The sequence below is a fragment of the Gopherus evgoodei genome, chromosome 1, assembly GCF_007399415.2.
Source record: "Gopherus evgoodei ecotype Sinaloan lineage chromosome 1, rGopEvg1_v1.p, whole genome shotgun sequence".
Classification (NCBI taxonomy): Eukaryota; Metazoa; Chordata; order Testudines; family Testudinidae; genus Gopherus; species Gopherus evgoodei.
In genome coordinates this window covers 31,533,701-31,822,058 of record NC_044322.1, presented here as the reverse complement: position 1 = coordinate 31,822,058, position 288,358 = coordinate 31,533,701, and the positions used below count along the sequence as shown (strand labels likewise).

At 43.5% G+C, this 288,358-nt stretch overlaps 2 protein-coding genes across 9 annotated transcripts; one reads left to right on the top strand and one right to left on the bottom strand.

Moving 5' to 3' along the window:
• Positions 1–159,663: 159,663 nt before the first annotated feature.
• On the bottom strand, positions 159,664–225,282 carry AASDHPPT (aminoadipate-semialdehyde dehydrogenase-phosphopantetheinyl transferase). 5 transcript variants are annotated; one of them, XM_030560689.1, is made up of 6 exons: positions 225,132–225,282; positions 222,838–223,063; positions 183,427–183,548; positions 182,670–182,831; positions 164,706–164,783; positions 159,664–162,647 (listed from the first exon to the last, which is right to left on the bottom strand). In XM_030560689.1, exons 1-6 carry the CDS (start codon positions 225,264–225,266, stop codon positions 162,489–162,491), a joined length of 882 nt encoding a protein of 293 aa, XP_030416549.1. In that variant the 5' UTR covers positions 225,267–225,282; the 3' UTR covers positions 159,664–162,488. The 5 variants fall into 5 exon arrangements, with proteins under 5 accessions (XP_030416549.1, XP_030416543.1, XP_030416525.1 ...); XM_030560683.1 differs by lacking the exon at positions 225,132–225,282 and adding an exon at positions 224,637–225,095 and having other exon boundaries at positions 182,670–182,744; XM_030560665.1 differs by lacking the exon at positions 225,132–225,282 and adding an exon at positions 224,637–225,093.
• Positions 225,283–225,436: 154 nt separating this feature from the next.
• KBTBD3 (kelch repeat and BTB domain containing 3) lies at positions 225,437–274,359 on the top strand. Of its 4 annotated transcripts, none has more exons than XM_030560635.1 (4): positions 225,439–225,522; positions 247,230–247,487; positions 250,139–250,389; positions 269,628–274,359. In XM_030560635.1, exons 3-4 carry the CDS (start codon positions 250,163–250,165, stop codon positions 271,255–271,257), a joined length of 1,857 nt encoding a protein of 618 aa, XP_030416495.1. In that variant the 5' UTR covers positions 225,439–225,522; positions 247,230–247,487; positions 250,139–250,162; the 3' UTR covers positions 271,258–274,359. The 4 variants fall into 4 exon arrangements, 2 of the variants coding, with proteins under 2 accessions (XP_030416495.1, XP_030416503.1); XR_004000118.1 differs by lacking the exons at positions 247,230–247,487; positions 250,139–250,389; positions 269,628–274,359 and adding exons at positions 230,260–230,525; positions 232,212–232,501; positions 233,330–233,495 and having other exon boundaries at positions 225,482–225,522; XR_004000117.1 differs by lacking the exons at positions 247,230–247,487; positions 250,139–250,389; positions 269,628–274,359 and adding exons at positions 232,212–232,501; positions 233,330–233,495 and having other exon boundaries at positions 225,437–225,522.
• Positions 274,360–288,358: the final 13,999 nt, after the last annotated feature.

The following is a 288,358-nucleotide window of genomic DNA, read 5'->3' as shown; positions in this document are numbered from 1 at the left end:
ATAATCACATTACTTGCTATACATTTGAGACAGTGTGTTACCCCAGAATTGACGTTCTCTGTGTGTTACCTCTGAGTTTGACAGTATTGCAGTCAGCGATTTTGTAAGTCTAGCCACTGCCAGCTGAAAACCAACATCACATAGCTCGGAAAATCTTAGGCCCCGAGAAGCAAGGCCAAATAACTGTTTGCAGTTATTGCTGTTAGAGTAGGACAAGAAGTGAATGCATTGTGAGAACAGGAGTGTTTGGATGGCCGACCTTGGTCTTGACTCTGACCTCTGACACCTTTGATATGTAAGTTTTATTATTGTTATAATTAGAAATGTTTTGATGATAAGAGATACTGAGTAGTTTTTGCTGAAAATAGGAGAATTGATGACCCCTTCAGGGAGAGTAACTCACTAGGAGTCACTCTAGGTTATGGGCTTTGCTTGAAGTTAGCTATAAAAGATTAGGTGAAAGATCTTGCTTTGGAGCAGTCTGAGGAAGCTTTCTTCGGGCAAGGATCTGACGACAAAGTTCCCCAGCAGCTAGGCGGAAGGCGGGGCCCCCCTGAAGCATGGCTGCTGATCCCATGGAACCATTTCAGACTTTTGGGGTTACTATAAATGTTTGGGAAGACCTAAACCTATTGCAACAGCGTGCATGTGTATGCTCAAGATCTAATAAAAAAGTAGTTTTAGATTAAAGCACTTTTGCTTGTGTCAATTTGTCAGATGAATAAACTGTACCTCCCTCCATTGATTTATTCCTGACACCACCTGGAGAGAAACTTCCCTTGGGAATGGTAAGGCTTCATATCTCCCCAATTTAGGGCTTTACTTTAAAAACACAACTGAGTCCTGAGTAAGGATCTTGGGATCCGGTTAACAGAAAACAGACTTTGCAGAGGCTGAGTTGCCTCCAGCTGACCAACATTGATGAGCATTGTGTTAGTGCCCACGTGCATTTAGCCATGGCAGCAACACCTTTCCTCGTATCTCTTTATTTGGCTTCCTTTGCTGGAGAAGCACCACTTCAAACTTAGGCCACCCAGTAGTAGCATTCTCTCTTCAGATATTTTGTTTGCTGGGTTAGGAAAGGTCAGATTGTGACGGGGGTTGGGGGTTACTCTTTTTGAAAGGTCAGAGCAGTTTTGGGATGGGGGATGACGCGATGGGGGATGACCTGCCAGAGTGAGTAAAAGCAAGCATTGTGATCCCAAGTGGTAAAAGAATGGTTATTAGTAATGGAAATTCCTACTAAAGTCCCAGAAAAGTGGGGAGCATGCTTCTCTCACGTGCATTGCCCATCTCCACCCCACTTTCTCTGTCCCCCTTCCCATGAAATGATTGGAGTCCAGTCTTAGGAACTTGCCAGGTACAATCCCGTATGCCATGGGAGAAGGATTCCTGTCTCTCACCCCACTGTGTTCATCACCCAATCTGCCTACCAGTATTGGAATTAGGCTCATGTTTTGGCCCTTAGAGCCTAAATTGTTTAAATTGACTAAAGTTTAATTAGCCTAAATTTGAGGTTAGAAATGACCTTAGCCCTTACCTGCTGTCTGAAAAGAAGCATAACTGAGCACAATAGGTCATTTATATTTAACATTCTCCTTTTGATCTGGATATTGTGGTTCCCTACTTAGAAATAATTTGCTTAACCAGGAACAGACAGGAGGCCCTGAGGAAGGGATATTTTCATTCAGGCAGCTAGCCAGGCAGAGCATTGATAGAATAACTCCACAATTGAATACACTGCTTGTCAGGCACCAAAATACCTCAACCTGGCTCTTGTGTTTGTGTCAAAATGTTCTTAGAAAAAAATCCCTAAATGTAAAACCATTATAAATTAATACTTAAAAACATGGATCCTGCTTTTCTTAGCGCCTGTGCCCACCATGCTGCCAGACTCCAAGCTCAATCCACACTGTGACTTGAAACCTATCAAATTGAAATTCATCATCATTAAATAAAGAAGACTGATGCAGGGCTGTAAATGGTTATTTCTTCCCCTTTGCCGCACGTTTTAATGCACTTTAAAACAAAATGTTTATGCTTTAAAATAGGAGATGCAATAATCCTGTGAAAAGATCAAACATTTCTGCTTACTAGTTATTCCTGAGTTTCTGGGAATATTTATCTCCAAGGAATTGAATCATCTCTCTGCCTCTGTTCTGAAATAGGGAAAGAACAAAAAATCATTCATACCGTGCAGGTGACAGCAGACAAATGCTTTATGCTCCAGTGGGTAGGACCAAAGCCTCCCTTCTTTGACTTATGGACTGAGTTCCAATGAGAAGAATTTCCTATGAAAAATATCACTTCAAAATGCTGCATAAGGAAAGGTAACTTTATGGGTCTATGGTCACCACTTCAGAGATCAGCACCTCCGACTACGTTTTGGCTATGGGTGAGTTACTAGATGAGCTGTTTACAGACTTTACCTGCTGGCAATAGCAAAGCATACAGGTATAAGATTAAAAAGTGTAAATGGTCCCTGCAGCCACATGTAGAAAAACATCAACATATTGCCCCCCTTTCTCAGCAGGCTTGTTTTCCTTTGTCCGGGCTAGGCTGAGTATGTCAGTTATATCAGTTTGTCTTCCCATTCTGATACTTGCAAAAGCTCTGTGTCAGTTGGCAGATAGCTGTTGGGCAGAGAGGAGTGGCCTGGGTGAGGAGAGGGAAACCAAATCTCCTGGTGGAGAGAGGGTGAAAACAAAGCAGGTATGGGACAGGGGTGTTCACAGAGATTAGAGCTAGAAGGGACTATTGGATCATGTAGTTTGACCTCCTGTATAACACAGGCTGTAGCATTTCACCAAGTTACTTGGCTTGCCTAGGTTTAGAGAGAAGTGACAGTTTTGCTGCCCCCGTGTGTCTGTGGGGGGAGCCCTGCAGTTTCATCACTCCTAGGATAGATCACAGGGGGGCAACTTCCTTGCTTAATACATCAGGCCCAAATCTAACTGGTACCTGCATGGCACTTCTCTCCAGGAGCCTCTGACCAGTTGCTGATTAAAGTGACAGAACAGCTCCTTCTAAACAGGCTTATTGTCCATTCGCCCAAAGGCGCACAGCAAGCATCAAAAGGGGTTAAAATCACAAAAGGCCTGCATGCCTGGGTCTTGCCTAAAGTTCATTACCTCTTGCACAGCCTAGGGAAGTGTCCTATCCGTGGTTCATCAGAAAAACTTCACCCAACTCTAATCATGAATGACAAGGTGGGGAGAGGTTCTTCTCAATGAAATCCCTGAGAAATTACAACCACATGAGACATCACCAGAAAAATCCACACTGAACATTTCTCAGAGTGGAAGAGTCTATAAGAGTAAATGCAGGTCAGATAAGCCACAGAGAAATCCTATAAAGAAGAGACAGGGTAAATCTGCACATCATGACAAAGGATTCCATAACCCTGATGACACAGACGTTCAGAATACCTGCACAGGAAAGAGACCAAACTTACACTCACGGTGGAGCACAGATGATGTATACAGCAGAGCAGCACTACGTCGTTCCTGTGGGAAGAGCTACAGATGGATCATAGGCCTTAGCACTGATTGCAGAATCAATAAGAACCCATGAGGGGGGACATCCCATACATGTTCTGTTTGTGAGAAAAGCTTCAACATCCTGTATGTAGCGAATGCGGTCAAAGTTTCAGTCATAAATCATCTGAGTCGGTACATGAGAACTGTGCAGCAAAGAAACCTTGCCATGACCATGAGAAGAGTCTCCATCCCAACTTTCATGACCATGGGAAAAGCATTGCATTTCTTCAACATCCAAAAATCCATGCCGGAGAGAGGCTGAGTGTATGACACACTTTGGGCACAGATTGTATCTTATTTGGCATATGAGGAGTCTTGAGCAGAGTCCAGCCCAACTTGGGGTCCTTAGGCACACTCTCAGGGCCAGGTCTTCTATTTGGCACCCCCTTTTGAGTGTTGGACTCCTCATCCAGCTCCCTAGCCACTCTGGGTGTAGCACTGATTCTATAGACTCCCTGGTACTTAAATAACTGCATGTGTTGGTCACCTCTACAATACATACACATACTTTGCACAGTCTAATCCAGGGGTCCCCAAACTGGGGCGTGCGCCCCCCAGGGATGCGGAGGAACATTCAGGTAGGTGATGGCAGGGCCTGGAGCATGGAGTGGCACATTTCCAGCCACACTCTGCCCCCGGACCAGCTCTGCCCCCAGCCTTGCTCCTCTCCAACCCTATTCAGCCCCCAGTCCTGCTCCAGGCCTGGGCCAGCCCCCATGGAGAGTGGGGAATGAGTTCCATGCTTCTAGCCCACTCCATCCCACCCTGCCACCAACCCCATTCAGCCTCCAGACCAATCTCCCACTGCTCCGCTTTGTCCCCAGCCCTGCTCTGCCCCCTGCCTTGTTCCTCCCTGAACCCCAGTCAGCCCCCAAACCTGCTCCAGGCACAAGCCAGAACCCATGGGGGGCAGGGAGAGAACGCCATGCTTCCAGTCTCACTCAGCCCTGCCCTGCCCCCAGACCAGCTCCACCTCCAACCTTGCTCTGCCTCCAGCCCCATCTCCATTCTGCCCCCAACCCAGCTCTGCCATCAGTCCCTCTCCACTCCTAGACCACTTCTGCTTCTAGCCGCAGCTCCTCCCCACCCACAGTCCCACCTAGGGTTGCCAGATGTCTGGTTTTCTACCAGAATGTCTGGCCAAAAAGGGACCCTGGTGGCTCCAGTCAGCACCGCTAACTGGGCTGTTAAAAGTCCAGTCGATGTTGCAGCAGAGCTAAGGCAGGCTCCCTGCCAGCCCTGGCTCCGCTCAGCTCCTGGAAGCAGCCAGCATGTCCCTGTGGCTTCTAGGTGCAGAGGTGGCCAGGGAAGCCCTGAGAACTGCCCCACCTCGAATGCAGGCTCTGCAGCTCCCATTGGCCGGGAACAGCGACTAATGGTTGCTGCCGGGGTGGCACCTGCAGATGTGGGCAGCATGCATTATACAGAGCTGCCTTGCCATACCTCTGCCTAGGGGCCGGACATGCTGGCTGCTGCTGAGAGCCAAGCGGAGTTGGGCAGGCAGGGAGCCTGCCTTAGCCCCGCTGCACCACCACCCTGGGAGCCACCTGAGATAAGCGCTACCTGGCAGAGTCTGCACCCCCAGCTGCACCCCAACCTCCTGTCCCAGGTCAGAACCCCCTCCTGCACCCTTATTTCCTCCCAGAGCCCACACACCAAACCCCCTGCCCCAGGTCAGAACTCTCTTCAGCGCCCACCCTCCCTCCCTTCAGGAGCCCGTACCCCTTCCCACACCCGAACCCCCTACCTCAGCCCCCTCCCACTCCCAAACTCCCTCCCAGAGCTCACACCCCCTCCCAATCCCCTGCTCCAGCCCTGAGCCCACTCCTGCACTCCAAATCCCTTGGCCTCAGCCCAGAGACCCCTCTTGCACCCCAACCCCCTCTTCCCCAGCCCCACCTCTGAGCCCACACCCCCATCCAGAGCCCTCACCCCTTCCCTCACCCTAACCCCCTGCCCCAGCCCAATGAAAATGAGTGAGGGTGCAGGAGAGTGTGCAACAGATGGGGGCAGGGGCTAGAGTGAGTGTGGGGTGGGGCTGCAGAGAAGGGGTGGGGCAGGGCAAGGCAGGGGCAGGACCTTGGGAAGGGTGTTTGCTTTTGTATAATTAGAAAGTTGGCCACTCTAGTTCCACCCCCAGCTCTGCCATCAGCTCAAGCTCTGTTGCTGAGGAAACTTGCGCTGTGCAGTAATGCGGGGTGGGGAAGCACACAGATTCCATTAATCATTAATGGTCCAATGTGCAGGGGCAGCTCTAGGGATTTTGCCTGCCCCAAGCACAGCAGGCAGACTGCCTCCAGCAGCTTGCCTGCGGAGGATCCCGAAGCCACAGGACCAGCGGACCTTCCGCAGGCAAGCCGACGGAGGCAGCCTGCCTGCTGCCCTCATGGCACTGGCAGAGCGCCCCCCCCACAGCTTGCCACCCCAAGCACGCACTTGGCATGCTGGGGCCTGGAGCCGACTCTGCCAATGTGGCAGCAGCAGAAAGTCTGAATGGGTTGCACGGACAGCCTATCTGGATCTCTTCCTGAATTAGGTAGCATGTGTGAGCCAGTCGGTCAGCTGCAGTCTTTGGGTGCTCCAAGAGACCTTCCTGTGGGCCTTCCAGGTTTAACAACATGCTTTGTCCATCTCCCTTAGTGGTGATGAGGGTGTCAGAGACCTAGGACCACCACAACCCTGGGTTTTAGATTTGGATCCTTACAGAGAGGTCTCAAGGGGAGAGCACAGTGGGTCAGTTTCCTTGTGGCCCCAAACACCTTCTGTTTGTTTTACCACACCCACACATTGTGCTGAGTTTATGATTGGATCCCCTGTTCTATATGGTCTGGTGCCTTTAATAGAAACCAGCCTCCACTTCAGGCTGTTGTTTCCTCCCTACCTGTACAGAGGCTGAGAAATCACCGACCATTCTGCTGTCTTGGAGGATAATGATGAACGAAAGTGTCTCCTTACCTCTTTAAATCATTACCTTACCTAAACCCAGACCACACCCCCATTACAGCTCCCGCTGGCTATTCAGGAAGGGAAATAGCAGATGAGTCTGGTTCACATAGGATATTTTCAGAGAGCTGGTAGTAGGTTTACTCTGGGGGAGAACAGAAAATTCAGTGGAGAGAAGACATGAAAAAACCTAACAGAAGCATGTTTAACGTGGGCTATGACTTTTAGGAACAAGCTTATGGGGCAGGGAGGCAGGGGAGGAAGGGAAATCCTCTGAGAGGTGAGACATATACAGACCCCTGAAGTGCCTAAGGAACTTGTGATGTGAAAGGGATTCTGGGAATAGTTTTGGATCCCAGGATGATCCAAGAAACACCAGGAAGTTTCTGATTGATTCCCACTTAGGTCTTATCTACATTTGAAAGTTATTTCACACTAAGGTAAGGTATAAGCTTAAAGCACACTAGGTATTCTGCTTCATTTCCCCATGTAGACAAGCTCTTGCACTGCGCTGAGCAGCATTCCCCGGAAATACCCCATTCAGAGGGTTGACAGTGAGTTTTCTTCAGTAGGAGAAAAGCATCCAGGCCAGCCCCAAGATTCTGCAGGCCTTCTGTATTCTTTACCTTTGTCCTAAAAACGCATCAGCATCCCTTCCTCTGGAATTGCCATTAAGCATTCCTGCCTGCCAGATTATCTTTATCTCACTGTGCTATGCTAAATCCATGAGAGAGGGTAGTTCCTTTATCCTAACCTTGCCCTCCTAAAATATCCTCCAATTTCCTTTTGCTTCTGGGAGTCACTCATCTTTGAGATGAGTCCCGAAAAGGACCCTGTCACCAAACTCTGGCTCAAAATCTAGATTTTTGTTTTATAAAGAAGCATTTATAACCTCTTAGACAAAATGGTTTTCATGATTATTATGTTTTAATTCCAGGGGGAAAAGTCATTTTTCAAACAAACAAACACACTCCTACCTTTTTAGTAATCCAAATTTTGCATCATCAAGGACCTGAAAGTGAAACTGGTGATAAGCAGATGTTGACTGTGGTTGTCCTGGGTCTCTGGCACCCTCTCATCAACATTAAGGGAGATGGACAAAGCAGCTTGTTAAACCTGGAGGATCAGGCCCCACAGGAAGACCCCTTGGAGCACCCAAAGCCTGCAGGTGTACGCCCACTGACAACTTTCTGCCTATAGATGCCAGGTGTTCAAAGCTACGCTGGGCTTCAAGTGAGAGTACATCAGCAACTGCTGTAGTGGTGAATGAGGAGAGAGGTTAGGTCTAGGGTAGCCATATGGGCCTTTGTCAACACCTGAATTATTATTTAGACTACAGTAGCACCCACAATGTGTTAGGTACTGTCCAAATAGACAGTAAGACACAGTCCCTAGGGCAGCAATGATCTCTTGTTGGGTGGCCTCCCATGCCTATTGAACAGCAGGGAGAGTCAGAACAAAACTCCTGGGGACTGCACAGGAAGGACCCCTCTGAGGGGCTGAGCAGCTACACCACTATTAAGGATGCTTGTGAAAAGAACGACTAAGACAACTCAAGAGGAATCAAAGGCTGTAGCTAGATCTAAAAGAATTTGCATGGACAGCTGAACTTTGTCCATCACTAGATCAACCAGTAAGAAGCAAAGCACTTTTGCCTTCATTCTCAATATTCCAGCAACATAATCCCCACGCTTCTCACATTAAAACCACATCAAGTCTCCAAACTCCAGGCACTTCTTTCGAGGTAGCTGGGGCCTGATTTTCAGAGACGCTGAGCAACACAACCCCTGTGGAAGTCAGTCAGAGCTGTAGGTGCTCAATACCTCTGATAATGTGGTCCCCAAATGTTCCCCCGTGTCATTATCTAGCTCCTACCCAAATGATATCTTCATAAAACCAGACTCACTCATTTTTTACTCTGCACCCTCTTAAAATATATTAGCAGGCGCTCCATGCTAGAATGTGAAGCACAGCAGTTTATGCGTTAAGTGCTACTGCTTGCTATAGCTGAGCCCAGGGTGAAATGATGCAACAAAAGGGAAGCTCTTCTGTTTGACAGCAGGGAGCAATGGGACTTGAAATGATAAAATACTGCATTTTATGCTGAACTACAGGAGAAAAAGGTGAGGAGTGAAATATGGGAGAAACTGTAAAGCATATACAATGAAAATGAAATGCATTTAAAATGAACTTTTGAACAATAATCAAATAGACCTAGCACATATTAGAATGGGAAAAATGTTTAATCAAGTGCAAATAACATGATAAATTGAATACAGAGAGAGTAACAGGATACTATGATAAAATGGGCTGTAATCCTATTACATGCAAAGAAGATATGCCACAGTGGAGGTTATGAATATATTATACTAAAATACTGATTAACAGACTGGATCATGAGAATGAAAAGAGTATGGCACGTAAAGAGTAGGTGCCGATGGGCCATTTTGCCATTGGTGTAAAGGAGATTATATATATATATATATATATATATATATATATATATATATATATATATATATATATGTACACACATGGACAAATTTGCCATGAACATAAGCAAGACATACATTGGATGCATATAATACGAAGCTGATTGTTTCTTGCATAAGTATGAAAAATCCAGTTTGAATATTGTACAATATTGATGCATCCGACGAAGTGGGTATTCACCCACGAAAGCTCATGATCCAATACATCTGTTAGTTTAAAAGGTGCCACAGGACTCTGCTGCTTTTACAGTAATGTTGGTTAAACATGGAGACTTTTGCTAACAGTGCAATGCAACATCTATTATTACTATTCATTATTAATTATGGTAGCACCAACGTATTGGGCACTGTGCACACACAGAAACTGACACTGGCTCTCTAGCAGGGAGAGCGTACAAATGTTTCACTCTTATCTGCATTATTTTCAGTGTGTGCTGAACTGCACAGTAAATAAAGTAAGCCAGTCTCTGTTCTAAGTTGCTTTATTAGACAATATTAGACAGCCTGCCTGCCGCAATTGGGGCTGCAAAATACCTAGCGCCACCCCTGGTGTTACACTTGGATTGTAAACTCTGTGGGGTAGTGGTCAATGCCTAGCTCAATGGGGTCCTGGTTCATGACTAGGGCTCCAAACTGCTATGGTAATATAAATACTCAATAATAATATCTATTCTCTTTCTAAGGCACTTTGGTATCTAAACATTGTACAAGATTAAGATGAATCAGAGCTGAAAACAGAAAAGATGTTATTTTTCTCCATTCCCCAGAGAAGCTAAATACCGCTGGGCTTGGACTCTCATCTCTTCTTGGAAGGAGCTCTATTGCTGGGTCCCTGCATCAGTGAATTCTCTCCCTCCAGGGCTAGATAGTCTCTGATGCTTTTGTCCCTGTGAAACATAGCTATCTTGAGGGTTCATGAGTCTGAGGTGACTCCATTAGTTTCAAAACACATGAGCACTTTCCCCAGAGTAACATGGAGGTGGAAAGAACATTGAGGACTCCATAAATACAGCACTGAATGGAAGGATTGATCAAGCATTATTAGCATATGAGTCAATTTCTTGGTACACAGAGATTCTCCAGTAGAACTACTAATAGGAAGAAGACTTTGAACCAGATTCTCACATCCACCAGGGCCACTTTGTGCATAAATAGTGTAAAGTGCTGGGGATTGCCAGTGGAGTACTCTCCCTTATCAGGGGAACTCTGCTGGCATACAACCAGCAGAGGTGACTCTACTGCTTCATGTGCCAGCCACTTTCCTCACCCCCAGTGTAAAGGAAATGGCAAGGCATTCTGGGGCATGGCCTTTATAAGGTCGTGGTGGGGGCCATGGCAGTATGGAGCAAGTCAGCACTAGTGTAACTTGCTCTCCTGTAGCTCCCCATTGTGTGGGGCTAGGTGTCAGAGGATCAGGGAGCTGCAACTGAAATCCTGCAGCCTCCCTCCTCTCCACTACATTCAAGTTCTTTTTTCTCTATTACTCACAACTTCAAAACAAATTCCCTCCAATGACCAAATCTGTCAGCCTGCAAATAGGAAGGTGCATTTTTAAACTAGTGCAAAAGCCAGTTACAGGGTCTTTCATGAAGATAAAGAGCTATCTGAATAAAAAGCGAAGGATATTTTCCATGTCTAATTCTCAAGTAACATGGTAAAATTGCTGTTCAAGCAGTAATCTCATCTTACTGGGGCAAAACCAAAGTAGGAACCTTCCAAAGAAAAAGAGTGTATCTGGAAAATCCAAAGTCCTCCTCCAGAATTATAAGTGTAAGACTTGAGGGCCTCAATGTAACCTGCTATTGAAGGGAGAGAAAATGAATCATCATTTGGGGTTAAAGCACATTACAGATGAATTTTAAGAGAACGATTGCTTAAGTTTCATTACAGTGATTTTTATTGGCTGAAAACTAACAAAATCCAGAGGAAACAGGAAGTGGCTATGAACCAGATTCCCAGATGCTGTAAATCACTGTAGCTCTATTGAAGTCACCGATGCTACACCAGTCAGCTGAGACTCTGGCACCGGCTTATTAATGTACAAAACAGAGAGTTTTGAAGCCCCAGCCTAGAAGTTTATCAAGATGCAATCAATAAAGTTTACTGCTCTTTCGACTCCATTTTGAACACTGTCTGTCTCCTCCTTCTAATAACCATCACTCCAGACTTAGATGATGACAACACAGACTGGTCAGCAACTATGAAAAAATGACTTTTCTGGCCCCTTTTGAATAATTTAGAAACCATAAACTACGATCCCTCCCTTTTCCATTATTCATATCAGCACATCAGCCAACAAACTAGAGAACTGGAAGAATGAACACATTAGAACTGCCATGACCAAATTAATCAGCACTGGATGCAACTGGCACAATCAGTGTCACCTTTTCTTTATAATAAAACACTTGAAGAACTCTTGATGCAAATCTTTGTTAAAATTAACCTGATAATAAAAAAACCTCAATGGGTTTTGTTGAATCGAGTACCAGTCTTGAGCAATGAAAAATAATTCCCCAAGAACTTGTTCAATAAAGAAAAAAAGGGAAATACTTACCTCACACTGTTCATTCTCGCTGAACACATGATGCTTTTCAGAATCTGCAGAATATTAATATAAACTATGGACTTTTTGTGGCGTTTGTGGAAAAACATGGATCCATTGTCCGGATAAGGAATTAGCAGATTTTGTGCTGAGAACCAAAATTATTGGCACACCAAAAAAACAAAAACCCAGGGACAGAGAGACATATAGGAAGAAGCCCTACTGCTTCTGTTGATTGGGATCATTGTGAAAAATTAAAGCAATGTCTCAACCAAGCATATAAAGCACTAGTCTTGCTCTTCTGGTACTCAAGTCATTGAGTGATGGTCTGAAAGGTGACTGAAACTTTCAGTGTAGGAGTGTGCGGTGCCGTGTGCTGTTGAGGGCTCAAAGGAGGTGAGTGGGGACAAGTTGTTAGGGCATGGGGACTGGGAGGACAGGGCTTGCGGATGAGGAGTGATTTTAGAAAATGTGTGTTTAAAAAAGAGACAATCCGTGCCTGCTGCAGGGGGCCAGGGGCAGAGTGAGGGCAGCCAGCTTCAGCATTGCTACTGAGTATGCTCAATCCATGTGAGCATGCTCAGTCCAAGCCAAGCAGCAAATCTGGGGAGGTCACAGGACCCCGCATACCTCACCTGCAGTACCCTCCCCCATGTGTTCCCTCTGATTTGGGCAACAATTTGGGTTTAATAGTTGGAAATCAAGCATGTTCAGATAATGTATCAGAATCACTTAATTTCAAGGGCAGAAAAATAAAGGTGACCTGGAGAGGGAAGAAAATATCTATGCCCTTCTTGTTTCTGTATAATGTTTCAAGATGATCAGACAAATTGTCTGTTTCCTTCACCTCTTGTTCACCAATTATATTTTCCTGCTTTTATTTTACATTAGGAATGCATATCTTGCCTACTCTGTTTTTACTGAAAGGCTGTGCAGAGTACAAGGGAAATATTATGTGGTATTATCTCATAAGTAACAAGACAGTAAGACCTGAGCAATTGATAGAGGAAGAGATTTTTATTTAAACTGTGGAAGACTCATGAATGCATGTACATAGTAACATCATCCCCATCAGCCTAAAATCTGACAGTGAAACAAGCTAACTTCATTACAGCATTAATATTTAAGAAAATATGAGGAGAAACAGCTATTCTATTTGCATATAGGGGAGGGCACATTCATAGTAAGTACTTGCATGTGACAGTGAAAACATACTGCAAGCATAAGGACATTTCTACAGAACCACTGGGTGTGGATCAGTAGCGGAATCACATGCAATGGACGACAACGAAACGGAACTAACAGAATGGACAGAGATAGCCCTAAAATTTCATGATGTAAATAATCCAAATATGTTACAACTGGAAGAATCACAAAAACCATTGATATTTATCCTTTTTAAAAAACCAGAAGGGCAGCAGCTTGTATGTCAAAAGGTCTGAAAGAGATACAAAGTAGGGCCCAGATTCAGCAAGGTACTTCAGTACATGTCTAACTTTAAGCATGTAAGTATTGCCATTGAAGTCAACAGGACTAATCCCATGCTTAAAGTTAAGCACATGTTTAAGTACCTTGCTAAACTAGACCTAGATTCATACAGGTAGATAAGGAGATGCTGGCAACTTTATTTAGCTGCCACCATCTTAATCAGGGCATAGATGATAAATGTACTTTTTCAGGAAATGGACTCCAAAGCCTTATTGGTAATAAGGACATATCTGTCGCCCATCCAAGTCAATCAAAAGACTCCTCTTGAATTTAGTGTGGGATTTGTATTGGGCCTTAAATCCTTGACTTCTTTCACACACAAAATAAATGTCCAACAGTAACTTCTTCAATTACATCAATCTCCTCTGCAGTTGGATTTTGGACCAGCCTGAGTGGATGACATCTGTTGTAAAAAGTAGCACAAAAATACACAAGAAGTAATTCTTCTGCTCTACCCCATGCTGATTAGGCCTCAACTGGAGTATCGTGTCCAGTTCTGTAAAAGCAGCAAAGAATCCTGTGGCACCTTATAGACTAATAGACGTTTTGGAGCATGAGCTTTCATGGGTGAATACCCACTTCGTCAGATGCATGTAGTGGAAATTTCCAGGGGCAGGTATATATATGCAGGCAAGCTAGAGATAATGAGGTAGTTCAATCAGGGAGGATGAGGCCCTGTTCTAGCAGTTGAGGTGTGAAAACCAAGGGAGGAGAAACTGGTTTTGTAATTGGCAAGCCATTCACAGTCTTTGTTTAATCCTGAGCTGATGGTGTCAAATTTGCAGATGAACTGAAGCTCAGCAGTTTCTCTTTGAAGTCTGGTCCTGAAGTTTTTTTGCTGCAGGATGGCCACCTTCACTCACTCACTCATGCCCGTCACTCCAATCAGGGTATGGGCCGCCAACAACAGATCTCCAGAGTCCTCTATCCTGGGCCATTTGTTCCAACTGGTTCCAGGTATAGCCAATTTTTTTGCTATCAGCCTGAAGGTCATGTCGCCAGTTGTTTCTTGGACGGCCTCTTTTCTGCTTGCCTTGGGGGTTCCACCGCAGTGCCTGTCTGGTGATGTTAGTTGGCCGCTTGTGTAGTGTATGTCCTATCCAACCCCACCTTCTCCTTCTGATTTCTTCCTCTGCTGAGAGTTGACAGGTCCTCTCCAAGAGGTGGATGTTACTGATGGTGTCTGGCCAGCGGATCTGGAGAATCCTTCTGAGGCAGCTGTTTATGAAGATCTGGATCTTCCTGATGGTTGTTTTGGTTGTCCTCCAGGTTTCAGCTCCATACAGTAGGACTGATTTCTCTAGAGCTCCAGATGTTCTTGAGCTGTAAGAAGGCTGCTCTTGACTTACCAATCCTTACTTTGATGTCTGCGTCTGTGCCACCCTGCTGGTCGATGATGCTACCTAGGTAGGTGAAGGACTGCACTTCTTCCAGGGGGCTTCCATTCAGTGTGACTGGGTCATTGCTAGTGGAGTTAATCCTAAGGATCTTGGTCTTGTCCTTGTGAATGTTGAGGCCAACCTGTGATGATGTGGCTGCCACTATGTTGATCTTCTCTTGCATCTGCTGTTTACTATGCGAAAGGAGTGCAAGGTCGTCAGCAAAGTCCAGGTCATCAAGCTGGGTCCACAATGTCCACTGGATTCCGTTCCTACGCTCATAGGTGGATGTCTTCATAATCCAATCGATGACGAGAAGAAAGAGAAGTGGTGACAACAAGCATCCTTGCCTGACTATAACCTGGAAGCTGTTAGTAAGCTGCCCTCCGTGGATCACTCTACAGTGTATACTGTCATATGAGTTCTTGATCAGGTTGACCACCTTTGCTGGGATGCCGTAGTGCCGAAGGAGCTTCCAAAGGGTCTCTCGATCCATGCTATCGAACGCTTTCGCATAGTCAACAAAATTGATGTACAACGAGGAGTTCCACTCTATAGAGTGCTTGACTATGATGCGAAGCGTTGCTATCTGGTCCGTGCATGATCTGTTCTGCTGGAAACCTGCCTGTTCATCTCGTAGCTGTGGATCAATGGCATCCTTCATTCTCTCTAAGAGGACTCAGTTGAAGACCTTGCCTGGCACCGACAGGAGTGTGATTCCTCTATAATTGGCACAGTTGCTAAGGTCTCCTTTCTTGGGGATTTTGATGAGATATCCCTCTTTCCAGTCTACCGGAATCATTTCTTCTTCCCATATCTTCTCAAAGAGGGGGTACAGCATTTCCACTGAAGCATCCAGGTCTGCTTTCAGGGCCTCTGCTGGGATGTCATCAGGTCCAGCCGCCTTCCTATTCTTCATCATGGTGATGGCTTTTCTGATCTCATCTCTGGTTGGTTTATCGCAATTAATTGGGAGGTCCTCAGTAGCTGAGTTGATATCTGGTGGATTTGGTGGTACTGGTCTGTTCAGGAGTTCCTCAAAGTGCTCTGCCCATCTGTTCATCTGTTTTTCTATTCCTGTTATAGACTTTCCCTGCTTGTCTTTAACGGGACGTTCTGGCTTGCTGAACTTTCCAGTCGCTGGGTAGTATCATACAGCTGTTTCATATTACCGCTGTATGCCGCCTGCTCCGCTTCTGCTGTCAGTTCATCCACATACTCTCTCTTGTCCTTCCTGATATTCCTCTTCACTGCTCTGTGGACTTCAGCATACTCTTTTTGAGCTTTGGCCTTTGCTGCTCTAGTCCTACTGTTGTTGATTGCTGCCTTCTTCTTCTTTCTGTCTTCTATCTTGATCAAGGTCTCTGCTGTGATCCACTCTTTCTGCTTGTATTTCTTAATTCCAAGCACTTCCTGGCATACTGACCTAAGTGTCTCTCTCACTTTCTGCCATCTGTTTAGTACACTGTCTTCCTCTTCCTCAGACCGATCCTGTAATACTGAAAACTTATTCTTCAGCCTCAGTCCAAAATCTTCCTTGATCTTATGGCCCTTCAGAAGGCTGACGTTGTACTTCACTCTTCTGTCTGACGTGTCTATCCAGTTCTTTTTCAGCTTCAGCTTCAATCTGGCCACCACTAAGTGATGGTCGGATGCCACGTCTGCTCCTCTTCTAACTCTAACGTCCTGCAAGGATCTTCTGAACTTCTTGCTAATGCAGACATGATCGATCTGATTTTCTGTCGTGCCTGCTGGTGATACCCAGGTACTCTTGTGGATCCACTTGTAAGGAAAGATGCTACCTCCTATGACCAGGTTGTTAAGTGCACACAAATCTCTCTCCATTCTCACTCATCTCTCCCAGAGCGTGGGTCCCCATGACTTGTTCGTATCCTGTGTTGTCAGGTCCAATTTTGGCATTAAAGTCTCTCATAAGGATGATAATGTCTTTGTCTGGGAGAATCTCTAATATTTTCTGGAGTCTGTTGTAAAAATAATCTTTGTCCTCCTCTTCGCTGTCATTAGTTGGAGCATAGCACTGAACAACATTCATCTTAATGCTCTTCATTTTAGTTCTGAAGGATGCTGTGATGATCCTGGGACCACGTGCCTCCCAACCAATCAGTGCTCTCTGTGCCTGCTTGGACAACATGAAGCCTACTTCCTATGTGTGGGGTGCGTCGCTCTCTTCATGTCCTGAATACAGCAACAGCTCTCCTGTCAACAGTCGTCTCTGTCCCGCTTGCGTCCATCTTGTCTCACTAATGGCTAATAAGGTCAGGTTGTTACTCCTCATTTCTGCTGCAACCTGCGCCGTCTTTCCTTCCTCGTACATGGTCCTCACGTTCCATGTGCCTATGGTAATCCTCCTGGTTGCAAGAAGGGTAATCGGCTTAGTGGCTTCCTAATGGCTATTACCACCCAGCCTCATGCATCTTCGAATTGAAGACCCTTCTTTTTCCAGGGTAAAAGTCTCTGTTGTCTCTATTGTTGGCATTTCTGTAGCAGGTTGATTTTTTTTATGGGGTGGAGTTGCTAGCACCACGCCCAACCCTCCTCCTTTATCCTGACTTGGGACAGGCAGATGGCCCCAAAGGACCTCCCTGGTGGAGTTGATGGCCACCTTAAGGTCTGCTATAGTGTGGCCAGGGAGGTTGAAGTGTTCTCCTACAGGTTTTTGTATATTGCCATTCCTAATATCTGATTTGTGTCCATTTATCCTTTTCCGTAGCGACTGTCCAGTTTGGCCAATGTACATAGCAGAGGGGCATTGCTGGCATATGATGGCATATATTACATTGGTGGACATGTAGGTGAATGAACCGCTGATGGTGTGGCTGATCTGGTTAGGTCCTGTGATGGTGTCGCTGGTGTAGATATGTGGGCAGAGTTGGCATCGAGGTTTGTTGCATGGATTGGTTCCTGAACTAGAGTTACTATGGTGAGGTGTGCAGTTACTGGTGAGAATATGTTTCAGGTTGGCAGGTTGCCTGTGGGCGACGACTGGCCTGCCACCCAAGGCCTGTGAAAGTGTGGGATCATTGTCCCGGATGGGTTGTAGATCCCTGATGATGCGTTGGAGAGGTTTTAGCTGGGGACTGTATGTGATGGCCAGTGGAGTCCTGTTGGTTTCTTTCTTGGGTTTGTCTTGCTGTAGGAGGCTTCAGGGTACACGTCTGGCTTTGTTGATCTGTTTCCTTATTTCCTCATGCGGGTATTGTAGTTTTGAGAATGCTTGGTGGAGATTTTGTAGGTGTTGATCTCTGTCTGAGGGGTTAGAGCAGATGCGGTTGCCTGCATATATATACCTGCCCCTGGAAATTTCCACTACATGCATCTGACGAAGTGGGTATTCACCCACGAAAGCTCATGCTCCAAAACGTCTGTTAGTCTATAAGGCGCCACAGGATTCTTTGCTGCTTTTACAGATCCAGACTAACACAGCTACCCCTCTGATACTCGTGTCCAGTTCTGGGTGTCACATTTCAGGAAAGATGTGGACAAATTGGAGAAAGACCAGAGAAAAGCAACAAAAATGATTAAAAGTCTAGAAAACATGAAGGAAGATTGAAAAAAATTGGATTTGTTTAGTCTGGAAAAGAAAACACTGAGGGGGGCATGATTACCTTTTTCAAGTACATAAAAGGTTGTTACAAGGAGGAGAGAGAAAAATTGTTCTTCTTAACCTCTAAGAATAGGACAAGAAGCAATGGGCTTCAATTGCAGCAAGGGAGGTTTAGGTTGGACATTAGGAATAACTTCCTAACTGTCAGGGTGGTTAAGCACTAGACTAAATTGCCTGGAGACGTTGTAGAATCTCCATCATTATTGGATAAAATGTCAGTGAGCAATACATTGTTTGATTTAATTTGTCCCAAGTTTTATAATACTAGTTGCAGCATGATTTCCAAATAACCCAGATTTCATTTTTGCTGTGGTAACCATTACCTGTCTGCCAGCCAGCTGTTATAGAGTAATGAAATTATGCCTGAATTTTTAGCAGTTTGCTAATGACCATGGAAAACAAAATGTGTTCCCCAGAACGAAGCAATCCTTTGAGAACCTACTTAATGAGATTGAGGTTAACTGGTGACACAGTTCCAGGTTTAAAGCTCCAATCTGTTTGAAGGTGGGAGGAGGGAAGGGAGGAATCTCAACTAATCCAATGTAAAAAATCCTCAGCTAATCCAATGTACCAATAAATACAAACCAAGTAGAAGAATGAGATATTTATGTTTATAAAGAAAGGAATTTTAGATAAACTCATTTATTGAAATAAATTGTACAAAGCACTAGACGTAGTTTTAGATGATGACCCTCAAATGTAACAGCCTAATGATTTATTTGCAATAGCCCTGATAATAGGAAACCTCATAATGTAGAATATTATTGCCCAGATCACATTTAAATAGTAGGACCAGTGGCAATCAATGTTACTAAATACAAATATTTTAAAAATTATGGTTCTAACATACTGGTTTGAAATGTATATTAGGTCTGAGCAAGGAAAGATTCAGATGGTAAATACATATAGGCAATTCCCACTGAGTTTGATGGGAATTCGCCACTCATATGTGAGGGCAGAGTTTAGAAGTCCATTTTTGCCTTAAACATTTTCATTCTAAAATAGTGACTTTCTTTCAGGGTGAAATGTAACCCCTGTTCAGAGGTCTTTAGTGGGATTTAATGCTAACCTAGTGTGAGCTTTCTGCCTGGGCTGGGGAATGAATATTACCCTCCATTGTTAAATCAGTGCTTGGACTATGAGACCAGAAAACTGATTCAATACATTGGTGTGAGCCATTTTGTTTGTGAGAAATATTTCCCATGGTCATTTTCTGAATTTAAACATATTTTAAAATGTTTTGTATTCTCAACTACTGATGGTGATTTGCTCCAAAGACCAAAACCGCTTGTAGGGGACGGCCTGGTAGGAACAGCTCACTGAACACTGCTACAGCTCATGGCCACACTGTGTCATAGAGAGTGCTCAACCTCCTCTGAGATTTGCGACACAAGGCCATTTTATCAAGCTTTGCACCAGGTACATGGACTTGGCCCATAATGAAAGACATCGAAATGACCCTTTAAGACAATGTGAAATTATCATGCTCTAGTGCAGGCCTGCACAACATGCGGCCCACGGGCTGCGAGGCTCACTGTGCGGCCCGCAGCCGGGAATCAAAGGCTCTGGGCTGCCCGCAGCCGCGGGGAGCCCAGAGCCCTGTAAATCCCAGCTGCAGCCAGGATTCAAAAGGCTCTGAGCTGCCCGCAGCGGCGGGGAGCCCTGAGCCCTTTAAATCTCAGCTGCAGCCAGGATTCATAGGGCTCTGGGCTGCACGCAGCAGCAGGGAGGCCAGAGCCCTTTAAATCTCAGCCCCAGCCTGGATTCATAGGGCTCTGGGTTCCCCGCAGCGGCGGGGAGCCCAGAGCCCTTTAAATCCCAGCTGCCAGGGCCGGCTTTAGGACAATTCAACCAATTCCCCTGAATCGGCCCCGCCCCTAAGAGGGCCCCATGCCCAAGCCCCAGTATGGTGTACCGGCAAAAGCCAGTGCGCTGTACCAAGGTGGCCCAGCTTCCCCAGGGGGCAATGTATAAGGCCTGGAGCCCCAGGCCCTTTAAATTGCCACCAGAGCACCACTGCTGGAGTCCTGGGGTAGGGCTGTGAGCCTCTGGGGGCTATTTTAAAAGTCCGGGGCTCCCATCGCTTGTACCGGCCCGGCCCTTTGAATAGCCACCGGAGCCCCACTGCTTCCCCAGGGTTCCTGTGGCTATTTAAAGGGCTGGGGCAGTAGAAGAAGGGGAGCCCTGGGCCCTTTAAATACCCCCAGAGCCCTGGGGAAATGGCGGGGCTCCGGGGGCTATTTAAAGGGCCGGGGCTCCAGCTGCCTCTGCCACTCCGGTCCTTTAAATAGCCGCCAAAGCCACACCACTTCCCCAGGGCTCCCTCAGCTATTTAAAGGGCTGTGTTGGTAGAAGCAGGGGAGACGCGGGCTCTTTAAATAGCCCCCAAAGCCCTGGGGTAGCGGGGGGGGCTCCAGCTGCCTCTGCTGCCCTGGTCCTTTAAATAGCCCCCGGAGCCCCGCCACTTCCCCAGGGCTCCCGCAGCTATTTACAGGGCTGGGGCAGTGGAAGCAGGGGAGCCCCAGGCCCTTTAAATAGCCCCTGAGCCCCGGGCTGCTGCTGCTGCTACCCTGATGGGGGAGGGAGGAAGAGGGGGCACTCACCATACAGGATGGGCTGTACCTGCACCAGCTGCCCGCAGCCAACCCCTGCTGCACCCCCTTGCTGCACCAGCCCACATCTCCTGCCCTGCCTGCACCAGTTCCTGTCTGCAGCCAGCCCTGCACCCGCTGCCCACAGCCAGCCCGTCTCCAGCCAGCCCCGCACCCCCTGCCTTGCCTCCAGCCCTGCACCAGCTTGTCTCCAGTCAGTCCTGCACCCCCTGCCCTGTCTCCAGCCAACCCCTGCCGCACCCCCTGCCTGAAGACAGCCAGTCCCGCACTCCTTTGTCTCCAGCCCTGCCAACCCATGCCGCACCCCCCCTGTGGCCCTGCCTGAAGCCAGCCATCCCACCCCACACCCCCTGTCTCCAGCCTGCCCCACACCCCTTGCCCAGCCTGCAGCCAGATCCTACCCCCAACCCCCTCCCCCCTCCACCTCTGGCCAGCCCCATGCCCACTGGTGCCCTGCAGTTCCCAGGGAAGTAACCCTGCACACCTGCTTCAATGAGGTGGGCAGGGACCAGCTAGGACCCACACATGTGCACCTTGCACACTCTCAGGGAGTGGCGGAGCTCATTTCTAGTTCAGACCCATCTTTTTAAAAAAGAACTTTAGGCTTCCGAACAGGGGCTGCTAACAGGAAGTTTTACAAGGGACTTTGGAAGGGGAGTGGGAAGGAGGGGGGGTCCCTTGTCGGTCCTACCTGTTCACCTGTAATCCTCTTAAAACCTATAATCCAAACCGTATTTCAAAACCCCTTTCTCTAAACCACCCTTTCATTAACTAGGAAACAATGTAGGCAGAATCCCAGCAGCAGAGTGGGGGCTATCCAGTTTATTGCACTGAGTGTAGCATGTATGATTACCTGCCCTGTGGGCGGGTGACATATGTTTGCAGTCGGTGCAAGGAGCTCCTGGCCCTCAGAGACCACGTACGGACTTTGGAGGCCAGGGTGGCGGAACTGGAGGAGCTAAGAGAGGCAGAGAGGCATGTTGATTAGGCTTTCTGGGACACTGTAGAATTGTCCCACCTCTGCTCAGACAGCCTCTGTGCTGTTGAGCAGGAAGAAAGGCCCAGGGAAGCAGAGCAGTCAATGGGAGCAGAGGGAAACCTTCCCATAGTTGGGACCCTCCTTCCAGATGGTGCTGGGGCCACGTCCAGACTAGGGTATTAAAATCGATTTTAGATATGCAACTTCAGCTACGTGAATAACGTAGCTGAAGTCGAATTTCTAAAATCGAGGTACTCACCTGTCTGGACGGCGCGGCATCGATGTCCGCTGCTCTCCGTGTCGATTCCGGAACTCCGTTCGGGTTGATGGAGTTCCGGAATCGATGTAAGCTCGCTTGGGGATCGATACATCGCGTCCAGACTAGACGCGATATATCGATCCCCGCGCAATCGATTTTAACCCGCCGATGCCGCGGGTTAGTCTGGACGTGGGCTGGGAGAGGGAACTCCAGTTGCTAGGAAAAGGCAGGTGTTAGTAATGGGAGAGTCGATCATTAGAAACATAGATAGCTGGCTTTGTGATGATCAGGAGAAACGTATGGTGACTTGCCTGCCTGGTGCGAAGATTGCGGATCTCTCAAGGCATCTAGACAGACTTATGTGTAGTGCTGGGGAGGAGCCGGTGGTCGTGGTACATGTAGGTACCAATGACATAGGGAAGGGTAGGAGAGACGTCCTGGAAGCCAAATTTAGGCTGCTAGGGAAGAGACTGAAATGCAGGACCTCTGGTGGCATTCTCAGAAATGCTTCCAGTTCCACGCGCAGGGCCAGGCAGGCAGGCAGAGCTTCAGAGCTTCAGAGTCTCAATGCGTGGATGAGACAATGGTGTAGAGAGGAGGGGTTTACGTTCATTAGGAACTGGGGAAACTTTTGGGATAGGGGGAGCCTATACAGGAGAGATGGGCTCCACCTAAACCAAGGTGGAACCAGACTGCTGGCACTAAACATTAAAAAGGTTGTAGAGCAGTTTTTAAACTAGGAGATGAGGGAAAGCCAACTGCTGCAGAGGAGCATGTGGATCGGACACAGACTTCTCTTAGGGGAGAGTCTGATGATAGGGAATCTCCAGGTTATAGTCAGGAACAGAGGACAGAAGAGGATAATGTAAGGGTCGGATCAGATGATAATCAGTCACATAAAAAAGAATCTGGCACATCAGAAAAGGGCAGACAAATAAACAGGGACAGGTTATTAAAGTGCTTGTACACAAATGCTAGAAGTCTAAATAATAAGATGGGTGAACTAGAGTGCCTTGTGATAAAGGAGGATATTGATATAATAGGCATCACAGAAATCTGGTGGATTGAGAGCAATCAATGGGACACAATCATTCCAGGGTACAAAATATATCGGAAGGACAGAACAGGTCGTGCAGGGGGAGGAGTGGCACTATATGTGAAAGAAAATATAGATTCAAATGAAGTAAAAATCTTAAGCAAATCCACATGTTCCATAGAACTACTATGGATAGAAATTTCATGCTCTAATAAAAATATAACATTAGGGATCTATTATCGACCACCTGACCAGGACAGTAATAGTCATGATGAAATGCTAAGGGAAATTAGAGATGCTATCAAAATTAAGAACCCAATAATAGTGGGGGATTTCAATTATCCCCATATTGACTGGGAACATTTCACTTCAGGATGAAATGCAGAGATAAAATTTCTCGATACTTTAAATGACTGCTTCATGGAGCAGCTGGTACAGGAACCCACAAGGGGAGAGGCAACTCTAGATTTAATCCTGAGTGGAGCGCAGGAGCTGGTCCAAGAGGTAACTATAGCAGGACCGCTTGGAAATAGTGACCATAATACAATAGCATTCAACATCCCTGTGGCGGGAAGAACACCTCAACAGCCCAACACTGTGGCATTTAATTTCAAAAGATGGAACTATACAAAAATGAGGGGGTTAGTTAAACAAAAGTTAAAAGGTACAGTGACTAAAGTGAAATCCCTGCAAGTTGCATGGGCCCTTTTTAAAGACACCATAATGGAGGCCCAACTTCAATGTATACCCCAAATTAAGAAACACAGTAATAGAACTAAAAAAGAGCCACCATGGCTTAACAACCTTGTAAAAGAAGCAGCGAGAGACAAAAAGACTTCCTTTAAAAAGTGGAAGTCAAATCCTAGTGAGGCAAATAGAAAGGAGCACAAACGCTGCAGCTTAAGTGCAAGAAAGAGTGTAATAAGAAAAGCCAAAGAGGAGTTTGAAGAACGGCTAGCCAAAAACTCCAAAGGTAATAACAAAATGTTTTTTAAGTACATCAGAAGCAGGAAGCCTGCTAAACAACCAGTGGAGCCCATTGACGATCGAAATACAAAAGGAGCGCTTAAAGACAATAAAGTAATTGCAGAGAAACTAAATGGATTCTTTGCTTCAGTCTTCACAGCTGAGGATGTTAGGGAGATTCCCAAACCTGAGCCTCCTTTTGTAGGTGACAAATCTGAGGAACTGTCACAGATTGAAGTGTCACTAGAGGAGGTTTTGGAATTAATTGATAAACTCAACATTAACAGGTCACCAGGACCAGATGACATTCACCCAAAAGTTCTGAAAGAACTCAAATGTGAAGTTGCGGAACTATTAACTAAGGTTTGTAACCTGTCTTTTAAATCAGCTTTGGTACTCAATGACTTGAAGTTAACTAATGTAACGCCAATATTTAAAAAGGGCTCTAGAGGTGATCCCGGCAACTACAGACAAGTAAGTCTAACGTCGGTACCAGGCAAATTAGTCGAAACAATAGTTAAGAATAAAATTGTCAGACACATAGAGAAACATAAACTGTTGAGCAATAGTCAACATGGTTTCTGTAAAGGGAAATCGTGTCTTACTAATCTATTAGAGTTCTTTGAAGGGGTCAACAAACATGTGGACAAGGGGGATCCAGTGGACATAGTGTACTTAGATTTCCAGAGAGCCTTTGACAAGGTCCCTCACCAAAGGCTCTTACGTAAATTAAGCTGTCATGGGATAAAAGGGAAGGTCCTTTCATGGATTGAGAACTGGTTAAAAGACAGGGAACAAAGGGTAGGAATTAATGGTAGAGTCTCAGAATGAAGAGGGGTAACTAGTGGTGTTCCCCAAGGGTCAGTCCTAGGACCAATCCTATTCAATTTATTCATAAATGATCTGGAGAAAGGGGTAAACAGTGAGGTGACAAAGTTTGCAGATGATACTAAACTACTCAAGATAGTTAAGACCAAAGCAGATTGTGAAGAACTTCAAAAAGATCTCACAAAACGAAGTGATTGGGCAACAAAATGGCAACTGAAATTTAATGTGGATAAATGGAAAGTAATGCACATTGGAAAAAATAACCCCAACTATACATACAATACGATGGGGGCTAATTTAGCTACAACGAGTCAGGAGAAAGATCTTGGCGTCATCGCGGCTAGTTCTCTGAATATGTCCATGCAGTGTGTAGAGGCAGTCAAAAAAGCAAACAGAATGTTAGGAATCATTAAAAAGGGGATAGAGAATAAGACTGAGAATATATTATTGCCGTTATATAAATCCATGGTATGCCCACATTTCTAATACTGTGTACAGATGTGGTCTCCTCACCTCAAAAAAATATTCTAGCACTAGAAATGGTTCAGAAAAGGGCAACTAAAATGATTAGGGGTTTGGAGAGGATCCCATATAAGGAAAGATTAAAGAGGCTAGGACTCTTCAGCTTGGAAAAGAGGAGACTAAGGGGTGATATGGTAGAGGTATATAAAATCATGAGTGGTGTGGAGAAAGTGGATAAGGAAAAGTTATTTACTTATTCTCATAATACAAGAACTAGGGGGTCACCAAATGAAATTAATAGGTAGCAGGTTTAAAACAAATAAAAGGAAGCTCTTCTTCACACAGCGCACAGTCAACTTGTGGAACTCCTTACCTGAGGAGGTTGTGAGGGCTGGGATTATAACAACGTTTAAAAGAGAACTGGATAAATTCATGGTGGCTAAGTCCATAAATGGCTATTAGCCAGGAAGGGTAAAAAATGGTGTCCCTAGCCTCTGTTCACCAGAGGAGGGAGATGGATGGCAGGAGAGAGATCACCTGATCATTGCCTGTTAGCTTCACTCCCTCTGGGGCACCTGGCATTGGCCACTGTCAGTAGACAGATATTGGGCTAAACGGACCTTTGGTCTGACCCGGTATGGCCGTTCTTATGTTAGGTAGGGTTAACATACATCTGTATTTTCCCGGACACGTCAGGCTTTTTGGTTCTTAAATCACCATCCGGGAGGAAAATACGGACATATGGTAACCCTATTGATACAAAAAATACACACTGTGGCAGAACTTTTTATAGGGAACCAGTTGCTAAGAAATGAAAGGGGTTTTTTTACATTTTTTTTTCCAGTCATCCCTGCCAGGGCCCCGCCAAAAATGTTCGAATTGGGCCTCGCACTTCCTAAAGCCAGCCTGCCAGCCGCGGCCGGGAATCAAAGGGCTCTGGGCTGCCTACAGCTTCTGGGAGCCCTGAGCCCTTTAAATCTCAGCTGCAGCTGGGAATCAAAGGGCTCTGGGCTGCCCACAGAGATTCCTGGCTGCGGCTGCCCACAGAGATTCCGCAGCTGCAGGCAGCCCAGAACCCTTTGAATCCCAGCCGCAGCTCCAGCGGATGGGCTGTGGCTGAGATTTAAAGAGCTCGGGCTCCCCACAGCAGCAGGAGCTCTGAGCCCTTTAAATCCCTGCCCTAGCCCTGCAAAGCTCCGGGTTCCCTCAGCCGCCGGAGCCCCAGGCCCTTTAATTTGACCCTGAGGGCTCTCAGCCACCTCTTCAGCTGGGAGCCCCTGGTTGATTTAAAATCAAGTATTACCTCCCCACCCCCAACCTTCCTTTTTGGCCCACAGCTGTTTTGGTGGGATGGAGCTGGGGAAGGAGGGTTTGTTTCTGCAGGGCTGGGCGGTGCTGGGGCGGGGTGTTTCCGCCAGGCCGGGCATCCGGGGAGGGGGGAGTGTTTCCGCGGGGTCGAGGGGTTTCGGCCCTCAGCTGTTTTCTTTGGAGTAATGTGGCCCTCGCCACTTTACGAGTTCTGCAGGCCTACTCTAGTGCACGTAAAAGCTGTTCCACACTGTAATACTTTCCTTACATAAAGCAGTTCTATACTTGGAGATGACAACACAATGCATCTTTGCTTCATGGTTATTTATTACAGTGTGCCCTTGAGTCTAAACACAGACAATGTGGCCCTGAACATCAGTGGATAAATAATCCTATTCACAGCTCCTGGTAAATACTTTAAATAGAAAATGAATGCTGGCTCTCAAGTATCTAATATGTTTTGTGATAAATTGATTATTGAACATGAACCACTAATATATGACCTCAGACAGTCTGTGTTTCTCACATTCCCAGTTACCTTCAGTTCATTAGTTTTAAGAATCTTCTATTTCTTTGCACAGATGGAATAGTATTTAGGATATCAGGCATATAACACTGGTGGTATAAGAACAACCCAGCAAAGAGAAGGGCTGAAGGGAAAAACATTTTTTTCAGATTAAGGCAAAGGAAAGAAAGCAGGTGTGATAAAGAGACAAATGTTTTATTGCCAAATTGGTTTTGTTTTCAATAAATTCTAAATTGTTTATTTAATTAAAAATAATTCCTATAAATCATCTGTATTCAGGACCAAGTAATGCTACTTAATTATCAAGCTATCGGTGCTGCAAGAAGAATGACTTGATGGAAATCAGAATCCTTCACACAAGTAATCAGTCTGAATAGCAATCCCAGATAGTTAGAAATGCTATCACAGCATGCAGAGAAGGTGTTTTAAGCCCAACTATCAAAAATCTGTAGTATGAGTATCTTTCTTGAACTGTAATGGATGCAGTTTTATCTTGGTGAAGATACAGTTCAAAGGTGCGTTGTAGCTTAAATTTCCCATGAACTTTTCCTCCCTTAAATTATTGCTGATAGATCTTTTGCCTAAACCTTCCCATTAGTCCTTTAAATGGTACAAATGATGCTCAAAAGAGCAATCTCTGATTCTATTATATCATATACAAAAAACCAAACATGAATACAAAAAGCCTTCCACGGGCAAGTTCTAGTCACATTTCAGTCAAAACTCCCATTGATTTCAATACAATAATGGAGCTGAGGTTGTAATCACACAAAACACAAGAACAGCAGAATTAAGGTTACCATGGTAACTTTAACTCTGGCCCCTTATAAACATTAAATTGGGTCTTTAATTCTTTTGCTCACAGGATTCCTTGTTCAATATTTGATTTCCCCGCCCTTTGGTGTGCAATAGTACTCGCTTGTTTGCCGTTTAGTCATTTCAGTGAGTCAAACAAAACTTGCATTTCTCAGACAGAGTAAGGTCAATATTTTCCACTTTTCAAAGACCAATAAAAGTGACCTTTTGAATGTGCTTCAGTGATTTTTAAAATTTCAGGTTCAGATAGTCCCCTTCATTTCTGCAAGCTGAGGGGGGTGAGATACCTGCAGATCCTTCCCAAGCCAGTAACATCTCCACTGCGTTGTCCCACCATCCATCACCCCAAGCCCACAGAAGCTCCTGTCTGGAGCACTACAGGTTACTGCTCCACTGGGACCTTAGCAGGGGCTATGGGGTGGGAATGAGTGGAGCCAGGGAGAAACCACTCTCCATCTTTGGTTGGCCCTAAGGCTACTCGTGTGGATCTCTAACTGAGAGCTATTCTGCCTGAAGGAACACAGCCAGTGGCAACACTGTTGCAGAAGGAGACACTTCCTAGTGGGAGGAGGGCACAGCAGCAGTGCAGAGGAGCTGACTCTCCAGATTAAAACCCATACCTAGTGAATCCCCAGGATTCCAGCTGGGTGGCCAATTTCCCCTTACACTGCATACTCTTCTGCCATTCTCTCTGCTGAAGGGATGACAGCCAGGGGTACTTAGAAATTTATCCTTTCACACGTTGTCACTTGCGCCTCGATCAATTATTATTTTAAGAAACAAGTTTGAAGTTTTGATTGCTCAGTCTAATATCCCTGCAGAACCAAATTCAGCTCTGCTGTAACACCACTGACTTCAGCTAAACTGTGTCTGTTTATACCAGAAACAAATTTAGACTAAAGTGTAAATAATCTCATGTCACTTTCATTATAACCTAAGGGGGAAAAAGTACTCTTATTAACTTGAGCAGGACTGGACTGCCAATGTTCACCAATACATGTCTAATCAAATGCATGTATTACATAGGCAGCATTCTCTTGCTCTGGTCCCCATGATACCCTTTTTTTATTCTTCTTCAAGAAAGAATTTGCTCCAAAATGCATATGTGTTGGTATAATTTAGGGTTACCATGGAAATGGCTGCTATCGCAGAAATAAATGCAGTGTGAAGATACAGTACAAATATAACAAGGAATGAGATTCAAAGAGAAATATTTCTGAGACTATTCTACATCATTACAAATGAAGCATCTTTTTTGACTGCAAAATTTGCATGCATGTGTGTACTTTTATTTTAATAACAAGGTCATATGCAGAAAGGACCAGATTCAAAAGCCACTGAAGTCAACTAAAGTCTTTCTGTTGACTTCAGTGGGCTTTGGATCAGGCCCATAGAAAGGTGAAAAGATCTGAGATGACACATTTTAAAAATGTATTTTTTTAAAGTTGTACAGATTTTTATTTTTTTAAATGTAAATGTAAAACAAACAAATTCTTTGTATAATGTAATTAGTTATGTATGCTGGAAGTGCTCAGCCAGATAGGTATGGTACCCCTGAAGTTTGCACTGAGTAAAGTAACAGTTTTACATATCTCAGGAACACTTTCTCCTTTCCTCTCTGAGTGGGCCTGTTAGAGATACATGCTCTATCATCTTTACCTGTCTTGTGTTGTCACCTCACAGTTACAGGATGTGATCCCTTTGATATTAAAGGGCCAGATCATGATTCCGTTATTGACATTTCGTAACATCTCAGTCTACATGTGGTCAGTAGAACTATGCAAGGTGTGAGATATTATTCAAAGTGAGAAAGGTACCACAATGTGGCCCAACTGGTGGGAGTTTTTTCATTGTGGGACATCCTTACTCATTCTGAGTAGCACCTTCTTGAATTGTCCTATTTAAATCAATGGGATTATTCACATAATTAACTAGTACTTAATGGGTAAGGATAGCAAAATCTGGCCATATAAAAATCAAGCATTCTTCACAAAGGTGTTTCCCCAGATGTCTCTTCCGAGGAGATAATCAGGATTTCTTATGAAATGCCCACTGTGTCATTTAAAGTCACTCATAACAACCATCACTGCTATTGGGTAAACAAGTCTGGATTCCTGTTAAATTTATTTATCCCAAATTTCCTTTGAAGATGGATCCACTTTTAGCCCACTAACTCCTGTCCCACTGCTTCCACACATTAGTGTGATTGCCCATATTGGAAGAAGTCATTTTGGGGGTAACAATTAACCACAATTCCAAACTGAAGTTGCTAACCTCAGCTCGTGTGTTTTGCCTCTTAATTTAAAGAGATGAGGCTCACCTGATTCCTAGCCTTGTCTCAACCCACTCTCTTCAGTATCAAGTATAAATTATTGACAGAATAAAACCAATCTTTTACAGAGCTTGTAACAAGTTTTAGGAATAATTCATGATTCATTACAGTTGAAGTATAACAGAATTTCAATGGCAGTGAATATAAGATCCTTGTTAATACTTAAGGCTACGATTTTATCACGGAGGTCGAGGAAGTCAAGAAATCTGTGACTTCCAGAGGCATCCATAACTTCAGTCCATGGTGGCTGGGAGCTGTGAGGTCCCGCCATCCCTCATGGTGGCTGAGAGCTGTGGAGTACCCCTGCCACCAGGGGTGAAGGGGCCACCCAGAGCTCCAAACTGCCCCAGGCAGTAGTGGAACCCAGCAACTTCCAGCCCCCTGGAGTGGCAGGAGCACCGGGAGCTCCAAGCTGCAGCACGCAGAGGGAAAACTTTGCAGCTCCTAACCCCTTTGGGTAGCGAGAGCCCCAGGAGCTCCAAGCCACCACAGGCAGTGGGGGTACCCCGCAGCTCTCGGCCCTCATGGGCGGCAGAGCCCTACAGAGTTGTGAGCCGCCGTGGCCCACGACAGCACCCTGCCGAGCCATTGCGGGCAGCGAGGGGACCCCATAGCTCCAAGTCATGGGTGAAGGGGGCCCGTGGAACTGTTCAGCCACTGCAGGCAATGTGGGGACCCAGCAGCTGAGCTCCCCATTTTGTGATGGATATTTTTAGTAAAAGTCACAGACAGGTCACAGGCTTCTGTGAATTTTTCTTTATTGCCCGTGACCTGTCTGTGACTTTTACTAAAAACATCTGTGACAAATCTTAACCTTATTAATAATGAATGAAATCATTATGAGCAGTGCAAAAGCGGTAGACAATAATAGTAATGTAAAGCTAAGAGTCAAATCTTGCACAGTGCTGTAGGGGGAGCACAACTATTCCACCCTCAAATCCCTGCGCCATCCTGCTGTGTGCCACCAGGATGCCTCTGGGACCCAGCAGCTGGCTGGTAACACTTGTACCCAGTCACTACATAGAAAGGAAATTTGCTCTAAACTCTAACCAGGACTTTAAAGTGGTTGTGGTTCTCAAACTTTCTTTTTTCGTGGACCACTTGAAAATTGCTGAGGGTCTTGGCAGACCACTTAATGAACTTTCCAAATGTTGTTTGTACCATTAGCTAACTATTGTAAAGTGTTTTGGATAAAAGTTGTATATATAAAAAACCTTAATAATAAACATTTTTTGTTCTACAAATAAAAGCACATAACTCATATTTTAATATCAGTAGTCTTACCTTTCTAATGTGATGGGTGTGCCCTCTCTCCCCCGCCACGGCAGCCCCCGAGCTGGGACTGGGAAGGAGGGTGGTCTCTCCCCAGCAGCTGGGGAAAGTCGCCTCTTTCTCTAGCCGCTGTAACCCTGCATGTCCCACGCATGCGTGGCTCCACTAATTAGGTGAGTGGCCCTTCACTGTCTCATGTGCAACCATCCAGGTGTGCACCTTAGAGGGAACTATCAGCAGAATGGAACTCACTGACCACTGGTGGTCCGTGGACCACAGTTTGAGAACCTCTAGTATAGGAAGATTAAAGCTAGTGCTCATACAAGAGAGTTTTTTGTAGTTTTTTTCACTCCTAGAATGGTTTTCAGTTGTTTCTATTTCTATACCTGAACTGGTAATTTGTAACTTTTCGTTATAGTGCCAATTGAGAAGTAAACTATGATTCTTTTGTAGCTTCCTTATTTATAACATAGGCAACACATTCTTATTTTTACATTGTAAGTAAATGTAGCATTTATGAAAAGTACTGGTCTGGCAATCACGGTGAGAGTGGTATCCAGAGGAGAGGTTCAGCTCAGATGCAGGCAGTGCCCCACCTGTAAACACTAAGTAGCATCCATCAATATTCGACAATCAGATAAGTTGTTTTCTCGGTCTGAAACTCAAAGGCTTCATAAAGAAGGATGATCCAACATGGCAGTCTCCTGGACACAACAGTGTCCACTTTAACTCAGTGCTGCCAACTCTTACAATTCTCTTGTTGAGTCACTTAATTTTGGCCTGGGATAGGAGCCCTTCTTGTAATGACCCAAGAAGCTCCAGCCTTCTAGTGAATTTCAAGCCCTGCCTGGGGGACATCCCCTTCTGATTGGCTGCCCTCCATACTTGTCTGCCTCCTCCTGGGGAAGATCAGCCAATCAGGGTTGCTGGAGGAAGCTGACAGAGCTCTCCTGCTCAGTTCCCACAGGATCAGAGAGAATTTTGTCATGGGGTGGAGGAGAGGGAGCAGCCAAAACCTTATAGGAGGATTTTGTAATGGATGCTTTATTATGAATGAAGAGTCTGGGCCTATTTCCTGCTGTGTAAGGATGTAAGGGGGAAGGTGTTGGGAGCTGTGAACTGTCCCTGTGTACCAAAAGTGCTGGGAGAGAAAAGCGGGGTCTTAGTGCCATCAGCAGTGCTAGACACTTCAAACCCCTTTTCAAATGGTACTACCACAACATTTATGATATTTAGTGTTTTTCTTAAAGGCCCTGCTCTTAGAGTAATGTGAGTACACCTGAACCTCAGCTTTCTTTTTTAAAAAAAAGTTTCTACCCTTATAGTTCCAGAGGAAACCTTGGAAACATGAAACCATAAGGCTCAAACACAGAAGACAAATAAAAAGTGTCCTACATATATATTTAAAATAACAAAAACTCGTGATTTTTTTAAGCCAGTCATGATTTTTTTCATGCTTGACTCATGATTTTTTAATACTGTAGTTGGCAACACTGATCAGTATGATACTGATTAGGGAATCTGTGGATGTCATTAGAAGGGCCATTGTAGAATCATAGAAGATATGGGTTGGAAGAGCCCTCAGGAGATCATTTAGTCCAACCCCCTGCTCAAAGCAGAACCAACACCAACTAAATCATCCCAGCCAGGGCTTTGTCAAGCCTAGCCTTAAAAACCTCTAAGGATGGAGATTCCACCGCCTTCCTAAGTAACCCATTCCAGGTAACCCTGCTAGTGAAATAGTGTTTCCTAATATCCAACCTAATCCTCCCCCATTGCAATTTGAGTCCATTGCTCTTGTTCTGTCATCTGCCACCACTAAGAACAGCCTAGCTTCATCCTTTTTGGAACCCTACTTCAGGTAGGTGAAGACTGCTATCAAATCCTCCCTCACTCTTCTCTTCTCTAGACTAAACAAGCCCAGTTCCTTCAGCCTCTCCTCATAAGTCATGTGCCCCAGCCCCCTGATCATTTTTATTGCCCTCCACTGGACTCACTCCAATTGTCCACATCCCTTCTGTAGTGGGGTGGCCCAAAACTGGATGCAATACTTCAGATGTGGCCTCACCAATGCCAAACAGAGGGGAATAATCACTTCCCTCGATCTGCTAGCAATGCTCCTACTTATACAGCCCAATATGCCATTAGCCTTCTTGGCAACAAGGGCACACCTGCTGACTCATATCTAGTTTCTCATCCACTGTAATCCCCAGGTCCTTTTCTGCAGAACTGCTGCTTAGCCAGTCAGTCCCCAGTCTGTAGCAGTGCATGGGATTCTTCCGTCCTAAGTGCACGACTATGCACTTGTCCTTGTTGAACCTCATCAGATTTCTTTTGGCCCAATACTCCAATTTATCTAGGTCACTCTTGACTCAATCCCTACCCTCCAGCGTATCTACCTCTCCCCCCAGCTTAGTGTCATCTATGAACTTGCTGAGGGTGCAATTCATTCCATCAACCAGGTCATTAATAAAGATGTTGAACAAAACCGGTTGTTGCTCCTTTGTGCACTCCTGTTGATACTGCCTCACCCGAAAAGGTTCTGAGCACCCATGACCACTGATTTAGGTTCCTATATATATTCTGTCTGCCACAGTCTTCCACAAGCCTAATATCTCCAATCACTGCTACCAGTGTGCTTCCCCACACCCATATCTAGGCAGAAGCTTTAAAAACCATAAATCAGCCCTAAAAACGAAATGGTCCAGGTTGACAAGCAGATGAGGCACAAGGACATATTTTGTGTTTAGCATTGTTAGTGTCTCATGATTCTAAGACATCAAATCACAGAATTAGAGAGAAAAGTTGGTATTCCCTGGACAATCACCCAAAAGGAAAGGTCTCCTGACAATATATGGGTGTTCTTTTATTCAGAAGGAGTTCATTGTAATGGTTGTTGTGTGGCTAAAAGGCTGCACAGCACTTTGAAAATTTATGGGTAGGAGTATAAATGGTTCACTTTATAGACAGGCTATCCTGTAAAGGGGACCGTGGTTAGTTTTCAGAGGGCAAAAGAGAACTTTGACTGGGCTGATACATTAACTAGTAGAAATGAGAAAGAGCCTGATATGGAAGTGCATTGCAGAGTAAAAGGTAGAAGAGGAGGAAAACAAAGGGCTCTCAGCCACTTTACTTGAGATCTCAAAGAACAGAGAGATAATATTGTTTTTCTTGTCCTGTATGTTGCCATTTAGGGGTGACTGGAAAGTCAGAGGGTTGGGGACTTTTATATAACAAACTATTTGAGGAGAAAAGCAGAATTGTACAGAAGAAATTGAATACACCTCAACAACACTGACGCAAGCAAGCGGACTGCTAATAAACCTTTGCAGCCAGCCCCTTGAGATTGGGCATTCAGTCACTTTTATCTCCAAATAGGAGATTTAAAAGATTATTGTATTGCTTTAAACGATCAGTTTTAAGCTAGGATGACCGCAAAGCTGCACATTTTATCCTCTCTGTTTATATCATTTATTTCCAAGTAAAGTTATAAAATGTACTTGTGAAATTCCATCAGTGTACAACATGTATCTATATTCCCAGGCAACTCCCCCCTATTCCCAGCCCCCATGCTTAGGTTGAGAGTACGTATAAATAGTTTAAAAGCAAAAACTGCTCCAAGAATGTTGTAATAATCCCCAAAATGAGCAGTAAAAACCCAGGAATCTGACAGTTGAGGTTAATTTAAAAGAAATGTAAACATGTTAAGGTATGGAAATGGACAATTAAGGCACCAAAACAATCTTAGCTCTGTATAGATGCCATGAGAAAAACAAATTACGAAGAAAGTTAATCTATATCTTTAAAAATCAGCTGAATCTAATCTGGGAACATAAAAAATTCCACCACAGAGCAGAATTAAGGTTAAATAAATAGAGGTTGCACAACAAACCCAAGCATCAACATTATCCCTGTGATTACCATTTCTGTGGGGTTCCGCTTCCAGCTCCATCAGCTTTATCGCCCTCCTTCTCCCTCCTTTGAAAAGCATAAATACTTCTTTTTTTGCTGCAAGGAGTAGTAAGATATTAAGGTCACACTGTCACCTACTCCTCCACAGCCATACACGACCATAGGTCAGACTGTTCTTCCTTTCCCTGGGCATCAAGATTTTGTTGCCCCTCTTTGTCATGGGCAACATAAGAACAGACATAATGGAACAGACCAATAGCCCATTATCCTGTCTTCCGACAGAGGCCAATGCCAGTGCTTCAGAGGGAATGAAAAGAACAGGGAATCATCAAGTGATTCATCTCCTGTTACCTATTCCCAGCTTCTGGCAAGCAGAGGGTAGGGACACTTTAGAGCATGGTTTTGCATCCCTGCCCATCCTGGCTAAAAGCCATTGATGGACCTATGCTCCATGAACGTATCTAGTTCTTTTCTGAACCCTTTTAAAATCTTGGCCTTCACAACATCCTCTGGCAAGGAGTTCCACAGGTTGACTCTGTGCTGTGTAAAGAAATATTTCCTTTTGTTCATTATAACCCTGCTGCCTATTAATTTAATTTGGTGACCCCTAGTTCTTGTGTTATGAGTAAATAACACTTCCTTATTTATTTTCTCCATACCAGTCATGATTTTATAGACCTCTATCATATAGAATCATAGATGATTAGGGTTGGAAGAGACCTCAGGAGGTCATATAGTCCAATCCCCTGCTCAAAGCAGGACCAATACTAGCTAAATCATCCCAGCAAAGGCTTTGTCAAGCCGGGCTTTAAAAACCTCTAAGGATGCAGATTCCACCACCTCCCTAGGTAACCCATTCCAGTGCTTCACCACCCTCCTAGTTAAATAGTTTTTCCTAATATCCAACCTAGACCTCCTCCACTGCAACTTGAGACTTTTGCTCCTTGTTCTGTCATCTGTCACCACTGAGAACAGCCGAGCTCTGTCCTCTTTGAAACCCTCCTTCAGGTAGTTGAAGATTGCTATCAAATCCCCCCTCACTCTTCTCTTCTGCAGGCTAAATAACCCCCGTTCCTCAGCCTTTCCTCGTAAACCATGTGCTCCAGCCCCCTAATCAATTTAGTTGCTCTCCTCTGGACTCTCTCCAACTTGTCTACATCCCTTCTGTAGTGGGGGGACCAAAACTGGATGCAATGCTCCAGGTGTGGCCTCACCAGTGCTGAATAGAGGGAATAATCATTTCCCTTGATCTGCTGACAATGCTCCTTCTAATACAGCCCAATATGCCATTGGCCTTCTTGGCAACAAGGGCACACTGTTGACTCATATCCAGCTTCTCATCCACTGTAATCCCCAGGTCCTTTTCTGCAGAACTGCCACTTAGCCAGTCAGTCCCCAGCCTATAGCGGTGCATGGGATTCTTCCATCCTAAGTGCAGAACTCTGCACTTGTCCTTGTTGAACCTCATCAAATTTCTTTTGGCCCAATCCTCCAATTTGTTTAGATCACTATGGACACTATCCCTACCCTCCAGTGTATGTACCTCTCTCCCCAGTTTAGTGTCACCTGCAAACTTACTGAGGGTGCTATTAATCCCATGCATTAGATCTGGACCCAAGGACTTGTGCACGTCCAGCTTTTCTAAATAGTCCTTATCCTGTTCTTTCACCACTGAGGGCTGCTCACCTCCTCCCCATACTGTGTTGCTCAGTGCAGCAGTCTGGGAGCTGACCTTGTCTGTTAAGACCGAGGCAGAAAAAGCTTTGAGTACGTCAGCTTTTTCCACATTGTCTGTCACTATGTTGCCTCCCCCATTCACTAAGGATCCCACTCTCTCCCTGACCACCTTCTTGTTGCTGACATACCTGTAGAAACCCTTCTTATAGCCCTTCACATCCCTTGCCAGCTGCAATTCCAATTGTGCCTTGGCCTTCCTGATTACACCCCTGCATGCTCAAGCACAGGGGTGGCCAGCCTGAGTCTGAGAAGAAGCCAGAATTTAGCAACGTACATTGCCAAAGAGCCACAGTAATATATGAGCAGCCCTTCATCAGCTACCTCCAGCCCCCTCCCAGCACCTCCCACCCACCGTCAGACCCGCCAATCAGCCTCTACCACTCTTCCCGCATGTCCCTGTTTCATGGCTTGCAGGAGGCTCGGAAGAGAGGGGAAAGAGCGAGGGCACGGCAGGTTCAGGGAAGAGGTGGAGTGGGGGCAAGGCCTGTGGCACAGCCAGGGGTTGAGCAGTGAGCACCTCCGGCACATTGGAAAGTTGGCACCTGTAGTTCCAGCCCCGGAGTAGGTGCCTATACAAGAAGCCACATATTAACTTCCGAAGAGCTGCACGTGGCTCCAGAGCCACAGGTTGGCCACCCCGTTCTAGCAATACTTTTATACTCCTCCCTAGTTATCTGTCCAAATTTCCTCTTCTTATAAGCTTCCTTTTTGAGTTAAGCTCATCTAAGATTTCACTGTTAAGCCAAGCTGGTTGCCTGCCATATTTGCTATTCTTTCTGCACTTTGGGATGGTTTGTTCCTGCACCCTCAATAAGGCTTATTTAAAATACAGCCAGCTCTTCTGCACTCCTTGCCCCCTCATAAACTCATAGACATTAAGGTCAGAAGGGACCATTATGATCACCTAGTCTGACCTCCTGCACAATGCAGGCCACAGAATCTCACCCATCCACTTCTATAACAAACCCCTAATCTATGTCTGAGTTACTGAAGTCCACAAATTGTGGTTTGAAGACCTGAAGCTGCAGAGAATCCCCCAGCAAGTGACCCATGCCCAACGCTGCAGAGGAAGGCGAAAAACCTCCACGGCCTCTGCCAATCTGCCCTGCAGGAAAATTCCTTCCCGACCCCAAATATGGCAATCAGTTAAACCCTGAGCATGTGGGCAAGATTCACCAGCCAGTACCCAGGAAAGAATTCTCTATAGTAACTCAGATCCCAACCCATCTAACATCCCATCACAGACCACTGGGCATACTTACCTGCTGATCATCAAGGATCCATTGCCAAATTAATTGCCAAAATTAGGCTATCCCATCATACCATCCCCTCCATAAACTTATCAAGCTTAGTCTTAAAGCCAGATATGTCTTTTGCCCCCACTGCTCCCCTTGGAAGGCTGTTCCAGAACTTCACTCCTCTAATGGTTAGAAACCTTCGTCTAATTTCAAGTCTAAACTTCCTAGTGTCCAGCTTATATCCATTTGTTCTTGTGTCCACATTGGTACTAAGCTTAAATAATTCCTAATATTTATCCCTCTGATATATTTATAAAGAGCAATCATATCCCCCTTCAACCTTCTTTTGGTTAGGCTAAACAAGCCATGCTCTTTGAGTCTCCTTTCGTAAGACAGGTTTTCCATTCCTAGGATCATCCTAGTAGCCCATCTCTGAACCTGTTCCAGTTTGAATTCATCCTTCTTAAACATGGGAGACCAGAACTGCACACAGTATTCCAGATGAGATCTCACCAGTGCCTTGTATAATGGTATGAACACCTCCTTATCTTTGCTGGAAATACCTCAACTGATACATCCTAAAACTTCATTAGCTTTTTTAATGGTCATATCACATTGGCAGCTCATAGTCATCCCATGATCAACCAATACTCCAAGGTCCTTCTCCTCCGTTACTTTCAGCTGATGTGTCCCCAATTTATAACTAAAATTCTTGTTATTAATCCCTAAATGCATGACCTTGCACTTTTCACTACTAAATTTCATCCTATTACTATCACTCCAGTTTACAAGGTCATCCAGATCTTTCTGTATGATATCCCGGTCCTTCTCTGTGTTAGCAATACCTCCCAGCTTTGTGTCATCCACAAACTTTATTAGCACATTCCCACTTTTTGTGCCAAGGTCAGTAATAAAAAGATTAAATAAGATTGGTCCCAAAACCGATCCTTGAAGAACTCCGCTAGTAACCTCCTTCCAGCCTGACAGTTCACCTTTCAGTATGACCCTTTGTAGTCTCCCCTTTAACCAGTTCCTTATCCACCCTTCAAGTTTCATATTGATCCCCATCTTTTCCAATTTAGCTAATAATTCCCCATATGGAACTGTATCAAATGCCTTACTGAAATGGAGGAAAATTAGATCCACTGCATTTCCTTTGTCTAAAAAATCTGTTACCTTCTCAAAGAAGGAGATCAGGTTGGTTTGGCATGATCTACCTTTTGCAAAAACATGTTGTATTTTGTCCCAATTACCATTGACCTCAATGTCCTTAACTACTTTCTCCTTCAAAATTTTTTCCAAGACCTTACATACTACAGATGTCAAACTAACAGGCCTATGGTTACTCGGATCACTTTTTTTTCCTTTTTTAAAAATAGGAACGTTAGCAATTCTCCAGTCGTACGGTACAACCCGAGTTTAGTGATTCATTAAAAATTCTTGCTAATGGGCTTGCAATTTCATGCGCCAGTTCCTTTAATATTCTTGGATGAAGATTGTCTGGGCCCTCCGATTTTGTCCCATTAAGCTGTTCAAGTTTGGCTTCTACCTCAGATGTGGTAATATCTACCTCCATATCCTCATTCCCATTTGTCATCCTACCATTATCCCTAAGCTCCTCATTAAAGACTGAGGCAAAGTATTTGTTTAGATATTGGGCCATGCCAAGATTATCCTTAACCTCCATTCCATCCTCAGTGTTTAGTGGTCTCACTTCTTTCTTTGTTTTCTTCTTATTTATATTGCTATAAAACCTTTTACTATTGGTTTTAACTCCCTTTGCAAGGTCAAACTCTACAGTGCTTTTGGCCTCTCTCTCTTTATCCGTACATGATCTGACCTCACTAAGGTAGCTTTCCTTGCTAATCCTTCCCATCTTCCACTCCTTGTAGGCTTTCTGCTTTTTCTTAATCACCTCTTTGAGATGCTTGCTCATCCAGCTTGGTCTACAACTCCTGCCCATGATTTTTTCCCCCTTTCTTGGGATGCAGGCTTCTGATAGTTTCTGCAACTTTGACTTGAAGTAGTTCCAGGCCTCCTCCACCTTTAGATCCACAAGTTCTTCAGTCCAATCCACTTCCCTAACTAATTTCCTTAATTCTTTAAAGTTAGCCCTTTTGAAATCAAAAACACTAGTCCCAGATCTATTTTTGTTTATCCTTCCATCTAGTTCGAACTGAATTAGCTCATGATCACTCGAACCAAGATTGTTCCCTACAATCATTTCTTCTATGAGGTCCTGACTACTCACCAAAACCAAATCTAAAATGGCATCCCCTCTTGTTGGTTCTTCAACTACTTGGTGAAGAAATACATCTGCTATCACATCCAGAAAAATCTGAGCCCTATTATTATTACTAGCATTTGTCCTCCAGTCTACATCTGGGAAGTTAAAGTCTCCCATAATCACACAATCCTCATTAGTGTTTACTTCATTAAAAACATTAAAGAGGTCTCTATCCATATCCAAATCAGATCCTGGTGGTCTGTAGCACACCCCAAGCACTATCTCAGGGGAGGCTCTAGTAGCTCTCTTTCCCAATGTGATTTTTGCCCAGACAGACTCTGTCTTATCCATTCCATCACTTCTTATTTCTTTACAGTTAACTTCATCATCGATATACAATGCTATTCCACCACCTTTGCCTTTATTTCTGTCTTTCCTAAACAACACATAGCCTTCAATACCCGTACTCCAGTCATAACTACTATTCCACCATGTTTCTGTTATCCCTATAATATCCGGTTTCACTTCCTGCACCAGTAGCTCTAGTTCCTTCATTTTGTTGCCTAGGCTCCTCGCATTAGTGTACAGACATCTTACTGTTTGACATTTGGCTTCACTAACATTCTTTACCCGGTTAGGCACAGACATTCTACCACTATCACTTATTAGATTGGTATCTACACTACCCTTCCTCCTTATGTCTATTCTTCTGCCCATGGCTGTATCTTCTCTTACTTTGTTTTCTTCCCTCTCAATGTTAAATTCTGGTGTGGAGATTACCTGGACATCTCCCAACCATCTCCCCAATATTCCTAGTTTAAAGCTCTCTTAATCCCTCACATTAGCTTCCCAGGGGATCCTGCCCATCAGTTCCCTAAGGGAGAAAAAAGTCTGCTTTTCCAAAGCCCAGGGCCCATATTTTGCTACTCTCTTTTCTTCCTTTTGTGAGAATCCTGAACTCAACCATTTCACCCTACCAATTCTTCCCTGTTTGTAGGTAGCAGGTCAAAAGGAGCACGGCCCCTAGTCGGTTGCTCCAGCACTTGTAACAGGAAGTTGTCCCCAACACTCTCCAAAAAACTTCCTGGATTGTCTGTGCACCACTGTATTGCTCTCCCAGCTGCTGTCAGGGAGATTGAAGTCCCTCATTAGTACCAGAGCATGTGATCTGGAAACTTCAGTTAGTGTCCGAAGAAAGTCTTGTCTACCTCATCCTTCTGATCCGGTGGTCTATAGCACATGCCCACCACATCATCACCCTTGTTGCTCTCACCTCTAAACTTAACCCAAAGACTCTCAACAGGCTTTTCTCCAGTTTCAAACTGGAGCTCTGAGCAATCATCTCGCTCTCTTACATACAATGCAACTCCTCCACCTTTTGTCCCGTACCTGTCCTTCCTGAACAGTTCATACCCATCCAAGACTGCGCTCCAGCCATGTGAACTGCCCCACCAAGTTTATTCCAATCATGTCATAGTTCCTTGATTGTGCCAGGACTTCCAATTCTTCCTGCTTGTTTCCCAGGTTTCTTGCATTCATGTACATGCACCTAAGATAACTAGCTGATTGCCCTACTTTCTCAGTATGAATCAGGAGGCTTTCCGTCTTGTACCCTCCTCCTTGTGATTCCTCCCGGAACCCCGCCACTTACCTCTGGGTTTAGGTCACCATCCCCCGGCGAACCTAGCTTAAAGCCCTCCTCATTAGGTTAGCAAGCCTGCCTTCGGAGATGCTCTTCCCTCTCTTCGTTAGGTGGATACCATCTCTTCCTAACAATCCTGCTTCCCAGAACAACATCTCATGGTTGAAGAATCCAAAGCCTGTCTCTAACACCACCTGCTTAACCATGCACCAAGACTTAGTTGTCTTTTTTCCAAGCTGAAAAGTCCCAGTCTTATTAATATCTCCTCACATAAACGCATTCCATACCCTTAAACTTTTTTATTGCATGTCTCTGTACCTTTTCCAATTCCAATATATCCAATGATATATAACAAATTACTTATAGGTTAGATTTATGTCTCTGCACCTCTAACTCTCACTCCTGGCCCTCTTTGTCAGTATCATCATCAACTTGAAGTGGGTAAGGAGAATAAATCCTTTTCTCCAGAATCAGCAGCAGCCTCCGTATGGAGCAGTGCTGCATCCTGTCACTCTAAAGCTTGTCTTCTTTGATTACTTCTTCCTTGTTGGGCAGCAGCTTTCTTAGCTCTGGAGGCAGAGCTGTCTACCAGAAAAGATAGTCAGTGGAAAAGAAGCTTTGCTGCAACCACAGCTATACCTCCTTGATGATAGGGATGCCTTTTGGGAAGACATGCTTTGTTGACTTTGCATATGGAGAAACTTCTCCTGCTGCTGCTGTCCTCAGCACTCTTCCTTTTGGAAGCTATGTTTGATGAGGAAACCAGAATGAGATGATATGATGTTAACTTCAGTTAAAAATGATCAGATTACTTTGAATAGCTGAGACAATTACATAGCATTCATATGACTCTAGCAGGAATACACAAATACTGCACAGGCTTCATGCAGACAACTGAATGAACTATACATAGAAAATCAGCTTAAAGTAACTGCAAGCCATACAGATTATTGTCATGTACTAGGCCACTGTCTGTAGCACAGTTCAAGAGTGGGGCCCAGATGACCTGATTTTCAAAAAAATCTTAGTAACCAGCTGCTTTCTCTGACTTACTTGTAATTTAAAAGAATGGGAGTGTCCCTCCCTTCCCTTCACTGTCACAATCCTCCTGAGAAAACACTGACTTTATTCCTCTTCCTGCATAATTTGTGAGTCTTACAAATGGTGAAGCTCACATATAAATTAAACCAGTACACAACTTAATGCATTTAAATGAATCAGGGGTGTCATAGGAGAGAATTGTAGTTCTTTTGAAATGAAAATGCTTTTGTGGTTGTACTTTTCAAGACAGTTTAGAGCTACAGTTGAATTGGAAGACATCCCGGAGTATTTTATTTAAGAACATAAGAACAGCCATACTTGGTCAAACCAAAGGTCCATCTAGCCCAGTATCCTGTCTACCGACAGTGGCCAATGCCAAGTGCCCCAGAGGGAATGAACAGAACAGGGAATCATCAAGTGATCCATCCCGTCGCCCATTCCCAGCTTCTGGTAAACAGAGGCTAGGGATACCTGCCCATCCTGACTAATAGCCATTGATAGACCTATTCTCCATGGATTTTTCTAGTTCTTTTTTGAAACCTGTTATAGTCTTGGCCTTCAAAACATTCTCTGGCAAAGGATTCCATAGGTTGACTGTTCGTTGTGTGAAGAAATACTTCCTTTTGTTTGCTTTAAACCTGCTGTCTATTAATTTAATTTGGTAAACCCTAGTTTTGTGTGTTATGAGGAGTAAATAACACTTCCTTATTTACTTTCTTCACACCAGTCATGATTTTATAGACCTCTAACATATTCCCCCCTTAGTCATCTCTTTTCCAAGCTGAAAAGTCCCAGTCTCATTAATCTCTCCTCATATAGAAGCCATTCCCTACTCCTAATAATTTTTGTTGCCCTTTTCTGAACCTTTTCCAGTTCCAGTATATCTTTTTTGAGATGGGGCAACTACATCTGGATTTATGTAGAGGCAATATGATATTTTCTGTCTTATTAGCTATCCTTTTCTTAACGATTCCCAACATTCTGTTTGCTTTTTGCCTGCTGCTGCACACTGAATGGATGTTTTCAGAGAACTATCCACAATGACTCTAAGATCTCTTTCTTGAGTAGTAATAGTTAATTTAGACCCCATCATTTTATATGTATGATTGGGATTATGTTTTCCAATCTGCACTACTTTCCATTTATCAACACTGAATTTCATCTACCATTTTGTTGCCCAGTCACTCAGTTTTGAGAGATCCTTTTGTAGTTTTTTACAGTATGCCTGGGATTTAACTATCTTGAGTAGTTTTTTATCATCTGTCAATGTTGCCACTTCACTGTTTATCCCTTTTTCCAGATAATTTACGAATATGTTGAATAGGACTGGGCCCCCAATATAGACCCCCTGGGGGATACCACTATTTACCTCTCTCCATTGTGAAAACTAATAATTTATTCCTACCCTTTGTTTCCTATCTTTTAACCAGTTACCAATTAATGAGAGCACCTTCCCTCTTATCTCATGAGAGCTTAAGCTTTAATGAGTTTGTGAACATTGTGAGCAGGGCCTAAAGTTTACGTTCACTAAGGATTGCAAGCCACAGTGACTCTCATTAAGCAAATGGTGACCATTAAGGGCTACTGCGGCAGTACCACTGTTGTGGCATCTTGCATGCTATGTATTTGAATGGTGTAAACACAAAGGAGGAAGAGGAATTTTTAGGGTTGTCCAAGTGAGTATAACTAGGAATCACATGTCAAAATAAACAAAAACTGAATAGGAAATAGTTCCTAACCATGAGATCTAGTGAACAGTAGAACCCTCTCCCTTGGAAAGTAGTAAAAGGAAGCCCCATCACTGGAAACACTCAAGATTGAACAAAGCAAATGACCAGAGAAGGGGCCAAATGAGCGCACTCTGATCAGAGAAGTCAATCTTTCATATTTCTGTGGCTTGAATTGTGCAAAAGGCTCATGGTCCTGAGTAATGGGGCTCAGAGCCACCCTTGTGGTTAGGTCCAGGAAGAATTCTATTGACCAAATCCTCTTTAACATGGGAGGGTGAATTCTGTGCAGAGGAGTACAAATCTCAGAGTGCAAATCTTGGATTGTGGGGAGAAATCAATCCACCCAATGTGACTTTATTTACCAATCATTTGTCACAAATATTACATTGTTATCATATACATTTTGTGAACAACCCATAGGCTGAAATTTGTTATCTAAACTATTCAACAAATACTCAGCAACAGTGAAAACCTCAATAGAAATAAAGATCAGTTTGCAAACAGGGAATCACAATGAATAATTCAATCAATGCTAATTAAAATGTCTGACAAGCCTCCTGTCCAATCAAAATGTCAGCATGTTTTAATGGTTTTGCCTGTTGCTGAGGAACACATTGAGATGAGATCGTGCCCATATTATAATTCACATAATACTGGCATTTAGAAAAAAAAAATCTATGATCACTGATAAACCCTGTTTCATAGCTCTGCATAGATGTCACCCAAATCTGTGCAAAGTACTGTAAATCCCCCTTAAAGCTTCACACTGACCACTCGCCATTTGATATTTTTTGGTAGTGTTCATTTTTCTCCCACATTGTCACTATGTATTAGAATATGCTTCAGGCACTTATTCCTTCTCTCAGTGTTAGGCAGATAATAGTCATTTCAAGGTGATGTACTGTGTTGTTTACACACCATTAAAGAAATCAGACCGTCGTAAAATCTGCTCATAATGATGAAATAACATTTGCAATGAAAACGAAACACAGAATTAACAAAACTGTTGAACAATTAAAGCTAAAAATAACTGGAAAGGAAAAAACCTACAAGAAATAGAAAAATAAATATATATTCCATCTCGAAATGTTGATTGGAAAGGTCCCAGAAAGAGAATAATTATTTTTCTGACCAGTATATTTTCTGCTGTTTGAATGCTAAAATAAATTAAGCTCTCTTTATAGTCTAGTCTATAATTTTAGAGGAGGAAAGTAAATAATTGATTTCTCTCTTTATTGATCTTCTTTCAAAAAGTGTGTTCTAAGAGTTGATCATTTCCATTGGAGAGTGGTGTTCATCTTTAGTGAAGAGTTCAATGACACTCATAAATATTTTGCCTTGAACTTCAGTTCTGACAGATATGGCACACTTTAGTCAGTCCCACACTGTCTCTTCATAGTACTTGGAAGCAGAAGGATGTGAGGAATCACTTGAGGAGTAGCAAAAAATCAACACATCAGCTTTTCCTCAGCCCATCTCCCCACGGACACATCTACTAATTGGAGAACTCAATCAGTGCCCATTCACTCTCACACATCTAACCCCATTATAGTCACTCCAGCACAGATGGTGGGAAGAGGGCAAAAAAAAAAAAAAACGTATACAGGGCTCTAGAGATCACAGGAGGAGTGCTAGGGGCTTTACCAGGGGTCCATCTAACAGTGCCGTCAGCCCCAGATTGGGTGTGCCTGGGCAGGATGATGGATAAATATATGGAGATTTACCTATCTCATAGAGCTGGAAGGGACCCCAAAAGGTCATTGAATCCAGCCCCTTGCCTTCACTAACAGGAGCAAGTACTGATTTTGCCCCAGATCCCTGAGTGGTTTCCTCAAGGATTGAACTCACAACCCTGGGTTTAGCAGGCCACTGCTCAAACCACTGAGTTATCCCTCTCACTCAGAGTGCCTCCTTCAGCACCAAATGGTTGTATTGAAGGAGAGTTGGCTACACTGCTCTAAAGATGTCCTATAGTAAGAGCTCTCTCTCTCCCTACTATTAAAGCCAAATTTTGGCATGCTCATAAGGGCAGTAGAATAACTATGAGTCACTGTCTCTGTCTATCTTCCGATTAGCACTGGTCTGTGAGCATGTGCGCATGTGATATGATTTTGGTTGGCTGTTCTGCCCAAGGTGATATGTATTTTAAATTATTTGGGTCACATGATACTATCAAATCAACACCTCAATTCTCCATAAATAATGTATTGCCAAATTTTGAACTTAAGGTCTAACCGCTACTTCTTTGTCAAATTTAACCTCTGCTGATATGTTGGCATGTCCCCAAAATAGTGGTGGGTTCTCCAGCTGTGTGTGTCGCCTGAATTTGCTTTGTAAGTTCAATTTCAGCAAAGGTCTGCTGGAAAGCAGGCAGGGTTCTAATGGAGCCCTCTCTGGTTTCCTGCCAGCTCACCTGACTGACTCTTCATCAGTGCACCAGGTAAGTAGCCCTGGCTCCCAAGCTGGTCGGCTTCTCTGCAGCTCCCAGGGAGCTGGGAGTATGGAAGCCCTAGGAGCACTGGCTCCTGGGCTCATAGATTTTTGATAGCCTGGGTTCCCAGAGTCCACAGCTCCAGGGCAGCCAGTCACCCCAGGGCTTTTCCTTTTTGCAGAGAATTTTGAAAGATTTGCTCCAAATCAGAATGAAACTAAATTTTAAATATCAAAAAAAACTCTGTGGCCTTTCTCCGCACATACGTAGCTCTGAGAACCCCTAAAAGGGGTCATGGTCTACAGATTGTATTAGCTACAGCCCACATTACTCTATTCAAAACAACTGGATCTTTGAAACATTCTGTAGGTGCAATTAAATACCAGCCTTACGTGATTTAGGTTCAGCTTCTGCATGCATAGGCACTAGGGAGTTGTTTGCTGATTGTGCTTTGTAAACCTGCCTATCTGCAATATCTCACAGAAGTCAATTTTATCTTGGTGTCATTGCTATACATATGTCAGTAAGGTGCTATGTGAAGAAGTATTAAAATTCACCAAGGTGGAAGAACCTGGGGAATCTAGACACTATAATTAAAGCACACGAGCAGTGTGTAGAGAACAGTGCGAGAGAAAAAAATGCCATTGTAGATTTATGAAAAGTTTTTGAAAGATCAGAGGTTAAAACACCTATAGAGAAAACAAGAAGGCAATTAGGCATCAAGTGTTTAGAGTAGTAAACTGGTCTATAATTAGAAGTTATGTGATTAAATTAATAAAGTGAAAAACTAGGCTATCAGGAAAACAACTTCTTGACAGTGGGAGGTATTAGACTGTGACACGGTCTGCTAAGGGAAGTGGTGAAAGCCCCATTGCTTACACATCTATTATCAGACCTGACTAGATATTGAAAAGGGCAATCCTGCACTGGCTGGGAGATGGACTGGAAGAACAAATTGTTAACTTCTTTAACATCTTTAACTTCTCATAGACTCATAGACTCTAGGACTGGAAGGGACCTCGAGAGGTCATCGAGTCCAGTCCCCTGCCCTCACGGCAGGACCAAATACTGTCTAGACCATCCCTAATAGACATTTATCTAAGCTACTCTTAAATATCTCCAGAGATGGAGATTCCACAACTTCCCTAGGCAATCTATTCCAGTGTTTAACTACCCTGACAGTTAGGAACTTTTTCCTAATGTCCAACCTAATTCTCCCTTGCTGCAGTTTAAGCCCATTGCTTCTTGTTCTGTCATTGGAGGCTAAGGTGAACAAGTTTTCTCCCTCCTCCTGATGACACCCTTTTAGATACCTGAAAATCTCTGATTCTCTGAAGTAAAGTGAATCAGACATGTCATTTCTGATTAGACTAGGGGGCCTTTTGATTCTATTTAAAGGGTTACAAAGAGAAAGTTCTCTTGGCTCCACAAGTGAGAGATGGAAACATAAACCTGCCCTTCATTAATGTACTCAGAACCGAGTCTCTTTTCCAGAGTCTTCCTTAGAAGTTGCTCACTAGCTTTTCTAGAGCGTTCTTAAATGATTAATTCTGCCCTACATTAAACACACCTTTCACTTGAGTTCAAGACACCAATTCAGAACAATTAATCACTAATCTCTTTATAACAGCCCTTAACTGTTTGGACAGCTGCTATCAGCTGCTCCCTCAGTGTTCTTTTCTCAAGACTAAACATGCCCAGTTTTTTACCTTTCCTTGTAGGTAAAGTTTTTTAAACCTTCCATCATTTTGGTTTCTCACATCTGGACTCTCTCCAATTGGTCCACATCTTTCTTAAAATGTGGCACCCAGAACTAGACACAGTAATCCAGGTGAGGCCTCACTAGTGCTGGGTAGAGTGAAACAATTACCTTGGCACCCCTATTATTACGCCCCAGAAATTATATTAACCTATTTTGCAACTGCATCACATTGTTGGCTCATATTAAATTTTCATAAAATCATAGGATTGGAATGGAACTTGAGAAGTCTTCTAGTCCAGTCCCCTGCACTCATGGCAGGACTAAGTATTATCGAGACCATCCCTGACAGAGTTTGTCTAACCTGCTCTTAAAAAACTCCAGAGATGGAGATTCCACCACCTCCCTAAGCAATTTATTCCAGTGCTTAACCACCTTGACAGCTAGGAAGTTTTTCTTAATGTCCAACCTAAACCTTCCTTGCTGCAGTTTAAGCCCGTTACTTCTTGTCCTGCTTGACACGCTGGCCGCCACTTCCCACAGTTCCTATTGGCTGGGAACAGCAAACCGTGGCCACTGGGAACTGTGATTGGCTGTGCCTGAAGATATTTAACAGACCTGGACCCAGAACTAATCCCTGCAGGACCCCACTTAATATACCCTTCCAGCTTGACTGTGAACCACTGATAACTATTCATTGGGAACAGTTTTCCAATCAGTTATGCATGCATTTTATAGTAGCTCCATCTAGGTTGTATTTCTCTACTTCGTTTATGAGATGGTCATAGGAGACAGTATCAAAAGCCTTACTAAAAAGTTAAGATATCCCATATCTACAGCTTTCCCAGTAACCACAATGCTTGTTAGCCTGTGACAGAAAATGATTAGGTTGGTTTCACATGCTTTGTTCTTGACAAATCTATGCTGTTACTTACCTTATTATCTTGTAGGTGTCTGCAAATTGTTTACTTGATTAATTACTCCATTATCTTTCTGGATACAGAAATTAAGCTGACTGGTCTGTAATTCCCTAGGTTGTCCTTATTTCCCTTTTTATAGATGGGCACTATATTTGCCCTCTTCCAGTCCTCTGGAATTTCTCATCCTCTACGATTTTTCTAAGCTAATCACTAATGGCTCAGATATCTCCACAGTCAGCTCCTTGAGTATTCTAGGGGTGACTTGAAGACATCTAATTTGTTTAAGAAATTTTTAACTGTTCTTTCCCTATTTTCGCCTACCTCAATTTTACTGTCATTCACTAAGCTAGATGTCCAATTGCTACTAACCTTTTTGGTGAAAACTGAAACAAAATATCATTTAGCACTTATGCCATTTCCACATTCCTGTCTTTGTTCCCCTGTCCATTGAGTAATAGGCCTACCCTCTCCTTGGTCTTCCTCTTGCTTCTAATGTATTTGTAGAATATTTTCTTGTTACCCTTTATGTCCCTAGCTAGTTGAATCTCGTTTTTTTCTTTGGCCTTTCTAATTTTGACCCTACATACTTCTGTTATTTGTTTATATTCATTTTTTTAAATTTGACCTAGTTTCCACTTTTTGTAGGACTCTTTTTGAGTTTCAGATCATTGATGACCTCCTGGTTAAGCCAGGATGGTCTCTTGCCATACTTCCTATCTTTCCTACACAGTGAGTTAGCTCTTGTGCCCTTAATATCTCTTTGAAAAACTGCCAACTCTCATGAACTGTTTTTCCCTCAGACTTCCTTCTCATGGGAATCTTACCTACCTACTTCCTGCATTTGCTAAAGTCTGTCTTTCTGAAATCCATTATCTTGATTGTGCTATTTTCCCACCTACCGTTCATTATAATCGTGAAGTCTATTATTTCATGATCACTTTCACCCGTGCTGCTTTCCACTTTCAAATTCTCAACCAGTTCCTCGCTATTTGTCAAAATCAAATCTAGAACAGTCTCTCCCCTACAGGCTCTCTCTACCTTCTGAAATAAAAAACTATGTCCAATACATCCCAAGACCCTGTTAGATAGTCTGTGTCCTATTTTGTTATTTTCCCAACGGATGTCTGGGTTGTTTAAGTCCCACATCACCACCAAGTCCTGTGCTTTGGATGATTTTGTTAATTGCTTATAACGAGCCTTATTCACCACTTCTTCTGGGTTAGGTGGTCTGAAGTAGCCTTACCCAGAGACATTCAACTGGTCTGTCTTCTATTTCCATCTCAACCTCAGTCCAAGTATATACATTTTTTATATATAAGGCAACATCTCCTTCCTTTTTTCCCTATCTGTCCTTCCTGAGCCAGCTGTACCCTTTTATACCAATTTGCCAGTCATGTGTATTATCCCAACAAGTCTCTGGGATGTCAACTATGTCATAGTTGTGTTTATTAACTAGTATTTCTAATTCTCCTGCTTCTTCCCCATACCTTGCGCATTAGTATACAGACATCTAAGATACTGATTTGACTTCCCCCCATGTTCTCTCTTGATCCAATATAACACCCAGATCCTTTTCTGAAGTACTACTTTCTAGCCAGTTATTCCCAATTTTGTATTAATGTGTTTGACTCTTCATTCCTAAGTGTAATACTTCGCACTTGTTTTTACTGAATCATCTTGTTGACTTCAGACCATGTGACAGAGTTGGTAATTTCCTGCACTATCTTTGGGATATCTTATTGAATTAAGTTTCAGTATCTTTGGAATCCATTGTATTAAATACAAAGATTATGTATTAGTGTGGGCCTGGATGATCAAAGGACTGTATTGAACAAAGTAGCAGACAAGAATGAGGTGTTGGGACAATACATGTGAAGTGGATTTTCTGGGAAATATCTAGGGAGAGGTGAATGCAAATTCTCTCCCCTCTGTTTGAGCAATGAGACTTCAGACAGCACTGCCTGCATCAGCATTAACCTGGAAAGACTGATACCGTTACCAGAACACAGCTTCAGGAAAATGATCAGCAAGACCTGATGCATCACTTTCCCCAGAACATATCAAATTTAGTTTCTATGCCTTTGTGGCCTCAATACATTACTCACATTGGGCTAGGTGCTGTGCAAACACATGGAGAACAATAGTTCACTTCCCTAAAGAGCTTTAATCTAAAAGACAAGACATAACCAATGGAGAAGACAAATAAATGGAATGTGGTAAGGGGGCTGGAGAGACAGGGTAACAAAAATGGGTGAAATTATTAGCTAATCAGGAACATTAATCATAAGTGACCATTGCCACATGCCTACCAATCTGTCCGCCATACTCCTGAGATCCACAGGAAGGGGCAAAGTCCAGAGAAATTACAATCAGTGCAACTGAAGTAAAATATTATGGTAACATCTGTGGGTATCGAGCCTAATCCTGAAACATCACTGAGATGAGGCCATTGGGGAATTAAGCAACATGCTTCATTAAAAGTTTTGGGTTTTTTTAATTATAGCTAGTTTGTTATATTCATGGCAACAAACAAAATCCAACCCTCCAGGCTCTCCAGATACTGACCCAAAGCTTCTATGTCAACAATATAAGCATCTTTTTCATTTTATGTCCCTTGGTTGCATACTTAATTTTAAACACTCCAGGTGTGATAGGGATGGCTGATGTATGTTAGTAAAACATTTTGTTCACATTCGATAAAGCACATTAACTTCATACCTTTCAAACACAGTCATGATGAGATGCATTCAAAAGCAATTAAAATAGCTTTTACCAGATAATCCCATTGGTATTTGATGCCTTGTTATCAAAACAGTAATAAAATAACGTATTGTGAAGTCACATTTGTTAAAGTCAACAGAAGGTTTTCTATTTCAGTCTGCCACTAACACAGATGAAATCGTGAATTGGAATGAACGCAAGTTTCCAAACATTAACGAAACACCAAATTAGAGGCAATTACCATACAATTAGTCTCAATGGACGGTACGTCACTATACAACAAACCCATAGTTATGGCCTTGCCTTTGTAAATAACTTCTGTTTGGTTTGCAACTCAGATGCCCCTTTTTCTGCTGCCAATCTACAGTAATACAGAAAGATTTTTAACTAAAATTATTACAGCATTTTTAAAATAACCCAATTTTTTTCCTGTAAAATATTCAAGCTCTGGTTGAAAGGGGAAGTGACTGGCAGAGCTGTGATGATTTTAAATGTCCAAACCAATGGAGCTTCTGTTTCTATTTTGAGCAATCCCTTGGGAGACTTTTCCACATTTTTATAGACCTCACTGTAGGGAAGAGCATCCTGATATTCAGCCTAAACGTTCCCTTTCTGAATTGTATCCTATCATTTTTCAGTGCATTCTTGAGTAGCAAATTAATTAGAAATATTTTCAGCTTCACTTCCCATTATATCTGTTAATGAGTTCTCTATCATGTGATGCTCTCTGCATTAAGCTTTATTGTGGTTCAGGTTCTGGGGAAGAACTTACAGCCAGGTTATTGTGTGGGTTTGTCAATCTGTTGTGCATACCAGAGTTGAGGCCCTTCCCTCCTCTGCCAGGGGTTCTGTGGTCAAATTCCCAGTGCGCTTGGGCAGAGGTTAAGTTCTTGTCGCCTTCTGACTCTATGTTCTGTGCCAACGCTAAAGAATCAGAGGAGGTGTCTATCTAGATTCTGATCTGCTCCCATCACCATAGTATCTGAGCAATTCATTGTGGTATTTTAGGGCCCAACTCTCATTTATATGAAGGCTCCTTTATACCTCTGAGTTAGTGTAAAAGGGTCTGGAACTATTTATGTCCATGTTAAGGTTCTTTGTCCTGGCCAGAATAGTGTAAAGGGCTGTTGTGTAAGTCTCTTTGCTCTTAACACCAAACAAGGAACTTTATTCTAATAAAGTAAACAATATTATCCCTAAAGCTGCACTCTCTCTCTGCTCCTCTGTAAAGCTTTTGCATGAGCCCTCTCCAGTCCACTCTTGATGGTTTCCTGACACAGAATTAAAGAAACAGTACAAATACACTAGCATGCCTGGCCAGCAGAAAAGCAACAGAATCAATGTTTCTAGGGCCTCTTCTGTCCTCTAGGTACACACTGAGAGGGAAGAACGGGCAGTTGGTCTGGGGGGCTCTCTGCCTTCGGCCCTCCCCTGATGCCTAGAGAGCTGCAGAGCCAGTGGTCTGGGGGGCTCTCTGCCCCACTTTTCCCCAGTTGCTCTAAGTGCAATAATGGTGGCAGCCAAACTAGTATGGTCTCCTGATGTATGTACCCCAGCTGGGCTGGGATTTGGAGATTTAGAATGTTTGGAGGACGAGGAGGTGGCTGGGCAGAGCAGGGCAGAGCAGGCACCTGTCCATTCCTCCCTGGCTTTGGGTGGTGGAGCGGCGCTACTGCTGTTCCTCCCTTGTGTAGAACGGACAGCCTGGGGCAGTAGTCTTCTCCTCCAGCTTTCCAGGATGTTCATAGTGAAAATGATGCCATGGTTATGTCATCACTGTGATGTTAACCCCATATTCTTCATAGAAATATTGCTATGATATGAGTATGCCAATACTAAGATATGCTTTATGCAAGATGGGTCATGTGAGGTATCATTGGAAAGGTTATGATTTACTGAATGTGATTATACAATCTGTATGCATGCATCTGAAGTTAAGAATATTGTCTATGTAATAATTACAACTGTGTGTACACTTGGGAAATGCCCACCAGACAGTAAGCAATCAGCCTTAATGGGCCATTAGGAAAAGACAAGTATCAGAGGGGTAGCCGTGTTAGTCTGGATCTGTAAAAGCAGCAAAGAATCCTGTGGCACCTTATAGACTAACAGACGTTTTGGAGCATGAGCTTTCGTGGGCGAATACCCACTTCATCAGATGCATGTAGTGGAAATTTCCAGGGGCAGGTGTATATATACGCAGGCAAGCTAGAGATAATGAGGTAGTTCAATCAGGGAGGATGAGGCCCTGTTCTAGCAGTTGAGATGTGAAAACCAAGGGAGGAGAAACTGGTTTTGTAATTGGCAAGCCATTCACAGTCTTTGTTTAATCCTGAGCTGATGGTGTCAAATTTGCAGATGAACTGGAGCTCAGCAGTTTCTCTTTGAAGTCTGGTCCTGAAGTTTTTTTGCTGCAGGATGGCCACCTTAAGGTCTGCTATAGTGTGGCCAGGGAGGTTGAAGTGTTCTCCTACAGGTTTCTGTATATTGCCATTCCTAATATCTGATTTGTGTCCATTTATCCTTTTTCGTAGCGACTGTCCAATTTGGCCGCTGTACATAGCAGAGGGGCATTGCTGGCATATGATAGCATATATTACATTGGTGGAGGTGCAGGTGAATGAACCGGTGATGGTGTGGCTGATCTGGTTAGGTCCTGTGATGGTGTTGCTGGTGTAGATATGTGGGCAGAGTTGGCATCGAGGTTTGTTGCATGGATTGGTTCCTGAGCTAGAGTTACTATGGTGCAGTGTGCAGTTACTGGTGAGAATATGTTTCAGGTTGGCAGGTTGCCTGTGGGCAAGGACTGGCCTGCCACCCAAGGCCTGTGAAAGTGTAGGATCATTGTCCAGGATGGGTTGTAGATCCCTGATGATGCGTTGGAGAAGTTTTAGCTGGGGACTGTATGTGATGGCCAGTGGAGTCCTGTTGGTTTCTTTCTTGGGTTTGTCTTGCAGTAGGAGGCTTCTGGGTACATGTCTGGCTCTGTTGATCGGTTTCCTTATTTCCTCGTGCGGGTATTGTAGTTTTGAGAATGCTTGGTGGAGATTTTGTAGGTGTTGGTCTCTGTCTGAGGGGTTAGAGCAGATGCGGTTGTACCTCAATGCTTGGCTGTAGACAATGGATCGTGTGATGTGCCCAGGATGGAAGCTGGAGGCATGAAGGTAGGCATAGCGGTCCGTAGGTTTTTGGTATAGGGTGGTGGTAATGTGACCATCACTTATTTGCACTGTGGTGTCTAGGAAGTGGACTTCCTGTGTAGACTGGTCCAGGCTGAGGTTGATGGTGGGGTGGAAGCTGTTGAAATCGTGGTGGAATTTCTCCAGAGACTCCTTCCCATGGGTCCAGATGATGAAGATGTCATCAATGTAGCGTATTTCAACCTCCCTGGCCACACTATAGCAGACCTTAAGGTGGCCATCCTGCAGCAAAAAAACTTCAGGACCAGACTTCAAAGAGAAACTGCTGAGCTCCAGTTCATCTGCAAATTTGACACCATCAGCTCAGGATTAAACTAAGACTGTGAATGGCTTGCCAATTACAAAACCAGTTTCTCCTCCCTTGGTTTTCACACCTCAACTGCTAGAACAGGGCCTCATCCTCCCTGATTGAACTACCTCATTATCTCTAGCTTGCCTACATATATATACACCTGCCCCTGGAAATTTCCACTACATGCATCTGACGAAGTGAGTATTCACCCACGAAAACTCATGCTCCAAAACGTCTGTTAGTCTATAAGGTGCCACAGGATTCTTTGCTGCTTTTAGGAAAAGACAATGAGTCTTCAAAGATGTGGATCTCCCATCTTCCCTGGAGTTCCTTCCTGTGGACATTGCAAATTAACTTTGCTTCATGATTGCTTTGACACTGTAAGGTCAGGTGATAATGTCACCTGGTACAAAATACCACAGTGGACATTGCTGGTACTTTTCCACTGGAAACAAAGGCTTCTCACCTTATGTAAATTCTATTTAAGACTGAGAAGAAAGGCATTCAGGACTCTCTTCCATTGCCTGCCCAGGAAGGAAGACTGCTAAGAATACCTGAAGGGAAAGGCAGGATTGAGTCCACCCTGAGACAGGGATCCAGTCTGTAAAGAGAAATAACTGGAACTCTAATCTATAGAAACTCTGCAACTTGCCTAAAACAACATTCAGGGTGAGAAAGTACATTTTTGTAACCGGTTTCTTGAGTGTATTAAGCTTAGTTTGCATGTTTTGTTTTATTTGCTCAGTAATCTGCTTCGTACTTTTTGCTATCCTTTATAATCACTTAAAAATTATAGTTTTTTTTTATTTTTTATAGTTAAACTTATTAATAACATAACCCAGTTTGTGCAATTAACATCTGGGGGGCACGAAGCTGTGCAGCTCTCTCTCCACATTGAGGGAGAGGGCAATTTTTATGAGCTTGCGCGGTGCAGATTTTTCTATATAGCGCAAGACAATATTATTTTGGGTTTACTCCCCAAAGTGAGTGTGCACGAGTGCTGAGTGAATCTCCAAGCTGAATCCTCTCACAGAGAGCTGACTTCAGTCTGTGTCTGCAGTTGGGCGTGGCCTGACCTGTGTGTGTGCTAAAGAAGGCTTGAGGGCCTGCCACAGCGCAGACAGGGTGAGGAAGCCCAGGCTGGTGGAATGGGTGGGCTCAGTGGGACCTCAGCACATCAGGTGGTATGCCAGACGGGGGGTCCAATCCATCACAACCACATTGTCATGTAATCCCTGAATCTGAAGTTCTAGCAAAGGCCTATTTTACCGAGTGCTTATCTGATCCAGATCAGTTCCAGAGCGGGAATAAACTGCAGCCAGTTCGGACTCACAGTCCCATCCATACTCAGTGCACAAGATTAAGATGCTTCCAGCTACCATTTCACCAGAGCCATGTAGAAAAAAGCCATCCATGCCATGCCTTAAGGAATCTGTAAATGCAACTCTGTACACTACACAGATTAACAATATTGAACTCATATTACAAATGCATCCACTTTGCTTGCCACAATCACCCCTCAATTTCTTCCAGCCTTGCCTTTCCTACGTTTTCCCCTACACTAAATATCGGTTTTCCAGATTATTTTCCTCCAGATATATTAGATATATACTTTCTCAAGTTGCACTTTATTTCATTATTTTCTGCCCCACGTATCTCTCAAGTTTCCTTTGCATTAGATCTCTGGCCTTCTGGAGATGCACATCATTACTCAATTGAGTATCAAACAAGTAGACGCTCATTGTTTAACTCCACTTCCAGCTAATCAGTGAGGATGTTAAATAAGACTAGACATAACACTAGATTTGGCAGCCCCTCATTGTCACCTCCCCCCAGTTCAGTCCACAGCTAGTTGTCATTACTCACTCCTTCAGCCACTTTTCACTCCACAGAACAGTGTTTGTTTAAAAGCCATTTTGAATTAATTATGTGCAAGATTTTATGACCTTTACCAAAATCCAGCTCTGTTCCACTGCTGCATTTGCTCCAATCCCTATATTTTGTAATTGGTTCAGAAAAGGCAGTCACCCCTGTTCAGTATTGTCAATCCCAAGTATTCCAAAATATTGAGTCAGGGTCCCAAAAAATTACCATTTATTTAAAATCATGAGATATAAAAAATTATACCTTTGGGGTTCTCATTTGCTTTTTGAGATGTTATTGTTATTTGTGTTCCTGCCTAGGAGCTCTACCTTTTTTTAAAAAATGAAAGCTGGGAGTCTCAAGTAATCACATGACACCAGGGGCTGGGGGATTTAAGAAAGCCACCAAGTATCACAAGACTTGTGATAAAATTGTGAGAGTTGACATCAGAGGGTTTGTGAAGAAGGTTACTTCATTACTTCCTTATTGTCCAAAATGATATTTTTGTTGAGGATGGATTTTGTAAGGAAGCTCAATATCTCATTAAGTCTGGAGTCATCCTTAATTACACCAATGGGACTTATTTTTAAAATGGGCTCCAACCCAGCCTCTAGTTTTGTGCCCACAATCAATCCTGTTTTTAACTCCCTTTTGAAATATTCCATTGCTCGAGTCATTGAAGTAACTGATTTGCCAGTGTTTTGCTGCATTGACACCCCACTGAGAATGATATACAGGTTGAGTGCTTCATATAACTTTAACACACACAGCGTTCTATGAAAACATTCTCTAAATGCTGGAAGGAAGAATATATCTAACCTAGATGACAAGGGAAACTTTACTAAAATGTTTTGATTGTCTGTAGGTGTGTAGGTGATTGACAAGAAAAGAAATCTTGAAGAATAACAAAATACTACTTGGAAAATGAGATACAATACTGCGTGCTTTACAAATGTAACAGAAAAGCAGACTGACAGAAAGGTCAATAGATATACATTCAGGCAGACAGATATGTAGCTAGATCTATTTGTCTGCCTTCTTGGCAAGGTCTTCCTGTTTTACACTCTCCTTATGCTTTTCAAAGGCTTTTTTAGTTCCTTTCTCACTATACACTCCAGTTCTATGTATTATTATTACTATTATTTATTGTTTGTAATATAGTATCACCAGGACCCTCTAACTGAGATCAGGGTCCCATTGTGCTAAGCACTGTATAGACATATAGTAAGAGACAGTCCCTACCTTAGAATGTTCATCCTGTAATAGATAAGACAGACAGAAGGAAATAACATAATCCCTATTTTCTGGAGGGGGAACTGAGGCACATAAAGATTAAGCAACTTGCCTAGGTTCACACAAGAAGTCTATGATAGAGCCAGAATTTGAACCAGGCCTCATAAATCCCAATCCAGTGCTTTACCCTCAAGACAATCCTTCCTTTAGAAGTATCAGAGGGGTAGCCGTGTTAGTCTGGATCTGTAAAAGCAGCAAAGAGTCCTGTGGCACCTTATAGACTAACAGACGTTTTGGAGCATGAGCTTTCCTGGGTGAATACTTATTTAAGTTATTTTATTTATTTTGCCAATGTTTAGTCTGTGTTTTTTTCAAAAGAAACTCTACACTTATACTATATCTTATACACCATCAGCTCAGGATTAAACAAAGACTGTGAATGGCTTGCCAATTACAGAACCAGTTTCTCCTTGCTTAGTTTTCACACCTCAACTGCTAGAAGAGGGCCTCATCCTCCCTGATTGAACTACCTCATTATCTCTAGCTTGCCTGCATATATATACCTGCCCCTGGAAATTTCCACTACATGCATCCGACGAAGTGGGTATTCACCCACGAAAGCTCATGCTCCAAAACGTCTGTTAGTCTATAAGGTGTCACAGGACTCTTTGCTGCTCTTCCTTTAGAAACGTGTCATGATTCTCAAGCTGCAAGTATCCTTAAATTCCTTCATTGAATTTAAATAGTGGAGAGCTATTTTGTCAATTTTTTTTTCATTTAAACTCTGACTTGAATACCGGAGATATGTGGTGCACACAATTACTGTAATTGGAATAAAGTTCTCCAAGTTTCAACTCATGGCTAACCCTAGAATCCTCTCTCATTGGCATTTTATTTATAATTGCATCTCCTTTCTTCTCTTCTATTATGAGCATTCCAGAAGACAGGAATGGTTCCCAAAGAAAGATGAATGAGGTAAGTAAGCTATCAAATGAGTTCAGTTTCGATGGCTTTGTACAAGTGACAGCTCAAAAGGACAACAGACTAAATGACTCAGGAGCATGAGTTGAATTTCAATTAGGTTTGGTATCCTGATGTTCTTTATATTATCGTTGTTCCATGTTGTACTATAGAAAATGTCTCATTACATTTTTTTCCAAACATTCCATTCATTTAACAGATCCATTTCCCAAGCACTTTCTTTTTTCAGTTCGTGTAGATTTATTTACTTGATCACCACCAGCAGACAGTCCAGATGATTTTCACACACATATTCCTTTTTCATTGGTTGTTACCCATTAAATAAAAGCAGTTGGCTTTAGGTTTTTTTTTTTAAATGGCTGGTTTGTGTTGACTTTTGGCCTCTATCCCCTTTCCAGGTTCCAGCCATGCTGCCCGTGCCACATTCTTCTGGCTCTCTCACTCCTTTCCCTTTTGAGTCCTATCAGCCCAAGTTCAGCAACTGGCATAACTTTTTGTTTCCCCTTTCTCTCTGTCAAGGTCAAATTCTGTGAGACTGGCAAGCTGAGCAGAGAGCAGATCAGCAGCATGCCGATTATTTCCTGAAGCCTCCGCAGGCTTCAGGTAGGGAGAAAAACAGCAGAGACACCTAGGAATCAGGGTCTCAGATATGTTGCTTCTGATTTCCTTTATCTGTGGACTTTGAATCCAACAGGACATCTGCTTCACCCCCAATTAATCAAGAAGTTAAGCCTTCAAAAGAGTGCACAGAGAGCCTGAAATAATGGGCTGGTAGAATAACCCATGTATGATAAGTCATTCTTCTTCTTCCCAGAACTACCATATAGAACAAAAAGCTTAGTGCCCCACGGCATATTCTTTAGACCAAATAAAATGCTGTTGTATTATTTCTGCAGATTTTTCAAATTCAGTCTAATCTGTTTGCTCATTGCTAAAATATTCTTTTGAGAATCATAGACATTAGGGATGGAGGAGTAATAGATTAAATACAACCCTGTGTATATCGGTATGACTCCAACTGACTTAACTGAGAGCTGTGCTTACACACATCAGGCCTAGATTCACCTCATTGTATTTTTGTTTTAAATTATATCAAAGATTCCCCTTTTTTCCCTATTATGACCACTTTTTTGATTGTTCAAATCCTTAACATGCTCTTGTATTTATCTATGAGAATAAATTTTAAAAAATTCAGCCACAATGAGGAAGTTTGCTCTTATGATTAAGGCTCTGGACTGGGATTCAGGAGATTCAGGAGATCTGGGTCCAATTTTTGCCTCTGGCCCCAAACTTCCTGTGAGAGTTTGGGAAAGTCAGTGAATCTCTCTGTGTCTCAGTTCTCCATCTGTAAAAATGTGGATAATAATCCTTTCTTTGCCTGACCTCTTTATTTAGGCTATCAGCTCTTTAGAGCAGGGATTGGCTCTTAGTGTGTGTCTGTACAGCACCCAGCCCAATGAGGCCTGATCTGGGACAGTCAGTCACTAATGCATTATAAATAATTAAAAATAATTAATTCAGCAAAGCAGGAATGGGGATATATAGCTACATAATCTAACAAGCTACTAGCAAGGTCCATAGTACTAGGGGTAAGATTGATTGGTTTATCCTAAAAAGGACAACCAAAATTCAGTATTTTTTTTCTTCTTATGCTGTGAATTGTTATTTAGTTTGGGGGTTTTGTGGCGGTTGTAAGTCTCCCTAATAATAATGTGGTTGGTACTTTTGCTGTTAACAAAATAAAGACATCCTTACAAAAATGTGTCATGGGAATGAAGTGGTAGGAGTTGTGGTTATTAATCTAGCATTGATTTCAGTGGGATCTGTGGACAGCTAGTACAAGAGGAAGTAATAGTTTCGTCTGGTAAACTCTAAGAATGCATTTCCTAAAGCTAGGTCATAGATGACTATAGCACTTGCCTGTCTTGAAGAACATATAAGACATATAGGTCCTTAAGTAGGTGATGGGTTTCTGTTTCTGTTTCTTATTGACACAGAACACAAATATTTTATTTATAGGAACTCAAACATTTCTACCACTATCCTCCAAAAGTCAAAATGATCCATCATCTGGAGATCAAGACCCACAGTTTGGGAAACTTTGCTCTTCTAGAATGTCTATGTTTAAATTATTGTTAAGATCCCTTTAATAATAAGTAGCACTTCTCAAACTTCCAAAATGCGTTACTGTTGTTCAGCTGTTCTAGACTTGATTTTAACAAATAGGGAGGAACTCGTTGAGAATTTGAAAGTAGAAGGAAGCTTGGGTGAAAGTGATCATGAAATCATAGAGTTTGCAATTCTAAGGAAGGGTAGAAGGGAGTACAGCAAAATAGAGACAATGGATTTCAGGAAGGCAGATTTTGGTAAGCTCAGAGAGCTGATAGTAAGGTCCCATGGGAATCAAGACTGAGGGGAAAAACAACTGAGGAGAGTTGGCAGTTTTTCAAAAGGACACTATTAAGGGCCCAAAAGCAAGCTATTCCGATGGTTAGGAAAGATAGAAAATGTGGCAAAAGACCACCTTGGCTTAACCACGAGATCTTGCGTGACCTACAAAATAAAAAGGCGTCATATAAAAAATGGAAACTAGGTCAGATTACAAAGGACGAATATAGGCAAACAACACAGGAATGCAGAGGCAAGATTAGAAAGGCAAAGGCACAAAATGAGCTCAAACTAGCTATGAGAATAAAGGGAAACAAGAAGACTTTTTATCAATACATTAGAAGCAAGAGGAAGACCACGGACAGGGTAGGCCCACTGCTCAGTGAGGAGGGGGAAAACAGTAACGGGAGACTTGGAAATGGCAGAGATGCTTAATGACTTCTTTGTTTCAGTCTTCACTGAGAAGTCTGAAGGAATGTCTAATATAGTGAATGCTTATGGGAAGAGGGTAGGTTTAGAAGATAAAATAAAAAAAGAGCAAGTAAAAAATCACTTAGAAAAGTTAGATGCCTGCAAGTCACCAGGGCCTGATGAAATGCATCCTAGAATACTCAAGGAGTTAATAGAGGAGGTATCTGAGCCTCTAGCTATTATCTTTGGGAAATCATGGGAGACGGGGGAGATTCCAGAAGACTGGAAAAGGGCAAATATAGTGCCCATCTATAAAAAGGGAAATAACAACAACCCAGGAAACTACAGACCAGTTAATTTAACTTCTGTGCCAGGGAAGATAATGGAGCAAGTAATTAAAGAAATCATCTGCAAACACTTGGAAGGTGGTAAGGTGATAGGGAATAGCCAGCATGGATTTGTAAAGAACAAATCGTGTCAAACTAATCTGATAGCATTCTTTGATAGGATAACGAGCCTTGTGGATAAGGGAGAAGCGGTGGATGTGATATACCTAGACTTTAGAAAGGCATTTGATATGGTCTCGCATGATATTCTTATAGATAAACTAGGAAAGTATAATTTAGATGGGGCTACTATAAGGTGGGTGTATAACTGGCTGGGACCGGCTCTGTTCAATATCTTCATCAACAATTTAGATGTTGGCATAGAAAGTACGCTTATTAAGTTTGCAGATGATACCAAACTGGGAGGGATTGCAACTGCTTTGGAGGACAGGGGTCAAAATTCAAAATGATCTGGACAAATTGGAGAAATGGTCTGAGGTAAACAGGATGAAGTTCAATAAAGATAAATGCAAAGTGCTCCACTTAGGAAGGAACAATCAGTTTCACACATACAGAATAGGAGGAGACTGTCTAGGAAGGAGTATGGCAGAAAGAGATCTAGGGGTCATAGTGGACCACAAGCTTAATATGAGTCAACAGTGTGATACTGTTGCAAAAAAAGCAAACGTGATTCTGAGATGCATTAACAATTGTGTTGTAAACAAGACACGATAAGTCATTCTTCCGCTTTACTCTGTGCTGGTTAGGCCTCAACTGGAGTATTGTGTCAGTTCTGGGCACCGCATTTCAAGAAAGATGTGGAGAAATTGGAGAGGGTCCAGAGAAGAGCAACAAGAATGATTAAAGGTCTTGAGAACATGACCTATGAAGGAAGGCTGAAGGAATTGGGTTTGTTTAGTTTGGAAAAAGAGAAGACTGAGAGGGGACCTGATAGCAGTTTTCAGGTATCTAAAAGGGTGTCATCAGGAGGAAGGAGAAAACTTGTTCACCTTAGCCTCCAATGACAGAACAAGAAGCAATGGGCTTAAACTGCAGCAAGGGAGAATTAGGTTGGACATTAGGAAAAAGTTCCTAACTGTCAGGGTAGTTAAACACTGGAATAGATTGCCTAGGGAAGTTGTGGAATCTCCATCTCTGGAGATATTTAAGAGTAGCTTAGATAAATGTCTATTAGGGATGGTCTAGACAGTATTTGGTCCTGCCGTGAGGGCAGGGGACTGGACTCGATGACCTCTCGAGGTCCTTCCAGTCCTAGAGTCTATGAGTCTATGAGCAGCAAAGTTCCCAATATTAGTGTTACAGAGAGAATCTAGAACAAAAATATTGCATGCATATTAGTCATGTTGTAGAAGACGAAGGCCATGTAGTAATGGACAACTAAGAACAGAAACAAAAGGAATCTGCACAAAACCATCAGTTTAAAAATGGACATATTATTCTAATCAAACAAAAGTACAAATTGGGAACTGCGGGAATGGCCTACATCTGTCAACGTCAAATGCTTTCTTTAAAGATTGTAGTCTAACTCAAAGGATATTCCTCACCAATATTTGGGATCATGGGACCATGAGAAACACAGAAGCCAAAAAACAAGTTAGACAGAGAAGAAAAAATGATAGTTCGTCAAATTCTTTACCCTGATCATGAAAGACTGACTCCAGTGTACATGTATATTTAATCTACTTCTCCAAACTTTGTCTCTGTTGGTTTATAGAGGGCCTCCTATTGAAGTATCTAAGCATTGGAGGAATCACAAGCAATGCTGTCAGTGTGCTTAGGTCTAATCTAAAATAGTGTTTCTCCTCCTTTGCTAAAGATTTTTGAGAGCCCAGCTGTGTGTTTTGGTTTTTAAAGTTCACAGTTCAGCTCAGTATACTAGCCCAATCATTTTAGCTAAGACACACCAACCTGCCTGTGCTGCCACTGGGTTTTCAACTAATTCACTGATACCAAATCTTTTGTTTTTAATTTGCCTTGATGTCAAGCTTCATCCAGAGTAATTCTTATATTTGTATTTCATTAACATGATACATTGCTTTTCTGCATTTATGCCAAATCCCAAAATTAGAAAGATTAAAACTATAAAACACAAAGCCTTTAGACATTCCTGTTTCCCTTTGGCAACAACAGTTTGTTTATAGAATTACAAATAGAGACTTTCAAAAGAAAATTCAACTCCTCCTCTTAATAGACTTGGTAGTCTCTTCTCGGTTTTAGCCCTGTCACTGCGGCATGGAATTACAACTAAAGGCATGTGATGTGACATTGCTTGGACTGCACTGTCTCAGAGGAGCTCCCATTACAGTATATGCATCCCACAGAAGTTGGTGCCTGCTGTTCTAACCAAGTGGAATACAAAATTTAATGCTGTAACACAGCTTTGTCTGAGAACAAACAGAAGATAAATGTCAGATTTTGACACAATATTTATGCCAGCAAAACGTAGGGCTAGGTTGGAAAAGCAAACAATCCAACTGGAAATCAATACCCTCCCCTCACAGGTGAATGCTCAGGGTCATGGCAAAGAGTTACAAGCTGGCGCTCAACAAGAACTTTGGCATCCAGGCATGTGGGGAGCATTAGGCATCCATCTTGTGTGATGATTTTGATTTTCCAATCATGGAAGAGGAGGGATTCTCCTCTAATGTCAATGGGTTTGCCCCAGTGTCACTCAGAAGGAAAATTGGTCCAGTGTATTTAATCAGTATATTGTCAGCTGTGGAGCCAACATTAAAACCCCACCTCAAATAGTATTTGTGGTATTAGAGGCTGTTCTTTTAAAGACTGAACTTGCCAGACAGACAGCCTCGGTGGGGTCCTGTCAAGCTCTTTTCTTGCACAGCCAGTTGGAACTGACCACAGAACAAAGAGATCTCTTGCAAGTGCCATGAGAACTGAGTGATCACTGAATATCATAGTGTTCTCCTTCTTCAACTCACTGAATACCCCCAAAGCTGTCCCTTCCACCACAAAAAGAGATGAACGTGTTGGCCCACATTCCCATCTCTGCATGGCCAAGATTAATATGGCATATGCCAACTGCACAAGATGAAGCACAGGAATGAAGACAGTCAGCCAACTATTTCAATGCAAGAGATATGCTGCACCCTTGAATTGGGAAAATAAGGTTCCTGGGAGTAGATCCTGCAGCCTGTGCCGAGCTACACAGTGAGACACAGTGCAAAGCAGATTCCACCCAGTTACTATTTTTGTTTGGGGTTTTATCAGAATCAAAGGTTAAATATCTCCAATAATGTTCCCTATATATATACTTTTATATATATATTTGAGTTTTCAAATAATACCTAAAACAGAGTAAAAATTTCCAGAAGAAAAGAAATTGAATTCTGACAAAATTTGGTCATTTTGAACTTAGCATTCACAAATTGCAAAAAAAGAATGTTTTCACGTATCTGGCTATATAGTTTCTCCATTAATGACATGCAATTCGGATATGCCAAAAATAAACATACAAGAAATTCAGATAAGCAAAATGATTTTTTAAATTTCACTGAATTTCTCCCAAACAAAATGTTGCCCTTTTGTTCATCTCTAGCTGTCACAGGTGAAAGGGCAATCCCTGGCTCCCAGAAGATTCTGCAAGGCCAACCACTAGAAGAGATATAAATATGATTATTGTATTGGTGAAAAATCAGTAATAGTATTTACCTCTTATATCAGTATGAGATTCCTTTCTTTTATTCACATTTGTATCTCCACATCTTCTATTGCACAGAGGTGACCAGCCATGAATGAGAACCTACTTGTAAGAGAACTATGGTAAGAAAAGGATTCAGTGTTTAATATACAGCATCAGAAATCATGTAAAAGAATATTGGTCCCTTTGGACTCTTTTGGGAATCAAATCACCATCCAATTCCTGCAGGTTTAAGTAGTTTGTTGTGCATAATTTTAAGCAACTGGGTTCTTCTAAAGGATAAGGACAGTGTTAGAATAATAAATAATCAACTGCAACTGGATCATTGTTGATTGGATGCTATCAGACTCGAACAATGTCTCACTTCAATTATGGTTCTGGTAAACAAAGCATTTCCTTGAATGGCTCTTTAAAGCAAGCAATTAAATAAAAGAAACACCAAAACGTATACTAAAAGTTTCTCAGATAATTTAATGTTGGTTTCCTGTTTGCTGTGGTGAATAAGGAAGGGTTTCTAAGGTCTGGTCTACACTAAAAAAAAGTGACATTGGCATAGCTACGTCTCTCAGGGATGTAAAAAACCATACTTGTGAGAGAGGTACTTAAGCCAACTTATTTCTCCAGTGTAGACAATGGTAGGTTGAAGGAAGAATTCTTCTGTCAGCCTAGCTACTGCCTTTTGGGGAGGTGGATTACCTACACCAATGGGAGAACCCCTTTCATCACTGTAGTAAGTGTCTACACTGAAGTGCTACAGTGGCACAATTGCAGCACTGCAGCTGTGTCGCTGTAGTGGTTTAAGTGTAGACATAGCCTATGCTTTGATAACAGTCAGGCAGCTTATGGCAATTCATATTTTAAAAACAAGCCTGAACTTTTGAAAGTCAACTAAAGGATTTGGACACCCAGTTCCCATGAAAATTAATGGTAATTAGGCATTAAATACTTGTGGCAGATCTGAAAGTCTCACATGACTTCTCATATGTTATGTCTTCAGAGATGGGGGGCAAATGGCAGACCGTTGACTGGACTGGAGCCTTGCTAGTTGTGATCTGCCCAAGTATGAGGGAGACCAGAGTTCCATTCTTGTCTCTATTTCTCCCTTCCTGTCCTTGGAGTGGAATGATGAGCAGAGCAATGTGCTCATTGTCTGCAGGGGGTGCTTCACATAGCTCAATAGAGCAAATGGCTGTTGTCATTACTACCTCTTCCAACACGACGGAGCCAACGAAACAGGGCATAAAATATGGGGAAATGCACAGCTCCTCTAGACTCTACTAGTGAGGTGAAGGATAGGAAAGGTTGAGGGAGATGATCTGACTCATAATGCCTGGGTTTGTACCTTCTCAGATACTGCCCAAGGGGCAAGGAATCCTCTGAAAGCTTTAGAACAGATAGAAATATTGTAATCTTAATTTAAAGGCTTCTGTTAATTAACTCAAATGTAGCTGGGATTTCTCAAAAAGGTATGTCCTCCTTACAGATCTAAGTATTATGAGAGAGACCAGTAAGTGAGGTAATATCTTTTATTGGCCCAACTTCTGTTGGTAGCAGGTCTGATGGGGCGTCCACCGTACACTGGCATGTAAGGGGTTAACAGAGCTTTAGGGGTAGCTGCATGGGAAGAGGTCAATAGGAGAGAGACTGTGAGGAGCAGCAAATCCAGTCCCAGCAGGCCAATATAAGAAAAGCCGCAGGGCAGATCAGGGTCAGTGGCTTCTGGGAGCTCAAGGAGAGAAGCTTGTCTCTCTCTAGTAGGCTGCAACCCTGTAGCACCTGAGACACAGCTGGCAGAGAAAAAGCTCCAGATGAGCTGCGGGGACTGAGTAGGTTGCTGTGACCACAGGGAAGTGGTTCAGGTAAATGCTGCAGTAGTCAAGGCATAGGAACATAGTAAGTGACTGCGGTTCAGAGTCCCTGGGCCAGGACCTGCAATAGAGGGCAGGCCAGGTCCAACCCACTCACCACTGGGGAAATGGCTGTGCATGAAGAGAATGCTCTGATCCCAGAGAGTGGAGGTGATAGTGGGCGGGGCACCATTGAGAGAGACTATACTGACCAGCAGAGCTAATCCCTAAAATGGCCAGCACGAGGCATCAGCATGGTGAGTGGAGCCCTGTCATAGAAGGTACAAGCTTTTCAGCTACACAGAGCTCTTCTGCATGTGTGTGAAAGGAAGTAGAGTGTCTGAGCTAAATACAAGTTGTTACAGACTGTTAATCAGAAGGGATAACATGTTGGAGGTAGTCCACAGCTTTTGGTGTCTAGCAGATTTATGAATTTAAGTTCCCAGTCTTGCCTTTTGAAGGTGTTGTGCAGGTTTCCCTTGAGGACAAGTATTGAAAGATCAGATATGGAGTGAACACTTTGTTCACCTGGGTGAGATATGGTGTTTTTGTCTTTTATCATTTTTCTGTGTGAGGCCATTTGAAAGTGCAGTAATTGTCTGGTTTCATCCATGGAGTTTTTATTTGGTCATTTGATGGGATGAGGATCACCTGTTGTGATAAGCATGTGTAGGACCCATGGACCTTGAAAGGTGTGTTGTGGGAGTATTGATCATAGTGGCAGTGGAAATCTGTCTGCAGGTTTTGCACCTGTTGTTCTGGTAAAGTCTGATACCACTTTGAGTTGGTGTGTTCTGGTCTGTAGGGAGCTTCCATCTGATCATGAGCTTGGCAAGGTTGGGACATTGTTTGAACCAAGCCTGGTAAACTTAAATTCATAATTTTGCTAGATATCAAAAGCTATGGACTTAAGAGGGACACTGGTTTTATGGCTCATTACAACAATTTGTAACACATCACACTGCCTTCTATCCTTTATTGCCTACTTCAACCCCTTTATGCATACAATCTGACTCCCAGCTGCCCACTTCATTTCAGGTGACCATCTCCAACATGTTTCCCCTTCTGCTGAGCAATCTGTCCCCACTTGTATCTAGCTCAGACACTCTGCTTCCTTCCCCAGACCTGAAAAAAAGTGCTGTGTAGCTCAAAAACTTGTACCTTCCACCAACAGAAGTTGGTCCAGCAAAGGATACTTACTACCTCCCTACTTTGTCTCTATCATATCCTGCAGACAACATGGCTACAACACAGCAAAAATCTAAGTACTGTCTGATCTCGGATGGCAAAGAATTCTGTTGTTTGGATGCCACCACTAAGAATACACTGCTTTCAGTGTCTGAAAGTCTCTGCCTGGGTTTCCCCAGCTGCATTGTTCCTATGCAGCATAGTTGTCTTGGAGGGTCACAGATGATGAGACTATCACTAAGGGCCTTACAGATTAAGAGCAGAACTTTATATTCTGTTATGAAACAAAATGAGTAAATGGCATTTGTAAAGCTCTGTTGTTATGTGTTCACATTGGCTTTTGTTATGAAGTGCAATTCTGCACATCATTCCTTCTCCTGTACTCTGAATTTCCAGTTCAGGAAATCATCACAATCAGGACAGCATTTAAGCACATGCATGATTGCTTTCCTGAATAGGGTTGAATTCAAACATATTGTTAAGTGGTTTCCTGAATCAGAGCCTGTTTGGAGAATAGGTAGAGTTAAATTAATCTGAAAAGCTATAGGATGGAACCTTAGTTGAATGTGAAATCATAGTACTCAGCTCAGCCCTCGTATAGAGATTTTCATCTTCAAAACTCTTTGCAAATGTTAATTAATTAATCTCATCATGATTCTGGTATTCATACTTTCATTACAATAATGTTAAAAAACTTTTTATAAATGTTAACATGCCACCGAACGTTCAAGCTGTAGAAACTGTGCTGAAAAGGGAATGTGTTCTGTCAAAAGCAAGCAGTTGCTGAACTATAAAGTGTGGCAGAGAATGAAAGTTTATGCACAATAATATTATTCAAAGATACTTAAAGGTCAGATCTAAATTTTGGGAACTTTTCCCGCATGAGCAGCAAAATACTCCCTCTTTGAAGAGTTCCTACTAAGTTCTTTTTAGGGCTCTCCAACCCTCTATTTTATGTAACTGTAGTAACAGCACCATACTCAAAATATGAGTGTTTATTCTGCCCTGTCTGCAAAGTGGTACCCTCCTATGGCAGAAGACTTTTTCCCACAGAACAACTTCCCTCTCAGACCAGGTTTGCTAGAGTCAGAATTTTATTTTGCATATTGTGATGCAGTTGAAACAGTCTGGAGTTTTTCATTCTCTATCACAGTGGACCCAGTCTGGAGAAGTGCTGAGAATCCACTGAAGTCAATCGAGAGCTGTGTTTGCGCAGCAAGGGCTCAGTTCTGCTCCCACAATGCAGTTTTGTCATTGACTTTACTAGAAAGAGGAGCATTGGGCCCTAGTGGATTTTGGGGCCAGATTCTATAAATAATTCAGCACATACTGTAAGCTACTGAGCACCGTCAATTCTCACTGACTCGATCTTCTGTTGGAGTCCATAGCACTCAGCAACCCCTTCCTGTGTGATAAAGCTTTCCCACCGTAACAAGAATGACCCTCACAACAATAGGAACCCTTTCTACCCATCCCTTCCAAAAAAGGAAACTCAACAAACGGAAAACACCAACACCAACAAGTGACCTGAAACTATTCAAAGAACCAACAAACCAAAAATCAATGCATCAAATAACCCTCATCCAAGCAAAGGCTGTAACCCAAAAAAGGAGAAGAGACAGAGCTCCCATGAGGTCCAGTAGGGACTTTGCTATCACTATCATTTTACATGTGTAAAATGTTCAGATACCACACAGAGAGCTAGCAGTATAAAAATGTAAGATTGAGGGAGAAGTAGCACCTTAGGATAGGTGTGTCATAAACAGATAGCTAAGGGTTAATGTCTCTTTCACCTGTAAAGGGTTAACAAACAGTGACCTGCAACACCTGTCCAGAGGACCAATCAGGAGACAAGATACTTTCAAACCTTGGGGGAGGGAAACCTTTGTTTGTGTTTTTGGGTTTGGCTTTGTTCTCTCTGAGTCCTGGAATGGACTAGACGTGCAGCCAGGTTTCTTGCCAATCTCCCTGCTACAGTCTCTTATATATTCAGAATAGTAAGTATTTAGTAAGGAAGGCGGTTATAGTCTTTTGATTGTTTTTTCCTTTATTTGCAAATGTGTATCTGGCTGGTAGAGTTCTAATGTGTATTTAGCTGAAAGTATTTTAAATTGTATTTCTGTTGGAGGAGGCTTTTTTCTCCAGTTTCTATAAGCTGAAAGACCCTGTAATATTCCATCTTGAATTTACAGTGATTTTCTTTATTCTCTTTTCTTTTTTATTAAAAGTTTTGTTTTTAAGACCTGTATGATTTTTTTCCCCTTGTTGAGGCTCAAGGGAATTGAGTCTGTACTTAACAGGGAAGAAAGAGAAGGGAGGGGAGAGGTGTGGAATCCCTTTGTTTTAGGTTCATGGAGCTTGAATCTATATTCCCTCTGGGTGAGGAAGAAGGGGAGAGGGGAAGGAACATCCCTTCCTGTTTTAAGATTCAAGGAGTAATCTTCCAGGGTAACCCAGGGAGGGAAGCCTAGGAAAGGCACTGGTAAAGGAAAGAGTTTACTTTCCTTGTGTTAAGATCCAGAGGGTCTGGGTCTTGGGGGTCCCCAGGGAAGGTTTTGGGGGGACCAGAGTGTATCAGGCACTGGAATTCCTGATTGGTGGCAGCGCTTCAGGTTCTAAGCTGGTAATTGAGCTTAGAGGAATTCATGCTGGTACCCCAATTTTTGGACTCTAAGGTTCAAATCAAATAACCCTCATCCAAGCAAAGGCTGTAACCCGAAAAAGGAGAGGAGACAGAGCTGCCATGAGGTCCAGTAGGGACTTTGCTATCACTATCACTTTACATGTGTAAAATGTTCAGATACCACACAGAGAGGTAGCAGTATAAAAATGTAAGATCGAGGGAGAAGTAGCACCTTAGGATAGGTGCTTAACACCTTTTAGGTTTGGGCTCTATGATACTTTGGATACTTTCAGCCAAGACCTCAAAGCATTTACAAACATTAAATCACTAAGCTTAATGGCAGTCCACAGTAAGGACTTTGTAGGCCTGGTTCTGATCTCACACCCATGGGTGTAAATCAGGAGTAAGTCCAATGACATCAATTGAGTTGTACTGGTGTCAAATCAGAGGGCATGTGATCAGAGTGAGGTGCAGTGTCGCGGCACCATTTCTATGCTGTGGATGCTAATATGGCTGGACTGCAGTGTGTGCTTGAGGTTTCCTTATTTTTTACATGATAAAAGCTTCAACATATTGTGATTCAAAGATAGCATGAAAATCACTGTCATTCACATGCAAAGGCTCTGAAGCAAAGCACTAGGCACTGCAAATGAATTCCCTGCTTCACTTATTGAAGGAGAGAGATACTCAAAAGTCTGCAAACTCCCAATACATATTTTGCGCCTTTTTTCTTCACTTGGTGTCTCTAAGCAGCTCTTTATTTCTCTTGTTGGATGTTAGGTTATTGTTTTAGGTCACCTTTCTCTAGTATTTGAATGCTGCTGTGAAACTAGTAACCTAGCTGTGGTGGAAAGTAACCTGCCATCAGTGGTTTGTTGTATTCACTTTTCATAAACCCCTCATAATAATGACAGAGAACCTTAAACAAACAGTGCTTCTGCAATCCTGGTGGTTTACAGCTGTTCAGAGAGAATGCTGTGGAGCTGACATTGTTTCATGCAGCTCACCCAGGTGTAGCTTATTATTCCCTGCCTGGTAAGCAATGTCTGCTAGCTGTGCAGGTTCTTATGCTGGTGCCCATTGCCAATTGGAGTGCTTGGTTTAAAGGTATTCACTTGATGTCAACACAGCCAAACAAATGAAGCCAGTAGATTTCTAAGGACTCAGTCCTGCCCTATTGAAATCAAAAGACCATTGACTTCAATAGGAGCAGAATAAGGCAATATGATCCAGGAGCACAATTGTCTCGGATGGCCCTTTTGTTCCTGGTAGGGTGGTGCAAAAGGGGCTACTGAGCTAGGATAATCTCTCTACTGCAGGTACAGAACAGGCTCAGGTAGCTTTATGCTGCCCCCATAGGTGCCTCCCTGGTGCAGGGCAAGTTCTTGGGCAGGCTGGAGAAGAAAGGGGGCAGACTGGAGATAGAAGGATGCATGGCTGAGGCATTATCATGCCCTGGTGACACTATGCCCCTGCAATGGTTCAGAAGGGCCACTGAAGCAGAGGTGTGAGTTAGGGTAACTGTAAGGGCTGTCCTACATTTGCACTAGGAACTGTACTGGTCCCCAACCAGTCCCTAAATACAAGAGACACAAGCAACTTCCCCTGGCCTCACCAGGGGCTACACTGGACCTGATCCTGCATCATGCCCTTGATCTCTTCTCTATCTTCCAAGAGAGGTGCTTGGCAGCTTGCAAGATCAGGCTCATTGTTAGGGGAGGGAAATGGCCTTCTCTGGCCCAGGCCAGGGAGCGTATCCAGCTGAAATGGGTGGAAAGTAAAACCCTTTTATTGTCAATTTAACTTAACCTGCAGCATGTGCCTAATAGAACATCCTCGCTATGGTCTAAACTGATTTCTCTCTAATAACTATTTTGAAATTCTATTTTGGCGAATTCCCAGATACATGCAGACAAGACAGCCCAACATGTGCTAGGGGACTGAACAACCCCATGAGTTTGGTCTGAAAATGGAACAAAGCGTAGTTCAGTGCTCTCCCCTGCAGAGCTGTGTGCATTATTTGTTATGATTGCTTTGATTGAATTGTGTTTCTGTTTGCTGAATGTCCCTGAGCAGTGCCTTCTTCTTTTCAGAGTTGTTTGCTGTTCACATTTAGTCAATTAATGTTTCATACAAACATATTTCAGCATATGGATTTCTCGGGAGCTGTAAAATACTTCTGCACGTATCAAATATCTAGAATTTGAAATGGGAGCTGCATGACCAGTCATCGAAATCACGTGTTATTTTTTCTGTTCCCTGAATGGATTATGGGAATTTATAAACAGGATGAAAACGGGGCACTTTTATCTACTACGCAGAAAAATATCCACCTCTTTGGCACAAATTGCCTAGAGGGGCTCCACTGGAGTACAGAGAATGATACTGTTATCCATTCAGAAAAAGATGCTGATCATGTCAGTGAGGAGATGATGGTGACACAATCACAGTGCGAGCCACTCCTGAGGAGAAGCATGAGGGTAGTGCTATGAGGCAGGTGGGCAAGTGTGCGCTTCTGGGGTACCCTAGGTTGTGAGGCACCTCACTTCTGCCTATTCTGAACCGGAGAAAACGTAAGTCTCTGCCTGCTATAGGTCATCTCCCCAAACCCACCAGTGTCAGGCAACACAAGCACTCCCCCCTAGGTCTGTGCAGGCCCCGCTCTCTCTCTAAAGCAGTGGTGGGCAACCTGCAGCCCACGGACCGCATGTGGGCCACCAGTGTAATCCACTGGGGGGGTCACCAGACAGTTTGTTTACATTTGCATGGTCTTCCGCAGCTCCCATTGGCCGGCAACGGTGAACCGCAGCCACTGGGAGCTGCGGGCAGCCATGCAAACATACAAACTGTCTCACGGCCCACCAGCAGATTACCCTGATGGGTCGCATGTGGCCCATGGGCCACAGGTTGCAAGCCACTGCTCTACAGGTTAGCAAGAGGCACATACCAACCCCCAAGCCCGCCCAGCATCTCCCTGGAGTGTCCACCCCCTTTTCCACTGGACACTCACAGTATTCACAGATTCCCTGCTTCCAAAGCTTCCAGCTTACCAGTTCCATATTAAATCACCATCTGCTTAACACACAGCACTTGCATGTGTTTACAGTGAAAACCAGTCAAAGCATGATTCAAATGTTATAGCAAGCAGAAGTATTGGAAACAAAGGGTTACAAAATCATAACACACATTCTAGAATCCAGACAATTCACTAGATACTTTCATGTCTTATAGAGAAACACTTACCTGGAGTTCTTCCAGTGTTTTACAGCTTGGCTGTGATCCTCCATTCATGAGACAAGCCCTGTGGTCAACTTGCCTCCTTGGTGAAAGATTCAGAGTGCCTCTTTTCAGCCAATATCAGAACAATCCACTGTCCTTATTCATAAATGGGATGCCCCCTGCTAGTTGTTTTTTTCTGTATATGCCTTCCCCATTGATTTTGCAATTTCTAAATCAGCATCCGGCTCAGTATGCAAATAGGCCTACATTGTAAGGGACACCAGACAGGGAGACAAGCGTCTATTACTCCCTGCCTAAAAGGAACCTTTCTGAGACATGTCATCTCCTGGGTGTCTGTCTTAAGAATATAATTTTCAATAGACACACATACTTCCTTAAATATTTTCTGTACATATATTTCATAATGATTATGACAGCCAGTGAGCTACTGGCCGTCAATAGAGACACCTCATGCCACTATGTAGTCAATTATTATGCATGTATCCAATCTAAGGGATTCCCATCAAATTCTACACACTCCCTGAGCCTTCTGCAAATTGGCAGCAAGAAGTCCCTGGGTCACAGCCAAGGGGAAGAGTATGCTGTGATAGCTTACATCTGCAATGTCCTGCAAGGAAGCAGATGAATACCACGCAGGAGCGTGAGAGGAAGCTGGTACTGGTTACCAACAGGAGTGATGAGGTGCTAGAGATTCCCACAATGTTGGCTGTTCTACTCCAGAGGCAGCCAGCATCAGCAAGGAGCACAGCCCCAGATAAACAGCAAAGGTTGAAATCATAAAGGGGGAGGGGATTGGTTCCACTGACAGCAAAATAACTGGAGAGCGAAGAAAGCTCCAGCTCTCAAATTTTCTTAACATTCAGAACAATTTCCTGTAAAGTAGACTCCCCAAAATGTGTTACAAAAAACATCCAATTTCGTTTGAAAATTAGAATCAGCAAATAGCAAGAACCACCTCGCCTACTTCCCCTAAATGTGGCATCTTTATAATCACATATAAAAGGTTTCCCTCACCCTAAAAACTTGTTTCCAGAATGCTGCTCACCACCACTGGGTGCACTTTGCTTATGAAGGAGGATGAGCTACGCCTCCACACAGAAACTTCACTCCACCCTACACACGGACCTCAGCTGACCTGCCTCTCACAGAGGTTGCAGGCTGCTCATGACTTGCCCTCCTGCAACCTCTTTGAAGTGCAGCCACGAAGGTGATGAGTGAGTACTACAATCCTATCTCTCTTCTGCATTGCCCTCTCTTTGTGATGTGGAGCTCCATTGCTCTATCTGCAGGCAATAACAGGAATATTTTTTTTTTAAAAAGCAGAAAATGCAAGTATTAATGCTTGAAGCATGTATATGCCCTCTGATTTACTGGCTGGTCCATTTGAAGGCAATTGTCTACCACTACTAAGTATAGATTTACTCCTTCACTTAAAACATGAGGTTGGAAGGGACCAAGGGTCCTCTAGTGTAACCCTCAGCCAAGATGCAGGGTTTGTTGTGTCTAAACCATCCAAGACAGGTGGCTCTCCAGTCTCCTTTTGAAAACCTCCAGTGAAGAAGCTTCCACAACCTCCCTATGCAGTCTGTTCCATTGCCTTACTGTTCTTACAGCTAGGAAGTTTTACCTGATTTTTAATCTAAAATCTGCTGTGCTGTAGTTTGAACCCATTGCCTCTTGTCCTGCATTCTGGGGCAAGAGAGAACAACTTTTCTCCATCTTTTTTAAGGCTGCACATCCACCAATGTAATATATGCCATCATATGCCAGCAATGCCCCTCTGCTATGTACATTGGCCAAACTGGACAGTCTCTACGGAAAAGGATAAATGGACACAAATCAGACATTAGGAATGGCAATATGCAAAAACCTGTAGGAGAGCACTTCAACCTACATGGCCACACTATAGCAGACCTTAAGGTGGCCATCCTGCAGCAAAAAAACTTCAGGACCAGACTTCAAAGAGAAACTGCTGAGCTCCAGTTCATCTGCAAATTTGACACCATCAACTCAGGATTGAACAAAGACTGTGAATGGCTTGCCAACTACAGAACCAGTTTCTCCTCTCTTGGTTTTCACACCTCAACTGCTAGAACAGGGCCTCATCCTCCCTGATTGAACTGACCTCGTTATCTCTAGCTTGCTTGCTAGCATATATATACCTGCCCCTGGAAATTTCCACTACATGCATCTGAGGAAGTGGGTATTCACCCACGAAAGATCATGCTCCAAAACGTCTGTTAGTCTATAAGATGCCACAGGATTCTTTGCTGCTTTTACAGATCCAGACTAACACGGCTACCCCTCTGATGTTTATGGCAGCAATTCAAGTATTTGAAGGCTGCTATCATGTCCTGCCTTGAATCTCCTCTTTTCCAAGCTAAACATACCCAGTTCCTTCACTCTTTGCTCAGATGCCCTGCATTCCATCCATTGGATCACCTTTGTCGCCCACCTCTGGATCCTTTCCACTTTCTCTTCATCCTTTCTATACACTGAGGACCAAAACTGGACAGTACTCCAGCTGAGGCCTCAAGTGGTCAAGATGTGTGCTGCAGTGGAGAAGATCCCAGGGCTCAACCTTTGATGACAATCCATGCAGGCAGTCATACATGAAGTTACAAATGAAAGCTGTTTTTAGAAAAGTTGGCCCTGGCCTTTCAAATCTCCAGATACAAAAAGCCATGGCATGATGCTTAAGATTTTAAAAACTCCTTTTTGCTGGACACCTTGCTTATATTCCAATAGCTAAAATTCTTGCTTATGGCCAAGATGACAATTCTGATTTTTTTCAGAGACTTGATCACAGTGGGGTGACAAATTGCCAGTTCCAAAATATTTTACATTTTGTTTGGAATGGCCTGAAGAAGGGAGCTAGTTCCTCATGAAACAAGTAAAACTGTGTCTGTCAGAAAATACTGCGTACGTCCTTTTCGTTTCTAGAAGCTTTATGGTTTTCATTACCTGAATTTCTTGCTTCTTATATGCAATGGGCTCTTTTTTTCTATCTGTGAGCTTTGATGATTTATGAATGCTGAGATGCTTCTGGGAGTCCTTGTTATGTGGATGCAGGCCTCACTAAAGAAATCAAATCGTAGTCCGTATTGGCCTTGACTACGCAGGCCTTTAGATTGGCTATAACAACTGTGCTAAATTCAGCTATGGCCTGTGCTGTAATCCTCTTTCTTATGTACCTTTAGAAGGTGCCTGCCTGCCATTAAGGGTCAGGGTTATTGGAGGATCTTACAAAGTGAGAAAAATGCTCTGGTTTGTCTGTCTCCTGGAGATTTTATATTTATTCTGAGTGGAATTCATGCCTGTGCAAAAGGGGTTCAGGAGGGTAATGCAACCGAAGGGTATAAGTAGAATGGAAGTGGTACACTGGCTTTGTCCTGGCCCTGTGCATGGGGGTTAATTTCACCTTCTTTCCTTTTGTCTGAAATAAGCCACCTAGATCTAAAATACATCTTCTTTGTACATGGGGAAATCTGACATGACTGACCCTGGATGGGGCCAAACAGCATGTAATAACAGACTCAGAAATGGCGTGGCAGGCTGTAGGTGGGGCTGGCATTGTAGCCAGCTAGGGATGAGGTTTCAAAGGTATTTAGGCCCCTATGTGCATCTTTAGATGTCTGCATACCTCTGCAAATCTGCCCTTAGACTATTGTGATGCTAGGGAAAACATATGGGGCAGATCCTTCATAGGTTTGCAGTCTAGTGTCTGATCTTTTTGCTTGGAGCTGAATGAGTCAGAAATCTTTGTGTTTCTGCTTGATTGCATTATCCTATTATCCTTAATATGGTCAGTGTGAATCCTATCACCTATAATGGGGAAAGTATTCATTCTCTTGTAATAAAAGGCCACACATTTGAACACTCGAGAGGTAATCAAGCACAAACAGTACTTTGTCCGATTATCTGACTCTGAACGTCTAAAATTACCCAGAGACTGACTTGATAGTATTGGGGTGGGATGGGGGGAGGTTTCTCCATCATTTAATATTTTGTAAGCGTGGATTAGCTTTTTGCTATGCACAATGGTGTCAAAAGGTGATTTTGTTCCAGTCATAAGATCTCACAGTGTTATAGCACGTTACCAAAAGCTACTGCAGCAGCAAGATATTTTTAATGGAAATAATGCCTCATGGTACAACAGCTCATCACAGGTTCTCTCAGAACATGCCCTCTAAGCAACTATCTTTTTTGTAACAAAAATTATGACAGCCTGGAGGTTGTTTTATTCTGCAAAAGGAAATGTAATGATCTTCCTTATAAACCTTGCCCTCAATATTTCTGCTTTTGCTTTTTCAACTAAATATTTTTCCTTAAATTGGAGTATTCTGGTTCACAGTCACATAAAAATTGTAGGGGCTGGAAAATATCTCCATCATAATCTTGAATCAGCAACAGATAAAACTGCAATTTATCTAGCTAGCAGAACCAATATAGGTCTTAGTGATGGGCAAACCTCAAATAGTTCAACTAAGTCATCATACTTACCCAAACCTCTTTATCTACAAATTGGCTCTCTCACCACATTTCTGCTATAGTAGCTAGGGATATTAGCAGCTGCTTTAATTTTGCAAATAAAGGCATAAGATCCAATGACTGGAAGTTGAAGTCAGTACAGTTCAGACAAGAAATGCAAAATTTTTGACAGCGAGGCTAATTAACTATGGGAACAGATTGCCAAGTGATGGAGAATTTACCACATCATTTAGCATCTTTAAATCAAGTGTAACCCTTCTGCCCCTCTGAGTTGGCAGCAACAAGGGCCGGGTTCAGTATCCAGGGGTTCTGTTTCAGTAACACAATGCATAACCTGCTCGAGCCCCCACCCAGTGACCTGGGACACTCACATACCACACCCCCCTGGGCGCCTCTAGGACGCAATACTTCCCCTCTCGCAAGCACGGAGTCTGAGTGTAGCAAAATCTTTTTAATAAAGGAAGGAATCAATGCGGCATCCCATTGGGGAAACACCACAAACAGGGTTATAACACAAACCATAAACAAAAACCCACCTCCAAGTACGTTTGGCACTGTCCTTTTTCCCCTTAGGGTTTTAAGTCCAATCACCCCAAAGTCCAACAACCCAAAAGTCTCTGGTCAATGCCACCCCCGAGTTCGAGAGTTTATCTGTAGAGGTCCCTCCCCCCCAGCCTGGGTAGAAAGGGGCACCTTACGTGGTCCGGGGCCAACTGCCCTGCCTCTCCGTGGGTTCTGCTTCCGCCTTCTCTACGAACTGCTCCGCTTCACCAGCCGATCCACGCTGCTCCTCCAGCCGTCCTCACAAACTGCTCCGCTCCACCAGCTGCTCTGCTCCATGAGCTGCTCCAGTTCTCTCTGCAAACTGCTCGGCTCCGCTCGCTCTGTGGGCTGCTCCACCCATCCCACAGCTACTCTGCTCTGCCAGCCGCTCTGCTACCACCAGCTGTCCCGTGATGCGCTCCAGCCGTCCCCACAACTGCTCCACTCCGCCAGCTGCTCTGTTCCACAGTATAGCTTCAGGCTCCCCCACTATTTAGCACAGTACTCAGTGCTCTCAGCTCAGTAATTTCAGCTCTTTAGTGATTTCAACTCTTAGTGATCTCAGCTCTTAGTAGGGGAGCCCCAGTGCTAGTGCACCATTAGCCCAAAGTGAGTTCAGCTCAGTAACCTGTATTTAGATTCTTGAGGGAATAAAAAAAATCAACTCTGACATTCCACAGTGGAGAGAGGAGGGGGTGGAACTGGTGCTTCTAGCTCCACAAAGAGACTGCACCACCAGGCACAGATACCTGTCCCCCGCCTCTCTCAATTCACTGGGTTTTGGAACCCATGTCCCTTGTCTAGCAAGTACCACCCAACTGAGGGTGAGTCATTTGTCACCAAGCAGTCCCACAGCTCGGCAGTCTGGGATAGGGTAGGAGTGCCTATGCAAATATGCTCTCTGAAATTCTTTCCACCAGATGTCAGGGTAGAGCTTATCCTGACCCTGCTTACACAAGATTAGATGCTTTCCTAAAAGATGTGCCTTAATTTAAGCACAGGTTATTAGGATGCATGAAGGAATCACTGGGTGAAATTCTGTGGCAGGAATTATGCAGGACTTTAGACTACATGATAATGCGCTCTTCTGGCCTTAAGATATATAAAATCTACCTTCTGGCTTTGGCTACTTGGGAAATATAATGCGAAAAGCCTTGTATTGTTTCAGCATACCACGTTGTAGAGACATTTAGAGAATACAGAGCTGACAGAAAATGGAAGAGGAAGGGAAGGCAACAGACATTTCTGAACCTCAAAAGAGATTTGGCCTCAGTAGTGAGCAAAAGTCATTAGCATATGAAGGCAGCTAAGCAACCTCTGTGAAACGAAGTGCTGGTCTCATTCCACTCCATAAAAGGTAAAAGATACTCAGCTACTGCTGTGAAGAAGGTCATATACCTAACTATATAGCTAGAGCCACAATCCAAAATGACACCCTTTCGGGGCTCTCTCTGCAGAGACCATTCATGGAGACCGAATTACAGAATCCTCTCATCTTTCAAAATGGTGTCACACCTTGGTACAAAGATTCGGTCAGTTCTTATTTCATTTGAATTGGTCCTCTATTCATCTAAAGCTTCTCTGCGGGAAGCTACACTTGTTGGGTGCACAATTTAAGGCATACTTAAATGATCAGCAAAGACTTTTCTAACAAACTAATGACATTTTCGCATCCAGCTTTGCACACAGTCTGTTCCTGTGAGCTCATAAAAAGGCATTGTAGTTCTGACAAACAGGAATTAATCATTGCAAGTCAGTTGTCAGAGAGCACAATTCATCATTTTGAGGTCAAACTTATCCAGAGTTTTCAAAACTCACCATTTGTAGTATTAAGAATTGCAGCACTCGCCTCCAGTGATCGTTTGAATCAGAGATGTGGCAATTTTCTACTGACATTTTTAAGACATGTCTAGGTTATATGAAGCAAGTCTAATATATTATAAGTTAAGGGGCCTTTTGATTAAAAATGTTAAGAGGTTCATAATCTTACTCTGTCATCAGTAGTTTTAGATTAGAATGGTAAAGGGCCAATGACAATTCAAACATCAATTACGGATTGTCGGTTTCTTTCTGATTTTGGAGGAAAGGGGCTCAGAATTTAGATGATGTGCAAATAAATTTAGTCTGAACATTAAATGAATAAGATTCCAGCAGAAGAGGCAAAAGGTGCAGAAGCATAATGTGCATGCATTTATACAAATACTGTAAATCCTATAGAAGATGCACAGAAACCTTCCAATAAAGGATTAAAACGCCAGCACCAATAATCTTAAACAGGTTAATCTCTGAGTACATGGATCTATCCTACCTCTTGCTTAACAGGAAACATGAAAGCTTCTGCATCTCAGGAGCTGAAGTGGTAGCCAGAGAGCATGGCTTGGCAGGTGACGGGGGTGAGAAGATATGGGACTTCAGCTGAACATAACATTCTACATTATTTTGCTCCCTTCCCCCCCAAAAAAGACCACCCCAAAGCGAAAAAATAAACCTGGTTAAAATTACAGAGAAACTTCCAACCAGATAGCTAAGGGGATGTGTTAAAAGGCAAGAAGGCTACCCAAATGAATCTACTAGTCTAAATGTCAGGATGAGCTGATAATCAGGAAGCAAAGCATGGTAGAAATGAAATTCCATTAATTATCATTTTCTGATTTGATGCGAGTTTCCTAAAATGTCAAAGCTGGCACGTCTCCCTTTCCCTAGATTTTCAGGAGGTGACTTCTTTCCACTTAAAGTCTCCAGAGCTAGCAAAGTATGCACACCCTCTGCAAACTCTCAGGAATCTGTCTGGGAGCTGATGGCATGCCCACTCATTCATGAGGCAGCAAGGGAGTATGAACTCTTCTGCTGGTGATGCTAATCCCACAAACAATTTACCCTACCATATTCTTAATCTGTAATGTAACTGAGTCCCTGAGTGTATGTGACTCGCCCTAGGTGCCTATTCTGCAAGTTACTGAGTGCTGGTATAATGCCCTGCTAATATCGATTGGGCTTAGCACAGGCACAACTTCCATGACTGTGGCTATAATTGATCAATGGCAAAGTCAGGAACAGGGTCCTGCTCTAATGACCTGACAATATTTGCCACTGTATTTGCTCTCTTCAAATAATGTTAAATGGTTAACTTTTCTAAAAGAACTTTTTGACTCTTCCCTCTCTCCCATCCCTTTCCCCCTTGAATTGGGTAATACAATCCAGGTATAGAGATGGATATGTCCTATGCAAAAATACATGCTAGCCATGATTAAACCGAATGAAAATAGTTTAGTGAATTGGTCCTTGGAGAGGTGGATTTTCCAACTTGTATATTCTGATAGGACTAAAATATGCACAAACTGTAGTTAAATCCTTGTAATTTGCATAGTCCAATAAACAGAGTTGTTCTAGGAAGATGTTTCTTGTATACTGTCCTACATAAATTTGTGAACTCTAAACTATTATAGTTCAGGATTTCTTTTCCCTAGTGTAGTGATCTTCACAAAATAATTTCTTTACTGGTTGCTCTCCAGTTTGAAAGCATTTGGAATTTTTCCTACATCAGCCTCAATACTTAATCTCAGGTTTACTTTTTTAGCTCTTACAATTAATTACTCGGAGATGCAAATAATACACATCTTCACAACGTTCCATGCCCCAGAGCTGAATGCAATGCAAAACACCCTGTGCAAGGACTTTTATTTTAGCCAAGGCTCAAACCCTGTAATGGACCCTTGCCACCGATGCACAATTCATTACAGGACTGAGACCTATAGAAGAAGAGTAGGAACTCGAACACTCACTGAGGGAGATTTTCAGTTTTAGTTCTGTCTTTTTAAGGTACTTCTCCAAAATGCTTACAAATATTAAAATCCAAATTGCACCTAGATAGTCCACTAACTTCTTATGCTAGCACAAAAATCTTCTCTTAACTGTGATGTCATCAAACCAGGCAGGGATTTTCAAAGGAGCCTAAGTGAATCGGACACCCAAATCACACTTCAGTGGAAGTTGGGTGCCTAACACTCTTGGAATTCTTTGAAGATCCCAGCCTAAGCATGCCAGATCTCGTGACATACTGAAGATTTCCCCCATAGGTAGACAAGGCTGCTTGCTTCTATAAAGGAAGTTGTTGAACAACTGTTACTCAAAAAACATCACACAATGCTGACAATCTGGCCAACTGCTGTCCAGTATCTAATCTTTCATTACTGGTTATGTTCATTGAGAAGACTGTGGTGAGAATACTTGCAGAGGATCTGCCCACTTGATAGCTCTTTGATCCTTATCATTGTGGGCACAGATCTGGGTATAGTACAGAGGCTGCCATGGTAACTTACATATATGGTCTTCTGCTAGTGTTGCACAAAGACCAAGTGTTCCTGCTGAAATTGTTAGATCTATTAGTTTACTTGAGAAGGGACAGTCTGGTCTCTCTCATCTGAGCACTTGTACATATCAGATAGAGGAATGTTTTAAATGCTCCATCTTACCCAGTGACCATGGCTGTTCCAATTCCTAATCCAAGCAGCTTCCAGAATGGACTGCATCACTAGGAGCTTCTTTCCCAGGCATTTTCCCAGGTCTTTAAGTCCTTGTGGAAGCTCACCTCTGTTAGCAAGTTCCATGTTCACCAAAGCTTTCTGATTCTTCCATATTTCCTGGAAGATTTTACAGTCCTAGGTGGTCACGTTGTTGGTCACCTCCTTGGTCTGTTTAGCACACCAGAGTGAACACTTTGAAGCTGCATTTCTGAATTTTTCCAAACACTTTGTATCTCCTAATCCAATTAAGTTTTAATTTTCACCTGAGTTGATGTGACCTCTGCTTTCAGGGCTTCTCTCAATTTATCTGAGGAGCTTACACCCCTGATTTAATTCCTTCAGACAACCCCCCTCCCCACCTCATTTTAATTCTTCCAGGCCTGCTTTCATTGCTACTTGGCTAGCTTCGATTTCTACAAGCACCTCATCTGATTGCTCTCTCTCTATTCAACAGGAATACATTACTAATTCAGAACTTCTCTCTCTGGAAACGTAATCTGACTCAAAAAAACCCAAACAACTCAACAGTGTTCCCCCTAACAGAACACTGGGGCTTCTTAGTGGCTCAGTTTCCCATTGGCAGAGAAACGTTTGATGGCTTCAGGGGATTTTCTCCCAGTTTCTTCTTATTTACAAAATGCACCTCGGTCCTGCTTACCTTGAACAGACATGGTGAAAACAACAGCAGAAGTACACATAGGCAATTCCATTTTCAGAAACCTCAGCTTAGACACCTCCATGTCCAGCTTTGTAGCCAGATATTCAACAACTTATTTGGTCCTTAGTCTCCTTGTCACTCTTTGCCCGTCTTATCCATTTGGATTGTAAGCTGTTCAGGGCAGGGGCTGCCTCATACTAGGCATTTATACAGTGTCTTACACAACAGAGCCCCATTCTTAGTTGGGGCTAGGAGGTGCTGCCGTAATACAAATAAACAATAATAATGACCATATGCTCTCTAGTGAGAACACAGGTGTGGGACTTGCTGAGCTGGTGCCGAAAGCCATCCATACTGTGCAGGCAGACCACACATCTGCATAAGGTGGCAAGATTGAGAGGACAGCAAAACAAAAAACAAAAACAAAAAACCCAACCCACTCACACCTCTAGCTTTCTCCCAGTACCTTCTCCTCTGGGATCCTAGCCTAGAGACCTAGCAGTTCTGTGCTTCTCCCCCTAGTGGAGTTAGAAGGTGTAGCATTCCATAGTGAAACCAGGAGGTAGTAAAGGCACACCTGATACTTACATTACAAAGGAGTGTGTATGGTAACACCCATTGTTTCATGTTTTCTCTGTGTATTTTATATATATATATATATATATATATATATATATATAATCTCTTCCTACTGTATTTTCCACTGCATGCACCCAATGAAGTGGCCTGTAGCCCACAAAAGCTTATGCTCAAATAATTTTGTTAGTCTCTAAACTGCCACAAGTATTCCTGTTCTTTTTGCGGATACAGACATGTTTAGATTTTTTACAAATGGGCATTTTCTGATGAAATATGACTCAAGCTAAACTTGAGTCAGAGTTTGAACAATCAACAGAGCAAGAGGCCATGGTAGACACAGTAGGAGTGGCACCATACCGGAAGGGGATCAGAGATAACCACATAAGTATGTTATGGAGGTGATGCAGTCGGCATTCTTCACTCTTTTTTCTGTATTACATGTGCAGAGCATCTGACTGAATTTAGTGTCACTTTTGAATGTAACAAAACAATCTTTCGGATTTCAATTAATTGTTTCTCCTCACTTGCTGCTCCCACAATCCCTCAACATATAATTGCATGCAAGTCACTTTCTCTGCAGCCATGAGAATGAAGCAGCAAGGTCTCTCCAAGGCTATTTTCCATGGTAAACAAAATAACCTGTAAATATTGCTAACAAACAGCATACTGCTCTGGAGACAGAGCATTATCTCCAGTATTCTCCAATTTTCTGCCAACCCCAAGAATATGAATCTAAAGGTCAGCCAAACTGAGCCTCATTAGTGACAGTATACATGCTGCCAGTGCCTGCCAAGTCATTGAGATATGTTTTGAACTACAGTTTTTGACTATCAGTATTATTGTTATATTGCTATATTTTTCCTTCATTTTACCACCTTTCTCAAACGTACTCATTTTCTAACCCTTATTTATCAGGCTTTTAAAAAGTGTCTTCTCTCCTTATTACAATTATATAATTTTCAAAATAGCGAATATACATTATATGTGAACAAGCAGACTATACATATATAATTAATATATTATGTGTGTATGTATATATATATATATACACACACACACACACACACACACACACACACTTACAGATTTTGTGCATATGTATACACACACATACATATACATACAAATATATATGCACAAAAACTATGTTAAAAGAGCACAAATGAAGTTGCAAAGTTAAGCACTGAAAAGTTAGGAAATGCCAGGATTAAAGCTGCCTGTGCAACCTTAATTTGCCCCCCTTGTGCATAATAAGAGCTATTATGAATTATTTTTCTCCACTAATATTTTGGTTTTAACTGAAAACCAGAACTTGTTGGCTGAAACTACGAGTTGTAGTTTGCTCCTATTGTCCAAATTCTCCTCAATGGGCCTGGCTCCCCAACTGAACTGCCTCTCCCATAATGCACCACAGCCAGGGATTCCCCAGTAGTGGAAAGGAGTCTGAAAGTGGACATCCAGTCTAAGGCCCTTTACACTGCCAAAATGGTGGGAAGGTTTCTTAGTGAAACTGAGAATTTAGGCCAAATGTATGAAAACTCAGTAACAATTCTATACAGCAGTTTAAGGCTTGGTCTACACTTAAATGTTAAGTCAACAAAGCTACGTCAATCAGAGATGTAGACCCCATTCTTTACCAACACAGCTATGCTGAACTAACCCCCAATGTATATGCAGTTAGGTCAATGGAAGAATGCTTCTGTCAACATAACTCATTTTGTCTGTGGAGGTGGTGTTCCTACAACAGAAAAAAAGTCTTATGTTGGTATATGCTGCAACTACACTACAGAGTTATGTTGGTATAGCTATGCTAGTATAATCTCTGTAGTGTAAACACAGCTTAAGACAAGAAGTTGAACCGCAACAGGAACACAGGTAGATAAAATACAACTTTCCCAACATGAAATTGGGCGAGGACCCTACCCTTGCAAAACAAAACATTCCATGGGATTTTAATGACTACAGTTTTATATCTCATTTGAAGTGTGCCATCTCCAGCAATACAGTGTCCTCACACTGGTCATTCTTTCAGTATGGTCTGAGAAGGAAGAGAGGCACCTATGGAATCACCAGTACAAACCCTCTGGATCTCCCAAGCTTCAGCCTAATACATTGTGAAATGGCTACGAAAACCTGAAAATTGAGCTTCATAGTGGGAAAGCCTAATACTTGTGTGAGTGCAACCAGTGCTATTATATTGAGGAACAGTTCTGGAGAAATGAATATGCTATGTATTATGTCACAAAATTAAAACAAAGTAACCAAATATGCATCAGGCCTTTGGCAAAAATGTTAAGCATGTAGGATGGGTGTAAGCAGTTTGCATTTTTTATTAAGGCTAGACAGGCAAATAACATTCCCCAGAAATCATTTGAAAAGACAATGAGTCAGATCCTCAGCTGTGAGCCATTCCAGCTGAAGAGCATGCACATTGCACTCCCCAAAGCCACGGACTGCATTGATCATTCCCCCAGATGGAAGGCGTGAGTGCAACAAGGAATATTTTTAACCTCATATTAGACTGATGCCTTTTTTACCCTGTGCCTACTGCCAGTGACACCAAGGGGCCAGCTAGAGATCTAGGAAAGCCTTCACCAAGCTCCTTTCCACTGCCTATACTGACTACTGCTAGGAGGGATGGCACTTTGTGCCACTAAAGGACTCCCCTATACAAGGTTGGTCCTCCACATTGCTGGCAGGTTTGTGCTAGTGGAACACTACAAAGTGACTAGAACATGGTCTACAGTCAGGGCCACTGATTAAAATAGAGATTGAGGTGCAATAGATGGAGCCACATGTCAGAAAACATCCACTGACCTTAGTCTGAGAAAACATTCACTTTCCTGTTTGCAATCAATTCAATTGCAATTATATTTATTTTTTCTCCAAACCACTTCTAATTCAGTTGATCTGATTACAAGATCATATCATGTTCCAAAGGGTGGATTTCAGTCACTGTCAATATACACAACAAATTACAACAGTCTAGATTTTGGATGCAATTTCATAATTCTCTAAGCAAATGTAACACACACTAAGCTTTCTCAGGGTGGATCAAAGTTGTTTACAAAGACCATGTAGACAGACTACTGAGAGTAGAAAATATTCCTTGTTTTGCTGAAAAGAATTAGAAAGACATACTATTTGGTCATCTTGAAAATGCCCATGTAAATATGCCTTAATTTTATAGTTCTGAAAATTGAAAATAAATGTATGGCATTTTTATGTGGAAGATGATAGAAAATCTAAATGCATTCATAATGTACTGACTTCAGTGTGTTATGATTTACTGATGCATAATACATCAAGATACATATGTTAATTTTTTCTAAAGAGGATTTGAATAAAACTATGAATTTTTAAGGTATGAATAAGAGCTTTTCCTAAAATAATACTTTGTATTAATATTGTGCCTTCTCAGAGCACTTTAATATTAGTTAAGCAAGCCTCACAATTCCAATGGGAGACAGGCAAGCCTCATGAGATGACGACGAAGGACATAACGGGCACCCTGGATTTAGATAGCCTTAATACCCTGTATATAGAGAAGGTGTTTGTTCAGATTCTAATCTCCAGAAAGATAATGCCTAACAGAAGATAGACACCCACCTCTGGAGGCAAGATAGCATAGTGCATGCTTATCAGTAGAAGGTATGGACTGAGGGGCCCTTTGTGAGACGGCTGGTTTGCTTATAACTCTAGTGGAAAACTAAATATCTCTGAAGATATTATCTTTCATGGTACATGGATGAATATTATCTTTCATGGCGCAAGGATGAATGTTGCCCAGGTGAATCTAGTACAAGAAAGAGACATCCCAAAGAATGAATAATCTCCATGTTCCGTCCCCAAATCCACTGGAGATATAATCTCATTCTAAACCTCAAATCACTAAACGTTTGCATAAAGGAACTTCTTATCTACATAAACAACTGGCAAGACTTAAAAGTTATTGTAAACAAAGGGAATTTCTTTGCAAAAATAGACCTAAGCAAAGTCTTCCTCAGGATTCTCATGTATCTAAACTACAAGAAATTCTTAAGAGTATCTGGGAAAGGAATGTTGAAACAGAGGAAGGGTATGGTCTTTGGCTCTGCATTGCCCCAAGGATATTTACCATGGTTTTTAGACTCATGATTTATCTCCTACGGACCTAAGGAGGAAATTTGTTTAGACAATATCCTATCTGCAGCAGAGTCAGAAGGCGTTTCTCCGGCTGTATTTCTCAGCCACAGTAGATTTGTTAGAATTCTTTGGGTTTTCTAGCAATGTGGAACTCTTTGCCAGGGGATGTTGTAAAGGCCAAGATTATAATAGCGTTCAAAAAAGAGCTAGATAAGTTCATGGAGGATAGGTCCATCAATAGCTATTAACTAGGATGGGTAGAGATGCAAAACCATGATCTGAAGTGTCCCTAGCCTCTGTTTGCCAGAAGCTGGGAATGGGCGACTGGGGACGGATCACTTGATGATTACCTGTTCTGTTTATTCCCTCTGAAGTACTTAGCATTGGCCACTGTCAGAAGACAGGATACTGGGCTAAATGGACCTTTGGTCTGACCCAGTATGGCCACACTTATGTTCTTTTATTCTTAATGCAGAAATAATCCAGCCTAGTACTTTGCCCAAATTTAAAGATTCTGGGTGTTGCTGTAGATGCTACTTCTCAGAAATCAAATATTCCCCAGTCCAACTGGAAAACAATAATCAATATGTTACAAGAGGCTCTGTCTGTTCTCTCTGTGACACAAAGGACTATAACAAGACTACTGGAATCTACAGTAATGTTATTGCTTGGCTTTCCAATGGCTACTTTCTATTTTTCACTCTTAGGTGTCAAATGGTTTGACTTATCTTGAGGGTAGTGACGGGCACCTACACATTTGCTAGGAAAGTCCTCATCTGTGGAGTATCACAGCATACAGTTTTTTCTCTTGTTCTTTCAATATTTACATGTAGCTGGTGGGAGAAATAATGAGTCTCCGTTGTGAATCAATGTCAGCGATATGCAATGCCCAGCTCTGTCTTTCACAGTATACAGTAACACCGCTGCCACACAGTTATCCCAATGTCTGGCTATGATCAGCACATAGATGAAACAAAGTATGTCTCCAAATTATCAAGTTAGTCCACAGTCTAGGAGTCCTTCTGGACTTCACCAATTCTAACTGACACTGGACTCTCACAAAACTCCCGTACCACCCACGGTGCCTAGCTAGCCCTCCATCCCATGTCTTTGTTACCTTCAGAACAGGTTCATAAGCCTCAACCCTAAATAAGCTACAACTGAGTCAGAATGCAGCAGCACTGCCACTGGTTGCCAGAGTATATCCCCCCACACACACCTCACTCACTTCACTGAATCCTTCTTGAACACTGAAGTTTCTTATGTTTAAAGTCACTTCAGTAGCCTAGGCCCAAGTCTCACCCTTGGGAACCTCAACAGGTCTGCTCCTCGGGAACAACAGAACTATGTACTTCAAGGGCAATTTTACAAGGTTTCCTCAGAGGCTGGCGTGCAACTGCAGAGTTTACTCCCACAGGAACTAAGAATGCCTACAAACTTCATCATTTTCAGGTTCACATGGACAATTCACTCCTTTGACCTTGCTGTCCCACACAGCAATTCATAACCCGTTTGCCTTTTTATATATAATTACTTAATTCATGTAACCTACTCTCCCAGGGAGGGATGGGGGTGGGATGAAAGGGGAGGGAGAGAAAACTTGACTTGATGGACTTATGTCACCTTGAATATTTTTTTCAGCCCTGGAAGGTGCTCATGTATTACACACTGACGGCTATTACCTCAATGAATAGAAGAAGCCCAGCATGCCTCTGTCAAGAAATAATTGAATTTTGTTGTTTACAGATGCCCAAATCTTCACATCATTTTCAAATTTCTCCATCACTAGAAGTGAAGAGTTTACATACAGCCAGGAGGGAGTTTCTAGCTTTTGGCATGAGGGACAGTTAGTCCTCACTTCAGATCATCTTAAAGGTGATTTTTAAAAGGCAAAATATGTACGATTCCCCTCAAATGAACAGAACTGACTCTTCCTAAAATCTAAAATAATCTGTTTCAGTGCCACTAGCTACCATCAGCAGCTTAAAGGCTGTTTGACTGCTTCTCTGGGAATTAAAAGAGATGTCCATTTTCATTCACTTCAGGGCTGCAACCTGACTCTTTTATGTTTATTTTAACATAGAATAGCTTGGATTTTATGGGAAATTGTAAATATATTACTAAACAGAATGCAAAGCAGCCATGAAAACAATGAAATACAAGACCCCTGACATTTTCATGAGAGAAAAAAAATACAAAAAAAAAATAGTGACTGCTACTGAGAATGAAGATGCTGTTTGCATTCATCTGCACAGTAGAATTCCACTGACATCTTTCCAAGGGTCATTTTGTTTTATATTTTACAGATCCATTAATGTCCCCCCAAAATGAAAAGCATTGGGGGAAATGTACACAAAGTACAATTTCTTACTGAGCACCAAACATAAATCAATACAATTTTATACAACTGCTCCAGGATCAGTGCAATTCTTATGCTGAACATGGACGGAAGGACTATAAAAGTGAAGCAGCTCGTAAAAAAAAAAAGATTGTAAACATCCATATCACATCTACAGTACATAAGGCAGTGGCTGGCCAAAGCACAGACCATGGAGCAAATGCAAGAGAGCTCTACAATCTGGCCCATTATTGCCTTTTTCATCAATATCAAGGTACAGATCCTGGGATCCCAGTGTGATCAGAGAGGAGCGGTCACCATACACAGTAGGAATACGGACTTCACTGCAATGTAAACCTGGGGTTAGTAGAACCCACATTAGCAGACCGTGGGGCATGTCTACACCAGAAATATAAGCCGACCTATGATAGGTTGACTTGCTACCACTGCAGTAATTACTGTGGTGGTTCATGTTCACACTATCCTCCTTCTTTCGGTGGTGTGCATGTACTCATCAGTAGCACTTCCACTGACTTAGGAGGAGCAGTGTGGAGAGCTGAAAGAGTGGGCTCTCAGCTCCACATGACCTCCCCATGGGGAGCTCAATTGCTCCCTCAGCCCAGGTTCTCAGCTCCCTGCCACAGCCAGGCTGCCAGCTGTGAGCTCCATGCCTGGAGTCCAGGCAGATCCCAGGCTCCCCACGGGGAGCCAGGAGACTCAGTGCAGCTGCTGGTCTCCCTGCAGGGTGCCAGGAGGCTCAGTACAGCCACTCGGCTGGCAGCGGGAAGCTAGGCGGGTGTATCTGGCCTTGGAGTAGGGAGCCTGGGCAGGAGCTGGGCTGGGAGCGGGGAGGGCAGTTGTGCTCCAAGTGGGGTGGGCACAGTCCGGCTGGGAGCAGAGAGCCCGGCGGCAGCCAGGCTCTAGCTAGAGCCCACCACTTGCCCTGGTGACCACCAACAGCCAATGTAAGTAATGCAGTGTCTACACAGACACTGTGTTACCTTAACTACACCTGCATAACCCTACACCTCTCATGGAGGTGGAGTAATTATGTTGGTGTAATAGGGCACTTACATCAGAGGGAGCGTCCAAAATTTGGGGGTTAGCATGAAAACCTCCAAGCTTAGTTACCAGCTTGGACCTGGTACTGCTGCCACCACCCAAAAAATTAGAGTGTTTTGGGGCACTCTGGTCCCCCTGAAAAACCTTCCCTGGGGACCACAAGACCCAAATCCCTTGAGTCTCACAACAAAGGGAAATAATCCTGATTCCCTTCCCCCCTCCAGGTGCTCCTGGAGAGATACACAGACACAAGCTCTGTGAAACTACGCAGAGTGAGTCCCCCTCTCCGTTCCCAATCCTGGAACAAAAGCACTTTCCTCTTCACCCAGAGGAAATGCAAAATCAGGCTAGCAATCCAACACACAGCTTTCCCCTGATTTCTTCCTCCCACCAATTCCCTGGTGAGTACAGACTTAATTTCCCTGAAGTAAAGAAAAACTCCAACAGGTCTTAAAAGAAAACTTTATATAAAAAAGAAAGAAAAAATACAAATGTTCTCTCTGTATTAAGATGATACAACACAGGGTCAATTGCTTAAAAGAATATTGAATAAACAGCCTTATTCAAAAAGAATACAAATCAAAGCACCCAGCACTGATATTCATGCAAATACCAAAGAAAAGAAACCATAGAACTTACTATCTGATCTCTTTGTCCTTACACTTAGAAACAGAAGACTAGAAAATAGAACTACTTCTCCAAAGCTCAGAGGAAACAGGCAGACAGACAAAAGACTCAGAGACACACTTCCCTCCACCCAAAGTTGAAAAAATCCGGTTTCCTGATTGGTTCTCTGGTCAGGTGTTTCAGGTGAAAGAGACATTAACCCTTAGCTATCTGTTTATGACACGCCCCCCAAATTGCAGACAGTGGGGAAGCTCACTGGCGGCAATTTCCTTCTAGAACTTGAAAATAAACAGATTAATACAACACATGCACCTTTACATATACTACTAAGTATATAACTAACAGACTTTTACATTTTAAGAACACTTTTTAACTACTGGATTATGGGAAACTGTCACGGGAGAGTGCATCAGCAACTTTGTTAGAAGCTCCTGTGATGTGTTGAATTTCAAAATCAAAATCTTGGAGAGCTAAACTCCAACGAAGAAGTTTCTTGTTGTTCCCCTTGGCAGTATGAAGCCACTTTAGTGCAGCATGGTCAGTTTGTAGTTGGAACCGCCGTCCCCAAACATATGGGCGTAGCTTTTCCAGGGCGTACACAATGGCATAGCATTCCTTTTCACTGACTGACCAGTGACTTTCCCTCTCAGACAGTTTCTTGCTGAGAAACACGACAGGATGGAAGTTGTGATCTGTTGCTTCCTGCATGAGCACTGCTCCTATACCACGCTCAGATGCATCTGTGGTTACTAGGAATGGTTTGTCAAAATCCGGGGCCCTGAGTACAGGGTCAGACATGAGCGTTGCGTTAAGCTGGGTAAAGGCTTTTTGACACTCATTAGTCCACTTAACGGCATTTGGCTGGGTCTTTTTGGTTAGGTCGGTCAATGGGGCAGCGATTTGGCTGTAGTGTGGTACCAATCGCCTGTAGTATCCGGCCAAGCCTAAGAAGGATTGGACCTGTTTCTTTGACCTTGGGACAGGCCACTTTTGGATAGCATCCACCTTGGCCTGTAGGGGGTTTATGGTTCCTCGACCCACCTGGTGCCCCAGGTAAGTTACTCTGTTTTGGCCTATTTGACACTTTTTGGCCTTAACAGTTAGTCCTGCCTGCCTGATGCGCTCAAAGACCTTTTCCAGGTGGAGTAGGTGTTCGGGCCAGGAGTCTGAAAAAATGGCCACATCATCAAGGTAGGCAACTGCAAATTCTCCCAGTCCAGCTAGTAGACCGTCTACCAGCCTCTGGAAGGTGGCGGGTGCATTTCGAAGGCCGAAAGGAAGGACATTGAATTCATACACCCCCGCATGGGTGACGAATGCTGACCTCTCCTTGGCGGGTTCATCTAGCGGTACTTGCCAGTACCCCTTGGTTAAGTCTATTGTAGAGATGAACTGGGCACGTCCCAACTTTTCCAATAGCTCATCAGTGCGTGGCATTGGATAGTTGTCCGGACGAGTTACCGCATTTAGCTTACGGTAGTCCACGCAAAAGCGTATTTCCCCATCTGGTTTGGGTACCAGAACCACTGGAGATGCCCATGCACTGGTAGATGGGCGGATTATACCCATCTGTAGCATGTTTTGGATCTCCCGTTCTATAGCAGCTTGGGCATGAGGAGACACCCGGTAGGGTGGGGTTCTGATTGGGTGAGCATTACCTGTATCAATGGAGTGGTATGCCCGTTCAGTCCGTCCTGGGGTGGCTGAGAACAATGGGGCGAAGCTAGTGCACAGCTCCTTGATTTGTTGCCGCTGCAGACGTTTCAGGGTGGTTGAGAGGTTCACCTCTTGCACGCCACCGTCTTTTTTCCCATCGTAGTAGACACCGTCAGGCCACTCAGCATCATCTCCCTGGACTGTAAACTGACAAACCTGTAAGTCTCTGGAATAGAAAGGCTTGAGAGAATTAACATGGTACACTTTAGGCTTTAGTGGGGACTTGGGAAATGCTATGAGGTAGTTTACAGCTCCCAGGCGCTCTTGGACCGTGAATGGCCCTTCCCATGATGCTTCCATCTTATGGGCCTGTTGCGCCTTCAAGACCATAACCTGGTCTCCTACCTTGAAGGAACGTTCTCTGGCATGTCTGTCATACCAGGCCTTTTGCTCTTCTTGAGCATCCTTTAGGTTCTCTCTAGCAAGGGCTAAAGAGTGTCGGAGGGTGCTTTGTAGGTTGCTTACAAAGTCCAGAATGTTAGTTCCTGGAGAAGGCGTAAACCCCTCCCATTGCTGCTTCACCAACTGTAATGGCCCCTTAACCTCGTGACCATACACCAGTTCAAATGGTGAAAACCCTAAACTGGGATGTGGTACAGCCCTGTAGGCAAACAGCAACTGCTGCAACACTAGGTCCCAATTATTGGAGAATTCGTTGATGAATTTTCTTATCATGGCCCCCAAAGTTCCATTGAACCTTTCCACCAGGCCATTGGTTTGATGGTGGTACGGGGTGGCAACCAAGTGATTCACCCCATGAGTTTCCCACAGTTTTTCCATGGTCCCTGCCAGGAAATTAGACCCTGAATCTGTAAGGATGTCAGAGGGCCAACCTACCCTGGCAAAGATGTCTGTTAGGGCCAGGCACACAGTGTTAGCCCTGGTGTTGCCTAGAGCTACTGCTTCTGGCCATCGGGTAGCAAAGTCCACTAAAGTCAGTACGTACTGCTTTCCTCTGGGCGTCTTTTTTGGAAACGGGCCCAGAATATCCACAGCTACTCGCTGAAATGGGACCTCAATTATGGGGAGTGGCTGGAGAGGGGCCTTGACCTGATCTTGAGGCTTACCCACTCTTTGGCATACCTCACAAGACCGGACATACTTGGCAACATCCTTGCCCATCCCCTCCCAGTGGAAGGACTTCCCCAACCGGTCCTTGGTTCTGTTCACCCCAGCATGGCCACTGGGATGATCATGGGCTAAGCTTAAGAGCTTCCCCCGGTACTTAGTTGGAACCACCAACTGTTTTTGCGGCTGCCATTCTTCCCGGTGTCCACCAGAAAGAATTTCCTTGTATAAAAGTCCTTGGTCTATAACAAACCGGGATCGATTAGAAGAGCTGAGAGGCGGTGGGGTGCTCCGTGCCGCCGCCCACGCTTTCTGAAGGCTGTCATCTGCTTCCTGCTCAGCCTGGAACTGTTCCCTTGAGGCTGGGGTCACCAGTTCTTCCTCAGACTGTGGACTTGGGCTTGGTCCCTCTGGAAGCGATGTAGGTGATGGGGTTGTTTCCGTTGCTGGTGAACCGCTCTCCGCTGGTGCACCTGAGGGTATTTCAGGCTCTGGCTGAGCCTTTTGGGTATGGCTGTCTTTTGCTTCTGCCAGTTCTGGCTTGCTGGCGCCCTCTGGCGTTGAGTTTGAAGATGTGGTTGCACTTGCTGGTGCTGGTTGCTGTTCCAGTTCCGGGCCTGGGACTGGAGATGCTGTGGCTGTTTCAGTGGTAGGCATGGAATCCGGGTCCACTACCTCTGTCTGGGTTTCTGGTAACACAGACGGGGCCTCTGTGGACGGCTCAGGAACAGGAATGGGTCTGGAAGCTTGCCTGGTTTGGCTACGTGTAACCATTCCCACTCTCTTGGCCCGCCTCACCTGGTTGGCCAAGTCTTCCCCCAGTAACATGGGGATAGGATAATTGTCATAGACTGCAAAAGTCCACATTCCTGACCAGCCTTTGTACTGGACAGGCAGTTGAGCTGTAGGCAAGTCTACAGCTTGTGACATGAAGGGGTAAATTGTAACTTTGGCCTTTGGGTTGATGAATTTGGGGTCAACGAAGGATTGGTGGATAGCTGACACTTGTGCCCCCGTGTCTCTCCACGCAGTAACCTTCTTTCCGCCCACTCTCAAATTTTCCCTTCGCTCCAAGGGTATTTGAGAGGCATCTGGGCCTGGGGATCTTTGGTGTGATGGAGGTGTAATGAATTGCACTCGCATGGTGTTCTTGGGACAGTTGGCCTTGATATGTCCCAGTTCATTACACTTAAAGCATCTTCCATCTGATGGGTCACTGGGCCGAGGTGAGTTACTGGAGACTGGTGAGGTTGAAGGGTAGGATATCTGTGGCTTTACTTGGGTGGTATGTGGGGTCTTTGGCTGTCCTCGGTTGTAGGGTTTATGGTCTGTGTGCCCCCTGTGGTAATCGTTTCCCTTGACAGTAGCTTTTTTGCTTTCTGCCAGTTCCATCCATTTGGCTCCAATCTCCCCCGCCTCAGCGATAGTTTTGGGATTTCTATCTTGTATGTACCGTGTGATGTCTTCAGGAACACCATCCAAGAACTGCTCCATTTGTATGAGGAGGTTCACTTCTTCCAAGGTTTGAATGTTGTTTCCTGTTAACCAGGCCTCATAGTTTTTTGCAATGTAGTAGGCGTGTTTGGGAAATGACACCTCTGGTTTCCACTTTTGGGTTCTGAAGCGCCGACGGGCATGATCTGGGGTTATCCCCATCCGGTATCTGGCCTTGGTTTGAAAAAGTTTATAGTCATTCATTTGCGGCTTGGGCATTTCAGCTGCCACCTCTGCTAAAGGTCCACTGAGGTGTGGCCTTAATTCTACCATGTACTGGTCTTCGGGGATGCTGTACCCAAGACAGGCTCTTTCAAAATTTTCCAAGAAGGCCTCGGTGTCATCACCTGCCTTGTAGGTGGGAAATTTCCTGTGCTGTGGAGCAATAATGGGCGATGGGTTGTTAGGATTGGCTGGAGCCTGTTGCTTAGCCTTTTCTAATTCCATGGCCTGTTGGTGGGCTTCCCTCTGGAGTTCTATCTGTCTTCTGTGGGCTAACTCTTCTTCTTCTAGTTTTCTTTTGTGTGCTGCCTCTTTGGCTTGTTCTTCTCTTTCTTTCATCTCCATTTGTCGCCTATGTTCAGCTTCTTTGAATTGGTCTTCGGCCCTCATTTTTGCCTTAGAAGTCATGATTCCTGTTTTCTTGTGTTGGGGTGCCCTCCGGTGTTTATCTTCTGCACTGCAGGCTCTGTTCCCTCCTGGAGTCTGCCTAGCAACAGTGCTTTTTTCCCTTTTCTCTCTCTAGCTAATGTTCAATGAAGGGAAACCAGAAAAACCACTTTATTTGCATGCATATAAGTGCTGCTACTTGCCTCCTAATGGGAGGGCTATTGCATGACAAAAGACCCTCACAGTCTTCTCGCTTAACATGCAAACCACAAACTGCTAGAGAGAGCAGAAAGAAAAAAAAAATTCTCTCTGGTTCCCTTTTAAAACCAAACTGTTTCTCTCTGCTAAAAAGCCCTTAGCAGAGAAAAGAAAAATATAATATTCCTACTGGCTTCTGGATTCTGTCTATATCCCACCGCTGCCACCATGACATAACCTTATTCCCAGATTCTGGACCTTAGCGTCCAAAATTTGGGGGTTAGCATGAAAACCTCCAAGCTTAGTTACCAGCTTGGACCTGGTACTGCTGCCACCACCCAAAAAATTAGAGTGTTTTGGGGCACTCTGGTCCCCCTGAAAAACCTTCCCTGGGGACCACAAGACCCAAATCCCTTGAGTCTCACAACAAAGGGAAATAATCCTGATTCCCTTCCCCCCTCCAGGTGCTCCTGGAGAGATACACAGACACAAGCTCTGTGAAACTACGCAGAGTGAGTCCCCCTCTCCGTTCCCAATCCTGGAACAAAAGCACTTTCCTCTTCACCCAGAGGAAATGCAAAATCAGGCTAGCAATCCAACACACAGCTTTCCCCTGATTTCTTCCTCCCACCAATTCCCTGGTGAGTACAGACTTAATTTCCCTGAAGTAAAGAAAAACTCCAACAGGTCTTAAAAGAAAACTTTATATAAAAAAGAAAGAAAAAATACAAATGTTCTCTCTGTATTAAGATGATACAACACAGGGTCAATTGCTTAAAAGAATATTGAATAAACAGCCTTATTCAAAAAGAATACAAATCAAAGCACCCAGCACTGATATTCATGCAAATACCAAAGAAAAGAAACCATAGAACTTACTATCTGATCTCTTTGTCCTTACACTTAGAAACAGAAGACTAGAAAATAGAACTACTTCTCCAAAGCTCAGAGGAAACAGGCAGACAGACAAAAGACTCAGAGACACACTTCCCTCCACCCAAAGTTGAAAAAATCCGGTTTCCTGATTGGTTCTCTGGTCAGGTGTTTCAGGTGAAAGAGACATTAACCCTTAGCTATCTGTTTATGACACCCTACACCTCTCATGGAGGTGGAGTAATTATGTTGGTGTAATAGGGCACTTACATCAGAGGGAGCAAGGCTGTAGTGTGTACACTGACGTAATTAGGTTGAGGTAAACTGCCTCACGTTGACCTAGCTTTGTAGTATAGACCAAGCCTGGGTTTGTTCACCTAGGACTTGAGTGTCTACACTTATTTGTAACCACAGGTTAGTAAGTAATTGTTGAACCCTGGATCCCAACCTGGGGTGCCAGGGTCCATACTACATTATACAGGCCTGAGTCCAACCACTCATACCCCAAACTTCCTAGTGCCTTCCCAAAATGTGGCCACTCTAGCCCTTTGTTCATGGTGAAGTGGGGGAAAACCTGACTATCCACCATACTTGACTGTCCAGAGGACAAAGAAAATAGGCCTGCAGAACTGTGAGATACATTTGGCGGACCAACAGAGCATAAGTCCAGTTGGGCTGCCTTTATCCTGAAAAACAGGGCTTGAATCCTGGATCCTGTCTTGACTCAGGCTCAGTCCCTCCATCCCTGTGGAGTCCTGGGACCCTGGATCTGAGACTAGGTTAGCGCAACTTGTGTGTTGATGGAAGGGGGATTAGGCTAGAGCCTGAGTTTGAACCCTGGGCTTACATTGCACTGTAGACATACCCTAGAACTACAGGGGTCACACTTCTCCATGGGCCACACTTCCATATGAAAGTGGCAGGCAACTGAAATCTGGTCTATTTAATGGAAATCCTAAAACAGCAAGAGGGTGAGCAACAGAAAAAGGAGACAAAGAAAGAGGACAGGAAAGGAGATGCTATCCTCAAAGAAAGAAAACAAGAGGAAATTCTAAACCTACAGAGAATACAAGACAGAAATGAGAGGAAGACTAAACTGGAGATGGGATTGGTAGTGGGACTAGCCAGTGATAGAGGGGGAGAAAGAGATGGAAATAAATGAAATGGAGTGACAAAACAAATCCAGACACAGAGAGCCAGACATTGGGCAGTGGTGCTGCCAGCTTGTCCTACATTGTCAAAAAAAGTATACTGATAAAGCTGGTTTAAGCAGAGACGGGAAGGTCACCCAGAATAGAGTGGCACAGAGATGTCTATGCTGCAGGTCTAAGGGAGCATGGCCGGGGCAAAGGAGTATGGCTGAGGCTTCCTTCTGTCAGACTGATTGCTGGTTGCTGTTTCAGCCCCCAGTGGAGTGACTGGCATAAGTTAAAGCAAGGAGTGAAGCCTAGCCTAGCCGAGAATGGGAACAGGAATGGGGGAGTACAAAGGTGAGCTTTAATGTCATATTTGCACATGTTCACACTATAGCCAGATTAAGTTGCATGCCCTTCACTCAGACCCCAGAATATGGCCCACTTTGTACTATTAGCAAAGACTATTAAGGATAATTGATTATTATCTACATCCATGGGTTCTACTTTAGTATATTTTCCTTGAGGACATCCATACCATCAATGAGCAAGCATCCAGTTCTGTTCAATTATGGTTATTATTTAATATTTATATTGTGGTAGTGCCCATGAATGAAAGCCTGGCAAGACTTTTGTTCCTGGGCCACGTGGGCCCAATTTGTACCACGTATATATATGAGGGGCATGGCCAAGAATGAGTCACACTGATGTGTACGGATACTGCTGCCTATCATGCTGACCAATATTTTCCCATTGTTTCCTTGTACTTTTGTCTGTCTTTTTGTATCCATTCACTGTCTCTTACACTTGGATTATAAACCCTTTGGAACAGAGACTATCTTTTTGTTCTGTGTTTGTACAGCTCCTAACACAATGGGGTCCTAGCCTAGGATTAGGGCTACCACCATATGAATAGTTAATATCTAACATATGATTAAAATGAGCAGCATTGCAATGAGGTTCATGAAAAATACCAAACATAGACTCATAGACTCTAGGACTGGAAGGGACCTCGAGAGGTCATCGAGTCCAGTCCCCTGCCCTCATGGCAGGACCAAATACTGTCTAGACCATCCCTAATAGACATTTATCTAACCTACTCTTAAATATCTCCAGAGATGGAGATTCCACAACTTCCCTAGGCAATCTATTCCAGTGTTTAACTACCCTGACAGTTAGGAACTTTTTCCTAATGTCCAACCTAAATCTCCCTTGCTGCAGTTTAAGCCCATTGCTTCTTGGTCTATCATTGGAGGCTAAGGTGAACAAGTTTTCTCCCTCCTCCTGATGACACCCTTTTAGATACCTGAAAACTGCTATCATGTCCCCTCTCAGTCTTCTCTTTTCCAAACTAAACAAACCCAATTCCTTCAGCCTTCCTTCATAGGTCATGTTCTCAAGACCTTTAATCATTCTTGTTGCTCTTCTCTGGACCCTCTCCAATTTCTCCACATCTTTCTTGAAATGCTGTGCCCAGAACTGGACACAATACTCCAGCTGAGGCCTAACCAGCGCAGAGTAAAGCGGAAGAATGACTTCTCGTGTCTTGTTTACAACACACCTGTTAATGCATCCCAGAATCATGTTTGCTTTTTTTGCAACAGTATCACACTGTTGACTCATATTAAGCTTGTGGTCCACTATGACCCCTAGATCTCTTTCTGCCATACTCCTTCCTAGACAGTCTCTTCCCATTCTGTATGTGTGAAACTGACTGTTCCTTCCTAGGTGGAGCACTTTGCATTTATCTTTATTGAACTTCATCCTCTTTACCTCAGACCATTTCTCCAATTTGTCCAGATCATTTTGAATTTTGACCCTGTCCTCCAAAGCAGTTGCAATCCCTCCCAGTTTGGTATCGTCCGCAAACTTAATAAGTGTACTTTCTATGCCAACATCTAAATCGTTGATAAAGATATTGAACAGAACCGGTCCCAAAACAGACCCCTGCGGAACCCCACTTGTTATACCTTTCCAGCAGGATTGGGAGCCATTAACAACTACTCTCTGAGTACGGTTATCCAGCCAGTTATGCACCCACCTTATAGTAGCCCCATCTAAATTGTACTTTCCTAGTTTATCTATAAGAATATCATGCGAGACCGTATCAAATGCCTTACTAAAGTCTAAGTATATCACATCCACCACTTCTCCCTTATCCACAAGGCTCGTTATCCTATCAAAGAACGCTATCAGATTAGTTTGACACAATTTGTTCTTTACAAATCCATGCTGGCTATTCCCTATCACCTTACCACCTTCCAAGTGTTTGCAGATGATTTCTTTGATTACCTGCTCCATTATCTTCCCTGGCACAGAAGTTAAACTAACTGGTCTGTAGTTTCCTGGGTCGTTTTTATTTCCCTTTTTATAGATGGGCACTATATTTGCCCCCTTCCAGTCTTCTGGAATCTCCCCCGTCTCCCATGATTTCCCAAAGATAATAGCTAGAGGCTCAGATACCTCTTCAATTAACTCCTTGAGTATTCTAGGATGCATTTCATCAGGCCCTGGTGACTTGCAGGCATCTAACTTTTCTAAGTGATTTTTTACTTGCTCTTTTTTTATTTTATCTTCTAAACCTACCCTCTTCCCGTAAGCATTCACTATACTAGACATTCCTTCAGACTTCTCAGTGAAGACCGAAACAAAGAAGTCATTAAGCATCTCTGCCATTTCCAAGTCTCCCGTTACTGTTTCCCCCTCCTCACTGAGCAGTGGGCCTACCCTGTGCGTGGTCTTCCTCTTGCTTCTAATGTATTGATAAAAAGTCTTCTTGTTTCCCTTTATTCCCATAGCTAGTTTGAGTTCATTCTGTGCCTTTGCTTTTCTAATCTTGCCTCTGCATTCCTGTGTTATTTGCCTATATTCATCCTTCGTGATCTGACCTAGTTTCCATTTTTTATATGACACCTTTTTATTTTGTAGGTCACACAAGATCTCAAGGGTAAGCCAAGGTGGTCTTTTGCCACATTTTCTATCTTTCCTAACCATCGGAATAACTTGCTTTTGGGCCCTTAATAGTGTCCCTTTGAAAAACTGCCAACTTTCCTCAGTTGTTTTTCCCCTCAGTCTTAATTCCCATGGGACCTTACCTATCAGCTCTCTGAGCTTACCACAATCCGCCTTCCTGAAATCCATTGTCTCTATTCTGCTGTACTCCCTTCTACCATTCCTTAGAATTGCAAGTTCTATGATTTCATGATCACTTTCACCCAAGCTTCCCTCTACTTTCAAATTCTCAACAAGTTCCTCCCTATTTGTTAAAATCAAGTCTAGAACAGCTTCCCCCCAGTAGCTTTTTCAACTTTCTGAAATAAAAAGTTGTCTGCTATGCAGTCCAGGAACTTATTGGATAGTCTGTGCCCCGCAGTGTTATTTTCCCAACATATATCTGGATAGTTGAAGTCCCCCATCGCCACCAAATCTTGGGCTTTGGATGATTTTGTTAGTTGTTTGACAAAAGCCTCATCCACCTGATTAGGTGGCCTGTAGTAGACTCGCAGCACGACATCACCTGTGTTTTTTACCCCTTTTAGCCTAACCCAGAGACTCTCCACACTTCCGTTTCCTATGTCCATCTCCACCTCAGTCCAAGTGTGTACATTTTTAATATATAAGGCAACACCTCCTCCCTTTTTCCCGTCTATCCTTCCTGAGCAAACTATACCCATCCACACCAACATTCCAGTCGTGTGTATTATCCCACCAAGTTTCAGTAATGCCAGTAATGTCATAGTTGTATTTATTTATTAGCACTTCCAGTTCCTCCTGCTTATTACCCATACTTCTTGCATTTGTATATAGGCATCTAAGATACTGGTTTGATCTTGCCTCCCAGCTTTGCCCTGACCCTCCTTCTTCTCTGCCATTATAGCCCGTGCTCCCTCCTGTTTCCAACCCATCTCCCAGGTCTTGTTCCCCACTTACCTGTGGGCTTTGCTCACCTGTCCCCGTCGAACCTAGTTTAAAGCCCTCCTTACTAGGTTAGCCAGTCTGTGCGCAAATAAGGCCTTTCCCCTCATTTTTTAGGTGAGCTTTTCCCAGAGTATGTCAGGGTTATCTATTCATTTTCAAAGGTCACCAGCCTCCACCAGCTAAACTCAAGAAACACCAAGACTGTGTTCATTGGATTACTTTGTAGTGCACTGTTTCCCATGTAATGGAGTTTTACTCCAGACAGTAAACTTCATCCAAAAGTGCACCAAGATTTTAATAATCAGGTTTATTTGTGATGTATCATTAAATTGTGTCTTGCACATTCAAAATTTAATACAGAGTGTTTCTAGCAGGCTGTCTGGGTTTAGAACTGCCAGAAAGTGTTACAAGTTGGGCAGCCACTTGTTTCTTATATTGGATTATGGAGATACTGTTTACAAGTAAGCAAATTCAATTTTGTTGGCCAAATTAGATCTCTTTTATAAGAAGATTTGCAATTTGTTTTTAATCATTGTGCTATGCTGATTTCTTTGAATTGGCCATTGCTTGCTCAACAGAGGAAGTTCAATTATTTCAAGGCAACATATAAATCTGTGGATTTTCTTGATGCTCCTTATTGCTCTGAATTCTTCTCCTTCTCTCATGTTAGTTATTTATATAATGTTAGAAATAGATTTGTTGGTTATGCTCAAGAAAATATTAAGTCAGAGGCTGGAACATGAACTTTTGTATTTGTGATGGTGCAGTCTTAGAAATAAGAGGTTTCAAACTAGTGTGAAACATTTTGTATCTTAAGTTTTTGTAACAATCCTCTTATTATGAAGTGCTTTAGTTTAGTCTGAAAACGCAAGACACTGAAACTGAGTAATTTGCAGTGAAAATTCTGTTTTATTTCAAAGAAATAAACACAGCATATCTGCAATGCAGATTCAGGATTTTTTAAGCCACTAGTTTTAACTCTTTAACAGCCAGGTTCTCAGAAGTGATGACAACTCATTATTTACGCCTTACCATGGCACGGCAGAAAAAATTGCCACATACTGTAGTTTAGAAGGAGATAAAAAAATAATAAGTTAAGTCAGATTTTCATAAACTGCTATCTGTAGGGCAACTCTTTTGTCCTAGGGTTTAATAGTGAGTTACTGATAACTGTCAAACATTTATATTGAAATGCTCTCCAATGATGAAAAGTTCCTATTTCCCCACTTCCCTGAACAATGTAGTCATAGGGTTCATCTATACAGAAAATGAAGGTGTGACTGCAACCTGGATAGGCAGACCTGCACTAGCTTTAATCTAGCTACCATGGATAACAACAGCAGGCTTCAGTCCAGACTAGCAACCCAAGTATTTACCCAGGCTCCCCATCAGGCTTGCACAGAAGCCTCTGCCAGTGCCTTCACTACTTTTGCTGCCTACACTACGACGCCTGAATTTGCAATGTAGATGTACCTTCAGTGGTTTTGAGTCCCTGTGTTGCTCTCCCCCATTTCTGAAAGGAACATGTGAAGATCTCTTGGGTTTTAGAAGTAAACAAAGGAAGCACCATGAAGCCTTTACATTAGCCCTGTGGTAGAATGAAGACTTAGATCAATTACACAAATGATAAATGGATACTTCTACCTTCCAAAGGGATCTGCGCCTCTGGACTCACTTCAGCAAGACATTTACACACATACCTAACTTGAAGCATGTGAGTAGTCCCACTGAAGTCCATATATATTCTTCAAAAACATTTGCCATTGAAATCAATGGAATTACACCTGTTTGAAGTTCTGCACACACTTAAGGACCTTGCTGAGTGGTGATTCATTATACCAATGCACCTTACAAAAGGTAAATAATGAATGCTCACAGAGTTAGGCAAGCAGGAATTCTAGGTGATGAGTGCTATTGTTTCAGCTACCTTACTCCAGAAAGGAGCTTAATTACTTCTTATATTATCCTGAATGAAGGGCTATTAGTCCTATTGGATAGATGGGGAGACTGGAAGAGAGAGGCTGGGTTATTACCAGAGAAAACTCTCCAGTCTCTACTTAGGGTATGTCTGCACTTACGGTTTTGCAGCGCTGGTAGTTACAGCTGTGTTAGTACAGCTGTATAGGGCCAGCGCTGCAGAGTGGCCACACTTACAGCAACCAGCGCTGCAGTGTGATCACATTTAACAGCACTTGCAGCGCTGTTGGGAGTGGTGCATTGTGGGCAGCTATCCCACAGAGCACCTCGTCCCATTTCGGCGCTGTGGCTTGTGGGAAGGGGAAGGAAGTGTGATTGTCTTTACGCTTCTTGTTCCAACGCCCCGTGGTGCTTTGCTACACATTCCGAGCAGTTTGGCAGCATTGTGATTGTACAGCGCTTTTTCTGCGATTTTTGTTATAAATGGATCCTGAGCAGCTGACGACCTTATTGATGAATGTTGCCAGCACATCGCGCTTGGCAGTGGAGGTATTCCTTCAGCTGCAAAGTGAGAGTGAGAGTGACAGTGAGGAGTCAGACGATGATATTGAATCGCCTCACTGTGAAGACAGTAAATTGCTTGTGGCAGTAACAGACGTGCTCAGCTCCGTGGACTGGAGCGTTTGGGCTCGGAAAACCAGCACTCAGTGGTGGGAACAAATCGTCCTGCAATCCTGGGATGACGAGCAGTGGCTGCAGAACTTTCGGATGAGAAAAGCCACTTTCATGGTACTGTGTGCTGAGCTCGCCCCTACCCTGCGGCGCAGGGACACGAGATTGAGAGCCGCCCTGCCAGTGGAGAAGCGGGTGGCTATTGCAATCTGGAAGCTGGCAACTCCAGACTGCTTCAGATCGGTGGCGAACCAGTTTGGAGTGGGAAAGTCTACCGTTGGAATGGTGCTGATGCAAGTTTGCACAGCCATTAATCGCACCCTGCTAAGAAGAACCGTGACTCTTGGGAATGTACAGGACATTGTGGATGGCTTTGCAGAAATGGGGTTCCCTAACTGTGGAGGTGCAATAGATGGGACGCATATTCCTATTCTGTCATCACCCCACCTGGCATCAGAGTACGTTAATTGCAAGGGGTATTTCTCCGTGGTTCTGCAAGCGCTTGTGGATCACCGTGGGCGTTTCACTGACATTTACTCAGGATGGCCTGGAAAGGTGCACGATGCACGCATCTTTAGGAACAGTTCCCTGTTCAGGAGGCTGAGGGCCGGGACTTTTTTCCCAGACCGCAAGATAACAGTAGGGGACGTTGAAATGCCCACTGTGATCCTTGGAGACCCCGCTTACCCCTTAATGCCCTGGCTCATGAAACCATATACAGGGAAGCTTGACAGGAGCAAGGACTGGTTCAACTACAGGCTGAGCCGGTGCAGAATGACTGTGGAGTGTGCCTTTGGCCGTTTGAAAGCACGCTGGCGCTGTCTTTATGGGAAGCTAGATTTGGTGGAAAGCAGCATCACCGCTGTTATATCCGCGTGCTGTACCCTCCATAATATTTGTGAACAGAAGGGTGAAAGATTCAGTGAGGAATGGACCTCCGAGGTTCGACGCCTAGAGGATGAGTTTGCTCAGCCAGAGAGCAGGGCTAATAGGGAGGCCCAGGAAAGGGCTTCCAGGATTAGGGATGCTTTAAGGGAGCAATTTGATGCTGAGAGCCAACAGTAATGTTTGATGCATTTGATGTGCTTTGCTTTACCTTGCTGTATAATATTTACCACTTCCAGCAACAATATAACTTAGTGAAATACAAAAAAAGAACTTTATTCAACATACAGTACATAACAGGCAAGGGGGTTGGGGTGGTGGACTGTAGATTCTCAGGTTTTAATATGTCCTATTTTGATCACTATTCAAAGTCTGCTGCAATTCAGGATTACTATGCTGCAGAATAATGGGGGTGGAGTGAACAGGGTAAGAATTATAGTTCTCAGGGCTGGTAGGTGATCTTACAGGTGTTGAGGGCAGCTGGGGATAATAAGGAACTGGCTGCTGGAGAAAGTTGTTTTGTGGAAATACTGGGGAACAAGGAAGAGGGCTTTGGGAGGGCTGTGGTTTACCACAGTACATATTTGTCTGCTTGGCTACAATAGACTCGAAAGACTCAGTTTGGCGAGCCAGGAGGCTTATCATCTGCTTTGTGGTTTTTTTGGAAGACAATTCCTTTCTCCTGCTTTCTGTTTGCCTCCATTCATGTACACTCTTTCTCCATTCATAGGTCTTCTCTCTCCATTCCTCTGTCTTCCTACTTTCTCTGTTGTAGTGGCTCATAACAGATTTCATCAATTCCTCTTTTGATTTTCTAGGATTCCGTCTCAAGTTCTGCAACCTACGTGAGGCCGGTGATCCGGCTGCAGTAGTCAAGGTCACTAGACAAAAGAGAGAGAGAAACATGTAATACACAGAGGCTACACTGTTTATCATCACTTGGTGAAGGACTTTTTAGACTTTTGGTAGCATCCTTCTCACATACCTCACATAACACAGAGAGGGCAGGCAAGCTAAGTCATGGCGAGCAATGGGGTGAGTGGTTTTGCTACGATTTCCCCTTGGGAGTGGGAATTGACCAGTGGGTCACTGGGGTTTATCAGCAACGGGTACAGGAGGTAGCTGGTGTCCTGAAGAGGGGACAGTAGTGAACAGGAAGGTGGTGAGCTAGCTGCTTGGGGGGGGGGTGGTCTATGGTCCGCGTTCATGCTGTCCTGCTGGTGGGGGGGAGGGGAAGCAACACGGTGCTGGATGCCTGCTTGGAGGGGGGGGTGGGGAACACCGGAGCACACAGCAGTGCTGGATGCCTGCTTGGAGGCAGGAGGTGGGGAACACCGGAGCGCACCGCGTGGCTGCCTACGTGCTGGGGGGGGGTTAAAAACAGAGCACCATGGACTGGGGAAACATGACCTGGCACCCTGCACTCAATTATCCCTAAACTCTCAACAGGGTTTCCTACTGCCAGACATATCACTGCTGCGTGTTACCTGGGAAGAGAGGGAGGGTCTTCTACAGGAATGTGGATACCGCCCTGACCCCTATGCAGCTTGCCTGTGTGCAGCCATGGTCCCCCCACCCCTCGCTGCACAGTGGATCGGACGAGTTAGCCTGACCGGGACAAGGACCACGGTGGCTCTCCCGATCAATTTGAGAAAGCAAATTACAAACGCTCTTGCAGCAACATTTCAAGAGATTATCGAGGCAGATTACAGAGACGTGATAGAGCAAATCAATGGGCTATTCCAAGTTTAGGCATGCATGCAGGCAGCCATAACCAAAATCCTCCTCTCCCAAAACATAAAAATCTACTTACCCCGAGTACGATCCTCAGCTTCCTCCTCAACATCAACTTCCAGCTGCTGCGACTGGCTAGCCTCCTCCGGGCTTGAGAAGAGCTCCTGGCTGCATGTGTACTGGGACTCCGGGGTGTCTCCTTCCACGCCAGTAGCCTCACTGTCGCCGTCCTCTACACCCTCCCCCACTTCTCCCTGCTCTGAATTCTCCATCGTGCTCCTAGGATTGGCAGTGGGGTCACACCCAAGTATGGCATCCAGCTCCTTGTAAAACCTGCAGGTTGTGGGGGTAGCTCCTGAGCGGCGATTTCCCTCACGGGCTTTGCAGTAAGCACTCCTCAGCTCTTTAATTTTTACCCTGCACTGCAACGTGTCCCGTTCATGGCCCCTTCTCATCAAGGACTGCAATATCTGCCCATAGGTATCATAATTTCTCCTTCTGGAGCGCAGCTGTGCCTGCACAGCCTCCTCTCCCCAAACACTAATGAGGTCCTGCAGCTCTGCATTGGTCCATGCTGGGGCTCGTTTGGTGCGTGGAGGCATGGTCGCTGAGTGACCGATTGATTGATTGATTGCACTCCACGCCTGGCTGAGCAAACAGGAAGGGGATTTTTAAAATTCCCGGGGCATTTAAAGGAGGGGTCAGGTGAGCCCAGGGCAGTGGAGTTTGCATGATTACCTGAGAGGCTTCTCAGGTATGCTGGGATACATGCTTATGCCACGGAGGTCAGTAAAAACGCTGTGAGTGTCTACACTTGATGACCAGCGCTGGTGATCCAGCGCTGGATCCTCTACACCCGAGGCTCGACCGGGTGTACGGCCAGTGCTGCAACCAGGGAGTTGCAGCGCTGGCCGTGCTGTGCAAGTGTGTACACCACCTAGGTTGCAGCGCTGTAACTCCCTCACCAGCACTGCAACTCTGTAGTGTAGACAAGGCCTTAGTGTTTCTGATCCATTCTGAAGCAAAAAAGTCATTCCACTCTGAGATGGACACTGTTAACCTTGAGCACGCTCAGTGAGAACTTGGGATTTCTCGACGGAAAAATAATGTGCCCGGGCAAAAACCCAAGTGTATGCAAGAGTGGCTCAGAAGAATCACAGCTTTTAACATAAAGGAGCATGTGCAAGACTGGCAACTATTGAGCATATGCAAACACATGTCCAGGCAAAGACCTGATAGTCAGTAGTATAGTACTACTGAGCACGTGCAATAAGGGTTGACAGTCGTTCGGGCTGTTAAACCTCTAGCTGGTCAGAACCCACTCATACTAGCCACAACTTGTTTTAAAGGTCAGTGCTGTCAATCAGAATTCTGAGGTAATGGTCAAGACTGAGGATATGCAAATGAGGTAACTGTAGCCAAGAATAGGAAGCTATATAAGGACAGCTGCATGTAACATTTTGGGAAGTCCGGAGCCTGCGTCTGAAGAGGCAAGAGCTATGCAGGAGAAGCCGAAGAAAAGCCAAAGACTTTGCAGAAAGAGAAGAAAGCTGGGGTTGAACAGAGCTGACTGACCAGGAGCTGAACAACTGCAGCAGTGCTTTGATTTTTAAAAGACAGCAGCAACAGATTTATAGAGTAAGCTTAATATTCTTTTAATAATAGTTTTAGTATTAGTTTAGGATAGTTTTTATATTATGTAAGATGTGTATGTTTGAGATGTGTGTGTGTGTGTGAATTGTATTTTATCTATGTGAACTTTAAACACACTTAAGACCTGCTGTCAGTGCCAGCTCCAGCTTTTTTGCTGCCCCCAGCGGTGAAAAAAGAAAAAAAAAGAAAAAGAACCACCTGATTGAGCTGCCGCCAAAGTGCCGCTGAAGAGGAAGACAGTGAGTGAAGCACCCGCCGCCGAATTGCTGCCGATCCATAGTGGACCGATTGAACTGCTGCCGAAGTGCCGCTGCTGCCGATACAGACATGTTACCCCAACGACAGAAGTTTGCTGCAGTCTCTAAGGTGTAATTGTGTTTTGTTCTCTTACTATAAACACACAAGGCTACAGACAAACTGCGGTGGGTGAGTGGGACGTACAGTTCTGTCCCACACCTGTATGTTTATCACGCCTGGGATCTCTACAGCGTCACTGTTGAATTCTACAAATACAAACTTCATTTGTGCCAAATACAAGCAGACTAACTGTTTCTAACCCAAATGTCAGATGCACAGAGATTTCTTTCGCTATTGAACACTTAGGCAAAGGCTGCATATTCGCATCATGACATCCATCATCAATTTCTGGTAGTCCAGTGTCTGGCAGACCATACAGGTTTTGCCTGCTGGCCGAGAAAGCTTGAAGCAGCCTCTGTGCCATTCATCATCCAAGGCACACAGAGTCCTGAAAAGGTCCAGTGGGCATCTCAAGCAATAAAGGAGTCTGTCAGCAGGAAGACGATTAAAACAAAGACTGAAACTGCAGTAGTCTCCAATACATCTTCCTTCTGTATCATCTTTGCTGATCTTACTTGTAAATATTTTGGAGGGAGGATAATAAGGAGGGGTCTTTTTTTTTTTTTTTACTTGTAGGTATTAAAGAGTATGATGTGGGCCAGTATTGTGGGATGAGTTCAGGCTGTTTACCTTCCATTGATGCAGCTTTCTCCTCCTGTTTTGTAAATAAGTTCCATTAAATTCTCTCCAAACTGGAAAAAAAAAAACCCAGACGCACTGCTGCCCCTTTCTATTGGCCACCCCGAACACCTGCTTCCTTCGCTGGTGCCTGGAGCCAGCCCTGCCTGCTGTGGGCAATTTGTTGCAAACTGGCCACTTGCAACAAATTGCTTCACTTAGTATCATTTGAACTATAGCTATTATAGTTCAAGTGCTCTTTAATTTGCAATAAGGGATTTGTGTCTTAGTGATTTTTGTGCCTTGTTTAGGATTTTTAGGATATACTATGTTAGGGATTATTGGCTATTTTAATAAAAAGATACTTTGTTTTGGAAATAATTCTGCCTGTGTCAATTACTTTATTGGAAGGTTATACTTGGTGTCTTTTGAGTGTTTCCTTAGCAATCCTGGGAACTTTTACCTCAGGAAAACCAGAGTAAGGGGGCAATAGACAGTTAGTGTAGCAGTGCCCCAAAACTAATTTTGGGGGTAACAAGGTTTTGCCCATACCACAGAGGCAATCAGCATTTGAGCTGTGATTAGAAATCAGGAGTTCCTAATTCTCAGACCTGGGAGCACTTTATATTAAAGCAACTGATGATAATCCAGTTACACAATACCTTAAAACTGGCTGAATACATAGAGCCCATTCCTGAAGTCAATGACAAAACTTTCATTTACAGGACCTTAATTTTCTCAGCCTATAAGAGCTAACTCATTTCCTACAGCAATGGAATACATAGCATGACAACCTGGAGCAAGCAGACCTTCAGAAGTGTAGGAGTGAAATCATGTCACCTCAGTCCCTTATCAGTCACTGTCATATGCAATTCACTCTAATATCTGAACAAGTTCAGATTTTGAAGCTTGTTTATTGCTATGCCTCTAACAGTTCATCACATGCTCTTTATGAAATGCAGTGCTAGGCAAGGGAAAGATATCACTTGTGCAATCGTTACTTTCTAAAACATTGATGACTACATAATAACCTTCTATCCATTGCTCAGACTATTTTCAGAGTCTTCGATAATTTATAGCATTATCCGATAGATTTAAATATATTGCTAGCAACTTAAAGACTTTTATTTAAAATGGCTTTTAAAACAATTAATTTCCCCCATATCCACAGTTACTGTACTCAACTGGAATACTAAAGTATGTATTAATAATGCTAAGTGTTTTACACGTTCAAAAGACTGTACGCACTTCTACTCTTTACCTGCTCAGAGGGGTACCCAGAGCCCCTCTTAGAGAAGTAATTAAGCATTGTTATGCTGGGGTTAGGGTGAAACATTGTTGAAACTAGTGGGCATAATAGCTGCCCCTCATTCAGGATAAATGTACAAAGCAGTTAAGCTCCTTTATGGAGTAAGATAGTTGAAACAATAGGAGCCTCCACTCAAAAACAGAGGCCAAATGCAAGGCCAGTCAGAAACTATGCAATTTACGTGGTGGAGTTGTCATAACATTTTTTCCCAGATCTGGACCTTAGCGTCCAAAATATGGGTGTTAGCATGAAAACCTCCAAGCTTAGTTACCAGTTTGGACCTGGTAATTGCTGCCACCAGCTAGGAATTATACAGTGCCTAGCTCACCGTGGTCTCCCCAAAACCTTCCCTGGGGAACCCCAAGACTCAGATTCCTTGAGTCTCACAACAAAGGGGAATAAACCATTTCCCTTCCCCCTCCTCCCCTCCAGGTGTTCCCTCCCTGGGTTCCTGGAGAGATATACAGAAGCAAGCTCCGTGAATCTAAACAAAGGGATTGTACCCTCCCTGTTTCAAGTCCTGGAAACACAAGTACCGAGAGAGCTAATCTCTCTTCCTCCTCACCCAGAGGGTATGCAAAGTCAGGCTTAGTAAATCTAACACAAAGAAATTTTCCCCCTGACTTCTTCCTCCCACCAATTCCCTGGTGAGCTGCAGACTCAGTTCCTTGGAGTCCCCACTAAAGAAAAACTTCAACAGGTCTTAAAAAGGAAGCTTTATATAAAAAAAGAAAAAGGACATTAAAAATAGTCTCTGTAATAAGGTGACAATATACAGGGTCAATTGCTTAAGGAAAAAAAAGTGAATAAACAGCCTTATTCCAAAAAGAATACAATTTAACACATTCCAGCAACTACACACATGTAAATACAAAAAATATATATAAACCTATTGTCTTACTATCCTTGTACTTACAACTTGGAAACAGAAGATTAGAAAACCAGGAGATAGAAAAATCACTCTCAGAGCCGAGAGGGTCAGACCCAAGACAAAGAACAAAGAACTCACACCCAAAACTTCCCTCCACCCAGATTTGAAAAAAGTCTTGTTTCCTGATTGGTCCTCTGGTCAGGTGTTTGGTTCCCTGTGTTAACCCTTTACAGGTAAAAGAACACTAACCCTTAGCTATCTGTTTTTGACAGGAGTAGTTTTCCTGGATATTGTTTTGGTGGATCTTGGTGTGCAAGCAAACGCAGGCAGAAATACTGCAGAGGCAGATAGAGAAAGCAACAAAAAAGCAAGGCCAGCCAGAGAAGCATGTGTCACGTGACCTGAGAGAAAGCTGAGAGAGACCTTTTGGGGTAGAGTTTTGGTTGGAAAAAGAGGCTTGGAATAGTAAGCAAGGAAACTGTCTCCTGCTGTTCGATTCCGACTATGTTCAGGGAAACAGGACTATGTGTGCATTCTTTGTAATTAAACAGATTGCATCAAAGAAATACCTGATGCAATATCATCAATTTCTTTGCCTAGTGGGGAAAAAAACCCTCAGAAGCCCCCAAATATTGGCTAAACTGTAGGGGCCAAAAGGGTTAACAATATTACTCTCTCCATTTTATCTGTGGGGAAATTGCAGCAGAGGGGTTGAACCCAATGTTAGCAAACTGGTGGCCTACAGTTAGGCACCTAAATCCATAATTAAGCACCTTAATAAATGTCCCAATTCTCAGAGCAACAGAGCACCAACAACTTCCACTTAATGAAGGATTTTACTTCAGCGGGACACATATTGCTTAGACTGTAGGTTTCTAGGAGCAGGAACCATCTTTTGTTCTCTGTTTGTACAGTGCCTAGCATCCTGGCCCATGACTGGAGCTCCTGCATGCTACAGCCACCAACAACGTTTAATTTGCCTAAATATGGGATTAGGAGCCTAACTTTAGGCATCCAACTGTGAAGGGGGTGGCATTAGCAATTTCCCCAAGGACATGCAACAAATCAGTTAGCAGTACAGGGATTAGAACCCAGAGCTCGTTGGTTCCTACGCCAGGGATACTTGCCCCACACTGTTCTGCCTCTCTTGGCTAACGCTCTGAACTGAGAATATTTCTCACAGTGAGGAGCTGGACACTGTGCTCCTTCCAGGTTATTCTGAAATCACTTGAACAGTGTCATTCTCATTTTCCGTGACAGCCGAGTACAACTCTCTTTTGAGTACCTTTCCACGTCAACTACCGAGTGTTAACTGGAACTCTGATTTCCCGGCGATGTTCTTTCATGTCTTGGGAGGACGTCGGAGTTCTAAGATGAGGTCAGATGAGACATAACACAATATTGTTGTAGGACTGAAACACATGCTGGACTCTAATTTAAAAAACAAGCCATTGTGGCTTTAAGTCCCTGCTCCAGAGCACCACTTGTAGGTACCAAAGTGACCATTGCCTAGGGACCTGTAAAAGAAATCAGTCAAAGTAATCTTCAGCCAAAGAGATGTGAAAGTAGAAGAATGTCCTTCTCTTTGTGCAATAGGAGAGGCCTCGTTCTGCAGCCAAAAAGTGAGAGCAAAGCATGGAGGCTAACAGCTACAGCACTCTCTGCTCTTACAGTTTGGGTGTCCCTGAAACCCCTGCAGGCTGGTGTTAGCCACTTGGAGAGCCCTAATATAAACAGGGCACTGGCCACCACCACCTTTTTAAGCACCATTGTCATCGAAACCAGTTCTCAGTACATGGCCTGGCTTTCCAATGTGCTGATTAGCTGTAGCTTTCACTGACTTTAAGTGGATTTGAGGCTGTTCAGCCCTTCTGAAAAAATCTGGCCAGTGTTGTTTAAAAAAAGAGTGGCCACCGCCTACTTAAACTCACTTACTCCTAATGTTGCTGATACTGGTGGAGCTGAACTGGTGTATTAGCAACAGGGGCAATGTTTGAAAAGGTAGGAGAGAATATGGAGTGGAAGTCTCAGGTGCAGGAGGAGGAGATGGGAGGCCTCGGGCCTTCTGCATGCAGGGAGCAGGGGAGGCAGCAGAGGTGCCCTTTCCTGTACAGGGGGTAGAAGTGGGAGAGAATTTATTTTGTGCAGGTGGGGAGAACAGGACTGCCTGGGGCAGGAACTGATTTATTCAGGTTCAGTGGGACAGATGTATTTGGGGGATGGGATTTGTTGGGCGTAGTGAAGATATCAGTGGACAGTAAAGATACATGCGTTTAGGGGAAGAGACAGAGGCAGTTGTAGTGCAAGCTAGGAGGGCTTTTCAAGTCGCGGCTCCTCACTTTTCCTCCAGATCATATGAGCGGGCGCGTGAATGAGCACTCCGTGTCTCGTGGATAATGGAGAGACCCAACCCCAGATCCAGCCGGACAATCTGGAGCTGCCTGCTAGCCTATAATCCCTGCTGAGACACGAAGGCAGGGGATGAGGGATGGTCGATGTGTGGGCTGTGGAGGGTTACAGCTGTTTGGGAAATGGATCCCCCCTCCCTCCCCCTAGAAAAAAAATTCTATGGAAATTTTTGTTTTCTTGAAAACCCAGTGTTCTGTCAGAAACCAGATCTGACAGAGAATTTTTGACCTGCTGTCATCAGAGTACTTTCCTCCCCATGTGCTGTGTCAGCTGGCTACTTCCCTTGAATCAGGGACACAGCTACTGTGGGCTGGATTGTGCTACTGTCCCAATCATGATTACAACCTACATGCTGCCTGTTTCCTGTCCTATCCTCCTCTTCCCGTTTCCATCTGTGTCTGTTCCTACCTCTTCACAGGTTTATTTAAAAGCATGGACTGGGGGAGAGTAGATGATTATGTGGGAGGAAGCCCCCTGTCAAACAGCTCCTCGGGAGCCTTGCATGCAATGACTGGTACACCCAAGGTCACACAGCACAGCAGTAGAACAACTGGGAATAGATGCCTGTAGCCATGGCTCCAAATGGCAGGTGCTAACCCTAGCACTCATTCTCACTGCAAAACTGTTGATACCTTTGCCTGGAAATGTTACATACAATTTCAGCATAAATGGTTCCTGATGTCAGCTGAAGACATGCTATGTTTAATTTCATCTAGTCCCATCAAGTAACACTTTTTATGAAATCACCTCATTGTATTTCAGCTGTTTCTAATGATTCAAAATTTAACAGAAACTACTAAACACTAATAACAAAGAAAAAAAGGTACATCAGAAGCAGAAATCCTGCCAAACAATCAATGGGGCTACTGGACAATCAAGGTGCTAGAAGAACCAACCAAGGAAGACAAGGCTCTGGCAGAGAAGCTAAATGGATTCTTTGCATCAGTCTTCACTGCAGAAGATGTGAGATTCCCCCACCTCTCCCAGACTGAGAGGTTAGTAGAGGAAGTTATGGAACAAATGGATACAAATTGAACAGCACTAAGGCACCAGAACCAGATGGGATTCACCCAAGAATTCTGAAGGAAATCAAATATGAAATTGCAGAACTGCTAACAGATATGTAACCTATCACTTAAGTCAGCCTCTGTACCAGATGACTGGAGAATAGCTAATGTAATGCCAATTTAAAAAAAAAAAGGCTCCAGAAGAGGTCCTGGTAATTATTGGTCAGGAAGCCTAATTTCAGTACCAGGAATATTGGTGAAAACTATAGCAAAGAACAGAATCATGTGGCAAATGGCCGATGCTACTGTGGTGGGTCCCAACTTTTTCTTAGTGTGGTGGGTCAGGGTCCCTCCCCTTGCCCCTATTCTTGGGCATTGTGGACTCCGGTCATGCCCCAGTGGGGGAGGGAGAGGAGCAGGGAAGGGACCTGGGTCTGCCCCCTACTCCAGGTCCCAGCCCCTTCAGCTTTGCAGGCTAATTACTCTTTCTGCTTGGGCAGGGTTTCCCTTCCTCTGGTACTTTGGTTAACGAGAGTACTCCTCCAACTCTAGTCAACTCTCCTTCCCTTCCCCTGTCTGACAAAGCAGGGTTTTTTTTTAATCAGGTCTTGGGTGGGGCATTAATTTACTCCAAGTGCTCTAATTAAACTGTAGTAACCTCTCAGTCCACAGGAAATAAGGCTCTGATCATCCTAGGGCTGATATATATCCCTTCAATCACTCTCCTGCTGCCTTCTGGCTCTGTTGTATCGCAATCAGACACATAGATTAACACAATTTGTTGGGGAAGAGTCAACACAGCTTTTGTAAAGGGAAATCATGCCTCACCAATCTACTGGAATTCTTTGAGGGGATACACAAATGTGGACAAGGGTTATCCAGTGGACCTACTGAACGTAGACTTTCAGAAAGCCTTTGACAAGGTCCCTTCCCAAAGGCTCTCAAGCAAAGCAGGCAGTCAGGAAAAAGGAGGGAAGGTCCTCTCATGGATCTGTAACTGGTTAAAGATATGAAACAAAGAGTAGGAATAAATGGTCTGTTTTCACAGTGGAGAGAGGTCAATAGTGGGGGATCTGTACTGGGACCAGTGTTGTTCAACATATTCATGAATGATCTGGAAAAAAGAGATAAACAGTGAGGTTGCAAAGTTTGCAGATGATAACTATCTTGAATAAGTTTGTAAGTCCAAAGCAGACTGTGAAGCGTTACAACGGGATCTCACAAAACTAGGTGACTGGACAACAAAACGGCAGATAAAATTCAATGTTGATAAAATGCAAAGTAATGCTCATTGGAAAGCATAATCCCAACTATATGTACAAAATGATGGATCTAAATAGCTGTTACCCCCAAGAAAGATCTTGGAGTCATTATGGCTCATTCTCTGAAAATATCTGCTCAATATGCAGCAGTAGTCCAAAAAAGCTAACAATGTTAGAGTCCATTAGGAAATGGATAATAAAACAGAAATTATCATGAAGCCACAATATAAATCCATGGTACTCCCAGTCCTTCAATACTGTGTGCAGTTATGTTCGGCCAATCTCAGAAAAGGTAGAACTGGAAAAAGTACAGAGAAGGGCAACAAAAATGATTAGGGATATATAAGAAGAGATTAAAAAGACTGGGTCTCTTCATCTTAGAAAAAAAGATGACTAATGGGGGATATGATAGATGTCTGTGAAATCATGAATGGGTGGAGAAAGTGAGTAAGGAAGTGTTATTTACCCCTTCACATAACACATGAATTAGGGGTCACCCAATGAAATTAATAGGCAGCAGGATTAAAAACAAACATAAGGAAATATTTCTTCACACAATGCACAATCAACTTATTGCCAGGGAACACTCTGAAGGCCAGAAGTATAACAGGGTTCAGAAAAGAATCAGAGAAGTTCACGGAGGATAGGACCACCAATGGCAATTAGCCAAAATGGTCAGGGATGCAGCCCTCTTACTGACAGAAGCTGGGACTCGACGACAGGGGATGGATCTCTCAATAAATTGCCCTCTTCTGTTCATTCCCTCTGAAGCATCTGGCATCGGCTACTGTTGGAAGACATGATATTGGACTAGAGGGACCACTGGTCTGACACAGAATAGCCGTTCTTATTTTCTTAACCTTTTGCTTATGTGAAATATGTTACTATAAATTGAGCTTTTGCCTCCTGTCTAGGAATATAGAACATAAATATCTCAAGGAAGAAAAATTCTCCTATTATACAACAAAGGAAACCAAGTAAGTTTTTGGCTCCATTTATTCCTTTATGTACTAGATGCTTAACACAGACAGTACCTGCTCAAAGACTCAAACATTTCCTTGAGGGGAAAAATGTTTTTCAAAACAATTCTAGATGTTGAGAGAGGCAGATTAGCAATTTTACTTTAGAAAGCTGTAAATTTTTATCAGCTGATCCAGGCATTTCCCCTTAAGTATTACTTTTCAGAAAATTGTAAGTGACAAGCATGTACACACACTCTAATGGTCTCATTACCATTTAGATAAACATTATAAATATAGCTTAAATAACAATGGTTCTCAGAATTCCTAAAAGGCTTCTAACAGTAAAAACAACTTTCCACTTACCTGAGATAAGTTGTTTTATGTGCGCCATTAGATTTTTGATGGGCATATTGTAATTTCAGTCAAAACAAAGCCATCTGAAAAGTGTCAGAACAGGGAGCTGGTTTTAAAACCAAGTCATTATTTCAAGAAATATAGGGCCAAATTTAAGCTGGTGTAATTCACTGTAGCTCCATTGACTGTAACGGAGTTACATCAAGTTACACCATCTTAGAATCTGGACATAATTTATTCATTTGTTTGGAAAAGAAAACTAAATGAGGAAACAGGACAAGTTCTCAACAAATCTCCAAACACGGAAAACAAGCCTCACACACACACAAACATTCTGTAGTTCCACAAAATAAATAATAATAAAGAGCATCAAACTGCAGAGAGAGAGGAGTAGGAAGAATGGAAATATATAAATAACCTAAATCTCGGGGGGGGGGGGACAATTACCAGAAATATAGTATTTTTAAATGAAATTACTGCATTCAGAAAAAATGGAAATTATTCTGTGTAAATCCTTGCGCTAGAAGCCTACAGGAGACAACTCACATTTTAGAAATCTCATTTCATCAGTTTCTCTCATCAAGATTTCAGTCTAAAAAGGCAGAAATCTCGAGAAAGGCAAGATTTTGGCATGATCACATCCAAACCATAATTTCAACTTGAACCCAAACCATAAACACTATCTTAAGCATAACACAGCTCACCAGCTCCCACAGCTACCAGATCCAATACCTAAAGTCAATAGAAGTCTTTTATCGATTTCAATGCACTTAGGAGCAGGCCTAAGTTATCCATACATGTCGCTCCAGATCCTGCAATGAGAACTGTGTGAGCAGGCACCTCTGCCTGCGCAGAGCCCCACTGACTTCAGTGAGGGCTATGTTAGTTCACTTTGCAGCGCTGGGACCTTATTCAGAAGCACTCTTCACATAAGCCTCTCAAAGCTCATAAGTTATCTGGCATCAACTCTGTAAACTTGTTTTTCCAAAAAGAGTCTGAATAGAATGTACACACATGGAGGTAATGAAGAGTCTTCCTAAAAATAACCTGTACTATTGAGGCAGTGGAGGGTGTAGAAGCCAACTGGCCAGCTGAGACATCAGCTGTAAGAACTTTTTACAAAAAGCAGATGAAGGATAAAAGTTAAAGCCATAAAATACTTGTGAGCTTAGTAGATGGAATGAGGAGAGCAACTTTAGGTGGCTTTTGTCCAGAAAGCATTCCAGAGACGAGAATTTTGTGATTATATCTGATGTGAGTCAGGGAGAGGAAAAGCCTAGAACAAAAATTAAAGAGAAGTCTAGTTTGTTTTTGTTTTCTCCTTTTACAGCTGAGACAAGTCAGGAAGATTATTTAAAAAAAAATAAAGATTTTTGTGCAAAAGCTTAATGTGGGAACTGTTGATTTTGACTCTCAGTAGTGATAGGAAAAACCCCATTGTAATCCAAAGGAAGAAAGTATCAAAGAGAATGTTGGCAACTTTGCTGCTCCTATTTGGGTGCTTTAGCTTGCAAATGTGGGTCAGGTGGGTGTTCTGACATCTCTGTGGACTGAGTCCTTTCCCATTGTGAATCAGGGACAGCTGTGTAAACTAAAAACTGCATCACACCTAACAGAGTCCGTATAAAGACTTTCTTGCTTATACCATTCCATCTTCCCTACTCTAACTGTAACCTTCCCCTCTGTACAATGTCCTCCTTTGCCTGTCTCCACCCAGGAGCAGAGAATCTACTACGGACTAATGTGAAGACTGCTCCTGTAAATGAGGAAGCCAGGGGGCTCAGAAATACTCCAGAATTAGATGCCTACTTAAGCACCTGATCCTTAATGCATATATATGTATGTAGACAGAGATACATATGTACACACACACACTCCCTTGATCCCCCTAACATCTACTGGTACTATCCAATTTCTCTTTAATATTGAACATTTAAAACAGGAGTGAGGGGTAAACAGATTCAATGCCAAGAGACTAAAAGGCTCAGGAGATCAGCAATGGGGTACACAGCTTTTCAGCTCTAAAGCAACCTTACACATTCACTGACGACCATCATGCTGCTTATCGTCCATATGAAGTAAGCCTCTGATTTCAAATCAGTTCTACGTAGGTCAGCATCTATACCACAAAATCCACCACCACAGATTGCATCAATTATCCATGCTCATACTTTACTAGATAGATATTGCAGTCAGAATAGCCGTTGCTCACTGTACATTTTCTAAAGAGCTGTATTTTCACTGGAAGATGCTTTAGACTTGTTCTTTTCTAAAGAAAACAGTGAAATGTGAAGCTTTTCTTCTTTTATGAGTAATTAAGTCACTGTTTTTATTTGTACATAAAAGATTCATGTGCCGTAATGATACAATATGCAGTCTTTCAAAACCATTTACCTAACAAATGGTAGTTTGCTTATTTTCCAGATACTTAAGGATTTATCCCAATACTGCAGCTTAGCAGTCCTGGCCTCTTGCCATCAGCTATGCTTTGATCCCTCTATAAAACCACTTTCTACTTGCAGAGCATGAATTATTAAAATAATAATAAATTACACTTTACATGCCATTTTAACCAATGTTGAATAACCCCATCACATGCTCTAATTATATTCAAAATGTTCATACACACACTGGAACGCAGCTTTAATTTCTTTTTGACACACTGTGGCATTAGCATTTTTTTTATTAACTTGAAAGTCTTCGACCAGCATCAACAGGCCCAATGCAAATGTTAAATTGTCTTGTCCTCCTTCATACTCACGCATGAAAGATATTAAACTCATTGGATGAAGTTATTCAACAGAATCAGTGCCGCTCAGTCAGTTCACTCATTGTTCATATAATTCATTGATAAAAGTTACAAATATAAACATGTCAGCAACCCAAAATCGGCCTATCCATTAGCAGCCTTTTATATGCTTTGTATATATTATACACAAAATGCTATATTGAAAGAACATTGTTAAGGTTCAGAGTCAACCACTCAGAAGTTAGGAAATGCCAGACTTAAGATTGCCTGTGTGTATGCAATATGATACAGTCTTAGTTACATGATACATACTATTTTTTCCACAGGACCCTGGCATCATTTGCTGCAGAGGATGGACAGTACTCAATAAGCAGCGAAGGAAAGATAAGTAGTATGGTAAGAAACCACCCTGGCTTAACCAGGAGATCTTCAATGATCTGAAACTTGAAAAAAAGAATCCTATAAAAAGTGGAAACTAAGTCAAATTACAAAGGATGAATATAAACACCACAAGTATTTGGGACAAAATTAGAAAGGCCAGGCAAAATGAGATTAAACTAGCTAGAGACATAAAGAATAACAAGAAAATATTCTACAAATACATTAGAAGAAAGAGGAAGACCAAGGACAGGGTAGGCCCATTACTCAATGAGGGCGGAAAGACAACAACAGAAAATGTGGAAATGGCAGAAGTGCTAAATTACTTTTTTGTTTCAGTTTTCACCAAAAAAGGTTAGTAGAGATCAGACATCAAACATAGTGAATGCCAGTGAAAAGGAGGTAGGATCTGAGGCTAAAGTAGGGAAAGAACAAGTTAAAAATTACTTAGAAAAGTTAAGTATCAGAGGGGAATAGCCGTGTTAGTCTGGATCCGTAAAATCAGCACAGTCCAGTGGCACCTTATAGATTAACAGAAGTTTTGGAGCATGAGCTTTCGTGGGTGAATACACCCACTTCGTTATGAAGACGAAGTGGGTATTCACCCACGAAAGCTCATGCTCCAAAACTTCTGTTAATCTATAAAGTGCCACAGGACTCTTTGCTGCTTTTAGAAAAGTTAGAAGTCTTCAAGTCACCAAGGCCTGATGATATACATCCTAGAATACTCAAGGAGCTGGCTGAGGAGATATCTGAGCCATTAGTGATTATCTTTGAAAAGTCATGAAAGATGGAAGAGATTTCGGAGGACTGGAACAGGGAAAATATATTACTAATCTATAAAAAGGGAAATAAGGACAACTCAGGGAATTACAGACCAGTCAGCTTAACTTCAGTACCTGGAAAGATAATGAAGCAAATAATTAAGCGATCAATTTGAAAACACCTAGAATACAATGAGATGATAAGTAAGAGTCAGCATGGTTTTGTGAAGAACAAATTATGTCAAACCAGCCTAATAGCTTTCTTTGACAAGGTAGCAAGCGTTGTGGATAGGGGGAAAGCTGTAGATGTGGTATAGTTTGACTTTAGTAAAACTTTTGATACTGTCTCAAATGACTTTCTCATAAACAAACTATGGAAATACAACCTAGATGGAGCTACTATAAGGTGGGTGCATAACTGGCTGGAAAACTGTTCCCAAACAGTAGTTATCAGTGGTTCACAGTCAAGCTGGAAGGGCATATCAAGTAGGGTCCTGCAGGGATCAGTTCTCGGTCCGATTCTGTTAGATATGTTCTTCAATGATTTAGATAATGACAGAGAGAGTATAGTTGTAAAGTTTGAAGATGATACCAAGCTGGGGGAGGTTGCAAGTCCTTTGGAAGATCAGATGAAAATTAAAAATAATCTGGACAAATTGGAGAAATGGTCTGAAGTAAGTAGGATGAAATTCAATAAGAACAAATGCGAAGTTCTCCACTTGGGAAGAAACAATCAGTTGCACACATACAAAATGGGAAATGACTGGCTAGGAAGGAGTACCGCAGAAAGGGATCTGGGGGCGATAGTGGATCACAAGCTAAATATGAGTCAACAGTGTAATACTGTTGCAAAAAAGCAAACATCATTCTGGGATGTATTAGCAGTAGTGTTGTAAGCAAGACATAAGAAGCAATTCTTCCTCTTTACTCAGCACTGATTAGGCCTCAACTGAAGAATTCTGTCCTGTTCTGAGTGCCACATTTCTGGAAAGAGTGGCCAAATTGGAGAAAATCCAGAGAAGAGCAACAAAAATGAATTAAGGTCTAGGAAACATGACCTATGAAGGAGTATTGAAAAAAAATAGGTTTGTTTAGTCTGTAGAAGAGAAGGCTGAAAGGGAACATGATAACAGTTCTCAAGGAGGAAGGAGAAAAATCCTTCTCTTTCACCTCTTTGGATAAGACGGGAAGTAATAAGCTTAAATTGCAGAAAAGGCAGTTTAGGTTGGACATTAGGAAAAAAAAAACTGTCCAGGTAGTTATGCACTGGAATAAATTGTGTAGGGAGGCTGTGGAATCTCTACCATTGGAGATTTTTAAGAGCAGGTTAGACAAACACCTTTCAGGGATGGTCTAGATAATACATAGTCCTGCCATGAGTGCAGGGGACTGGACTAGATGACCTCTTGAGGTCCCTTCCAGTCCTACAATTCTATTCAATATTTTGTTTTCTCTTTGTTGTTCACTGTGTGACCCTAGACTATATTTACTACACACTAGTCATACCCTGCTCCAAAGATGGAAATTAATAATTTCCTCAAAGGGTTTTTTCTATTCCATTCATCACTATAATACCCAAGTGATTCACGAACATTAAATATCTTCACAAAACTCCTCTGACATGAGCAGGTGATATTATCCCCATTTTACAGATGGGGAGCTGAGGTACAGAGGGACTGAGATCAAAAGTCTCCACTTTAATTTTGGGTGCCGAATTTGAGAGGGTTGGACCATGATTTTTTCAGAGTACATCCCATTACACAGCACTTTATACGTTCAAGCACAACTAGCATAGACTTGAGTTGTAGTTGTGAGTGCTCAGCACTTCTGCAAATGAGATTCCAGGTCTCAAGTTGGGAACCCAGAATATAAGGAACATTTAGTAACCACCTTTGAAAAATTTGATGCTGGGTAAGTAACTTAAACCACACAGGAATTCTGTGGTGACATCATCCTTTTCTTCCTGCACTTTCCTGCCTCATTCATTACACAGCTTCCAACTTCTGTAACAAAGGAGGTAGGGATAATTCTTTCTTTTAAGATCTAGCAAAAAGCCTAAGTTTCAGATGTAATTTTTTCCTTTTTGTTTATAATAAAATTTACCTGTTTTTAAGAATAGGATTGGATTTTTGGTATCCTAAAAGGTTTGTGCATGTTGTTTGATTAGCTTGTGGCCACAGCTAATTTCCTTTGTTTTCTTTCTCAGTTCTTGCATAAGGGCTTTAGAGTACCCCACAGGGAGGAATTCCCAAGTACTCCTTCCTGGGACCAAGCGGTTTTTTTTGCATTTGAGTGGTGGAAGCATTTACCAAGCCAAGGTCAGAGAAAAGCTGTAACCCTGGGAGTGCAATACAAGTCTGGAGGGCGAAGTATTAATTTTTTTAAATCCTTGCGGGCCCCCACCTTCTGCACTCGAAGTAACAGAGTGGGGATTCAGCCTTGACAGATGGCAAAACCATCTAGCAGTGGCTTGTCTACGCACTATAGCCATCCAGTGGAAGTATAGAGACATTTAGCACATTACCTGTCTATGAATAACATTGTTTTATATCATGACAATGACATACAGTTGTCTCCTGTATCACGGAATAACACCATTTCAGTGTGAAGGAACTTCAGTTAGAAAATCTGGTTTGTCATGTGATACTTTTAATTATCCCTAAATTACTAGTATTTTTATCTCTGTAGAGGTTCCATTTGGGCTCTGTTGTATTAGTTCTGGTGCAAACAAAATATGAAATCGTACTCGAGCATCTACAATCTACATAGATAAGACAAAGGGTGAAAAGACAAAGGCACAGAGAGATTAAGTGATTTTATAAAAGTCCTAAGCAGCAGGGACAGGAATAGAATTTAAGGGTATGTCCACACTGCAATTAAAAACCTGCAGCTGGCCCCTGCCAGCTGACTTGAGCTCACAGGGCTTGGGCAAAGGGACCGTTTAATTACAGCGCAGATGTTCAGACTTCAGCTGGAGCCCGGGCTTTAGGATCCCGCAAGATGGGAGGGTCTCAGAGCTTGGGCTGCAGCCCAAGTCCAAATATCTACACCGTACTTAAACAGCCCCTTAGCCAGAGCCCTGCATGCCTGAGTCAGCTGGTAGGGGCCAGCCACGGGTGCCTGAGTCAGCTGGCCCCTACCAGCTGACTCAGGCATGCAGGGCTCTAGCTAAGGGGCTGTTTAAGTACGGTGTAGATATTTGGACTTGGGCTGCAGCCCAAGCTCTGAGACCCTCCCATCTTGCGGGATCCTAAAGCCCGGGCTCCAGCTGAAGTCTGAACATCTGCGCTGTAATTAAACGGTCCCTTTGCCCAAGCCCTGTGAGCTCAAGTCAGCTGGCAGGGGCCAGCTGCAGGTTTTTAATTGCAGTGTGGACATACCCTTAAATTCTATTCCTGTCCCTGCTGCTTAGGACTTTTATAAAATCACTTAATCTCTCTGTGCCTTTGTCTTTTCACCCTTTGTCTAATTGCAATGTGTCATACTCTAAGTCTCCTGACTCCCACTCTAGTTTCCTATCTACTAGACCACACACTCCCTCTCTAATCAGGCCTGAGAGATGGTCCCTAAATCTCTCTAAGGTCCATGATTTCCCATTTTCCTAGGGCACATGATCCACTACCAGATTATTCTCACACCTGTAGCTTTTCCTTTAATGATTTTGCTAAGACTAATGCTTTGCATTTCTAGAGTGCTTTCGATCTGAGGATCACAAAATGTTTTACGTACACTAAACAAGCCTCTCAACACGCTTGTGTGGTTGAGAAGTATTATCTCCATTATACAGATGGTGAAATTGAGACACTGCTTCCACCTTGCACCTCTGAGCAAACTGGGTGTAACACTATATATTATCAGAACTTTACCCAATGATTCACTTTGCACAGGTGTAACTGGCAACATTAGATGCAAAGCATGGGAGAATCAAGGCCAGAGTTTCAATTGCTTGCCTACGTCACATAGCATGACTTTAGTAGAGCCAGGAATAGAACCTAGACGCTCAAGCTCCCAGTTCTGTACCATAACCATTATATATATTATATATTTTTCTTTGGATTTGTACAGAGAAAGCCTAACCTACAGCTGTAGGTATTTTAATAGAGCTGTAAAAAGTCTCCATTTATATATAATTCTTAAAAATAGCAAATCCACCATGAGCCAATTCCTCCTGCCCCAAAAAAACAGAAAAATCAATAGTCAGAATTCTGCTTTAGGCATGGTACTAGACATTGACTAATGATCTGATGTACACGCCTCCCAAGCAAATAGGGGTATTTATTGTCTCTTTTTTGGTTATTTTTACAGGAATATTTACAGTTTACTACAATATGTCCATAAATCTACATGTACAGTGAGAGGGTGCACAAAGGTTTTAGGTGTGGTACTACTGTACACAGGTAACAACACCTTTACTTGGCATAATACTGTTCTACATAAGAATATACGTAGGTACTTGGTGCAAAATTGTTATATGCTGATATTGACATACACGGCTTCCTCTCTGAATCTCATCACTGGCTGCTGTTTTCTTCCCTGAGCCAAATGTAAACTGCCCTTCCTCCGTTTTAAGGTCAGTATCAATTTACATCTCAGGTGGTGGACCGAATTCTGGCCGCCGTCCAGCCTGATTTGTTCTAATCCCAAATTCCCAGGAGTTCTCATAGTTGTGGCCCTGGCAGGAGCACAGGAGGGAAGTTTCACTCCTGCACTCTTTAGTAAGCAAGCATCTGTGGGAGAAGCCTGCCCTGCAGAGATCAGCAGCTCCCCTGGAGCAGGGATTCTTCTTTGGCAGGCTTAGCAGGATCTCAGCACCATGGGAGAAGGTGGTTCAGAGGCGCTCAATTTTTTTTTTTTTAAAAAGCTTATACTCCTACCACTCACCAGTAATATTCTTCTACGGGTAGTCAGAAATATCAGCATGCACGTCTAGTGACCGGCAGCCGCGTTGACTAGGAGAGAGGATTCAGACAAGACTTCCTGAAGATTATATCCCATATTTTTCAAAGAGGGCAGTGAGATCTGCCTTTCTGAGCAGAGCATCTTCCTAGTACCATTTATTCAGGATGGTTATTTGGCTGTGGTGCAACCCATGAGATTTTCTAAATTGCATCTCTCTTGCCACCTACCAATCCACCAAAAACAAATACTCTGTTTTGTTTTTGTAAACACTTATTTTATCTGGATTCTTTTTCTGAACTGTGAGCCTAAATATATTTCAAGGATGCACTGTCATGATGCTATTGATTTTTCTCTGGCACACAGTACATTATATCTGAGAAGCACTAAAAATTTATGGGAAAAAAAATCAAACTCAATCCTCTTTCTTGGTTTCTATTGCTACAAATTGGCTAGTACTTGGAACCAAATAAACAACAGGAAAAGCTAGGCATTGTTTAACTCCACTGACTGCTTTTAAGATTTGTTATAGTAATATTACTTTTTTTAAAAAGTAATTCCTTTATGTCTTCATCTGCTTTTATTTTTCTCCTTTTCCTCAGTCATGTCAAGGCATGGTATTTAATTTCTTCTGCTGTCAGGTCTAAAATGATCTCTTTCATCAGCAAAAAAACCACATGAATGTATTTCACTCCCCCTACCCCAATGAAATGACTGCCAGCAACCGTCGGCTTATAATGTGCCATACTTAGTTAAAAACCTTAGGGCTAGATCCTCAACTGTTTTAAGTGTAGCTCCACTGAGATTAACCTGGAGCTATGCTGATTTGCACTAGGTGAGGAGTTCTCCAAGTTGCTATATCACAGAGAGAAGCCAATGTTCATTTCAGAAGCAGGATTTCCCCACATGAAAAAGACTAAATATTGCACATGGAGATTTTCTGCTGAAGTCACAGACATTCTATTTTATGTTCTGTATTCAGCCCCATTACAGGGTGCACCAATCACTGCTTGTCTGGAGCCTCCCCCGATCACTCTGGGGATTAGCTCTCAAGGCCAACACCCCTTCCCATGGTTGCCTGCATCACACCATCTCTCTATAGTCTGCAACAACTCCAGGAACCACAGTATCCTCTTCATGACTCAGCCCTTCAGCCAGGTCATTCAGAATTCCCCCCTTCCACAGGATATCAAAGTCTTTCCTTCAGCAGCCTCAAGCTGTCTTTCCATTCACTGCCTCAGGTGCCACTCATTCAGTGGCTTGTAGAAGAACCCAGGGTCCCCCTCTACTCTGGGTTCCAGTCCAGGGATCTTCAATCCAGCAGTTCTGGGCTTTGCTCTCCCAGCCCTCACTGCTCCTTCCCTAAATTGCTTCCTACCACCCCTGATTCTCCCTGCTCCTTGACTCTCTCTCCAGGTGCAGCCTGTAGAGTTAATAAGCCTACCTGGCCATCTTAACCCCTTCCAATCCTTTGTGGAGTGCACACTCCCTCACAAGTCCTTATGGACAAAGTAAAACAAATCAATTTTTCATTATAATTAGCTAAAGAGTACAGAACCAAAGATGGAGTCCTGCAACAATGTTGGTGACATGCCAGAATAAGGACTGCATGAGACCCTCTGTTTAAATGAAAAGCAAATTAACAAAAAAGTAAGGGATTAAAATATTTCAGGGGCTTACAAAACAAAACCTAAGCCCAGAAATATTTCCCCTCTGGAGTTAGGAAGATAGTAAGACTTTCTACTTGCCTTTTAAATGCCTTGTTTACTTTACTATTTATAATACAACCTTTAAGTCTTACCATACAAATCCTTTTTCTGTTTTGTTTTTGTCCAGTTATTTAGAGAAACAGTCTGCTACTTTCTGCAGTGATGCCTAAAGCAGCATTATTTATTTTAATCAGCAGGAATGTGCAAAGCCCTGGGAACAGTCTGTATTAATTACCGCTATAAAAGGTATCTTGGACATACAGCTAAAATTCACCCTTCTCCAGCAAACACAGCACAAGGCATCTGCCCTGTTTATGCCCTTCAAATCACTGTTTAAGTGGTGCATAAAACTTGAGCAGGCTCCCTGCATAGGAGTAAATTTCACCCAAAGAGCCTATCTACTCTGAACACTCCTTACTGCCATGTAAAATATATATCAGAGGTGGCCAAACTGCGGTTTGCAAACCACATGCGGCTCTTATACAGTTAAAATGTAGCTCACGGAGTCCCCCACGCCCACCCATTCTCCACCTACCAGACTAGGAGGCAGAGTTTAGGACTTCTGCCTCGTAGTGGGGCTAGGAGCTTCTGCCAGAGACGACTGGTGCCTGCTGAAACGGGTGGGGCACAATTTAAAGATTCGGCTCCTCCAACAGCTTGAGTCATGCCCCGGCTCTTACCCTCAGCAGCCCCTCCCTGCAGCTCCCAGCTATTTGCTGCTGCCTTTCCATGCAGGGCTAACATCTGGGAGCTGCAGGGAGGGGCTGCTGCTTTAGCTCCCCAGGGAGAGGCAGCAAAAGCAGCCACGCTCCCTGTAGTTCCCACAGCAGCAGCTCCCAGTTTGCTGCCTCCAGCAGCTGCTGTGCATGTGACCAACTGGGGCCAGCAAACTCTGGCAAAAATCGGGGGGGAGGGGGCACATGACCCCATGTGTCCCCCCCCACGTGTCAGCTCTGGTTCTGCCCAGTGGGGCTTCAGCCCTGAGCCCTGGCAGGCACCTCCCATGGGGCTGAAACCTGAGATTCTCTTTCCCAGCAGGGCTGAAGCTCCAGACTCCAGCAGGTGCCTTCCTTGGGGCTGAAGCCCAGGACCCAGCCCTCAAATGTCAGAAGATTGTCAGAGGGTCAGTAAGTTTGGCCCCTGCCCCAGTGTTGGAGCAAAAGGGAATGCTAATTCCTTGCTTCTGGCAACCCTCTGCTTATCCGCCCAGTATCAACCCAGCTAATCTTTGCATGTATGTAACCCTACTTAATGCACGTAGGCAAAAATACCTAGGAGAAAGGAGAAAGATGTTAGGCGGAACCAACTTATCTGTAAAAGGAACTCGAGAGACGTATGGACTAATGGAAGCTCTGCACGAAGGGATGTTTGTAGCCTAGCGTTAGAGCAAAGGGTCAACTATTTGAACTATTTGCTTATCATCTAGATTGCTCTCCTATTGTACGTAACTGCTTCCTCCACGCACGTACTCAGGATAGTCGATAAGCAGATGCATCCTGATTACCCCTAAAGAGGGATTCAAACAATGTATAGGCTAATGGAATGTATGCACGCTAAGTTGTTTGTTACAGAGTATAAGAAGGCTAACTCCGAGCTTGTAAGGTGTGTCTTCTTCCTTTGGCACTAGCCGAGAAAGAGGCACCCGATCAGCTGACCGAGAATAAAGGTTTGGTACCCGTCTTCCTGTCTTCCGTGCCTCCTTGGGGTAATTGAGTAGCTCCAGGGGGAAACGAGCCTATTTGGCTAACACCAGCCTGGGTATAAATAGCAGTGTAGATAGTGAGGCACTGCTTAGAGAAGTAAAGACACTCCTGAACCCTGGGAGTCTGTGCCCTACACGGCTTACTCCATGCCCACGCAGACCTCCCCCATCTACACTGCTATTTTTAGTTATGCTGCCTCCCTGCTGCCAGTCTTTCCCCACTACAAGAATGGGAAAGGGCTCTGGTAGGAGGGTGGCAGAAGGGAAAGGGTCTGGTAGCTCCGCATTGCTAGAGCCTTTTCCTGCTGCAGAGAGCTGCTGGAGACTTTCCTCACCTCAGGGAAAGACCCCATTAGTGAGGAAAGGCTCTGGCTGAGAGGAAGCTGCCATGAAAGGCTCTGGCAGCTTCCTGCAGTGGAGAAAGACACTGGCAGCAGGGAGCTGCCCGGGCCTTTCCTCACTGCCTCACCCCTGCCAGAGCCTTTCACTGACACGTGTAGCTACACACAACAATGTGGACACAGCCTGTCCACATATACTACATGCTGCCACCAGTGGCATCTTGAAGTCCCAAGTCAGGCAAATCTTAATGCCTTTGTGAAATTCAGATTGGGTCTAAACACACTGTTAACAGAAAAGTCTAAGTGCAACCTTTCCTTTATCAAGCTGCTGAAAATGTAAAACGTGCACAGCAGAACAGGTTTTAATTATTTTTCAGTGGTGGTCTGTATATTCTTTTCATGAATTTTACGTAAATTCTATTTCTCTTTGGAGTTTCTTTCCTCAGATTTATAAACTTTGTTAACGGAACACATTTCACTTGATCACAAAAACTCATTTTGTATCTGACCAGGATGTAGATGTCATGGAAGAATCATCGTATTTCAAAGGGTGCCTGATTAACTATCACAAGGGCTGGATTTCATCAGAATAGAACAAGTGAATTAATATTTGATGCATGTCACTGTCATAAACAGATAGCTAAGGGTTAATGTCTCTTTCACCTGGAAAGGAGTAACCTGAAACACCTGAGCAGAGGACCAATCAGGAAACAAGACTTTTTAAAATCTGGGTGGAGGGAAGTTTTGGGTGTGAGTTCTTTGTCCTTTGTCTGTACCCTCTCGGCTCTGAGAGTGATCTTTCTGTCTCCTGCCTTTCTAATCTTCTGTTTCCCAGTTGTAAGTACAAAGAGATAAGACAGTAGGTTTATATTGTTTGTTTTTTGTATTTACGTGTGTGTAGTTGCTGAAGTGTTTTAAATTGTATTCTTTTTGAATAAGGCTGTATTCATATTTCTTTTAAGCAATTGACCCTGTATTTGTCACCTTAATACAGAGAGACCATTTTTATGTCCTTTTCTTTCTTTTTATATAAAGCTTTCTTTTTAAGGCCTGTTGGAGTTTTTCTTTAGTGGGGACTCCAGGGAATTGAGTCTGCAGCTCACCAGGGAATTGGTGGGAGGAAGAAGTCAGGGGGAAAATCTCTTTGTGTTAGATTTACTAAGCCTGACTTTGCATACCCTCTGGGTGAAGGGGTGGGGGAATTAGACCTCTCGGTACTTCTGTTTCCAGGACTAGAAATAGGGAGGGTGGAGTCCCTCTGTTTAAATTCACCGAGCTTGCTTTTCTGTATCTCTCCAGGAACCCAGGGAGGGAACACCTGGAAGGGAGAATAGGGGGAAATGATTTATTCCCCTTTGTTGTAAGACTCATTTGGGTCTTGGGGTCCCCAGGGAAGGTTGTTGGGGGGACCAGAGTGCCCCCAAACACTCTAATTTTTTGGGTGGTGGTAGCTTTACCAGGTCCAAGCTGGTAACTAAGCTTGGAGGTTTTCATGCTAACCCCCATATTTTGGACGCTAAGGTCCAAATCTGGGAAAAATGTTATGACATGGTGTGCAGTGGTGGGATAGATAGAATCCAGAAGCCATTAGGAATATTATATTTTTCTTTTCTCTGCTAGGGGCTTTTAAGCAGAGAGGGTTTGGTTTTAAAAGGAACCAGAGAGAATTTTTTTTTCTGTTCTCTCCTGGCAGTAGCTTGCATGTTAAGGAAGGAACCATTAAGCTGTGACAAACGGGTCTTTTATCAGACAATAGCACTCCGATTGTGAGTCAAGTATCCCAGCAATACACATGCAAATAAAGTGGTTTTTCTGGTTTACTTTACATTTAAAAGATTAGCTAGAGGAAGAAAGGGAAAAAGGCACTGTTGCTAGGTAGACCCCAGGAGGCAACAGAGAACCTGCAGTTCAGAACATAAACACCAGAGGGCACTCCAACACTAGAAAACAGGAACCATGCCTACCAAGACAAAAATGAAGGCTGAGGAGCAAATCAAAGACGCAGAGCACAAGCGAGATATGGAAAAAAAAATACAGGAAGTTGAAATAAAACAAAAAGAGATGGAGCTAAGAGAAAGGGAAAGAGAGGCAGACTACAAAAGAGAGCAAGCAGCCAAAGATGCAGACCACCAAAAACAGCTGGAACTCCAGAGGGAAGCCCACCGACAGGCCATGGAATTAGAAAAGGCTAAGCAAAACACAGCCAATCCTAACAACCCTGCGCCACTGATTGTTCCACAGCACTGGAAATTTCCCACCTACAAGGCAGGTGATGACACTGAGGCCTTCTTGGAAAATTTTGAAAGAGCCTGTCTTGGGTACAGCATCTCTGAAGACCAGTACATGGTAGAATTGAGGCCACAGCTCAGTGGACCTTTAGCAGAGGTGGCTGCAGAAATGCCTAAGGAGAAAATGAACGACTATAAACTTTTTCAAATCAAGGCCAGATACAGAATGGGGATAACTCCGGATCATGCCCGTCAGTGTTTCAGAACCCAAAAGTGGAAACCAGATGTGTCATTTCCCAAACACGCCTACTACGTTGGAAAGAATTATGAGGCCTGGATATCAGGAAACAATGTTAAATCCTTGGAAGAACTGCACCTCCTCATACAAATGGAGCAGTTCTTGGATGGTGTTCCTGAGGACATAACACGGCACATACAAGATGGAAAACCCAAAAATTTCACCGAGGCGGGGGAGATTGGAGCCAGATGGATGGAAGTGGCAGAAAGCAAGAAAGCTACTGTCAAGGGGAGCGAATACCCTAGAGGGCACACCGACCATAAACCCTACAACCGAGGGCAACCAAAGATCCCACGTACAACCCAAGTAAAGCCACAGATGCCCTATTGTTCTACCTTACCAGTCTCCAGTAACCCACCTCGACACAGTGACCAGTCAGCTGGAAGATGCTTTAAGTGTAATGAACTGGGACATATCAAGGCCAACTGCCCAAAGAACACCAACCGAGTGCAGTTCATTACACCACCATCACACCAAAGATCCCCAGGCCCAGATGCCTCTCAAATACCCTTGGAGCGAAGGGAAATTTTGAGAGTGGGCGGAAAGAAGGTTACTGCGTGGAGAGACACCGGGGCACAAGTGTCAGCTATCCACCAATGCTTCGTAGACCCCAAATTCATCAACCCAAAGGCCCAAGTGACAATTTACCCCTTCATGTCACAAGCTGTAGACTTGCCTACAGCTGAACTGCCTGTCCAGTGCAAAGGCTGGTCAGGAAAGTGGACTTTTGCAGTTTATGACAACTATCCCATCCCCATGCTACTGAGGGAAGACTTGGCCAACCAGGTGAAGCGGGCCAAGCTAGTGGGAATGCTTACACGTAGCCAAACCAGGCAAGCTTCCAGACCCATTCCTGTTCCTGAGCCGTCCACAGACGACCCGTCTGTGTTACCAGAGACCCAGACAGAGGTAGTGGACCCGGATTCCATGCCAACCACTGAAACAGCCACAGCACCTCCAGTCCCAGGCCCGGAACTGGAACAACAACCAGCACCAGCAATTGCAACCACATCTTCAAACTCAACGCCAGAGGGTGCCAGCAAGCCAGATCTGGCAGAAGCAACAGACAACCATACCCAAAAGGCTCAGCCAGAGCCTGAAATACCCTCAGCTGCACCACCGGAGAGCGGTTCACCAGCAACAGAAACAACCCCATCACCTATATCGCTTCCAGAGGGACCAAGCCCAAGTCCACAGTCTGAGGAAGAACTGGTGACCCCAGCCTCACAGGAACAGTTCCAGACTGAGCAGGAAGCAGATGACAGCCTTCAGAAAGCGTGGGCAGCGGCACGGAGCACCCCTCCGCCTCTCAGCTCTTCTAATCGATCCCAGTTTGTTATAGACCAAGGACTTTTATACAAGGAGATTCTTTCTGGTGGACTCCGGGAAGAATGGCAGCCGCAAAAACAGTTGGTGGTTCCAACTAAGTACCGAGGAAAGCTCTTAAGCTTAGCCCATGATCATCCCAGTGGCCATGCTGGGGTGAACAGAACCAAGGACCGGCTGGGGAAGTCCTTCCACTGGGAGGGGATGGGCAAGGACGTTGCCAAGTATGTCCGGTCTTGTGAGGTATGCCAAAGGGTGGGAAAACCCCAAAACCAGGTCAAGGCCCCTCTCCATCCACTCCCCATAATTGAGGTCCCATTTCAGCGAGTAGCTGTGGATATTCTGGGTCCTTTCCCAAAAAAGACACCCAGAGGAAAGCAGTACATACTGACTTTCGTGGACTTTGCTACCCGATGGCGGGAAGCAGTAGCTCTAGGCAATACCAGGGCTAACTCTGTGTGCCTGGCCCTAACAGACATTTTTGCCAGGGTAGGTTGGCCCTCCGACATCCTTACATATTCAGGATCTAATTTCCTGGCAGGGACCATGAAAGAACTGTGGGAAACTCATGGGGTGAACCACTTGGTTGCCACCCCGTACCACCATCAAACCAATGGCCTGGTGGAAAGGTTCAATGGAACTTTGGGGGCCATGATACGAAAATTCATCAACGAACACTCCAATAATTGGGACCTAGTGTTGCAGCAGTTGCTGTTTGCCTACAGGGCTGTACCACATCCCAGTTTAGGGTTTTCACCGTTTGAACTTCTGTATGGTCACGAGGTTAAGGGGCCATTACAGTTGGTGAAGCAGCAATGGGAGGGGTTTACGCCTTCTCCAGGAACTAACATTCTGGACTTTGTAAGCAACCTACAAAGCACCCTCCGACACTCTTTAGCCCTTGCTAAAGAAAACCTAAAGGATGCTCAAAAAGAGCAAAAGGCCTGGTATGACAAACATACCAGAGAACGTTCCTTCAAGGTAGGAGACCAGGTTATGATCTTGAAGGCGCAACAGGCCCATAAGATGGAAGCATCATGGGAAGGGCCATTCACGGTCCAAGAGCGCCTGGGAACTGTGAACTACCTCATAGCATTTCCCAATTCCTCACTAAAGCCCAGAGTGTACCATGTTAATTCTCTCAAGCCTTTCTATTCCAGAGACTTACAGGTTTGTCAGTTTACAGTCCAGGGAGATGATGATGCTGAGTGGCCTGAAGGTGTCTACTATGAAGGAAAAAAAGACGGTGACGTGGAAGAGGTGAACCTCTCAACCACCCTGGAACATCTGCAGCGGCGACAAATCAAGGAGCTGTGCACTAGCTACGCCCCATTGTTCTCAGCCACCCCAGGACGGACTGAACGGGCATACCACTCCATTGACACAGGTAATGCTCACCCAATTAGAACCCCACCCTACCGGGTGTCTCCTCATGCCCAAGCTGCTATACAATGGGAGATCCAGAACATACTACAGATGGGTATAATCCGCTCATCTACCAGTGCATGGGCATCTCCAGTGGTTCTGGTACCCAAACCAGATGGGGAAATACGCTTTTGCGTGGACTACCGTAAGCTAAATGCGGTAACTCGTCCGGACAACTATCCAATGCCACGCACCGATGAGCTATTGGAGAAGTTGGGACGTGCCCAGTTCATCTCTACAATAGACTTAACCAAGGGGTACTGGCAAGTACCGCTAAATAAACCTGCCAAGGAAAGGTCAGCATTCGTCACCCATGCGGGGGTGTATGAATTTAATGTCCTTCCTTTCGGGCTGCCAAATGCACCCGCCACCTTCCACAGGCTGGTAGATGGTCTACTTGCCTACCTCGATGATGTGGCCATTTTTTTAGACTCCTGGCCCGAACACCTACTACACCTGGAAAAGGTCTTTGAGCGCATCAGGCAGGCCGCACTAACTGTTAAGGCCAAAAAGTGTCAAATAGGCCAAAACAGAGTGACTTACCTGGGACACCAGGTGGGTCGAGGAACCCTAAACCCCCTACAGGCCAAGGTGGATGCTATCCAAAAGTGGCCTGTCCCAAAGTCAAAGAAACAGGTCCAATCCTTCTTAGGCTTGGCCGGGTACTACAGGCGATTTGTACCACACTACAGCCAAATCGCTGCCCGACTGACTGACCTGACCAAAAAGACCCAGCCAAATGCAGTTAAGTGGACTGATGAGTGTCAAAAGGCCTTTTACCCAACTTAAGGCAATGCTCATGTCTGACCCTGTGCTCAGGGCCCCGGACTTTGACAAGCCATTCCTAGTAACCACGGATGCATCTGAGCGTGGTATAGGAGCAGTTCTCATGCAGGAAGCAACGGATCACAACTTCCATCCTGTTGTGTTTCTCAGTAAGAAACTGTCTGAGAGGGAAAGTCACTGGTCAGTCAGTGAAAAGGAATGCTATGCCATTGTGTACGCCCTGGAAAAGCTACGCCCATATGTTTGGGGACGGTGGTTCCAGCTACAAACTGACCATGCTGCGTTAAAGTGGCTTCATAGTGCAAGTGGAACAAGAAGAAACTTCTTCGTTGGAGTTTAGCTCTCCAAGATTTTGATTTTGAAATTCAGCACATCTCCGGAACTTCTAACAAAGTAACTGATGCTCTCTCTCGGGAGAGTTTCCCAAAATCCAATAGTTAAAAAAGTGTTCTTAAAATGTACAAGTCTGTTAGTTATATACTTAGTGGTATATGTAAAGGTGCATGTGTTGTATTAATCTGTTTTATTTTAAAGTTCTAGGAAGAAATTGCCGCCAGTCAGCTTTCCCACTGTCTGCAATTTGGGGGGCGTGTCATAAACAGATAGCTAAGGGTTAATGTCTCTTTCACCTGGAAAGGAGTAACCTGAAACACCTGACCAGAGGACCAATCAGGAAACAAGACTTTTTAAAATCTGGGTGGAGGGAAGTTTTGGGTGTGAGTTCTTTGTCCTTTGTCTGTACCCTCTCGGCTCTGAGAGTGATCTTTCTGTCTCCTGCCTTTCTAATCTTCTGTTTCCCAGTTGTAAGTACAAAGAGATAAGACAGTAGGTTTATATTTTGTTTTTTGTATTTACGTGTGTGTAGTTGCTGAAGTGTTTTAAATTGTATTCTTTTTGAATAAGGCTGTATTCATATTTCTTTTAAGCAATTGACCCTGTATTTGTCACCTTAATACAGAGAGACCATTTTTATGTCCTTTTCTTTCTTTTTATATAAAGCTTTCTTTTTAAGACCTGTTGGAGTTTTTCTTTAGTGGGGACTCCAGGGAATTGAGTCTGCAGCTCACCAGGGAATTGGTGGAAGGAAGAAGTCAGGGGGAAAATCTCTTTGTGTTAGATTTACTAAGCCTGACTTTGCATACCCTCTGGGTGAAGGGGGGGGGCTTAGACCTCTCGGTACTTCTGTTTCCAGGACTGGAAATAGGGAGGGTGGAGTCCCTCTGTTTAAATTCACAGAGCTTGCTTCTCTGTATCTCTCCAGGAACCCAGGGAGGGAACACCTGGAAGGGAGAATGGGGGGGAAATGGTTTATTCCCCTTTTGTTGTAAGACTCAAGGAATTTGGGTCTTGGGGTCCCCAGGGAAGGTTGTTGGGAGGGACCAGAGTGCCCCCAAACACTCTAATTTTTTGGGTGGTAGCAGCTTTACCAGGTCCAAGCTCGTAACGAAGCTTGGAGGATTTCATGCTAACACCCATATTTTGGATGCTAAGGTCCAAATCTGAGAAAAATGTTATGACAGTCACAGAAAAGATTATTGTAAGTGATCTGAACCCTTCCTGTCTCCCTAATTAATCTTTTAATGTGTATGGGCATGTTTTAGTTCCGCTGGATTAAGAATTATAGACTCATGTTTCCCATCTGCACTTCAGCCTGTTCTCATTTCACTTCAAGATCAATTCGAATGACACAGAAATTGCCACATGAAAAAGGGAACAGATTTGAAGCAAAACTGCTGTTATTCATCATGGAAAACGTATGCATTATTCCTTTTGACAGTACATTACAACTGCTGTAAACTAAATTTTTCTGTATTATTAGTTGTCTCTACAATGACTGTAATTCATGTAACCCTTCACAAAGTTATTTGTGCCATAAAATAAAATGCAAACATAGAAGATCCATTTAGCTGTTAAAGGAAAAACAATTTCAGGCAGTTTTTACATCTGAGGGCTGCCTAAGCATGTTCTTCCAAGCTGTTGAAGCACTTAGACTTTTCTGAAACAATATTTTTTAATTGTCATTCACAGCGCATGTATCATAACTAAAATTCCCAGGGAAACATGATCATGTCTTTAATTAACAAGGATGGGATCCATGCAAGTACCAAGTCTTGGGTTTAGGAGCCTAAGTCACAGTTTTGGCTCTACTGCGATCCACAAAACACTCACTGTACCCTGTAGTTGCCAATGTTTCTCAGAGTAAAAGCTACTTAGGGGCCTTTGTTCCTGCCTCAGGGCATGCACACTGCTGCCTCCCTCTATGAATCTGCCTCAGCCCAGAGTAAGTCCATCTCCTGCCTAAGCCCAGAGTGATCCATGAACCAGAAGAAGATAGATATTTGGCTACCTAAGTCCTGTGCTGGGCAAAATCCTGTACATGGCCTCTGAGGCTAATATCCAGCTGGAGGAGAAGGTGGTGCCCACCTTGTAACTTTTAGCTCAGTAGTTACAAGGGCCAGAGAGAGAGAGAGAGAGAGACTCTGTATTGCAGTGTTTATGGTACCCACCTGGAGATAAGAGACCCTGGGTCCAGTCCCTTGCTTCAACCGCTCTCATTTATTTATTTATTTGAACACAAAGGCAGAGATTGAGGGAGCCTACATCACACTGTTTTATGGCTCATGGCTTGAGCACTCTCCTGAGAAGTGGGAGACTCATGGTCAAATCCTTCCCCCACCCCAGCAGAGTGGGAAATTCAATGTGGATCTCCCATATCCTGGAGGGGGTGGGCTGTAACCACAGGACTAAAAGTTACAAGGTTGGCAGCAGCACCACCTCCTCTTCCAGCTGTTTTGTGTGGAGTGAGGTAGGCTTCAAAGTCATTCCCACAAAAACCTACAAGACACTGGTTCCAGTTCTTGAATTGCTACTCAGAGCTAGGATCCTCCCTGCAGCCTGGAATCAGGTGCCTATCTCTGTGAGGCACAGAGCTTAAAACACCCTCCTCATGTCAGCATCTTGCTTTGGTTAGCTTAGGTGGCTCCACACCTAGTGGGCTGGCTTTTGTGGAGCACATTCTAAGATGTCTACCTCTTCCCATGCATTGTATAAGGAGTCTAGGTGCCTAACTCGGCTTTGAGGATCACAGTGTTGTGACTGTGATTTCCTAGGTGCCTAAAAGTTAGGTGCTGTGATGCTCAGCGTTGCAATACCCAAGTCTCTTTGTGGATCCTCCACCAAGTAATTATGTCCTTGCTGAAGCAGATTTCCTGCATCAAAAGTAAATTATCTGATGAATTATATCTATTTCTCCAGTATTACCTCTTCTTCTAGTTCTGAAGGTGACCAAGAAATTAAACCTTATAAAATAGACTATTAGGCAAGTTCTCTAGTATCTCTTTACAGCATTGTGCTCCCTTCATGGCTTTATAATATAGTTGTCATAAACAGATAAGAAAAGTTAATAGCACAGAAATACTTTATATCTCTTTGACTGTAAAGGGTTAACAAGTTCAGTAAGCCTGGCTGTCACCTGACCAGAGGACCAATCAGAGGTCAGGATACTTTCAAATCTGGAGGGAGGGAAGTTTTTGTGCTGTGCTGTTAGTTTTGGTGGTTGTTCACTCTGGGGGCTCAGAGGGAGCAGATGTGCAACCAGGTTTCTCTCCAGTCTCTCCAATACAGGCTCTTATAAGTTCAGAGTAGTGAGTACTAGGTAGATTAAGCGAGTTAAGCTTATGGTTGTTTTCTTTATTTGCAAATGTGCATTTGGCTGAAAGGAGTTTAATTGTGTATTTGGCTGAAAGGAGTTCAAATTTGTATTTTTGCTGAAAGGATTTTAATTTGTACTTGAATACTTAGGCTGGGAGGGTATTCCCAGTGCCTATAGCTAAAAGACCCTGTAACATATTCTATCTTAAATTTACAAGATCATTTTTACTGTTTTTCTCTCTTTGATTAAAAGTTTCTTGTTTAAGAACCTGATTGTTTTTTTGTTCTGGTGAGACCCCAGGGGACTGGGTCTGGATTCACCAGGGAATTGGTGGGGAGAAAGGCTAATTTCTCTCTGTGTCAGGTTTACTTTCTCTCTCAGGAAGAGTCTGGAAGGAGGAAAGCGAAGGAGGGAGGAAGGTGAATTGTCCTCTCTGTTTTGTGATTCAAGGAGTTTGAATCACACAGTGATCTTCCAGGGTAACCCAGGGAGGGGAAGTCTGGGAGAGGTAACGGTGGGGGAAAGGGTTTGCTTTCCTCGTGTTAAGATCCAGAGGGTCTGGGTCTTGGGGGTCCCCGGGCAACGTTTTGTGGGGACCAGAGTGAACCAGGCACTGGAATTCCTGGTTGGTGGCAGTGCTACAGGTTCTAAGCTGGTAATTGAGCTTAGAGGAATTCATGCTGGTACTCCATCTTTTGGACGCTAAGGTTCAGAGTGGGGGTTTGTACCATGACAATAGTGCATAGGGATCCTTTAGGTAATGCAGGACAAATAGTATTTGTAAAGCTAAACTATACAGCTCCTAGATATTGCTCACAAATAACATTCTTTTCATGTAATGTTTGTGGTGAATGAATATCTATTACAAGCCTCTCAAGCTCCTGTCTTTGTTTTGCAGAGTGGGTTCAAAAGCAAGTCAGAAGAAGGGCTGCTCACTTATTGTTTTCTTACCTGAACATCAATTATTGGAGGCGGGGAGAGACAGAGGAGGGGAGAAGTGTCACCCGTGCCTCAGGGGGTCACAGCTGAGGATGCCAGATTCAGGACAAATTATTGAGAAATAGGGCAGACTCACTCCAGCCTGGTGGTTATTTTATCATTAGATTACACAACACCAGTAACAGTCTCACCACACTGGTTTACAAGAAGTAAAAAATGCAGTCTCCTTATACATTCCAGCCCTTATTTCAGCATGTAGATGCTAGCCTTTATGATGAGTGATTATTGAAAATCAGTTTCATCACAGGGTTCTTCTGATCTCAAGAGATCAGGCACATAGCCAGGTCAATATATAACTCAGATTTTACCCAATAATCATGCTCCTCCCAATCCTTTAGTAACTAAAAGCTAAAGGTTTATTAATAAAGAAAAAAAGAAGATAATTAAAATGGTTAATAGATCATGTATAAGAAGGCTGAGGGGAGATATGGTTGCTGTCTATAAATGTATCGGAGGAATAAATACCAGGGAGGGAGAGGAATTATTTAAGCTCAGTAACAATGTGGACACAAGAACAAATGGATATAAACTGGCTATCAGGAGGTTTAGATGTGAAATTAGACTAAGGTTTCTAACCATCAGAGGAGTGAAGTTCTGGAATAGCCTTCTGTCATAAACAGATAAGAAAAGTTAATAGCACAGAAGTACTTTATATCTCTTTGACTGTAAAGGGTTAACAAGTTCAGTAAGCCTGGCTGTCACCTGACCAGAGGACCAATCAGAGGACAGGATACTTTCAAATCTTGAGGGAGGGAAGTTTTTGTGTGTGCTGTTAGTTTTGGTGGTTGTTCACTCTGGGGGTTCAGAGGGAGCAGACGTGCAACCAGGTTTCTCTCCAATCTCTCCAATACAGGCTCTTATAAATTCAGACTAGTGAGTACTAGGTAGATTAAGCGAGTTAAGCTTATGGTTGTTTTCTTTATTTGCAAATGTGTATTTGGCTGAAAGGAGTTCAAATTGGTATTTTGCTGAAAAGATTTTAATTTGTACTTGTATACTTAGACTGGGAGGGTATTCCCAGTGTCTATAGCTGAAAGACCCTGTACCTATTCCATTTTTTTAAAATTTACAAAGATAATTTTTACTGTTTTTCCTTTCTTTAATTAAAAGCTTTTCTTGTTTAAGAACCTAATTGTTTTTTAATTTTGGTGAGACCCCAGGGGACTGGGTCTGGATTCAGCAGGGAACTGGTGGGGAGAAAGGAGGGAAGAGGGAGAGAGAGGCTGATTTCTCTCTGTGCCGAGATTACTTTCTCTCAGGAAGAGTCTGGGAGGGGGAAAGAGAAGGAGGGAGGAAGGTGAATTGTCCTCTCTGTTTTGTGATTCAAGGAGTTTGAATCACACAGTGATCTTCCAGGGTAACCCAGGGAGGGGAAGCCTGGGAGAGGCAACGGTGAGGGAAAGGGTTTCCTTTCCTTGTGTTAAGATCCAGAGGATCTGAGTCTCTGGGGGCCCCGGGCAAGGTTTTGTGGGGACCAGAGTGTACCAGGCACTGGAATTCCTGGTTGGTGGCAGCGCTACAGGTTCTAAGCTGGTAATTGAGCTTAGAGGAATTTATGCTGGTACCCCATCTTTTGGACGCTAAGGTTCAGAGTGGGGAATTGTACCATGACACCTTCCAAGGGAGTAGTGGGGGCAAAAGACATATCTGGCTTCAAGACTAAGCTTGATAAGTTTCTGGAGGGGATAATATAATGGGATAGCCTAATTTTGGCAATTAATTCGTCTTTGACTACTAACTGTAAACATGCCCAAAGGCTTGTGATGGGACGTTAGATGGGTTGGGATCTGAGTTACTACAGATAATTCTTTCCTGAGTGTCTGGCTGGTGAGTCTTGCACACATGTTCAGGGTTTAACTGATCACCATATCTGGGGTTGGGAAGGCATTTTCCTCCTGGGCAGATTGGCAGAAGCCCTGGGGTTTTTTTTGTCTTCCTCTGTAGTGTGGGGCACGGGTCACTTGCTGGAAGTTTTCTGCACCTTGAAGTCTTTAAACCATGATTTGAGGACTTCAGTGGCTCAGGCACAGGTTTGTTACAGGAGTGGGTGGGTGAGATTCTGTGGCCTGCATTGTGCAGGAGGTCATAATGGTCCCTTCTGACCTTAAAGTCTATAATTCTAATAATGGCAATGTTCTTGTATCAGGTTTGTAGCAATGACGTTATAGACTGCTGGCTTGTAAAGTCTCTGGTAACTTCCAGAAGATTGGAAGCTCCTCAGTCAATCATCCAATATGTTCCTTTTAGTTGTAAATCCACAGTCCAGAGAATCAGAGCAGGAAAGAGGCAACACAGATGTTTCATGGGTCTTTTATATGCTCTGCCATGTGCTTAAAATTTTACTGTCCCAACAAAGCTCACAGCCCCTGTCTGTGGAAAGTTACTGGCACAAGATGGAGCCCAGGGTAACGTGAGCATATTACATGTCCTTACGTGGTTGCTGATTCACAGGGGCAGCCATTGGCCATATCCGTGTTAAGGAGTCCACAGGAAGACTTACCTGATGGAATGAGTCTCCTCTAAGACCCATTGTAAGAATTAAATATCTTTAATGGACCATCAACACAAAGCTGTCTGGCTTCAATGCAGATTTCACCTGGTGAGTGTTACCCCAGGAACAAACACATTTGGGAAACAGATATATAGCAATATTCTGACTTCAGATACAGTGATGATTAAGGCTATGAATTAGTTATGAGTATTTTTAGTAAAAATCATGGACAGGTCATGGACAATAACAAAAATTCATGGCCAGTGACCTGTCCATACGTGTGATTAAATCTTGAGGGGGGCGGGTGCTGGAAGAATCACCGCGGGGAGGGGGGGGAGGGTGCGCTCAGGGCCAGCGGCACCAGCTGTTGGGGGCCGCAGACCGCGGCTTCTCCTGGGGCTGGGGACCGCTGCCCAGGGGCCGGGGACCACTGCTGCTCCAGCTGACCCGAGACCACTGCCCAGGGCTGCAGACTATGGCTGCTCCAGCTGGCCCGTAGGCTGGTACTGCTGACCACGGCTGCTCCAGCTGGGGCTGCTGGAGCAGCGGCTGGTGTGGCTGTCCCCAGAGCTACTCCAGCAATGGCTGGTGTGGTTGTCCTGGGGCCAGCTGCTTGGGCAGCCCTGGGGGCAGCCACACTGGCCCCTGCAGAAATCATGGGAGGGTCATGGAAAGTCACAGAATCTGTGACCTCCATGACAGACACAGAGCCCTAGTGATGATACATGGATTTGAACAAGATAATCTTATTTAGCAAATCATAACTTTTCCATTGACACCTTACATAATACATTTTGTACAAGATTTGTTGCAATTGTCTAACAGTGGCAATATCAATGGTATACATGGTCTTATTTCAATCATACAGCATTACGGGAGGGAAGTACTTTGCAATTCTATAGCCCTTTTCATCTGAAGGTGGAAGGGTTACTCACCCTGTGCAGTAACAGTAGTTCTTTGAGATGTGTGTCCCTATTGGTGCTCCACTTCAGGTTTGCATGCACCTCTCCAGCCGCTGATCAGAGATTTCTAGCTAGCAGTGGCCATTCAACCCGCACATGCACCCTAAGCCTTTGTGTGGCAGACATCTAGGTTATACAGGGGGCATGTGGCAAACTACTCTCAGTTCCTTCTCTACCCAGGCAACAACCACAGCAGAGGGGAAGGAAAGCAGGTAGTCGAGCACCTATAAGGATACACATCTCAAAGAACTATAGTTACTGCACAGGGTGAGTAAAAGACGGTTACTCACCTTTGTAACTGTTGTTTTTCGAGATGTGTTGCTCATATCCATTCCAATTAGGTGTGTGCGCGCCACGTGCAAGTTTGTCGGAAGATTTTTACCCAGCAACACTTGGTGGGTCGGCTGGGCACCCCCTGGAGTGGCACCGCTATGGCGCTGGATATATACCCCTGCCGACCCAACCGTCCCTCAGTTCCTTCTTGCCGGCTACTCCAACAGTGGGGAAGGAGGGTGGGTTTGGAATGGATATGAGCAACACATCTCGAAGAACAACAGTTACAAACGTGAGTAACCATCTTTTCTTCTTCAAGTGCTTGCTCATATCGATTCCAATTAGGTGATTCCCAAGCCTTAGCTAGGCGGTGGGGTCGGAGTGAGATGTTGCAGAATGTAAAACTGCTGAGCCAAAGGCTGCATCATCTCCGGACTGTTGAACGAGAGCATAATGTGAGGCAAAGGTGTGGACTGAAGACCAGGTAGCTGCGTGACCTATCTCCTGGATAGGTACACGAGCCAGGAAGGCGGCAGATGAAGCCTGAGCCCTGGTAGAATGTGCGGTGATGTGGCTTGGAGAAATATGAGCCAAATCATAGCAAGTGCGGATGCACGCTGTCACCCAAGATAAGATCCTCTGAGAAGAAACAGGTAGGCCTTTCATTCGGTCTGCTATCGCGACTAAGAGTTGGGGCATTTTCCGAAAGGGTTTTGTCCACTCGATATAAAAAGCGAGCGCTCTACGGACGTCCAGGGAGTGCAATTGTTGTTCCCGTCGCATTGAGTGTGACTTCAGGAAGAAGACCAGGAGAAAGATGTCCTGGTTAACATGAAAGGCCAAAACCACCTTAGGGAGGAATGCTGGGTGTGGTCGCAACTGCACCTTGTCCTTGTGGAACACAGTGTACGGCGGGTCCACCGTAAAAGCCTTAAGCTAGGAGACTCGTCTGGCCGATGTAATGGCTATGAGGAAAGCTGTCTTCCAAGACAGAGTAGCGAGCAGGTTGCTAACGGCTCAAATGGGGGAGACGTAAGTCTGGTTAAGACCAGGTTGAGGTCCCATGTCAGGGCTGGTGGCGTACTTGGGAGTATAAGTGCTCCAAGCCCTTGAGGAACCTTGAAACAATAGGGTGTGAAAACACGGAACAGCCACTTTCCCCTGGGTGAAAGGTAGAGATGGCTACCAAGTGTACCCTCAGTGATGATACTGCTGGGCCCTGCTGTTTGAGAGACCAGAGGTAGTCCAAAATAGAGGGGATCGAGACCTCAGTGGGAGTAAGATTATGCATTTCGCACCAGCAGAAGTAACGCTTCCACTTGGCCAGATACGTTGACCAGGTGGAAGGTTTTCTGCTACCCAGGAGAACTTGTCGTACTGATGCAGAGCAATGCAATTCTGACTGGTTTAGCCATGCAGCAGCCATGCCGTGAGGTGAAGGACCTGCAGGTCCGGGTGGCGAAGTCTGCCGTGGTCCTGAGTTATGAGGTCTGGGTGGAGTGGCAGGGTAATTGGGTTGGCTACCGACAGGTCGAGCAATGTGGTGTACCAGTGCTGCCTGGGCCATGCTGGAGCGATCATGATGAGGTGCACTCTGTCCCTGCGGAGTTTTAGTAGGACCCTGTGAACCAGCGGGAATGGTGGGAAGGTATAAAGAAGCTGGCTCTTCCACGGCATCAGGAAAGCGTCCGAGATCGATCCCAGGGAGAGACCTTGGAAGGAATAGAACATCTGTCATTTCCTGTTCGCAGGGGAAGTGAACAGGTCTATGTGGAGAAATCCCCACTTCTGGAAAACAGAATGAATAATGTCCGGGTGGATCGACCATTTGTGAGACAGGAAGGACCTGCTGAGTCAATCCGCCAGAGTGTTCCGAACCCCTGGGAGAAAGGACGCTACCAGATCTATCGAGTGGGCTATGCAAAAGTCCCAGAGTTGGATGGCCTCCTGACAAAGGAGGAGGATCGTGTCCCTCCCTGTTTGTTTATGTAGTACATGGCCGTTGTGTTGTCTGTAAACACTGAGACACAATGGCCCTGTAACTGATGCTGCAACTCCTGGCACGCCAGGCAGACTGCTCTCAGTTCTCGGACATTTATGTGTAATGTCAGCTCCTGAGGTGACCAGAGGCCTTGAGTACCAATGTGTCCGAGGTGAGCACCCCAGCCAAGAGACGACGCCTCCGTCGTCAGGGACATTGAGGGCTGGGGCGGATGGAACGGCAGCCTGTACACACCAGGGAGGGAGTTAGCCACCAGTCTAGGGAGCCTAGGGTGCTCGGGGGAATGGTGACTATCATGTCTATTGGGTCCCTGCCCGGGCAGTATACCGAGTTGAGCCAAACTTGGAGAGGGCGGAGGCGGAGCCTGGCGTATTTGGTTATGAACATGCAGGCAGCCATATGACCCAGGAGACCAGGACAAGTGCGAGCCGAGGTCGTCAGGAAATTCTGTAGACCTTGGATGATTGTTGCCATCGCCTGAAAATGTGGCTGTGGTAAGCAGGCTCTAGCTAGATTGGAGTCCAGGATAGCTCCTATAAAGTCTAACTTCTGCATGGGAACCAGAGTGGATTTTTTATATATTGATCATCAGGCCTAGGCGGGTGAATAGGTCCTTGACGATGACCACATGCTGAGTGACCTGTGTCTCGGAGGCCCTCGGATAAGCCAATCGTCCAGATACGGAAAAACGTGTATCTGACGTCGGCAGAGGTAGGCGGTGACTACGGCCATACACTTTGTAAATACCCTTGGGTTTGTAGAAAGGCCAAACGGCAGGACCGTAAACTGGAAATGCTGATGGTTGGCTACGAATTGGAGGAATCTCCTGTGCGGAGGAAAAATGGCGATGTGAAAGAACGCGTCCTTCATATCGAGGGCAGCATACCAGTCTCCAGGATCCAAGAAAGGGATAATAGTCCCCAGGGATACCATGCGGAACTTCACTTTATCATAAACTGGTTGAGTTCTCACAGGTCGAGGATAGGTCTGAGACCTCCCTTCGACTTGGGGATTAGGAACTAACGGGAGTAAAACCCCTTGCCCCTTTTGTCCATCAGTACCTCCTCTATAGCTCCCATGGCAAGGAGCATCTGCACCTCTAGTAAGAGGAATTGCTCGTGAGAGGGGTCCCTGAAGAGGGATGGGGTTGGAGGGTGGGAGGGTGGGGCTGAAATAAATTGGAGGTGGTACTCATACTCCACCATGCGTAGGACCCAGCGATCTGAAGTTAACTGGGACCACGTCAGGAGGAAGTAGGAGAGACGGTTGGAGAAGGGAGGAGAGGGATCCTGGCCTGTATCTGGTACGTAGCTCTCAGACGCACCTCCAAAAGTTCATCTTTGGTCCCGGTGGTGGTTTCAAGGGACCTTGATTTTGGCCCCCTTGGGATCCTGAAGGTCGCCTGCGACCACCTCGGCCACACCGCCTGCCAAAGTCCTGTCTTTGTCTAGGTGCAGAGTATGGGTGGTGAGGCTGGGGACGGAAAGGCCTGCGTTGGGTCACCGGCGTATGCATGCCCAGAGAGCACATTATGACCCTGTTGTCCTTCAGGCTTTGCAGCCTGGGGTCAGTCTTTTCTGAAAAGAGGCCTTTACCATCAAATGGCAAGTCCTGGATGGTATACTGCAGCTCCCGTGGAAGGCTTGAAGCCTGAAGCCATGAGATGCACCTCATGGCAACACCCGAGGCCAGAGTCCTGGCTGCTGAGTCGGCCGCATCCAACGAAGCCTGGAGGGAAGTTCTGGCCACCTTTTTCCCTTCCTCCAAGAGGGCAGCGAACTCTTGGCGGGAGTCTTGAGGGAGAAGCTCCGTAAACTTACCCACCCCCACCCAGGTGTTATAATTATAGCGGCTAAGCAGGGCTTGATTTGATTTGGGCCACCCGGAGCTGTAGGGCACCTGCCGAGTATACTTTGTGGCCGAGTAAGTCCATTCGCCTAGCCTCCTTCAATTTCAGGGCTGGCGCCTGCTGGCCATGGCATTCCCTCTCATTAACACACTGGACGACTAATGAGCAGGGAGGGGGATGGATATACAAGTACTCATACCCTTTAGAGGACACCATATATTTACGCTCAACTCCCCTGGCCACAGGAGGGATAGAGGCTGGAGTCTGCCATATAGTATCGGCATTGGCCTGGATGGTCCTAATAAATGGTAAGGCACTCTAGTGGGGGCATCCGCCGACAGAATGTCCACTACTGGGTCCTATACCTCCAGGACCTCCTCCACCTGGAGGTTCATATTGAGTGCTACCCTCCTGAGGAGGTCCTGATGGGCTCTCAGGTCTATTGGAGGAGGACCCGAAGAGGATGTTCCTTCCACCGCCTCGTTTAGGGAAGAGGAAGAGGAGATGCCGGGGATGAGTGGGTCCTGTGTGGCCTCTTGCTCTTGGGCAAGCTCCTGCTCCAGTGGAACCTGGGAGTCCGGTGAGTGAACTGGGGCTTCCTCCGTAGCAGTCAGAGGGGGACGGCTAACCGTCGCCTCTGGCACTCTGTGCTCTGATGGGACAGAGGGGGATGGCACTACTGGTACGCCTTGGGCCTGATGGTAAGCCCAAGGTGTCCAGAGTGACCACTGATGGGGGCCTTGGTCCTGAGCCTGGGTCTCTTGGAAGACTCTGGTGGGTACATCAGAATCGTGGTCCTGCGCATAAGAGCTGTCCGCGTGGGAGGACCCTGATGCATGTCTGGATGGCCATGGAGGAGCTGAGAAGCCCTGGGCAGAGTGTATGTCTCTAGCGGACCTTGTTCTACTCGGCATAGGGGACCGGTACCAGGAGGCATACCGGTACCGGGAATGAGATCGGGACCTGCGACCGGAGCAGTGCCGGGAGTCGACCGAGATGTTGAGGCTCGACGTCGGGAGCGGCTACAGGAGTCACGGTGCCTGGAGCGGTGCCAGGAGCTGGAGCAGTGCCGAGAGTGGCGGGCCGGCGAACAGGACACTGAATGAGGCCGCGAGTGCGACCGGTACCGGTGAGGAGAATGGTGCCGGGACTGCGAGTGGCATCGGGAGCGGGAGCGCCAACGGGACTGAGAACGTCTGCAGGACCGTGATCAGGAACGGTGCCGCTCTAGTGTGCCAACAGAGGATGGTCGTATCAAGGCAGGCTTGCCGATAGACTGAATTACCCACATCGGCGGTGCGGGGGGACGAAGCAGCGTCGACTCTGTCATGGCAATCAGATCCTGCGCCGTTGAGAATGTCTCCGGCATGGATGGAATAGTAAGCTCAACCACGGCTCGTGCCGGGGAGCTGACAGGCACCGGATTCGACGGCCCTTGTGGGACCGGAATGGACGGTGCTGACGTCGTCGGTGCCGTGGCAGGTGTCGGTGCCGGGCGATCCGACTTAGACGAGCTCTCTGGCTGCCATGCAGGTGGCACAGAAGCAGCAGGAGTCTTAGGCTTTCTCGAACTTGGGGAGAGGGAGCGGTGTCGAGTCGACTTCGGTGCCGGCGATGGTCAGTGCCGAGAGGTCTTGGCAGTACCGGCGCGGTCCGGTACCGAGGAGGTGCTTCTGCCCGCCGATTGTCCAGTGCTCAGTGCTGAAGATGGAGGGGTAAGAACCGCCTCCATGAGGAGCTGTTTTAGCCGAGACTCCCTCTCCTTTTTTGTTCTAGGCTTAAAGGCCTTGCAAATGCGACACTTATCTGTCAGGTGAGATTCCCCGAGGCACTTAAGACAGGAGTCTCCTGTCATCATCAGCTTGCAACAGGCCGAGCATGGTTTGAAACCTGGTGAACTGGGCATGGACCCTGGCACCGGGTGTGGGGAGGGGCTAATTCCTGAACCCCTGTTAACTATAACACTAAATATGAACGATGTTAACTACAACCATAAAACTTTGAACTATATACACAAAAAAATAACTAGAGAACTATGAGTAGCTAGGGAGGTGGAGGTCAGTAAAGCCGCACTCCGCTGTTCCAACGACCGATACGGGCGGTAAAAAGGAACTGAGGGGCGGTTGGGTCGGCAGGGGTATATATCCGGTGCCATAGCGGCGCCACTCCAGGGGGCGCCCAGCCGACCCACCGAGTGTTGCTAGGGTAAAATTCTTCCGACAAACATGCACGTGGCACGCGCACACCTAATTGGAATCGATATGAGCAAGCACTCGAAGAAGAAGCCTTTCTCCTTCTTCGAGTAGCATCCCTGTGGGTGCTCCACTTCAGGTGACTTCTGAGCAGTATCCCCAGAAAGAGGTGGCAGTTTCAGAACATGGTCCAGAACTGAAGACAGTACTGCAGAGTCCGGTGCTGCATCAGATTTGACAGCACAGAGCAGGGCATAAAGCTTTGAAAACATACGGATTGAAGTCCAGATAGCAGTTCTACATATCTCAGATATTGAAATATTCTTCACAAATGCAGTACAGGTTGCCTGTGACCTGGCTGACTGTACTCTCATCCCTGGAGTGGGAGGAGGGGGGGTTGCACTGAGGACCTGCAGATTCATAACAGGTAGTGATACAACTCAATATCCATTTTGAAAGTCTTTGAGCAGATATGGGAATCTCCTTAGAGCTATCTGTGAAGGAGACAGAATCTAGGTCAGTGGTCCCCAACCTTTTTGTGGCCAGTAGCACATTCATGTTTTCAGAAGAGTGTGGTGGGCGCCAACAATTTTTCAAGGCTTATTTTGTATTTGTACATTAAATAATACGAAAAACATATTTAATATTACATAATATATGAATCCATAAGCTAAAAAGGGTAATTTTAATTAATACCTTTTACATGTAAATTATTCGGCAATTACTCTTTCTCCTTACCATGTGAATTTGCTCTTTTTTAGCTACCTGTAAGAAAAATTAAGGAGTTTTTATAAATTAAATATCATAAAGTTTTAGGAGTTCTCTGTCCCTGGCAGCTGTGGGGCTGCGGTTCCTCTCTGGCTTAAGCTGCGGCCACGCACCTGCTGGGGACTGAGAACACCGGTGCCCGCAGCCTGCAGCCCCAGAAAAGCTGTGACCCTATGCCTGCCGGGGACAGAGAACACCGGTGCCCGCAGTCTGCAGCCCCAGAGAAGTCGGAGAGAAGCTGCAGCTCGTGCCTGCCAGGGATAGAGAACACCGGCACCCGCAGCTTGCAGCCTGGGAGTTCTCTGTCCCCAGCAGGCGCAGGGCCCCAGCTTCTCTCCCATGCTGGGCACTAGGCAGGCTCCACGCCTGCCGAGGACCGAGAACACTGGTGCCTGCAGTCTGCAGCCCCAGAGAAGCCGGAGAAAAGCCACAGCCCCGCGCCTGCTAGGGACAGAGAACACTGGTGCCCGCAGCCTGCAGCCCCGGAGTTCTCTGTCCCCGGCAGGGGCGGGAGCGTGGCTTTGAAGCCGGAGAGAAGCCGCGGCCCAGCGCCTGTCGGGGACAGAGAACGCTGGTGCCCGCAGCCTGCAGCCTCGGAGAAGTTGGAGAGAAGCTGTGGCCCCACGCCTGCCAGGGACAGAGAACACCGATGCCTGCAGCCTGAGTTCTCTGTCCCTGGCAGGCACGGGGCTGCGGCTTCTCTCCCCTGCTGGGCACTAGGCGGGCACACATAAATGCCCTGGCTGGCGCCATGGTGCCCACGGGCACTGCGTTGGGGACCACTAGTCTAGGTGATCTCCTAACCTGCTTAGCCCTATCCAGGTAGAAGGCCAAGGCCCTTCTCACAACTGGGATGTGGAAATAGGATCCCTGCTGACAACTATCATGCTTCAAAAAATACTGATGGATGGATAGATAGATTTGTTAAGATGCAAATTTAATGTAACGGTTGGTAGGAACTTAGAATGTGGACATTAAGATACTTTATAGTTAAAAGACTTTCGTACAGGGGGAATCTGCCATCAAGGCTCCAATCTCCCCGGCCTTAAGGGCTGACATGATGACAACTAAGAAGGCCGTCTTCCTAGGTAAATGAAATAGGAATCAGGTTGCCAGTTATTCAAATGGAGGTCTTGTGAGGTGGGCCAAAACCAGGCTGAGGTCCCAAGACAGCGTGGGGTGTCTAATGTAGGGGAAGAGATTACCCAGACCCTTAATAATTCCGGGATGATACTGGGTGAGCAAAAATGGAGAATCCCTCGCCCAGGGGATGAATGGCTGATATGGCAGCCAGATTTACCTTGACTGAATTGATAGATAAACTGGATATCTTCAGACCCAGCAGGTAATCCAGGATGAGGGAAAATAGAACCAATTCAGGGTGGAAGTAGTGACAACCACACCAATGGACAAGGCTTTTCCATTTCTGCAGGTAAGTAGGTTGATGTTTTTCTACTCTGCCTCCAGAAAACAGGAAGCCTTTATTCCAAAGAACCATCCCGGAACCAAGCCGAGGCACAGAACCACTAGGCTGGGGTAAAGAGCACAACCCACATTCTAAGACAGGAGATGAAGAATGGTGGGGAGCTGGATCAATGGTTGAACACAGAATTGAAGCAAGCAAGTGTATCAATCTTGTCTTGGCTAGGTAGGTACCATGAGAACAACTCTGGCCTTGTACTGTCTTATCTTGTTCGACACCCTTAGAATTAGGAGCATTGGGAGAAAGGCATAGAACAGACTCTTCTTCCATGCTAGAAGGAAAGTGTCCCCCAGGGAGTGGTGACCCAGACCCCCATTCTCCCCTTGAACAGAACAGAGGGCACTTCCTGTTCTCGGAGGTGGCAAAAAGCTCAATCTCTGGCAGTCCCCATCTCTTGAATATGCTATGGGGAACCTGAGAGTGTCCAACTCCCATTCATAATTGTGGGAGAAATGTTTGCTAAGGGCATTGGATGGGGTGTTCTGGATGCCTGGGAGGTAGATTGCTGAAATCTGGATACGGTGGGCTATACACCAGCTCCAGATTTTTATGTTTTTGGCCAGAGGCGCTGACTTTCTAATGTGCCGGGGGGGAGGGGGGACTTGATCCCCAGCCCCTCTCACACTCCACCCCTTCCCCCAAGGCCCAACCCCTAGCCTGCCTCTTTCTGCCCCAATCCACCCACTCCCCCAAGCACACCTCACCCTCGTTCCTTCCCCCCCAGCACCTCCTGCATGCTGCAGAACAGCTGACTGTGGCGGGCGGGAGGTGCTGGGGGGAGAGGGAAGAGCTGATCAGGAGGGCTGCCTGTGGATGCTCAGCACCCACCATTTTGGCTTCGGCACACAAGGAGCAAGATCTTGATCCTTCCTGATTGTTGATGTAGCATATGAAGGACATATTGTCCATCATGACCCTGTCTGGCTTGTCCCTGATGAGGGGCAGAAAATGAAGGCAAGTGTTCCTGACTGGCCTGAGCTCGAATAGGCATATGTGGAGACTGGCTTTGTGGGTTGTTCACCAACCCTGAACCGTGAGGGTGCCAAAGTGAGCTCCCCATCCTAATAGGGATATGTTGGTTCTTAGTGACTGATGTGGTTGGGGGAGAGAAAGGGACACCCACACAAATTTTGCATTGCTCTTTGCACCAGTTTAGGGAATTCTTCACACAAAAGGGGCAAGTCACCTGTCTGTCCCAGGTGTCCCTGCTTGGACAGTAGGTTGTTCTGCATCAACTGTGGAAGCAGTGGAGATGTAGCCAGATATGATTGGTTACAAAGGTGCAAGCTACCATATGGCCCAAGAGTTGAAGACACTCTGTGTATGTATTGTGTGCGCATGTCTGTATTATATATATGCTGCCAAAAACCTAGAGTGAGTGAAGACGCTCCCCGCTGCCAAAGTGCCGCCGAGGACCTGGTAGGGAACCGGTTATTAGGATTTTGGGAGCTCATCAGTGCTCAATGCTCCTTACACCATTAACCCTTCTTGCAAATTAAACAAGGGCTCTATGGGGGCTAACTTCTCCCACCACTAAAATGCAATTACCTCTGAAGTGGAAAACACTAGCTGTTCAGCAGCACACATCTGCCACAGTTTAAGGCAGGAAGTGAAAAATACTGTACCTTATCCAATCAAAGTTGCAGAGGAAAGTTAGGTAGACAGAATATAATTATCCTACTGGTATTTGGCCAGAAGAAAGGGAATAACATGCTTACTCTTACAAAAAGTGATATGGAAGCTTTAATGACCACAAGTGGTCAGAATCCTAGTTTTATGTCTCATCTGCAAGATGCCACCTCCAGCATCATACTGTCCTGTGTTCTAGCATAGATTCAGTACTGATTAAGAGCAAAGCATTATACCTATTGACTCACTAATGTTACTTGCCTCAGGTTCTTGGTGTTCAAGTCTTGGAGACCTCCTATCTAATAACACCACAAGTCAAACCCTACTTAGGTGTTTGGCTGTGAACAAACAACCTTTATTATTTAAAAAACACAAGAACAGATACAGAATGCTAGAACAATAATTCAATTTTAGAAATTTTTATTTCAATAAAAAGAAACCTTAGAACAGCTCACTAATGTAAGAGTAAATAACAATGTAGAATATTTACAATGTTTGGATATTAAAAATTTGTATATAATGTGCATGACATATGCCAAAAACATTATTACTGCCTTAAGGATGTCACAAACTAAAAAACAAGGTGAACAAACACCATCAAAGTAAACAGAGTTGTGCATGGTCACTAAAGCTGGGAAGCGTCATCCAACAGGTAGTTTTTTCCAAGAGAGATGCTGCTCACGTGCTATCTTTAGCCTTGTTTCTAGCTTATATTTGTTTTCATATCCAGGTCTTTCTAGCAACATCTTATTTATGTTGATTTTTTAGTTAATGTGGTTAGCTGTGAACATACCAGTGCTTTACACCCCCCCCTTTTTTTTTTAAAAACTGAACACCAAGGTCAGCTTTAGCTAACGTGTTCATTCAGCCCATGTGCTTCTGTAATATAGTAATAAGATAAATCTTGCATGATAGTGTAAGCCTGATTGAGTCATATGACCTACTTCCTACAGCCATATACTCATGTCAAATAGCAACATAAATCTTTTCACATAGATGCAAAGTGTCTTAAAAGTATTTCTGTCACTAAACTATAATCTTTACATAAGACGCAATAAACTTTAAAACCACAGACATATGCCAAAGTTAAAACACATTTATCACAATTTGTACCATGCTATTTCTGTAAAGAATAAAGTTAAAATCTGGGGCCCTAAAGTATTAAATATTTACAGTAATATTAATGGTTTCACCTTGGATATTCAATTACACTAACTCTTCTATACATAACCATAATGTTGATTTTCATGTGTGCTCCACATGCATAACTGCTTAAAGAGGAGATTCAGTTTATTTTCTAAATAATTATTTACAGCAGTAAATATGCTCAGAAAACAATTCTTATGATTGTGAGAGTAACTGCTCACATTCCCAGGGTATCAGAAGATCTTAGTGTATAGACACATGAAACTCTTATACCCTTATGATTGCTCCTTTTCTGTGCATATGAATGCAAAATAATTCTATCAATACTGCCAAGATCTGAAATTGTACATACATATGACTCATTTTAGTTTCCACAAGCCAACATTATCTCTTACCATTATTGCTTGATAAAATTTGCAAAAGTTAGATTCATCTTGGTTTTTTTACCCACAGCAACAGAAATCCAAATGTAAAGGAAATCTGTATATTGTGAGGATTTGCAGCCTTCCTAGTGATTCTACCTGGTCTTTCAGGATCAATGCTTTTTTTGGAGGTGGGAGAGTCTGGGGGAGAACCAACTCTTAAGTTTCTAAAATTTCTTGTTATAGATATAGCCTTATTAGTCATTAGCCAGCCAAAAGAGGTGTTATTTGCCATTTTTATCAGGATTCCCATGCCTAAATGTGATCACATACAAACACTGAGAATTATTTCACTGCAGATGATAAAATTTATTATGCACTCGCCAATGGGGCATAGTGTTTGCAGTGCGGTTTGCTAAAAAGCACTGGATTCTCAGTTTGGTCTGAAACACCAGCAGCAGGGACAATTAAGAGCAATAACAAATAAACAAGATTATTTTTAAACATCTATTGTAGTCTGGAGAAAAACATCCATCAGCAAATTCTTAAGACGGCTATTATTTTAGCAAATAAAATAAAATTTTACAATCAGCAGGGTACAATGGACTTAATGTTGGTTTTCTCCATTAAGAAATTTCCCTTGACTTTAAACAGAATTACCTTGGTCCCTGGGAGAATCCTAACCCAAGATCCAATAGTCATCATATTTTTATTACTACAAATTCTTAATTTTAAGATTCAGTCCTACCTACAGGGTAAAGCTGTAATGACTGAGAGAGAATTATGTAATTATTTATTAATGAATGGCTCAATTTTAAAAGTGTGCTGTAAAAGCAGGCAAAAGGATAATTTTAACAGGTATATTTTGAGTGAGAGTGTGATTATCTGCATCAGCAGCATGGGGGCTTCTGTAAGACCATAAAACCCATTTCCTTCCTGCCTCAAATCCTATTTAACATCAGAGGTGCAAGTTTAATGGTTATAATACAAGCAGGCTTTCACCCAATCAGAATGCAGGGCAACAGCCAATTTGGGCACAATCCTACTCTCACTGAAGTCAACGTGAATTTTGTTTGACTACACTGAAGAGAATTGAGCCTTTTATTCTGAGGTAATGATTCTCTGCACCTTTCAAATGATCTCAAGTATCCACACTTCCTAGATTAAAAAGGAGGATACACAATGGGAAAAAGTATTCTCTGAAAAGGACAAGACAAATAGTCTAAAATTGTCTTTTAGTACCTATTGCTCTCTCCCAAGTCTCTCTGAAGTCTATATGACAATGCAATACTCTATATTCCCCAGCTCCAGTTCTGCGGCCCTTCTTGGAAAAGGGTAGACACTGCTTATATATTTATAAAATCGTGGTCCCCAGAAATAAAGAGAATAGAAATGCAAATGTGGGTCCAGAAATGCAGAACTACCACTTCAGAGGACTCAGATACCTAAAGGAGAAGCGGAAACCTGTACACTAATAGTGGAGAGAATCAGTACAGACAATTGTGAGGAGGAGGCTGACTGTGTGAGGACATACCTCACCAAAAGCCCAGAACTTAGAACACTCTCAGACTGGTTTTACACAGCTGTAGATCCATTAACATAACTTACAGCAGTGACAAATAAGTTTGATAATTTCACATAGAACTTTTGCTATGAAGTAATAGTGCCATCATCATTAACCAACTGTTTTACTTTGGCTTTGCCCAGCCACTTTGGAATAAAATTATGATTTGATGAGAAAGAGGCAATAATATCACTTAAACATCAGCAGAAATTAAGCATGAAAAACACATTTTCTTTAAATATTAAACACTTGTTGCTCATGAAGAGCAGCATTAATGTAGCTCTGTTCACTGCTATTGGCAGGGGGTAATCATGGAGATAAGAGAATCACAGAGGTAGATGCAAATTACACAATGAAAAAAGGTGCAGGATCAATTTACATCTTTTATTTCACAGCTTCTTTAGCCTGAAATGATCTCAGCATAGGGGAAAGAGCGTAAAATGTGGCAGCTTTGTGAGGCTGGAAAACCGAATATTGGTCTAAAAGGAGAAATGTATACACGCACTCAAATTAAGCTTTGCAAAGGAACAATGAGTGGTCTTTGAAAGATTTCAGCTTCTTTTCTTGGAAACACAGTTATCTTGAATGAGTACTCTGGCGTGCTGGGCATTCCTGCTTGGAACAAAAGTTATCCCAGTATGCAGGGTCTTCGTGTGCTATAGGAACACCAGCAGCAACTAAATCATCAAAAGTCAATACCTGGAATTGTGGCTGGGTCAGGTCTTTAGAAAGAACCTACGGAAAATACATTTTAGAGTTAGATGGAAGCATGGACACTTTAAATACGTTAAGATGTACGGTAGTGGGGATGCAGATAATATAGTCCTAGAGACTAATATTATAGTGAATAAAAGGGAAAAGGGAAAAAGAAGGGCTATTTATCCTACAATAACTGTTGTTCTTTGAAATGTTGTCGTTAGTGTGGATCCCACTGCTGGTGCGTATATACCCCACACATTAGAGATCAGATTCTTCTAAACAGCAGTATCTGTCATGGCAATGTGTGCACTCTGCATCTGCTCATGCTCCCATTGAAAAAACAAAACAAAACACACACACATATGGTGATGATGTGGAGACCATCCCTGTGGGGCATGAGTTGGCACCCCAACATTCCAATCCATTTGGTGTCTTGCTGGGGAGTAAACAGACCAGTCCCAGAGCTCTAGGGGCACATACATGTGCCGACATACGACTGAATGCCACAAGGAACATCCCTATTATTGTGGACAGATTGGATCTTATCTCAGGTAGCAGTGATTGCAACAACAGGAAGTGGTTCTCCTGCAGGTACACTCTATGATCTGGAGTCTACTGCAGCTCTTATGAAGACTATCATTTCCAATAGGATAAAAGATTATGTTTATTTTTGTATTTCACTAGGAAGGACACTGGGATCCTTGCTGTCTCCTGCTGGGACCTGTCTCTGATCAGTCAGTCATCTAGGTAAGAGCAGATGTGACTGCCCTGACTTCAAGTGTGCTGCAACCACAACCAGGCATTTGTAATGACTGTCAGCATAGTGGACAGGCTGAATGGCAGTACCTTGTTTTGCTAATGATTGGGCCTCAGCTTAGGTACTACCTGTGGGCTAGATGGACCGCTACGTGGAAGTATGCCTTTTGCAAGTCGAGAGCCATGAACCAATTCTCAACCTGATGATAGAGGCATTACCATCCTGAATCTGAGGCAGCATATTAGTTGAGTCTCCTCAGGTCTAGCAAAGGATGAAGACACTCATTCTTTGGGATAAAGAACTATGGAGAGCAGAAGCCTCTCCTATGGCTCCTAGATGAAGCAATGAGGGCACTTCTGTTTGCAACAGGATCTTATGAGAATGATGCTGGAAGAGGGATGGGGAAGAGGAATAAGTAGGGAAATGTGTGGAAATGAACAGGGTAGCTGAGGGCAATTATGTCTTACACCCATTTGTCTAATGGTCGATCAAGCCCCAAGGAAAGGGACAAGGCAGACAAGGATCAACTCCAGTGTGACTCTCAACACTCCTTTAAAGCCTGTTGGCTTTGTGACTGTGTCAGGTGTGTGATGGAGGAGGTCAATGGGCATCTCCTGGAATACCTGGATCTTTTCTGAGGCAGGCACTCAACTTGTGGCCATGAAAGTCTGAGGTCCCTGCCGGGGCTGACACTCAAAGTTTCTGATAAGGAATCAGGGTGCAAATTTCAGAGGACCTTAACACAGCTTTTGAGTCTTTTAAGGAGTGAAGTAACTTGATGGTTCTTTAATCAAAAAGTTCCATCCTCTCAAAGGACAGGTTCTCGATGGTAGCTTGCACGTCTTGGGGTACCCTGGAAGCTAACAGCCAAAATGTCCATCTCATTGTGATGGTCATGGCCCTGATCTCATAGCCATGTCATATGCATCCTTGGCCAATTGTAGTACCATCCTCACAACAATTCGGCCTTCTTTTATTATTATTTTTAGCTACTCCCTGTACTCCTGCAGGGTGTTTGATAGAAAGGGAGTGATGTACTCACAGGGGAGAAAGTGAGTCAGACCGGAGAAGCCACAAGAGCTGAATTCTGTTTCCAGGAGGAATGAACTAAATGAAGTGAAATTGGCAGATTAACCCCTTTGGAGGGACTCTGACCAGCTGTTCTCCATGATTCCTGATAGGTAGAGCCATTATGCTTATTATAAAGCTTGTGCTATAGGATAGGGAAAAATGACATGTATGACCAAAATACTTAGTATTCTATTCAAATTGTGTAATGCCGTATGAAATGAAATAAAAGGAAGTTATTTTAGAGACCAAAACTCATAACATCTTACGTTAGAATCCTTCTGTACAAATACTTCTGGTTTCCCCAGAGCTACTGCAACATGATGGAGATCATCCAGCCGGGTTTCCTAAAAAAGTAAAAATAAGATAGTATATTAATTTTCATTACTGTATGTCTGAAATAGAATACAGGGATATATACACTGGAATTCAGGGCAAAAACAAGGAGTAATTTAAAGTTGGGACCATCACTCATTTAAAATCATCAACATTCACAAGTGAGAAGAAGCCTTTGGTAGATTTAGTCAAAAAGACATGATTCAATCATGTGAAAAAAAATCATGACTCTCCTCCCAGCTCTGCTGAAAATATTCTCTGCAACTTTGGGCATGCCACTTATCTTCAATGTGCCCCAGTTACCCCAATTTGTAAAACTAAGAGGGAGCAAAAGAAAAGATATTTGACCTTCCTGAGGATAGATATATGAGACCTCACTAAATTCAGATTTATGAGGTGCAAAGAATTACAGTCTTATATCCATTCACAAGAAGATAAGGCAAGAAAAGAGGAAGTTATTTACCTTCATAACTGGAGGCTCTTTGAGATGTGTGGTCCCCACCTGTATCCCACCGTGTGTATATGTGTGTACCATGTGCCTGGAGGCAGAGGATTTTGGAAGCAGTGTCCATTGGTCCATATGTGTGACCTCGCTCTCCTTGTGCCCCTGAGTGAGGAGATAAATTGCGGACTGGACCAACTGCTTCTCCAGCTCCTTCTCTACAATGAACTAAAGAATGATCCAAAGCAGAGGGGAAGGAGGACGGGTAGTGGAATACAGATAGCGATCACACATCTTGAAGAACCTCCAATTACTAAGGTAAGTAACTTCCTCCTCTTCTTTGAGTGCTAGTCCCTATGCGTATTCCATGATGAGGGACTGACAAGCAGTACTCCAGTAGTAGGAGGTGCAAGGATGCAGGCTGTAAAGCCCTTTGAAGGATTGCTATCTCAAAGCATGCATCAGTGGAAGAGCCCTGTATCAGAGCAGCAGTTCTCAAACTGTGGGTCGGGACCCCTTTTTAATGGGGTTACCAGAGCTGGCATTAGACTTACCGGGGCCGAAGCCTGAGCTCTGCTGCCCTGGGCCAAAGCTGAAGCCTGAGGGCTTTAGCACTGGGTAGCTGGGCTCAGGTTACAGGCCCCTTGCCTGGGGCTGAAGCCCTTGGGCTTTGGTTTTGCCCCCTGCACCTCAGGGCGGCAGTGCTAGGGCGAGCTCAGGCTTTGGTTCCCCCTCCAGGGGTTGTATAGTAATTTTTGTTGTCAGAGGTGGGTCATGGTGCAATGAAGTTTGAGAACCCTTGTACTAGAGCATAATGTCTCACAAACGTGTGGATGGAAGCAGAGATACTTCTTGAAGTGAAGTCACTGATGTCTGTTGTGCCCTCATGGAACGAGCCCTTACCCAGTGAGGGGAAGGAAGATTTAGACAGCTGACAGGAGAGCAAAATACAACCTGAGATCCATCTCGCCTTCCTTATTAGTTGAGGTAGATGTAAGCAGCAACACCCTTGAGCTCAGACACTATCCAGCGCTCACTAGAATGATTTTGTTATAGTAGCAATGCTATAAGTAAAGGCTGAAATAAAGTTTTTGTTTTACTTTTCTGTCTCTACAAGACTTCTCACTTTTTAAAAACTGTTTGTAAATTCATGTAAATATTTTCATATATTTAACTTCTCCTTTATATATATTTTAAAGGAAACAGTATGCAAAAATACTTGCCAATATAGTATTAAGTTTGCAATTGAATAAGATAAGAAAATTCAGTCAAATTCAGTCAGCTTAACTTTGCCCCTTTACACGTATGCATTAGAACAACATTTGTTCATTATTTGATGACTTACCACACTGGAGAACAGAAATGCTATTCAGAAAAACAGAATGCACCACAAAGAAGCTACCCATTTTTCTATAACTGTGAAGCACATATTACCAATTTGCACGTGCTCAATGGGGAGGAGTTACTGAGGAGGATTTAACAATTAATCTCTCATTCAGTATGTCCTGTGAAAAAACCTTTACTCAATTTAACCACTTCGGCTGTCTCATAAAAAGACTAGGATACAATCAGACACTGATTTCTAGAAACTGGTTCATTTTTTCTACTTAAGCATTGTTATCAGAGCAGAGTTCAGAATTTCAGAGACTGAAATTTGCAATTTTGTATTCAGTATCTTAAATTAACTCTGTTTTACATATAATGATGTCCCAATATAAACTGCTAATGCAGAATCAAAATGTTTGTTATTCTAGAGGAGCGGTTTTCAACCTACAGTCTGTGGACCCTGGGGATCCTGCAGACTACGTCTAAGATTTCCAAAAGGGTCCACACCACCATTTAAATTTTTTTAAGGGTCAGAAAATGAAAAAAGGTTGAAAACTACTGTTCTAGAGAGATCCTCAAATTCAAACATTAAATGCTTCACACAGGGACCTGATACAGTACATTTCAAGACTATCCCAATTTATATGATTCACAAAATGCTTTTCAAGATGACGTTTTTCTTTTTAAAAAACTCAAAATCTACACTTCAAAGTAAATTTAAGTATTTATACTTCAACAACAAATAATACAATTAATCATTTCAAAACTATAGGGCTAAGGTCAAAACCCATATTAAAAATTTATACTTCAGAATGAAGTAAGTATTCAAGTTATTTGAACAGTGAAGTAGAGATGGCGTAAATTGAAAGTCATATTCCCACAGAAAACAGAGTCTTCTATTAACAGATACGTAGGAATTATGGCACCTCCCACTCTTGATATAAAGACTAAATTACTGGCATCTGCTTACCCACCGTTCCCATCTGTAGAATAAGAGCTTTAATTTTGGCTATGATTAAAATGGAAGAAAAAAAGGCTACCAATCTGCAATAGCACATACAACAGTGTGGGAGCTGTAGCGTATTTGAAATTTGCCCTCTGGAATGAAAACACCATATTTTGATCCATTTTGCCTACAGTGAAGTGTTATACTATGTTCTCCTGTTTTCTACTCCCTCCTTGAACACAAACCCCAAAGATAAGTTAAGCAGAAAGATTTCTATTGCAGATTTATCAGGCCTCATCATCAGCACACATAGCACACACTGCTGTAATTTTCTTGGAAAGGTGAAGTGGCTGTCTATGAGAATTAATTGTTTGAGCAACTTCTACTCAACAATTTACAAGGCTCCATAAGGTAGCAAAGCTTCATGTTTGTCGAGACTGCTAAATTACTGTATGTCTAGATTTTATCACCTCATTTCCCACCCCATTTCACTTCCTACATGTCCTCAAGGGGAAAGACTGATAAGTTTAGAACACATGGCAGAATGTATTTACCAGTACTCTCTAGTCCAGTGGGTCTCAAACTTTTTTACTGGTGACCCCTTTCACACAGCAAGCCTCTGAGTGGGGACCTCCCCAATAAATTAAACACACTTTTTAATATATTTAACACCCTTATAAATGCTGGAGGCAAGGGGGGCTTGGGGTGGAGACTGACAGCTCACGACCCCCCATGTAATAACTTCGCAACCCCCTCAGGGATGCTGACCCCCAGTTTGAGAACCCCCACTCTAGTCCATTTGGAAATCCCAAATCTAATGCACTGTAGTTTTAAAACAAATGAACAGCAATGTAAGTTTTGCTCAGTGAATACATGTGAATTTACCAAATCTTGTCTGTATAACTGGCTGTCAGTGATGTCCAATGCCACCTGTATTACCTGTAATGTGTATACTTTTCTTATTTTATTACCTCACTTAATGCATATTAAGAGGAAGCCAACTTACAGGCTAAATCCTGCCTTGATGGAGGCATAAAACTATGAAACTGAACAAGGGTGAATAGGGAGAATAGCAGAGGAGTCCCCCTCTGCAATAGAGCTCTTACTAGTGCAGGTCAGTATTCTCTTGACAAACCAGGAGATGTGCTGTGGAGCACTATTTGTTGCTCCTCTGAGCAGAAGCAAAGTGCTCCGTGAAGTGCTCTGACTCTAGTGTGTACTGGGGCTTGAAAAGGACCACAACCTGTTATGTTAGTTGAACCCAACTCCCAGCACTCAGAAATACAGTCCTACTCTAAGAAATGCTTACATAAAAATGGCACCTTGTTTCAACAGAACTGCTCACTACGTGTATTCTGTTATATCCGATTACCCTAGCAACAAAAGTTTATCACTGATACTTACCTGTGTCAGCACAATAATGAGTGAGCTGAATTCTATACCTTCTATACAATCAGCAGAATTAATATTATCGGAAATTTTTATTACTTTAATTCAGCTCCAACATTGTGTCTTTGCAGTTTCTATCTTGCTTCTAAACGCAGCTCAAAGTTTGAATTTGGCATCACACATACAGTGAATCAACACTGAAGGAGGGTGGTTACTAAATATTTAGTAGAGCGCTTTTCAAAATTTCTTCTATGCTGCTGTTCAGCACAGTTAAAAATCAATCATCCATATATCTGAAATGTACTTGGGAAATAATCACTACAAAATGTAGTGTTTTTTTTCCTAGTGAATCCTTCATTAAAGGCAGATGGAACTGGGGATGAGTATCTGGAGGGGGCACCAAATATAAAATACAAGAACATTTTCACAATTATGGAAAGTTAGAGAAAAAAATCTTGGTTATACTTGTAATTTCTAGCACAAACGATCTTATTGAAATTACTGGGACCAATTCCACAACAAAGTAGTGTTCAATTTAAGAATGGCAGATTTAGGCTTTTGTCATTGTAAACAAATGCTATTGTAACAATTTTTCTCTTAATCCTCTTATTTTGTTTACTTATTCCCTGAAGAAGTTGCTGTTTCTATTACACATAACATTATTTCTGAATTTACCAAGAATGCTAGGGCTTGATTCAAAAGAGAATTTAATTGATGCTTTTTTTGATTCCCCCTGTGGTTTCCCATCTGTGCAAATAGACGGGTATTCCCCGCTCTGTACCTGAGTTTGGAAACATTCTATCTCATCCCACATGCAGAAAGCACTTCAAAAATGTATCTTTAAATGCTAGTTAACAGAAAAAAACAACAAGGTGGATAAAAATCAAAGATTTTTTTAAGAAGAAAAATTGGATTTAATTTAAATCAGATTTTTTTTACTTTTAAATTAAATACAGGAGTTTACTTTAAATAAATCTATTTAAAATTGAAGTTGAAACTGACAACTTATGTTAAATCCTATTCATTAGAATACATTAAATAGTTTAAATTAAATAAAAAAATAGTATTAAATAGTACATGTTTGCTGTTGAAATTTTAAAGAAAGTCAAACTACTGAATTGGTGGAAGTCACTGGTTAAGCGCCTGGTACCAGAGTTTGCTGAGTGCTAATCCAGCTTTTGATAGCAGTAGCATCTTCTGCAGGTGCAGAAAGAATATTTTTTTCATTTCAGTTTATTCAGCTAATTCAATTTAATGCCCAGTTCATCATTCAAAGTAAAGAAACCAATTGGGAGCTGAAAAAAGAGGAAATCTTACTTTCCTCTTCCATATTATAAATAAAAACTAGGCGTGAGAGGGTGAGATCTGCTAGTTCTAAAATCTTGAAGGAAATGGTGACCAGAAACAATCAGCTCAATTCATTAGCTACAGATAATGCTTCCTTTACTTAATAAATTGCTGTTAAATGCAAACCTTTTTATCTAACCAGGACATTTAAGATCATTTTTATTACATAAAACTAAGTGCTCTTTGTGTGTATTTTTAATTTAACTTGAATTTCTATCCAAACAGTTTGACACAAATCACAAGCAAAAAATTAACTAGTAAATGAGAAATGCATCAATCACCATTTTCTAACAAGTAAATATTAAGAATCGGAATAAATGTAAATTAAGCTATATCGTTGCTGAAATAAATGTATAAGTTCATAATTAATGTATATATGTAAGATATATAGTTGCATAAATATATAGCATATCCTCCTAGTTGGCACAAAAGTACCAAATTTAATGTAAAGGCTATATTTGTTTGCAAATAAACGTTTTTATGGTTACCAACAAATGAGAATTAACTTTTCTTTGGAAAATAACTAAAAAGTACAAATACAAAACAAGATTAAAATCAATTATTTAAATAAAGGTTTCCTGTTTGTTGATTTAAATTATGATTAAAACTGTTGATTTAAATCACTGATTTAAAATCAATCCACCTTGTAAAAGAACAAAAAAGCATATTTACTAATATCTAATTAAAGGACAGGTACCTAAAGTGGGAAAACTGGTAAGGTAAGAAGTCAATTTTTATTTGGATGAACTGTCCTTAGAACAGTGGGAGGAAATCTGGGCAGCAATCTACAGAGAATAGTAGAAGGCAATGCCAAAAGCTAAATCGCTCCATCATACACGAGACCTTATCCCTCAGCTATTTATGTTCCCAAAAAGCAACAGAATAGGAGAAAGGTCCTCATTAAACAGCACAATAACCTGAGTAAAGGGACCCTAAAAGCTAAACTACACAACCACAAGGCCAAAATGTCAACAAACTGCCAGTACACAATGCAGACACTTCGGTCCCAAGTCGTCATCTCTGGTGTATGGACTGAAAGGTTCACTGATGTTTGACATTAGCTGAAGTGCACAGGCAGAACACTAGAGTTGTCAGTATTAAATCTCAGCATACACCCACTTGTCAAACAGTACCACTAGCATCATGAATATGCCACTACAGTAAGGGAAGTAAAGTGAACCTTCTCTTCCTCTGTCACTGCAGTCACAAAACCACAGCCTGCAAAGCTATTCTCAATAGCAAACCAACTAAATAATCCAGACATCATAATCCAAGCCTTGGTTGCTCTCAGACTATTTTGCAGATAAGACCAACCAAATAAGATCAACACAGAAAATTCTAAATTGGTCCTGTGTGTGTGTGTGTGAGACACCTTGTACCCCAAATGACACCCCGTACCACATGTTCACTACTTTTATATGGTTATATTTTGTACAAATTATGCTTTAGGAGATATTTGAAAATTCATAATCTGCTGAATATTATTATCCTGTTGAAGTGTGTGTAACATCGCTACATGTAAAATTACAATATTTTGCTGTACGATTGTTACTGAAACATGTTGTAGTTCTGGGTAACACCCACAAGCCAGTTTTCAGAGACACAGACACACTGGCAATCCCAGACAGGTTATCAACAAAGTCAAGTGGGCTATCACTCAATCAGACATTCACCAGCAGGGTGACGGTAAACATGAAATTTACAATTCATCTGAAGGACAGTTTGGAGCCCATCAAGAATTTTTCCAGCAAAAAGGGTTGGATGATAAGAAGGGGGGGATGTGACAGGGCATCCACACACTTCCTGTAACCCAACAGGATCAGCCCTGAGATGGTTGAAACCAGCCAAGGGAGGCTGAGCAGCAGGCAGCCAAAGGAGTGGCTGCAGGGGAAAGAGCCAATTAGGGCAGTGGCTGCAGATAATTAGGGTGGCAGCTGGACCAGCCAATCAGGACCCAGTCAGCCCATATAAAAGGAAGCTGTGGACCAACGCAAGGAGTCTGCTGCAGGGAGCCCTAGGAAGAAGACCAGCTTCCTAGAGGGCTCTTGGCAGGCTGCCAGGACTTACAGGCTCAAGGCCTTGGGAAGAGGTCAAAGGAGTTGAAGCCAGAGGCAGGAGCAAAAGGAACTGAGGCTGCAGGGAAGTGGCCAAGTGAGCTGGAAGGAAGAGGCAGCAGGAAGCTGCTGTTTGCTGGGGCCCTGGGCCAAGGCCCAGACTAGTGATAGGGCCCGTTCCGCCCCCTACACACACATCCTCCACTAGGTGCTGAAGGAGCAGCGCGGCTGTGGGCTGCCAAGCTGCTGAAAGGAGTGGCTGGACTCTTGAAGGAGTCTCCCAGAAAGGGGGGGGAAACAGGATGGTGACATGGCTGGAGGGCTGTGCCATGAGGCAGATGCCGAGAAAAAGGAGCCATAACGGGTCTGCAGGTGGAGGCAAGGACAGGAGAGCCACCACCAACCAAGAGCAAGCCTGCTGGGACAGAGCTAATTCCTGAAACACCCAGCAGGAGGCGCCAGTATGGTGAGTGACCCCTGACAGGGAAAAAATGTCCCTAGCTACCCTTCTTCCATCTCTCGGCTCATGATGGCGATGACAACTCAAAGAATTGAACAAAAGGGGGAGTGGTCTCAGGCTGGAAAGGGACACAGCCTGTGAAAGGTACTTCAGCTCACGCTGAGACAAACCTTTTGCATTTAAACCTGTTATCTTAGTAAAGATTAAAAATTGGCTTGCACACTTATCCTTTTATTTCTTTTGTAACCAATTTTGACCTTTATGCCTTACCACTTGCAATCACTTGAAATCACCTGCAACCACTCTATCTTTCTCTAGTTTTATCTAAATCAGTGTGCTTGATTGAAGTGTTTGGGAAACCTCTCTGAGAGAGCAAAGGCTGGTACATAATCATGTTGGAATGACAGACTATCTATGAGCTTAAACTGTCCAGGAGGGTATTGAATGGTACAAGATGCACATTTCTGGGGAGCAAGGCTGAGGCTGGGGATATGCAGGTGTCACCCTATATGTATTCATGGATGGCTAGGCATAGCATTCACGTACTCAGCTGGGAGTGACTTTACATGCTGGTGGCTGTGAGTGGGCAGAGCCTGGAGGGGTTTACTGTTCAACAGCAAAGCAGTGTAATAGGTATCCCAGAGTGGAGAGTTAAGGGGCACAGCAGTCTAGAGTGTGCCCTGGGGAATGTCACAGTGCAGCCCGGTGATGAAGCTTAAGAAGTCCTGAGATGTACGTAAGCCATCAACTGTGAAACAGATCAGTAATACTTCTGGCTGGTGAAAGACTATAGGGAGTGTAGCTGTAGTATGAGCTAACAGAAGGGAATATGCTAACTCAACATCTGTAAAAAGGGGAGTCTTGTATCAAAAGTTTTTTACATCATAAACAGGAAGGGTTTTACATTTAGAAAATTATACAAACATATATTCTAAGAACTTCTAAGAACAGAATCCTCTGAAGTCCATAGGCACTTTTAAAAGGAGTGTTTATAATAGGTTTCATTTTGGAGTTATTGTAACTGTAAGGAGCACTTTGGAAATGCAGGTGTAGACATCTGTGTTTTCCACCTGCAGATTTTACTAAGCTTATACTATTTTTTTACACTGGAGATTAAAGCATGTAACTTTTACATTTAACATATATCAAGCCCACCACAAAAATCACATCAAGACTGATATATTTATATTTGCTTGAGATTCCTGTGTAGCCCAATGTTGCTTTGTAACAAAATATTAGTTTGGGAACTAATCTCTTCATAGAGCTGATTAACTAGAAACCACAGACTTTTAAGCAAATGACTTAGTTGGCACGTTTTTCCACACTGGCAATCTCATTTTTAAAATTTTTGGTCTTTAATGGATTTAGTTTTTAGCAATTACATCCTCCCTCACTCTTATTTTGAGAAAATTCTTGATTTGTTTCAAGTTTTTGTTTCAAGGGCTTTTTTATGTCTATGAAATGTAATAGAAAATAAATCCATCTCCTTTTTGCATTTGGTACTTCGCTATCTAGGAGAGTACACTATAAATATTTATTTAAGCAATTATACACCTTTAATATTTTTAGATGCTTATTAACTGTATATTTTCAGGATATTAGAAAATGGTAAATGATTTATTGCTTATTTACTATATTTAACTTTTTGCTCATGATTTGTGTCAAGCTCCATTAGGATGGTAACTGGAATTTAATTAAATACAGAACAGTATATGAATTTATTAAATAAAACAATATTTAAATGTTTTGGATACATAGAATTCTCTTATCAAAACATGTTTCACATTCACAACTAAATGATTTATTAAATAGAGGGATTAACTGTTGTCAGTAAATTAAATTGATTTCAGGTCAGCCTGGGAAAATACTCAGATATGCCTAAGAGACTGGAGTTTAAGTTCCTACTCATCTAAACTTCTTGTAACTCCTCACTTAATGTTGTAAAGTTCCTGAAAAATGCAACTTTAAGTGAAATGATGTTAAGTGAATCCAATTTCCCCATAAGAATTAATGTAAATGGGGGGTGGGGAGAGGTCAGGTTCCAGAGAAGCTTTTTGCAACCAGACAAAAGACTGTATGTGTATATATATGTATACACAGGGCCTGCTTTAGGAAGTGTGGGGCCCAATTCGAACAGTTTCGATGGGGCCCCGGCAGGGATGACTAAAACAAAAAAAACACTTAAAAAAACCCCTTTCATTTCTTCCATGTATTATTTACTTTCCATGACTATATAAATAATAACAAAATTATATATTACATCATCACATATTAATTAGCTGATTTGCACTTTCATATTAGGAAAATAATTTGTTTTGATAGTTGTACAACTGATTTTCTTCACTAATGTTTATTTTATTAAAATTTATAAAATATTTCCTTAATATAAAATTGCCCCCTCCTTCCCACCCCAGCGCCACCCAGCCCCATGGAAACAAACCCTCCTTCCCCAGCTCCGCCGCGTCGAAATAAGGTTGGGGGGGGGAGGGGAAGAAACAGCACACATGGGGTGACCAGATCACAGCAGTAAAATAGGACCTGCCCCCTCCCTGCTCAGCCCCACCATCACATCATTCTTCACCCCCTAGCCCCCTGCTGGCTTGCTGTGTCCCTCCTAGTCAGTCCCCCACCCACCACTCGCCTCCTTTCACCTTCCCCTTCCCCTGCCAGAAAGCCCCATGCCCACCCCTAGAACTCCTGCTGGCTCACTGCTTGCCTCTTTGCCCACTCGTCACTTGCCCCCTCCCCCTCCCCCCAAGTATAAAGCCTCATTCAAAGACCCAGGGGTCACTATTACTGCACACAGCAGTCAATCAATGCAGTTGTAGATAAATCTCTGCATTATGCACTTTTGTATAACTTTTATATGACTTTGTATTGAACCTTGGTAATATGTTATAGCAGGCCCCAAAGGTAGTGTAATTAAGGTAAAAGAAAAATGTCTTTTTGCTAGGAGTAGAATAAGAATAAGATCTTCCCGCCACTTTGTAATCAATTGCCCTGTTGAATGAATGAGGGGTGAATTAGGAAGGTGTGGAAGGCAGTACCTCCAGATAGCTGCAACTGTTGGAGAGGGGCTGGGAGCTAGACCAAGGAGAGCTTTGCCCAGGCTGAGTGGGACGGAGTTTGGGTGCTGGGTGCAGGCTCCGGGCTGGGGCATGGGGTGGGGTGCAGGAAGGGTGGAGGGGTGCAGGCTCTGGGAGGGAGTGTGGAGGGGTGGGTGCAGACTCTGGGATAGAATTTGGGGGCCAGAGAGGGGGTGGTGGGTGCTTGGGGGGGAAGAGGAGGGGACTGCCATCACATGTGGCTTCCTTCCTCCTCTGCTGCCCCTCACCATAGCCTCGGTGGGGAATGGGGCTGCCCTTTGCCCAGTGTTTGCAGGAGTGGTGGCTGGGGGAAAACCCAGTCAAACTGGTTTTACTCTTTCGTTGATGGGTCACTGTAACCCCTTACATACCCTTTCCCGCCTCTCTCACCCCCCTTTTCTACTGGGCTTGTTTGATTTTTTCGGTTGAGCCAGATGAAAACCACAAACCCCAGTGAGAGCAACAGGCTGGAAGACTAGACTGAACCCACCACCCAGGCTAGTCCATCTCAGCGGCCAGGACTGAGGGGAAATGTTCCCACACCCCTAGGCCACCTGTTTCCACTCCTGGTCTCTACCAGCACTGCCAGTGATTCTGTATGGCTGCATCAGGAGGGATTTCAACCGGACCCCCACCACCCCGCTAAATTCACCCGTTTTGCAACCACTCTGCACCAAGAGCACTTTCCTTCCCTGCCCTAGAGCAGCTGGATGGCTAGAAAGCTGAGCTGGGCATTTGATTGATCTGAAATATTATCATGCCCCTCCTCAAAAAAACCTTAATATCCACACAGCTTTGGGGGGGAATAGCCCCCCCAAGCCAGTCTAATTTATTGTTGTAGGGACAAACAAAGGAGCCATAGTATAATGGAAATATTCAGCCCCTACAGTGGTCTTACAGCAGGGAAAGAAGAGTTGATGGGAAGGGAACTGGTTTGGATAGCAGCCACAGTCCCCTTTCTTTGCAAAATAATTTGGAGAGGGGAATCAAATCACTCTGTGCCTCAGTTTCTCCTCTTGCGGGGGTGGGGGGGGAGACAAAAGTCTCAGCCTGCCGTGTTGCAGACCTTTCGCATTCTCCCCTCTTGATGCATATGATTTCCTCCTCCAAACTCCCTCTCTCTCTCTCACCTGGACTTCACTGCACTAAGTACCAGCTTGGGGCTTTTTTCCTGGGTTACATTACATGATCCCGACTTCAGTTTTGAAACAGACACAGGCAGGCACAAACTGACCCTCAAACAGCAAAATCATCGAAAACCACAAAACCAACCCAATATTACAAACCTACGGGGAATCACAGGGTCAAACAAACACTCACCATTGGAAGCCCCAGCAGCTGCTGGGGCTAACTGGGGTCCACTGCAGAGATTCCTGTCTCCTCCAGGTAAGTGCTGGGGGAGGGGAGGGGAAGGAAGGCTGCAAAGCACATGTGCCTTCTCTCCCCTCCGCCCTCCTGACCTGCAACACCCACGCGGCTGTCTCTGCCTCAGCCCTCTGCCGGCCAGCGTCTCTCGTTGCCTAGCAACAACAGCTGCTGCTTCCTGGTGACGCAGAGCTTTGCTTCCGGGTGAGACGCTGCCGGCACGGGGCCCTCTCAGGCGCGGGGCCCAATTTGGGAGAATCAGGCAAATCGGCCTAAAGCCGGCCCTGTGTATATACAGTATAACTTTTAAACAAACAATTTACTGTACACAGCAATGATGATTGTGAAGCTTGGCTGAGGTGGTGAAGTCAGAGGGTGGGATATTTCCCAGGGAATGCCTTACTGCTAAATGATGAACTAGAACACAGCTGAGCCCTCAATGGTTAACACATTGTTAATGTAGTCTCATACTCTACAAGACAGCATGAATGGAGGGAGGGGAGACAGCATGGCAGACTGTGTGTGTGTGTGTTCGCATTACCCCTTTAAGTATACTGACCCCACTCTAAGTACATTGCAAGCGGGAGGCTCCCAGGAGCAGCTCCAAGGCAGAGGGCAGAAGCAGCACATGGCGGGGCGGGGTAGAGGGCCAGCTGAACTGCCAGCAATTGATAGCCTGCTGGGAGGCTGCCACACAGGGAACTTAGAGAAGCAAGGAGCTAATGGGGGGCTGCTGGTCCACCCTGGTTCCAAGCCCCCACTAGCTAGCTGTAAAGGGCTGCTCTTTCTGAAAGCAGTGGACAAAGCAGTCGGCTGCCAAACAACGTTTTAAGGGAGCATTGCACAACTTTAAATGAGCACGTTCCCTAACTGATCAGCAACTAACAATGAAACAATGTTAGGCGGGACGATTTTAAGTGCGGAGTTACTGTAAACTACTTAGGCTGACCTTTTGTGCCATAAAGCTTCACCTCAAAATTCATATGTCTTTCCCCTGCTTCTTTCTTTATAGCGAACAGCAGCCTTTAACTCAATTTTGATTGAAGCTCATGAATTCAGCGTATTTATTTAAATCAGGCCTGCGCAACACGCAGCCCGGGTGCCGCATGTGGCCTGTGTGGGCTCACTGTGTGGCCTGCGGGGGGTGAGTAGGTGGGCTCACTGTGTGGCCCATGGGGGGTGAGTAGGCAAGCAGTGGGTGAGGGAGGGGGGCTGAAGAGGCGGGTGGGCAGTGGCATGAGGAGAAGAGTCGGGGCCAGGGAGGGCTGAGGAGGCGAGCGCGCGGGCAGTGGCGGGAGGGCAGATGAGCCAGCGGTGGGGAATGGGGGGCTGAGGAGGCTAGTGGGCGGGCGGGCGGGCAGTGGCTGAGGAGGTGAGCGAGGAGTCAGTGGCTGACCTGTTCTTCTGATCTGGTCTGGCTCTCATCCCCTCTCCAAGGGTTGCAACTGTCTAGAGGTCCTGCCTTTCATGCCTTCCTCATTCACACCTCATTCATTCAACAGGGAAATTGATTACAAAGTGGCGGGGGGAAGATGATCTTATTCTACTTCTAGCAAGAAGACATTTTTCTTTTACCTTAATTATACTACCTTAGGGGCCCGCTATAACATGTTAGCGAGGTTCAATACTGCTGTTTCGGTGGGGCAGCGCTGGGGAAGGAGGGTTTGTTTCTGCGGGGTGGGCGGTGCTGGGTGTGGGGGGGAGTATTTCAGGGGGGCTGGGTGGCGCTGGGGGAGGTGTGTTGTTTCAGGGGGGCTTGGCGGCGCTGGGGGGGAGGATCGGCCCTCAGCTGTTTTCTTTGGAGTAATATGGCCCTCGCCGCTTTATGAGTTGTGCAGGCCTGATTTAAATGTTTTGAGATTACAATAAGTAGTTTAGCCCTTAACATACTTCATGTTAAACTCAGATTTTGTTTTAAACCAGTTTATTTTTAAAAGAGAAAATTTAAACAAAATCAAAAATTTTCAAAAAAGTATTGCTTTTTATCCACCTTGAAAGCTGCAGAGAAGTCCAGCTGAATTAGAATGAATGTCTGGCCTTTATCCATCAACAGCAAGAAATCATCCATTAGCGCCACTAGTTCGACTTCCATTCCATGCCCTGAATCCAGCTTGTGTCAGGCTAGGATATTGGCTTCACTAAGGTGAATGTGAAGGCAGCTTTTTGCTATCTTCTCTGACATTGCTCAGATATAGAAGGTTTGACACAAGGCAACAGTTAGGTCCAATGTATCCAGGTGAGTTTCTACTTGTAGGTCAGACTATATTATGTATTTCAAGATGAAAGGGAAGATCCTTCTCTGCATGAGGCACTGGATATTTCAGTCAAGAAAGCTCTTTTCTACTCACAGAAAAAGGTCAAGAGAAACAGAAATCTCCACTTATTCTTGACTAAGATCCCAAGTAGCTTTTTATGATAGGTATTACCAGAGAGAATACACAATTTAAATAAAACGAAAAAAAATTAACAAAAACTTTCTTTTTCTTCTGTATTTTTGATAAATTATACCTGATATAAAAATGGACTAAAAGAACACCCACACCATGAGAATAACCAGACTGTAACAAGCCTTGCTTTCCCAGATATATCTCCTATAAGAGAAAATAAACTAAGCTGTAATTTCCCTAACAAATATCTTTTCATTTGACAGAGGATGTTGATTCAGTTTAACAACACAACAGAGGCCATAAATCACACAGATATGCCATCTGCCAGGTGACTTTTACTTGAATGATTTGAACACCACACTAGATTCCTCACAAGTCCATACAACAGGTTATCAGTAAAAAGGTTATTTTAAGAGTTTGCATAGAGGACAACAAATAATTAGTAAAGTCTACCATAGTCAAAAGAAAAAAAAGTGAGACCTACACCTATAAAGAAATGGAGCACAAAATGCAAGAAAGAAAGGAGCTGAGGAGAGAATGGGACAGGCTGGTAAAAACAAGATGTCATTTAGGAAGTATGAAAAATACAAGAGAGAAGAAAAAACAACGGAAAAGCAGTGCTTAATTTTAGGCTGGAGATTGATAGCTGAAACTAACTATTCCTTCAGTCTAATTTTAATTAAAGCTGATTGTTAACTGGATTAATGGGACTGAAAAGACTAACAGAAATTGAAAAATAACGCCCCCTTCCCCCGCCTATTTGAAAGGCTATACTGTTGGGGTGAGTTAAGGGAAAAAGAAAGATCCCCAGACAGACATAACCTACTGGCAATAGTTACAAAAACAACAACAGTTATATGGTGGTACAATAATGAAAAGCAAATTAATGCAGAACACTAGTTACATATTGTTAGATCTACCATTAAAGAAAATATACTACAAAATTGGTCACAATCTTTTCTAAGATTTTTCCTATTTATATAAAGCTCAGATTACTATGAATCCCTGACATAATGACCCTCTGGAAACCAGGACACTCTATACAGTAGGTACAGATTGGCAAAAGGAGAGTTTTTAAAAAGTGCAAGCCTAAATGTCATAAAAAATGCACAAAAACAGTTGTCTGCATGTCATGTTACATACAACAGCTGATAACCTGTTGTATGTAACAAAGAGGCCAGCTGGCACCCCACAAGGCTTAAAATTATACTGGTACATTCATTCTTGTTATATATAATTTAATTTTAAAACAGATGTATATCAGAAGTTGTCTGTTTAAAGCAAACTCCACCCGCACACGTGATTTACAAAGCTGCAGGTAATGTCTTCAAAATGGAAACAGTTCAGGTGTTACAAGAAGTGAGATATAAACTCCTGGTCTCCCCCTCAGCATAGGGAATTTTTCACGAGGCTAACAGGGTATTTGATGAAGAAGTCTGTCTCTCTTGCTCAAGAAGAGGGAGGGGAGCGGATCACCAAAAACAGTTGTTTCTTTTTCTCTCTGCATCTATTCATTTTTCCTCAAACCACCATGACAAATTCTATTAGCGCTCAAAGTGTATATTCTAATGTTTTGATCTTTATGTTTTCAATCAGGTTTAAAACTCCAGTTCAAACTGAACTCTAACACAACCATAATGTACAGTCTGAGATTGTTTATAACTATTGTGATAAATTGAGGCTATATCTGTACAACTTAAGAATTCTGATTTGATACTGTGAAGTTGTATTATGAAAATCTACTGTGTCACAAGTGCCTACATACATGTGGGTCCAGCACGGCTGACAAGTCCTGTAATGTGTATGAAACAGATACTATCGAAGGAGCTTGGGATTTAGGGTATATCTGCCCTGCACAAGACTATTCTTTAATCTCACTCCCACTTCTCCTGCTATTATGGCAGCAGGTCCTGCAGGACCCCATTCCCACTACAGGGCTCTACACTAGTCCTGCACAGGGCTCTAGCTGGGAATATGCCTCCAATCCTGGGTAGACAGACTTGCACTAACTCTTCTTTAGCTAGTGGGCTAGAGATATTAGTGTGGACATAGCAGCATGGGTGGTGACTCAGGCTAGGACACCCGAGCTCAGACCCAGAGGGTCAGGTAGGCTTGGACTTAGGCAGCTAGCCCGAGCTGCTGCCCTTGTTACAATATCCACATTGCTATTGTTAGCATGCTATCTGCCTGTTTTGAGATGGATGTCTCAGCTGCAATGCAGCCATAATGCAAGTGACCCTGTTCAGGTGAAAACATCTGGGACAGTGGATGTGCTGCATCCTTAGAAAAATCAGTTTAGTTGATTCCTTTGAAAGGAGAGCAGAAGACAGGAGCAGTGGAAACTTACCAGGTGTAGAACAGAGGGGGCTGGGTGACCAGAAAGGGTTTTAGATAAAGAAATGTACAGGAACACGGGTCAGAAAGAAGGGTGGAGAAGGAAAAAGCAAGGTCACTGAAGCTGAGAATGGACTTCATGAAGGAGAGGGACCAGCTAGCACACAGCAGTTTGCATGAGCCGATGACACCTAGCCTGCCTGCCTTCCCAAACCCAGATGTTGCCCAAGGACTGACAAAGGAAGGGTGAGATAGAAAGTGGGGGATATTGTTATTTCAGATGTTCATTATTTTGTATGATCTGTACTCACATGTGCTCTAAGTATAAAAGAGCATAAAGGTGTTAAACTCTGAACAAAGTGTCTCTCTGTACATTAACTGCTTCACAACCATTGCATTCCCCAGACAGAGTTAAATTGCAAACCAGAAGTGTCACACCTTGGGGCAGAAATCTGGGAGGGGGTATCTTTAAGTAACTGGGGTAGTTTGGAGTAAGTACTCGTCCTGAAGCCTGGGATATGTGGGCTGAGGAGCCCCATTTCCAAGAAGCAGTAGTAGACAGTAAGAGCCAAGAAAATATGCCAGACTCCAAGGAAGGAATCAGTGCTGCAGTCTGCTGAGGTTCTAGGAGCATGAAACCATCACAGGGATCCAGAGCAGCAAAGGCAAGGATTTCTCTAAGCAGTTATAATGGGTATAGGGAGCCTGCTCACGGGGATGTGATAGAATTATATTACAGAAATTGTTGATAGATTTCTTACCTCAAAAGTCCACCCTTCTTCCTTGTCTCCATCCAACAACATCTTTGTCTCCTTGTAAACCTTCCCTACCTCCAGCTGCAATGGGGAGACATTAAATTCAATCCTTTGCAGGTTAAAGCCTATTCCAATCCCAATGGCCTTTATAAAGCTTTCCTTTAGTGCCTAAAATGCAGAATGACATATGTTTAATCCACATTTGTTGCTTTTAATGGCTAAAATTGTTACCTACAACACAACAATTACATGTAGCATATCACTCAATCTAGACTGAAAGGTCATCTGTGAGCAGAAACTGTGGGTCAAATAAATTCTATCCTTAGACAAGTAAATCTGAGATTATTTCAGATTTATGTTGGTGTAATTACTAAGTGCAGAATTCATCCACAGGCAGTTTACTCATCTGTAGGAACAGTACAAATTCATGGTGCTGTAATGCATATATAAATACAAAATGACCTACAATTCTGAAATTATCAAGGGCTAGATTGTGTCCTCTGCTGGATGAACCAGGAACTTCTCCATCATACTTTCATGTATGCATAAGGCCAGCCATTATTCTTCCTAAGAATTCCAGCTGCAGTACAGACCATCTTGCACACCTACAGATATCCTGAGGCACCAAGGATGTAATCTAATGGTAACTGTATCTGTGTGTGCAGCTAATGAAGTCTTACATCATAACATTATGTACTGCTTTGATAAAGTGTGTTATCTGAGAGATTATACTTTGTGTTTTTAAAAAAGAAAAATATATTACCCAGTGCCTATAAAACATATCTAGCTGAATCAACTCATTATTCATGGACTTGATTACACTCCATTCTGCCTCTGTAAACTGTCGTTTCATAATGCGAAAGAAATCCGGAATTGAACCACTACCTGTAAAATCAGAAATATTTACAATAAATATTTTAATACAAAATAGTTATAAGCAAATGAATTGCCTTATATTATCCAAGAAATAAGTCACAGTACAACATATTATTCATTAGGAAAAAATATTTCTGAACTAAGCTGCTTTGAAAATCTCAAAACTAAACAAGACTGCAAATGCAGCTGTAGTCAATACAAAGAAATGTAAATATAGCCAACATATTAAAAATGTATAGATGTTGATCAAAGCCTACCATGACAAATTATACATTTTAAGGAAAGTAAAAGAGCAAAAAAAGTCTTCACTCAGCTAAAGTTCTAATTTTAAAACATGTACAGTTGAAGAATAAAGCCATAAAAAAAATCCCACCCCCTCAGCATAGCCTAAAGTGACAGCATCTAATCATTTTGTTGACCCTGTCATTAGTCACCTGTGAAAATAGTCAGCACAGGCACGCAGCTATCTATATTTGATTGCTTAATGCAATATTATTAAATCAATATGCCATATAGTATTTTCTCTATCTACCAATCACAGTACTAAAATGAGATTGTCTGAATCATCTGAAGTCCAGGGATGCTGGTCAGTAGTTGACCGGCAACTACACACTTATTTTTCAGATGTGCATTCACCTGCATTCAGCATATGATCTGCATTATCATTGTATGGTATAGCTCAGTAATCATACAATATGCAAATACTGTACTCAGACTGGCTGAGACCCATTATTCCAAATTCTCGTTAAATCTAAACATTTAAATGGAATGAGCAGGGACAGTGAAAAAGGACCACAAGGGAAAGTGGTGGTGGTGGTGGGGGGGGAGGGGGAGTAAGTCTTGCTTGAAGGGCAACAAACGTGTGTTGGCGTGGTGGGATTCAGAAGTTGGTATCACCATGTATGTCTCCAAATGAGCAGGATGATTTATAGTAGCCAGAGCATTGTGAGTACGTTGTAGTGTAACAGCAACTTGAAGGAGTTCTCTGCTAACCTGATATCAATTTTAACTTAGGCCTTCTGCATCAGAGTTTAATAAGTCCAGGATACAGTTATGTGAGCATAAACAAGAAGCCTCTTCAAGTTAACATTTAAATAGTCAAGCATGAAGGTGAAAAAGTATTTTACATGTATTTAAAATGATAAAAGCCTTCATTTAAAGATCAGTGCCGCTGTAGATTTCAAGAGCAGTTCTCCAGTGTCTGAAACACTTTCCTCTACACTCCAGTCTCAATTTTACTTTGCAGTAAGATGCTGCAGAATGTGCAGTTATATTTAGGGCCCTACCAAATTCATGGTCCATTTTGGTCAATTTCACAGTCATAGGATTTTAAAAATTGTGAATTTCAATGATTTCAGATATTGTAAATCTTAAATTTAACGATGTTGTAATTGTAGGGGTCCTGATCCAAAATGGAGCTGGAGGGCGTGGGGGGTCATGTCACAAGGTTATTGTAGAGGGTGGTTGCAGCCTTCAGAGCTGGGCTCTTAGTCAGCAGCCGCCACTCTCTGGGCTGTCCAGCTCTGAAGGTAGCAGCGCAGAATCAAGGGGGGGGGGGGCAACGTATGGTATTGACACCCTTACTTCTGTGGTACCACTGGTGAGGTGCTGCCTTCAGACTAGGCATCCAGCCAACAGCTGCCAACGTCCAGCCGCCCAGCTCTAAAGGCAGCACAGAAGTAAGGGTGCCAATACTTGACCCCCCGCTAAACCTTGCGACCCTCCTATAACTCTTTTGGCTCAAGACCCCCAGTTTTAGAAATGCTGGTCTCCCCATGAAATCAGTATAGTATAGGGTAAAAGCACACAAAAGATGAGATTTCACCGTGGGAAGAGGGGGGACCACATTTCACTGTCTGTAATATGTTTTTCATAGACGTGAATTTGGTAGGGCCCTAGTTATATTGGTTAACAGCACTTCAGTGATATGTTGTAAGCAAGGACATCACAGCATGGTTAGCTACACAGCCATGACAGGTATAATTAAACAGCATAACGAAGCAATCTGCCCATTAGGTCTTAGAGATGAGTAAATGGACATGACAGAATGCAGTCTATTTACTTTAGCAGGGATAATCCAAATCTAGATACCTTCAATATGTAGAATTTTCTGTATTTTGACAAGTTGTTGTATATTTTTAAATACACTTTTATTTTAGCCTCATTTCTGGGGTTTTCTTTTGCTACTAATAAATACTAGTGAATTGTCATAACATCTTCACTAATTTGTATTAAATTAATATGGCTAAAGTATACCTCGCACTAAAACACACATTTAGGTTTTCTAACCCATTATTGTGCTTTCCATTTTAGCAAGAACCAAATTATTAGTTGCAAAATGTCTTTAATGGGTGTGATATTTTGGATGGGAGGTGATAATGGCAGCCCTAACCAGGTTCAAAAATAGATTATAGCTAAGCAAAAGTGTTCTCTGACAGCTAACTAGATAGAAGTTGCAATAACGAACTGATGGAATGATCCAGAACAACCCAAGGAGGCCAGAAGTCCTGCTCTTACTGTAGGGGGCAAAGTGCTGTTAAAAACTGGCGGCATGCCATACTAACAGAAAAATTAATATGCTGGTGAAAAGCCTCGTCAGGCAAAGGATCCAGCTAGATCAGGTAATGTATTCTCAATTAAAAATAAACAAACAAAAATAATAAAAATAATAATATGGACTACCTCTTAAGGGAAGACCGTCTTACGGACAGTTGCCCTGGATTTGAGAGGTGTGTATATCCCAGAATGTGATCAAGCTAATTGCAACCATATTGTGTGCGTTCAGTCGCTCTGAAGTAACGAAGTAGAACACCACACACTTAAGGGTTAATTTGGAGACAGGCTTTTAGAAGCAAGGTCAAAACTAGCTACAGTTTCTGCTACTTAGAACAGCAGGAGGGGACAAACAAGTAAACAAGTGGGACTAAAAACCTTGGTGGTTGGAAAACTTTGAGTCTAGATGTCTCTGATATTAAATTTATGGAAAGTTAGAAAAGTGATGATATAGTAGGGATCATTATGATCTGTAAAAGCAGCAAATAATCCTGTGGCACCTTATAGACTAACAGACGTTTTAAGCACACACACGCATCTGACGAAGTGGGTATTCACCCACGAAAGCTAATGCTCCAAAACGTCTGTTAGTCTATAAGGTGCCACAGGATTCTTTGCTGCTTTTACAGATCCAGACTAACACGGCTACCCCTCTGATTATGACCTGTGTGTTTTATAGAAGATTAGCTAATAGATTGTACTTGGGAGCAATCCTCTGAAGTCATCTTGAGATGTTTTTCCTGACACCTCTTCTCCCCAGCGGGTGAGCAACAGGCCACTGCAAACCTTCTGTTAATTACTCAATGCCATTCCAAATATTAGGTGAATATCTGGGATGCTCTAAACCTATTGCTTATGTTTGTGTGAGCTTAAATCTAAAAACTGCAGTGTTAGTTAGAGCATGCTTACTTGCATGAATCTTATCAGACTGAATTGCTGTGTTCCTGTTGATTTATTCCTTACACTGCCTGGAGTGAAATAGTTAAATTGCCCCTGTTGGGAGTTCTGAAAACCTCAGGTAAGGGAAAGACTGTCCTACGGATCACCTTTCCCAAACCCACACCTCCCCTTATCCCTTTCATGATCATGAAACTACAGTAATACCTGCTCCAGAGACTCCACAGTTTAAGAACTATGAAGGACTTGGCTGCAGTCTCCCCTTGCAGCCCAGAAACTGCAGGGCTGGAAATCCAGCCCTATAGAGTTCATGAAATTGCTGGAGTTGCAGTCTCCTACTACCTCACAATCCAATTACTCAGAACATTATCCCTCAGCTCTCAGAGCTTCTTCCTCTCGATCACCACCTCCGTCGTCCAGAGCCACCACACCCATGCAATTTTCAGGTTGTTGTCTGCCATTCCCTCTTCCATTCCCATAATCCCTTCCCCATCCAGATGCCATGCACCCTCTGCCCCTCAGATTCCCTACTTCTCTTTGGTCCTAGTTTCCTTCATCTACTCGGTTTCACTCCCTGATATGCTCCCTAGGCCTCATCCTCAACAATCCTTTCCTTTCCAATGCAAAATCCTGTCACTCTCCTCTGCAAGCCCCAGATAATGCTTTCTTTCTCCTCTGATACCTCCCCATCTTAATTTCCCCCTCTGCCTTGTCCGGAGTCAACTCTCACTCCTAACACCAGCCCAGTGGTGGCCTCTCCCAAGTCCTGCTTCTGTTACACTATCTAGGACCAGGCTCCTTCATTCTCTCTTAATCACCATCACTCTGTTCCATGCCCCAGTCAGTTTCTCCACACTTTCCTGCAGGGACTGGACCAGAGGATGAGAGAATGCAGATGTTTCCCTTTTAATTAAAAAATACACTTCCCCTCAACATTACTTTGAGCACAAAAACACAACCATAATTTACAGAAACTTAAATTTCCAAAGCAAAAACACTGTTAGATTTAAATCTAAGGCAGTCAAATTATTTCACATTTACAAAAACACCTGTGAAACAAAGTTATAATTACCAACCTGAATATGCACACATTTGGAAAGCTGTCAGTTAATACTTTGATTTGTAAACACACAGTTAGAAAGAGAACCTTAACTTTGCCTGTCTAAACTTTAACGTTATGTCAGTGTTGGCAACTCAAGAATAGTTATGTAAGTGAGGGGATTATGGCCAGGGTTGGAGTTAGTCTCAGTTAGATGCAAGAAGCTTCAGCTCTTCCTTGGGGGGAGGGCAGGAAAGGGTCAGGAGGGCATCCCTCGCCAACTCGCTGCCTGCCCCCCTTCCCTGTCTCCTGAGATGGAGAAGCTGATCAGGCTGGGTTGCTCTCTCCCTCACCAACCTGCCTGCCACCTTTCTGACAGGAGGGGAGAGAGGAGCAGAAAGAAGCCAGCAGCTCAGTAAAAAGCGACAAAAAAGTCCTATGGCACCTTATAGACTAACAGACGTATTGGAGCATAAGCTTTCATGGCTGAATACTCACTCTGTCAGACGCATGTAGTGGGTATTTCCAGAGGCAGGTATAAACATACAGGAATGACTCAGTCTAGAGATAACGAGGTTAGTTACATCAGGGAGGATGAGGCCCTCTTCTAGCAGTTGAGGTGTGAAGGGAGGAGAAACTGCTTTTGTAGTTGGCTAGCCATACACAACTACTATAAAAAAGATACACACACAGCTCTGTGTGGCTCTTCTTACTCTTCCCATCCTGTGAGCAACACCACAGCTCCTCTGCTCCACCTCCAACCTAGCCTGGGAAGGGGTAAGAGGGCAGTGAAGAACCCCTGGAGAAGCCCCTCCTAGCCTAGATAAGTGAGAAGGGAGATCCTGCTACAGATAAATAATTCTCTCTCCTGCAACTGAATTTTCAGAAATTTTATTACTTACAGCAAACCAGAAACTACACATATGCATAGTACATTTCAAGCAGGTTTTATAGCTGCATATTATTTCTTACTTAGCAATAGAAGAACAGATTCCTACAGGACTTACTTCTAAATAAGTATGATCAGCACAGAGGCCCTTTATTTGGTTAAACTTGCATTACTACACAAGCAGTGTTCATCCCTACTCTATACTTGATAAAGCTAGAAAAGTTCTGCCAGAAGCTTCATCTGCATGCATGCTACCTTGTCACATACATGTAATGTATACACAGATGACCATACAGCAGCTCTGCAGATTTGTCCTAGGGAAGTGTTGCTCCTTTCAATCCAGGAGGTGGAGCTGGTTCTCACAAAAAGTGTAATGATCATCTGAGCACAAGGCTGACCCCATATGACTCTCAGATACACAATCCTGACTGCTTGGAAACATTTTCATGAGCCATGTCAAAATAAATTTAACTCCTACACTTGAAAAATTTGAGTTCTGTTCACACAGAATTTCATGGTACTTTAGAAATACTCAGTATTGTTGGAGAAAGACATACATGACGAAGAAAGGGCAATTCTTGTTTTGATGAAAATAGTGGGGAGCTTGTGAGCAAAGAATAATATAGTACTTAGGGTACCTTGTTATTAAAGGAAAATATAAATAAAGCAAGGCAAACATATGTTTTTAAGCATGTACTACATCTCAGATACTTGAGAAGTTACTAGACAAAGTGCCTTAGAAGTAAAAATCCTAAGAGGACCTTCTTTCGCAAATGGAGGATTACAGGTTCAGATGAAGAATTACAAAGAGCCATACAAAATTCAGCCTCTACTGGGGACCATTTAATTAATAGGTAGTTTATTTTTAACTAAATGTAGCCTTATGTTGCCATGTTTTGGTTTTGGCAAAGCTTTGCTATGTTCTGGTTTTACGAGGCCCCAAACATCCTTCCTCTTGACATTCCAGTGTAAGAGGTCTTTGATTTGCCAAGATTTGAGGGTTTGAAATTTAGTTTGTGCATATGCTGTACATCTTCTCTTTATATAAAAAAAAATATCTGCTTTGTAAATGAAATGTGGCAGCGCTATGTGTATATATGCATATGGCATTTTTGTACATAATAAAATGTTGTAAAGATATTAATAAATCCAGACTAAAAATAGAGGAATTCTCAAGGCAAAACCTACTATCTATGCAATGGAATCCCAGGACAATAAGAGACTGCTATTTAACTTAAGAATCATAGAATATCAGAGTTGGAAAGGACTTCAGGAGATCATCTAGTCCAACCTCCTGATCAAAGCAGGACCTAATCCCCAATTAAATCGTCCCAGCCAGGGCTTTGTCAAGACTTTTGACCTCTAAGGAAGGAGATTCCACCAACTCCCTAAGTAACTCATTCCAGTGCTTCACCACCCTCCTAGTGAAAATTTTTTTCCTACTGTCCAACCTAAACCTCCCCCACGGCAACTTGAGACCATTACTCCTCGTTCTGTCTTCTGCTACCACTGAGAACAGTCTAGATCCATCCTCTTTGGAACCCCTTTTCAAGTAGTTGAAAGCAGCTATCAAATCCCCCCTCATTCTGCTCCTCTGCAGATTAAATAATTCCAGTTCCCTCAGCCTCTCCTCATAAATCATGTACTCCAGACCTCGAATCATTTGTTGCCCTCCGCGGGACTCTCTCAAATTTTTCCACATCCTTCTTGTAGTGTGGGGCCCAAAACTGGACACAGTACTCCAGATGAGGCCTCACCAACGCCGAATAGAGTGGAATGATCATGTCCCTTGATCTGCTGACAATGCTCCTTCTTATACAGCACAAAATGCCATTAGCCTTCTTGGCAACAAGGGCACACTGTTGACTCATATCCAGCTTCTTATCCACTGTAACCCCTACGTCCTTTTCTGCAGAACTGCTGCCTAGCCACTCAGTCCCTAGTCTGTAACAGTGCATAGGATTCTTCCTTCCTAAGTGCAGGACTCTGCACTTGTCCTTGTTGAACCTCATCAGATTTCTTTTGGTCCAATCCTCTAATTTGTCTAGGTCCTTCTGTATCCCATCCCTCCAGCGTATCTACCACTCCTTCTAGTTTAGTGTCATCTGCACATTTGATGAGGGTGCGATCCACACCATCCTCTAGATCATTAATGTAGATATTGAACAAAACCAGCCCCAGAACCGACCCTTGGGGCACTCCGCTTGATACTGGTTGCCAAAATAGACATGGAACCATCTATCACTACCTGTTGAGCCCAACGATGTAGCCACCTTTCTGTCCACCTTATAGTCCATTCATACAGTCCATACTTCTTTAACTTGCTGGCAAGAATACCGTGGGTGACCGTATCAGAGGCTTTGCTAAAATCAAGGAATAACACGTCGTCTACTATCCCCTTTGGAGTCAATTATTTTATTTATACTGCAAAAATACAGTAGAAACACACTAGAGAATTTTTTTATGATTGTTGAAGAATTAGGCTGGCGAAGTGATGCTAAAGTTCTGCATCATCAAGGCTGCAATAGTACTCCTGCTGCTTACTTAACTAAAACCAGTGCTGAAAAAGGATTCTCATAGATTTAAAGTGATAGTAAGAAACGGAATGTCAAACATCCATGGGGTATTCTTAGTCCATTCCCAAGCACTACCATATATGGCATGGTTTAAAGGATTAGTTGTCTGCATGTATATGTTAGGTATATTGCTTTTTGTGGGCCTGATTCTGCAATGCTTACTGAAGGTGAGTAGCTCCTACAGAATATATTATCCAGGGCCCATTTCTGCAAGACATACTCACACAAGTAGTCTCAGCTGCAGCAACTGGGAGTACTCTACGTGAGTTTCAGTTTAGGATGCTTTCTCAGGGTTCAGGGATGATTAAACAGCACTGAAGTTGTCAGGCTGAGATACTAGCTGAGGGCTACTTACTGATGCCTTCAATTGGAAAAACATAATTGCATCTCTAATGGTCACTAACCCTTCTGGACAGATACTCATGTATCTGTAGTTGCTCATGAATCATAGGACCAGAAATTAGAGACAGAAAAGACCTTTATGGTCATCTTGTCTACCTCAGGGACAAAACAGTTTTCTTTCCTACAATATATAATATTTATTTCAGAGATATTATTTTTGTTTGCAAATAATACAAGTAGAGCTAAATTGACAAGCATCCGGAAGCTGCACAATATTTATCTGATTGGTCAAGCATTTAATGAGCTTATGGGATCAACACTACAGCAGGATATAGATTTAATTTTTGTAATTTTAGTCAAAGGCAAGGAAGGTAAGGCATGTTTTTCTATGAGAGTTGAAAAATGACAGTCTGAAGGGAAACAGGAAGTTTGCTCCAGAGGGCAAGAGATGAAAAGGAGACGGTTCTTTACCAATTGTATCCAGACTGTGTGAATAGATGAGAAAAGTCCAGTACAGCTGGGCAGAAGCAGTGGAAAAGAATGCATAGTAAGAGGTTTGACAGACTGACAATATCTGTTGTGCTCTGAACAAACCTCATAGAATTAAGATAAGCTTTACTGATGTAGAACTGATAAATGAAATTGTTTTTAATTTATTAATGTAACTTCTGTTCACCATCCACACTACACTTGCCTACACTGTAACTTCTGTTCCATATTGTAATTCAAACCCCATTTTAAAACACTCACTCCATTTTGTAAAAGCTTCCTCCAACCTTCATTTTTGAAAACCCTGCTGTAATCTTATTAGTTTAGTTTAATGTGTGAATGAGGTATGTATGGATGACGGAATCAACCTCCAGCCCCAGCCTGTCCTGATGAGATAAAGTTCAAATACCAACTGCTGAAGACCTAGACAACAGCCCTAAACAAAGTAAGAAGCATCCACCCTAAAAAGAAAAGGACAACAGAACAACAGAAGGAAGATCAAAGCCAGGTTCAAGGCTGAAAGTCACGCCTGCAATTGATGGGTGATCAATCTAAACCCAGAGGCAGCATGACACAGCAAGACCTATAGACTTTGAATCCAAACTAAAAGCCTATAAAAAAAGAAGGGTGAGATGAGAGACTCTGGGTAACATTCTGCTGCCAACATGGAAGGACATCAGTGCCTGCCCAGCACAGATCCAGCTTGTCCTTATGCCTGGCTTTCCTGGCCAGTTAGCAGCCACAAGCTACGAACCCAAGCTACAAAATCAAGCTATGAACTAAAGCTATCTTCAGGACTGGTAACTATGCAGCAGCTGCAGAACATCTGGTGTGTGTGTGTGTGTGTGTGTATATAGGTATTAGGTATAATGTGTGTGTATAAGAATTAAGATATTAGTTATTAATCATAAATCAAATTGATATCATAATAAATGTGGCATCTTTGTCTTGTCCCCTTTAATAAGATCCTGCTGGTTTTTACTGGTCTAATATAATTGGTATAACACTGAGTTATGTGAATTAGGAGTTAATACCTTTGGAGTACAATGCATTTAAAATGCAATTGTGCATGTGTTGTTGTTGCACCGTATGTTTCTTCTGTATTAGGGAAGGGGATCCTGATGAACTTCCTCTGTTATCAGCCCTTCAAGTCACTCCCCAGGGAGAAATGAATATTCTAGTTCAAACTGTATTATTCAAAAAACAACAGACAAAGAAAATACTTTTGGATGAAAGTCCAGAGTTTAGCCTGACAGAACTCCTGGTCCATCGAATGCCCCAGTCCTTAAGGACAGACTTGGCCTCGTGAGGCCTCATAACAGTTTGTGCTTGTTTTGAGCTCAAGCTCTGATAGAACTTGGAACTACAAAAACTCCTAAGGTGGTGTGATGCCTGGTAAGCTTATAAGCACGTGTGTAGCATTTTTAATATATTTTCTCTAATGCTTTTAACTAAGAATAAAGTAGGCTTGCATGGGAAGTGCTGCATGGTATCTTATATCTGCAGCAATCATTCTGCAGCTTACCAGTCTCTGAAGAGAAAGCAACAAAGGCTGTTTAGGCAGACTCTCTTTGTGGGGAAACACACAGTGAAGGCAGGGAACAGTTCAGCCAGGAGATACCCGTTAGAAAAGAGAGAGATGTGTGGCTCCCCTCAAGAGGCAACCATTGGGGGCAGAGCCGTCCCGTCCATAGGACGGACCGCGGCAAACAGCTCTGAACCCGCACTTTGGGGGCCCCACGCTTCAGGGGAATGCAGGGGGCAGGGCAGCCCAGGGGAACAGCGGGGGGCCTGGTACCAGCAGCAGGGGTCAGGCCCGCCCTCACCACCCTGAGCGTTTGTTTCTTTTTCTTGTCTGCAGCCCCCTGAGCTCTGGCTCACTCTCTGCGGCAGCAGCAGCAAGCAACCCAGGCCCAGCTCCTGGCGTTGCCTGCCGCTACAGGGTCCTAGTGCCCCACAACCACTAGTGCCAGGGCAGGCTGACCGAGGCTGACACTAACCCTGCCCTTCCGCCTTGGATGGACCCATCCCTTTCCAGCAGGACCCTCCACCAGCACGGGGGGGTGGAGGGCTCGCCCCTAGCACAGGTGAGTGCTAGCCAGTAGTAACCACCCAGTTCCCGAGACGTGGACTCTTAGTGTTGTGAGTGTGTAATTACATTTTTTAAAAAATCTACTGAGGGTAGCAAGACCATATGCACCTGGGAAGTGAATTTGCTGCAAGGAAGTCCACGGAGGTGGATTTCAGAATGAAAGCGGTGCGACACTGATCGTGATTGGTGAGGTTTTTTTATAAATTATCCTCTCTTTGGTCTGATTTAGCTAAATGTTAAAGTTCACTTGTCATCCAAAATATAAATCTTTGTCAGGTGCCTGGATTTTGTATTTAAACGGAAAGATAGGTTTAAGTGATTTTCTTTTTTGGTTAGTCCAGCTTCAGACTTTATATAGAAATACCACTTTTTCAACTAAGGATATGGATAATTTTATTCCCTCAGAACCACTAAACCACTAAAATTAAGCGATTTACCCAACCTCACACAAGAAGTCTGTAGCAGAGCTAGTAATTTAACTCAGAACTACAGAACCATGCTTGCTATCCTTGTTTACCACTCAGAAACCATAAGCATAATAACCTTGTTGTATGTATAGGAATGCAGAACTGAAAATTAAAGGTAAGGAAAATTAAACTGTTTACATGAAATGGATAAAATTAGAAGAAATATATGCAAGCAAAAATAAAGAGAAAGAGTTAAAGGAGAGTGTTAAAATTTTATAAGGAAAAATAAACTTAAAAATAATCTAAGCCCAAACGCAAATAAAATATTTCTCAAAAAGTATGAAAGACAAAATGGCTACGCAGGACCAACGAGGCCACTAAAGAATGTGAATTGCTGACAGAGAAGGATATTAGCGGGAGTTTGAAAGAATTCTTCGTTTTGGTATTCACAGAAGCTGAAGTTTTAATCTTGAGACTGATATATTTTCATGGGGGATAAGGTTTGAAGTGAAATATTAAAACTGAAATAAATAGAAAAGCTGACAGCAAACCAGACTCTGAAGACTTATATAACAGAATTCTCCAGGCGATAGCAAAGTGAGCAAGATGACTTTTGATAGATTTTTATGGTAGTTGGCTAAAGAAAATGGAAGAACAGTATTAGATCACTAGACGATCACTAACATAGTTCTATTTTAAGATAGGATTAAATAAGAATCTTATAACTAAAGTCCTTAATTTCAGTTAGTGCAGAGATTTGGAAACTTTCACAGCAAGCAGAGTTATGGATCTGTTAACTGTGGACTATAATTTAGGGCATGGCTACACTTGCAGATATGGAGTGCTGGGAGTTAAACCAGCCTTCGGAGACCGCAGCAGGGAAAACACTGCAGAGTGTTTACGCTCTCAACTGGAAGCACACTGGCATGGCCACAATAGCAGCTCTTGCAATGCCACAAAGAGCAGTGCTTTGTGGTAGCTATCCCAGTATTCAAGTGGCTGCAACGTGCTTTCAAATGCGGGGTGTAGGGTGGAGTGTGACAGAGAATGTATTGTGGGTATGTGGGGGAGAGAGTGCGGGTTTTTGGGGGGCCGAAAGTGTGTCAGCATTCTGTCTAAGTTCAGACTCCCCTCCCCCCACCTCCCTCTCACACACTCACAGCAAGCAACATTCCACACTAATGGTTTGCTTTGTCCTGGAGCAGATAAGCATGCCCACTGTCAGAAATGGAGCTTTGAAAGAGGTTATCAGCATTCCTACAGCTAATTTCAAAACAATGACAAGAGTGGCCGCTTGATTTACGGGGATTATGGGATGTTTCTGGAGGCCAATCAAAGCACAGTAATGCAACAACTCGTTCACACTGAGCTGGGGTGTTTCACCAAGACGCAACAAACGTTATGCTTCTCATGGAGGTGGATTACCAGGGGCACTCCGGCTGCAGAGTCCCCGCACTCTAAGTGCCTTGCCAGTGTGGACGGGTTGGGAGTTAGAGCACATTAAAGCAGCCCCAGGCATCCTAACTTGCAAGTGTAGCCATGCCGTAAGTCAGCAGAGATTCATGAAGAAAAACTGCTTAAATTTCTTTTCCTGCTGCCATCACTAGTTTTACATTCTCTCTTTCCATTCATTGTTTCACATGTTTCTTGGAAAAGACTGAAAGTTAAAGGTCTTCCTGACTCACTTTAACTTTTACCATCCAGAAAATATTACTCCTGCCTTTCTAACAGATCAAAGACATCAGGGCTCCATTTCGTTATTTGCTGAGAACGTGAACTGTTCTTAAAAGAGGTTTATTATTTAGCTTCCTGTGCAAACCCAGTAGGTGAAGCTCACATATTACTTTATGGTGTTCTCAGAAGAAACGGTGTAAATCTTTAACTTTCTTTAAAAGAAAATAACAGAACTTTTCTTTAACCTACATTTTGGGCCTGCTTCTCATCCCACAATAACAGAACTGTAAACCATTTGTAGTCAATAGAGGTCCTCAATGTAAAACTGGAATAACTGAGATGAGAATTCCTCAGAGTGTATAACATATCACTTGCCTGGTAACATTAAGGTTAATCAGATCCGTAAGAGGTAACCTGCAAAGAATTTTCTTTAATTAACCTGTGCTCTTTTTTGGCATCTGTAATTTTTTTTTATCCTAAGGGTTTGCTTGTTTTTTACATTACAAATTCAAGTCCTGGCTATTCTAAAGTCTGGAAAAACTAGTGAAAACAACAGCATTACAAGAGAGGTAAGAGTGAAAGTTAAGGAACTTAAGGGAAGGAGAGAGGGATTTTATTTCATCAGACTATTTAAACTTTTTTGTTTAAATCTCTTTGTGTTAACATCTCTAACTTCAATGACAGATTAACTTTTTGTTAATCATTGAAAAAGATCGGGCATCCTAAAAATATGCTTTGGAGAAAATCTAAAGTTCCTGCAATACAGCCAGGAAACAGTGATCTACCAGATATGTCTACGTTTTAAAAAATAAGCAGAGAAGAGAAACCCCTTCTCCACTTCACCCCAAACTTTCAATCTCTCTTTGAAGATCATAACGTTAAAAATACAAGCCTAATATTATTTTCTTTACTAATCATCCATAAGGTAATATTTTCTGCTACTTTAGGGTCATCAATCCAGACTGAAGGAAAAATGTACAGTGCTATCGCCATTGCATTAAACAAACTACCTGGGACTTAGGACAATGATAATACATCTGAGGGTCTATATAATGCATGGTTTTAACAACTTCAGAGATAACATGGCTCAAACCCTACCTGTCCCTATTTAATCTTTTAGGTATGTAAATAGTCTTCAATCAAATGATGACAGAAAGATATTGCTATATACCTGACCATTCAAAACTGGACAAAAATGAAATTATTTCCCACGGTCTACTTCACAGCTAATCGGTTGCTTAAATTGTAGTTCCAGATTCAGACTAATGAACCAAAGGTTAAAAGTTCTGAATCTCATTATCAGCTTTCTCAACCATCCAGTCCCTGAAAAGAAACATCTTAAGAGTATTCCTTGGCAGAATACGGCTTGTATAGTCTTTGCTCAGACGTCTTGGAATTTATCAACTAAGACTGAGAAAGTTGGTAACAAAGAGTCAGTTATATTTAGGCCAGAAGAGTGGATTTTTCTAGCAGGTAATGAAAGAAATGTTAATTTCATCTGATAATTGTGTAACGAGGAAATAAAGTGTCCCTGTCTGAATCACTGAGGTTTTGTAAAATTCAAGCTTCCTAAAAGCATATTGAAAACCAAGAACATACATTAGATTTTTGAGAAGGCTATTTTCCCATAGTGAGATTTTCCTTTCACTGGGAAGTTAGTTAATAACATTTCCCCCGATTAAGGAAATCTTATACCATGCAAGGAGAAAACGATGAGAAAATCCTGTATGCTGTTTTTCTTTCTTTCCAGAAACCTTCACACACCAAATGACCTCTCTTCTTAGAGCTATGGTGCCTGTAATGTTAAACTGGATTAATGTCACAATGGAAAAAAAACAAACAACACAGTTAACTATTCCGGACTAGGGCAGAATTTACTAACACTAGTCAAAATATGATCATTTCGGATATTATCTTGTCCTAGTCATTCTCATGATCCAGATGATACATTAACCTAATTTAAATCACTTTGTTGACCCATATTTGTTCTATATTAATCTTATGGAAAAGACCTATGGTCTGTTGTTAGTGATGGCTCTGAATTAATAATCCTAAACACAGAAGAATAATTATTGCAATATCAGACAAACTGTTAAACTTTCATGAGCCAGCATTAGCAAACTAGTCAATCTATGTTCATTAAGTAAGTCTTTCATACAGCCTTCATTAAATGTGAAGGGCCACAGAATCATAGTGGACTAAACAGTCCCACCCCTGAAATTATACTGGCATAGTGACAAGTTTGACACGTATAGCCCCTCCAAACACTGAAGAAGGTATAAGCGATTAACCCCAACACAATGTCATGTCTCTGTCACTATCCAATTATTAAACATGGTTTATGTGCTTCAGCAGGAGTACACTTGTGTAATTAATTCTTGGCATGTAAACTTTCAAAAATGCCAGATGCTCTGAAATTTTGGTAGTAGTCTGGTTTACTAGTTCCTGCCATGCTAAACATCTGTTTGGAACATATACTTGCTGGTGGGCAGCTTAACAATTAAGGAGTTTGTTGGCATGATCAAACCAGTGTGATTTTCTCCCCTTTTTCAAAAAGTATTTAAACAAAATTTTATTTCCTTAAGCGGTTCATGAAGCCACCATGCTTTTCCTTTTGTTTGTGCTTACAGTGGATAACTAAACGGAAAAGCAAACGATCAATACGAGAATATGAGATTTGGTAACCTGTCCATATCACTGGTCAAAAGCACAATTCTTTCGTAACCATCTTTCAAGTGCTTGTACAGCTAAGCCTAGTAGAGCTTGGTATGTATGGGGTATTTCAGAAGAAATGTATCATAATGAAGAAATGTTGCATTGTGAACATTGTTGCACACTGAGAGCATGATCTGAAGTTTGGAGATGCAGCTAGAAACTATGGTTGAGTTTTGAAGGCGATCTGAGTGGATGATGGAGGGAAGGAGAGAGGATGCTGAAAGGAAACCTGAAGATTTGTGGACGCATGCTGGATTAGAAAACTTTGAGGGTAGAAGGCTGGATGAAGAAAGTGGTATGTAACTACGAGAACAAGGCAGAGTTAAAAAGACTGGCTAACAAAGGAGAAATTGAGTTGAGGAACAGGGTTGAGGAGTTGGAAAATTAAGGGTAGAGGCAGTCAGTAACAGAAGATGGGAGAGCAAGAAGGAAGAGAAATGCGGCTAGTCCTACAAAAAAGGGAGGAGACAATGGAGACTGCCAGAGTTCGGAGCCCAAGGAGGATATAGGATGACTTGCAGAAGTTTGTAAATGAGAACAGAAGACAAGTGGACTTGCAGCCAGAGAGAAAAGAAGGGGGAAGGCCACAGAATTGCATCAACACCAGGAAGAAACAGGTCTATGTGATCAGGGACTCCCTACTAAGAAGAACAAATAGGACTGTCACCAGAACTGATCCAGAGAACAGAAGACTGAGGTGGTCTGATGGGAGCTAAGATACAGGATTGGACCTGAGTCTAACGAGGATACTAATGGGAGTGGGAAAGAATCCACTCACTGTTCTTCAGGTTAGAACAAATGATACTTCTAGAGTTTCACTCAGACAATTCAAGGAAGACTAAGCCAGGCTGAGAAAGGTGCTTAAAGAAATGGAAGCTCAGGTGATCTTAAGTGGGATTCTACCTGTCCCTAGAGGAGGAGAATGAAGGCGAAACAAAATTAAGATGATCAACAGACGACTCAGATAATGGTGCTATAAGGAGAGCTTAGGGATGTTCAACCACTGGGAAGCATGCACAGAGGACTGTTCTCATAGGATGGATTCCACCTGGGCAGGGAAGGAAAGAGACTTCTGGGATAGAGGTTGGCACAAGTGATTAAAAGGGCTTTAAACCAGGAATTCAAGGGAGATGGCTGAGAGATGCTCATGTAATTTCCACACCTGATTCTAACATTGAGCAGAAGGAAAATCAAGTTTAAAAAAAAAAAAAGACACTGCAATGGAGAAAGGAACAACTAAAGAAAAGATATTGACAATACAACTACAGTAATAGTCACGTAGGCCAGTGGTTCAATCTTTCCAACCACTGTACCCTTAACAGAGTCTGATTTGTCTTGCATACTCCAAGTTGCACTTCATTTAAAAGCTACTTGCTTACAAAATCAGACATAAAAATACAAAAAAGTGTCACAGCACTCCATTACTGAAAAATTGCTTACTTTCTCATTTTTACTATATAATTATAAGAACATAAGAACAGCCCTACTTGGTCAGACCAAAGGTCCATCTAGCCCAGTATCCTGTCTACCGACAGTGGCCAATGCTAGATGCCCCAGAGGAAGTGAACCTAACAGGCAATGATCAACTGATCTCTCTCCTGCCATCCATCTCCATCCTCTGACAAACAGAGGCTAGGGACACCATTCCTTACCCATCCTGGCTAATAGCCATTTATGGACTTAACCACCATGAATTGATCCAGTTCTCTTTTAAACGCTGTTATAGTCCTAGCCTTCACAATCTCCTCAGGTAAGGAGTTCCACAAGTTGACTGTGCGCTGTGTGAAGAAGAACTTCCTTTTGTTTTAAACCTGCTGCCTATTAATTTCATTTTGTGAACCCTAGTTCTTGTATTATGGGAATAAGTAAATAACTTTTTCTTAACCCCTTTCTCCACATTACTCATGATTTTATATACCTCTATCATATCCCCCCTTAGTCTCCTCTTTTCCAAGCTGAAGAGTCCTAGCCTCTTTAATTTTTCCTCATATGGGACCCTCTCCAAACCCCTAATCATTTTAGCTGCCCTTTTCTGAACCTTTTCTAGTGCCAGTATATCTTTTTTTGAGATGAGGAGACCACATCTGTATGCAGTATTCGAGATGTGAGCGTACCATTGATTTATATAAGGGCAATAATATATTCTCAGTCTTATTCTCTATCCTCTTTTTAATGATTCCAAACATCCTGTTTGCTTTTTCGACCACCTCTGCACACTGCGTGGACATCTTCAGAGAACTATCCACGATGACTTCAAGATTATAAAATAAATTGATTGGAATATAAATATTATACTTACATTTCAGTGTGATACTTGAGCCTGTTTTTCACTTGTGCACCTTGTCTGAAGCCTGAGCCCCAGTTGGGGGGTCCAAAGCATGTAACTTAGCTTCGTTGGGCCCCAGGCAATTACCCTGCCCTGGCAATTGTCAGCCCTGCACTTGCAACCCCACTAACCCTTTCCGTGACCTCCCTAGGGGCTGCAATCTCCAGGTTGAGAAACATTGATCTAGATTAATTGAGTACCCGCTGGAAGACCTGTGCGTACCCCTCGAGGGTATGAGTACCCAATTCAGAGCTACTGAGGTAGGCTATATTGGCAGTAGAACCACTGTATCTAATCAGGAAAGAAATCTGAGTGTGTCATAAACAGATAGCTAAGGGTTAATGTCTCTTACACCTGGAAAAAAAGTACCTGAAACACCTGACCAGAGGACCAATCAGGAAACCAAATTTTTTCAGATCTGGGTGGAGGGAAGTTTGTGTGTGAGTCCTTTGTTCTTGGGTCTTCTGCCTGTATGCTCTCTCAGCTATGAGAGGATTTCTATTTCCTGCTTTCTAATCTTCTGTTTCCAAGTTGTGAGTACAGAGTTCATAAAAACAATAAGGGTTATTGTTTTTTTTCTTTTGTATTTACATGTCTATAGTTGCTGGAGTGCTTTGAATTGTATTCTTTTTAAATAAGGCTGTTTATTCAATATTCTTTTAAGCAAATAACCCTGTATTTGTCACTTGAATACAGAGAGACCATTTTTATGTATTTTTCTCTCTTTTTATATAAGCTTTCTTTTAAGACCTGTTGGAGTTTTTCTTTAGTGGGGGACTCCAGGGAATTGAGTCTGTGCTCACCAGCGAATTGGTGGGAGGAAGAAGTCAGGGGGAAATCTGTGTGTGTTAGATTTACTAGCCTGACTTTGCAAACCCTCTGGGTGAAGAGGGAAGTGCTTGTGTTTCCAGGACTGGAAATAGAGAGGGTGGACTCCCTCTGTTTAGATTCATGGAGTTTGCTTCTGTGTCTCTCTCCAGGAATACCTGGAGGGGGGAAGGGAAAAGGTTTATTTCCCTTTGTTGTGAGACTCAAGGGATTTGGGTCTTGGGGACCCCAGGGAAGGTTTTGGGGGGACCAGAGTGCCCCAAAAACACTCTAATTTTTTGGGTGGTGGCAGCTTTACCAGGTCCAAGCTGGTAACTAAGATTGGAGGTTTTCATGCTAACCCCCATATTTTGGACGCTAAGGTCCAAATCTGGGACTAGGTTTATGATATGGTGTGCAGTGTTGGAAAGATAGAATCCAGAAGCCAGTAGGAATATTATATTTTCTTTTCTCTGCTAGGGCTTTTTAGCAGAGAGGATTTGGTTTTAAAAGGAACCAGAGAGAATTTATTTTTCTGCTCTCTCTGGCAGTTTTTGGCTTGCATATTAAGCAAGGAACCATTAAGAGACTATTTCGGGTCTTTTGTCAGACAATAGCACTCCCATTAGGAGGCAAATACCAGCACTATATACATGCAAATAAAGCGGTTTTTCTGGTTTACTTTACATTGAAACGATTAGCTAGAGGAAGAAAGGGAAAAAGGCACTGTTGCTAGGCAGACCCCAGGAGGCAACAGAGAACCTGCAGTTCAGACAACAACACCGGAGGGCACCCCAACACAAGAAAACAAGATGTCACGAAAACCAGATGCAGTACAGCTCGAGGCAATGGAAAAACAGATAGAACTGCTCAGAACACAGATGGCCAGAGATGAGGCAACTCACAAACAAGAGATGGAAAGGCTACAAAAACAATAAGAAGCCAAAAATGCAGCCCACCACAGAAAACTACAAGAAGAAGAAGTGGCCCACAAAATGAAACAAGCAGAAGAAGAGGTAGCCTACCGCCGAGAAATGGAAAAACAACAAAAAGAAAGCGAAGAGAAGGAAAAACAGAGAAAACATGAACTGGACTTAGCGCAAGCTGGGCTGAATGCGCCAGCCAATCTTAACAACCCTTCGCCAATTATGGTTACACATCACAGAAAATTTCCCACCTACAAGGCAGGTGATGACACCGAGGCCTTCTTGGAAAATTTTGAAAGAGCCTGTCTTGGGTACAGCATCCCTGAAGACCAGTACATGGTAGAATTGAGGCCACAGCTCAGTGGACCTTTAGCAGAGGTGGCTGCTGAAATGCCTAAGCAGCAAATGAACGACTATAAACTTTTTCAAACCAAGGCCAGATACAGAATGGGGATAACCCCGGATCATGTCCGTCGGCGTTTCAGAACCCAAAAGTGGAAACCAGATGTGTCATTTCCCAAACACGCCTACTACATTAGGAAAAATTATGAGGCCTGGATATCAGGACACAATGTTAAATCCTTGGAAGAACTGCACCTCCTCATACAAATGGAGCAGTTCTTGGATGGTGTTCCTGAGGACATAACACGGTACATACAAAATGGAAAACCCAAAAATCTCGCTGAGGCGGGGGAGATTGGAGCCAGATGGATGGAAGTGGCAGAAAGCAAGAAAGTTACGGTCAACGGGAACGAATACCCCAGGGGGCACACCGACCATAAACCCTACAACCGAGGACAGCCAAAGACCCCACATACAACCCAAGTCAAGCCACAGACGCCCTATTCTTCCACCTCATCAGTCTCCAGTAACTCACCTCGACCCAGTGACCCATCAGATGGAAGATGCTTTAAGTGTAATGAACTGGGACATATCAAGGCCAACTGTCCAAAAAACGCCATCCGAGTGCAGTTCATTACACCACCATCACCCAAAAGATCCCCAGGCCCAGATGCCTCTCAAATACCCTTGGAGCGAAGGGAAATTTGAGAGTGGGCGGAAAGAAGGTTACTGCGTGGAGAGACACGGGGGCACAAGTGTCAGCTATCCACCAATCCTTCGTAGACCCCAAATTCATCAACCCAAAGGCCCAAGTGACAATTTACCCCTTCATGTCACAAGCTGTAGACTTGCCTACAGCTGAACTGCCTGTCCAGTACAAAGGCTGGTCAGGAATGTGGACTTTTGCAGTCTATGACAATTACCCTATCCCCATGCCACTGGGGGAAGACTTGGCCAACCAGGTGAAGCGGGCCAAGCGAGTGGGAATGGTTACACGTAGCCAAACCAGGCAAGCTTCCAGACCCATTCCTGTTCCTGAGCCATCCACAGACGCCCCATCTGGGTTACCAGAGACCCAGACAGAGGTAGTGGACCCGGATTCCATGCCAACCACTGAAACAGCCACAGCACCTCCAGTCCCAGGCCCGGAACTGGACCAGCAACCAGCACCAGCAATTGCAACCACATCTTCAAACTCAACGCCAGAGGGCGCTAGCAAGCCAAAACTGGCAGAAGCAACAGACAGCCATACCCAAAAGGCTCAACTACAGTCTAAAATACCCTCAGGTGCACAAGCGGAGTCGGTTCACCAGCAACGGAAACAACCCCATCACCTACATCGCTTCCAGAGGGACCAAGCCTAAGTCCACAGTCTTGAGGCTGGTGACCCCAGCCTCAAGGGAACAGTTCCAGACTGAGCAGGAAGCAGATGACAGCCTTCAGAAAGCTTGGGCGGCGGCACGGAGCACCCCACCGCCTCTCAGCTCTTCTAATCGATCCCGGTTTGTTATAGACCAAGGACTTTTATACAAGGAAATTCTTTCTGGTGGACACCGGAAAGAATGGCAGCCGCAAGAACAGTTGGTGGTTCCAGCTAAGTACCAAGGGAAGCTCTTAAGCTTAGCCCATGATCATCCCAGTGGCCATGCTGGGGTGAACAGAACCAAGGACCGGTTAGGGAAGTCCTTCCACTGGGAGGGGATGGGCAAGGACATTGCCAAGTATGTCCAGTCTTGTGAGGTATGCCAAAGAGTGGGAAAGCCTCAAGACCAGGTCAAGGCCCCTCTCCAGCCACTCCCCATAATTGATGTCCCATTTCAGCGAGTAGCTGTGGATATTCTGGGCCCTTTCCCAAAAAAGACACCCAGAGGAAAGCAGTACGTACTGACTTTCGTGGACTTTGCTACCCGATGGCCGGAAGCAGTAGCTCTAGGAAACACCAGGGCTAACACTGTGTGCCCGGCCCTAACAGACATTTTTGCCAGGGTAGGTTGGCCCTCCGACATCCTTACAGATTCAGGATCTAATTTCCTGGCAGGGACCATGCAAAATCTGTGGGAAACGCATGGGGTGAACCACTTGGTTGCCACACCGTACCACCATCAAACCAATGGCCTGGTGAAAAGGTTTAATGGAACTTTGGGGGCCATGATACGTAAATTCGTCAACGAATACTCCAATAATTGGGACCTAGTGTTGCAGCAGTTGCTGTTTGCCTACAGAGCTGTACCACATCCCAGTTTAGGGTTTTCACCGTTTAAACTTGTGTGTGGTCCCGAGGTTAAGGGGCCATTACAGTTGGTGAAGCAGCAATGGGAGGGGTTTACGCCTTCTCCAGGAACTAACATTCTGGACTTCGTAAGCAACCTACAAAGCACTCTCCGACACTCTTTAGCCCTTGCTAGAGAAAACCTAAAGGATGCTCAGGAAGAGCAAAAGGCCTGGTATGACAAACATACCAGAGAACGTTCCTTCAAGGTAGAAGACCAGGTTATGGTCTTGAAGGCGCAACAGGCCCATAAGATGGAAGCATCATGGAAAGGGCCATTCACGGTCCAAGAGCGCCTGGAAACTGTACACTACCTCATAGCATTTCCCAATTCCTCACTAAAGCCCAAAGTGTACCATGTTAATTCTCTCAAGCCTTTCTATTCCAGAGACTTACAGGTTTGTCAGTTTACAGTCCAGGGAGATAATGCTGAGTGGCCGGACGGTGTCTACTACGACGGGAAAAAAGACGGTGGCGTGGAAGAGGTGAACCTCTCAACCACCCTGGAATGTCTGCAGCGGCGACAAATCAACGAGCTGTGCACTAGCTTAGCCCCATTGTTCAGAGCCACCCCAGGACGGACTGAACGGGCATACCACTCCATTGACACAGGTAATGCTCACCCAATTAGAACCCCACCCTACCGGGTGTCTCCTTATGCCCAAGCTGCTATAGAACGGGAGATCCAGAACATGCTACAGATGGGTATAATCTGCTCATCTACCAGTGCATGGGCATCTCCAGTGGTTCTGGTACCCAAACCAAATGGGGAAATATGCTTTTGTTGGACTACCGTAAGCTAAATGCGGTAACTCGTCCAGACAACTATCCAATGCCCCGCACCGATGAGCTATTAAAAAAGTTGGGACGGGCCCAGTTCATCTCTACAATAGACTTAACCAAGGGGTACTGGTAAGTACCGCTAGATGAACCTGCCAAGAAAAGGTCAGCATTCGTCTCCCATGCGGTGGTGTATAAATTCAATGTCCTTCCTTTCGGTCTTCGAAATGCACCCGCCACCTTCCAGAGGCTGGTAGATGGTCTACTAGCAGGACTGGGAAAATTTGCAGTTGCCTACCTCGATAATGTGGCCATTTTTTCAGACTCCTGGCCCGAACACCTACTACACCTGGAAAAGGTCTTTAAGCGCATCAGGCAGGCCGAACTAACTGTTAAGGCCAAAAAGTGTCAAATAGGCCAAAACAGAGTAACTTACCTGGGGCACCAGGTGGGTCGAGGAACCATAAACCCCCTACAGGCCAAGGTGCATGCTATCCAAAAGTGGCCTGTCCCAAGGTCAAAGAAACAGGTCCAATCCTTCTTAGGCTTGGCCGGGTACTACAGGCGATTTGTACCACACTACAGCCAAATCGCTGCCCCACTGACCGACCTGACCAAAAAGACCCAGCCAAATGCAGTTAAGTGGACTGATGAGTGTCAAAATGCCTTTACCCAGCTTAAGGCGACGCTCATGTCTGACCCTGTACTCAGGGCCCCGGATTTTGACAAGCCATTCCTAGTAACCACAGATGCATCTAAGCGTGGTATAGAAGCAGTTCTCATGCAGGAAGCAACAGATCACAACTTCCATCCTGTCGTGTTTCTCAGCAAAAAACTGTCTAAGAGGGGAAGTCACTGGTCAGTCAGTGAAAAGGAATGCTATGCCATTGTGTACGCCCTGGAAAAGCTACGCCCATATGTTTGGGGACGGCGGTTCCAGCTAGGTTTATGATAGAGTGAAGTCAACCAGAAGCAACTAAGATGTCTGTCCACCAATGGAAGGAACCTAGGTAACAAAATTGAGGATCTAGAAGTACTGGTGCAGGAAATGAAATTAGATATTGTAGGGATAATGGAAACACAGTGGAATAGTAGTCATGACTGGAATACAGCCTTGAAGCATATGTGCTATTCAGGAAAGAAAGTAGTAAAGGTGTTGGAGTAATATTGTATATTAATAAAGGTAGACTCTAAAGAAATTAGAACTGAGGGAATGGATAAAATTGAATCTGGGTCAAAATCACTTTGGGTAAGAAAAGTAATGGCGGCTCCACAGGGATAATGCTTGGGGTCTGTTACAGACCCCCATGATCTGATCTGGATTTGGCTAGAGACCTCTAATATTTTTATGGAAAAAAATACTACTGGAAATTGAGAAATTATGGGAGACTTTAATTTCCCAGATACAAATTAGAGGATAAGGCATGCCTACATATTTCTAGATATGACAGCTGACAGATTTCTTCATCCAATAGTCACTGAACCAATAACACTTTAGATTTAGTACTGCAAGTAGTAAGGAGCTGATAGACCAACTAGTTGTAGAAGATAGCCTTGTTTCAAGTGATGAGTTAATTCAGTTTAAACTAAATGGAAGGATAAATAAAAATAGGTCTGCAACCAGAATCCTTGATTTAAAAAAGGCAAACTTTAAAAAAAATTAAGGAAATTAGGGAAGTGGACTGGAAAGAAGAACTTAATGATATGAATGAGGATCAAAGTTGCAGAAACTATTTGAAGCTTGCATAACAAGCAAGGGGAAAGCATTGGTAGGGAAGGATTGTAGACCAAGCATCTCAAACAGGTTATTAAGAGAAGGTAGAAAGTGTATAAGGAATGGAAGAAGGGATGGATCAGCAGGGAAAGCTATCTCTTCGAGATCATAAAATACAGGGGGAAAGTCAGAACTGCCAAAAACCAAGCAGAGTTGGGCCTTCCAAAGGAAATTAAAACCAACAGTAAAAGGTTCTTTAGCCATATAATTAAAAATAAAATAAAGAAGGAAGAAGTGGGACTGCTAAACCCAGAGGATGGAGGGGGGATTAAAAATAATCTAGCTACTGCCCAACACCCAAATGAATACTTTGCCTCCATTTTTAATAAGGGTAACGAGGAGCTTGGGGGCAATGGCAGGGTGGCTAATGGGAATGAGGATATGGAAGATGAATTACTACATCCAAGGTGGAAGCCAAACTCAAATAGCTTAATGGGACCAAATCAGGGACCCTGGATAATGTCCATCCAAGAATATTAAATGAACTGGTACATGAAATCGCAAGCCCAATTGCAAGGATTTTTAATGAATCCATAAATTCAAGGCTGTACTCTGCGAGAGGAAAACTGCAAATATAGTACCCATATTTAAGAAACAGGAAAAAAGTGATCCAGCAAACTGCAGGTCCATTAGTTTGATCTCAACTGAATGCAAGGTCTTAAATTTTGGGAGGAAAGAGAGTAGTTTGGGGGAAAAAGGCAAACAGTAATGGGAAAATAAACTACAACATGGTTTTACATAAGGTAGATTGTGCCAGACCAACCTGACCTTTTTGAGAGCTGATTGTCTAGAAAAAGGAAATGCAGCAGATCTAATCTACCTGGATTTCAGTAAACCAGTTGATATAATTTTACGTGGGAAATTATTAGTTAAATTGGAGAAGATGGCAATTAATACAAGAATTGAAAGGCAGGTAAGGAACTAGTTAAAAAAGGAGACAAGAGGTCATGTTGAAAGGTGAACTGTCAGGCTAGATGGATGTTACTAGTGAAGTTCCTCAGGGATCGGTCTTGGTACCAAATGTATTTAACATTTTCATTAATGACCTTGGTACAAAAAGTGGGTATGTGTTAATAAAATTTGTGGATGACACAAGCTGATAGGTATTGCCAAAGCAGAGGAGAACCAGAATATCAAACAAGAAGATCTGGATGACCTTGAAAACTGTAGTAATAGAAATGGGATGAAATTTAATAAAGCAAAATCTTGGTTTTAGGGATTAAATTGGGGATTTATCAATTGGAGGCAACAAAAGAAGCAAAAGACCTGGGAGTACTGGTTGACCAGAGGATGACTCAAGTGAGATATATCCAGTAGAGATAGGGAAGTGTTATTAGCTTTATACTAATGATATATACACACTGGTGAGATCTCATCTGGAATACTGTGTGCAATTCTAGTCTCCAATAATTTAAGAAAGATTAATTCAAACTGGAGCAGGTGCAGAGAAGGGCCACTAGAATGATCAGAGGAACAGAGAACCTACCTTACAAGAGAATACTTCGGTTAAACAAGCCAAGCTCCTTAACAAAACAAAGGCTAAGGGGAGAGATGATTGCTTTCTATAAATACATCAGAGGGATAACTCCTCTCCCTGCCTGGTGTTTATTTAAGTTAAAGGCCAATGCCAGTACAAGAAAAAAATGGATATAAAATGGTCATGAATAAGTTTAGGCTTGAAATTAGACAAAGATTTCTTACTATCAGAGGAGTGAAGTTTTAGAACAGCCTTCCAAGGAAAGTATAGGGGGGGGGGGGGTGAAGGGAAAAATCTAGCTTGTTTTAAGACTGAGCTGGATACATTTATAGAGGGATGGTATGATGCAATTGCCTTTAACGGCATATGGTCCATCCATGACTACTATTAGCAAATATCTCTAATGGCTAAAGATGGGACATCAGATGAAGAAGGCTCTTAGTTACTACAGAGAATTCTTTCCCAGGTGTCTGGCTGGTGAGTCTCATCCATATGCTGATAGTCAAACTGACTGTCATATTTGGGGTTGGGAAGGAATTTTCCCCCAGATGACATCGGCAGAGACTTTTTGGTTTTTTTTTTTTTTTGGCCTTCCTTTGCAATGTGGGGCACTGGTCATTTGCTGGTTTGAACTAGAGTAAGTGGTACATTCTCTCTAGCCTTAAGTCCTTAAATCATGATTTGAGGTCTCTAGTAATTCAGCCAGAGGCTATGAGGCTATTACAGGAGTGGGCAAGGGAGGGCAAGGTTCTGTGACCTGCAATGTGCACAGTAGGTCATACTAGATGATCAAGATCATCCCTTCTGGCCTTAAAGTCTACGAATCTATGAATAAATTAGCATCTTCTACAGCATGATCTCATATTTTTCAGGATAGCAAGAGCTCTGATTGTTGTTCAACACTTGTTGTAAATATAATGGTGTTCAGCTAATTTTATTTAAAGGAGCAAACATGGTGGTAGTTGCAGGGGGTGACTGCAGATGTCAGAAGTGTCATACATGCTCAGAACTCCTTGATGGATAACAGGTTTTTGGAAGCATTACATACCTTAGATGAGCAAGACCTTCCCTTTGTCTGTCTCTCTGTCTCTCTTTTTGTATGTGGTGGGGGATAAGATACTAGGACAGAGGCATCCATCACTTATGACCAGATATTGCTGAAGAACTGTAGTCTTACACTACAGTGTTTCTGCCAAGTTACCAGGTTTTCTCAAACATTTTATTCATTTGATGAAATTCTGTACTACTAAGTCCTGCTACACATGCAAAAACCCTGAAAGATGAAACCACTTTGGTAAATTACCATCCAGAATTAAAAACCTTAATAAAAACCTCTGGTCTTTAAGTCTATCTACTGTACTCACAAGAGAGATGTGTTAACAGTTATCAGAACCATCATCATCCAACACAAAGATACTCCTATGAGATAAAGATCTTCCAAACTCATTCCCGTCCAAATCTGGCTACAGTGATTCATACTTCTGTAACATCTATTTGACTACCGCAGGTATTTTAAGAGTGAAGTTCCATACATGAGAAAGCTCAAGGTGGTTCAGAACACATCAGCTTGCCTGCTCAGCAACACATCATGTCAATTAGTCACTTGTTCTCCATTGAACAGAGCCCAAGTAAAGGTTCCTGCCCCGATTTTCTAAGCCCAGCATGGGACAAGTCCTAATTACTTGAGAGAGCATGGTCTTCCACTGCAGCTATATTTGACTGCAACAATGAAACTGTTCCGGGGGGCCTTGTGACTGCAGGAGTAAGAATTTTCATAGGAGCCTGTCCAAGAATATGTAACTCACTGCCAGATAAAAAAATAATGAACACTATTCCCCATGTATTTAGAGCTAATTGCAACACTCACCTTTTCTCCAAGGTTTTATACTATGCACCCACTTTCATGCCTATGCAAACAAACAAATCCACCAAATCCCAAACAAAACCCAATCTTACTCCATGCTAACAGGAAAGAAAATTATTATTGTCATTTTATTTGTGGAAAGCACTTCAATACACAGGGGCAGAACCTACGTAGACACACTACATGTTCAGGGACCACATCAATGGCACAGAAGGAAAAATTCTCAACTCTGTGGTAGAATGCTGTTTTTAAATACCATCTCCAGATGGCTTCCTCACTAAACCAGTCTTACTGAAAAAACCTTGAACATATATCAACAAATGAAACTACTACAAAACATGCAGCATCAGTTACAATTCTCTTTTTGCACTTCACAATTAGATATTCTAATTGTATGACTACAAGATATATCTACAGAATATACTGCAATGACAGATGCACAAAACAGATGGTCATGTCCAATACACTATGATCATATAAGCAATAAAAGTGCACATTAATATTATGCAAGTATCAAAAGGTTACCTCATCCTAAGCATTTCTGAAAAAACTACCATAACAGCAGCAACATGTCACTCTTCTAAGGAAAGCTTTTAAAATCTTGCCTTGTTGAAAATCAAAGTTTCCCCTAGGATGAAGTATGTCAGAGGAATCCAGTTTGAAGCTCAATCTTTTCAGTTTCTGAGCAGGGATTCTACACCTTTAAGATATGGTTCTGCCACTTCAGAAGTCAGCCTGCAAAGCAGCAGTTGTCTCTAAAATACTGGGTCCTAACTTTGAATTTGATAAATCAGAGCTCTAAACTGTATTCTCTTGACAGATCACTTCCAAAGGAAGCTTTTAACAACACAGGATTCCTTTACTATTTCCAAACTTCTTGCAACAAATAAAGTTTGTAAAGCTGAAGCCAGTAATCCTCGTGGAAATTGATAGTATTGTTAAAAAAACTGTGATTTGTAGCATATGTGAGTTAATCTGGGGTTCTGCCGTTTCATCTTTTTGATCAGGCCAACTTCACTAACTAGACAAGTAGAGTTTTAAGCCAACAGTTTACCAAAAATTAAATTCTTTATTTGATAATTCATTAGCTTTCTGTAAGGAAAAAAAACAACACAGAGCCAATTCTCTCTAGCTTTGCTTTTACTTTGGTAATCTGAACACTTAATACTGAACAGGAGTACTTGTGGCACCTTAGAGACTAACAAATTTATTCAAGCATAAGCTTTCGTGGGCTACAGCCCACTTCATCGGATGCATAGAATGGAACATACAGCAAAGATTTTATATATATATATATCTTTGCTATATGTTCCATTCCATATATACATACATACACACACACACACACACACACACACAATATAATCATGAAGTGGGCTGTAGCTCATGAAAGCTTATGCTCAAATAAATTTGTTAGTCTCTAAGGTGCCACAAGTATTCCTGTTCTTTTTGCAGATACAGACTAACACAGCTGCTACTTTGAAACTTAGAACTGAATTACTGAAAAGACAAGATAGAGGCAACAAATATCACTATAAAGTCAGTGTGCAGAAGAAAAACCTCACTAACAATCTAGACAAGTATCCCTGTAGTCTCTCTTCTCTTTACTCAATGCCTTCTCCATCAGCTCCTCTCCTGCCTTGTTTAATACCATTTCACTCCTCATTTTCAACATTTCCTTTCTCCAAATATTCATTTCAGCCCTCCTAACTATTCCACAATTATTCCACTATTGCTGCAATTACATTCCCATAAGCAAATTTCACTCTCTTAAATGCTGTTACCTCCCTCTAAAAACATCTTAAGATGCAGTCATTCTTCATGACTATTAAGAAGTCACAGCACAAACTGCCTCTAAAGGGAAAGACAAAAGATAACCAAATTGTATTTTCTTTTTTTCCATTTCATGGTATATAAGAATATTTTGCTTTTACTAAATACTGGGACATGGGGCTTCCTCACATAAATAGATGTGAAAAAAAACTTAATGCCATAATTAAAAACAGTATTTCATTGATAGAAGAGATGAAGTTAAGCTAGAGATGAAGTTAAGCTAACGATGAAGTTTCTAAGAGGTAATAATAAAGCTAGCGTATAATATATATTATGTACAATGGTTTAAAATGTCTGTTTCTCTATATCTTCAATGGAACACAAACAGGTTTCTCTCTCCTTACTCAATAGAAGACTCATGCCAAATATGATTTTTAATTCATTCCAGACACTGTGCAAGAGCCACATATTTAACACTGCTGTAGATACTAATGTGATCATTTTCATTCCTTCTTTGATAAATCATTCTGGACTTCTACAACTCAACCCCCCAGCTATTAAGGCAAGAGACCAAATAACCCAGCTTTGCATACATTGCTATATTAGTTTGACCTATTTTTTAATAGAACTTCTCCAGCAAAGGTTAGATGCTAACTGCAGAGAAAGTATTGAAGCATGGCAATAAGTCCTAAGACAAATTAAAACTTTAATGAAGGTAGAATCAAAGTCAGAGGGAGGACAAATGCACTCTTTAGAAAAAATTCTCTTCTTGACATTACTAGGATCAAAGAACACGCACAGAAAAGAAAAATTGTGATAATTTCTTTAGAAATTCAAAGAACTCAACAGAAGTTCAATACAGTGCTGGATCTCATGCCAAATGCCTTGACCACACTGCAGGTGCGTCCAACCCTCTGAATTTACTTTAGGGTTCATAAAGGAATCAAAAATCCTCTTACAGCATGCTGGATATAAAGCTCTCTTTCTCTCCTTTAGTAGTAAGAATGGAAGTCAGGTATTCTTCTGTACTCTTTCTATACAAAGTTTGGCCTAATACTTATTCATTTATCATTCATTCATCATTCATTCAAAAATCTAAAAAAAATAAAAATAAAATAAAAGTGAATTTAATTCTGTGTCCATTTCACTTTACTCTAGATGTACAAGAGAAAGGCAAACTTCACAATATCAGGTATTCTCAGATGATAGTTTGGTTACTGAAAGAAAAATTTCAAGAAATACTTTTAGTCTCAAATTAAATTTCTACAGTCAGCAGAATTCACATCAAACTTCAAATCTTGGTCCTGGTTGGCTGACCAAACTTCAAAAACTAGGTTTTCATGAACTCTAATAAGCTTTACCAGCATAAATCAAAAATATTGAAGAGGAGAAGAAAGATACAATTTTATGACTCAAACACCTGGGTCTGGAATTAATCCAAGACTGAAGATTTCAGTATCAAAGTAACTTTTATGTGATAGCTAAGAGAAGTGGGCAAAGTCTAATTAGCCCAGAGAAGACCAGGAATAAACTGATAAATCATCTACTTCTATAATTCCATTTTAAACAAATAAATGGCAATATTATAAATAAATTCACTATCAGAGCACGGAAATAGTTCTGAATATTTCAAATGCTAAACATGCTCTTTAATAATGTATGATTATTTTAAAAGTCTCTGAGAACTGACGTCTGCTACAGTTTGCCCTGGTTTATAAGCATCCCACACATTATTGAAGCCAAGCTAATGTTTGCTGTCCTAGAACTTCATGCCCCTTGTTTAAAAGGCAAGTCAAGAGCCCAATTAACTTCTTCACAGGAGTTAGTAACAATTGGAGAACCCTTTATCACACTACTCTTCCAAACTCTAAAAATCATTTGATATGCATTGCCTCTCATGGAAAACGATCTGTATGCAATTACTTCCATTTCCATCAGCCAATGAACAGAACTGCATGCCTTTTCTCAAATGCCTACATCATTCATCTTAAAACAATCTTAAACAAAATAAAACGCACCGAGCTCAGTGAGTGTCCGGAATCAAGTAAGTTAGGAACACGATGTGAATCTAAGAACCTCAGGAAGTTAAACAGTTGTATTCTATCAGTCTAGAGTAGTATCAGAGGGGTAGCAGTGTTAGTCTGGATCTGTAAAAGCAGCAAAGAATCCTGTGGCACCTTACAGACTAACAGACGTTTTGGAGCATGAGCTTTCACCCATGGAAGCTCATGCTCTAAAACGTCTGTTAGTCTATAAGGTGCCACAGGATTCTTTGCTGCTAGTCTAGACTAGGTGAGCCTATTACAACCATAACGTGCTAGATCAGTAGGCAGATTTAGAAAGAAAGAAAGAAAGAAAGAAAGAAAGAAAGAAAGAAAGAAAGAAAGAAAGAAAGAAAGAAAGAAAGAAAGAAAGAAAGAAAAGAAAGAAAGAAAGAAAGAAAGAAAGAAAGAAAGAAAGAAAGAAAGAAAGAAAGAAAGAAAGAAAGAAAGAAAGAAAGAAAGAAAGAAGAAAGAAAGAAAGAAAGAAAGAAAGAAAGAAAGAAAGAAAGAAAGAAGAAAGAAAGAAAGAAAGAAAGAAAGAAAGAAAGAAGAAAGAAAGAAAGAAAGAAAGAAAGAAAGAAAGAAAGAAGAAAGAAAGAAAGAAAGAAAGAAAGAAAGAAAGAAAGAAAGAAAGAAAGAAAGAAAGAAAGAAAGAAAGAAAGAAAGAAAGAGATTTCCTTTATCAACACTACTGTTACATTGTTATAATACATAAATCTAAATGGAGGGAAATGGTGATATAGAACAGCTGCAGATCAGTCTTCTGGTAATCCTGTGTAGCCTGCAAGCACTGGAAAATCAATACTATTTTGCATTTGCAGACCAATTTCTTTTTCTTTCATTGCACTCCCTAACAAGGCTATTTATTTCGGTAGTCTCATTTCAGAGATATTCATAATGCAGCAAGAGTAAGAAGGAGGAAAAAGTCTATTTCGTTATTCCAGTGACTCAATAGACAACACAGCGGAAAAGTAATACTTAAGCATATATACAGTAACATGTTAAGTGTACAACGGTTCTCAAAACACGTCAAACATTTTATGATGTTTATTTTGTATAGTATCTTTTGTGCAAAAGTGATCGTACAACAAGAAAATCATATCAGGTTAGTGCAACCTGAGGATATTATACAATTAAGGGACATTATAAAAATAGGAACACTAACTGCATACAATGACAACCAACTGACCTTATTAAAGATTCTATATGGCAATCACTAGAATGCAGTGATGACATAATTTATATTCAGTTAAAAGGTATACAATACTCAAAGAACATTTTAACACACTTCATGCACATTGTACTAAACCCTTTGTCCTAGTCAGCTAAGAGAATGAGATTATAGATGGCTGCATGTAAGACTTCAATTTCTGAGACATGATGCTAAAGGCAATCACAGGGCAACAGCACCACTCTGTGGATCTTCCAATTACAACAATCCCTTACTAAAAAGAAAGGCACATATTCATAACACAGAAGAGAGCAGTAACAATATGCCTTGTGTGATGCTGATAAAGGAAAGTTGTCTTTAGGCAAACTGTGAATTGGAAAACTATTAGTAATGACTCAATGTATTGTGGCTGTAGTTTCAAGTGCCACCCTTAATATTGTTGATTTAATTATTTTCTCCCGTACATATAAAACATTAGAAGAACTGAATTATACTGAATATGTATTTTGGGTCTGTCCACTGAAATATACTACACCACTAAGGTTAATATTGTTGTAGTTACTTTAAATCTCATTTATAAATGTCTACTGGAAAGGACTGAGATATGGCAATAACTGTTAATTATTTTTAAATTAATTTGAAAATGATGTTTTTCCCTTGCAAATCCATAGTGGTAAAATATGATAAAACTAGGTGAGAACTCACATATTATAGAAATAATTTCTATCGAAAAGCTATGCTTTGTAATTTCGGTAATGTGAAATAAAAGAAATCTTGTTTCTCACTTACTAAATCATTATTATTAAGTTAAATGCCAGTAGCAAAGCAGGTTTTAAAGCGCTCTTCTTTTATCAAGGAGAGGCAGTAAAAATAAATGTTGTGTAAAGGTTATTGACAGCTAGTTATTATAGGAAGATAGACTATAAATATTTAACTTCACAGAATTTTAGAATTAAAAAGAAACAGATTTATCTCTAGTTCATCTCCCTATTAATGAAGGATTATCCCTTACGGTGCTTTGAGAACTTTGTTCACTATAATTCAAACAACAAATCTTCCTTCACATCCCTCTCAGATGATTTGACTATCTAGAGGACCAAAGGCAAATTTAAAAAATTATATTTTTAGAAAAGGGAGAAGAAATGGGCCCACTACCTTGATATTTATACGAGTATATTAGTAATATATAGAAATCTGTCCACTTCTCCATCAATTCCCTGGGGTTCACATTGCGTCCCTGATTTCAAAATCCCCACAAACCACTGCTTCACATAGTTATATTGGGAACTAAGGGACAGGTAATCAAAAGGCAGTGCGATTGCAAAGATGCAATACAGCACAAGTATATACATGAGGCAAAAGAGCAACCAACACAGCATGGCTAGCATGGATACAATGCACCATTAGTATTTACACTGGCGTTATTTCACAGGTTTAGCCCTTTAATAAAGGCACAGACATGGAGTGCATGAAAGCACATATCAGGTCCCATGAACGGCAGGAACATGAGTCAGACCATTCAGCCACAAGGCAAAGGATCGCCTCAGGCTATTCTGAAGCGGCTTCCTTTGGCTCATTAAATGAGCAATGGACCAGGGTATATCTGGCCTTCCATAACCAAATGGACATTCCTCACCATATACTTTTTTTAAGGGAAGGAGGAGATGATAAATAAGGAAATTCTTCCAAAAAGGAGGCAACAAGATGGGTTAAGGAAGAAATACGCACAAAATCCAAAGAGGGTGGTGGAGGGAAACAGATAAAAGATAAGGAAGGAAAAAGGAAGATGGTAAAGGGAGACTATGGAGTTTCAGCTACTCCTGCAGTTTTAAATAATGGTAATATATAATTTTATTTAACTGAGAAGCTGTTCATAAAACCTCCCCTTAAACACTGGAATACCCTCTTTATTTGAGGGCAGGAAAAAAGGTGAAGATAGTCTTACAAAAACAAAAAATTAAACCTATCATCTCCCTCTGGGAAAGATCAGCTGCTTTTAGAATCAAACAGTTCAATTGGTTTCATAAGACCAGTTGGATAGAGTACAAAAATGTGTTTAAAATGCCATTTAATCATTACACATTAATCTGGCTCTTGCTTTTTTCATGTCGTTTATTAAAATGATTTTCTGAAAGTGTTCTAGGGTGTGGATTTTTTTAATCTTGACACTAACTGCCACCTAGACGTCTTTTTATACTTTGTTACATACTAGAAATGGATGTGGGAAGGGAAAAAACAGGGACTTCAACAATCTGTTAGTGATTCACGTTGATCTTTTGGCTTGTTAGAGAACGGAGAGGTTTTGGACAATTAAACACAAGATGGCGCAAACAGGGATTTTAAATGGCTGTAAAACCACGCTATACACTAGTACCTATGTAAAAACCAGAGAGAGAAAGAAAGAAGAGAGAGCAAGAATGCCTATGCCATTTAAAGGAAAATCTTTCAAAGTGCCAAGTAGTAAATCCTGCCTGCTTTACAGAACTGTGTTAAAATCAGCAGAGAATGGGAGAGAGTATTCCTGTTGACATAATTAAATTACCCCCAACGAGTGGCGGTAGCTATGTCAGTGGGAGAGCATCTCCTTCCAACAGAATGCTGTCCACACTGGCGCTTCTGTTGGTGTAACTTATGTTTGTCAGGGGAGTGTTTTTTCACATCCCTGAGCAACATAAGTTTTATCGACAAAAGTGCTAGCGTAGCCATAGCCTTCGTGGATACATATAATCTGTGATCTTCCCAGTGCGCAAGGAGAAGGAGCCAACTAATGCTGTTTGCAGTGCAAACTAGCTTTGTGAGGAAGGTGTATGGGTGTGGCCTTGTCCCCTGCCTTTTGAAAAAGAAAGGCTTTTTAAAAGGTGTGGCAAGGTGCTGCCTATGCACCTTAGCTCTCAGGAGGCAATATATCTTTCCAAGTCATAATGCCTCCACTTACTGCTATTGAGACACTGTATCTTCTCTTACCCTTTACAGTCCAGGTCTTGAGAGACTGAACTGAATCCCAAACAAGGGCTTAGCTGCACACAAATACCAGGGTTAGACCCTGATATTGCCAAACCTTATTTAAAGTATCTCTATATAACAAGGCCAGATCTGTCAAACCCCAAACTGATCATCATAATAAGTTGCTTCTCCAATCTCAGTGCATAGATATTTACAAATATTACTTAAAACAATTAATAAATTATGTATGCGTAGATGATGTGTCATTCTCACAAATAAAATATTTTCTTATACTTAAACACAGATTCTAATGCCAAAAGATCCAACCTGATCTCCTATATGTCACAGGTCATGGAATTATTTTGGGGAAGCTTTCAGAGCATATATTTAAGATAATCATTCAATCTGATTTAAAAATTGCCTGTGGTGGAGAATCTACCATGATCCTTGATGAACTGTTCCAGTGCTTAATTACCCTCACTGTTAAAAATATACACCTTATTTCCAGTCTGAATTTGTATAGCTCCACTGGATCATGTTTTACCTTTCTCTGCTAGACCTTCTCTTTGTTAACCTAAATAGACTGAGTTCCTTGAGTCTATCACTGTAACGCAGGTTTTCTAATCCTTTAAGCATTCTCGTCGCTCTTCTCTTAACTCTCTCCAATTTATCAACATCCTTCTTGAATTGTGAACTGGACACAGTATTCCAGCAGCGGTCGCACCAGTGCCAAATACAGAGGTAAAATAACCTCTCCTCCTACTCAAGATGCCCGTTTATGCATCCAAGGATTGCATTAGCCCTTTTGTCCACAGTGTCTCACTAACACCCCCTGCCCCTTCCCAATCTTTTTCAGAGGCATCACTTCCCAGGATAGAGTGCTCCCCTCCATGGTGTAAGTTTGGCCTGCATTCCTTGTTCACAGATACACATATACATATATACATACACACTTAGCCATATTGTTTGCTTTCATCCAATCTAACAAGATATCCAGATCACTCTAAATTAGTGATCTGTCCTCTACTATTTACTACTCCCTCAATTTTTGTATCATCTGCAAACTGGATCACTGATGATTTTATGTTTTCTTCTGGGCCATTGATGAAAATGTTAAATAAATAGAGTGGGGCCAAGAACTGATCCCTGCAGGATCCCAGCAGATGACAACTCCCTATCGTTTTGAATCCTATCAATTACCCAGTTTTTAATTCATTTAATATATGTCAAATTAATTGTATATCATTCTAGTTTTTTAATCAAAATGTTATGCAGTACCAAGTCAAACACCTTACACAGGTCTAACATTATTACCTCTGCACTACTCTGGGTTTGGGGGTTTTTTTTTTGTTTTGTTTTTTTAATAAGATTACAAGTTTGGTTGAAAAAGATATAATTAGTATGACAAAAATCTATTTTCCATAAAAATAAATGCCAATCAGGTTATTACCTTCTTATAATTCTTTATTAATCAAGTCCTGTATGGCCACTCCATTATCTTGCCTGGCATCAATGTCAGACTGACAGAACTATAATTACCCAGATCATCTCATTTACACTGTTATTAAATAGTGGCACATTACTACCTTTCTTATAGCCTTCTGGAACTTCCTCAGTGTTCCAAAACTTTTTTAAAAAGAACTGATTTTTAATCTCTTGGATGCAAGCTATCTAGAAATGATTTAAAAATATCTAACTTTAGTAACCTCTGTTTAACATCCACCTGAGATACTACTGGAATGGAAAGAGTGTTATCATATGATGAGACAACACAGTCTGTTCCTTTTCCAAATACAGAACAGAAATATTTATTGAACACTTCAGCATATTCTGCATTATTATTGCTGGTTCTACCATTTCCACCTAGTAACGGACTAATACCATTGTTAAGATTCTTTTTCCTTACTACATCTCTCTTATTCTCCTTAACTCTGCTGGCCACAGAATTCTCCTTGAGTCCCTCTGTTTCCCTTATCAATTTTCTGCAATGTCTAAGTTCTGATTTATATTAATTACTATCAACTTCCCCTTTCTTTCATTTGTTATATATTATTTTTTACCTGCCTTCACTTCCCCTCTAGAGTTGCTCTTTAAAAAAACCAATACAGCCTTCTTCCTCGATTCTGGCTTTTTGGGCATCTAGTAAAATGTTCTTAAGCAATTCTCAATCATCATTCACATTTTTCTGATTAAATTATTCCTCCCAGACGATTTGGCTCATAATTGTTTTCAGCTTCCTGAAACTGGCCCCTCTAAAGGATCAACCATCTGTGAGTGTGAGTATATACGCTTTACTGGTCTGAATTTTATTATGTTAACATATTATAAACGTGATCATGTCATGACCACTTGTACCTAAGTTATCATTATTTTTTATTTCTTGACACACAGAACACTGGACAAACTGAAGATTGTGGAGAAACTGCAGGAAAAAAACTTTCTTCACAAGATATGATACAAGATTTCCATAGTTTCAGACTATTTTTGTTATGCTCATAAATTTTCTGAAGAAGAAGTTTTCAGTACAGTGGGAATAAATGCCAGAACAACAACATGCTGGTATAAATTCCAGTATCTCGCTCCTTTACTTCAGTCATGTTTAAAGCTGAGCTCTCTTTATGAAGTGCTCTTCGTAAAATTGCGTTTTTTTTTTGAATGCATTTGAGACAGTTTCCTTTTACAGTGTTTTGTCCTGCATTTCATTAATCTACAATGCAGTTATTGCTCAGATTTATGCCAATGAGTGAGCTAACTGGAAGCTTCTGTGAGGCTTAGTATTCTAAAAATCTTCTAGGGTCCAATCCTGCAATGAGATTTCTGCAAATGCCTGCCCCTACTGATTTCATTGCAGGACCAAGGCCTTACTGACAGGCCATGGTTGTATTTCAAACTTGGAAAGATAAACAGAAAGATCCACAATCAGAAATGCAACAAAAAAGTCCAATATATACTTCAGAGATTTACAACAATAAATAAGCAAATAAATTCAATCAATGGTTTAAAAAAATCAGAAGTGCTGGCTAACTATTTTAACAACACTAAATTGCAAGGACTTTGGTTGACTTTTATGGAAAAGTTAAAATACTCTATAGTTAGAGTCTAAAATGTCTTTGGTAACAGTAATACATTACCTGGCAAATTAGTCTTCATTATATCAATGCCAACTTGAAGCTCAGGCTCAGCTGCAAGAACTGCATAATCCCCTTGATGAGAGACATTAAAATTGAAATTGGGATGGATACCGAGTATGTCATTCACCAGGAAGGGTTTTCCTTTTGATGTCCTTTGCAAGTGTATTTCATTCCAAGGTATCCGCAGTTTTTCTGCAATTAATTTTCTTATCAGCAGACGACCAGCCTATGAAATTAAAAAAAGTTTAAAATGATGCATATGGAACCATTGTGCCATATACAAAGATCAATTTGTAACTGCTAAAATACCAGTTAGTTTACTTACTTAGGAAGTACAGCTAAGTTTTACTTATTACTTAAAGAAATTTGCTATTTACAAAAACCATAGCATGAGATAAATGAAAGAACTAAAAATGTTTACCAACTCAGATACATTTTACACAAGCATTTATTTGTGATGTATCAATAATTTACGCAACACAGTAAAATGCAATCCCCCTTCTAAAGATTCGTATTATCTGAAATAGGATTTCCCTCCTTTCACCACCTCATCATCTTCCTGCTGAGGATGTTTTATTCCCCTGCCCACAATAGTGAATATTTCTTTGCACTTAATTAAAACTTTCTCTCAGCTTTCCTATTAATGTTGTTTTCGTTAAATATCATTTAAAAGCTAAATGAAGGGCTTGTGGAAGTAGAACAGTCAAAAATGATTATTAATAAAACAGTTATAATTTATATTACTTGAGTTTATATAAAGCTTGAACTTCATCTTTGCAGAGTTTTAAAAGATACACAGTCATATTCTTACACATTATGCTTCCTAGTTATACAATCTCACATTGTTGCTGGTTTTTATTTCATGAAATAACATTATAAAACAACAAGGTTGAGAGAATTCTTTCACAATCCCTTGTGACCTGTTGTCTGTCAATAGTTCACAGACAGAACCTCTCCCCCCACTATCACGAATACCACTAAGACAACAGACACTAATCATTGTTTGATGTATTTGATTCCTCAAACTGCCTTCGAAAAATATGTGCTTTGCAGCATACACTGAAGGTCAAAAATTGGGCTACTCTGGATTAGGGGAGGGAGAAGTACATTCTAAAGGAAAGAGCCCTGAGCTAGAGAACACCCTGCCAGCAGTCCCTTTTCTTTTATAGCAAAACCCAGCCTGAAGCTGCCTCCAGGACTTCAGCTGATTCAAACTATGGCAGCATGTCATGGTGAGACAGGCAGTATCCCAGGATGAAAGACCTAAGGCAGTTATGCGTATGCCGCACCTGGGACTGAGACTTGAAGGGTATGTCCATACTGCCACTGCATTTAGGAACAAGCCTCACAACCCAGGGCCACAGATTTGTGCTACCTAAGCTTGTAAGCCTTGTATTACAATGCTGAAAAGCAGCTGTGTCTGGGTTGCCTTCAGACTAAGTCTGGGTCTCTCAAGCCCGGGGAGGGGGTGCTAACACTGCAAGTCTATAGCCCTGAGTCGGAAGGCTTGTTCCTAAATGCAGTGCCTGTATGGACACACCCTTCGAGCTTTATAAATTAACACGAACAGTTTGAACTCCTCCCAGAAAGCCAGTATAGGGCACGGAGCGATGGCCACGGGACGCTCTGGCTGCCCTGCCGCAGGTTCAGTTGGTGGACAAGACCGGTTTTGCCGTATCTGCCAGCAGACGGGGGTCGGGACCTTCTGTTCTACACAGGCAAAGCACCGTGCACGTGCGTGGCTCAATAACCATAATAAACACTTCGATCAACAACTGGCGCTGCTTTAAGTAAATTACCCGCGTTTCCTCCTGCCCTAGTAACTCCCTTTCTACACGCGGCTCTCCCGCGCTATCGCCATAAGGCGCAGCCGCCTCCTCTACCATGGCAGCCTTGGCATCCCGGGCAAAGACGAACTGGCGGACGCGGTCCTTCTCCTCAGGCTGCACCAGGCGCGCGGCCAGCAGCCACTCATCCCGGCGCGGGGCCCAGGCGGCGCAGGGGAAGGCCCAGCGCGCGCTGCCCATACGGAACCGCGGGGCGCCCCAGCTCTCGTGAACCCGCGGGCGAGCCGGGAGCGCGCCTGGCCACTAGGGGACGGTCACGGAGCGCGGCAGTGTGGGAATCCCCGTAGCCCTGCCGGGGGAACCCAGCGCTCTCCCTCGGGGAGCCGCACAGCGGCCACCGCCCCAGCCCCCCTGACTGAGGGAGGCAGGGGCCCTGCGGGGGGAGGCGACAGGGTCAGTGGCTGGACGTCTTAGCCCCGCCCTCATTCGGCACATGGACCAACCTACAGACAACGAAGCGCGCTCCTGTGCCACTCGGAGCCGTGCGCGTTCCTGGTACTGGGAGAAACACTCAACAGGGCGCGCGCCTCCCGCCCCTGGGAAGAGCGCCCGGCGCGCCCTCCTCCCTGTTCCAGAACACATCCCCGGCTGACGAGGGTAAGCGACGGGACGACGAACCAATCAGCAGCCTACCAGGGACGCCGCTGCTACGTGATGGGGCGGGCCAGGAAGAGTCCAGCAGCAGTTAACAGAGGGCAGAGTTACTAGCGAGGCCAACGCGAGAAGCCACTCCGAGCACAGGGATGGAGGGACTGACAGCCGGCTGAGCCAACCAGCGTGCAGCGGCAGCATAGCGGGTCGGCGAGACAGGCTGCACCGTTACTACTCTTGGCTGCAGGTGGGTGTCTGCGCGTTATTGAGAAGGAGGCGGGAAGATGAGGCAATGGGTCTCTGAAAGGTCAGCCGCCGCGGGTGGGTGCTGGAGGTCACCCCATCCAGCGGGTTGGCTCGTGTGGTGAGAGGCCCGGTCAGCATCCGCCTGCCCATAGTGTCAAAATTTGACTCTCTTCAGAATGAGCGCCGTGTTGTTACTGAGCATGCGCGAGCTGCCCGACCATGCGCAGTGGCAACGGCTGAAGCCACCCTGCCAGTGTCTGCTCAGTGAGTTAATGGCAGCGAAAGCGGGGATGTTGGGGGGAAGAGACACTCCTAGGACCGGTGCTCTGCAGCGCCCCATATGCAGGCTGTCTGCTCTGTAGTCACTACTAGTCTAGCCCAGTTACTGCTGCCCCAAACAATTTAAAATTCGGAAAAAATCTGCATATTTTAATCATCAAATAAATGTGTCAAGTATCAGGGGTAGCCGTGTTAGTCTGGATCTGTAAAAGCAGCAAAGAATCCTGTGGCGCCTTATAGACTAACAGACGTTTTGGAGCATGAGCTTTCATGGGTGAATACCCATATCATAGGTGGGCATAAATGTGGTGGCTCCAGCGTGGCATTGGGGAGCACAGGCCACTGGCTGCACTGAGATGGGAGCTCATTGTGCAGCTCCCAGGGGCATGGAGTCAGCAGTGAGGCACCCAACCCTGACACAACACAAGGACAGAGCCTGTCCCTCTCTGTGCCAGGTGCACCAGGTGTGGGCAGGTAGGATCTTAGAGTGGGGGGATCCAGGTGTGGATTGAGAGGGTTCTGTGCGGGGCAATCTGGGTTTGGGCGACTCAGAGGAACCAGATGCACAGGGGCTTGTTGTAGGGTTCTGAGTACAACTGTGATGGGACTCTTCAGTAGGTCCAGGTGAAGGTGGATGGGGCTCAGCAGGGGGGTCTGGGTGGGATAGAGCTCGGCAGGGGTTCTGGGTGTGAGGGGCAGAGTAGGGGGTCCAGGTGCTGGGGTTTGGTGGGGTAGGAATCCAGGTGCAGCTGTTTGGGGCATGGTGAGGTGGAAGCTGGGTGCGGATGGTTCATTGGGGTGATCCAGGTGCTGCGGGAGTAGAACTTGGCAAGGGGGGCATTCTGAGTGTGAGGGTGAGACTTAGTGGGAGGGTCTGGGTATGAGGGGGTCTGGATACATGGGGGTTGGGCGGATGGGGGAGCAGCTCTCCCTACAGTGATACCTTCCCCTGCAACTGAGGAGCAATGGGTGCAGGAAGCATGGGAGAGAGGGGGCAGTTCGCAGAGCTTCCTGCAGCCAGAGGAGAAATCGGGGGGTGGATGTGAGCCGGCCCTGGATGCCATCAGGGGAAGAGAAAGTCCCATCCTTCCCAGCCCTGCTGGGACTAGGAGCTGAGCCCAGCGCAGGGGAGGAGCCACCAGCCAGGTCTTTCCCAGTCCCACCCCTTGCCCTACAGTGATTTATCTCTCTGCTAGCTGCCCTAGGTACCAGAAACATACTGCTGGGGAGGGCTGTATGACCGCTCTTGTGATTTCCCTTTGCTTCCCTGTTAGAAAGTCATTTTTCTGTGGGGAATCAAAGAAATCTGTAGGGGACATAAATTCTGCGCATGCACAGTTGTTCAGAATTCCCACAGGAATACCAAGTGCCTAGAAAATCCCCCATTGCCTCCCACACTGTCCTCAAGCATGGATGCGTGGCCAGGTATGCAAGCCCTGCCCTTCTCCGTGGCTGCCCCCAGGGTTGGGCACCAAATGGACATGGGGGAAGGGATGAGACACAGTGCTGTTGTAATAGGAGGCAGGGAGAGGCATAACCACAACAAGTGCCGGGGATGTCGGTCTCTAGTCTGCCCACTGCACCCTTGCATCCCACTTTTGTGCAAGTGTAGAGAGTCCCTCCCACTCACCCACACCATCTCGCCCTTGTAATGCTTCACTCCACCAGTTTTTCCTGATGAATAAGAATATGATTCTGTCATGGAAGTCACTGATTCTGGGACTTTCTGGGACTACTTCTGTGGCAGGGCTGGAGCAGTGGCCACCAGAAGAGCTGACTAGCAGTCAGCCCCGACTGCCAAACATCTTACCAATGGTCAGTCCAGGGCCACCGAACAGCTGACTAAGGGCCAGGAGGAGCGGCAGTGGGGCTGGAGCAGCTGCAAACCCCAGCACTGCTCTGTTTGTCCCCTCCCCTGGGTATTTTTAGTAAAAATCGGGGACGGATAATGGGCTTCTGTGAATTTTTGTTTGTTGCTTGTGACCTGTCCCTGACTTCTACTAAAAATACCCATTAAGGAATCTTAACCTTACTGATGAATAATCCCAGAACTGCTTTCTTCCCCGAGTGGCTGCTATTGCAGGATCCATCCTTCTGAGGGAGCAGAAAAGCAGCATTCATCAAGCCCAGTGCCAGCATTAGATTTGTGGGAGGGAGGTACTTGTGAAAATCAATGATGAATGATTGCACCTTTTTCTACTTTCTCAAGATCGTGTTTCTTTGTTTAAAATGAATGAAATTAATAGTTCTGATAGGGTCCAGAAAGATAGCTTCAGAAACTGAAGTCCATTGGCAACATGGTGTGTTTCAACTCTGGCCTTCACAATCTATCTCTGTAGATGCATGTCTGTTTCATTTCTCATAATCATTTTTTCCCCACTCAAGATCTCTGGCAGAGATATAAGGTTATGTCTTCACTGCACTTTTGTTCACTGCACTAAAATTTTTGTTGCTAGAAGTATGAAAAAACACCCTCCGAACAACAAAAGTTTTAATAACAAAAAGTGCCTGTGTGCACAGGGCTTCGTTGACAGGAGATTCTCTCCCGGCAACAAAGCTACCACCCCTCGTTCAGGGTGGTTTTATTTTGTTGTCAGGAGAGCTCTCTGGCAATGAAGGGTGGCTACATTGCTTGCTTTACAGTGACACAGCTGCAGTGGTATATGTGACGTTATTGATATAAGCTGGGACCATATAGAACATGGTTGCAACCAAGGTCCTGTAGTGGCACCAAATCTTTTGTAAAGGGGGTCATATAAGGTGTCTAAGACCAGGTTATGGGTTGCTGGTTATGATTATGCTGTCTATATGCATATATCGTTTTGTAGCTGAAGTTATGAATATTGGCTCTATCCTGTCTGTATTTCAAACTTGTGCTATGCTTCTGGGTGACAGCCCAGACAAGTTGGTGTTAGCTCTCTGCTTAGCCTGCTTGATGGCCCATTAAGGACCATCAGCTATACAACTGACCCACTGAGAGAAGGCAGATACGCCTTGTACTCAGCAAAGTATGCAGGAACTTGCCCGTGTGACTCTAGACTCCATTTTGTTGTAATTTTCCACAGTAAGAACAAAGAAGTGTTCTTACACCTGGAAAAGACTATAAAAGGCTGTTGCCTCATCTCCATCTGGTCTTCTATCCTGCCTCTTACCTCTGGAGGAACTTTGCTACAAACTGAAGCTCTGAACAAAGGACTGAATGACCCATCCCAGTGGGGGATATACTCCAGAGGCTGGATTTGAACCTGCAGTTTGTTCCATCACCGCTAGAAACCTGAACTAAGAACTTTGCCATTACTGTATATAATTGATTCCATTTAGCCAATTCTAGCTCTCATCTTTACCTTTTTCCTTTTATGAATAAACCTTAGATTTTAGATTCTAAAGGATTGGCAACAGCGTGATTTGTGGGTAAGATCTGATTTGTATATTGACCTGAGTCTGGGGCTTGATTCTTTGGGATCAAGAGAACCTTTTTCTTTTATTGGGGTGTTGGTTTTCATAACCATTCATCTCCAGGATGAGTGGCACTGGTGGTGATACTGGGAAACTGGAGTGTCTAAGGGGATTGCTTGTGTGACTTGTGGTTAACCAGTGGGTGAGACCAAAGTCCTCTTTGTCTGGCTGGTTTGGTTTGCCTTAGAGGTGGAAAAACCCCAGCCTTGAGCTGTAACTTTCCTGTTTTAAGTGATTTTCCTGAATTGGCACTCTCAGTTGGGTCCTGCCAGCACCGCATCATCACAGTACGTCCATGCTGTTGTAAGGTGCACAGTGTAGACATTGCCTAAGGCCTTGGCTACACTACACCGTTTTGTCAGCAAAAGGCAGCTTTTGTTGACAAAACGTTGGAGGTGTACACACTACAATGCTCCTCCCACCGGCAAAACTCTCATGCTTTGCCAACAAAATAAAACCACCTGAGAGGCATAGAGCATTTTGCAGCAAAGTTAGATTGACTAAGTGTCGGTGTAGTTGCTGCGCTTGGTTTTGTTGCTCTTCATAGCTTCCAAGAGGTGTCGCACAATGCCCATCCTAACTGCTCTGGACAGTAGTTTGAAATCTGCTGCTGTGCATCCAGATATACAGGCATCCGCCATCTCCCCTTTAAAGGCTTGGGAATTTCTGAAATTCCACTTCCTGGTTGCTCTGTTTGGAGAGCTCATGTTGCATCTTGACCATGGTCTCTCAACGCAGCAAACACTCTCCGTCTTGGAGCACAGCTGAGTTGTTTGATCTGCTGACACTGTGGGGAGAGGAGGCTGTGCACCCCTAGCTCCACTCCAGCCATAGGAACTTAGATACCTACAGACAGATTTTTTGTGATTTGTTGGATAAGGACTATGAACAGGATGTGGTGCAGCGTCGTGTGAAGATAAAGGAGCTGAGGTAGGCATACCAGAAGGCAAGGGAGGCAAACCATCATTCTGGTGCTGTGCTAAAGACCTACCTTTTCTATAAGGAGCTGGACGCCATCCTTGTTGGCGACCCCCACTTTCCCTGCCAAGAGCCCCTTGGATACTTTGGCAGGGTTGGGGGTGGTGGATAGTGGACCTAACCCCAAAGACAAAGTCAAGTTGGAGGAGGTCAAGTTGGAGGACAATTTAGAGCACACGGCAGGGTCGTCCAGTGGCACGGTGAGTCAGGACCTCTTTTCCACTCTGGAGGGACCTAGCCAGCCTCAACAGTCCATCTCTGGCGCACATGATGCAGAAGAGGAGAGCCCTGGTAAGTGATCTTTTTGAGTTAATGCTGATCGGTTATGTGAGGTGGAGCTGTACTTTGCTCTGTATGTTGTAGAAGTGGGTGAAGGAATACAAATGTGCATAACTGGCTGTGTTTGAGTGTGCTCCACATTCTCTTCTGCAGATAAGAAGTGTAGTGGAACAGTGTATTAATGCACTGTTAAAACCAAGATTTCACTGGAATCCTCCTGTCATGGTATAATCCCCACTCTGAACCTTAGTGTCCAAAAGATGGGGTACCAGCATGAATTCCTCTAAGCCCAATTACCAGCTTAGAACCTGTAGCGCTGCCACCAACCAGGAATTCCAGTGCCTGGTACGCTCTGGTCCCCCCAAAACCTTGCCCAGGGACCCCCAAGACCCAGACCCTCTGGATCTTAACACAAGGAAAGTAAACCCTTTCCCTCACCGTTGCCTCTCCCAGGCTTCCCCTCCCTGGGTTACCCTGGAAAATCACTGTGATTCAAACTCCTTGAATCTTAAAACAGAGAGGAAAATCCACCTTCCCCCCTCCTTCTCTCTCCCCCTCCCAGACTCTCCCTGAGAGAGAAAGTAATCCTAACACAGAGAGAAAATTAACATCTCTCTCCCTCTTCCCTCCTTTCTCCCCACCAATTCCCTGGTGGATCCAGACCCAGTCCCCTGGGGTCTCACCAGAATAAAAAAACGATCAGGTTCTTAAGCAAGAAAAGCTTTTAATTAAAGAAAGAAAAACAGTAAATTATCTTTGTAAATTTAAGATGGAATATGTTACAGGGTCTTTCAGCTATAGACACTGGGAATACCCTCCCAGCCTAAGTATACAAGTACAAATTAAAATCCTTTCAGCAAAATACAAATTTGAACTCCTTCCAGCCAAATACACATTTGCAAATAAAGAAAACAAACATAAGCCTAACTTGCCTTATCTACCTAGTACTCACTATTCTGGACATATAAGAGCCTGTATCAAAGAGATTGGAGAGAAACCTGGTTGCACGTCTAGTCACTCTCAGAACCCAGAGAGAACAACAACCACATTCTAACAGCACACACACAGACTTCCCTCCCTCAAGATTTGAAAGTATCCTGTCCCCTGATTGGTCCTCTGGTCAGGTGACAGCCAGGCTCACTGATCTTGTTAACCCTTTACAGGCAAAAGAGATATGAAGTACTTCTGTTCTATTAACTCTTACTTATCTGTTTATGACACCTCCAGAGAGATCTCTAGGAAAATTTCCTGGTGGTACTCACCAATCTTCTTCCAAAGGTTCCTTGGCAGAGCAGGGAATTTTCCCCCACCACTTTACACAGACCAAAGCAGCAGCATAGGGCACCGTGTCTGAAGCCACATGCATATAGTAGATACCTCCTTGCTCACCCTCAGGAGTGAGATATCAGCTTCAATGACCCCCCGCCTGTGGAAAATGGTAGTAGAGTTTACAATATTGTCCCTAATCGTCTGCATTGATCCACTTAAAAAACACCTAGACCATTTGCCCTAATTTGAATGCCCAACCCCCAGCCACGCTGAACCTGCTGTTTTGGGTGTTTGCTGAGATATGTGCTTACCAAGGGACAGTGAGAAAGTGATTGATATGTTACAAGAAGTGTATTTTACTATAATGATTCAATGCCCTTCATGAACCAACAATCAGGCTTTTGTATATTGTTTCTTGTGCTTCTGCAGATGTGGCCTTCAAGGGAACCCCCTACACACCAGTGGAGCACCTCTGCCAGATAAAAAAGTGACCAAGGCAAAGCAGAGAGGACATGTTCCAAGAGGCATGCCAATCCTTAGAGAGCAAAAAAAGAGAATGCAGGGAATGGAGAGAGACCCTCAAGGAGAAATTTAAAATAAAAAGGCAGGAGAGAAAGGAGAGTGAGGAGCACATTCTAAAGGGCCAGGAGCAGATGATAAAAGTAACGGAGGCGCAAACAGAGATGTTGAAGTCCCTAATCACTCTCCAGGCTGAAGAGGTGCGTGCTTGTCCTTCCTGCAGCTGATATAGAACTACTTTCCATGCCCTCCCCAAACTACTCCTACACGTTCCTTGCAATCACCCCGCCCATCTCGGTACCCCTTTCACTCCACCTTTTTGACAGCTTCCAAAATGGTAGCTGGCTACATTGCCCTTTACGATTATCTCCCTTTTCTGAAAGATAACCAGTCTTTGTCTCCCTCAGACAGTGGGTTGTGGCTGGAATTAATACACAGTGGCAATTTGTCAGATATCAGAGGGGTAGCCATGTTAATCTGGATCTGTAAAAGCAGCAAAGAATCCTGTGGCACATTATAGACCAATAGACGTTTAGGAGCATGAGCTTTTGTGGGTGAATACCCACTTCATGCATCCGACGAAGTGGGTATTCACCCACGAAAGCTCATGCTCCTAAACGTCTGTTAGTCTATAAGGTGCCACAGGATTCTTTGCTGCTTTTACAGATCCAGACTAACTCGGCTACCCCTCTGATACTTGACACTATGCAAGGCACTGCATTTAGTCGTATGGAGTGGAGTGGCAATTTGATCATTTGCTGACTACAGATCATGGTTAGGAATCATCAAAATTTTCATGCAAGGTGGCAAGTTAACAAAGCATGGCAGAGTGCTGTAGAAAGGCACTTTACTGATGCTCATTGTCAGAATGTTGCCTCATAGCCCTGGTATCTGTCTGTTCAAATTCAGAAGCCAAGTGATCTGCCTCCATTCTTCATTCCCGGGGGAAATTTTTCACCCTTAGTCTCACAAATATTATGGAGCATGCAGCAGACTGCTATGACGATGAGAATGTTTTCCTCTTTTAGGTCTCACCTGCCATAAAGGCAGTGCCAGCACACTTTTGATCGGCCAAAGACACATTCTGCATCTGCTCAACCCATTGTTGAACCACTACTAGCTGCTGTCAAGGTTTCCCATGCCATGAGAGTAAGAGGTATGCTGGGTCTCTCAGAAGCACTATGGGAATTTCAACATCCCTGTTATAACCTTATTCCCAGATTCTGGACCTTAGCGTCCAAAATATGGGGGTTAGCATGAAAACCTCCAAGCTTAGTTACCAGCTTGGACCTGGTACTGCTGCCACCACCCAAAAAATTAGAGTGTTTTGGGGCACTCTGGTCCCACTGAAAAACCTTCCCTGGGGACCCAAGACCCAAATCCCTTGAGTCTCACAACAAAGGGAAATAATCCTTTTTCCCTTCCCCCCTCCAGATGCTCCTGGAGAGATACCCAGACACAAGCTCTGTGAAACTACGCAGAGTGATTCCCCCTCTCCGTTCCCAATCCTGGAACACAAGCACTTTCCTCTTCACCCAGAGGAAATGCCAAATCAGGCTAGCAATCCAACACACAGCTCTCCCCTTGATTTCTTCCTCCCACCAATTCCCTGGTGAGTACAGACTTAATTTCCCTGAAGTAAAGAAAAACTCCAACAGGTCTTAAAAGAAAACTTTATATAAAAAAGAAAGAAAAAATACAAATGTTCTCTCTCTATTAAGATGATACAACACAGGGTCAATTGCTTAAAAGAATATTGAATAAACAGCCTTATTCAAAAAGAATACAAATCAAAGCATTCCAGCACTTATATTCATGCAAATACCAAAGAAAAGAAACCATAGAACTTACTATCTGATCTCTTTGTCCTTACACTTAGAAACAGAAGACTAGAAAGTAGAAAGTACTTCTCCAAAGCTCAGAGAAGCAGGCAGGCAGACAAAAGACTCAGAGACACACTTCCCTCCACCCAAGGTTGAAAAAATCCGGTTTCCTGATTGGTTCTCTGGTCAGGTGTTTCAGGTGAAAGAGACATTAACCCTTAGCTATCTGTTTATGACACGCCCCCCAAATTGCAGACAGTGGGGAAGCTCACTGGCGGCAATTTCCTTCTAGAACTTGAAAATAAACAGATTAATACAACACATGCACCTTTACATATACTACTAAGTATATAACTAACAGACTTTTACATTTTAAGAACACTTTTTAACTACTGGATTCTGGGAAACTCTCACGGGAGAGTGCATCAGCAACTTTGTTAGAAGCTCCTGTGATGTGTTGAATTTCAAAATCAAAATCTTGGAGAGCTAAACTCCAACGAAGAAGTTTCTTGTTGTTCCCCTTGGCAGTATGAAGCCACTTTAGTGCAGCATGGTCAGTTTGTAGTTGGAACCGCCGTCCCCAAACATATGGGCGTAGCTTTTCCAGGGCGTACACAATGGCATAGCATTCCTTTTCACTGACTGACCAGTGACTTTCCCTCTCAGACAGTTTCTTGCTGAGAAACACGACAGGATGGAAGTTGTGATCTGTTGCTTCCTGCATGAGCACTGCTCCTATACCACGCTCAGATGCATCTGTGGTTACTAGGAATGGTTTGTCAAAATCCGGGGCCCTGAGTACAGGGTCAGACATGAGCGTTGCCTTAAGCTGGGTAAAGGCTTTTTGACACTCATTAGTCCACGTAACGGCATTTGGCTGGGTCTTTTTGGTTAGGTCGGTCAATGGGGCAGCGATTTGGCTGTAGTGTGGTACAAATCGCCTGTAGTATCCGGCCAAGCCTAAGAAGGATTGGACCTGTTTCTTTGACCTTGGGACAGGCCACTTTTGGATAGCATCCACCTTGGCCTGTAGGGGGTTTATGGTTCCTCGACCCACCTGGTGCCCCAGGTAAGTCACTCTGTTTTGGCCTATTTGACACTTTTTGGCCTTAACAGTTAGTCCTGCCTGCCTGATGCGCTCAAAGACCTTTTCCAGGTGTAGTAGGTGTTCGGGCCAGGAGTCTGAAAAAATGGCCACATCATCGAGGTAGGCAACTGCGAATTCTCCCAGTCCAGCTAGTAGACCATCTACCAGCCTCTGGAAGGTGGCGGGTGCATTTCGAAGGCCGAAAGGAAGGACATTGAATTCATACACCCCCGCATGGGTGACGAATGCTGACCTCTCCTTGGCAGGTTCATCTAGCGGTACTTGCCAGTACCCCTTGGTTAAGTCTATTGTAGAGATGAACTGGGCACGTCCCAACTTTTCCAATAGCTCATCAGTACGTGGCATCGGATAGTTGTCCGGACGAGTTACAGCATTTAGCTTACGGTAGTCCACGCAAAAGCGTATTTCCCCATCTGGTTTGGGTACCAGAACCACTGGAGATGCCCATGCACTGGTAGATGAGCGGATTATACCCATCTGTAGCATGTTCTGGATCTCCCGTTCTATAGCAGCTTGGGCATGAGGAGACACCCGGTAGGGTGGGGTTCTGATTGGGTGAGCATTACCTGTATCAATGGAGTGGTATGCCCGTTCAGTCCGTCCTGGGGTGGCTGAGAACAATGGGGCGAAGCTAGTGCACAGCTCCTTGATTTGTTGCCGCTGCAGACGTTCCAGGGTGGTTGAGAGGTTCACCTCTTCCACGCCACCGTCTTTTTTTCCGTCGTAGTAGACACCGTCAGGCCACTCAACATCATCTCCCTGGACTGTAAACTGACAAACCTGTAAGTCTCTGGAATAGAAAGGCTTGAGAGAATTAACATGGTACACTTTAGGCTTTAGTGAGGAATTGGGGAATGCTATGAGGTAGTTTACAGCTCCCAGGCGCTCTTGGACCGTGAATGGCCCTTCCCATGATGCTTCCATCTTATGGGCCTGTTGCGCCTTCAAGACCATAACCTGGTCTCCTACCTTGAAGGAACGTTCTCTGGCATGTCTGTCATACCAGGCCTTTTGCTCTTCTTGAGCATCCTTTAGGTTCTCTCTAGCAAGGGCTAAAGAGTGTCGGAGGGTGCTTTGTAGGTTGCTTACAAAGTCCAGAATGTTAGTTCCTGGAGAAGGCGTAAACCCCTCCCATTGCTGCTTTACCAACTGTAATGGCCCCTTAACCTCGTGACCATACACAAGTTCAAATGGTGAAAACCCTAAACTGGGATGTGGTACAGCCCTGTAGGCAAACAGCAACTGCTGCAACACTAGGTCCCAATTATTGGAGAATTCGTTGATGAATTTTCTTATCATGGCCCCCAAAGTTCCATTGAACCTTTCCACCAGGCCATTGGTTTGATGGTGGTACGGGGTGGCAACCAAGTGATTCACCCCATGAGTTTCCCACAGTTTTTCCATGGTCCCTGCCAGGAAATTAGACCCTGAATCTGTAAGGATGTCGGAGGGCCAACCTACCCTGGCAAAGATGTCTGTTAGGGCCAGGCATACAGTGTTAGCCCTGGTGTTGCCTAGAGCTACTGCTTCTGGCCATCGGGTAGCAAAGTCCACTAAAGTCAGTACATACTGCTTTCCTCTGGGCGTCTTTTTTGGGAAAGGGCCCAGAATATCCACAGCTACTCGCTGAAATGGGACCTCAATTATGGGGAGTGGCTGGAGAGGGGCCTTGACCTGGTCTTGAGGCTTACCTACTCTTTGGCATACCTCACAAGACCGGACATACTTGGCAACATCCTTGCCCATCCCCTCCCAGTGGAAGGACTTCCCCAACCGGTCCTTGGTTCTGTTCACCCCAGCATGGCCACTGGGATGATCATGGGCTAAGCTTAAGAGCTTCTCCCGGTACTTAGTTGGAACCACCAACTGTTTTTGCGGCTGCCATTCTTCCCGGTGTCCACCAGAAAGAATTTCCTTGTATAAAAGTCCTTGGTCTATAACAAACCGGGATCGATTTGAAGAGCTGAGAGGCGGTGGGGTGCTCCGTGCCGCCGCCCACGCTTTCTGAAGGCTGTCATCTGCTTCCTGCTCAGCCTGGAACTGTTCCCTTGAGGCTGGGGTCACCAGTTTTTCCTCAGACTGTGGACTTGGGCTTGGTCCCTCTGGAAGCAATGTAGGTGATGGGGTTGTTTCCGTTGCTGGTGAACCGCTCTCCGCTGGTGCACCTGAGGGTATTTCAGGCTCTGGCTGAGCCTTTTGGGTATGGCTGTCTTTTGCTTCTGCCAGTTCTGGCGTTGAGTTTGAAGATGTGGTTGCACTTGTTGGTGCTGGTTGCTGTTCCAGTTCCGGGCCTGGGACTGGAGATGCTGTGGCTGTTTCAGTGGTAGGCATGGAATCCGGGTCCACTACCTCTGTCTGGGTCTCTGGTAACACAGACGGGGCCTCTGTGGACGGCTCAGGAACAGGAATGGGTCTGGAAGCTTGCCTGGTTTGGCTACGGGTAACCATTCCCACTCTCTTGGCCCGCCTCACCTGGTTGGCCAAGTCTTCCCCCAGTAGCATGGGGATAGGATAATTGTCATAGACTGCAAAAGTCCACATTCCTGACCAGCCTTTGTACTGGACAGGCAGTTCAGCTGTAGGCAAGTCTACAGCTTGTGACATGAAGGGGTAAATGGTAACTTTGGCCTTTGGGTTGATGAATTTGGGGTCAACGAAGGATTGGTGGATAGCTGACACTTGTGCCCCCGTGTCTCTCCACGCAGTAACCTTCTTTCCGCCCACTCTCAAATTTTCCCTTCGCTCCAAGGGTATTTGAGAGGCATCTGGGCCTGGGGATCTTTGGTGTGATGGTGGTGTAATGAATTGCACTCGCATGGTGTTCTTGGGACAGTTGGCCTTGATATGTCCCGGTTCATTACACTTAAAGCATCTTCCATCTGATGGGTCACTGGGCCGAGGTGAGTTACTGGAGACTGTTGAGGTTGAAGAGTAGGGTATCTGTGGCTTTACTTGGGTGGTATGGAGGGTCTTTGGCTGTCCTCGGTTGTAGGGTTTATGGTCTGTGTGCCCCCTGGGGTAATCGTTCCCCTTGACAGTAGCTTTTTTGCTTTCTGCCAGTTCCATCCATTTGGCTCCAATCTCCCCCGCCTCAGCGATAGTTTTGGGATTTCTATCTTGTATGTACCGTGTGATGTCTTCAGGAACACCATCCAAGAACTGCTCCATTTGTATGAGGAGGTTCACTTCTTCCAAGGTTTGAATGTTGTTTCCTGTTAACCAGGCCTCATAGTTTTTTGCAATGTAGTAGGCGTGTTTGGGAAATGACACCTCTGGTTTCCATTTTTGGGTTCTGAAGCGCCGACGGGCATGATCTGGGGTTATCCCCATCCGGTATCTGGCCTTGGTTTGAAAAAGTTTATAGTCATTCATTTGCGGCTTGGGCATTTCAGCTGCCACCTCTGCTAAAGGTCCACTGAGGTGTGGCCTTAATTCTACCATGTACTGGTCTTCGGGGATGCTGTACCCAAGACAGGCTCTTTCAAAATTTTCCAAGAAGGCCTCGGTGTCATCACCTGCCTTGTAGGTGGGGAATTTCCTGTGCTGGGGAGCAATAATTGGCGCCGGGTTGTTAGGGTTGGCTGGCACATGCAGCCCAGCTTTTGCCATCTCCAGTTCATGTTTTCTCTGTTTTTCCTTCTCTTCATTCTCTTTTTGGTGCTTTTCCATTTCTTTTTGGTGCTTTTCCATTTCTCGGCGGTGGGCCACCTCTTCTTCTTCTTGCTTCCTTCTGTGGGCCAACTCTTCTTCTGCTTGCTTCCTTCGGTGGGCCACCTCTTCTTCTTCTAGTTTTCTTTTGTGTGCTGCCTCTTGGGCTGCCTGTTCTCTTTGGAAGGCTGCCAGTTTGAGGCTTTCTTCCTTTTCTTTCATCTCCATCTGTCGCCTGTGTTCAGCGTCTTTGATTTGTTCTTCGGCGTCAATCTTTGCCTTAGAAGTCATGGTTCCTGTTTCTTGTGTTGGGGTGCCCTCCGGTGTTTATTTTCTGAACTGCAGGCTCTCTGTTGCCTCCTGAAGTCTGCCTAGCAACAGTGCTTTTTTCCTTTTCTCTCTAGCTAATGTTCAATGAAGGGAAACCAGAAAAACCACTTTATTTGCATGCATATAAGTGCTGGTACTTGCCTGCTAATGGGAGGGCTATTGCATGACAAAAGACCCTTAACAGTCTTCTCGCTTAATATGCAAACCACAACTGCTAGAGAGAGCAGAAAAAAAAAAATTCTCTCTGGTTCCCTTTTAAAACCAAACTGTTTCTCTCTGCTAAAAAGCCCTTAGCAGAGAAAAGAAAAATATAATATTCCTACTGGCTTCTGGATTCTGTCTATATCCCGCCGCTGCTACACCATGTTATAACCTTATTCCCAGATTCTGGACCTTAGCGTCCAAAATATGGGGGTTAGCATGAAAACCTCCAAGCTTAGTTACCAGCTTGGACCTGGTACTGCTGCCACCACCCAAAAAATTAGAGTGTTTTGGGGCACTCTGGTCCCACTGAAAAACCTTCCCTGGGGACCCAAGACCCAAATCCCTTGAGTCTCACAACAAAGGGAAATAATCCTTTTTCCCTTCCCCCCTCCAGATGCTCCTGGAGAGATACCCAGACACAAGCTCTGTGAAACTACGCAGAGTGATTCCCCCTCTCCGTTCCCAATCCTGGAACACAAGCACTTTCCTCTTCACCCAGAGGAAATGCCAAATCAGGCTAGCAATCCAACACACAGCTCTCCCCTTGATTTCTTCCTCCCACCAATTCCCTGGTGAGTACAGACTTAATTTCCCTGAAGTAAAGAAAAACTCCAACAGGTCTTAAAAGAAAACTTTATATAAAAAAGAAAGAAAAAATACAAATGTTCTCTCTCTATTAAGATGATACAACACAGGGTCAATTGCTTAAAAGAATATTGAATAAACAGCCTTATTCAAAAAGAATACAAATCAAAGCATTCCAGCACTTATATTCATGCAAATACCAAAGAAAAGAAACCATAGAACTTACTATCTGATCTCTTTGTCCTTACACTTAGAAACAGAAGACTAGAAAGTAGAAAGTACTTCTCCAAAGCTCAGAGAAGCAGGCAGGCAGACAAAAGACTCAGAGACACACTTCCCTCCACCCAAGGTTGAAAAAATCCGGTTTCCTGATTGGTTCTCTGGTCAGGTGTTTCAGGTGAAAGAGACATTAACCCTTAGCTATCTGTTTATGACAATCCCCCACTGGAATCTTCTGGTTTGGAAAGAAAGTTCCTGCTTGCCGCTTTCTGTACAGGCTAGTGTTCCTGAAAATGTGTGCATCATGCATCTTCCCGGACCACCCTGCTTTGTTGTCAGTGAAATGCCTACGGTGATCCAGAAGCACCTGCAATACTATAGAGAAGTACCCCTTTCTATTGATGTACTCTGCCACAAGATGGTCCGGGCCCAAAATTGGAATATGCATGCCGTGTATCACCCCTCCGCATTTAGGGAATCCCATTGCAGCAGAGCCATCCACTATTTCATGCACATTGTCAAGAGTCACAGTCCTTCGTAGCAGGATGCAATTAATGCCCCTGCACACTTGCGTTAATACTGTCCCAACAGTGGACTTACCGACTCCAAACTGACCAACCAGTAGCAGTCCAGAATTGCCAGCTTCAACGCCTTGATCACCATGCACTTTTCCATTGAGAGGGCAGCTCTCATTTCGGTGTCCTTATGCCAAAGTGCTGGGGCGAGCTCCGAACACAGTTCCAGGAAGGTGTCTTTCCACATCCAAAAGTTCTGCAGCTACTGCTCATCATTGCAGACTTGCATAACAATGCGATCTCAGCAGTCAGTGCTTGTTTCCTAAGCCGAAAAGCGACAGTCCACTGTGTTCAGCTGCTCCATGAATGCCAGAAGTAATCTGGTGTTTCTTTCCATGGCACGTAGCATGTAAGGCAGCTCTAATTCCTGTTCAGATTGGGAGATCATGATATACCGCATGACCATCTGCAATGTGATTATACACAATGACTACGAGAGTAGTGTGGGATCCATCCTTTCATACAGTGGTGGCAGGTGAACAGTAAATAGGGGCCATTGAAAAATGTCACAAAAAGCAGTCAGAATCTCATGGAATGCTGGAATTGAAAGAACTGCATCATGGGACTTGATCCATGATGCACTGCAATCCATTCCGCTTTCCCACAACTCCTAGCTGCAGAAGGTGGCAAGTAGCACTGTGGGATAGCTATCCATAGTGCACTGCCCTCACTATCGATGCTAGAGCACCAAGCGTGGACTTGTTTGGCTGACAGAAGGAGCGTAATATGAACATGCACAAGTGATGTAATTTTAGCACTTCTTGATCATTAGCATAACTTTTGTTGACAAAACTGTAATGTAGACAAGGCCTCAGTACTTTTCACCTGAAGAAGACCTCTGTGTAGCTTGACACTCACACCAACAGAAATTGGTTCAATAAAAGATACTATCTCACCTACCTTGTCTCTCTAATTATGGACTTACTTTTTTACTAAAGAAAATCCATTGGAAAACTTACACTTTGTCAATTGCATTGTGCACATAAAATGAGCACAAAATACTATAAAAAGAATTTATATACATCTTTTAATATATTTCCATATTTAAATCAAATGAAGTCGGGCAAGACTACAAAACCCATTAAAAACAGTAAGTTTCCCTCTTTGAGGAGATTTTTTTTTTCCCAGAGCAGGAGTCCAAAACTAATGGTGTAATTCCACAATGGAACTTCCTTGTGAAATTATATTTATACTCTTAATTCCTAGATTTTGGACTTGCTGCATAACTCCTCCCCCTGAAACCCTAAAACATCTAAACTTGAGAAAATTTAGCTGTACCAGCAAATCTAATACCTCTCCAAACACATCTAACTTGAGGGGCAGGGAGGGAGGTTGGTCTCATTGCATATCCTAACATGATTATATTAATCCAATTAAAGATTACTTGCAGAGAGGAAATCTTCCATCTCTGCAACACCACCAGGAATCAATGCGATTTCAGTACTTCATTCTGGTACCATGCTGTTTTCTTCAGGCAGTTCTAAATATCCAAAAGCTTTAAAGCGTGTCTGTTTCCCTTCTGTCTAATACTAAATCTAACATGTAATATTGATAAATGCCATTTTGTGAATTCAAATATCTTAGAATGTCACCAATATATGTTTTGTTACCTGAAAAAAATGATTGACAGAATATTAATTGCCTGTAAAGTTCAATTATTTATGAAGAGATGATGGGGACGTTTGCCGTTTTTTACATATAAGTAACTGAGCTCACACCAAGGTAAAGCAATTTTTAATATTTGGCACAAAACAAGGAAGTCAGTCTTCTAAAAAACTTACATTTTGAAAAAATTACTTAATATTTTTAGTTGAGAGAAATATCCTGTAAAATTGTAATAATAGTCTGGTTTTAGTATCAGATTTTAAACTGTTGCAGTCCCATAGAGCGACTTACAGGTTTCTATAAAACTACCTCTAGCAGCAGCAAAGGCAGTTATGCTTTAATAAGATAATAAATATGTTTAAATACCCTTCGTTGTACTTTGCAATGATATTTGGTATTAAAATAGGAGGACTAAGAAGAAGAGAAAATTAAAATTTTCCCCATCCTACATAAAGTGTAGATATTTCTCTAAATTCCGAGCAGATTTCTGGTTTCTTTGGTGGCATCTCTTTTCCCCTAAGCTATAGAAAACTGTAAGTTGGTGAAGTCTGGGAGCCGTTGGAACTGCTGTGCCCCCTAACTATTCAACTGGGTTGGCCTTTCTCACACTGCTCTCTGCTGGTGACCCAGCCAGCCTCTCTAGTCCTTGTTATCACCCAACACTACAGTAGGTGGCGCCACATACCAAACTGAGTTATCTGAGTACTTTACCTAAGCCACTCATGGACAAACTGGAGGCCACTACCCAACTTCCCAGCTCTGAATCCCTACTGGAGTATAAACTCAGAATTATACCAACTTGCACTGCACAGAGATCTGTATGCTGCAAGCTTAGTAATTCATTCCCCCCCCTTCCCCTCATGTGGGAAAGATGTGCAACAGCCTTTGTTTACCAAATTGAGATTTTCCCAACCACTTCACTTAAAAAACACTGGTTAATATAAAACAAGTTTATCAACTACAGAAAGATAGATTTTAAGTGATTATAGGAGATGGAGATAACATAAGAACAGCCATACTGAGTTGGACCAAAGGTCCATCTAGCACAGTATCCTGTCTTCCGACAGTAGCCAATGCCAGGTGCCCTAGAGGGAATGAACAGAACAGGTAATCATCAAGTTATAACAAACAGATCAAAGCCTAGGAAATTAAAGAAAAATGCAAACAAAGCCTAATATACTAGACAGATAGGATTTGAATTAGCAATAACACCCTGACTGATGATACAAGCAGTCTACTAAGCTCCCATTTGGAGGCTAGAAATGCCTTTAGCCTGGGACCAGCACTCCCCCCAGTTCAATTATTGTTTCTCAGGTGTTTCCAGTGTTCTCTTGCATGGCAAATGAGGTCAAGAGATGATGTCACGCCCTATCTTTTATAATCTTTTCATATGGTGGGAACCCTTACCGCCAAGCTAAGTTCCCAGCCCAGTTTGTAGAAAAATACAGGTATGAAAATAGAATTCAGTGTCATGTGATCTGGTCACATGCTTTGCTGAGTCATAGCAGCTGTTATCTATAGACTCTGAAGTGTTCCCAGGAAGGATCACCAGGTGGGGGAAAAGCTTCTCCTATGACCTATTGTTTCCCTTAATGGCCCATTACCTTGAATAGGTCCTTCACAATCAGCTGTCTAGACTGAAAGCATCTTGCCTAGTGGGTGTCACCCAGGTGTAACCACATTTGAAATACAGATACATCACCAATATTCATAATTCCTGATATGAAAATGATACATGCATACATATAGGATAATCGTAGTCAGCAAATCATAATTTTTCCAATGTCACCTCACATGACACATTATGTAGAAGGTGCATCCTAATTATGTTATAATTACATTATAATCGTACCACTATGATGAATATGGAGTAAAGACCGCCACAATCAGCATTTAAGAATATTTTTTAATTAAACTAATATTTGGTAGGAAAGGTCCCCCAGATTGGTGGAAGGCTCAGTGACAGTGAAGTGTCTTTGCGAATAAATTTTGTTTCTCTTAGTGAAGATATCCACCTGTGTGGAGCAGACAGCTGCTGGGAACTCTCAAGCAGTAAAGTGATTTTTTTTTTCACCAACCAGGAAAGAGAATATTCTCTGGGGTAAAGGAAAAGATAGTTCTTTCAGGGTTGTTTGTTTGTAGTATATTATAAGGTAAAGACAGTCTCAGGGTATGTCTACACTATAGTTAGATACCCATGGCTATCCCATGCCACTTGACTCAGGCTCACAGAGCTGGGGCTAAGGAGCTGTTTAATTGTGGTGTAGACGTTCAGGCTTAAACTGGAGCCTAGGCTCTCCAGAGCTCAGACTGCAGCCTGAGCCTGAAATGTCTACTCTACACCACAATTAAACAGCCCCTTAGCCTGAGTCCCATGAACCTGAGTCAGCTGGCACAGGAAAGCTGCAGGTGTCTAATAGTAACGTAGACCTACCCTAAAGAGCTGTATCTATGAAAGACAACAGTGAGTTACAGATTGATTGATTGTTTGTATTATGGAAGTGCCTAGGATGACTCAACTAAGATCAAGGCCCCATTGTACTAGGCACTGTACAAACAGAATAAGAAACATTTTCTTCCCCCAAAAAATTCATTCTAAAGTTCTGTTTATTTCCACTGTTGTAGTAGACTTTGTGGAATGGATCACATTGTTCTTAGCAGGAGACTTGATGGAGGCATTGTAACTTGATGTATTTCCATTATGATCTATCTGGAGATGGTTGTCTTATGCCTTTCAACCTTTTTCTGACTCCTGTATAAGTCTGAATGTCTGTCTTTCATCATATTCAAGTTTTGTTAATTAAAATCTAAAAGCCTGTCCCTATCCAGGATATGAAGTTGATATTCAAATGAGTATTTTGGCTTGCACACAGAAAAAGCATTAAGAAATAAACTGATTTAAGTAGAATTGTGTTCCTCGTATTTATAAAATCAGGAGAACATCTGAGTGATTGTCTGCAAAGTGGTGTAATGAAATATAGAAAATAAAGTTTCTTTCCCAAAGATCTCCCAAACCACTGACTCTTGTAGCTGTTGTGATTCCGCTTAGAAAACAGCACTTTAGTGTCAGCAAAAAAAAGGGTACTTCTAAGGCAGTGGTGGGCAACCTGTGGCCCACTGTTTCCCGCATCTCCCTTTGGCCAGAAACAGTGAACCGCGGTCACTGGGAGCTGAGGGGGACCGTGCCTGTGGACGGTCAAAGTCAGCAAAATGTCACATGGCCTGCAATCAGATTACTCTGAGGTTACCCACCGCTGTTATAAGAGCTGAAATGATGGCTTAATCATTGCTTGTAAAACTGTATATGAATTCAATTTTTTCCTCTGATCTTTGATCAGTGGACACAGTTTGGGTGCAGTTAAACATTTTCTTTTACCTTTTGTTAGTAGAAAAGATGCTACTAGTTTGAGTGGATATTCCCTTTCCTTGCTGCTGGTTACAGTGGTATTCTCCATTATATTTTACCTACTGGTGTAAGAAAACAGTAGCTGAGAGTCTGCCTTAAAGTATGTGTGGGTGTAATAGGAGGCTATTTCCTTTATGCAGACGGAGAAAGGATCCTAATGTGAATGCCTGAACTCTGAAAGAACTTTGATACAGTTCTTTGTCAAAAGGAATGCTACATTTGCTTTTAAGGAACATAACCAGGCAACCTCAGAGATGTATTTTATATCAGGCTAAACAAGTCCAAATTTGCTTGCATGGTTTTCTACATTTGAGTGGGAAGTCTATCATTTCACTGGAATACCTGCATTCCTGAAGATTTAGTCTTTCAGATGGCAGGCTGTCAATCTCAGCCTCTGACAATCTGGGTATCCAGAGCCCAAGCATACAAAAAGTGCCTCTATGGCTTGTGGACATTGGGGTCTCTGAGTTATCAGAATAAATAGTAATCTTGTTCTTCTATATTTTCCAAGTAACCCAGGCTTAGAATGGAAAGGAGTGCATATATGAGGTTGTCTGACCAAGGAAAGGAGAAGATACCTTCTTCCAAGTGCAAGGGTGACAATGCTGGGAGCAAGATCAGTGGATCTCTTCTGTTCCAGGAGCCACAGAGATCTATTTGTGGTTGGAGCCCCCTGACTGACTGTAGATAAAAATATAGATTGGTCCAACTCCTCCTCTTCTGTGGCAGATATCTTCTGTTGAGAAGACTACTGCGTGGCTTAGCTTGGATATATGACCTTGATGGATAAGCCCTTGCACCCAAAATATTCAGATTTGTTGTGGGTTCTGGGTTTAGTCTGGAATATTTTCTTCCATTGTGGCAATTCAGGTGGGCTATTATCTGTTGTCATTTTCAGTCAACATTGTGGAGGTCTCCTGCAGAATCTTGAAGGAAAAAATCTGTAGCATTAAGCTTTAAGCAGGAGGTCTGATTCTCATTTAGGCCTGGGGGAAACACCTACCCCCCACTGTAGATGCAGCTAGACTGATGAAAAAATTCTTCTGCCTCTTGGAAAGATGGATTACCTACATCCAGGGAAAAAAGCCTTTCCATTGATGTAGGAAGCATCTATACTACAGCAGCACAGCAGTTGTGCCACTGTAGTGTAGAAATACCCTTACGCTAAGGCCACCTTGAACTTCTCTGGCAGCATAAAGATGCCTTAAAGTAGGTATAAATATAATTTAACCATTTACACAGCCAGAGTGGGGTAAAATGGTCTTATTGCGATGAGAATCAAGACCAGAGTGTGTTAAGGGCACTGTGCTTGAATGTTAGGGCTTTCACCAGTAAGAACTTGTCTACACAGAGGTTGCACTGATTTAAGTTAAATTAATTTAAAACTGCTGATAGCTGTTTAGCTTGCAACTCTAAATTTTACAGGTGCAGGCTAAACCAATATGAACCCAATTTAAATAGACTAAGCAAGTCCACACACAAAGCATATGTCTTCACTTCCGGCCGGATCAGCGGGCAGCAATCGATCCAGTGGGATCAGGATTTATCGCGTCTAGTCTAGATGCGATAAATCGATTCCCTGAGCGCTCTCCCGTCGACTCCTGTACTCCAGCTTGTCAAGAGACGCAGGCAGATTCGACGGGAGCAGCACCAGTCGACTCACCATACTGTGAAGATACTGTGGTAAGTAGATCTAAGTACATTGACTTCAGCTATGTTATTCATGTAACTTAGATCGATCCCCCAACCTCACCCCCTCCACCCGCAGTGTACACCAGGCCAAAGTTTCATCAGTTTAACTAAATTGGTTTAAAAACATGTCTGTGATTAAACCAGTGTAACTTGGTATGTAGATCAGGCCTTAGTCATTCAAGTAGTTGTGTATCTATATTCCTTCATCTTTTAGGCTATGTCTACACCTAAAATGCTACAGTGGCATCGCTGCAGCTGCGCTGTCGTAGAACATCAGTTTAGACACTCACTACGGTGACAGGAAGGAGTCTCCTATTGCTGTAGTTAAACCACCTCTCTGAAAGGAGGAATTCTGCCAACCTAACGCTGTCTACACCGGGGGGTTAGGTCAGCATAGCAGTGCAGAAAAGACATTAATTTTATGAACTAGCCTATTGCTGTCATCCAGAGTCTTTGCCAAACTGAAACATTTTCACATCCCTGAGAGACATAGCCATGCTGATGTAAGCTTGCAGTGTAGCCCCCGACCTTACTTTGGAGATCAGAGTGACAGTCAGTTTGGCAAAGACTCTGGATGACAGTAATAGGTTAGTTCATAAAATTAATGTCTTCTCTCACTTCAGGAATTATTTCTTGATTGGGATATGTAGGAGATTCTCCAAAATCTGTGGAGTAGAGAGGTGAAGAGGGAGCTTTTTCATTCTGAATTGTTTTCTTCAAATCCAAAGTTTGTTTCAGGATAGAGCTAGGCCTGTTTGTGGTTTTTTTTTTAATGGCAATACAAATCTGGAATACCCTTCCTAGTATATTTCTGCAGGCATAACACTGAGTATAGCTATTACCTTATGACATAAAAATTTTTGCATAGCCATGAAGATTTTTTTAATTTTCTCAGGGCTGAGTGGAAAGAACAATGTCAAAAACCAAGATGATTTTAACAGAGTCTAGTTAGCACATGAGGGCAGGGTGGAAAATAAGTTTTCTTCCACTCCCTGCCTCTGCATGTGCAGGAGGAGATTAAGTAGCTTAGGTTCAGCTGCTCACTACACCCACCTGCATGATAAACCTAGCAAATACAGGGATGTAAGGGGCTCTTTTTGACACCTTATTCCACTCTGAGTGCATAGATAGTCACAATCTGGACCAGGGGTATGCAACCTATTGCACGTGTGCCGAAGGCGGCATGCAAGCTGATTTTCAGTGGCACTCACACTGCCCAGGTCCTGGCCAGTGGTCTGGGGGAGCTCTGCATTTTAATTTAATTTTAAATGAAGCTTCTCAAATATTTTAAAAACATTATCTATTTTACATACAACAATAGTTTAGTTATATATTATAGACTTCTGAAAGAGACCTTCTGTCATAGCATTCCCTCTCAGATCTGATCCTTAAGAGTTCAGAAAATGAGATACTAGCACCTGAATCCTCTAAGCTTAATTACCAGCTTAGATCTGATAGCACTGCCACCATCCAAAAATATAGTGTTTTGGGGCACTCTGACCTCCCCAACCTTCCCTGGGGACCCCAAGAACCCAGATCCCTTGGGTTCTTAAAACAAGGAGAAATAAACCATTCTCCACCTTTCCCCCTCCCAGAATTTCCCTCCCTGGGCTATCCTGAGAGATACTGATCCAACCACTTAATCACCATACAGAGAAGCATCTCTCTTCCCTTCCACAAAGAGGCAAACAGATTCAAGGAAAACAGAGAGAGATTCTATCTCTCCCCCCTCCCGGTGAGTTATCCCAATCCCCTGGAATAAAACAAGGGAAACAAGAAAAAAAATCAATCAGGTTCTCTAAAAAGAAATCTTTTAATAAAAGAAAGGAAAAAGTAAAGAATTATCTCTGTAACTTCAAGATGTAAATATAACAGGGTCCTATAGCTTACAGACACCAGAAAGAGACTTCCCCCCCAGTACCAATACAAATCAAAATATTCCCAGTAACTACACATATAAACGTTAACTAGCCAGATCCACAATTGCAAATAGAGTAAAACAGTCAAAAAGCCTAAACCACCTGTTTTTACTTACTATTTGAAAAGAAACTTAGAGAGCCTGTAGTACTGTCTGGTCTCTCTCAGACCCTCCGAGAGAAGAACACACAACGGACAAAGAACACACACAAAAGCTTCCCTCCACCCAAATTTAAAAGTATCTTGTCTTCTGATTGGTCTTCTGGTCAGTGTCCAGTTCCCTGCTTGTAACCCTTTACAGGTAGAAGAGACATTAACCCTTAACAATCTGTTTATGACACCTTCTAAAAATGTTAAAATGTATTACTGGCACACGAAACCTTAAATTAGAGTGAATAAATGAAGACTCGGCACACCACTTCTAAACTTCTGGATTATATGGTGTCATTTTCATTTGCCATAGAAATGAGAAAATTCCAACTTTATAAACTAATACAAAGGAAAATCATGTAGAAAATATTGCCTGATTCATTTAATGAAATATGTATCAACTCTGTGGAGTAAAATTATTAGATTCAATCTAAACCCAGTGAAAAGTTCATTAATGGACAAATCTTAGCAGTGATGCACATTATTTACGTACTAAATCTTTCAGAATTTTTTTGTGGCATTAAGTTGTTTCTGAAATAACATTATAAAATCAGTGACTTATTTTTCCATTTCAGTTTTAGGAATATATTGACAAAACCATGGACATCAACAGGATGGACAATCAACCATGGACAATCAACAGTGGAATTTCTGTTCCTGAAAAGAAAATCAACTCCTTAGTAGCTGAAGATCATGCTCAGCAAATTCTAAATGTATTGCAAAGTTTCAGAGAAAATAATATCTTTTTTGACTTTAAAATACTTGTGAAAGATGAAATAATCCCCTGTCATCGTTGTGTACTAGCAGCATGCAGTGACTTTTTCAGGTAAGCCTAATTCTAATGTAATTTTGAAGAGAGTGGATATTTTTAAATTCTTGGTGGTTAAATATAACCACAGAAATTAAGATAAATCAAAGTGACATATCTATCCTCAGCATTTTGAGCAGAGTAATCATTCATATTAAACTGAGATCCAGTCATGCATATTACCAAAAAATGGAGTGACCCTTTGTCTGAGGTGCATACAGTAGTCTGCATTCTAAAATGTAACTATAGAATCCTAATTAAATATTGTGCACTGGGAAGACTGTGCATGTCTTTTGTATCTGTATTTGAATGTCCACAACACAAAATATGGTTTGACTTAATGTGGGGAGGGCCAAACCCTATACCTCATACATTCTTATTGTAGAATGCCCACAAGTAGATCATGAATATATTTATTATTATACATTTTTCCATAACATTATGGAATAAACTTCACAAGGGCTTTCTCAGATAAGTAGACAGTAGACTGATGATTAAGGGGTGACTGATGTATGTACATGGGGAACAAAATTTTTATAATCGGCTCATCAATCTGGCAGACAAAGCTATAACAAAATCCAATGGCTGGAAGTTGAAAGTAGACACTTTCGGACTGGAAATAAGGTTCTTTTTTTTTTTAACTATTAGGGTATTTGCCGTTGGAACAACTTACCAAGGGTTGTGTTGAATTTTGTGTCACTGGCAAATTTTAAAATCACAATTGGATGTTTTACTTAAAGATATGCACTAGTTCAAATAGGAATTTATTCAGGAAGGTCCTGTGGCCTGTGTTATGCAGGGGGTCACATGAGATGATCACAGTGGTCCCTTCTGGCCTTTTGATCTATGAATGAATCTATAAATGCCGTAAGAATGACTGAAAAAACAAAAATCCCAGCAATTTTTCAAAAACTTCAACTAAACGCAAAATCCAGCCTCAGATTTGTGGCCTTCCCTATGGTAATTGTAGCCATAAATTAATTAATGAATAACTAACACTTATCTATGTACAGGAGTAGTCCTTTCCTTTATAATATGAATGATCTTCATTGCCAAAAGACCCTGGCTAACCTGTGTTTCAGTAAGGCACAAACCTGCAAATTTACACTGAAAGATTTCTAGGTTTACTGTTCAGTGAGGCAGAAAATTTCAATATTTCTGTTGTTATGAAAAGCAAAACTAGTACAAGTGAGATTACGTTTCCCAGAGATCAACAGAGGAGTAACATTGCTGCCCAGTTTTACCATGGCATACATTTAAGCCCTGGGATACTTACTGCTGATTGCCTCTCCTGCCAGTTTCTCCACTTGCTCCTTTAACTGAAAACAAATTCTCATTCCAGCTCCTACAGGATTGACGAGGAACTGGCTGGTCACACTAAGGCCATGTCTACATCTAAAATTTTGCAGCGCTGGTTGTTACAGCTGTATTAGTACAGCTGTATAGGGCCAGCGCTGCAGAGTGGCCACACTTACAGCAACCAGCGCTGCAAGTGGTGTTAGATGTGGCCACACTGCAGCGCTGTTGGGCGGCTTCAAGGGGGGTTCGGGGAACGCGAGAGCAAACCGGGGAAGGAGACCAGCTTGATTACCAGAGGCTTCCTCCTTCCACGGAGGTCAAGAAAAGCGCTGGTAAGTGTCTACATTGGATTACCAGCGCTGGATCACCAGCGCTGGATCCTCTACACCCGAGACAAAACGGGAGTACGGCCAGCGCTGCAAACAGGGAGTTGCAGCGCTGGTGGTGCCCTGCAGATGTGTACACCTTCAAAGTTGCAGCGCTGTAACTCCCTCACCAGCGCAGCAACTTTCTGATGTGGACAAGCCCTAAGTGTAGCAGGAGACCTTTAGAAAGGCTGCCTCCATAACCCTACTTCCTGCCTCTTTCTGCAGCAGTTCTTAAGATAGCTACCCTTGCACTGCTCTAAATTCAAGCTAGTGATGGGAATAAGTAAAGATGGAGAGAGAATAAGAACTGAAGGAGCTATGGGTCATTCTTCCCCTTCAGCAAAAATAAACCTGATGTTCAAGATATGTTTCTTTCCCTCAGCTATACTGAATTCTGCACAAAGGAAGTAATGTTTCTCAAGAACTACTGTTGAAGAAGGGAGGAGTGATAAGAGAGGGGATGTTTCTTTCTATTCTCTCAACTAGTTGGATCCTCTTCACTCCTACAGCAGAGTTGCTTACTGGAGCAGTGACTGACTGAAACTATCCTACCTCCTCTCAGCAGTAGAAGCCCTTGGGCAGTTTTACACTTAAAATGCTGCAGCGCTTCAGTGAAGATGCTACTGTGCCGATGGGAAAGTTTCTGTCATCAGTGTAGTTAATCCATGTCCACGAGAGGCAGTAGCTCTGGGGACAAGAGAAACTCTCCCATCCATAGAGCACTGTCTACATCAGGGGTTAGCAGCAAAGAGTCCTGTGGCACCTTATAGACTAACAGACATATTGGAGCATGAGCTTTTGTCGATGAATACCCACTTTGTCAGCTGCATCTGATGAAATGGGTATTCACCTTGCATCTGACGAAGTGAGTATTCACCCACAAAAGTTCATGCTCCAATACGTCTTTTAGTCTATAAGGTGCCACAGGACTCTTTGCTGCTTTTACAGATCCAGACTAACACGTCTACCCCTCTGATAACTTGATCAGGGGTTAGGTTGGTTTAACCGTGTTGCTTAGGGGTGTGGATTTTTCGCACCTCTGAGCAATATTGTTATACCGATGTGAGTTTGTACTGTAGTCCTGGATAGAAAGGAGCAACACTAAATATCTTTGTTTTTCATGGTTTCATTTAGAACCTAGGTGGGGCAGGCAGTTGACGTGACAAAGTGTAGGTCCACTACTTAGTGGGGAAGGAGAGCTAATAATGGACAGCACAAACTAAGGTGTATAATGCTCTTTTGCTTCAGTCATCACTAAAAAGGTTAATTTTGACCAAAAGCTTAACACAATTAATATTAACAAGGGAGAAAGAACACAAGCCAGAATAGGGAAAGAATACATTAAAAATATTTAGATAAGCTATATGTATTCAAGTTGGCTGGGCCTGATGACATTCACCTGGGGTATTTAAGGAACTAGCTGAAGCAATCTCAGGACCATTAGTGATTTTCTTCAAGGATGGGTGAGTCCCAGAAGACTGGAGCAGGGCAAACATAGTACCTATCTTTAAAAAGGGGGAAAAGAAGACCTGGGGAATTGCATACCAGTCAGACTAACTTCAGTTGCTGGAAAGATACTAGAACAAATTATTAAGCCATTTGTAAGCACCTAGAATATAATAGGGTAATAAGAAAGGCTGTGAGTTTGTCACGGAGGTCACAAAAGTCCCAGATTCCATGACTTTCCATGACTTCCGTGACTTCTGCAGCGGCTGGTGCACCTGGCTCAGGGGCAGGTCAGGCAGCCCCTGCGGCAGTTTCTCTGGCCGTTGCTGGGGCAGTCTCAGGTCCCCACACGCCATCCCCCCTGCCCAGCAGCAGAGTTTGGGTGTGGGAGGGGACAGGAAGTTGAGGCATGGGACAGGGTGAGGCAGGCTCTGGGTGGTGGTTACCTGGTTGGCTCCCGGAAGCGGCAACATCCCCCTCACTCAACTGCTAGGTGGAGGCATGACCAGGCAGCTCTGCATGCTGGGTATGCAGAGGTCTTCCAGGGTGTACATCAACTAATCTAGCTACTTGCCTAGTTTTACAATAGGCTACATAAAAAAGCACTAGTGAAGTCAATATAAACTAAAATTTCATATAGACAATGACTTGTTTATACTGTTCTCCATGTCCATTAAAGGTAGGACAATGTTATCAGTTTAATCTGCAGCAAGGGAGATTAGGGTTAGATATTAGGAAAATCTTTCTGATTATAAGGATAATTAAGCACTGGAACACGTTGCCATGGGAGGTTGTGGAATCCCCCTCACTGGAAATTTTTAAGAACATGCTAGACAAACGTGTCTAGGTATACGTGGTCCTGCCTCAGCAAAGAGGAATAGACTAGATCAGCGGTTCTCATGCTTATTTGATCACACCTCCCTTCTTTGTGTCTGTAGTAGTTTACACACACACCCTCCCACCACACAAGTACATATACCAATACAAAAAAATCAACATGCAACTCTCTTTAAATATTAAAAACAGCAAGGCATTGATTCAAACAGAGCCAACGATCCATTGTAAAAAGAGCAAAACTGCAACTGTAGTCGCTGCTTACAATGAAATGTGCACACCATGCATAGCAAATGGATTAACATACAGATGGCAATGACTTTGTTTAATGCTATGCAAGCTTAAAAGATATCCATCAAAATGCACAGCATCATCTAGAGTCAAATGCATGGCGCCATCTGAGGGCTTGATATGTTTGGAGCAATCAGCTCTGCTAGTTATTCATTGCTGTGGGTAAAATATGCTCAGTAAGTTTTTTCCCCCTAAAGCTTCTCATGCCTCCCCACGAGAGGGGCCTGCCCCCCAGTTTGAGAATCTCTGAACTAGATGACTCTTGAGATACGTTCCTGCTCTACACGTTCCTGATCTACATTTCTATGGTTCTTTGTTGGTCTACAGGAAATGTAATGTCACCAGCATTGTCTTTTCACCAGCAGTTATTAGTATGCAAACTTCACTGATCCTAGGCTTCCCATCTTAGCATCTCACTAATCTATGCGAGCTAGTATGTATTGAGTAATCCAAATATAATCAAAACAAGTTACAGTACAATTTGCAGAATGTCATTTTTAAATATTGCAGAATACCATGAGCCAAATTCAGCTTTGGCATAAGTAGGAGTAATTGAAATTTCTTCTTCGAGTGCTGTCCCTGTGGGTGCTCCATTCTAGGTGACGGGTGCGTCCCGGCGCTGTCGATCGGAGATTTTCGGTAGCAGTGCCTGGTTGGGGCGCACGCACCCAGATGGTATCTCCCGTCTAGCTGGAATCTTCCTGAGTGCATGCACCCCACACCCTCCTCGGTTCCTTCTCAACCGTCCTCGGCTGAAGACGGGACTCGGGGCAGTGCTACCTTCTGTTCCCTGATTTCTATAGGAAACAGTAACAAAGAACATAGGAATAATTATTAATTACTTCCCAGTTGTTTCCCTTCCTTTAGTATAGTTACATAGTTAGTTACTTAGTTAAAAAACAACAACAACAAAAAAAACCCTCAGGCTTGTCTCCCATTGAGACACTCTTCTCTAACTCATAATGCCAGGACCTTCAGGTTTCAAAAGATGCATCTCCTGTCAGATGCCACACTCAGATGGCCACTCTCATTGTGTGAAGTGCGTCGGGGACACCCACATCCCAGCGAAGTGCCTTCAATGTGCGAGCCTCAAGTCGAGAGCTCGTCGTGACAGGGATCTGCGCCTCAAGATCATCATGATGGAAAAATCCCTGCAGCCGCTGTCGGAGACAGGAAAGGTAGAACCCGCTCCCACACGTTCCCCAGCCAGATCGGAACCGGTGGGGAGCGTTGCTTCACCCTCCCTGGAGCGAAGGCAAGAAGCTAAGCAGTATCTCAAACGAGACGCTAACAAGGGTAAGGGGTCTCCGGCGAGATCCCTACGCCCTGTGCTGACAGCCTGAAAGACAGCTGTTTCAGCCTCTCCTAATGCCTCAGCAACCGCTCTGACAGAGCTTAGAGGCAGGGACCAGACCTCCCGCGCGGGGAAGGCACCTGTTGATTCGGTCTCCTCAGCGCCACAAACGACTGCGGCGTGGACAACTCACTACTCTTTGGCACCGAGAGGGGCTACAGCACCGGCACCACATTTCTCCTCGGCATCGGCAACGGCCGCGGTGCCAGCAGCGCGTTCGGCTCTGACACCCAAAACGGCCACGGCACTTACAGCCTGGTCAGTTTCAGCGCTAAAAGCGGCCTCGGTCCCGCCAGCGCGCTCTGCCTCAGCGACGAAAATGGCTGCGGTACCGACAGCGCGATCAGCCTCCGCACCGTGAAGAGGGTCGGCACCCAGCCACTCGTCTGCCCGCGCACCAGCAGCAGACCTCCTGCAGGGCACCTCTAGGCTCAACACAGCAGGACACTCTCTGCCACTCTCTCCTATTAAAGAGCTAGAGCAGAGAGCAGGCTTAGATCAGCCTAGAGAGCAGGAACAACAGCTTCTCACTCAAAGGGACCTTCTAGTGCCACCTGAGCCTCACTCTCCGCTCCTAGACACAGAGGACTCCTTTCTTGACCTGCCACTTTCTCCACCTGAACTGGCTTTCACCGACGGTGACCTTGAGCTACAGCAGCAAGCGGAGTTCTCCCCTCCTGCTTCTCCTCCACAGGCACCTTTACCACCTCAGGTCACGGCTCAAGCCCAGCAGCCTCAGTTTCCCTACGTTGCCCCCCCGTGGGCAATGCCTGGGTTCTCGTACCCCATGCCTTGGCCTCAGTGGTATTCGTGGCAGAATCCTCCTACCAATCATCTTCCTCGGTGCCTCAATCTCCTGCTCCATCTACTTCCAAGGTGCCTGAGCCCCCTCCAGAGTCTGGGAGCTATGCACCGTATCCTGACTCACCCAACCCTAACTCTCCATTAGCCTCAGATGAAGCCATCCTACCTCCACCTCCACAGTCCATGGACGACTGCAAACAATTTCAAGAACTTTTCAGGAGATGTCATAAACAGATAGCTAAGGGTTAATGTCTCTTTCACCTGAAGCACCTGACCAGAGGACCAATCAGGAAACCAGATTTTTTCAACTTTGGGTGGAGGGAATTTTGTGTCTGAGGTTTTTGTTTTCTGTCTGCCTGCTTTCTCTGAGCTTTGGAGAAGTAGTTTCTGCTTTCTAATCTTCTGTTTCTAAGTGTAAGGACAAAGAGATCAGATAGTAAGTTATATGGTTTCTTTTCTTTGGTATTTGCATAAATATAAGTGCTGGAGTGCTTTAATTTGTATTCTTTTTGAATAAGGCTGTTTATTCAATATTCTTTTAAGCAATCGACCCTGTATTTTGTCACCTTAATACAGAAAGACCATTTGTATGTATTTTTTCTTCCTTTTTATATAAAGCTTTCTTTTTAAGACCTGTTGGAGTTTTCTTTTCTGGGAAATTTCAGGGAAATTGAGTCTGTATTCACCAGGGAATTGGTGGGAGGAAAAAATCAGGGGGAGATCTGTGTGTGTTGGATTTGCTAGCCTGATTTTGCATTCCCTCTGGGTGAAGAGGAAAGTGCTTTTGTTTCCAGGACTGGGAATGGAGAGGGGGAGTCACTCTGTTTGAATTCACAGAGCTTGTGTCTGTGTATCTCTCCAGGAGCACCTGGAGGGGGGAAGGGAAAAAGGATTATTTCCCTTTGTTGTGAGACTCAAGGGATTTGGGTCTTGGGGTCCCCAGGGAAGGTTTTTCAGGGGGACCAGAGTGCCCCAAAACACTCTAATTTTTTGGGTGGTGGCAGCAAGTACCAGGTCCAAGCTGGTAGCTAAGCTTGGAGGTTTTCATGCTAACCCCCATATTTTGGACGCTAAGGTCCAAATCTGGGACTAGAGTTATGACAGGAGAGTTGCACTCAGTCAGGATATCCCCTTAGAAGAGGTTCAGGAGAATCAGCACAAACTCCTCAAAATTCTTCAACCGTCTGCGTCCTTGAAAAATCGCGCTCCCTATAAATGAAGCACTCATGGAGCCAGCTGACACCCTCTGGCAAACCCCAGCTTCTCTAGTACCAACTTGTAAGAAGATCCAACGTAAATACTACATTCCCGCAAAGGACACAGCCTTCCTATTTTCTCATCCACCACCAAACTCTCTTGTCATTGATGCAGTTACACAGTGAACTAAACAGTCACAATATCGACCAACCCCACAAGACAAGGACCTTAGACGTCTTGATGTCCTGGGCCGCAAGGTTTATACATCCTCTACACTACAATTCAGGATTGCAAACTATTCTGCTCTCCTCGCCAGCTATGATTTTGATAATTATAATAAGCTTCTCGAATTTTCCTCACACATCCCAGGGGACAGAAGAGCAGACTTCAAATCAATCCTGTCTGAGGGACAACTGATCTCCAGAATGGCCCTACAGGCATCCTTAGACACGGCGGACACAGCAGCCCGTACCACTGCAACTGCTGTGGTTATGTGCAGATCCTCATGGCTCTCTGCGTCAGGCATTCCTAAAGAGCTCCAGACCAAAGCGGAGGACCTCCCCTTTGATAAGGACAAACTCTTTTCGAAAAAAACTGATGAACTCCTCCACACCATGAAAGATTCGAGAGCGACACTGTGCACCCTGGGCATTCACCCATCACTTCCCAGGAGACAACGATACCAACCATATCAAAGACCACGCACACATCAGTACTATCGCCCTCAATCCAGACCATATGACGCAACTAGGAATCATACTAGACCTCCCAAACGCAGACAAAATCAAAATCAAGCCACCACCTTCTGTCCACCAGGCAATAAACAACAGTTTTGAAGCTTTGGTCGAGGGTCTGCACGACCACCCCTTGATTGCACCACTTGTCCATTTGGCCACCGCCTCCAGTATTTCCAACATGCTTGGCGGCGGATTACACAGGACCGTTGGGTCCTCGAAATAGTTCGGACCAGTTACTCCATCCCGTTCATATCCTACCCTCCTACCCTTTCGCCTTCCTCGTCTCTCTTCAGGGACCTCTCTCACGAACAGTTACTTCGCACAGAAGTGGCACACCTTCTGCAACTAGGTGCAGTGGAACCTGTGCCCGCACAACATCAAGGGACAGGGTTCTACTCCAATTCTTTCTAACGCAGAAGAAAACCAGGGGATGGAGGCCTATACTAGACCTACGCCGACTGAACAAATTTGTGAGGCCACAAAGATTCAAGATGGTCACATTGGGCACAATAATACCTGCATTGGATCAAGGGGACTGGTTCAGAGCCCTCGACCTACAAGATGCTTACTTCCATATATCAATACATCCAGCTCACAGAGACTTCCTACGATTCACAATCGGTCAGGATCACTTCCAATACAGAATTCTCCCTTTCGGACTCTCCACAGCTCCAAGAGTTTTTTTCCAAGACCCTAGCCGTGGTTGTGGCTCACCTCCGCAAACACGGGGTCACACTTTTCCCCTACCTGGACAATTGCCTCATCAGGGGCAACTCCTATGGCGAGACACTTCAAGCCACGTGCTTCGCCATCTCCATTTTTTACAGTCTAGGCCTCCAAATAAACATTCAAAAATCTACCCTGATACCTACTCAACAGATCGAATTCATTGGAGCTCATGTCGACTCAACCCAGAGCAGAGTCTCGCTCCCATACAACAGATTCCTCGCTATCACGCAGCTCATACGTACGCTCTCTATTCGTCCCAGGACACAAGCAAGAATCTGCCTGCAGCTCCTTGGTCACATGGCAGCTACCACCTTCGTGGTTCAACACGCAAGGCTACATATGAGATGCCTCCAGGGCTGGCTCAACTCCAGTTTCAAACCCAGCAGACATCCCTTAGGGATGCTGCTAACTCCTCCACCTCATGTTATAACTTCCCTACAATGGTGGACAAGTCCAGAAAACCTCTGCACAGGGGTTTCCTTCCAGCAATGATCCCCAATGCTCATGCTCACCACAGACGCTTCCCTGATTGATTGGAGAGCGCATCTAGGGGAATACAGGGCACAAGGCTGGTGATCTGCATCAGAGACACAGCTACACATAAATCTCTTAGAGCTCAGAGCAGTGAGGAGAGCATGCCTTCACTTTCTTCCTCTCATAAAGAACAAATACCTGCGAGTCTTAACAGACAACATAGCATGTATGTATTACATAAACAGACAAGGAGGAGCCCGATCACATTCCCTCTGCATGGAAGCCATTCGACTATGGAATTGGTGCATACGACATCGAATACAAATCATCGCTTCCTACCTACCAGGCTGTCACAACACGACTGCTGACGCACTCAGCAGACACTTCTCGACGGAACACGAATGGGAACTGCACCCCGCAGTACTCCAACAGCTCTTCTCCCACTGGGGCACGCTGTCCACAGATCTCTTTGCCAGGCCTCGAAACCAGAAATGCCCTCTGTTTTGCTCCAGGGCGGGACTCGGGACTGCATCCTTAGGGGATACATTCCTCATCCCATGGAACAACTGCCTCCTGTACACCTTCCCACCTATCCCTCTACTACACAGGGTTCTTCGGAAGATCGCGGATGACAAGGCCCAGGTCATCCTTATTGCCCTGGCTTGGCCGAGACAGACGTGGTACCCCTACCTTCTCTGCATGTCCTCCCATCACTCATGGGCTCTCCCAAACAGGCCAGACCTCCTTTACCAGGACAACGGACGAGTCCTTCACCCCCAGCTCCAAAAGCTCCACCTCACAGCCTGGTTCCTTCATGGTTCCAAACCCATGAACTAGCCTGTTCCGAGCAGGTCCAACATGTCCTCTTGCATAGTAGGAGAGACTCCACTCGTAAAACCTACCTTCAGAAGTGGAGACGTTTCGCTCTTTGGTGCTCGCATAACCATTTAGCACCCAATAATGTGACCCTCCCTAACATTCTAGACTACCTCCTGAAACTAAAACAGGACGGACTCTCGATCAGCTCCATCAAAGTGCACCTGGCGGCACTTACCACCTTCCATGACCTATTGGATGGGTACTCACTCTTTACACACTCCACCATTAAACTCTTTCTTGCTGGCCTGCAGAATCTTTACCCTGAAATTCATCCAACAGTGGCTACATGGAATCTTAACCTCGTACTTCTTCTTCGAGTGCTTGCTCATATCCATTCCAATTAGGTGTGCACGTGCCATGTGCACGTTCGTTGGAAGATTTTTACCCTAGCAACACCCGGCGGGTCGGCTGGGCGCCCCCTGGCGTGGTGCCGCTATGGCACTGAATATATACCCCTGCCGACCTGTCCGCTCCTCAGTTCCTTCTTACCGCCCATGTCGGTCATTGGAACAGTGGAGCGCGGCTTAGCTGATCTCCACTTCCCTAGCTATTCACTTGTTCTAGTACTTATTGTGTATATAGTTTTATAGTTGTAGTTAACACTTTTAATAACCTTTTGTAAACCTAGTTAGTGTATATAGTTCAGAGGGTTGGGGATTAGCCCCTTCCCCTCTCCCGGTTCCCAGGCCCATGCCTGGTTCACCGGGCTTCAAACTGTGCTCGGGTTGCCGGCGGCCGATGCCAATGGGAGACCCCCACGACTCCTGTCTAAAGTGCCTGGGGGAATCCCATCTTACAGATAAGTGCTGGATTTGCAAGTTGTTTAAGCCGCGGACAAAAAAGGAGAGAGACTTTCGTCTTAAGCGGCTCCTAATGGAGGCGGCCCTCACTCCTCCGTCTTCGGCACCGAATGCCGCACAGTCTGCGCTGGGGAGAAGTGCCTTGTCGGCACCGGAGAGCGCCGGCACCGCCAAGATGCTCCGGCACCAGCCATCACTGGCCCAGAAGACAGCCCGGCACCGCTCCCTCTCCCCACGTGCCAAAAAGGTCAAAGCTCCTGTGGCTCCAATATCTGCACCACAGTCTGAGCAACAGCCACAGCCAAGTCGCCCGGCACCAACAACTGCTGCGACACCGGCAATCTCGGCAGCGTTGATTCCGGCCAGGGAAGAGCCGTCGAGTCCGGTGCATGACAGCTCCCCGTCACACGCCTTGGTAGAGCTTATCATTCCCACCACGCCAGAGACCTTTTCGACAGCGAGGGAACTCATTGCCCTAACGGAGCCCACCCTGCCTCAACTCCCGGCACTGCCGGTGTGGGTTATTGCATCAACAGGGAATCCTGCTCTGGTCAGGCCAACGTCCATCGATGCCACAGGCAGGCACCACTCCAGATCGAGGTCTTGCCACCGGTCTCGATCTAGGCGCCGCTCGCAGTCCAGGTACCGATCTCCTTCTCGGTACTGGTCGTACTCGTGGCACCGCTCAAGATCCCGCTCTCCGGACCGATACTCCAGACAGGCCTCACTCGACGCTGCTGATTTGGTGGCCAGAACTGTGGCCTCGGGGATTACAAAGCGGAGAATATCGTGGTTGCAGGTGTCAGGCCTACCTCCTGAACTGCAACACACTATTCAGGACCTTCCGTTTGATGGACAGGGCCTTTTCTCTCAGAAAACGGACCCTAGACTCCAGAGTCTCAAAGACAATCGCATCATCATGCGTTCCCTCGGGATGCATACTCCGCAAACCCAACGGAGGTCCTTCCGTACCCAGCCTCAGCGCCCTTAACCCCCACCCAGGCCACGACAAGACTTTAGCAGGAGGCGTGGTCGCGGGAACCGCAGACGGCAATCGGGCTCCCAAGGAGGCCAAGAATAACGGTCCTGCCAAACCATCAGCAGGACCAAAATCGAACTTTTGAAGGTGCGCCCAAGAGCAGAACACCAGTTCTTCCCCAGGATCCCCTCAGTTTTCCAACCGCCTTTCCTCCTTCCTCCCTGCGTGGGCCCAATTAACTTCAGATCGTTGGGTCCTCTGCACTGTGGAATTTGGATACCACCTCCAATTTATTTTGCCCCCTCCCTCCCACCCTTCCTCCCCGTCCCTCTTCAGGGACCCCCTCACGAGCAATTCCTCTGGCAAGAGGTTCGTATGCTCCTCTCCATCGGAGCTATAGAGAAGGTGCCGGAGGAGTTAAGGGGCAAGGGATTTTACTCCCGATATTTCCTAATCCCCAAGGCGAAAGGGGGTCTCCGACTCATCCTGGACCTGCGCGGTCTCAATGTCTTTCTGAAAAAGTTGAAGTTCCGCATGGTGTCCCTGGGGACCATCATCCCATCCTTGGATCCTGGAGACTGGTACGCTGCTCTCGACATGAAGGACGCATACTTTCACATCGCCATTTACCCTTCGCACAGACGGTACCTACAGTTTATGGTGCACCATCAACATTTTCAATTTGCGGTCCTTCCATTTGGCCTCTCTACCGCCCCGCGCGTGTTTACAAAGTGCATGACTGTAGTGGCCGCCTTCCTCCGTCATCAGCGAATACACGTCTTCCCTTACCTAGACGACTGGCTTGTTCGCGGGACCTCCCAGGCTCAAGTCACCAGGCATGTTGCTATCATCACGGACCTATTCGAGTGGTTGGGCCTGATGATCAATCTAGAGAAGTCTACTCTAGTGCCCACTCAAAGAATAGAATTCATCGGGGCCATTCTAGACTCCACACTCACAACAGCCTGCCTTCCACTGCCCCAGCTTCGGGCACTAGTATCGGTCATAGAAAGCCTCCAAACTTTTCCGACAACCTCGGCCCGCACCTGCCTCAGCTTTCTCGGTCACATGGCCATGTGCACTTTTGTAACCAAGCACGCCAAACTCCACCTGCTTCCCCTTCAAACCTGGCTCGCCTCAGTTTACCACCCAGGCAGGGACGCCATAGACATGGTCGTCACGGTTCCTCAGAGTGTCTTAGGCTCCCTCAACTGGTGGCTAACACCTTCCCTGGTGTGTGCAGGCATGCCGTTCCAACCGAGACAGCCCTCAGTATCCCTAATGACGGACGCGTTGTCTCTTGGCTGGGGGGCACACCTGGGCCATCGTCGCACACAGGACTGGCGCTAGGGGTTTGAGCGCCCTAGGCGGACGTGAATTTCGCCGCCCCGTGCTCTGGTCCTGCAGCTCTGTTGGAGCTGCCGCAGTGGTGCCTGCGGAGGGTCTGGTGCTCCGCGGCTCCGGTGGAGCTGCTGCAGTCGTGCCTGCGGGTGGTTGACTTGAGCTGCGCGAGGAGCCGACCGCCTGCAGGCACAACTGTGGCAGCTCCACCGGAGCCGCGGAACAGCAGAGCCTCCGCAGACACCACTGCGGCAGCTCCACCGGAGCTGCCTGCCGCCCCCTCCGGCAAAATGCCATCCACCAATTATTCTGGCGCCCTAGGCGATTGCCTAGGGTGCCTAAATGGTAGCGCCGGCCCTGGTCGCATGCAAGGCCTCTGGTCATCTCAAGAGCTAGTGTTGCACATAAACGTCTGGGAGCTGAGAGCAGTCCACCTCGCATGCCAGACCTTCCAACATTATCTGCAGGGCCGTTGTGTTCTAGTACTCACGGACAACACAACAGCAATGCACTACATAAACAAGCAGGGAGGGACTCGATCCTCCCCCCTTTCTCAGGAGGCAATCCAACTGTGGGAATTTTGTATAGCCCACTCTATAGACCTTGTAGTGTCCTTCCTTCCAGGGGTCCGGAACACTCTGGCAGACCATCTCAGCAGATCCTCTCTCTCCCACGAGTGGTCACTTCGCCCGGACATTGTACATTCCATCTTCCAGAAGTGGGGCTTTCCCCACATAGACCTCTTCACTTCCCGCAACAACAGGAAGTGTCAGAGGTTTTGCTCCTTCCAGGGTCTCGCCCCGGGCTCAATGTCGAACGCCTTCCTAATCTCTTGGGCGAACCACCTGCTTTACGCCTTTCCACCCTTCCCAATGGTGCACAGGGTTCTCGTAAAGCTTCGCAGGGACAGGGCTTGACTGATCCTAATCGCCCCTGCATGGCCCCGACAACACTGGTACACCACGTTGCTGGACCACTCTATAGCCAACCCGATCCCCCTGCCCCTTCATCAGGATCTGATAATGCAGGACCACGGCAGGCTTCTCCACCCAGACCTGCAAGCCCTTCATCTAACAGCGTGGCTCCTGCATGGTTAACCCAATCGGAATTACGCTGCTCTGCCCTGGTGCAAGAGATACTCCTGGGTAGCAGGAAAGCTTCTACTCGGTCTACTTAGCCAAGTGGAAACGGTTTTCTTGCTGGTGTCAAACGCGGAATGTCGCACCTACGGAGGTTCCCATCCCCACTATTTTGGACTACCTCTGGTATCTAAAACAACAAGGCCTCGCTATCTCATCTTTGCGAGTGCACTTGGCGGCTATCTCTACTTTCCATCCTGGAGAAGGTACTTACTCCGTCTTCTCCCACCCTATGGTCTCGAGGGTCCTCAAAAGCCTGGAGCATCTATACCCCCTAGTACAACGCCCCGCCCCTTCCTGAGACCTCAAATTAGTTCTGACGAGACTTACATCCCCCCCATTCGAGCCATTGGCAACCTGCTCACTCCTATATTTATCATGGAAAACAGCCTTCCTTGTAGCCATTACATCGGCTAGGAGAGTCTCTGAGCTTCGGGCTCTGATGGTGGACCCACCATACACGGTGTTGCACAAGGACAAGGTGCAGCTACGCCCACATCCGGCATTCCTCCCTAAAGTAGTCTCGGCCTTTCATCTCAACCAGGACATATTCCTCCTGGTCTTCTTTCCCAAACCGCATACATCTCGTAGGGAGCAGCAGTTACATTCGCTCGACATCCAGAGGGCACTCGCCTTCTATAGTGACCGTACGAGGCCCTTCTGCAAAACACCCCAACTCTTTGTTGCAGTGGCGGACCAGATGAAAGGCCAGGCCGTCTCTTCTCAGAGGATTTCATCCTGGGTAACAGTGTGCATCCGGACTTGCTACGAGCTAGCTCATACTTCTCCGGGTCATATTACTGCACATTCCATCAGGGCCCAGGCCTCGTCAGCTGCCTTCTTAGCTCAAGTACCTATTCAGGAGATATGTCGAGCAGCTACATGGTCTTCAGTACACACCTTTACTTCCCATTATGCCCTAGTGCAACAATTCAGAGACGATGCAGCCTTCGGCTTAGCAGTTTTGCATTCTGCAGTTTCTCACTCCGACCCCACTGCCTAGGTAAGGCTTGGGATTCACCTAACTGGAATGGATATGAGCAAGCACTCGAAGAAGAAAAGACGGTTACTCACCTTTGTAACTATTGTTCTTCAAGATGTGTTGCTCATATCCATTCCATACCCGCCCTCCTTCCCCACTGTCGGAGTAGCCGGCAAGAAGGAACTGAGGAGCGGATGGGTCGGCAGGGGTATTCGGTGCCATAGCAGCGCCACTCCAGGGTGCGCCCAGCCGACCCGCTGGGTGTTGCTAGGGTAAAAATCTTCTGACAAACGTGCACGCGGCGCGCGCACACCTAATTGGAATGGATATGAGCAACACATCTCGAAGAACAGCAGTTACAAAGGTGAGTAACCGTCTTTTCATGCCCTCATGAAACCTCCATTTGAGCCGTTGGCTACCTCCTCTCACCTCCATATGTCCATGAAGGTGGCTTTCCTAGTTGCCATAACATCAGCGAGGAGAGTTGGTGAAATGAGTGCCCTCATGGCCCACCCTCCCTACACAATCTTCTCCAAAGATAAAGTCACTTTGAGACCACATCCTAAATTTCTTCCTAAGGCGGTGTCGACCTTCCACCTCAACCAACCTATATACCTACCTACTTTCTATCCCAAACCTCACAAAACTCCGCAGGATGCAACCCTGCATACTCTCGACATGAGGAGAGCAATTGCCTTTTATTTAGAATGGACTAAACCATTTCGCAAGTCTCCACGACTCTTCGTTTCCATTGCCGAAAGATCAAAGGGCACGGCCATCTCTAAACAATGTCTATCCATGTGGATCTCTGACTGCATCGGATCCTGTTACCGGGCGAAGAATCTTCAACCACCCGACAACATTAGAACTCATTCCACTAGAGCCATGTCGGCATCCATTGCCTTCTTACACAACGTTCCCATTCCTGATATCTGCAAGGCAGCTACGTGGTCATCTGAACACACGTTTGCAAAACGCTAAGCTCTCCCGCAAGACACCTCGGCAGATGCAATAGTAGGCCATACAGTACTATCTTCAGTACTCACTGCCGCATCTCCAAAGTCCCACCAGCCATAGTGGGTACTGCTACACATTCACCTAGAGTAGAGCACCCACAAGGACAGCACTTGAAGAAGAAGAGAAAGTTACTCACCTTGCAGTAACTGAGGTTCTTCGAGATGTGTGTCCCTGTGGGTGCCCCACTCCCCGCCCTGCTCCCTTCTACTTTGGAGTACTAGTCGGATGCTCCACGATAGAGAAGGAACTGAGGAGGGTGTGGGGCGCACGCACTCAGGAAGATTCCAACTAGACGGGAGATACCATCTGGGTGCGTGCGCCCCAACTAGGCACTGTTACCGAAAATCTCCGATCGACAGCGCCGGGACGCACCGTCACCTAGAGTGGAGCACCCACAGGGACACACATCTCGAAGAACCTCAGTTACTGCAAAGTGAGTAACTTTCTCATATGGAGTTGCACAGTTTCATACCAGAGCTGAATTTGGTCCCAAGTATGAAAAAACATAGCATGATGGAATGGAAATGGCTTATAAAAGGTCTAAAGGAGATGTAATTACTAGTTGCATACTGTCTTCACTTCAGTAATGTGCTACAGAGTGCTTCAACCCTTACTTGCTTTCTCTTGGAACTTAACCTCTTGGGGTATGTCTACACAGCCCACAGCAGCGAGCCTCCTAGCTTGTGTCAACAGACAGGCTCATGCTACTTCACTAAAAATAGCTGCATAAATGTTGCGGCTTGGGCTCTGAAGCCTAGGAAAGGGTGTAGGCTTCTGAGCTCCAGATGTGACTTTAAAGCACTGTCTACACAGATATTTTGACCATGGTAGCATAGGCCCCATGAGTCCAAGTCTGTTGACCCAGGCTGGGAGGCTTACTGTGTAGACATGCTCTTGGGGACACTAAGTGTGCATGTATGGAAGGTTTAGTACAGGAGCTGTGATCTTATTATGATAATAAATGTGACTGGGTGCATACTAACTTCCTTCTCTAGGGGACACAGGATACTGGGACCACACAAGAATCATATTCAAAAAATCTCTCCCTCTCCATTGTTTGGCAGAATACAGGGGGTAGGCAGGAAGTTGCTTAGATTCTGGGACTGTCAGACAACCAGACATAGTTGGTTTATGAACCAGTCACAAAGAAGTCAGGGACCAGAAGGGGGAAAGGGTGTTCTTATTACAGAAGGAGACTGCCAATCAGAAACTCAGCATAAGAACATTTACCATGGGAGTGTGCTTGTATTCCAGAAGATAAGGGCTTTATTTTGGGATTATATTTGCTCCTGGGTATATCAGTGTGGGTTCTGGAACAGCCTCACCTGTCACAGTGACATTTTACGTTTAAATCTTTTAGGATAATGTATCATGGGATGATATGAGAGGAGGGGTTCCACAAGGCTCTGCTCTTGGTCCCTTCATTTTTTCTCTCCTATACCCTATTGATTGGTGATGTCTGCTCATTGCTTTAACTACCTTCTTTACTGACTCAAAATCTACCTTTCTGCTAGCAGGTTTAATTCCCTCCACCCAATCCTGCATCTCAACCTCATTTTCTGGCATCTCTTTGTGGATGTCAACTTAAATTCCACAAGGCCACAGCTAAGCTCCTGATTTTTTCCACCATCCCCAACCCCTTGTTATAGCTGTGGAGAATACCACTATCTGCCCAGTTGTTCAGGCCTGTAACCTGGATATTAGCCCTCTCTTTCAACCCACCATCAAGGCTTTGCCTAAATCCTGCTTCATCCAACGTAATATTTAAACTATTGATGCTTTCCTCTCTGTCCACACTGTCAAAACTTATTTTGGCTCTTACCATCTCATGTCTTGGCTCCTCCTCTCTGGCCTTGACAGCTGCAGTCTTTTCCCTCCCCCGCCATAAATCTATTAAAAATACTGTTTCCAAGATCTTTTTCCTGGCCAATTCCTTTGATCAGGTCACCCTTCTCTGTTCCTCCATTAGCTCTTCCTTTTCCACCATTTCTAACATATCCTTCTTGTCTTGACCTTTGAGGGCCTTCATATTTTAGCCCCAGTCAGCTTATCTGCTGTATTATTTTATTGCACCATCTAGATCAGTGGTTCTCAGCCTTTCCAAACTACTGTATACCTTTCAGGAATCTGATTTGTCTTGTGAACCCCCAAGTTTCACCTAACTTAAAAACTTCTTCCCTACTTAATCAGACAAAAATATAAAAGTGTCACAGCCACACTATTACTGAAATTGCTTCTTTCTCATTTTTACTATGTAATTGTAAAATAAATCAATTGGAATATAAACATTGTACTTATATTTCAGTGTCTAGTATATAGAGGAGTATAAACATGTAATTGTATGAAACTTTAGTTTATACTGACTTCACTAGTGCTTTTCTGTATGGCCTGTTGTAAAACCAGGCAAATAGCTAGATGAGTTGATGTACCCCCTGGAAGACCTCTGCATACTCCCAGGGATATGTGTTGAGAACCACTGATCTAGATTTTTTTTCTCCCTCTCACTATAGTGTTTTCTTGTCTTCTGTTTGCTAGATCTGAAATGTTATTTAATTTGTGTATATGTCTCCTGTATTTTACTTGCAGAGCCATGTTTGAGGTTAACATGAAAGAAAGAGATGATGGGAATGTTACTATTAGTAATTTATCACCCAACACGGTGAAGGCTTTTCTCGATTACGCCTATACAGGAAAAGCTGAGATAACAAATGATAATGTGGAAATGTTCTTCCAGTTGTCATCATTTCTTCAAGTTTCACACCTCTCTAAAGCTTGCAGTGAATTTCTAATAGAAAGTGTTGATCTTGGGAACTGTTTACAGTTGTTGTCTATATCAGAAAGTTATGGTTCTGTTCATTTGTTTGATCATGCACTAGAGTTTGTACAGCATTGCTTTTCCTTGCTACTCAAATCTAGTGATTTCTTGGAGATGAATTTTGAGATATTGCAAAAATGTATTGAAGCAGATGAGCTATATGTCCCTGAGGAAGAATCTGTGTTGAAAGCTGTCCTACAGTGGACCAAACATAATTTAGAAACAAGACAGAAGCATCTCCATCACTTGATTAAAAAGGTGAGATTACATCAGCTACCTGAAAAGACACTGAAGGACTTGTTGCATTCTGAAGAATATTTGCTTCAGAGCACTGACTGCTTAGGAATAATCAATGATGCAGTTAAAAGTGTACAAAACTCCAGTGGACTATTTCCAGATGCTCGTCCTTCAACAACAGAAAAGTATATATTTGTTCACAAGACTGAAGAAAATGGGGAAAACAGACACACATTTTGCTATAATATCAAAACTGATAAATGGAAAGAACTGCCCCCCACACACATCATTGATCTGCCAGGGTCAAGTTTATCTAGTTATGGAGAAAAAATATTTATAACTGGTGGGTGCAAAGGGAACTGCTGTAGGACTGTTAGACTTCATATTGCTGAACGCTTTCATGATGCCACTGATCAAACTTGGTGCTACTGTCCAGTCAGCAATGATTTCTCCATAGTGTCAACTATGAAAAAAACAAGGACTATGCACACATCTGTCATGACTCTAAATCAGTTATTTATAATAGGTGGAAAGACTAAAGGAACTCAGGACATCAGAAGTCTTTTGGATGTGGAATCTTACAATCCTCTCTCCAAAGAATGGAAATCTGTAAGCCCATTACCAAGAGGCATATACTATCCAGAAGCAAGTGCATGTCAAAATATAATTTATGTCCTTGGTGCTGAAGTAGAGATTACGGATGCCTTTAATCCATCTCTGGATTGTTTCTTTAAGTACAATGCTATGACTGATCAGTGGTCTGAGCTTGTAGCAGAGTTTGGGCAGTTTTTTCATGCAACTTTAATCAAAGCTGTTCCAGTGAACTGCACATTGTATATATGTGACCTTTCCACATACAAGGTTTATAGTTTTTGTCCAGAAACTTGTGTATGGAAAGGGGAAGGATCTTTTGAATGTGCTGGCTTTAATGCAGGAGCAGTTGGAATAGAAGATAAAATTTACATACTAGGTGGTGACTATGCTCCAGATGAAATTACAGATGAAGTACAAGTCTACCATAGCAACAGGTCTGAGTGGGAAGAAGTCACACCAATGCCAAGAGCCTTAACTGAGTTTCATTGTCAGATGATTCAGTTTAATAAATACAGAGACCCATGGTCATCTGTAAGACCGTGTGCTCTGGAGCATTTTGAAACATCGTAAGTTATAACAGTCTACTTAAATGCACAAGTATTTAAAACATATTATTTTTAGCTGTTGCTATAGTTTTTGCAAAACAATTATATTATAAACATGTTCTATTGATAACTTATGTGTAGAATTGTTTGTTTTTATGGTAATCATGTATATCAACTTTTCCTTAGGGTTTATATGCAACTTTTTTTCAGATGTCATTTGAATAATTTGCAGAGCAACATTGCTTTTCAAGAAGTACAGTAATTTTGTAATATCTATGCACTGTTACTTATATCTTCATGAATGCCCCAGTGGACAAATCACTGAGAGAGAAAATTGTGTTGATATTTTTCCTTCATAACTAATGGAGTAGAAACATGCTGAATTTTTTGTTTAATCCTAGCAGAGGAGCTGTAAACATCATGTGTCAGTTTACCCTTGCTACATTGACAGCAGCAAGAGCAAATGCCAAAAAGGCCTTCACAGTCACAAGGCATTGATTCTGGATATTTAGTGGGAAGGGAATAATGATTTTTACAGTTTTATTTCATTGTGGCCTGTTTTCCCTACTCCTGTACTTGCTGTCTTCATCCTAAAGCTGTTGTCAGACAATCTCTGAGATTGACACCATTCTGTAAGCAATTGCTGTATGGTGTGGGATTCACACAGCAACCTCCTGCACCTTTGCAGATGGTCATCTTGGTAGTGTTGCCAAACACAACTAGGCCAAAAGAGCAAGATTCTTGAGGTTGCTCTCAGACCTAGGACTTCCATCTGTCAAGTGCTACATACTACGGCCATGTGTATACTACTGGCTGAATCAGCATAGCTGTGATCGATGCAGTGTATTGATTTAGTGAGCCTGGTGAAGATACGCTAAGTCCATGGGAAATTGCTCTCCCATTGACGTCTGTACTCCACCTCCCCGAAAGGTGGAAGCTATGTCAACGGGAAAGCATCTCCCATCAACAATAGCACGGTGTAAACACTGCTGTAAATCGACCTAAGTTACGTTGACTTCAGTTACTTAATTTACTAAACTGAAGTAACGTAACTTAGATTGATTTACAGAGTTAGTGTAGACCAGCCCTAAGTCACTGGGCTAGCCTCTGCAGTACTTTGTATCACAAATTCTAGATATTATTGCTTCAATTAACTAAATTGGAAGTGTGTGTGTTTCAGTGTATATAAAATACCAAATACAGTACTGAAAAATACCCCAAAGCCCACACTTTTAAAATCAAAGTGGACAAGTATTTCTAAAGTCAAGTAATGGATTTTTTAAAAAAATTTGTAAATAGTCTGTGTTTTAACTGAACTAAAAGACACTTCAAGATATGTACTTTCACTTCATACCTCACAGTCCACCTTAGGTGTAGAAATACTATATGGTAACCACTAGACTAAGTATATTGCTTGGATTTTTTAACATAGTAATCTATTATAATAAGAATGTTAAACTTGCAATGGATTTTTAGTATTACTATTAATCTACATACAGTTTCTGGGGCAAATTTAGCCCCCCACCTCCAAAGTGGATCTTTCACAGAGGAAGAGGTGCTAATTAGGGTTGCTAGGTTCCACGCACAGAGACAAGCATGGGAAGATTGGAAATAAGGAAGGGAGACAGACATCTGTCCTGTGGAGGGGTACTGGCCTGAAAGTAGCCTTCACAGAAGGGTTCTGTAATTTTCCACAACATGGGTTGGAAAGATTCCTTTTCTTCCCAGTACTCGGCCCAGCTACTTGGGCCGAGCATTGGGGTCTGAATTTGCCCTAATGAATAATGTATACTACAGTGACAATATATTTGAAACAGTAAACTCATGCTATGCTAGACAGAATTATACTAAGCATTTGGCTATAGCATGTACCCTGCTTAAGCAATGTAAAGAAAATTAAAATTCCAGGGGGAAAAGCTATAGAAATCTTTTCTGATAGTTGAGACTATCTCGATAATTTTAGAAAATACCACATGTGCATTGGGCTGGCATTTTGGAAAAGTCAAGTCAGTATTGTCTGGAATTGACTCTCTTTGTGGCTATTATTTGTGGCTAATATTTCTGTTTCAAACACTATACAGTCTAAGGCCCCGATCCTGCAATTGGCTACGCAAACACACCATTGAAGTCAGTGGGGCTCTGTGCTGGTGAATAGGTCTGCCCACCTGAGCCTTATAGGATTGAGACTTAACACAGGTAGTTCATAGAACTATATTAATATTTTTAGTGCAGTGCTAACTGCAAAAAAGAGCAGGGCAAAAGCAGAATCTTATGCTTTCATGCACACATCCTAGTGAAAGTGTTTTCCAGAAGTGCCTAATATACGCTGTCTTTCTCTAATATTTGAGATGGCAGAAATACGATTTTAATTCTTCAGTTGGATTCCTGTGATTTTAGTGAGACACAGTGCATGTGACTATAGAATGGTTAAACCTTCCAGATCCCCATGAGTCTAGTTGCAATTGACATCTCCCATATGTGCAGTCCATAATGGCCACTTTTAACCTAACATATCAGTCTTAGATCAAGATTGCACCGGTCAGTGCCAGGTATTCTCAGAGGTTACCTGCTCTATTACAAGGAAATAAAGACAGAAACAAAAATAGCACTGGCTTAATAATTTGGTATCAGGCAGCCATATGAAGTTAGCCAACATTTACCAAGATGACTTTCAGAAGAACATAAGTGAAATTTTGTAAATTTAAAGAGCCTGTTCTTTAAATAAATCTGTAGTTTGTAATAAGGTTTAGGTCAAATTCTGTTAACAAAAAATAGTAAACAGTTTGCTATTGATATCAAGACATTTTAGTGTTAAGAAGGTAACATCTACTTTTATACTACTTTTTCCCCTAGATAATCCCCAAATTATTTACAGACTATGCTTAAATATGATGTAGTTCACAATCCTACCCACTAAAAGCAACTGTCACTTGGGTTAGAACACAGCTGTTTGTTCTTAATGGAAAGCAAATGTTCAGAACAATTCAGAAAAAGTGAAAAGTATCAAAATGAAACCACAAGAAAAAAATGTAAGTAACTATATAGTATAATAACCCAGTGTCAAAGTTAGACTCAGGACTCACAGTTTCAGACCACTCTGTTTTATTAGCACAGCGCTCTGCTAATAACATCCGGATAATGTGAGCACCATGCAAGACACAAACTATCCTATTTTTACAGATAAAAGAGCGGGAATTAGACAAAGGGACAAAGAAAGCAAAACAGTAGATTTCACCTGGGGCACAGCATGCATATCCTACTTCCTTACTAACTCTTATCGATCTAAGGCTAATACTTCACCAATTGCCCTTAAATGGTGCAATTGTTCTATGTTAATGTCTGTATTCCTGACACCTGGATTGCAGCATTCCAACAATTTTGCTTAAAGGTACAGACAGCATTTCTTTAATCCTTTCTATTTTCACAATATAATTCATTCTGCTTTCACACCAGTTTCAGATTTGATCAGGACACTGAAGCTAACTCTACTATTCTTGCAAAATCTAGGGTGGAGTCTTACTAACCATGAGTTTTTACAACTTAATTGTCACTTATCAAAAATACAGGGCCTCATTCTCCACTGCTTTGTCCTTGTGTAGTAGTTTACACTCCTGTAAAGTGAGTAAAATTTGAAAATGCTATGATATGTTGGATGTGCAGTTATCAAGGTGTAAATGACAGGTTCAAGGAAATAGAGAATCAGGCCCATAGTATTTTTAACTATCACCATCACTAGCAACTTTGTGGGCTACAATCAGCATAGAGTCAGGGGAAAGAACGATACCAACTGAATCACAAATAGTGTTTGTTATAGCAATCTGACTTTCCTCTGAGGTCTTCTATCCAAGCGCTGTTTAGGCCTAATCCTGTTTTCCTTTGGGCACCTGATGGAATCATAACCCATGGTAAAACTCTTGCCATTATTTATATCTGTATTTCGTCAAATATATATATAATAATGCTTCACTCAGATTTTTATTTTAAAATAGATATGTTCCTTTAATTTTTTCTTAAAGTTGTGCTACATTTTGCATATCTAACAATGACTAAGAAATGTCTTTAAATCCAATAAAATATCTGTAAACAAAACCTGTGTACAGGTCTGTCGCATCTTAGGCAGGGGTTCCGTTCCGCGATTATCCCGTAAAGCAAAAACCGCATATAGTCAAAACCCCCAGCCCGTTAAATCCCGCCTGCAGCTTCGGCGGTGGGGCCAGGGAAGGAGGGCATTTAAAGGGCCAGTGGAGCCCTTCAAATGCCCCCGCCGCCGGAGCTGTGGGCAGAATTTAAAGGGATCCCCCCTCCCGGCCTCCGGAGCTGCGGGCAGGATTTAAAGGGCTCCGTCGGGCTTCCCACCACGGCGGGGAGCCTGGTGGAGCCTTTTAAATGCCACCCCAGCCCAGCTGCCAAAGCTGCAGGCGGGATTTAAAGGGCTCCGCCAGGCTTCCTGCCATGATGGGGAGCCCAGAGGAGCCCTTTAAATCCCACCCATGGCTTTGGCAGCCAGGCTGGGGCTGGCATTTAAAGGGCCCGAAGCTCCACAGTGGCTGGAGCCTCAGGCCTTTTGGTTCGCCCCAGGGGCTACCAGCCACCTCTGCAGCTGGGAGCCCCCTGGGTGATTTAAAGGCCCTGGTACTCCCAACCACAGCTGGTGCCCCAGAACCTTTAAATCTTGAGGCCATGCCTCTTCTACTTGAGGCCATGTCCCCTCCTGGACTCCAGGCCTTTCAGCATAAAGCTGAAATCGCGCATGTTAAATACGTGTAATTTGCGAGAGACCTGTATAATTTTTGAGAATGAAACCATGTGAAAGAGCTGACTGAAATGAATTTTTTTTGCTCATAACTATAATTCAAGAGGAAAGCAAAATTTAAGGCACAGATAAAAAAGAGGTGATAATAGATGCAGTCATTAAAAATTGAATCTTGTTTGTTTTAAAATAGCCAGCCAATTTCTCTGCTAGTGCAGCTACACTGAAGTTTATGCAATTACACCAGCAGATGATTTGACCCACTGTTCCAGGCTAAATCATGTACAATGCTATGTGCTGCCTAAAGATCATAACGCATTTTATGCCTGTGCATTAAGTGGCTTTAACTTTTTTTCATCTATGGAGAGCAAGTTGCTGTCCTTAAAGCACAAACAACTAGTAAATTACACAATGCATCCTATCAGAGGAGTAGCAAAGAATCCTGTGGCACCTTATAGACTAACAGACGTTTTGGTTAGTCTATAAGGTGCCACAGGATTCTTTGCTGCTTTTACAGATCCAGACTAACACGGCTACCCCTCTGATACCTATCAGAGGAGTAGCACTTACCTTTAGATACATCAGTGTTACACAAGGGCATGGAGAGGACAAATGTAAGACATGTGCCTTGGTTAAGCAGTTACTTTTGTTCTGCCCTTTTGACACCAATGCTTCAGTAATAAAAATGGATGTGTGAGTTAAGATAGTTTGTCAGTTTAACATATGCCTTGACTTCATTCCTAATTTCCCCATTTCTGTTATCCCACGAACTAGCAACATTTATCTCAGTCATTTCTACACAACTATTTTAAAATGTTTACATTTCTTACATCTGTCACAGGTCAGAGCCACAGCACCTGTATTCCCCCTCCATTGTACCCTTACGAGCACCCCTTCTAGGCTCCCAGCTCCTCAGGCAAAGACCCACATCTCTCTTACTTATGACTGAGGTTTTTCTACGCTGCACAGTTTCCTGCCTACACTATGATATCCCCAGCAAGCCAGACCACCTAAAAGGCCAAAGGCCAATGTTTGCACGTTGCTTTCTCTCCAGAGGTTATGTCCAAAATTATAAGTTATCATACAGCTCTTTATAAGCAAGCACATTTATTGTTAAAGTGAAAGCATTACAGAAAAAACATAAAAGAATCTATATACATGTTCAAAATTCACAACTGAGTTTACCCTGTGCGTTACGAGTTCATAACTGTCCCAGGTTTAGAACCAGAGGAACCATGAATAGTTCAGTCTTTCCTTTATAATAACTTGGGCCTTTGATCTTGGCCTCATCTAACAGGTGATCAGCAGACAATGGCTCATGTCTCAGAGTATAACTTTGCATAACAGGAAGTGGGGAATTTGCATTCACTTCTTCCTCGCTATTGCCCAGGAAAACCACTTAACATGTTCCAAAAGTCGATTTTTGCATGGCACATTGTTCAATATAGTCCTTTAATACCACCACCCCTCTCGGTCTCACACCTATTATAGCTCCTCCCACTTGAGAGGTTACGTACAATCACAGCCCACAATAATACAGCTGCAGATACTAATAATGATGGTACACAGAATCCTGATATATGTACATTGGTGACAAATAATTACAAAGGAACAGATCTGGCATTACTTAATCAGCTCAATCACCCATGAAGTTCAATGGGGGCTTTGCCTGACTAAGGACTGCAGAATTATCCAATGATCAGGGAATAATGTGGTAGAGTCAGTTACTTCAAAGTTTCCATTGTCTTGCCTCCAAAGAGTTGTTAGAATATGGTGTGATATTTATGTAGTTATACAATTTATTAGGGTTATAACGGTACTGGAGAAAAAGGTTAATTGGCCCAATTCCTGCACTCAGAGTTATATCTGAGAGCAGAATTGAGCTCAGTGGTTAGGCATGTTAAACTAAAAACATGGTTTCAAAAGATAAGGGACCGCATTCCTGCAATTCTTGCTCATGAGTAGTCCATAGTCATGTGAGTAATCTTACTGAAGTCAATGAGACGACTCAAATAGGAATTACTTTTATGAGTAAGAGTATGCTTTATAAAACTGTTAATTACAAAAATTACAAAATTAATGTGAATACTTTTTTATAATTATTTTCTTTTGACTTCTGTAGACTCTCAATACATTATGAAGAAAGCACATTCTTTTAGAAAGCCCTGAACTAATCTGGAGCATGTGGTTGCTCTAAGGAGTAATAAACATTACCTGTGTTTTCACATAATTATACTATCATGTCTGAAAGAATATCCATTGCATGTAAATGTATATGGTCTTATTTGTATTTAACATAAATACAACCGAAACAAGTAATTTATAGTACTGACATATTGTATGCCAATAAATTAATATACAACATGATTAATATAATATATAGTCAGCTAACATATGTAATTTCTTTAATATCTATTAGTTATTTTATTGAACCATCTTAATATTTAATATGACATGTTGGTAGCATAAAAAGGTTTATATTTTAGTGGTCATTATAAATGTCAATACTAAAATTTAATATTTATTTTGTCCTTAGCCATTATGTTTGCACAGACTTGGTGGTGTATTTTATTGTATTTATTTAATTATATATTATTTTCTGTATTATAAATAAATGTTAGTAATCCATTAACTACAAGTTAAAGGTTAGTTATATTTGCAAGACTGGGTAGCTTTATTGCGTCAATTTTCCTGCATGTGACTCCATGAACTAAGCCTTATATCCCATGAGAAGTAGATATTACCACATTATTTTGATGGGGGAGACTGGCACAGCAAGGAAGGTATGTTGGCAAATTTTCAAAAGTGGCCTCTAATTCTTAGTGTCTTGAGTGTTTGGGTACCCAAATTGAAATACTTTGAGACTATTTTTCATTAAAATCAATCGAGTTACACCAGGAATAGATTTGTGCATATTTATAGCTGAACTTTTTTTCTCACTTTACAATTCCTTTTCAACATCTGATAAAGAGATAGGTCAGTAACACGAATATGCCATAGTTTTATGTGCTCTTTGGGCCTCACTGCTGTGTGGAAAAAATATTAGTGATGATTAAGGCTGTGAGTTTGTCACAGAGGTCACGGAAGTCCATGACTTTCCGGGACCTCCGGGACTTCTGCAGTGGCTGATGTGGCTGGCCCGGGGCCTGCCTGAACAGCTCAGACAGCCCCCGGGCCAGTCACACTGACCACTACCGGGGCAGTCTCTGGTCACCGCAACCCCTCAACAGCAGGAGGAGTTTGGCTATGGGAGGGGGCTCACAGCTGGGTGTTGTGGTGCAGGAGAGGGTGAGAGCTCTGGGCAGCACTTTCCTCGGTGGGGGCTCCCTGGAAGTGGCGACATCCCTCAGCTCCTAGGTGGAGGCGTGGCCAGGCAGCTCTGCATGCTGCCTCTGCCTGCAGCACCACCCCCACAACTCCCATTGGCCACCATTCCTGGCCAATGGGAACTGCAGAGCTAGCAGTTGGGTGGCAGTGCGCAAAGCTGCCTGGCCATGCCTCCACCTAGGAGCTGAGTGAGGGGGGATGTCACTGCTTCCGGGGAGGCACGGGGCCAAGTAGGGAGCCAGCCAGCCCCGCCAGCTGCTTCTGCTGGTACCAGTGGGGTCCCAAGCTGTGCGCTACCACCTACCCTCCCTCCCAACACCAGCGGCCCCCATCCCTGGCACCCCCAGGCAACCCTACCTCCCCGAGATTTGTCAGGGGTATATAGTACAAGTAAGGGGCAGGTCGCAGGCAATTAATCTTTGTTTACTGCCCGTAACCTGTCCAAGACTTTTACTAAAAATACCCATGACTAAAACGTAGCCTTAGTGATGATACTACATTTGCTGAAATATTCATGCATTTGTGCAATAAAAGCACTGAATATTTGAATATTCCTTTGGTATGACATTCTTCCAAGATGCATCTCAGAATATAGAGAACCTACAGCATAGTTAATTAAGTTAGCCATTTAGGGATAGAGCAATCCTTTTTTGTCATCAATTTGTTGCATAACCATATGACTTTACATGTCCTTGGCACCGAGCAGATGTGCTGCACTGCTGTACTGTTACAAATTGCTTTGAAATAATGAGATAGTTTCTGTCATCACTGATAATGCTATGATACTATTTTATCATTGTTAAAAACCTTGTTTTTCTTTTTTGACAAATATTTCTGTGATCTTAAAGTCTTTAAACCCATTTTCTGTCACATTTAATCTTATGTCTGGATAATGGGAATGACATGTTCTGCTTCTCTTGTCCTTCATAGTCTGCTATTGTCACTTCTGCATTTAGGTACAAAAGTAATTTCCCTCCTTCGCCCCATGTTATATGTGCCAATAACACTTAGTCCCAACAGGTTCTGTTATTACCAGGGATTCTAGAAATCCATTTGCCACAGAAAAACATGGAATTTGTGTTTTTAGAGAGAATCTTTAGCTTTTACATTTCGTGAAAAAATAAAAGCATATATTAACTATTGTGACTTTCCCCTGGTGTTATCTGGACTGGTGATCTGCTGGGTCACTCCGATCCTGGACTCTGAAGCCAGCTTTACCCTGCTCTGCTGTGAGAACCCCCTACTCCCGGGATGTTCACGCACAGCCTCTGGCATGTAAGGTGCTCCCAGCTACATGAATGGGCACTTTTGGCCAGCAGCTGCTTGGATTATGCAACCGAATGACACTAGTCAATGTCTCCGGTCCCAGACACAACCCTAGAATCGGCCGTCTTGCAATGTCCAGTTATGCCCACTGGATGCTGCAAGCTTATATGAGTTGGTCGATTTAACAAAGAAATTGATATGTACCAGGTTTGTTATCCTAATGGAGTCTCACACACTTCAAACCAAACGCTTGATGTTCTGATTCAGGTAGAATAAACAAACAAATTTATTAACTACAAAGATAGTTTTTAAGAGATTATAAGTCAAGGAACAAGAAGTCCAATGAAATAAAAGCAAAACACGTTCTAAGCTGCTCTTAACACTTTCAGTGCCCTTACAAACTTAGATGCTTCCCACCACAGGTTGGCTGGTTGCCCTTCAGTCGCTTGGCGTCAGTTGCTTGGTGGTGGTGTCTGTAGATGGAGGTGGAAGAGAGAGGAAGAGCATGGCAAATGTCTCTCCCTTTTATCATGTTCTTTCTTGCCTCTTGGCTTTACCCCGCCTTCAGAATCAGGTGAGCATTACCTCATTGTAATCCAAAACTGACTAAAGGAAGCAGAGTGACTCCCTCGAGAGTCTAACAGATTCTTTTGTTGCTGCCTAGGCCAGTGTCCTTTGTTCCTGTGAGGCTGGGCTGAGTTTGTCCCATACCTGCCCTGATGAGGTGTGAACTGCCCTTCTGCTCTTGGAGAGTTTTTGCCTGGGCTTGTTTTAAGCCATAAGGACACATTTTCAACCTCATAACTATATACATGTAATTACAACCTATAACATCACTATAGCAACCATTCTCAGTGCATAATGGACCTTCCGAAGACACCCAACATGACAAACTTTGCATTGGATACCACACAATCATAAGGATGAACATGGGGGTATTGCCTCGAGATACAGAATGTCACAACTATTAACTAAATTATACTGAAAGTACCAGTGTTGTAACGAGACATCTAGCTTTGAATGATCTGAGATACTTTGCAGCATCTTAAGAGAGGCTTACAGAAAAACATCGGAAAGAGTTTAAAAATGCCTTAAAATTTACTTCCCCTAATTGATAGAATTAAATTGATGACAGTATCAGGATACTTTGGTTTGCATAAAACAGTAATTAGATGACAGTTCTGTTTCACTAGAACTTCCCAGGGTTTTCATAACTCCCCAGCTATTTGTCATAGGCATGTGAATAAGATGTGGGATAAAATGCTCTATAAGGATAACATCATATCATATGTAGATTATACATAATTTAATTGGCGTCTAAATTTTAGATTAACAGTGTCACTTATTCAGTGTGTGCAATCTCCCCCTCTTGTGGTTGATATTTGAATGCGCTTTAAATTTACATAGCTAAACATACTCCAACAAACTGCTTCCAGTGTATAGAGGTTACTCAACGGCGGGTTCATGTTTTAATGCATTTCAAATTTCACTTCAATCTCCAGATGTGAGTAATTAAAGTCATGAAAAGATGGAGAAAGCTTTAAAAATCACCCCTAAAGACCATGTCACTGAATTTGGCAAGAACAAATTTCACAGTGACAATAATGTGCTGTTTTGTACTGTATGCAGCAAGGCTGCAGATTACGTTTTGAAGGCAGACAATTGTGGAACACATGGAAAGCTGGCACCAGCTTCCTCCACAAATAGATAATATAAACGATTCTACAGTGGTGGCACAGCAGCTGCTCAAATTCAGTTTCTGAGGAAAGGAGCCCTTTTAAATTATGTGCATAGCTACTATATGCAAATATGTGCTATTTATTTATCATCTTTTCTATGGTGCTCATCACCTTAATATCTAAGTGCCTTACAATTAAAGCAGTGTATCTTCAATGCTCCATTCAATTAATCAAATTCACAGATGGACTGAAGCACAGTGTGTAATTACTGTTACCCACATCCTCCCTTTCTCTACCTTTCTGTTATTTTCATGTGTGTCCAGTCTTAAATAGTTTGGAAGGTCTTTGGGATGGGGCCGTGGCACCCTATGTGTCTATACAGCATCTATCAGAATGGAGTTTCAAGGCATTATAAATATACAGATAACACTTGGGAGTTAAAACTTGGTTCATGTTATACATGTTCAGTGGTGAGAAATGATGCAGTATTATTACGTGCATGTATTTATTAATACCATAACATTACATATGTGAAATAGCATGACCCTCTCTTGGTAGCCCGACTTTTGCCATGCTATCTTTTTTAAATGTATTTTTGTAATATTGAATTTAGTGGGCAACTGGTGCAGAAGTTTTACAGAAATAATTCACCAAATTTATAAAGAAGTACATTATGATAATTTATACCCTTTCTGTGTTTGCTTTCTGCAAATATTCTAGCAAGCGACTCTCCAGATTGTTCGCTGAAACTATGCATTTTGAGCTAATGCCACAGAACATTAAAAGCAATTTTTAATTAATTTTAAGTATTCACACCAGAAACCAGATGAATCCAATCAGAAAACTTACATGTCCAATCAAAGCAGCTTCAGTTTCAAAACTAAATATTGCATGTGTTTAAAGGACTATTTAGAAATTATCTACCATCCAAAAAGTATTTGCAGAACTCAATGAGAAAATCATTTTGATAATAAATATATTTGTGCAAATCATGCTCTGTTTGTGGACCATTTTGAAGAGGAAAATAAGGCATGTTTAATCAAATGAATGATTAAACCCTGTGCAACAGAATCAGCACCGAGTGTTGTGTTACCAAGGCAACAGAATATAATGCAAAGGGCAAATGCCAGATATATGTGATGTGGCTGTGGGGACAAAAGGAAAGCAGCAGCATTGCAGGATTGTTAACCTTAATCTCCACAAAAACATTCTTGCTCACCGAAAATGCTCTCAAGGGATGACACTTTGGGGTCAGGTAAGCAGCATTTTAAAATCAGAGTAATCTATTTTACACTACATCTTCATCTTGTTAAATATAAGTATAAATAACACATTTACTATTTAAACATTTCACATGCAAAAAATCCTGCATTAATACAACTTTAAGGTTGCATAATTCAAATAAATGCAAAATGTAAAGTTTCTGGAGAAACATTGTTAGCCATATAATGTATGTGGGCCTTAATTCTATAGCAGATGGATTATGGTGCCTATGATTTCAGTGTGACACCATATGAAAATAAGGGCCCATCTGCATAGATCCAATTACATGATCTCCTATATTTGTTAATGTATTTATTGTTCAGTAGTACCTAGAGGCTCAGATCACAATTAGGCTCCTCTCACGCTAGGCAACGTACAAACATAAGGAAAGACAGTCATCACCCTAAAAAGCTTGTCTATATTAAGACAACACATGAGTGAAAGTAACAAAAAAGGAGGAAATGGGGGGGAAAGAAGGTAACAGTAACAGGAGCTCATGGTTATACAAACCAGCAATGTGCACAATCTAATTACTTGAAATTATTTAATGAGGTTTTAAATTATAAGGTACATAACATATAATAAATAGCAGTTCCTAATGTCCATTATTACAAATATATGTAAATATAGGTAAAGATAGTATTTTTGATTTCTGCTTCTTTTAGAAATGTAATTTTTTTATTTTGCTCCATGTACACCATACAAAATGTGTGAAATGATTGAGCTAACTTTTCTATGTGAACCTTACTTTTCGCATTTCCTGACTTAATGCATTCCACTAAAATAATGGACTTCTTGTAAGTCTGTGTATATAGGGAAATGTTGCAAAATTTCCTCACCATAAGTGTCTATTGCATCAGCATAGGTGGGCTACTGTTCAATTGTTTAACAAGTATAGACTCATGGGGTTAGAAGGGACTGCAAGGGTCTAGTCTAACCCTCTGCAGAGATACAGGATTTGTTGTGTCAAGCATGTATGGCTCTACAAACTGATTTCTGCAGAGTGGCCTCTTTTACTCCTTGGTAGACCATGCTACAGGAATGCAGACCTTTAACTCTTTCCGGGTCATTAAAGATCAGCCCCTGTTTTGTGAAGTCTTTGGCTAACCCCCTATGCTGTTTGAGTGGTTAGCTCCCAGTTAAGATTGATGAGGTTTTCCAATGGGATTACCAATAATGGTGGGGGGGAGATGCTGCAGGGTAGGTTTGTAGACAGAAATCATGGCCTGATGAGGCCACTACCCAAGGTACTCAGAGCTTGCAATGGGATCCTGTTCTGCTTGTGACTCCTGGGTGCTGAAGGAGTGGGCCAAGCTAGCAGGCGGTGCTCTATGCCAGACCCTCCCCAGCAATTTCCAGCAGCAACCGGCCTCGTGGTTCAAAGAGCAAATCTGCTTCTGCTGGGAAGGGTGGAGACCATCATGGGCGGCACGTTGCATAGGCTGGGGAGGACTGTGCCTCCCCAAACAGCCCAGCGTGAACCCGCCCACACTCCTCCACAAAGTCCCCTTCTCCTTCTCCTTCCCCCATGGCCCCAGCCCAGGCAGGCTGCTCCTCTTTAGGGAAGCATGCTGGGCCTAGGGTGGCCAGGACTTGGGGTGGCTGGGGCCACCCAGCACCGGGCATCCCCAGGGCGCTGGCACTATGCCACCCCGGTGCTCAAATTTGCTACCTGCAGCAGTTACTCATATGTAAAGGATTGTAAAAAACTGCTATCTGATGTAGCAATTTCCTACAGATAGCAGTTTCTCACAGTGTATGATGCAAGTGTAACCCTTCTGCCCCTCTGAGTTGGCAGCAACAAGGGCCGGGTTCAGTATCCAGGGGTTCCGTTTCAATAACCCAATTCCAAACCAGCTCGAGCCCCCACCCAGTGACCTGGGAAAATCTTACAAACACCCCTAGGCGCCTCAAAGAGGCAATGCTTCCCCTCTCGCAAGCACAGAGTCTTGGTGTAGCAGAAAAGATTTAATACATGAGATAAACAACAAACACTAAATTGGGAAAAACACCTCTACTAGAGTTCATAGACCAAACCGTGAGCCAAGACCCACCCCAGGAAATTGAGCTGTGTCCTCTTTCCTGGGCTCTTGAGTCCAGCAACCCCCAAATCACCCACAGTCCCAAAAGTCTCTGTCCTGGGTCAGTGCAGCCCCAAAGTTCGAGAGTCTATCTGCAGAGGTCTCCCCCCCCCAGCCTGGTAGAAAGGGGCACCTTACGTGGTCCGGGGCCAACTGCCCTGCCTCTCCGTGGGTTCTGCTCCCGCCTTCTCCACAAACTGCTGCGCTTTACCAGCCGCTCCACTCTGCTCCTCCAGCCATTCTCAGAAACTGCTCCGCTCCGCCAGCTGCTCTGCTTCACCAGCTGCCCTGTGAGCTGCTCCAGTTGTCCCTGCAAACTGCTCAGCTCTGCTCGCTCTGTGGGCCGCTCCACCCGTTTCACAGCTACTCCGCTCTGCCAGCCGCTCCGCTGCCACCAGCTGTCCCGTGATCCGCTCCAGCCGTCCCCACAAACTGCTCCACTCCACCAACAGCTCTGTTCCACAGTATAGCTTTGGGCTCCCCACTAGTTAGCACTGTACTCAGTGCTCTCAGCTTAGTGATTTTAGCTTTTTAGTGATTTTTAGCTCTTAGTGATTCCAGCTCATAGTAGGGGAGCCCCAGTGCTAGTGCACTATTAGCCCAAAGTGATTTCAGCTCAGTAACCTGTATCTGGATTCTTAAGGAAATAAAAAATCAACTCTGACATTCCACAGTGGAGAGGGTGCAACTGGTGCTTCTAGCTCCACAAGGAGACTGCACCACCAGGCACAGATACCTGTCCCCCACCTCTCTCAATTCTCTGGGTTTTGGAACCCATGTCCCATGTCTAGCCAGTACCACCCAACTGAGGGTGAGCAATTTGTCACCAAGCAATCCCACAGCTTGGGAGTCTGGGATAGGGTGTGCGTACCTATGCAAATACACTCTCTGAACTTCTTTTCACCAGATGTCAGTGTAGAGCTTATCCTGACTCTGCTTACATCCTCCCCCCAGCCAAGAATTTGTCGTCCCGACAAATCACATTCCCTACTATACCAACTTATTGGTCCCCTCCAAAAGGCATTAGATAGCCCACTTTAGCTTTCACAAACCTGTGTGCTAAATGTATAGGCTCCTCACTAATTACCCCAGGTGCATCGTAAGTTAACCGTTTCACTGGTCTTATTACCCTGTCTTGCCTATTGAGAATCTCTGTTGCTATGGTAGAGGGGACATCCTCTTGAGTGATGGATGGGGAGGTTTCCTGTGAGTTCCCCTCGAGTACTGGCATAGGCCCCTGCATTTCTAGTTTTAACAGTGGAGGGTCGCAGGTGCTCTCGACATCCTCCATCTGTATGTCACCACTGTCCAATAGTCTGTGTAAGTCATTACACGGGGGTCCCACCAGTGGCTCAGGGATGTCAGGAATGGGCCTAAATACTTCTGCCATAGGGTTTAGGGCGGAAGAGGATGTGCTCTCTTTTGATTCAGCGGATTGAGACTGAAATTTTGTCTTCATTCCAGGATACACCATGGTTGTGTCTTCCTCCTTAGACTCACTCTCAGATGTGCTGAGTAGGGGTAGGTTAGCTGCAGGGAGCCGGCTGTCCACGTTGGAAGGCGGCTTTGGCACAGCACCTTTGTTCTGCCCAGTTGCCCGGTTGTGGCCAATCTTATAAGGGCTGCCTACCAATTTTCCCACAGGGAGCAAAAGGTTTCTGTGCACGGTTTTGGTCTGCCCTGTACCCTCTTCAGGTTTGATTTTATAAACCGGCAGGTCTTTTAGCTTTTTTATTACTAGGTAAGGTATTGCCTTCCACCTGTCAGCTATCTTGTGTTTGCCAGCAATACCCAAATTTTGCAGCAGGACTCTGTCCCCTGGCTGGAGCTCTTGCATCACATCGATGTTTGTTGCGGCCTGCATTCTTTTGAGCTGCAGATGTAGCTAAGTGATAAGCATCCCGCAGCTTTTCTCGTAGTCGGGATAGATATTGCTGGTGAGTGTCATAGCTATCTCCATCCTCGGATACACCAAAGCACAGGTTTATGGGTAATTTTGGTTCTCGCCCAAACATTAAGAGATATGGGGTGACTCCCGTAGCGTCGTTTTTTGTGGCGTTGTAGGCGTGCACTAGAAATGCGACATGTTGGCTCCAGGTTGCCTTCTGCTTTGGCTGCAAAGTCCCTAACATATCTAACAGGGTTCGGTTGAACCTCTCTGGCTGCGGATCACCCTGTGGGTGATAAGGCGTTGTCCTTGACTTTTTAATTCCTGCTGTCCTCAGCACCTCCTTCAGAAGGTGACTCTCAAAGTCTCGTCCCTGATCCGAGTGTATCCGGGCTGGGAATTCATAAACTGAGAAATATTTTTTTCACAGTACTCGAGCGACGGTAGTGGCCTTCTGATGACGTGTGGGGTATGCCTGCGCATATCGCGTATAATGGTCCGTTACTACTAGAATGTTCCCAATATTCCTCTTGTCTACTTCTAAGGACAAGAAATCAATGCAAACCAGCTCCAGAGGTTTGTTGCTGGTGATGTTCTTCAGATATGCGGCCCTTGTGGGTAGAGTTTTCCTTTGAACACATCGAGCACAGGTATCACATTTTCTGCGAACATCTTCGGCCATCCGAGGCCAATAGAACCTACTACGGATAAGTTCCAGGGTCCTCTCCATCCCTAAATGTCCAAAATCATCATGCAGGGCCCTCATGGCCAGGGCTCTGTACTCTTTTGGCAGCACTAGTTGATTCCGTTGCTTTTGTAGAGGGTCTGTGGTCACGCGGTGTAGCACTCCCTGAATTAGTTTCAGTTTGGTC

Coding starts and splice junctions, on each gene's coding strand:
- AASDHPPT (XM_030560665.1), bottom strand. CDS start 224,864: ATGGGCAGCGCGCGCTGGGCCTTCCCCTGCGCCGCCTGGGCCCCGCGC. Junction 183,549..222,837: donor AATGAAGACTAATTTGCCAG/GTAATGTATTAC, acceptor CTGATTTTACAG/GTAGTGGTTCAATTCCGGAT. Junction 162,648..164,705: donor TTGTACAGAAGGATTCTAAC/GTAAGATGTTAT, acceptor TATTTTCCGTAG/GTTCTTTCTAAAGACCTGAC.
- KBTBD3 (XM_030560635.1), top strand. CDS start 250,163: ATGGACATCAACAGGATGGACAATCAACCATGGACAATCAACAGTGGA. Junction 250,390..269,627: donor GCATGCAGTGACTTTTTCAG/GTAAGCCTAATT, acceptor TTTTACTTGCAG/AGCCATGTTTGAGGTTAACA.